The sequence below is a fragment of the Rhinolophus sinicus genome, chromosome 18 (assembly GCF_057876585.1).
Source record: "Rhinolophus sinicus isolate RSI-liver-muscle chromosome 18, RSI-T2T, whole genome shotgun sequence".
In the NCBI taxonomy this organism is placed as follows: Eukaryota; Metazoa; Chordata; class Mammalia; order Chiroptera; family Rhinolophidae; genus Rhinolophus; species Rhinolophus sinicus.
This window is the reverse complement of record NC_142518.1, coordinates 109,614,992-109,903,349: the sequence shown is the minus strand read 5'-3', so window position 1 is coordinate 109,903,349 and position 288,358 is coordinate 109,614,992. Positions and strand designations below refer to the sequence as shown.

Here is a 288,358-nt window from a genome sequence, read left to right as displayed (position 1 = left end):
AAAGTGCATATATAAGGTCTATCTGTATGGCTTGGGTTTCCTGTAGTATAATGACTGGTTTCAAGAGGGAACTTCTTAAGAAGAATCACAAGAGTGAACTTTTCTAAGAGACCAAGGTCAAAGCTAACAGCCTTCTTTTGAGCTAGCTTAAAAGCCATGCAATGTGTCTTCTGTTTTATGTTGATGACAAGTGAGGCACGTGTTCACCTAGATTCAAGGAATTGGGCCCATACAAGAACACCATACCAGGAGGCATGCATCACAGGGAGCTTATTTTTGGAGACTACTTCCCACAGTATTTTTTGCAGCCTAAATTTCAAGTTCAGCAATAGCAGAAGATGAAACTGCAAAGGTATATAGGAGTAAGTTTGTGGGGTTTCTTGAATAAAAATGGAGGCTCTGTTGGATTAAAATATTCCCAACAATTCTACTTCTTCTGTGTTTTAGGGTTTTTCATCCATGCCCATTGCCATGTGACTTTCTAGTGCCACTCAGTGGGTGCAATATACCTCCCTGACCCATTTCCTTTGGGTTTAGCCATGTGATGAGCTTTGGCCAATGCAACGTGAGCAGATGAGAAATATCTCATGTCCCAGTAGAGGTTTCACATACCCGTGCATAGTTTGTCTTGGCTTCTTGTGCTCCTGTTACCATCTGTGAGAAGAACATTTCCCCCGGTAGCTTCTGTTTATGCTGCCTGGGTCACAGAATGAGAGACAAATGGAGCAGGTTTGAACCTGAGCCCAGGTGAGCTCAACCAAGCCACAGCTGGCCTGAAGACCATCTGTTATTCAAAATAGCAACAAATGTTTATTTATAAGCCAATGAGAGTTGTGGGTTGTTTATTGCTGCAACAAAAGCTTGCTAATACAGTGGCTAACAATTATGAGTACTTTCAGTGTGACAGACACTTTGCTAAGCATCACATATTGATTCTCATATAACCAATCATGTGTGCCATGCTAAGGAATTTAGACTTTATAAGTGGTTGGAACCTTTGAAGAATTTGAGTAAGAGGATGTTACGTTCAAATTCATATTTTAGAAAAATCTTCCAGTCATTAGCATAGAGGGTAGACTTGAGGATAGGTGTCAGTTAAGAGGTTGCTGCAGTAGAATAAGTGAGAAATTGTGTCTGAACTAGAGGAGCAATAACAAGAGTAGAGAGAAAGAGGTATGGATTTCAGAACTATTTAGAAGATAGAAGTAATTCATTGAAAATATTTTGCTTTATTTGTACTAGTTACCTTGCCAAGTACTCAGGATACAAAGGTAAATAAAATACAGCCCTTGCTCTTAAGGAATTTAGTCTGTTGAGGAAGATGCATATAGACAGTTGGTTGCAATATTGAGTGACACATGCTTTGATAATGTAAGTATATGCTATGGAAGTATATGACAGGTATGCCTAGCACAATCTTGGGGAGCCAGGGAAAGCTTTCAGGGAAAATAATTTTTAAAGTTGATATCTAAATGAAAATAGGAGTTACCCAGACAAAGGAGTATGGAGGGAACTTTCCAGGCAAAGGGGACAACGTGCAGAGAAAAGAGAAGTGATAGGAAGCATTGTGAGTTTGTGGAAATGCAACCAGTTCCGTATGGAGCCTAGTGTGGGAATGGGGAATGTTGGGAGATGAGCCTAAAGTGGCAAGTAATATCTTGATCAGGCAATATGCTATGTCATGTTGAGTGTGACCTTTATCCTGAGTGCATTGGGTGACGTTTCATTGTTTTCTTCAGATCTGAACCTTATAAAGGAGATTGAAAGGGAAAAAGTAGAAGTAGGAATAACTATTACAGGGCTGTTGAAATAGGTCCACAGATATTTATTGAACTCTAGCTATGTTCTGGGTATTGTGCTAGACATTGGGGAAATACTGTTGAACAAAAGACAAAAATCCCTGCGTTCTTGGAGCTTAGTCTTTTGGGAGTGTGGGAGATATTAATTGCGTAGATTACGTGGTTATACGTGTTAAGTACCATGAAGAAAAAGCACAGGATTCTGTGGAAATTGTGGCATTGTTTGAGGTGGGTGAAATAAATATTTACCTAGGCAAGTGAAGTTTAAACTATGGACAGAAGAAAGAATAGGGGTTTTCTAGGTGAAAGGAGTTGAGGCTTGTGAGTAAATTATGTTCTGGTGAAAGGAATAGAATACGCTGAGGCTGAGTTGGAGAGGATATAGTATTGCCAAGTAATGAGAAAAATCTAGTAAGATTGGAATGGGAAGAGTGGTGGGGTAGAATGACATATGACAGAACTGGAGAGGTAGGCAGTGTTCCAATTGTGTAGAACCTAATAGGGCACATTATATCGAATTTGGTCTTTAAGAGAAGTGGGAGAAGATGAGTGGCCTGGTTATGATTTATGTTGTAAAAAGAACACTCTGTACTGTATGAAGAATTAATTAGAGGAGCAAGAGTGAAAGCAAGGAGACCAGGTAATATGCTCTTGAGATGGTCCTGGCAAATGATAATGGTGCTTGGACTTGTGTAGTAAGAATGGAGCCAGGAAGAAGAGGAAATAATTAAAATATATTTAGGAAGTATAATTAATGGGACTTGGTGTATGGTGGAACCACTTACCAAGATTGGGAAGACTGCAGGTGAAACATGTTTAGCAAAAGGAGGGAGACATTTTAATTTCAATATTGGACATATTGCCTTGGAGTGCATTTGGGACATCTAAGTGAAGATGTCAAGTAGGCAAATTGATGCATGGATCTGGAGCTCAGAGCTCACAGAGCCGGAGATACTTGGCAATTGTTCACATACAGTAATTGAAGTAATGGGAACAAAGGAAACTCTCCTAGAGGAAAGAGAACAGCAATAAGAGAAGCAGTCAGGAGGCAGCCTGGAGGCCATGTAATGGCCATGTGGAAGAGGAGCTGGCAGAATCAATTGAGAGTTAGAAACTGACTGAATAGTCCTCACAGAAATCCTAAAAGGAGGTGGTGGGATTCCTATTTTACAGCTGAGAAAAAAGAGGCTCACAGAGCTTATGTGATTTGTATGCAATGGGGAAACTGGTAGGTGGCAGGGTCTAGAGTGGAATGCCGGTCTTCCAGGGTCCAGGTCCTTTGTTCTTGCTATGATCTCACGCAGCCATTTTTTTATTTATTCATTTAGTTAGTTTCAGTTTATTTTATTTTTTAAGATTTTTATTAAAATATACCTAACATACAACATTATATCAGTTTCAGGTGTACACCACGGTTGCTTAACTCTTATATACCTAAAGAAGTGATCACCATGATAAGTCCAGCAACCATCTGACACTGTACCACACTATTATAATATTATTGACTATATCCCCTATGCTGTCCATTACGTCCCCATGACTTATTTATTTTATACCTGGAAATTTGAATCTCTTATTCCCCTTCACCTTTTTTAACTTTTTCAATTACAGCTGATATTCAGTATTATTTTATATTAATTTCAGGTGTACAGTATACTGTTTAGACATTTGTATAATTTAAGAAATGATCCACCCCAAAAATCAAAGCATCAAAAAAAAGAAAGGAAGGAAGGATCTACCCGTCTAGTCTAGTACTCACCTGGCACCATACATACTTATTACAATATTATTGACTGTATTCCCTATGCTGTACTTTACATCCCTACGACTATTTTGTAACTACCTATTTGTACTTCTTAATCCCTTCACCTTTTACACCCTGCCCCTCAACCCTGCATAGGAGAAAGATTCCACACAGGGAAAATGGTGACTGTCCTCCAGCCCTTGTTCCAAAGCCACACAACTCAGTCTGACCCCCACTTGTCTCCAGCACCCCCTGAGTTACTGTCACTCTGCTGGAGCCCAAGGTGAGTGCCTGGGAGTGAGTCTTGCGAGGGCCGTTTAAGAGGACATCTGGGTTTCCCGCAGCCTCCCGTCGCACCAGAATGGTCTGAATCCCTACTGTTTTTCACAGCGAGATGTTGTGGAGGCTCCTCTTCCTGGCACCAGTACTCTGGGCTGGGGAGCCTGGTGTGGGGCTTGTGTCTCTCGTTCCTTTGGAGGGGGATCTCTGCAGCCAAGATATGCCTCCCGGTTCTTAACCACCACACAGAGGATTGGGGTTAGCCAGTTCCGTATCCCTGCCTCTCCTACCAGGCTCGACGTGATTTCTTCTTTATATCCTTAGTTATAAAACTCTGTTCAGCCAGACTTCAGATGGTTCTCCAGGTTGGTTGATTTATAATTTAGTTGTAATTTTAATTTGTTCACAGAAGGAAGCAGGCACAGTGTTTAATTACTCCGCCATCTTGGATCTTTGAAGCAGCCATTCTTGATGCACAGACCATTTTTTGTTTTGTTTTGTTTTGCATAGATCTTTATCCCAGCTATTGTTGAGCTTTTTTCATGGGGTAGTTAGAGAACAAGTTTTTGACAAGGTTTGAATTTCTTATTTGGTTTTCATTAGGAGCCCCATCTCTGAAAGATTTTGCCTTTAAAACTTAGAAGCCAAGTCAAGTGATGTCCCAAGAGTGGGAGGTATAGAGGGTTCTGACCTCATAAGCTCTAGCTTTTGTCAGTTCTTAAGAAAGGCTATTGTTACTGTTGTCTCTGACTTTCCCTATTTGACCCTGTCTCCAAACAAATAGCCAGCCATACATCAGCTATAGTTAAGCAGGAAGACTTACCACCACCTGACTCCACATGCAGATTGGGAATTTATAAATGTTTGGGGAGATGAGTCTCTGGAATTAAGTGGTTAGTGTGTTTCCATGGAAATGCTTATACCTAATGGTTTTTGCATAGAACCAGGTAGTAATAGGAAAACAAAAGGCAATAGCTTCATATAGAAAACAGTTGGCAATGAGTTTGTTAAGCTTGACTTGAAGTGCAAAGTACATTGCTATTGCCCATTAGGATATGCCCTCTAGGCATTTATTCTATCAGCAATATTCTAGAGCCTTAGGGAAAATACCTTTGATAGGTGGCTAACAGTGCATCTTCATAATGAGAGCTGTCCCTGAGGGGTAGCAGGACAAGACACAGCTGTTAGAAAGTGAGAGAAAGATTATTGAAAGGAGTACAGAGACTGAAAAGGAGAAAGCTGAATAAAGGTTGATTGTGTGTGTGAAAGAGAAATATACTAATTCTTTCATTTTTTTTTATAAACATAATGACTTTCATTAATTCTACACATATATTGGGCTAGGAATTTGATCATTTTCTAGATGAGGAATTTGAGAACTACCCAAGTTTCTTAAGTGACTTGTCTTAAGTTAGACTTTAGTTGCTGGCAGACATTCAAGCCCTAGTTTTACTCCATTTCATCAAAGTAGTCAATATTAGAAGTGAAGGAAGTCAATAAATAACTAAAGGTACACTTTGGGTTGTGTTTTTAAGCGTTTTAACAGTTTCTTTTACGGCATTTTTCCATCAAGTGGGGCCAGGTGTATTTTGAGGAGACGCACTCCATGATGCTAGTGTTTGCCATCATGCTCTTTTGATTACAATGGGAAGTGTCGTAAGACCAGAGAAATGCTTCAGAGACATGGAAGTTCTCCAAGTTTTATTTGAATTACCTATTATGGAAAAATCAACTTTTATTTCTTAAAGGATAAGCTTAAAACAGAGATGATCCCAACAGGTTCAGGTCACACTGTTCAATTTGGAGCAAACCTGTTGAGGCCCCTACTTACATTAAAGTATGGAGGGATCTGCGGGCCAGAGAGAGGATGAAAAGAGGTAGGGCAAGAAGTTTGAGACTAAGGACAGGAACTTAAGTTTGAGGAGCACTATTCTTAGGTATTGGAGGTAGCCTTTTATTTGCTGATTTAATGGAACTGTGAAGGACTAGACACAAGGAAGAGAATACAGTCATTCACTTCACAAGAAGGTTCCTATTACTGAGACCAGACAGAGCCTTTTCTCGCAGTAGTGTCTGACATAAGATAAGAATTAAAGTGCAACAAAGCCCTAGATGTTTAAAAAATTTAATAACAAAATACTTCAAACATATTAAGAAGTATAGAAAAATGTAACAAATCATCCAGACACAACAGATGTTGACTTACAGAAAATATGATTAAGAGCTAAATTCTTTCTGATCTTCCTTCCACTTCACAAATAAAGATAGAATTTCACATCCTCATCTTTTTTCTCTCACTCCCCCAGGTAAGTATTCTCCTAAAATTAGTGTGTATTATTCCCATTAAAGTTTGAAACATTTAACTATACAGGTATAGATCCATAAACTATACATAATAATATAATATTGTATTGAAAATTTTTAATACCTGAGAAGTATCAAACTATATTTCAATATTTGCTTTTGTCAATCCGCATCATGTTTTTAAATATTTATCTGTGTTAATACATGGTAACTCTAGTTCATCAATTTCAGCTATCAAATAGTCCTCCGTTTTATGAAAATCTACAGATTATTTATCTATTATAGTACTAAGGGACAGTTAAGGTGTTTTTAAATCCCTCCCTGCTAATAAAAATGGGACTCAAATGGGCATCCTTGTACGTGTCTCCTTTGACATGTGTTGGAGAATTTCTCTAAGGCCTTGTTCCCCAAAGTGTTGTCGATGAAATACCAGTTTCAGAATCACCTGGGAGCATGTTAGTAATAAAGAATCTAAGTCTCCATACTACACTTACTGTATCAGAATTTACTTTTTTATCCCTCAGGTAATTTGCACATACATTAAAGTTTGGAAAGCACTATTCTAAGGTAGTGGTTGTCAACCCTAGCTGTACCTGGGAGTTATAAAAACATACGAATGCCCAAGGTTGAGTTTATATCTACTCTCCTCTCTTGACTTCCCCTTTCCTGAATCTACATCCCTTCTTCAATCGTTTTATCTTGAACAAAATTGTTTGACTTTTATTTTGATAAAAATAGGTTGCAATTAAAAAAATGAATTAATTTAAAAAGTATGAAAGGAACTCCAGAAATGAAATTAAATGCAAATGTAATGATAGATTACAGAGTAGTTTTTCTACGATCTCTGTAATTATCTTTACAGTTGGACCTGCAATCTTGTGGCTTTATTCAATCAAATGTGTACATGGAACCTAATCGTCCCTTTTTGTGGGTTCATGTCATGGGTCCCTAGTTAGAGTCTTACATTTTTCAGTATGTACCTAGCTATTCCTAAATTCTCAGCCATGGGATTGTGAAATTTCCTCCCATCTGTGAGTGTTATATTTAACTTTCTCCATATGATATCCATGCTGATGGCGAAAAGGCAAAAGGTTAATATAATTGAGTACAGCTCCATGCCAGTGTGATATGTGATTACATATTATGTAGATTGCAGCTCAGATTTGTAGGCTGGTGCTGCAGTAGTAAAAAGAGGAGAACACATGTGGAACCAGCAGGGATAATAACTATCTGCTTAGAATATTCCTAATGGGAAGCAAAATGAAAGTCAAAATAGTGCTTTAAAATTACCAAAGATGTCTTTATACATTACGTGTCTCACGTTCAAGAAATACAATAAGGCCTTCTATGTTGTAGCAAAGCCATATCAGAACTTCTTAATTATTTCAAAGGTAAGGAAGATGGGATTATGGATGTGAAAGTGCTTCTGAAAACTGTTCAGTGTTGGAATGGTGATTATTAACTAGCAAAGAGCTTGGGCTATAGTGGGTGCCCAGTAAGTGTTTTGGGAAGGAGGAAGATAGGTCTGGATGAATGAATGAATGAATGAATGAATGAATGAATGAATAAAACTGGAACACATCCCAAGCCTGATTACGACCTAAGACTCCTCCTCAACTATGACTTTCCTCTGATAAAGATGCTTAATTTTGCTCCTGTTACAAAACATTTATTTAGTGGCTACTGCATTAAAATTAGGCATGAGGAATATAGCAATGAATAAGAGCTCTAGTCTTCAGGAGGTGGACCTGTAAACAGTTCACTGTAATTCTTTTTTCTAAATTTTTATTAAATTTATTGTGTGACAATGGACAATAAAATTACATGGGTTTCAAGTGTACAATTCTATAATACATCATCTATATATTGCATTGTGTGCTCACCACCCAGAGTCAGTTCTCCTTCCATCACCATATATTGGATCCCCTTTACCCTCGTCTACTATTCCCCCACCTCCCTTACCCTCTGGTAACCACTAAACTATTGTCTGTGTCTATGAGTTTTGTTTGTTTGTCTTTTTCATTTGTTGCTTTCAGTTTTATATCCTACATAGGAGTGAAATCATATGGTTCTCGACTTTTTCTGTCTGACTTGTCACTATAATTCTTTGAGAGAAGCATGTACCACATTGAAGTTAGATTTCAGAGGAAGGAGAGTTTGTATCTGTTAAGGAAAATTTTTGAGGAAGTAGCATTTGAATCAGGCCCTGAAATGTGAGGATTTGGGGGTATGATAATGGGATAGGAGGCATGTTAGGCATTAGGGGTCTGCATAGTTAAAGACACAGAAATGGGAAAATCTAGTCCATGTTTGAGAAACAGTAAGGCATCTAGTGTGCTGTAGCACAGCATAAGCAGGAAAGAAGCCTGGAAAATTAGGCTGGGTCAGATTACGGACTACTTCTGTCACTTCTCTTTTCAGTTTGATCAAGTTTTGCTTCATGTATTGAATGAAGCTCTGTTACTGGGATAGGACTGTTACATCTTCTTGCTATTCCATTCTCTTTACTATTCTGAAACGTCCCTCTCAGTCCCAGACAAATTCCTTGCTGTGAAGCCAACTTTGCTATTAATCTAGCCCCTCCAGCTTTATTGTGAGCAGTGCACCTGGTACCACCTTTGTCCATCTTTTAACTTTTCCGTCTGTTTGTGCTTTTATATTTAAAGTGAGTTTCTTGTAGCTAGCATACAATTAGGTCTTGGTATAATTTTACCTAATCTAACAGTCTCTTTTCTTTTTAAATTTAGACCATTTCCATTGAATCTACTTATTAGTAAGTTGGCACCTAAGTCTGTCAGTTTATTATTATTTATTTTTGTTTTCTGTTTGTTCCCTCACTTACTCTTTCCTCTGTTTTTCTTTTGTTGCCTTCCTGTGGGTTACTTAAACATTTCTAAGGATTACATCTTGATTTACTTTTAGTGTTTTGGAGCAAAGAAGTCTGACCATTAAGTTTGCGAACTCTTCCTGGAAAAAGTGCTACATACCTCATTGCTGAATATCACTACGGTCACCTTTGAAGTACTCCCCTTGGGAAGCTATGCACTGATGCCAGTGCCTAGTCCACCCTTCAAAGCAATTTTGGAACTCTTTTTCTGGAATGGCCAACAGAGCTGTCGTCATATTCCCCTTGATGTCCTGAATGTCATCAAAATATCTTCCTTTCAATATTGCCTTTATCTTTGGGTAAAGAAAGAAGTCCCTGGAGGCCAGATCAGGTGAGTAGGGAGGGTGTTTCAATACAGTTATTTGTTTACTGGCTAAAAACTCCCTCACAGACAGTGCCCTGTGAGCTGGTGCATTGTCGTGATGCAAGAGCCATGAATTGTTGGCGAAAAGTTCAGGTCGTCTAACTTTTTCACGCAGCCTTTTCAGCACTTCCAAATAGTAAACTTGGTTAACTGTTTGTCCACTTAGTACAAATTCATAATGAATAATCCCTCTAATATCAAAAAAGGTTAGCAGCATGGTTGCAACAAGTTCGCAAACTTAATTGTCAGACCTCGTATGTTTTCTTAGCAGTTACTCTAGGTATTACCTATAAGACATGTTTGGTCCTCAGCATTGGCCTGCATGGTGTTAGTAGTCTTGATTTTTCGTGTTTAGTGCACAATCAGAAGATCTAGAAACACAGGATGTGGGTTCCAATATAGCTACAATCTACTGGAACTGAATCATGGCTATTCATTTTAGATGGGAGATGCGGTTTCCAGTTCACTATGGTTTGCACTACTTTATTGATCCCCAAACTGAATTCAGCGTCACTTGCCAATTATCCACTGATCATACAGTCTGCTTCTAACTTAGTCTAGCTGCCTGATACCTGTAAGTGTACTCAGTTTGTCACTTATGGCTTATACCCTTTTTCCAAAAAAAGTGTTCAAGACATTGATTCAGGGAGGTCTTCTCCCACCTTCTCTTGATATCAACCTATACATCTTCTCACTTTGCTGCCAAACTTCTTGAAATTGTTCACAGTCACTTTCTCTAATTCTTCATCTCCAATTTCTTAATCCAAGTTCTTTTTCTCATAGCATTCCACTGAAGGAGAGCTTGCCAAGGTTAACCAAATGAGCTACATGTGGCTAAACTGAGTGCACACGTTTTCTTGAATCAATTGACTCATTATCTTGCAAAGCATTTGGCATTGTTGATGGCATGTTTTTGCAACTCTTCCCTTTGCTTGCATTATACCATATTCCTGGTTTGCTTCTTGGTTCTCCAGCCACGTGTTTTCCAGTCTTCTTTGCAAACATTTTGTCTGTCCTCATGCTTCACAAGCTATTGTTCTCAGGGACTGGTCTTCCTTTCTTGTTCAGTGCAATCACTTTGAGGCATCTTTCAAATATTCTCTCTATACACACACAGATAGTCACTCAGACTATTTTCTTTTTCCAAAGCAAAAAAGAAAGAAAACTAAGAGAACATAGTGTTCTTCAGTGTGCTTTAAAAATTTTACCAATATCTCATGAACATCTTTCCATGTCAGTACTTATAAATCTTATTACTTTAATGACTCCACACTATTTCATAATATGGGTGCAACATAATTTAACTATTTACGTACTAATGTATGTTTTGTATGTTATCTAGTATTACTAAGAATGTTGTATTCACAATCTCATATATCTTTGCAAATATGTCTGTAGGCTGGATTCCTTGAAGTGAAACTGCTGAGTCAAAATGAATATGCATTTGCAATTTTGATAGATACTGCCTAATTGCCACCCCAAACGGCTTTCTGGTTTACATTCCTACCGAGAGCAAGAGTGACTGCTCATTTCCCTATTTGTAATCACCATTGCTGAATATTCTCAACCTTTTTAATTTTCTCCAATTGAACACGTTTTATTTTCTCATTTTCCTGATTACTAGTAATGTTTAGCTTCTTTTAATAAATTTATTGTCCATTTGGATACCTTTCATAAATTGCCTACTATTATTCTTTACCTTTTTTGAAAGAAGGTGGCTTGAGACACTAACTCTGGCACGTATGCTGCCAATAATTAAGTTCATGAACTCATCCTAGAAGAAGTGCTACCTACCTCATTGCTGAATATCACTATGGTCACCTTTGAGGTACTCCCTTTGGGAGGCTATGCACTGATGCCAGTGCCTAGTCCACCCTTCAAAGCAATTTTGGAACTCTTTTTCCGGAATGGCCACCAGAGTTGTTGGTATATTACCTTTGATGTCCTGAATGTCATCAAAATGTCTTGCTTTCAGTATTTCCTTTATCTTTGCATAAAGAAAGAAGTCATTGGGGGCCAGATCAGGTGAGGAGGGAGGGTATTCCAATACAGTTATTTGTTTACTGGCTAAAAACTCCCTCACAGACAGTGCTGTGTGAGCTGGTGCATTGTCGTGATGCAAGAGCCACGAATTGTTGGCAAAAATTTGAGGTCATCTAACTTTTTCATGCGGCCTTTTCAGCACTTCCAAATAGTAAACTTGGTTAACTGTCCAGCTGGTGCAAATTCATAATGAATAATCCCTCTGATATCGAAAACAGTTCGCAACATCATTGCAACAAATTCGTGGACTTAATTGTCACATCTCGTATACTATAAATACATATTTCCCCCAATCTGTTGTATGATTTGTGGTGTTTTTTGCTCTGCAGACAAGTTTACCTTTTTACATAAATTTATCAGTACATTCTTTTCATTATATATTTAAGCCATCTGAAATTTATTTTGGGGTATGGAATGAGGTAGGATGTTAACTTTAACTTGTTCCAAATGGATGGCCAATTTTACCTCCACTGTTAGTAAATGGTTCATCCTTTCCTGAAGTGGCACCTTCATCACACACTAAATTTCCATGTGGATGTATTCCAACACAGACTTTCTATTTGATATCGTTAGCAAAGTGACAGCTAAACTTAGCCATCAAGAGCTAAGGCTCTGGAGCCAGACCACTGGGTTAGTGTTTCAGGCCTACCATTTAGTAACCATATTACATTGAATAAATCACTTAATTGCTCAGTGCCTCAGTTTCCAAAAAGTAGGGGGTGATAAGAGATTATTTTTAGGATTAAATGTAGCATATGCAACATTAGGAGTGCCTTGAAAATACTAAATGATATATAAGTGCCAGTTGTTATTATTGTTAGTGTTGTTTATAACAGTTTATTTTCCATTCTAGTTTCATCCATAATGTTTTAATATAGATACTTGGCAAGTACTTCCTTTTTATTTTATTTTCAGAAGAAATGAACTATACAATGAAGTATATGATCAGTTGTGTAAATAATATAGCTGGGTAAATTATTGGGAATGAATTGAATTTATACATTAGTTTGGGGAGAACTGACATTTTTACAATATTTAGTCTTGCCATGTGGAAATAAAGTATGGCTCTGTGTGCAGATTTTTCCATTTGGTTCTGTTGAAAGTTTTAATCTTTTTGTTCATATACATCTTGGGCATTTCTTGTTGGGTTTGTTCTTGGGTAATGAATAGTTTTTATTCTTGTGAATGAGATTTTTTTTCCATTACATTTTTAACTGCTTGCTGTTACATAGAAAAATCATTAAGGCTTATAACTTACCTTATTTTGATCATGATTGCTAAACTCTTTTATTAGGTCTAACCGTTTCTCAGTTTATTCTATTGAATTTTCTAGGTAGTCATGTCATCTGTAAATTAGGGCAGCTTTATATTCCTTCCTAATAGTTTTGCCTCAGAACAAGACTAAATAATTGTGGCAAAAGCAGTATCTTTTTATCCATACTAGTGCCTTTTGTTTTGAATTCTATTGTCACTTGTAATTTGGATTGGTTAGCAATTACCTGGTGTGTATTGTGCTCTTGTGTGTATGAGCTTGCATTTTTAAACTTTTTTTCAACCACCTTCTGCTATTTTGGTTTAGGTGTGTCTCTAAGAAATAACATAACATGCACACTATTTATAAATAAAAATGTACATATGTCGATCAAATTTGAGACAATTTTTATTTAGGAATTTTGTTTATTAGTTTAATGATGATTAATACTCTTCTTACTGCCATCTTGATTTATATTTTATTGAGGTAAATTAATATCTAATTTTGTTGAGGTAAAATTCACAGAACGTGAAGTTAACCATTTTAAAGTTTACGCTTCAGTGACATTTAGTATACTCACAATATTGTAAAAAAATCACCTCTACCTAGTTACAAAATATTTTCATAATTCCAAAGGAAGCATCTCAGCCATTAAGCAGTTACTCCCCACTCATCCCTTACCCAGCACTTGGCAACCACTATTCTGCTTTTTCTCTCAATGAATTTACATATTCTACATATTTCATATAAATAGAATCTTATAGTATATATCATCTACACTATAGCATGTATTGGTATTTTATTCCTTTTTATAGATAATATTCCATTGTATGTATATACCACATTTTGTTTATTCATTCATTCATTGATGGACATTTCAGTTGTTTCCACCTTTTGGCTATTGTGAATAGTGCTGCTCTGAGCATTCAAGTCCCCTTATTTGTTTGAGTACTTGTTTTCAGTTCTTTTGGGTATATACAGAGGAATGGAATGCTCGATCACATGGTAATTCTATGTCTAACTTTTTGAAGAACTGCCCTTTCCATATTAACTGAATCATTTTACATTCCCACCAGCATTGTACGGGAGTTCCAGTTTCTCCACATCTTTATTATTGTCTGGCATTTTGTTTATAACTATCCTAGTGGGTATGAAGTGTTACTTCACTGTGGTTTTTGACTAAGAAAATTGAGCATCCTTTTATATGCTTGTTGGCCATTTGGATATTGTCTTTGAAGAAATGTCTGTTCAAGTCTTCTGCCCAATTTTTAATTGGGTTGTTTGTCATTTTGTTTTTGATATATAAGTATAATTTATATATTCAGATAATAGACCCTTGTCAGATATATGATTTGCAAATATTTTCTCCCGTTTTGCCTTTTCACTTTCTGGATGGTGTTCTTTAAAGCACAGACATTTTGAATTTTGATGAAGTCTAATTTATCTATTTTATTACTCATGCTTTCCGTGTCATATCTAAGAATCCATTGCCAAATCCGCGGTCATGAAGATTTACCCCTATGTTTTCTTCTAGTAGTTTTATGGTTTTAGCTCTTATATTTAGATTATTGATCCATTTTGAGTTCATGTTTACATATGGTATAAGGAAGGGGTCCAACTTCATTCTTTTGCATGTGGATACTCAGGTGTCTCACCACATTTGTTGGAGGGAGTATTCCTTTCCTATTGAATGATCTTAACACCCTTGTTGAAAATCAATTGACCATAGGTATAAGAGATTATCTCTGGACCTTCGATTCTATTCCAGTAATCTTTATATCTATCCTTTATGCCAGTATCATACCATTTTGATTACTGTAGAGTTATAGTAAGTTTTGAAATAATACAAGTCCTCAAAATTTGTTCTTCTTTTCCTATGTTATTCTGGTTCTCCAGGATCTGATATAATTTCATGTAAATTTTAGGATCAGCTTGTCCATTTCTGCAAAAAAATCCATTAGAATTTTGATAGGGATTAAATTGAATCTGTAGATTGCTTTGGGTAGTATTGCCATCTTAACAATATTAAATCTTCCAATCCATAAAGACAGTGTATCTTTCCATTCACTTAGGTCTTTCTTAATTTATTTCAGCAGTGTTTTGTGGTTTTCAATGTAAAAGTCTTGTATCTCCTTGGTTAAATAATTAAAGCATTTTATTTAATTATTTTTTATGCAATTGTAAGTGGAACTGTTTTACTAGGGTCCTTTTTGGATTGCTTTTTATGAGTGTATAGAAATACAGTGTGCTTCTGTCTGTTGATCTTGTATTCTGCAACTTTGTTGAATTCATTTGTTCATCTAATCATTTTTGGTGTATTCTTTAAGATTTTCTATATATAAGACCATATCATCTCTGAAAAGAGATAATTTTTCTTCTTCATTTCCAGTTTGGATGCCTTTTATTGCCTCAATGCTCTGTATAGACTTTCCACTACAATGTTGAATCGCAGTGGTAAAAGCAGACATCACTGTTTTGTTCCTTATCTTAGGGGAAAGTTTTCAAATTTTAAAAAGGGGTGAAAAAGGTGAAGGGGAATAAGAGGTTCAAATTTCCAGGTATGAAACAAATAAGTCATGGGGATGTAATGCACAGCATAGGGAATATAGTCAATAATATTGTGATAGCGTGATATGGTGTCAGGTGGTTGCTGGACTTATCATGGTGATCACTTCTTTAGGTATATAAATGTTGGATAACTATGGTGTACACCTGAAACTGATACAATATTGTATGTTAGCTATATTTTTTAATAAAACCTTTTTAAAAGAAGTACAAGTTGGTAGTTACAAAATAGTCACAGGGATGTAAAGCACATCACAGGATATAGTCAACAATATTTTTATAACTATGTATAGTGCCAGGTGGGTACTAGACTAATTGGGGGGATCACTTTGTAGATTATATAAATTCCTAATGACTATGCTATATGCCCGAAATGAATGTAAAATAATATTGAATGACCACCACAATTGAATTTTTTTTAAATTAAAAAAACAAGAAAAGAATATCAAAAAATAAAAGGATTATACATCATTACCAAATGGAATTTAGCCAAGGAACCCAAGGGTAGTTCAATACATGAAAACCAATCAATGTAATACACCATAGAGAATAAAGGACAAAAACTCTGATCATCTTAGTTGACACAGAAAAAGCATTTGACAAAATCCAACAGCTTTCATGACCAAAATATTCAACAAACTAGGATTAGAATAGAACTGCCTCAAAGTTAATTTGTGAAAAATCCACACAGGTAACATCATACTCAATTGAAAGACTGAAAACTTTTTTTATTTATTTAAAAAAAATAGTTTTGACTTCAAAGAGCCCCTGAGAGGGTTTTAGGAACACCCCGGGGTGGGTGGGTGGTCCCAGGGCCATTAAAAAAAAAATTTTTTTTAAATTAAATTTATTGGGGTGACAATTGTTAGTAAAATTACATAGATTTCAGGTGTACAATTCTGTATTACATCATCTATCATTGTGTGTTCATCACCCAGAGTCAGTTCTCCTTCCATCACCATATATTCGATCCCCCTTACCCTCATCTCCCACCCCCCACCCCCCGCCCCCCTTACCCTCTGGCAACCACTAAACTATTGTCTGTGTCTATGAGTTTCTGTTTCTCATTTGTTTGTCTTGTTCTTTTGTTGTTTTTGTTTTATATACCACATATCAGTGAAATCACATGGTTCTCTGCTTTTTCTGTCTGACTTGGAGGGAATACAGACTGGTGCAGCCGTTATGGAAGGCAGTGTGGAGGTTCCTCAAAGAATTACGAATAGAATTGCCATATGATCCAGCAATCCCTCTCCTGGGTATCTACCCAAAAAATCTGAAAACATTTAGAGATAAAGACACGTGTGCTCCAATGTTCATTGCAGCTTTGTTTACTGTGGCCAAGACATGGAAACAACCAAAATGTCCTTCGATAGATGAATGGATAAAGAAGTTGTGGTATATATACACAATGGAATACTATTCGGCAGTAAGAAAAGATGATATAGAAAAATTTTTTTTAACTTTTATTTATTTTAACTGTTTTTTTCCATGACCCATCAGCTCCAAGTCAAGTAGTTGTTTCAATCTAGTTGTGAAGGGCACAGCTCACAGTGGCCCATGTGGGGATTGAACCAGTGACCTTGTTGTTAAGAGCACCACGCTCTAACTGAGCTAACTGGCTGCCCCTATTCTTTGATTTCAAATGACAGCCTTGCTGGGTAGAATAATCTTGGTTGTAGATCCTTGCTTGTCATCACATTGAACATTTTGTGCCAATCCCTTCTGGCCTGCAAAGTTTCTGTTGAGAAATCAGCTGACAATCTTAGGGAACTCCCTTATAAGTTACTAGTTGCCTTCCTCTTGCTGCTTTTAGGATTCTCTCTTTGTCTTTAACCTTTGCCATTTTAATTATTAGGTTGGTGTAAAAGTAATGGCGGTTTAAAAGGTTAAAAATTGCAAAACCCACAATTACTTTTGCACCAACCTAATATAATGTGTCTTGGTGGACCTGTTTGTGTTCATCTTGTTTGGGACTCTCTGCGCCTCCTGGGCTTATATGTCTACTGGTGATTCCTCCTACTGCATTCTAAATTTCAGTTATTGTATTCTTCTGACTGGTTCTGTTCTATGGTTTCTATGTCCTTTTTTATGCTTGCTATCTCTCTGTTGAAGTTCTCACTAAGTTCCTTGAGCATCCTTACAACTAGTGTTTTGAACTCTGTCTCTGGTAAGTTGCTTGCCTCCATTTTGTTTAGTTCTTTCTCTGGAGTTTTCTATTCTTTCTTTTGGGATGTATTACTTTGTGTCTTCATTTTGGCTGCCTCTCTGTTTGTTTCTGTGTGTTAGGTAGATCTGCTACATCTCTTGCTGGATGGCCTTACATAGTAGGTACCCTATGGGGCCCTGGCACAGTCTCCCTGTTCACCTGAGCTGGGTGCTCCAGGAGTGTCCCTTGTATGGGCTGTGTGTGCCCTCTCTCCTGTTATAGTTGAGCCTTGGTTGCTGTTGGCAAGACTGTGGGTGGTATTGACCCTCAGGCTGACTGGCTGTGGGGTGTGGCCACGACCATAGCTTATGGGCTACTGTGTGGGGGGCTTACGACATGGAGTGGGATTCACCCCAGTGGGCTCTGGTGACTATTGAGGCCATCCTTTGGGTGTGCCACCTGTGGGGCTAATTGGTCTGTACTCTGCTGTGGTCTGAAGTCAACCTCCAGGTATATTGTTTCTGGGGCCTCTTGGGAGGGGCTCCCATGCAGGCCCAGGTCACTGCCTGTGACCAGCCAGGGACTACCTGGTAGGAGCTACAAAGTAGTCCACGGTTAAGCGCTGCCTGTACTATACATGGAAGCATGTGGAAGACGCCACGCTGTGAACTGAGGACGTCTGCCACCAGTCCCGGGTCTGGGGAAGCTCTGCAAAAAGCCAGGACACTCCGAGGCCTGCTGCCATCTGCCAGCTCCAGTAAGATTTAGCCAGATACAGCCTCCTGTAGTATGCAAGTTGGGTGTGGCGGGATCTCCCTGAGTCAGCAGGGCAGAGCTTTGGAACTCACTAGGCTAATCAGATTCAGATTTGGCCGGAAGCATAGTAGGTGGGCTCTCAACACAAGAAAGATGGTGCCTGCCTGCCAGCTGCATAGGAAGAGGAACCAAACAGGGAAATTGCTGACTGTCCTCCAGGCTGCCCCCTGAGGCCACACACATCAGTCTGCCCTCTATGCCTCTGACACTCCCCAAATCACTGTCTCTCTGCCAGAGACCAGGGTGAGTGCCTATGAGTGAGTCTATGTATGGCCTTTTAAGAGGATATTTGGGTTTCCTGCAGCCTTCAGACCCACCTGGACGGTTGGAATCCCCACTGTTTTTCACAGCAGATGTGGGGGCTCCTTTCCCAGCTCTAGTATTTCTGAATGGGAAGCCTGGTGTGAGGCTGGGGCTCCTTGCTCTTCCTTGGGGAAACTCTGTGGCCAAGATATCCCTCCCAATTTTCATCCACCACACAGATGTTTGGAGCAGCCTATTTCATGCCTTCACCCCTGCTACCAGTCTCAACACCACTTCTGCTTTGTATCCTTAGTTATAAAACTTCTGTTCAGCTAGACATCAGATGGTTCTCCGTGTTGATTGTTCTATAATTTAGTTGCAATTTTGATGTGTTAACAGGACGAGGTAAGCACAGTGGATATCTATTGTGCCATCTTATATCGTTAGTAGCTGTGAACTTTCTCCAATTTGCACTTCTTAATCCCTTCAGGTTTTTCACCCAGCCCCTCAACCCCTCTCCCATCCAGCAACCATCAGTTTGTTCTCTGTATCTATGTGTCTGGGAAACAGTACATTTTAAATAGTGTAATGTGGCACCTCGGGAAATCAGAGTATCCCCCTTCCCAGGTTGTTGTTGATTCTTCTATGGATTGTTGTTGTTTAGTGACTCTTCTAAGTTATTCTTGTAAAGTTTGTCTTCTTGGTCATGTGTGGCCATTGAAATTTGTATTCCATTGGCTGAGTGGTCAGCTAGTGTTTGAAACGGTTTCCTTAAATGCCTAGAGCAGAAAAACAGAAAGATCAAACAGGAAAACAAAATACTCATTGGTTATAGATGGTTAACATTTAACTAGGCCATTTACAAGTCTGTCTTAACCTTCACTCCCTGTTTGCATGTTGTCTGAAAGCCACTAATTGGTGAAAGCTTAGGGTCTTCTCAATCCTTTTCTGAGCATATGTCCAGCCCTGGGCACACGTGTGTTCTTAATTCCCAGCTAATGCAGGAGCTTTAAAAGTCTTTATTCCCACCCCCACATCTCCTTTCCTAACCTCTTCCTTCCCACGATTTCTAGTTTATCTGTTGCTTGTGCCTACTGTTATTTCTTGCTCCAGTTTCCTTTGGACAATATGTTTGCCTTTATTTTGTGCAAATTCCACCTGGGAGGCCACCCCAGCCCCAGGAATGCTGCAAATCAGGTGAAACAAAGACAAATCTTTGTGCTGGTCCTTCAGGATGCTGCTAGACTGTTTGAAACATAAAATCACAATTTTTGAGAATAGGGTCCATAGCGTTCCCTTTGGCAGTAGCAAACCAGCATCAGGAATGTGGGCTGCCATTTTCATGACCACTGCTGATCTGAGCAGTGGAAGATGGTAGAGGAGCAATTTAAAAGGCTATAGCATTCTCTTAATAAAATGCAGCAGCTTCTTTCTTCAGCAAACTTTTTCTGGTAGTAAGTTTTTGACTACTTTCCAGAGTCCTAAAAAGTTGGAAGTTGATTCTGAATTTTTGACAGTTTATATGCTGCTTTGATGGAGCAAGAGGACCACAGAGTTCCCTATTCTGCCATTTTCTGTGATACCGTTGTTTTTTTCCAATGGTAAAATGTAAATTTTTATTTCAAAATCTTTTGAAAATTATTTATTTATTTTTTTCCATTACAGTTGACATTTGATATTACTTTATATTAGTTTCAGGTGGACAGCCTAGTGGTTAGACATTTATATAATTTATGCAGTGATCCCCACGTTAGTCTATAGTGCCAGGTGGATACCACTCTTTTTGTTCATTTTTGATATATTTATTAAGATTCCCTTATTCCTTTTTTATTCTCTAGTGGTTGATAATATTCACTTTCTATTTTTATTCTACTCATGGTTATTTAAATTTTTTCTTTTCATCAATTTTATAAAAAGCGAACACCTGTGTTTATAAAGCAAACACCTGTGTAATCATTATTCATCTCAAGAAATGGAACATTACCAGCACACCAAGGCCCACTGTGTGTGTCCCTTGGAAATTATTTCCCTCTAATTCTTTCATAGAAAAAATAGAAATTCTCAATTTCACTAGAATGCCTTTGTTTTCATTACAGTTTTTCAACACATATGTGCACACCTACACAATATTATATCGCTGTGCTTGTTTTTTGAATGTTGCATACGTGCAATCACAGTGTATATATTTTATCATATTGGCTCTTCTTTCATTCAATATGAAATTTGTGAGATTCATGTATATTTGGTAAAGTAAGAGTTCACATATTTTGTCCATTTAACAAAATAGGCTGTTTGCTTTTTTATTCTTGACATGTAAGAGTTTGATATGATCTCTGTGCAAGTACTTTGTCAGATACATATTTTGTAAAAAATTTCTCTTAGTCTATGGCTTACCTTTCAATTTTCTTAAAAGCATCTTTGAAAGAGAAAAAGCCTTTAATTTTAATGAAGTCTAATTTGTCATTTTTTCTTTTATATTTTGTGGTTATTCTGTCCTATTTAAAAATATTTTCCTGTTTCAAAGTCGCTCAAATTTTTTTTTTATTGTTTTCTTTTAGAACATTTATAGTTTAACTCTTACATTTAGGTCTATGATTGATTTCAAGTTAATGTTTTTATATGGTGAGAGGTAATGTTCAAAGTTCTTTATTTTGCGTATGGATATTTAATTGTTTCAATAGCATCTGTTGAAATGATTATCTTTTCCCCACTTAATTGCCTTTTCATTTTGTCTGTATGTCAATTGGCCATATATATTTGAGTCTATTTCTACATTTTACTCTGTTTCATTGATCTACATATTTATATTTACACCAATACTATGCTGTTTTGATTACTATAGTTTTATATTAATAAATAACTATAATTATTATTTTGTTATTCATAATTTTTTGGTTATTTTACATTCCTCGCATTTCTATATGAATTTTAGAATCAGCTTGTCAGCTTCTGCAAAATAGTCAGCTGGGGTTTTGACTGGCATTGCACTGAATCTATAGATCAATATTAACAATAATAAAACTTCTGATCTGCGAACATGGTACAGCTCCATTTACTTCACTTCTCTTTTATTTCTCCCAACAATGCTTTGTAAATTCTTTTGTTCATATCTTGCACATCTATTGTCAATTTTTTCCTTTTCATTTGAACATTTTTGGGTGCTATTTGGAAGTGTTTAATATTTTACTTTTTAGATGCTATTCTTAATGGTAATTCTTAAATTTTATGTCAGTTCCTGAGTGTTCATAGCTAGTATATAGAAATGCAACTAATTTTGTATATTGACTTTATATACTCTCTAAATTTTTCGTAATTCACATATTAGTTCTAATCGGTTATTTTTGTATTCTCTAAGATTGTCTACATAGATGATCGTGTCTTCTGCTAATGAATACAATTTTATCTTTTCCCTTTAAAGCTCTATGCTCATTTTCTCCGTATCTTTCCTGATTGCACTGGATAGCACCTCCAGTACAATGTTGAATAGAAGTCTTACCTTAAAATAATATTACACCACTTTTTTTGGTAATACAAGAACCTCACAGCAGTATGTTTTCATTTGCTCCTCAAGCCTTCCTGCTATTTTGTTGCACATTTTACTCCTACATGTGTTTTAAGGCCCAAACTCATGATGTTTCCATTGTTTTTTATTTAAACAATTATCTTATTTTTCCTCTTTTACTTTTAACTTATTTGGCAAAGCAGCACTACATAAACTGCTCAGTAACTAGGACACAGCTTACACAGCATGTTAAATGCATGTACATTATCAGCAGCAAACTAGAAACAGAACAAAAACAGTATTGAGTTACAAGTCTCCTATATTTTTTTTAAATAAAAAGGAAGAATAGTATTTCACTGTGTATATGTACCACAACTTCTTTATCCAATCATCTATCAAAGGACACTTTGGTTGTTTCCATGTCTTGGTCACCATAAATAAAGCTGCAATGAACATTGGAGCAAACATGTCTTTATGGATAAATGTTTTCAGATTTTTTGGGTAGATACCCAGGAGAGGGATTGCTGGGTCATATGGTAATTCTATTCGTAAGTTTTTGAGGAACCTCCACACTGCCTTCCATAACGGCTGCACCAGTCTGCATTCCCACCAACAGTGTATGAGGGTTCCTTTTTCTCCACAGTCTCTCCAACGCTTGTTATTATTTGTCTTGTTGATGATAGCCACACAATATGATATATAGATGATATATTACAGAATTGTACACTTGAAACCTATGTAAGTTTGCTAACAATTATCACCCTAATAAACTTTAATTAAAATAAAAAGAAAGAAAGAGAAAAAGGAAGCGCTAACTATGTTAGTTAAGTCCAATCTGAACAGGTGAGGGTTTTAAGGTCCATCACCTGCCATCTTCTTAAGTTTTAATATTTATAAATGCCTAATTTTAAGATAACAAAGCAGCTGGTTATAAGTACAACATGCTATTGTGGCACCACATCAAAGCTTTCAGAAAGGAAGCTCATCTCTATTTTGTTAGTAGCATAAAACAGGACATCCAAATACCAAGAATCATAACTTGTGAATGATGGTATTATCTGGTGTTCAAATTAGTATCAGGGTAGTATTAAGTGTCCAAGAAATTGATAAATTAGTATCCAATAAATTAGTATCTGATAAATTAGTATCAGAATTGAATGAAGTGTCTAAGAAAAGAAAAATAATTCCTCAAAATCAGAATTCACAAACTGTGTTTTCCATTTTGCAGAACTCCTTCTTTATCAGGCTTGGATCTATGAGTTTATAGTTTTCATCAAATTTGTACATTTTGGCCATTATTTCTTCAAATAGTCCCACTCACTTCTCATGTTACGCCACTTGATGTTATCTAACAGATAACTGATACTCTATGCACTTTTTATTTTATTTTTTTAATTTTTCAATTACAGTTGACATACAATATTATATTAATTTCAGGTGTACATCATTGTGATTAGACATTTATATAACTTGTGAAGTGATCACCCTGATAAGTTTAGTACCCACCTGACATCATACATAGTTATAACAATATTACTAACTATATTTTTGAAAGTATTCTTTCTATGTTTCATTTTGGATAGTTTCCATTGCTATGCTTAAAGGTTTAGCATTTTTTTCTGTGATATTTAGTCTGTTGTTCTTCAATCCAGTGATTTTTCATCTCAGATATTATAGTTTTCTCTAGAACTTTATTGGGTATTGTTAAATCTTCTATTTCATTCCTCATTACGTTCAAGTTTGTGTTGGTATTGGGAGGTGTAGGTGATTGTTTCAGCTGTTTCCAATATTTTGTCACCATGACTCTTTTTCTATGAGCTGCTTGTGCTTACTTCCTGCTTTTGCTTCCCCAAAGCTTGGAATTTCTTTGAAGCACCATTGTAAAGCATGTCCCTTACCTCTTCAACAGTTATGTCCCTCCTCTTTCTATTTTACGTAGCATACATAGTCTGTGCTCTAGTTTCACCATCAGTATCATACCTGATTTCTGTCTTGCAGAAATTCTTCAGTGTTTTTGTTTAATGATGGTTCCCCTATTTGTATTTTTGCATTTAACATATTATTTACATTTTTCTGTTATTTCAGTGCGAATTTCATCATTTAAGGAGGTAAATAATTGAGCTCATGTCAGTCTTAAGATAGAAGCCCACATTATCTCTCTAATATTGTCTTCCTTTGCCTCCATTTCCTAGTGGACCTTTTCTCCTGCTTTTCCTGAGTTACAGGAGGTAGTATATAGATATTGCCTGTTTTTGTGTGTGTTTCTTTTGTATATAAAATAATCCTTACCCGGTTTTGTAGTTTAATTTACTTTTCTTCCAGATAATCCTGTACAGCTCATGGTGGTTGGAAAAACTTCTAAGATATTGTTCATTAGCGATGATTTTTTCCCAAGAAATCAGAGTTATTAGCTTAAAACCTTTAGCAAAGCTATTTAATATGGACTATAGATAAATAGATGTTAGATATAGGCTTGACCAAGGGGAATAAGTCTTACCTTTCCGGTCACGTTTTGTCAGAGCAAGATGGTCCTTTACAGACCATTCAGTCTAACTCCTTCATACACATGTGGGGTAAACTGAGTTAAATGAATTGCTCAAATCCACACAGCTAGCTAGAGACAGAACCAAGGGTAAATCTCAGACCTTTTGTGCCTGTGCAATATTATGTTTCTCACCACAAAATGATGATGACCATAAACTCTGTTCTTTCAAGTTATTAGAGTGGTTTAAAGTCCAAATTCAATTCCTTGACTTTTAAATATTCTAATCATGTGACTCCCCCATCTACCTTTTATCATCTCATGTGCTACATTAATTTATCTATCCAGCAAACTAGACATCTGTTACTTGCAAACTTGTCTCGCTGTATACTTTCTCCTTTTCTGTGAATATTTTCGCCTTTCATCATGGATTGTTAAATTCTTATTCATTATGCAGGGACGTCTTTCCTGTGAAGCCTTCTTGACCTTTTGCAGTCATCAGCAGTGGTTCTCACATTTGTGTTCCTATAGTACTTTTTCATGTGCTTGTCACGGTGCATATGTCATGGTGCTTGTCAAGACTTCTGAGTTGTAACATAGCTTAGAGAGTTTTATTTTATTCTGATCCCTTTGGATTGACAATAGGCCTTTTTCACCAGCAATTTTGTGCCAAGAGGTGTGAAAGAGTCACATTACCTTATCATGATGTGATGGAAGGAGAGATACAATGTCATTTTTAGAACTGGAGTCAATATTCTTCTCACAAAGGACAGTCAGCTGGGAGAGAAAAGTCACTAGAACAGGCGAGTTACTAGAAAAAACAGAAATGGACCTAGGAAGTTCCCTCTGTGAATATGAAGAATTCCCTGGTGAAGTCTTGGCACACTGTCTAATTTTTAAAAATTATATATAATTTTTCAGTTACAATTGACATTCAATATTATTTTATATTAGTTTCAGGTGTACAGCATAGTGGTCCGACATTTATACAATTTATGCAGCTATTAGTCCAGTACCCATCTGACATCATACATAGTTGTTGCAACATTGTTGACAATATTCCCTATGCCGTAATTTACATCCCCAAGACTATTTTGTAACTACCTATTTGTATTAGGTTGGTGCAAAAGTAATTGTGATTTAAAAGATTAAAAATAATTGCAGAAACCGCAATTACTTTTGCACCAACCTAATGCTTCTTAATCCCTTCACCTTTCTCACCCAGCTCCCCAAGTCCCTCCCCTCTCGCAATCATCAAAATGTTCTCTGTATCTATGAGTCTGTTTCTATTCTGTTTGTTCGTTTATTTTGTCCTTTAGATTCCACATATAAGTGAGATCATATGGTATTTGTCCTTATTAGCTGGGTAAAGTCCTCATAGGAGACCCGAATAGACCATCAAAGAGAAGACAAACTTATTTGAACCTGATAATAATAATCAGTTGATTCCTGAAGGGAGATTTGTGATTGGTTCTGTTCTGTAACATGATGATGCCTGTGATGACATGGAAGTTGAATGTGCCAACAGTGAGAGAAATGCTCTGGAAATATCTTACTTTCAGAGGCTGTAAGTTATGTTGGGTACTGCCCTCTAGGAATTTGGAAGAACTGAGCATATGCATATAATTTTGAGAGACCAATGAGCATGAAGGCACTTTGGGAGACTGGGGGAAATTTGGTTTTTATCTATGAGTGTTATGTTTTTTTAAATCAGCTCTCTTCCTACTGTGCCTGGCTATCCAGTGGTAATTTTTTAGTATTCTAGGTGGAGGTTCAGCCAAACAAAGGGTGATAAATCTCCTAGTACGTAAGTCATGCCTTTCATGCTAAATGAGTTGTTCTTATAGTTGTGTTATTTCCCCTGCTAGAATACAAGCACAGATGGAGCTGATATATCAGGGAGCAGGTTGCATTTGTCTCAATGTCCCTTTCTTGGCCTTTCTTTTCTACTTTCAAATCCCTGGCTTGGCACAGAACTTGGTTTAGGAATGTGGTTTTGACTGACTGAGTACATCAGGAAGTTTTATTTTGTGAGCCATAGTGCTGGAGACGTGGCCATGCTGGGGGCAGGGTGCTTTCTAAACATTTTCCTAAAAGTTTACCGACTTATTAAGCACTTTCCTCTTTCTGTTGAAACCCAGATCTGGGCACTCACCCCAGTCCTACCAAATGATGGAGAAAAGTTCATTTTTTATAGCAGTGTCAAGTAAGGCATCTCCAGTTATCAATGACCTTGCTGAAAGCTGCAGATGTGCCAACTACTGCAAAGTTTGTGTTTTAGTTAGTGATGGTTACCATGAAATAATTAAACACCAAAGAAAGAGTTTAATTTTTTTGTTGGATGGTTTTATCCATGCCAACAGATGAGGGAAAAATCACTTTTGAAGGTGTTTGCCCATTTGTGCTTTGATCAGTTGTAGCCAACTGTTTTACTGAAACACGTTAGTTAAATGGATGGAGCTAGGCAGAGCTTTTGCAGTATTGTCTTAGGAGGAATGGATGATTGCAAACATTGAAATTAGGACAAAATAAAGGTGAAAACTCTCAGGGAGCAAGTTAAAGGGAGGCATTCTAAGAACTTCATGAAGCTACATAGAGAGATTTCTGATGTTTACTGAAGTTAGAAAGAGGATCAGATAGTCTCATAGATACTAAAGAACAGATAAGCTTGCCTGTTTTATACTCATTATCCCTGCCTTTACTGGTGCCAGAACTCCCACCAAATTGATTTTCTGATGGGACCTATTCTCAGGCTCACTCTAGGCCCTGAGCTTACCCTGATGGGAGCAGGAAAGGACATTACATACTCTGCACCATCATTTAGTTGGGCCTGTAATTCAGCTTTGCTGTCAGCACACACTGGTGGCAGGAAAAAACCTGCTTTACGCCATATTGGCACAGTTTGTCATGGCTTCTGCCTTCCTTTCCTTGAGTACCACTCCCAGGTGAATATTGAGGTGTGGCTTCCATCCAGAGCCATTCCCCAGCTCCCGCTTACCCGGATGGTGAGGAGGAGAAGGCAGTTATAATTGCGTTTTGTTCGTGATGCCCTTTCTCCTTTCCCTACCTGCCCATTGTGCAGCTGCTTGCTCACATGTCATCTCCGTCAAGCATTCCCAAGAAATGACCCTAAGTAGTGAAGGGGCCCCCAGAGCATGGATATCTGCTGCTGCTTTTAGTAAAAATAGTTATAGGGAATCTGACAGGACTGAAGTCAGTGTTATTTTGCACAAGGACCAGTCACTGTGAGATAAATTGGTGCTAGAGCCTCTCCCAAGTGTCACAAATTGTGATAGTCTCTGTTCTAAAATTTCCCCAAGTAATTTTACATTTCCTCGGGACTTTTATTTTAAGTAACTTTCAGTTGACTGATTTATAAGGACTTAGTAGGTTAATATGTTACCTTCTAACCCTGATAGGTTACTTATAATTTGTCTGGGTTCTTCAGTGTATAAATGTAAACGGAATCGTTCCAATAGTGGACACAGCAGTTAGTGTAACAGACTTGTGAGGACAGAGTTCTCATGGGGCATAGAATTAGAGTTAGAGCCCATTCCCCTAAACGATCGGGGACCCTGAGATGTTGTATATACTGATGGTAAGCAGTTCCACAGGGACACTTAGGGTGGAGAAACAGGAGGCCAACTGTTTGGATCTATCAATTGCTCGTAAAGGAGACCTATAGGTGATGTATACAGTTATAGTCAAAGCAATAAAATAATGATCATAGCTACCACTTGTAAAGAGCTTAATACATGCTGAGTATTACTGTAAGCACCTTACCTATATGAATGCATTTGTACATATGCGGTAGATTTTTTGTGCTTCGCTTTATTGGACTTCATAGTTGTGTGTTTTTTTTTAATTTTTAAAAATTAATTTCAGGTGTACAAAACAACATATGGATTAGACATTTATATGCCTCACAAAGTGATCACCCCAATAAGCCTATTATCCATCTGACAGTGTACATCATTACTGACGTAGGTTTTCATCTCATCCTCATTTAACTGACTCTGGGTGGTGAACACACAATGGGATTTATAGATGATGTAATACAGAATTGTACACCTGAAATCTATGTAATTTTACTAACAATTGTCACCCCAATAAATTTAATAAAAATAAAAATAAAAAAACAGTTGGGGGAGCTGAGGCGCAGAGGCATTCAATAAGCTTCACAAGCTCACAGAACTAGTAAGTAATAGAAGTGGGATTTTAACACGGGCAGCGCTGGCTCCAGAGGCTGCACACTTAACTCCCCCTCATCTTTTCCCTTTCTCCTCCCACACTTCTCTTTGAGACTAGTACATTGCCCTTTAATCTCCACCTCTAGTAGCCATGTAGCCTTGGGAAATCACTTTACTTCTCCATGCCTCCATTTTCTTGACAGCAAAATGAGACAGAAAAAAGTACAAGAAAAATGTTTTAAAATGTTTGAAGTTTAATGATGAGTTACCTCATTGCAAAAATCTTATGCAAGTAAAATGCAATATCCATGTTTCAAGGACTGAGATTATCCTGTTGTTAGCGATAGAGGGTGTGCCGGGCTGAGTGGTAGAGTCACACCATGCCATTCTTCGTCGAGCCTTTCCTTATTAGACTTGAGGAAAGAGACCATGACTTTCAAGCTGAATTGTCTCTCACAATATGTTCTCAGGAAATGCTCAGTTGAAAAAAATATATGGAGATGGAAGGAGAACTGACTCTGGGTGGTAAACACACAATGTGATATATAGATGATGTATTACAGAATTGGACACCTGAAATCTATGTAATTTTACTACCCATTGTCACCCCAATAAATTTTAATTTAAAAAAAAAAGAAAAGAAAAAGATACAAAGAAAATAAAGAACTGTGTACGAAAATCAGCTGTAAAGAATTCGTTAGATGCCTGTCAGTGAAAATTGTTAGGTTGGGCAAGGCAATCTGTGGTCCCAGATTCCTCCCCATCCAAACCTTATTATGTAAACACAGCTAACGTTTACTTCTTTGTTCTAGTACCTTTCCAACGCTGGGCGGCCGGGGGGGCTCTGCTCCAGTCACTCAGGAATCCAGGCTGATGGCATCTTACAGCCGCATCATTTGGCATTTTGGCCTTCGTGATTCTCACAGCCCAAGAAAGGAACTGGGGAATCATAGAGTGGCTCTTTACTGTCTCAGCCTAGAGATGGTGCATGCCCTTGCATGCACATTGAGTTGGCCAGAGCTAGTCACATGATGCTGCTCAAAATGAAGGGGCCTGGAAAATATAGGGGAGCAAAAGGAATATTTGGTAAGCTTTACCGTCTCTGCCAGAGATGAGCTGAAAGCGTCTGGGAGGCTAAGTGGGTGGTGCTGAATCCCCGCGTTAGAGGAGGAGCCTGGGATGACAGAGGACTGGTGGGTAGTGGCAGATCTGAACAGTTGGCAGGGAGATGGTTTTATTCTGGATCATTTTGAATTTTCTGCCAATAGAAGCAGCGGAGCATCTTTTTGACTTCCTTCCTGACTAAATTGGTCCAGTAAAAACATCAGAATCCCAGAAGTTTAGAATTGGAAAATAACCTTACTGGTTACCTACTCCACTATCCTGTTTGATGCACTAACTCCTGGGAAAATAACCCTGTAAAATGCCTGCCTAGCCTCTCCTTTATCCCCTACGTGTGTTAGTAGGAAGACTGTATCGTGTATCATCCAAACGGAGATACTTTTGTGAGTAAAAATGGACACTATGAATAATTATGCTGGGATACCATGTAGAACCTGTGACTTTTCTGCACAAAATGGAATGTATTGTCACCATAGGTATTGCTAAATCAGTCACTGTCAATTGAGCTAAGTCACCCTTATTTGGAACAATTCTTTTAAAAATTATATTTTTTCAAGGTTACATGTACACATAGTTAAATCAAATAGCACAGCCAGCCTCCAAACTTAAAGATAAATGCCTGATGCTGGAACAGCTGAGCAGTATTGGCAGAAATGACAAAATTGGGTAATTTGGTAGTTTGGTGCCAGTAAAAAATCATTCTATTTCTTCCATTCTCAGCTAAAGGCTCAACACTGACTGTTCTTTATTTTTGTCTTTTGGCTGGCAGAATCTCAGTAGTTTTTCTTGTCCAAAAATTATACAACAAACCATGAGATCAGGCTAAAACCTACACGCAGCCTGTCTTAGACTTTCACAAAGCCTTTTTTTTTTTCCTCCTAGCAATGTCACTTATGTCCATGGTTCAAAAGCCAAATAGAGATATTAGACTTCTAAAGAAAAAAAAATGTTGTCCTCTGCCCTAATTCCCTTTGCTTTTGATTCTCTCTACTCTGATATAATCACTGTAAACTGCACATTTTTCCAGCTAATTTCATATTTCTAAATAACATTTATAAACTATTATTTCTTTGTATTTCTTACTTATATTATCTCTTTATTTTCTATATGAATGATTAGGATAAATTTCTCACAGACATTCCCATCAACCAACACACACACGCACATGCACACGCACACATGCACCCATGTGCATTTCTTTTTCCTATCCTCTCAGTACAGTTGGGTAACATATTAGAACATGGTTACAATTCTTCTCTTGTACAACCTATTGCCTTCCCTGGAGTTCATGGTACCTTGTTTATTTGTCTGTTTACTTTGATCAGTCATGAAGCTTAAATATCTTTTATTTATGTTCAGAAACATTAGGTAACCTCTCAATTGCATTTTTTTATGGGAACCCTCAGTGCTTCTCCAGTTTGGACTGGTTGCTCTCTGAGTGTGCTACACAGCTGTCATCCTGGAATATCCATTATCAGGAAAACTTGGGAATTCCCTTCTATCTTAGGTTGGAGTTCCTGATTCTTGCATCTCATTTCTTTCTCTTTTTTTTAAATTGTGCCCTAATTTAGTGGAGCACCTCTTCCTGTAGCTCCCTGAGAAAGACTGTGTTGAAGGTAAAACATTTTAGTCTCATATATCTGTAGAGACATTTATCTTAGCTTTAAAATTGCTTAGTGTTTTGGCTGGCTACAGAATTCTAGGTTGGAAATAGTTATTTTCCAAAATTTTGAAGTAATGTCCCCATTATTTTCTAACTTTTTGTATTGATCTGTAGAAGTATTTTTTTTTTCATTCAATATGTTAGAAATTTGGTGAGCAAGTTACCTGACTTCTCTGTGTCTTAGTTTCCTAATGTATTAAAAATGAAGATGATAATAGTAACTACCAATTAGTATGACTTAAAATAGTAACTACCAATTAGTGTGACTTCACACACAGCACGTTATTGAATTATAATTTAATATAAGAACAGATTCTCCCCTAGACCCTCCAGTAGAAAGGTAGACCTGCCAACCAATTTTAGACTTCTGACCTCTAGAATTATGAAAGAATAAATCTGTGTTGCTTTAAGCTCCTAGGTTAGTGGTAATTTGTTACAGCAGCAATAGGAAACGAATTCGTTCCTGAATTTTATATCTCGTCAGAAGTCCTTTGAAAAACTAGGTAATTAAATGACTTATTCTTTCCTTCTTTTTACTGTTGTTTATTAGAATGCTTTATTTGAGGAGAGAGGGAATTACGGGTATACTGATTCATTTCTTCATGCATGCTGTCAAAAATACATATTGGAAACTTTTTTTATGTCCAGAGCTGTTCTATTTTCTGGGGACAACCCAGTATTCAAAAAATCAGGCAAACTGTCCTCATGCAGGTTATATTCTGGTGGGGGGATAGAAAATAAACAAGTAGAGTTGGTCAGATGATAAGTGCTATGGGGACTCCTATAACACAATAAAAGGGAGGGAATGTGTGGGTGTGGGTGGTTAATGTTTTATTTAGTAAGATAGTGAAGTTTTCTCTATTGAAGTTACATTTGAGCAGAGGCCTGAAAGAAGAGAGGGAGACATGCACTGGCAGAGAGTGTTCCAGAGAGAGGTCGGGGTGTAGTTGATTTATTTGACAATAGCAAGGAGGGAAATAAAGTGATGGAGAAGGAGAGTAGTAGGAGACAAAGTTTGAAAAGTTATTTAGGGTAAATTCTCTGACACTGCCCTTAGTAATATTTTTTTTCTGATATATCTCCTCGGAAAAGTGAAATAAAAGAAAAAATAAACAAATGGGACTACATCAAACTAAAAAGTGTTTGCACAGCAAAGGAAACTGCCAACAAAAAGAAAAAAACAGCCTACTGAATGGGACAAGATATTCTCCAATGATACATCTGATAAGGGGTTAATATCCAAAATTTATAAAGAAATCATACAACTCAACACCAAAACAAGCAAACAATCCAATTAAACAATGGGCAGAGGACCTGAATAGACACTTCTCCACAGAGGACATACAGATGGCCAATAGACATATGAAAAAAAATGCTCAGTGTCACTAATCATCAGGGAAATGCAAATAAAAACCACAAGGAGATATCACCTCACTCTTGTCATGATGGCTGTCATCAATAAATCAACAAACAAAGGTTGGTGAGGATGTGGAGAAAAGGGAACCCTCGGTACTGTTGGTGGGATTGCAAACTGGTGCAGCCACTGTGCAAAGTAACATGGAGGTTCCTCAAAACATTGAAAATAGAACTATCTTACGACCCAGCAATCCCACTTCTGGGTATTTATCCAAAGAAATCCAAGACACTAATTTGAAAAGACTTATGCACCCTTATGTTCATTGCAGCATTATTTACAATAGCCAAGATATGGAAGCAACCCAAGTGGCCATCAATAGACAATTGGATAAAGAAGAGGTGGTACATATATATAATGGAATATTACTCAGCCATAAAAAGAATGAAATCTTACCATGATAACAACATGGATGGACCTAGAGGGTATTATGCTAAGTGAAATAAATCAGACTGAGAAAGACAAATACCATATGATCTCGCTTATATGTGGAAGCTAAAGAACAAAATAAATGAACAAATAAAACAGAAACAGAGTCATACAAGGTCGGACAATTACGTTTGCGAACTCATCCTAGAAAAATTACTACATACCTCATCACTGAATATCACTGTGGTCACCTTGGAAATACTCCCCTTGGGAAGCTATGCACTGATGCCAGCACCTAGTCCACCCTTCAAAGCAATTTTGGAACTCTTTCTGGAATGGCCATCAGAGCTGTTGTCATATTACCCTTGATGTCCTGAATATCATCAAAATGTCTTCCTTTCAATATTTCCTCTATCTTTGGGTAAAGAAGGAAGTCATTGGGGGCCAGATCAGGTGAGTAAGGAAGGTGTTCCAATACAGTTATCTGTTTACTGGCTAAAAACTCCCTCACAGACAGTGCTGTGTGAGCTGGTGCATTGTTGTGATGCAAGAGCTATGAATTATTGGCAAAAAGTTCAGGTCGTCTAATTTTTTCACGCAGCCTTTTCAGCACTTCCAAATAGTAAAGTTGGTGAACTGTTTGTCCAGTTGGTACAAATTCATAATGAATAATCCCTCTGATATCAAAAAAGGTTAGCAACATCGTTGCAACATATTCGCGAACTTAATTGTCCGACCTGGTAGATACAGAAAACAAACTGATGGTTTCCAGAGGGGAGCGGGATTGGGGGGCTGGGTCAAAAAGTGAAGGGATCAAGAAGTACAAATTGGTAGTTACAAAATAGTCATGGGGATGTAAAGTACAGCACAGAGAATATAGTCAATAATGTTGCAATAAATATGTATGGTGCCAGGTGGGTACTGGACTAATCGAGGGAAATTACATTGTAAATTATATAAATGTTTAACCACTATGCTGTACACCTGAAACTAATATCAAATAGTATTGAATGTCAGCTGTAACTGAAATAAATAAATATTTTTTAAACTAATGTAAAAAAATACATGATGAACAAAATACCAAAAATTTAAATAAAGATGGAATCCAACCCTGTAGAAAACAAACTTATTTAGGGTTTTGTAGGCCATTATGAAGACTTTGGCTTTTACTGTGAGTGATGTGGCCGACTGTTTTGAACAGATGAGTGACATAATATTATGTATGTTTTAAAAGGCTCACTCTGGTTGTAGAATGATTATGCAGCAGGGGATCAAAGGTGGAAGCAGGATTCTCTGAGGCTATTACAATAGACCAGGCTGAAGATGATGGTGATCAGAACTAGAGTAGTAGCTGTGGAAATGGATGTGGTCAGGTTGTGAATGTACTTTGCCTGCTGAGTCAACAGGATTTGCTGATTGATTGGATGGAGGATGTGAGAAAAACAAAGATAACTCTGAAGTTCTTTGTGGCATCCATAATGGAAAAGTTGTGGTTGCCATTTTATTGAGATTATGAAAATTGTAGGAAGAACAAGTTTAGAGGTGGAAATCTGGATTTTGGTTTTGGAGGCATCCTCTATGAAAGAGATCTGGTCTGGAAATGTAAATTCTGGAGTCATAAGCATATAAACACATGCAAAGTGAAGAGACTAGAGGAGATCACGTAAGGAATGAGTACAGAGAAAAAAGACAAGTTTTAAGTGCTCAGCTTTCCAACATGAGAGGCAGAGAGATGAAGAGTGGCCAGCAAAGAAGACAAATGATGAGCAGCCAGGTGATAGGAAAATAAAGAGTGGAGAGTGTGGTGTCCTGGAATCCAAATAAAGAAAATGTTTCAAGGAGTGAGTGGTCAGTTATGTCAAACGTTGCTGAAAAGTCATGTGAATTGTCCATAGGATTTGGATTTGCAAAGATGGAGTTAAGTGGTACCCTATATAAAAGTATCTGTGCAGAGGATTCAAGAGACAATAGGAGAGAAATTTGGGGTAGTGAGTGTAGACAAGTCTTTTGGGGAGTTTTACTGTAAAAGAGAGCAAAGAAATGAGGTTGTAGCTGAGAAGAGATGTGGGGTTAAGATAAAGTTTTTAAAGATGGGATATGTTACAGAATACTGATGAGGACGATCTAGTAAAGAGGGAGAAATTATGATGTACGATAGAGAGTAGAATTTCTGCAGTGCTATCCTGGAAGGGACATAGATAGCAACCAGTGCATAAGTGGAGGGGTAGAAGGAGGGATAGTTTATGCATACTGTGTTTCCCTGAAAATAAGACGTAACCGGAAATAAGTCCTAGCATGATTTTTCAGGAGGACAGCCCCTGAACATAAGCCCTCATGCGTCTTTTGGAGCCAAAATTAACATAAGACCCGGTCTTATTTTTGGGGAAACATGGTATATAGGCTTGATGCTGGAGGGGGAGTGTATGTGGTAAGCTTGTAGACATTTTCTTCTGATTGTCCATCTTTTATCAGTAAAATAGGAAGCAAGGTCGTCAACTGAGAGGGAGAATGGGAAGATGTGCTTGGTGGTTCCAGCAAAGAGGAAGAGGAAGAGGGTCTTCTCAGGAGAGTGGGGAACTGGATGGAAAGGAAATGTGGAGTAGCACCAGGGACCTACTTGAGTTTACACAGGCCAAGTTGATTATGTTTTTCTGTTTTGTTTTGTTTTGTCTAGCCACAATCACAGTAGTTGTAAAAATATACAATGTACAGCAACCTGAATCTCACAAACAAAATGTTGAGCAAAAGCACATCAACTTTGGAGACAGACAGGCATGAACCACGTACCCATAAATAGCATTTTGATCTTGAGCAAATTATTTAACCTCTCTAAGCTTCAGTTTACTCATTTGTAAAATGGGAATAAATAATAGCAATCACAGAATATGTTTTTATAAGCCTTATGAGATAATTAATCCATGTAAAGTAATTAAAACAATACTATATATATAACCTCAAAAATAGTTTCACCACAGTTTGGAGGTATCTCAAAAATCTGAAAATGGAACTACCTTATGATCCAGGAATCCCACTCCTAGGTATCTATCTGGAGAAATCCAAAACTCCAATTCAAAAATCTTTATGCACTCCTATGTTTATTGCAGCACTATACACAATAGCCAAGACCTGGAAACAACCGAAATGCCCATCGGTAGATGACTGGATTAAGAAACTGTGGTACATTTATACAACGGAGTATTACGCAGCCATAAAGAAGAAAGAAATCTTACCATTTGCAACAACATGGATGGACCTAGAGAACATTATGTTAAGTGAAATAAGTCAGACAGAGAAAGACAAATACCATATGATCTCACTTATATGCGGAATCTAAAGAAAAGAATAAGTGAATGAACTAATCAGAGACAGTTTTGGAAACATGGAGGAAAAACTGAGGGTTGCTAGAGGGGCGGAGGGGTGGGGATAAGGGGGAAGGTGAGGGGTTTAGAAAATAGTCGGTAACCACAAGATGGCCATGGGGTTTTGAAAATTAATTTGGGGAACGTACAGAGGGATAGTGGATGGGGGGAGGGGGGTTCACACAGTGTGAGGGATATAAATGATAAACGTCTAAGTTTTGCTTTGTCTTGTGCACCTGAAGCTAATAAAATAATAATAATAATAATAATAATAATAATAAATAGTTTCACCATTATTGCTATTTTTATTACTAGTATGACTAAGAAAATTCTGGTGGGTGGTTTAATGTATTATTTATTTATTTATTTATTTATTTATTTATTTATTTATTTTTGATGTGATCGGTTTGGATTTTTTGGGGGGAGGGGTTGACACCAGCAGTAAAGACAACAGAAGCAAAATAAACCAGTGGGATTACATCAAATTAAAAGGCTTCTGTACCTGCAAAGGAAACCATTAATAAAGTGAAAAAAGCATCCTATGGAATGGGAGAATATATTTGCAAGGCACACATTTGATATGGGGTTAATATCCAAACTATATAAGGAACACGTACTCTAATTTACTTAGATCTTATTGATGTGTCTCAGTGTTTTACATTTTTTGTAAAAGTCTAGATCATCTTTTGAGGAGTTTATTTATAGATACTTGATCTGAGACAAATTTCTGGACAGTTGGTCATCCTACACATGTCATATATGAAGTGCACTTACATGATGGAAAGTTTGCAAACTTAATTGTCCAACTTTCGTGTGTGTGTGTGTGTGTGTGTGTGTGTGTGTCCATGAGTTTTCACAAATTCTGGAAATTGTGGGTAAGCAGCAACCACATAAAAAAGAATAATATCACCAGTACTCCAAAATCCCACCACATGCTCCCATCCAGCAATTAATCCCTTTTCATGAATAGCCACTGTTCTCATTTTTAACAGTATTACCTGTTTTTGAAATTTATTTAAATGGAACCATATAGTATGTTCTTTATTGTATCTGTGTTCTTATACTCAACATTATGTTTGGGTTATCCATTCGTGTTTTTAAGAGTTCAAGATTGGTGGTTCTTGAACTTTAGCATGCATCAGAATTAGCAGGAAGCCTAGTTAAAGCAGGAGTTGCTGGGTTACAGCACCAGAGTGTGATTCAATATATCTGGGGTAGAGCCCAGGAGTTTGTATTTCTAACAAGTTGCTGCTGTTGCTGTTCCAGAAATCTGCATTGTAGATCATTGGCTCCTATTGATTTGTAAGCAGGGGTCAGCAAACTTTCTCTTAAAGGGCCAGATAGCAAATATCTCAATCCTTGTGGGCCAAGAGGTAAAAATACTAATACTATGTAGGTAATTTTATAATTATTTAAAATGTAATCATTTTTAAATATAACATTCTTAGCTTAGAGGCTATAAACACAGTGGGCTGGCCAGATTTGTCTGTGGGTCACAGTGTGTTGACTGGTGATGTATATTATTTCATTATATTACTAAATTACATTTTGTTTATCCTTTAAACTGTTGATAGAGATTTGGACAGTATCCAAATTGCTTGGCTCTTGCATATAATAGTGCTTTGAGAATTCTCAGACTTATCTTTTGGTGAACATATGCATGCATTTGTGTCGAGTATATACTCCAACGTAGAATTGCTGTGTAATAAGGGTATGCATATCTTCAGCTTTAGAAGAAATTGCCAAAGAGTTTTCCAAACTGGTTGTATCAATTTACACTTCCACCAGCAATATGTGAGAATTATCGTCGTTCCACACCAGTTGTGTTTGGAGCCAAGCCATACTGTCTTTTAAGAGCCAATCGTGAGCATGTCTTCCCCACTCTGCCTTCAGTGACCTCAGGATGGTTGCTTGAAATTGGCACCCTACACACAGTACTTGCACTGTGGAGACCGGAAAAATCCCACACATCAGGGCTTTTACTTATTTTTTTTAGAGATCCATTTGTTAAACATTTACCAGCATACCACTGTTACACATTTTTGCCACCATTTGGTATTTTTATGTTTTTCATTTATATTTTAGCCATGTAAGTGAGGATTTCATGGTATCTCTTTGTGGCTTTAATTTGCTTATTTGCTTCTCTCTGATGAGAATGAAGTTAAACACCTTTTTCAAATGTATATTGGATATTTAAATATTTAAATATCCTATTTTTCTAGATGCATTGTCTTTTTCTTACTGTTTTGTAGGAGTCGTTTTTGATTTCTTGATATAAGTTGTTACCAGACATGTATTTCAAATGTCATCTCCCATCCTATGGATTGGATTTTCAATTTTTATTGGTATGTTATGATGAACGGATCTTAATTTTAGTGTTGTATAAGTTACCAGTTTTTTTCTTTCATGGGTAGTTCTTTTTCTGACCTGTTTTAAAAAATCTTTGTCTACACCAAAGTCACAAGATTTTTCTTAGAAATGTTTTACTATAATAGATTTATTATTCTAATTTTAACATAAAACTTGACAATTCATTTGCAATTCGCGTGGTGTGAATTTGGGATATAATTGTAGTTTTTTTCCATGTGAATATCCACTTAAAATAGCACTATTTGTTTGAAAGACTATACTTTCACCTCTGCACTGCAATATCACCTTTATAAAAAAAAAATCAGGTGATACTGTATACATAAACTCTATATTTCCCCATTACATCCATAGTCACTCCAGTTAGTATATACTTGCACCAAAATCACAGTGTCTTAGTAACCATAATGGGGTATATAGCGTAAGTCCTCCAGATTTGTTCTTTTTCTTCATGATTGCTATTTTAGCCCTTTGCATTAACATATGAATTTAGAATCGGCTTTTCAATGTCTGCTGGTATGTTGATTGGGATTTGAGGTAGATTAAAGATGTCCACAAATTATTTGACACCTCCCATAGAGGACTATAATGTCTTCCTGTTGGATTGATCCCCTTTAGAATTATGAAAAATATCCCTCCTTATGTCTAGTTCTGCTGCTTGCTTTTTCTGATATTAATAAAATAAAACAAGAATTTTTTTTATCAGTGATTTCATGGTATGTCATTTTTGTCTTTTTGTCTTCAACTTTTTTGCATTTAAAGTGTACTTCTTGCAATTCGCATATGTTTGTGTTTTCTAAAATCCAACCTGACAACCTTAGTTTTTTACTTGGAAACGTTTAGTTTATTTATACATGTAATTTGATTACTCATATAATTTGGTTTAGAATATATCTACCACTTATCCCTGCATTTTCTATTTGAATCATTTGTTTTATATTCCTTTTTGCCTTCATTCTTGCCCTTTTTATATTAATCAGTATTTTTATTTTGCATATTTTCCCTCTACTAACTTATTAGTTATACCTTCTTCTATTTTAGTAATTACCTTAGAAAGTGCAGCAGGAATCTTTGACTTTCCACGGTCTGATACAGATTATTTATACTATTTCTCTGATGCTACTAGAATCTTTAAACTGCTCTTATCCCTTTTGTACCTTTTTGCATTATTTTTTCCATCACTTTAGTTTCACATATAATTTAAACTACACAAAAACATTTCAATTACAGTCAGAATTAATTTATATTTATCATGTTTCTGTCTGGATCATTTTCCTTTTGCCTGAGGAATTTTCTTTTTTTTTCTTATATAGTTGGTCTGCTGGGAAGGAATTCCTCCAGTCTTTGTTGATCTGAAAGCCTTTTTATTTCACACACATTGTTGAAAAATCTTTTCTTTGGGCATAGAATTTTATGTTGGTAGTTCTGTTTGTTTATTTTTACTTTAGCACTTTATAAATGTCGTAACATTGCCTTCTGGTTTGTGTTGTTTCTTTTGAGAAGTATACCTTCAATTTTATTGTTCTTCTTTTGACTGCTTTAAACTTTTTATCTGTGCCTTTGGTTTTTAGTGGTTTGATTATGATTGGGTCTACACATGGTTTCCTTTTTGTTTTTTCTGCTTAGGGTCCACTGAGCTGCTTGATTTTGTGGATTTATGTCTTCCATTAGTTTTGTAAACTTTTTGGTTATTAACTCTCTGAATATTGCTTCTATTCCATTTCTTTTCTTCGCCCATTACGTATATGTTAGACCTTGACTATGTTCTATGTGTCTCTTATACTGTGTTCTTTTTGTTTTCCAATTCATTTTGTTTCTGTGTTTCAGTTGTAGGATTTTCTATGAACTTATTTTGGAGTTGTATAATCCTGTTTTTTTGTGTCCATTATCCTGTTAAACTCGTGCACTGAGGTCTTTGTTTTTTCATTCTAGGATATCCAAGTGATTCTTTTCTTTTTTTGAGAAGAATAATATTTTAATAGTGTTCAGAGACATAAGCATGAACAGTTGTAGAAAATACGTGCTTGAGGGAAGAATAAGTTTATCATTGAGAATGAATTCTCACAAAGCTGAGAGAATCTGTTAAGGATTGATAGTTTCAGTGCATTCATTTATTTCTCATTTCTTGAAAGCAAAAACATCTCCTGCTGTCTTTCCTGCTGCCCTTTCTCCTGATTACAAAAGAGAGATTTTTTCTTTTGTAGAAAATTTGGAAAATACAGAAAATCAAAAGGAAGAAATGAAAACAGTTTTACTATCCAGAAATAAAACCCTTATTATTTAAACATAACCTTAGAGTTTTCTTTCCTCTGTATGTGTATGTGTGTATATTCATAATTGGAATCACACTGAAGTAGGATTTCCAGTGTATTGTTATTATTTAATAATATACTATGAACATTTTCTCACATTAAGTGTTCTTCTAAAATATTTTGTAAATAAATGCACAGTATTCCAGAATATTCAACTTGTGTAAAATATTTTTTCCCATTACAAAATGTTCTTTGCCAAAAAAATTGGAAAATATAAAAAGATAGAAGAAAAAATCAATGATAATTCTATTATCCAAATAAATTATTCTTCCAGTCTGTTTTTCTATGCATAGTCACTATATTTATAGCTTGTTTTCTGTCTTTTTGTTTAACAGTATGGCATACATATTTTTATTTTCATTAATTAAAATTCTCTGTTGAGGCAGTAGTTTGCAGTAGTTTCCAGCAGATTCTGCCCAACAGACGCTTCTCTCTTCTCTTACTTTAATAAATCTTCCTTCTATAAAAAAAATTCTGTATTGAAGTTCTTATTCTTTCATCTCTTTTATTTATCTTTCCCTCTATTTCTTTTTAAATGTTTTTCATAGCTAATTATAAGCTAATTTTCTGAGGATTTCAATATCCAGATCATCTGTGCTTCTGTATCTCTTTTCTCTTGGTGTATATATCATATCACCTTAACTCTTTGCATATCTACCATTTTTAATTTTATTATTTTTAATACACTTTATTTTTTAGAGCAGTTTTAGGTTCACAGCAAAACTGAGGGGAAGGTACAGAGATTTCCCAGTAACCCTTGCCCCCAATCATGCACAGCCTCCCCTACCATCAACACCCACCCTCACCCCCCAGAGTGGTACATTTGGAATAAGTTATGAACCTACATTAATACATCAGCATCACCCAAAGTCCATAGTTTAGCTGAGTGAGGGTTCACTCTTGGTGTTGCACGTTCTATGTGTTTGAACAAATATGTAATGACATGGATCCACTGTAGTAGTTTCATACAGAATAGTGTCACTGTCCTAAAGCTCCTCTGGGCTCCACTTATTCATCCCTCCCTCCCAAGAACCTCTGACAATGACTGATCTTTTTACTGTCTCAGTTTTGCCTTTTCTAGAGTGCCATATAGTTGTTGAGTCATACAGTATGTAGCGTTGTCGGATTGACTTCTCTCACTTTGTAATCAGCATTTAAGATCCCTCCATGTCTTTTCATGGCTTGAGAGCTCATTTCTTTTTAGCATTGAATAAAATTCCATCATCTGGATTACCACAGTTTACATATCTATTCACTTACAAAAACCATTTTCATTGCTTCAGGTTTTGGGAAGTATGAATAAAGCTGCTATAAACATCTGTGTGCAGGTTTCTGTGTGGACATAAGTTTGCAGCTCCTTTGGGTAAATACCAAGGAGAGTGATTGCTGGATTGTATGGTAAGACTATGTTTAGTTTTATAAGAAACCACCAAACTGTTTCCAAAGCAGCGGTACCAGTTTGCATTCCCACCAGCAATGGATGAGACTTCCTGTACTCCACATCCTGGCCAGCAGTTGTTGTCAGCATTCAGATTTTGGCCATTCTCATAGGTGTGTAGTGGTTCTAGTACTTTTTTACTGCATGTCATGCACCATGTATAAAAGTACCATAGAGGCTCTAGATGAGATAATCTGGAGAGAATTCCACCTTTCACCTTTTAGGAAGATAAGGTGAGGGGATGCTTACCTCAATCCAATTAGATATTGAGCTGAGTGAGGGCTGGACTGCAGTTTTAGTAAAACTCAATCTACTTCTGGTTTGCTCTTCTTCTCTTGGATGTAAAACCTTGCTGAGTCTCTGTTTTTTAATCCCTGAAAGACTGCAGAAGATCTAGAACTGCCACTCACACTTTGCAGCCTCCTGTAGCTTCAAATTCTAGCACATGTCTCTTTCCTAAGAACTGGGTGGTTGTTAAAGATTTCACTTTACCTTTTAGAAGTGTTTGACCTAGCTCCCTGTATTCTTGTGCAGTACCAGAAGTCAGCAAATGTCTGGTAGGGGAAATCTGCTGAGCATTTAAGTCTCATCAACTTTTCCATTTTTCAACCAGCCCTGTCAAACTTAAAAAGCTTTGTTGGTTTTTCTTTCTCCCAATAGAGGTTTTTCTGCCTGGGTAAGGCTCATCCTCAGTCTGTTCTCAGAGTTGGTACGTATTCCAGAGGAGAAAAACAACTGAGGATTGTAAATTAACTTTTGAAAAGTTTTCTCCTCCTTGGAATGTTAATTTATTTAATCCTTGTTGTTTCTCCTATATCCAGTAAAATTATCATTTTCGAAAATTATCTAATTTTCTCTAGTTCTAGAGGGTTGTTACTTTCATGACCTTTTATTCACTGGCATTTCTGAATAGATATTTTTGATGCTATTATAACTGGGATCTTTTAATGACTTAAATGTTTCTTGTTCATATATAGAAAATTGATTTTTGTACATCATTTTGTACCCAGCAGTTTTACTGAAGTCCCTTCTTAAAAGTAATAGCTTATCCATAGATTTCTTTTAGATTTTGCTATGTAATCAATAATATAATCTATGAATAGTGACAATTTTATATTTCTTTTCCTGTATTTATGTTTTTATTTCTTTGTTTTTATTCTTAATGAACTGAACTGACTAGAACTTCCTCTATAATGTTGAATAGTAGTGGTGATGTCAGCCATTGTGTCATATTCCCAATGCAAAGAGAAGTATTTTAATATATTACAGAGAAGTGTTGTGTTTTCAGTAAGAATTTTTGTAGATACATTGTATCATATTAAGGAAGTTCCCTTGTATTTCTTGTTTGCTATTTTGGGGGGAAAGAATGAATATCAAATGTTATCAAATGCTTTTATGATTCTCTGCATAATCAAAATATTGTTCTCTTCTAAAATGTTAATGTGGTGAATTACATTTTTATAATTTTAATGAGAATTGAATTTCTGGGAGAAACCCAACAAGGTCATGATGTATTAGGCTGGTTATATGTTGCTGGCTATGATTTATGACATTTTTTTAGGGTCTGTTCATTCATGACCATGAATCAGAACGGACTGTAATTTTGTTTTCTCACATAGTCCTTGTCAGGGTTTGGTCTCAAGGTTATGCTAACCTCACAAAATTATTTGGGAAATGTCACACCTCTCTCTACTCTATGGAAGAGCTTTTGTTAGATTGTAATTACTTTTTTCTTAAATGATTGGTAGAAATTGAAGCACAGCCATTTTGGCCTAACATGTCTCTGTGGGAAAGTTTTAGTTGTGCATTGCTTTAGTAGTTCAGAGTAATATTCAGGTGGTCCTTTTGTTTTTGTTTTGTAACAGTGCTTTATTGTGATGTAAAATGCATACAGAAACCCCACAAATCTTAAACAAAAAGATGAATGTTGACTAAAGGATATATTCATGTAACCAACACCCAGACTGAGAGAAAGAACAACTCCATTATCCCAGAAAGTTCCCTGTGCACTGTCCAGTCACTCCTGTGAGTGACCATTGCTGTGACTTCTCTTATTATAGAATAGTGTTGCCTATTACTGCACTTCCAAGAAATGGAGTAATAGAGTGTGTACTCCTCTTTACCTTTATTCTTTCTCTCAGCATCATGTATTTGAGAACCATGCATGTAGCTGTGTTCATCAGTAGTCTGTTCTCTTAAATGCTGACTAGAACTCTACTGTATGACTATGCCACCATTTGTTTATCTATTCTATTACTGTGGGCTTTGTTTCGCCCCCATTTTTTAAGCTATTATGAATAAAGCTATTATGAGCTTTCTTATACAATTCTTTTTGTGAACCTATGATTGCCTAGCTATTGGTTATATACCTATGAATAGGATTTCTGGACTGTAGGTATAGATGTATGTAAACTTTTATGAGAAACTCACAGAGTGTTTTCAAAGTGCTTGTACCATTTTTTTTACCCTCTAGGACCATCCATGTTGTTGCAGATGGCAATATTTCATTTTTTTTGAAAATCAATTAATTTATTTTTCAATTACAGTTGACATTCAACATTATTTTATATTAGTTTCAGGTGTACAGCACAGTGGTTAGACGTTTATATAATTTACAAAGTGATTCCCCTGATTAATCTAGTAGCCACCTGGCACTATACATAGTTATTACAATATTGTTGACTATATTCCATATGCTGTACTTTACATCCTTGTGACTATTTAGTAACTACCAACTTATATTTCTTAATCTCTTCCCCTTTTTCACCCAGCCCCCCCCAAACCCCTCTTCCGTCTGGCAACAGACTCATAGATACAAAGAACAAACTGATGGTTGTACCATTTTAAACTTCCACCCTTCATGTATGAGAGTTCCATTTGTTTTACGTACTTCACAACAGTGAATTTAAATAGAATTTTATCCATTCTACTGAATGTGTAGTTATATTTCATTATAGCATTAATTTGACTTTCTATAATAACTAATGGCGCACCTTTTTTCTGTACTTATTGGCCATTTGTGTATCTTTACATATCTTGCTTTGTGCAGTCTATTGAAGTTTTTTCAATTTTTTGCTATTTATAATTTTTAACTCTAGTATAAGTGTTAAAAGATGAAACTAATAAAAATAAATACAACTACAATACTTGTTTAATGGATACACAATGTAAAAAGATGTAAATTGTAACATCGAAAATATAAAATGGGTGTAGGGGGAGTAAAGGAATAGAATTTATGTATGCAGTCAAAGTTATTAGCTTAAAATAGACTATTATAACCATACTGTGTTTGATATAAGCCTCATGAAAACCTCAAAATGAAAACCTATTGAAGATACACAAAAAATATAGAGAAAGGAATCAAAGCATATCATTACATAAATCATCATTTCATAAAGGAAGATAGCAGGAGATGAAGCAAAGAACTAAGGAACTACATAATAGAAAACAGTTAACAAAGTGGTGATATTAAGTTCTTACATACCAATAATTAATGTATTAAATTACATAAATGGATTAAATTCTCCAATAAAAAGACACAGTGTTGCTGGATGGATAAAAAAAAAAGTCTATGCTGCTCGAGCTTTCAGGACACACATAGGCTCAAAGTGAAGGTATGGAAATAGATATCCATGCAAATGGTAACCAAGAGAGTGGGAGTGGCTATACATACATGTATATCAGATAAAATAGACTTTCAAACAAAATTAATTACAAGAGACAAACAAGGTCACTATATAGTGATAAAGGGGTAAATCAATGAAGAGAATGTAACAATTGTGAGTATATATGCACCCAACATTGGAGCACCTAAATATTTAAAACAAATATTAACAGAACTGCAGAGAGAAATAGACAGCAATAATATAATAGTAGAGGACTCCAATATCACACTTTCAACATTGAATAGATCCTGATGCAAAACCAACAAGAAAACAGTAGACTTGAATTACACTATATGCCAAATGGACCTAATAGACATATACAGAACATTTCATTCAACAGGAAGGAACGCCACCAAATTCATTTATGAGGCCAGCAATACCATGATACCAGCACCAGACAAGAGTACAAGAAAAGGAAACTAGTTAACTATAGGCCAAAATCTCTGATAAATATAGATGCAAATATTCCAACAAAATACTAAAAAACCTAATCCAATAGTACATTAAAAGGGTCATACACCATGATCAAGTTGGATTTATCCCTAGGATGCAGGGATGGTTCAAATCATGCACATCAATACATGTGATAATGACATTAATTGAATGAAGGATAAAAATCATAAGATAAGCTCAACAAATGCAGAAAAAGCATCTGAAATAGTTCAGCATCCTTGTACAATAAAAACTCTCAATGAATTGAGTATAGAAGGAATGTGTCTCAACATAATAAAAGCCATAATATGAGAAACACACAGCTAACATAATACTAAATGGTGAAAGGCCGAAAGCTTTTCGTCTAAGATCGGGAAAAAGACAGGGTGCCCACTCTCCAGAACTCCTATTTAACGTAGTACTGGAAGTCCTATCCAGAGCAAGTAAGCAAGGAAAAGAAATAAAAGACATCCAGATTGGCAAGGAAAAGTTAAATTTTCTCTGTTTGCATATGACATGATCTTATGTATAGAAAATGCTGAAATTTCCACAAAAAATTGTTAGAACTAATAAATAAATTTGGCAAAGTAGTAGAATACAAAATCAACACACAAAAATCAGTTGCATTTCTATCCTCTGGAAATGAACAATCTGAAAAAGTAATTTAGAAAACAGTCCCATTTACAATAGCATCAAAAACAAAATTCCAAATGCATTTTTCACAGAAACAGAAAAAAATCCTAAAATGTACATGAAACCACCAACGTCCCTGAATAGCCAAAGCAATCCTAAGAAAGAATATCAGAGCTGGAGCCATCACACTTCCTGATTTCAAACTATATTACAAATCAATAGCAAGGAAAACAGCATGATACTGCCATTAAAACAGACACATCAGACCAATCAAGTAGAATCGAGAGCCTGGATATAAAACTATGCATATACAATCAACTAATATTTGACAAGGGAGCCAAGAATACTCAATCGGGAAAGGATAGTCTCTTCAATAAATGGTGTTGGAAAATTGGATATTCACATGCAAAGAATGAAATTGGACCCTTACCTGGCACCACTCATAAGAATTAACTTGAAATGAATTAAATCTTAAATATAACACTTGAAACCATAAAGCTTCTGGATGAAAACATAGGAAGAAAAGCTCCTTGATATTGAGATTGGCAATGTTTTTTTTTTTATATGACACCAAAAACACAAGCAACAAATCAAAAGTCAACAAGTGAGAGAACAACAAACTAAAAAGCTTCTGCCTAGCAAAAACAAACAAACAAACAAACAGTAAAGACAATAAAAAGACAACTCACAGAATGGGAGAAAATATTTGCAAACCATACATCTACTAAAGGGTTAATATCCAAAACATATTTTTAAAACTCATGGTTCTCTTTAGCAAAAAGAAAACAAAACAAATAATCCAACTAAAGTGTTCAAAAAAACTGAATAGAGATTTTTCCAGAGACAACATACAAATGGCTAATAGATACATGTAAAGGTGCTCAACATAAAAAAATCCCTTTCCTACTAATTTTGGAGTGTACCCTGAACTTTGTGAGTGATATATTGTCGGATCTCTATATTCTTTTATTTCTCTGTAGAGTATTGCTTTTGTTTGTTTGTTTTAGTGGCAGGTAATGTGGCTTAACTGAAACTTCATATTCTCCCTTATGGTGGGCAGCCCTGATAACTCTGTTGAATTCTTTCAGCTTTATTTAGTGTCTTTGGGATGTGCCCCCACATGCATAGTTTACAGTTGCACCAGAGATTTGGGCAATTTATACATGGAATTAGGGTCTCCCACTCTAGTTCTGTGCATTCTTAGATTTCTCTCATCACTTTCCAGCTTCGGTGGTCATTCTGAACTCCGTCTGCTGGTTCTTCAAGCCACTAAGACTGTGAGCGGTTGTGTTAGGTGGCCAAATGGCCAAGTGTGCCCATCTCTTCCCAAGTTCATGTTGATGGAATTGGCCGTGGCAGAAGTAGTATTTACACTATGAAAATTGGGAAATGCTATGAATCTGGCTTTTATTTATTTTTCCTGGAGAGCCAGTTTTTAAACATTTAACAGCTGAAACAATTGTAGTTTCTCTAGAGTTTTAGTTACTACTTTGGCCTGGGGCCTGCCCTCAGGCAAAGATTCCTAAAAAGGGGAAACTCACCTAGTATTGTTCCTTTCTTCCAATTGTCAACTCCCTTCCAGTGTGTTCCTGCTTATGATTACTTTCCAGTGCCTTCGGTTTGTTTTGGTTCGTTTTGTTATCTGCAGCAGGATCGGTTTGATTGAAATTGCTCCCCCACTCCCAGAATCGGTTCTAGTAAAGGTGTTTCTGTGGTTTGCAGTGAGCTGAGGACATTGATGATAATGCTATTAAGTTTTCACACAGGTAAAATTATATAATTTAGAGAATAGTTTGTGTTATGAGAGTATCTTCATCTAACTTATTTGTATTAAAATATCCTTTCTTTGGAAAATGATGGTACCCTAGATGGTGTTATGGGGACAGAGCCAGGAGTGCAGTTTCCAGGCTCTCACTCTCACGTGGAAAGGTGCTCACTCGGGTAGTAAATGGCCATCAACTGTGATTGGATGGCTATCAGCTGTGGCTAGTTGGCCGTGAGCTGTAACCAGTGACCCGTTGGCCACTAATATAACTGCTGTGGCTATGCTAGCAGAAAAATGGGGGCTAGCAAGAAGATGGTGGCTGGGCTAGCAAGCGGCGGAGTGTGGATTGCAGATTGCAGAGAAGAGGACTGCTAGCAAGTGAGATTGTTTGGCAGAGACAAGTGGGAGGTGGGTTGCGGATCGTGTGGCTCCTGTTTCCTGTGTCTCCAACCCAGCCACCAGCGAGAATATAGTGGTATGACTCCCCTACGTATGGCTCCGTGGGTGTTCCTTTTGGCCTCACCTTATCCTGCGTTCTTATGTGGGGAGCGGGAGCAGAGACCCCGCAGGCCGCCCCGCATGACACATGGTGCAGCGAGCAGGGTCTCCCGCATGACAGTGTATTTGTTTAGTGTCTTTATTTGGAAAAAAAAAGAAAGTTGGCCACTACAGTGGGTTGAATAGTGTCTCCCCAAAAATCATGTCCACCCAGAACCTAAGGATGAATCTTATTTGGATGTGCATTCTTTGCAGAAGTATTTAGATAAGAATCTCGAAATGAAATCATCCTGGATTTAGGATGGATCCTACATCCAATGACTGGTGTCTTTATAAGAGAAAAGATGGGGAAATTTGATCACACAGAGATGCAAAGGAGAAGACAATTTGAAGACTGAGGCAGAGATTGGAGTGATGCTTCTACAAGCCAAGGAACGGAAGGAGCCCCCAGAAGCTGGAAGAGGCCAGGGAAAAGTCTCCTTCTAGAGTCTTTGGGGGAAGTGCAGCCCTGCCAGTGTCTTGATGTCAGACTTCCAGCCTCCAGAACTGTGAGACAATAAATTCCTGTTGTTTTTAAGCCACCAAATTTATGGTAATTTGATGTGGCAGCCCTGGGAAATAATATAGCAACCGTATGCCAGTTCATAACATTTCTTTTCGCCATTTGCTAATCCATTAAATTCAATGGACATTTATGCAAACAAATGTACACAACAAAAATGCGTACCTCTGCAGGAAGGAGTGTGCTTAACTGTGTTCCCACATACACACTTGCTTTATGTACACCTTACATGTTGCTTTAGTGGACACAGGTACTGTAGTTGGGGTCGGCAGTCTGGACGCTGGTCTTGACTCAGTCACTGATCCATTATGACATGGTGTGGACTGTATTTTGTCTGCTGGCCAGTTTCTCTTGGTGCACAATGAGATGGTTATCTTTATGGGTCCTGTCAGCTCAGTGACCCTGAGCCTATGGATCCCTGCCTCTTTCTCTCCTCAATGTTTGGGTGCATGCTTTTGAAGAAGTATATACTCCGAGTGGAGCACATGTGCCTCACTGGATAGGAGTAGAGAGTAGGAGGATATTTTTTTTTGGGGGGGGGGGCAACAGGATAGTAGTTTACATAGAAATAGCACACTGTGGGCAAATTTTTAAATGCCTACTATGTCCCAGTCACTGTATGTATATTGATGCCAGGTACTCTTATCACACACAACATAACTCATGTTCAGTCAAATGCCCCTGAATGACCATTTTGATTGTCTGACTAAATGGGCTGGAAATCAATGTGAGGGATTTGATTAAGAAAACTTTAATCATAATAATATGTAGGTGGAAGCTGAATTCTTTGATAGGAGCAGATTTTTACACATACGCTCAAATTCAAACACTCAAAATGGAAGGCCTGTCAGTGTGATTTGGGGACTCACCTTTAGAGAACCGTTGAAATTTGGTAGTCTGTATATTCACTTTCCACAGATCAATTCCTCACTCACCTGGGATTTTCCTGTCTTCGAGCCTAGGTTGTTGGGTTTGAAGGGGTCTTACAAGATCGACACCCATTTGCCGTTGAGGATAATGAGGGCCAACTGAAGAAATGACTTCCTAAAGGTAACAGTGAAATGATTTGCAGAGGCAGGACTCAAACGTAAGCTCCTTTATTTTAGTCTAAGTATCTTTCCACCCTCTGTTACTTTGTTACTGTACTTTGCCCAGGGTTGTGGGGTTTTTTCCCCCAATGAGAATATAATTATTTTACACTTTGAGTTAATTAATGTCCTTCTCCTCCTCTTCTCTTCCCCCTTGTGCAAACTCACATGTAGGCTCACACACTTATGTACACTTATATTCCCATCAGAGGGTTTTGAAAGGAAAGCATTGTGGTTCTGTGGCTTTTCTGTTTTGCCTGAAGGAAAGCTCCAGCTGACAGTTCTAAACTGGGTCCATACTTCTAGTTGGTTAGGGGTGGGTTAGCAGTTAGGTCATTAGGGGATCAGTGTGGGAAGAACCCTTTCTTCTTAGTGGGGTGGGAATGACAACGTTTTGATGTACATTTTTTAAAAACTCATTTTTGTGCTCAGAGATGGAATGTGAAGAGGCAGGATTGTCAGACCTTTCTTTGGAGTCTGGGCTAGGAAGGCACACCCATAGGAAGGTAAGGGACCACTTCTCTCTGTCTCAGAGCAGCTAGTAAGCATCACACATCAGCTATGGTAATCCATACTTCCTCTATCCTCCTATTTGCTCTTGTCCTTTGGCTCGCTTTCTCTTCCCTTTGCTTCCTCTGCTCCTCCCTATCTCTTTGAGCTTCCCTCCATCTCTCTGCTGGATACCTTACAGAATAAAATACTACTTTAGTCTTTCCTAAAACAACCACAGATCCAAAGCCTTGCAGCGCTGTATTCAGAGCCCCAGCACAGCCGCGTGCTTAGCACCAGTCAGTGGTGAATCCAAAGCCAGAAAAGGGGGAGGGGAGGAGAGGAGGGAAGGGTGAGAGAGACACGGGGGAGAGGGAGGAGGGGAGGGGAGGGGGGAGAAAGAGAGGGAGAGAGAGAGAGGGAGAGAGGGAAAGGGGGAGAGAGAGAGAGAGAGAGAGAGAGAGAGAGAGAGAGAGAGAGAGAGAGAGAGAGAGAAGAGAGGAGAAGAAGAGGGAGGAGAGAGGGAGGGAGGAAAAGAGAGGGAGGGAGGCAGAGGGAGAGCGAGAGCGTGAGCGCGCGCAAGCCAGCAAGCAAACCAGAGAGACAGAGGAGAGAGGGACCAGGATAGAGACCCAGAGAAAGAGCAGAGGAAGCCGAGCTCTGTGGGGGCTGGACCTCCAACTTGTTTCAGTTCATTCATCCTTTTCTTCTCTCCACTTCGGGGAAGTGACTGTGGCTCTTGGTAAGAAACAGAGATGTCCCTCCTTCCCCCTCCCCCAAGCTCAGGTCTCCTTTAGCGATAGCATCTCTCCCGTACTGAGAGTCTCCTTGGGTTGGCTGGGGAGGCGAGACATGCCCTGCAGCTGTGATGCTATCCTGGGTTACCCAGTGGGGCTGGTGGAAGCCCAGAGTCGGCATCTGGGCTGGGAGGCACTGAGGTAAAACCTGATTTGGGGAGGGCGGGGTTGCGATGTGGTGTATGCGTGATTTGCTTCATTGTCAGTGAATTGTTTTGTTCTTCTTTGGAAGCAGGTCAGCATTGACCTTGCAAATTGCTTGGGGGGCCCAGCAGCTGCTGCAGAAAGCCACAGAGTGGCCCCTAGCCAGAGCAGACAGCACTGTCATGACCCCCCAGACAGCCCTAGGCTCGGGGATGGGGTAATGGCTGGAGCTTCCTTCCTCTTTTAACTCTTTCTCTGCAGCTGCTTCTCACTGCTGGAAATGAAAAAGAAGGAGAATACCATGCAGCCCCTTTCCCCGTTTCCCTATTACCTCCCCCAGCTGCAAGTGAATAGAAAGTTGTAAATAACTGCTTCCTTTAAAAACAGATTGAGACCTCCCCCCTGCCTTTAAGAGGCTCATTGTGGGGTTGGGCCTGAGTTCCTTCCCAAACTTGGGAGGTTTCTCTTGCTTCCCTGTGGGAAACCCAATTGCCTGCCCACTCCCCATCCCAGGTAATTGAGCTGACTGGCTAGACCAGGGATTCAGATACCCTACCCCATCCCATTGGCAGGCATGGTATGTGATCCAGCTGTATCCTTGTGGGGGGGCGGGGGGGAGAAACACCTGATGGTTTGTCTGGAACTGGTTTCCCAGTTTGCTGCTCCTCTGACTGTGGCTGAGGGTGGCCTAGGCAGGACTGGGGGAAGGGTACTGCTGGGTTTAGAGAGACAGTGTGAAGAGCCAGGACTCCTGTTGGGAATGGTATGGTTTATCGAGGGTCAGCAGATGTCTGGAGCTATGCAAGAGATGGCTGAAGCTCTTGTGGTATAGCCCCTCTGAACTGGTAGGGGAAGGGATATGGCTGTTTGATGGGGGCTTTTTGAGTTGTCTGCACTGCCTGCCAATGATAGTAATTATAGCATCTACAATACTATTAGCTAACACTGCTGATGACTTAGGAAGTTTTGGATCTTGGGCTGAGGGTTTAATATGTACATGAACCCTATGAAGCAGATACTGTTGTTATGGTTGATCTACTGATGAGGCAACTGAGACACAAACAGGTTAAGTAACTTGTCCAAAGTTACAGAGTAATTAAATGTCCCAACTGGGAATTGAAACACAAGCAACCTGATTCCAGAATACATGGCCTAGACCATAAACACTACTACCTCCTTGAGGAGGATTTTGTACCTTTGTCTGGTAGGCAAAGGTGCGGCTTGGCAAGGTTTTATTTTTTGGAAAGTAGTAGCCTAACAGAACTTAGCTTGAGGCATAGTGGCTGCCCATTGTGGCACCAAGCCTTGCCTGGGTTTCCTGAAGAAGTTACCCACAAGGCTTTCCTTTGAAAAGGATGCCTGGAAAGACTTCACTTTACCACTGGCATATCCTCATCCATCTCACATTGAGTGAAACACTATTCCTTTTAGGATCACACTCTTATTTTCAGAGAGTGTAGAGTCGCCCTGTCTGAAAATTTTTAGAATACTAAAACCATGGAACTGGAAGGATCCCTAAAGGTTGTGAAGCTTTACTTCTCCACCCAGTTCTTGAATTTGTTCTAAGCATTCAATTCATCGACTGATTTCTATGTGAACTCTGTCGCAGTGACAGAGAGCTCATTAGATGACTCCTTCTATCTTTGAGCAACTCTGATTGTCCAAAAATGCTCCCCATTATATGCCAATATCTCTCTTCCTGTAACCTTTATTCATTGGTTCTTTGGGACTATCTGGAACAAATTTGTTTGTTCTTAATAATAGCTCTTCAGATAATTACAGCAATCACGCCTCTCCCCGCAAGCCTTGGATCTGACAAAAACACAAGTAAAGGATCGTCACTTGCCTCATCTGGGAGACTAGACTTATGTTAATATGGTCTAGTATCTCATTCTCTTCTTTGTCAGCTACAAACGGACCCTACTGAGCTTTGATGGTGTAAGCAGCATTGATGGTGTATGTTCACTTCCTTGGAAAAGCTTACTGTCTGGTATCAAGTTGACTGATGGGAACAAAGAAACTCTCTTTTCTTAAATACCAGGAATCAGTTGGTACTAGTCCTCCTGAAGCCCAGAATGTCCAGCCAGCAGCCAGACAATAGGCCTGTGGGAAGATTTGAGAAGCAGGGGTTAAGGGCAATTACCATAAAGGAGATACTTGGAATAGTGGTGATTCAAGTTTCACACAGTATATGGAAGGAAGGAGAATCAATTGCTTGAGATACATTCTGATAAAACAATGACGTCACGGAGGGATGGTACAGAGTGGGACTGGGTGGAATAGGAGTGAGCATGCAGTCTGCTAGAGTGGAAAACTGACTTGGGTGTTAGGAAGCTTGAGTTCTATTCCTGCCTCTGCTAATTTGCCAGTTACCTTGGACACGTGACTTTCCCTCTGTGGACCTCAGTTTTTCCATCTATGAAATGGTGAGGTGGGCTTTATCACCAAGGGTCTTTCAGCTCTGCAGCTTTCTGTCTGAAGTCAATTATGAAATCTCAGGGCGTCAGAAATCATCTCGCTAGTGCTTCTCAAACTTTAACGTGAGAAAGAATCCCCTAGGGATCTTATTGAAATGCTAATTCTGATTCAGAGGGTCTGGGGTGGTACCTGAGATTTTGCATTTTAACAAGCTGCCAGGTAATCCTGAACCTGCTATTCCTGTGCTTTTCAAACTATCCTGGAGAAAAAGATCAGTTTGTTTCCCCCCCCCCCCAAATTTTGCAGTCCATCACAGACTGTTATTTTAGTAAAATACATTAAGTGTGAACTACTAGAAAATGAAAGAAAAAAACATACAAAATATAAGCTCATAGTTTTATTATTAGTTTCAACAGACATTAAATGATTTTTGTCAAATGCTATACCATTTTGTAAGTGCTTATTTTCAATCTCCGCACTTAGGCAGTTGCTGTCTGGTAATAAATGTTCACAGACAGACACTGATCTGCGGACCACATTTTCAGCAGCACTGGTCTAGGCTGCCTCCCTATTTAATTTAAGAGGCCCAGATTGGGCCTAGTTCTAATTTCTAAATCATTTCTGCCAGGTGATCTTTCACCCTCAGGTTAAATACCTTTGATGGAGAACTTAGTATCCTCACAAAGTAGGTGTCGTGACTGTCATAAAGGTTTTGTTTTGAAACTTGTATATATTCCCCTCTTAGATTAAATATTCTACGCAAGTAGGGGGTTGTATCAGTCCAGCTTATTGTGCTATCAGCCACAAGCCTAGTGCACGGCATAGAGTAGGTACTTAATAAATGTTTGTTAAGGGAGTGAATAAAACCACTTGGTGTTAGTTATGCCTTTTGAGGTCATACAGTTATTAAAGAAAGGTAGTTTTGGTTTCCTTCCAGCATTTGTGAGATGATATTTATCCTTTTCTATAAATTTCTTACGGGGAATGGAAGGCCAGCTTACCTGTCCCAGAGAGCTATGTGGCATCCGAATTTTATTTGGAAGGAACTATAGGAAGCCAGGCAAAGATTCTGTACACTCTAAATCCCAAGCCTTTACCTATAACTCATTCATCAATTCAGTCAGCTATTTATTCAATGATACGGTTAGGCGCCATGCAGATGATGCAAAGGTGAACAAAACAAGCATGGTCCTTGCTTACTTGGAGCTTGTGGTTTGGTGGGGAAGAGGTCATAAATCAGATAGGCACATAACTGTCATTTCAGCAGCGATAAATACTATGAAGGAAAAGTATGTGGGTGGGGGCTATGTAGGCATATAACGGAAGTGATCTAGCTTGGGGTTTAAGAAAAGCTGCCTTGAAGAAGGGGCATTACTGCTGAGTAGAGACATGGCAGTGGAGTGGGAGTGATGGAGGGCTAGAATAGTTTTTCAGATGAAGGGAAAGGCGTGCACGAGACCCCTGAGATGAGAGAAGTATAGTGAATTTGAGAAAATGAACAGAGAAACAAATGAAGAATTTAATATCAATCTCTTAAAATGGGATTTCAGGTCGCCTAGTCTCGATGCTCATCCTGGCTTGGATGCTGACTTAGTTTCTTGTGACAAATCACTTGTCTAGTTTTGAGTCTCAGTTTTTGTAACTGTAAAATGGGGTAGGTTGGACTAGACCTAGATGATTTATAAAGACCCTCCGAGCTGTAAGGTTCTATAGTTCATGCTCTGTTCTGTGCCATAGTCTCGTGGTCCTGTGCAGGTAGTGCAGGCTCAGTCACTTATTTAAGCAACACTCAGGATTTTATATGGCATTCTGAAGATTGCTAATTTTGCTGGAAGTATTCACAGGGTTTCGAAAATATCGCAGGAAGGCCCCTTCCTTGTTTCATTCCTGGCATCACTGAACTCATGACTGTCCTGAAAGCAAAGGAAAGAACTGACTATATTCTAAAATCTGTAGTAAATCTCGGTATTGGGTGACATTGCCACTGCTGTTGGTTTGAAATAAACTAAGGGCACTGAAAAGAAAATGGCGCAGAGTACTGTGAAATGGAATGGTCCAGGTCATCTCTTCCTGGGTGGAAGACGTATGGTAAAGGGAAATATTGATTGGTCATAGAAAAACATATTCTATACTTAAAACATGATTTTAAAGGTATTGGCGTTTGTACACATCAATGTTCTCACCATATACAGAAAGAAAAATAAAAATCTCCAGGGTGTGTATTTTTAAAATTTAATTTATTTATATTTTTTAATTATTTTCAGTTTTCAATTACAGTGGACATTCAATATTATTTTATATTAGTCTCAGGTGTACAGCATAGTGGGTAGACATTTATATAATTTATGAAGTGATCCCCCCAGTTAGTCTAGTAACCATCTGACACTATACATAGTTATTACAACATTATTATTTTTTGTTAGTTTCAGGTGTACAAAACAACATAGTGTATTAGACATTTATATACCTCACGAAGTGATAACCCCAATAAATCCATTATCCATTTGACAGTGTACATAGTTATTAGAATATTACTGACCATATTCCCTATGCTTGTACTTTACATCCCCATGACTATTTTGTAACTACCAATTTGTACTTCTTAATCTAGGATACATATTTTGAAGGGTGCTTTTCTCTTTAAAAATGATTTCTTAGAAGGAATCAAGTATTACGTAGTTTTTTTTTTTCAACAGAAGGGGAGGTGAATGTGATCATAGCATAAAATAACCTTTTAAATAGTTCAAGAGGAGCTCAGAAATAGCAGAGTCCTTAACAATCATGAAATGGCAGCCTTATCACCCAGTACACATGGTCATCTACTGTCAATGTGAGTAGTTCCAGAAAAGGTTGCTTAACACCACCCGATAATAGTTGTGATTGTTAGCAAATTCTTTTCCATACTGACTTGAAATTTGTCTTCTGAATCCAACCTATTGATCTCGTTCCATGGTGCAACTGGAATGCTGAGTAATTTCCACTTCCCTTCCCTAAATAGCCATTCAAAAGTTTAAAGCTAGTTTGTTCTTTTGATCTTTTCTCTAGTCCATATATTACCAGTTCTTGAGTTCATATGACATATATTTTGAGTATCTTCTATAGGAGATGCTTCAGTTTTCAGTATAACCCTTAATACATAATGTCCAAATCTGGACCTGGTACCTCTAGGCATGGTTGACCAGCAACACCATTTAAAAATATTTGTACTTTTATAATCTACCTTAAAACTGTAATATCTACCTTTACACTGTTTTTTTCCTAGTTAGAAAAATAAAACAGCCTCGTAACAGAAAATTTGGAAAATGGAGAGAAGTTAACACAAATAACCTCCAAATACTTAGTCCAAAGATAACTTGCTCTACTTCCTTCCAGATGTGTTTCCATGTTCACATATTCAGGAACCCACCTTATATGTACTATTTTATATCTGGCGTCTCCATTGGTATTATATTGTGAGCATTTCCCCATGTCATTCTATAGCCGTTAAACAATTTTTGACAGCTGCATAATTTTCAGTTGTACAATTTACACCATAATTTTTAACAGACCTCAAATTGGTCATGTAAGTTGTTTTCAATTGTAAGTTCTCATGAATAGCCCTGCAATGTATACCTTTATACATAAAGGTATATATTTTGCTTCTTTGATCTTCACCTCTTTCTAGATCTTTATTCAAATGTCACCTTGGTGAGGTCTTCTATAAGGACTATACCTAAAAATGCAAACCCTTCTCCCCCACACTGTCACTCTTTTCTTGCTCTAGTTTTTATCCTTGGTCTGTATTATCACCTAATAGACTAGATATTTTACTTAATTATTGTCTGGATTCTCATATTAAAATGTAAGCCCCTCGAGCACAATGTCTGACACACTGTAGATCCTTACTAAATATTTGTTGAGTGAATGGTTTTCTTCAGATGGGTGTTTATAAGAGGCATTAATGGGCCTAAGGATATTAAAGTTGAGGTATGTGTGAAGTTGTCCCACTATGGAAGATGGCCGATTTCTGCTCATACCCCTCTGCCAGTGCTGACTGTTGCCATTTTTAAAAAAGCTTTGCCAATCTGATAGAGGCAAAATGGTACCTTACTGTTTTAGTATGTTTCTTTTATTTTAGTGAGCATGAATACATTCTTGTATTTCTTGGTCACTTTTGTTTCTATCCTATGACCTGTATACATTTTTCTATTGAGAACTTATGTGTTTCTTCTTTATTAAATTTATTGGGGTGACATTGGTTAGCAAAATTATATAGATTTCAAGGGTACAATTCTGTAACACATCATCTATATATTGCATTGTGTGTTCACCACCCAGAGTCAGTTCTCTTTCCATCACTCATTTGTATGGACAATGTATCCGTTTAGTAGACATTAGACCTTTCTTCTGTGGTTATATATGGAACATATTTTCCAGGTTTGTATTTTAAATTAACTCTGATGCATAAATTAATATGTATGAATTAATTAATATATGTTAATTAATATGTTGTATATTTACATATATATGCATATATATATATATCTTTACATGGGTAATTTTGGGGGGATGAGCTCATGATTGAGAAGTTTTTCCCCATCCAACATTGGATAAGTCCTTGAGTGAATTTCGTTTTTATTGCTTATGTTTAATTGTTTAACCCCCCTGGAATTTATTTTGGTGTGTGGTATGAGGTAATTATCTAAATTGTTTCCCCCTTCAAGTGTTTCCTAACACCGAATATTGAATAATTCATCCTTTCCCACTGTTCTGATGCCACATTTAATATATATCAATTGTTATATATAGTAGGTTCTCTTTTGGATTCATCTTTTTTCCATTCTGTCAGTCTGTCACTTGTCCTAGTTACAAAGTTTAAATATTATTGTAGCTTTAAAAGAATTTTTATCACCTCAGCTTTTCTACTTACTAGCTGTGTGGTCTCTACGTCTCTATTTGTCTATCTGTATAGAGTTAATAATAGCAGTAACCTTTATTTTATGCTTTTAACTTTGTGCAGTGGACCTGTTTTTTTAATTAAAATTTATTGGGGTGACAATGGTCAGTAAAATTACATAGGTTTCAAATATACAATTCTGTAATACATCATCTATATATTGCATTGTGTGTTCACCACCCAGAGTCAGTTCTCCTTCCATCACCATATATTGGATCCCTTTTACCCTCATCTACCACCTCCCTCCCCCTTACTCTCTAAACTATTGTCTGTGTCTAAGAGTTGTTGTTTCTTTATTTGTTTGTCTTGTTCCTTTATTGTTTTCAGTTTTATATCCCACATAGCAGTAAAATCATATGGTTCTTGACTTTTTTTTTTTTAAGATTTTATTGGGGAAGGGGAACAGGACTTTATTGGGGAACAGTGTGTACTTCCAGGCCTGTTTTCCAAGTCAAGTTGTCCTTTGAATCCTAGTTGTGGAGGGCACAGCTCAGCTCCAGGTCCAGTTGCCGTTGCTAGTTGCAGGGGGCGCAGCCCACCATCCCTTGCGGGAGTCGAACCGGCAACCTTGTGGTTGAGAGGACGCGCTCCAACCAACTGAGCCATCTGGGAGCTCAGCGGCAGCTCAGCTCAAGGTGCCATGTTCAATCTTAGTTGCGGGGGGCAGAGCCCACCATCCCTTGCGGGACTCGAGGAGTTGAACTGGCAACCTTGTGGTTGAGAGCCCACTGGCCCATGTGGGAATCGAACCGGCAGCCTTCAGAGTTAGGAGCGTGGAGCTCTAACCGCCTGAGCCACCGGGCCGGCCCGGTTCTTGACTTTTTGTGTGTGATTTATTTTGCTTAGCATAATAATCTCAAGATCCATCCATTTTGTTGCAAATGATACTATTTCATCTTTTCTTATGGCAGAATAGTATTCCATTGTGTATATATACCACATCTTTATCCAATCATCTATCGAAGGACACTTTGGTTGTTTCCATGTCTTGGCCACCATAAATAAAGCTGCAATGAACATCGAAGCACATATATCTTTACGGATAAATGTTTTCAGGTTTTTTGGGTAGATCCCCAGGAGAGGGATTGATGGGTCATATGGTAATTCTATTCTTAACTTTTTGAGGAACCTCCACACTGCCTTCCATAACGGCTGCACCAGTCTGCATTCCCACCAACAGTGTATGAGGGTTCCTTTTTCTCCACAGCCTCTCCAACACTTGTTATTAGTTCTCTTGTTGATGATAGCCATTTAACCTGTGTGAGGTGATATCTCATTGTGGTTTTCATTTGCATTTCTCTAATGAGTAGTGATGTTGAGCATCTTTTCATGTGTCTATTGGCCATCTGTATGTCCTCTTTGGAGAAATATCTATTCAGGTCCTCTGCCCACTTTTTAAGGGCATCTTTCTATCATTATTTCTGCTAATTTATTATGACTGATATACAGAGAAATTGTTCTTTATAATTTTAACTTCTATTTCTTCACTTTGCTTAAATTTATTATTAAAATTTATAGTTTACAAGTTTATCTTCTTGTTTTCATCTTTTTTTCATTTTGAAGAATTTAAAATATTTAGAAGGGAACTCAGAGAAGCATCTAAAACAATGAGTAAATAATCACCCATATACTGCTCCTAATGAACAAGTGTTAGCTTTTTGTTGTTTCTGTTTCAGATATGTTTTTAATTAAGTAAATAAACCATTACAGGTGAAATTTATCTTTCCTTGTGTCTAGGCCCACCTTCATTTGTCATCACATCCTCCCAAAACACAGCATCCCGAGCCACCCATACTTGTTTATTTTTCTGTTTGGTCACTTTTTGCTTAATGATTTGTAAGAGTTCTTTATACATTCTGGATACTAATTATTCATCAGTTATATATGTTACTTATGTCTGCTTTTAATGTATCACCTTGGCTTTGTATTTTGTTTATGGGGTCCTTTATCATACAGAAATTCTAAAATTTCATGATCAATTTATTAATCTTTTCTTTCATGAATTGTGATTTTTGTCATACGTAAGAAACATTTTTTTATCCCATGATCAAAAAAATGTTCTCCAAATTTTCTTTGAAGTATTTTAAAATTTTGCTTTACATTTACTTTTAAAACCATCTGGATTTTATTTTTGCATGTGATGTGAAATATGGGCCGATTTTTTTTATGTCAAATATCACTTTTTTCAATTTCATTTATACATTACTGGTTTAGAATTCAAACTCCATCATATTGGCCAGTTTTTATAATACACATACTTGGGTCTATTTGTAGGCTGTCTATATGCGCCATTAATCCATTTGTCTACACTTGTGTTATTTTAATTATGAATACTTTATGAATCTTGATGTTTGTAAGGTTGGTTATTATTCACTCTCTGCCCTCACTCACACCCACACCACTTTTCTGTTCTTTCTGAATTGTCTTGATTATTTTGGCCCTTTGTTCTCTTAATTTTAAAGTAAGATTTTTAAATTCCAAGGAAATCATGTTGGTTTTTCTTGGAATTTTATTGAATCTGTGGAATGATTTAGGGAAGAATTGACATCTTTTTGGTAAAGAAATTTCATATTCCTAAATGTTTTATTCTTGGTATTTATTCAAGTCTATTTTTATAATCTAAGATGGAAGTTTGTAATTTTATTAATAATACTTTTACATATGAGACATAGTCCTAGACATCTTTTACTTTACCAGTTAGTTTATTAAAGTATAATTTATATAAAAGTTACCCTTTGAGAATGTACATTTCACAGAATATTAACATGTGATCATATAACTACAACCACCACCACAATAAAACATAGAAAATTTCCCTCACCACAAAATGTTCAGTTGTGGCCCACTGCAGCCAGTCTTCCCCAACCCAACCCCAGGCAACCATTGATCTATTTTCTGTCTTTATACTGGGTGTGCCGAAAAAATATATACATATGACTTGTATTCATCTTTCGTTATCGGTGTATATTGAACATTACAATTTTAGTACAGTTTTTCCCTTTCTTAAAACGTATATACATTTTTTGGCACCCTCTATAATTTTGCCTCTTCTATAATATCATATAAATGGAATCATATAGTATGTAGCCTTTGGTGACTGGCTTTTTTCACTTAGCACATGATTTTAAGATTCATCCATATCGTTGCATGTATCTGTAGTTTGTTCTTTATTATTGCTGAGTGGTGTGGCCATTCACTACTTGATGGACTTTTGGGTTGTTTCCATTTTTGGCTATTATAAGTAATGCCGTTATAGATATTCTTGTACAGGTTTTTGTTTGCACATATATTTGCATTTATACTAAGTAAATAACCTATGAAGGGAATTGCTGGGTGATATGGGAAGCGAATGTCTAACTTTATAAGAAACTGCCAAACTGTTTTCTAAAGTGGCTATACCATTTATAGTCCCACTAGCAGCCTGTGAGAGTCCTAGTTGCTTAACGTTCCTGCCAGCATTTGGTATTTTCAGTCTTTTTTAAATTAATAAACTTTATTTTTAGAGCAGTCTTGTATTTACAAGAAAGTTGACTAAAAAGTACAGAGAGTTGCTATATACCCACCCACATCCAGTTTCCCTATTATTAACACCTTGTGTTAATGTACATTTGTTAGAACTGATGAGCCGGTATGGATATGTAATTATTAACCAAAGTCCATCCATAATTTGCATTTGGGTTCATTCTTTGTGTCCTGCAGTTCTATGAGTTTTAACAAGTGTATGTCACCAGTACAGTACCATGTAGAATATTTCACTGCCCTAAATATTCCCTGGGGCCCAGCTATTCATCCCTCCCTCTCCCCTGTGTAACTGTCTCTATATAGTTTTGCCTTTTCCAGAATGTCATTGAGTTGGAATCATACAGTATGTAGCCTTTTCAGACTGGCTTCTTACACTTAGTAATATGCATTTAAGGTTTCTCTGTGTCTTCTCATGGCTTGATACCTCATTTCTTTTTATTGCCAAGCAATATTACATTATCTGGATGGACCACAGTCTTTTTCCCCCATTTACCATAGAAGGACATCGTGATTGCTTCTAAGTTTGGGCAATTATGAATAAAGCTGCTACAAACATCCACGTGTAGTTTTTTGTGTGAATATGTATTTTCTTTAAAAAAATGTTTTTAAATCTATTTTTCAATTTACCATGGACATACAATATTATATTAGTTTCAGGTGTACAAAATAACAAAGTGTTTAGACATTTATATACTTCATAAAGTGATCACCCTAATAAGTCTATTACCTATCTGACACTGCACATAGTTATTACAATATTATTGACATGTTCCCTATGCTGTACTTTACATCCCCATGACTTTTCTTTTTCAATTATAGTTGACATTCAGTATTATATTTTTCAACTCATTTGGGTAAATACTGAGGGCACACTCACTGGATCATATGGTAACAATATGTTTCACTTTGTAAGGAACTGCCAGACTGTCTTCCAAAGTGGCTGTACCATTTTGCATTTCCATCAGTAATTAATGAGGGTTCCTGTTGTTCCACATTTTCACTAGCAGTTGGTGTTGTCACCATTTTGGATTTTAGCTACTCTAGTTATTGTGTCGTGGCATATCGTGGTTTTTTTTTTTTTTTACTTTGCAATTCCCTAATGACATATGAGTTTGGCATCTTTTCATATGCTTATTTGTCATCTGCATATATTCTTTGCTGAGGTGTTCAGATCTTTGGCCTATTTTTAACTCAGTTGTTTGTTTCCTTATTTTTGAGTTTTAAGCGTTCTTTGAGTATGTTGGATATAAATCCTTTATGTGTTTTTAAAATATTTTCTCCCAGTCTATGTCTTATATTTTCATTCTCTTAACAGTGTCTTTCACACAGCATACATTTTTTAATTTTAATGAAGTCTAATTTATCATTTTTTCTTTCATGGATCATCAGCCTTTTGGAATTATATCTAAAAACTCATCACCAAAACCAAAGTCACATAGCTTTTCTTCTATGCTTCTTCTAGAAATTTTACAGTTTTGCATTTTGCATTTATGTCTGTGATCCATTTTGAGTTAATTTTTGTGAAAGGCCTGCATGTAGATTCATTTTTGTGTGTGTGTATATCCAGTTGTACTGGCACCATTTGTTGAAAGATTATCCCTTTTCCACTGAATTGCCCTTGCTCCTTTGTCACAGATTAGCTGATTGTATCTGTGTGGGTCTATTTCTGGGCGTCTCCATTCTCTTCCATTGATCTATTTGTCTCTTCTCACCAATACCACACTGTCTTGTTTGTTGTAGCTTTACTGTAATTCTTGCAATTGGGTAGTAGTGTTAGTCCTTCAACACTTTGTGGTGTTTTGTTTTTTTCTATTCTGGGTCTTCTATCTTTTAATATAAACTTTAGTATCAGTTTGTTGATATCCACAAAACAACTTGCTGAGATTTTGATTGGGATTGTGTTGCATCTGTAGATCAAGTTGGCAAGAACTGAACATAACAATGTTGCACCTTCTTATCCATCAATGTGGAATAGCTCTCCATGTATTCAGATCTGTTTCATCAGAGTTTTGTAGTTTTCCTCATCTAAATCTATGTATTTTTTTTAGATTTTACCTAAGTATTTCATATTTTGGTACTAATGTAAATAGTGCTATGTTTTTAATTTAAATTTGAATTGTTCATTGTTGGTGCATAGGAAAGTAATTTCACTTTTGTATATTAAGTTTATATCTCGTCAGTATTTTAGCCATTCTAGTGAGTGTGTAGTGGCAGATAATTGTTGTTTAATTTGCAGATCCCTATGACTAATGATACTGAATAGTTTTTCATGTGCTTGTTGGCCATCTGTATATCGTCTTTGAAGAAATGTCCATTAAACTTGTTTGTCCATTTAAAAATGGATATATTTGTATTTCTGTTGTTGAATGATAATGTTTCTTATTGTATAGAGAAATACAATAGATTGTTATATACATATTTAAAAATACATACACGTGATATGCATACACATTTAAAAGATGTGTGTTTTGAAAATATTTTCTCCCATTCTGTGACATATCTTCATTTTCTATGTGGATTTTCTATTGTGACTTTTACCTTTTGTATTTTGAGAAGTCTTTGCCTAAGTTCAAAATGATCCTTTTATTTGTTTTCTTCTAGAATTTTATAGTTTCAATTCTTTCATTTACATCTTTGATGCATATTTAGATGACTTTTGTCTTTGGGGCAATGTAAAGTTAGGTACATATATTTCATATGGATGTCCGATATTTTGTCATTTTTGTAGCATTATTTATTGTCAAGACTATCCTTTGCTCATTGAATTACCTTGGCATCTTTGTCCAAAATCAATTGACCACATATGTGTGGGTCTACTTCTGGACTCTATTCTATCTCTTTGATCTATGTGTATAACCTTGCAACATTACCACATTATATCAATTATTGTCATTCAGTAGTTCTCAACTGGGGCATTTTCCCCCTCAGGGGACATTTGGCAATGTCTGGAGATATTTTTGATTGTTACAACTGGAGGGTGGTGTTACTTGCATTTAGTGAGTAGAAACCAGGCAGCCTCTCACAAGAAAGTATTATCCAGCCCAAAATATTAATACTGTTGAGGCTGAAAAACTCTGCTATAGCATTATAATGAATTTTGAAATAAGCTGTTGTAAATCCTCCAACTTTGTTCTTCATTTAAGAAAATATTGTGGCTATCCTGGGTTCTTTGCATTTCTACATAAATTTTTTATCCAACTGATACATTTCTTACCAAAAATCCTGCTGGAAGTTTTAATGGAATTGAATTAAATTTACACAACAATTTTGGGAGAAATTACATGTAAACAATCTTGAGTCTCCTGATACATGAACATGGTATATCTTTTCATTATTTATTTCTTCTTTAAAGTTTCTCAACAATGTTTTTGTAGTTTTCAGTGTATAGGTCTTACATATGTTTTACTAAATTCATCTTAAGTATTTCATTTTTTGGTGCTATTATAAAGGCATTTAAAATTTTTCAACTTTGGAATGTTTATTGTATATAGAAATACAGTTAATAGTCATGGGGGATATAAAATACAGCATAGGGAATATAGTCAATGATATGGTAATAACTAGGTATAGTGTCAGGTGGATACGATGCTAATCGGTGGGATCACTTCTTAAGTTATATAAATGTCTAACCACTATGCTGTACACCTGAAACTAATATAAATAATATTGAATGTCAAGAAAATAACACCTGTGTATTCACCACTGAGATTAAATAAAACATTGCCAATATAGTTGAATAAAATAAGTACAGTTAATTTTTATATATTAACTTTGTATCCCATGACCTTACAAAACTCATTTATTAATTCTCGTAATTTTTAAGATTCTCGGGATTTTCTATGTAGATTATTTTGTTGTCTAGGTATAAAGAGTTTTAGTTCCTCTTTTTTAATTTGTATACTTTTTTTCTTGTTTTGTTTTGTTTTTGCTGTATTTGAACTTGATGGGCCCTCTAATAGAATATTGAATAGAAGTGGTTACAGCAGATCTCCTTTCCTTGCTCCTGATCATATAGGGGGAAGTATGCCATCTTTAACCAGTCAATATGAAGTCAGCTTGAGATTTTTTTACATGCCATTTATACGTTTGAGGGAGTTCGCTTCTATCTGTAGTTTGCTGAGGGGTTTTATCATGAATGTATGGTTGGTTTTTCAAATGCTCTTCTGTATGTATTGAAATGATCTTTTTAAGTCCGTTGGTATGGTGAATAACTGATTATTTTTCAAGTGCTAATCCACCTTTGCATTCCTAGGATAAAACTCTGCTTGTTATATATTTCTGGATTCCATTCGCTAATATTTTCTATGGGGCTTTTTTGTTTGTTTGTTTTGCTTTTGGTGTCTATGTTTCATTAGGGATATTGACCTTTAATTTTCTTTTTTTATATTTGTTTCGTTTTGGTAAAGAGTTATTCTGGCCTCATAAAATGAGTTGGGGAGTTCCTTCCTCTTTATTTTCTGTAAAAGTTTAGAATTGGCACAGTTTCTTCCTTAAGTGCTCGGTAGAAATCACTAGTGAAGCCATCTGGGCTTTTTGAAGTTTTTTAATTTGGAATTTTTTTTATGGTAAAGTTTTTACCTATGAATTTAAGTTATTTAATAGATAAAGGGTCATTCAGGATATCTATTTCTTCTTAAGTGAGAGTTGGTGATTTATGTCTTTCAAGGAATTTATTCATTTCATCTACATTAAGTTTATTTCCATAAATTTGTTCATAATATTTTCTTATTATCCTTTTAATGTTTGAAAGACCTGTAGTGACATACTTGTTTTCATTACTGATGATGGTGATTTTTATCTTCTCTTTTTCTCTTTATCAATCCAGGTAGAAGTTTACTAATTTTATTGAACTTTTCATACAGCTAGCTGTTAGTTTCATTGACTTTTTTCCCTATTGTTTTTCTATTTAATTGAATTCTTCTATCTTTATTATTTCCTTCCTTCTGCTTGCTTTGGATTTAATTTACTCTTCATTTTCAAGTTTCTTAAGGTGGAATCTTAGTTCATTGATTTGAGTTTTTTCTTGCCTATTACAAGTATTTAAAGCTATAAAAACTCCAATATGTACTTAGTTAGCTATGTTTTATAATTTTTAAAAAAATATTTGTTTCTTTTTTTCAGTTACAGTTCACATTCAATATTATTTTATATTAGTTTCAGGTGTATAGCATAGTGGTTAGACATTTGTATAATTTCTGAAATGATCCCCCGATTAGTCTAGTACCCACCTGGCACTATACATAATTGTTGTAACATTATTGACTATATTCCCTATGCTGTACTTTACATCTCCATGACTATTTTGGAACTACGAGTGCCTTTTATTTTTATGGCCATTTTAATTAGAATCCTTTTTTCTATTAGATTTTCTAATTGATATTTGTAAGTTGGTCTTATGTCTAGCAAATTGAAACATTCTTATTCTTCCTTATAATTTGTTACTGATCCTTTTTGGACTTTCTATATTTTTTTATATCTCCTGCAAATATCAACAATTTTGTCTTCCTTTTAAAATTCTTATATTGATGTATTCTTTCTTTTCTTATTGTTTTGGCTAAAACATACAATATAACATGGCTTAGTGATAGGGATGGCACAGTCCTAGTCTTCTTCCTGACCTGAGTGAGATTGTTACTAAAGTGTCTCCACTACGTACAGTATTTGGAATAGGTTATTGGTAGATATTCTTCATCAAATGAAGGAAATTCCCTTGTATTTCTAATATGCTAAAATTTTTATCATGAGTAAGAAGAGAATTTCATTGCATGCTTTTTTCTTCGTTTATTGAGATTTTCATATACTTCCTTTGATATAATATGTTATATGTTTTTAAATTACTGTAGGTAACTCAACCCCTTTCATTACTTTCTTTTTCAGAATTATGCATTTTATTGATAGATTATTTGATATTAAATTGCCCTTTCATTTCTGGGATAAATCTGCTTGATCATGGGTTATATGTGGCCATATTTATTTGTGTTTGCCCTTTAAAATTTTATCTATGTTTATAAATTGCTTTTATTGTTTCTATTCAATTTTGAAATCAGTATTATATTAGTTAACAAAATGGGTTACATAGTTTTTCATCTTTCTCCAGTTTCTGGAACAGTTTGCAAGAGGTAAGATTAACATTCATGACAGTTTAATAAAACTGACTTTTGATTCTGGTGTGATCCCATTCACCCTCACTACAGGTGTGTGGAGGGAGATTTCATGTTTAACCTCTGGATTCAATTTCTGTTCTATTCCAGCTTGTTATGTCTTCTATTATTTTTATAGGACATTATCTATTTATTCTGTTTTTGAATGTTAATGTCTTAAATCATATTTTGGTATTTTTAAAAATTTGTTTTGATCTTTATCAAAATTATGTGGGAACTTAGTTTAAAGTCATATATTTCTCCAAGGTTTGTTAACAAGAACAGTAGTTCCCTGACTTCTTCCCAGAAAGCCACCATTTTCAACCATTTCAGGTAATGCTTTTGGTATTTATGTCCTATTATATTCCTTCAGAAGTTTGAAGGCATTGCTTCACTCCCTTCCAGCTTCCAGAATTGCTGTTAGGAAGTCCAAAGCTATTCTGATTCCTGAACATATGTGCTTGATACTTTGCCTCTCTTTCTCCTGAAACATGTAGGATAATCTTTTTATTATCCCTAGTGTTCTGACAATGTTATGTCTTCTTGTGATCTATTTTCATCCATTGTGCTGAGTACTCAATTGATTCTTCTGTTATGAGAATTTTCTTACTGCCATTTTCTCCTTCACTCTGTTCCTCTCCCCCTTTCCTCTCCCCTCACACTCCACTCACCCTTCCCTCCATCCCTCTCTTTCTCTCTCCCACTCAAACCTTCCTAGCTCTCGATCTCTTTCTGCTTCCTCTTCCCTCTCACTATTTAAATGTTGGCCTGCCAAGGCAGGTTTTTTAATTTCTTTCCTTTTTTTTTTTTTTTTTTTTTTGTCTTCTATCTCCTTGTTTGAAGACTCTATATTTCAGGAGGTGTCTTCCACTTTATCCACCAACCCTTCTATTGAGTTTTTCATTTCCTCTATCATGATCTTAATTTCGAATGTTTTTTTAAATTATTCTTTGAATTATCCTTTCTTATAGAAACTTGTTCTGTTTTCCTGGATGCAATATTTTGTCTGATCTCTCCAAGGTTATTAATGATATAACTTTTTATGCATTTCATCTCCTTGAAGAGCCTTTTCTTTCCAAATTTCTGGGTTTTTGAAAAATTTTTTGTTGTTTATCTTTCATGATAGAGGCTTTCCTCATGGGTCTTCTGTTTCTTGGTTGTTTCTTCGTGTTTAAAAGTGGAGCATTAAAAACTGTTTGGAAATGCTGAGTGAGGACATATATTATCTGCTGAGGGTGTTTTGTTGAGAACTAATGTCAATGGTTTTAGGTCCTTTTACTTGGCCTGAGAATATTCAACAGGAATGGATATTCTAAGTGTCTTCATTGGAGATACAGATATAATTTCTTGTATCCTGGGTGATAAACATGGTTGGAGGTGTCTTGTGAAATGTTTTTATTGTCACATCTCCCTTTCTCTTTGTCCTTGGTAGTTTGTGAATTAAAATAAATCCTTTTACTGCCACTTTGGTGGGGTTTCAGTATGAAGCAGAAGCAAATGCTTATATTCAATTGACTAACTGGGAAAGACTCTTAAGATTTTAAAAAGTCTAGTAGTTTCTTGTATAGTTCCTTATAGTTATTTTTTTGTGGTTATTTTGTCTTTTCAGAGTCTGTAGGTAATAAACTCTTAGTTTAATATGTATGCAAATGTCTTTCTTTTGCCAACACTATTATATGCTGGTTTAAATTAGTATAAAATTTCATACACACACACGAGTATATATGCCATTATCACTCTTCTATGCTCGCTATTTGCTACTTCTGGAACTGCTATTAGGCTTTGGTTGGAGCTTCTAAGTCTGTTATGCTATGCAGGTCTCTCACTTTTACTTTATCAATTTCTTTATCTCTCAGTGTTTCATTCTGAGTTTGTTCCTCAGAAACATCTTAAAATTCACTAATTATTTCCTTGACCATATCCAGTCTAGGGTTTATGCTGTCCTTTTAGCTTTTATTTCAGAGTCTATAGTCTTGATTTACAGGATTTCTATTTTCTACCATGTCTCATTCATATCTTTTTAATTTTATAACATCTTGTTCTGACTTTTTTATAACCTTATTCCTTTAGTTGTTTGAGAATGTTTAAATGTGTATTTTAAAGTCCTTTTTCAAGTTACTATATTTCTGTGTGACTTTAACCTCACATTTGTTGAATTTGTTTACTATTTAAAAAAATTTTTTTTGTAGGCTTGGGGTTCTAATTTGCTGCCAGCTTACCTTAAATGGGAAAATTCATAGTTATTATATCTGTCATACTCATCCGTTTTACATCTGGCTGGATTATGGTCAGCTGGATTTGATCAGCTACCTAGTTCAAATGGATCAGCTACCCAGTGCTTATGTTGGCAGCTTGTTCCATGAAGATACCAAACGTTCAGTTTTTGAGCCAGTGGGTAGCGTAATGCAAGTCTCAGTTGCGTAGCTGTCTCTTCCAACCGCGTAGTACCCCAATTGTCAGTCTCAGCTTTGTGTACTCATTGTAGCATTTTTCAGGCAGAAAATCCCTGCCTCACCTTCTGATTCTGCAGTGATCTATCTTTGCTATCCTCTGACACAGTCAATACTATTGGTTTATGTTACCCCATGGGAGTTGAACTCCTGGCTGTGTCTGCCTGTTTCCTAGTATGGAGTAGCTTTAGGTCTTGTAAGAGACCGTTAGCATGAGAACTGCTAGAACTGCTACTTTAAGGTCAAGGTAGGGTTAACAGCCCTGAGCTTAAAATAACCTAATGGCCTAATTGTTAATTTCAGGATGTGGGCAGTAGCAGCATAGAGACCAGAAGTCTGGTAGTTTATCTCCTGCTCCCTGAAGCTATATAGACTTAACAAGTTTATCTTAAACTCTTTGAAGCTGTGAGAATTGTAGTTTACTTGTACTCCCTAAGACTATGAAAAATTACTAAATGCCTTAGCTATGTGAGAATTGTAGTTTATCTTGTACTCCCTAAGACTATGGAAAATTACTGAGTGCCTTAGAAACGCTATAAAAACCCTTGGCTTTAAGGGCTGGGGGTCCTTGTTAAAACCCGCTGCGTCGGGCAGAGACTGGAACCCCAGCTAGCTGGAAATAAACCTCGCTGTGTGACTTGCATTATCGTGTGTGTCCTCTGTCTGTCTGAAGGGGGGACGATTCCAGGACTTAACAGTCTCTCTATTCCTAAATTTCTTGTTTTGTTTAAGCTCCATGGGCATACTTCTTTCTTTTTTAAACAATTGTGGTTGTGTTTTTATTTATTAAAGTACGTTTTGTGATTTAGCTGTCATTACTATATTCTGTGTTTGGAGCTGAGGGAGGGGATTTTTCCTGTGTGAACCTACAGTGCTACCTTGACATGGATACCTTGGGATTTCTAGATGGGTAAAATATTTCTATTCATGTAATGACTTCTCAGCATTTGGGCCCTTAGTTATGAACAGTTTTCCTTGATTAGTTTTCCATGCTTAATCTGTAATCATAGATTCTAGTAGTCATATATCTGAATATCACTCTAGATTGTGAAACAATTGGAGACATGGGTCCACTCAGGCTGGGTCAGGCAGGCAGGTATTTTTGAACATGAATGCAGGAACATTGGATTGGGCTAAAACTAGGGCCCCAGACTGATAGCAGAGGAATTGTTGCAGGTTAGGTGAGAAGCAATGATTACCTCAGCAGGAGAATCTTGTAACAGATAGGGGAAAGAGAGTAAGAGTGTAGGAAAAGTCATGATTCCCAGGTTGATACTAGAACTTGAAACGGAAATGGAGAAAATGGATGTGCAAGCAACTCATCTTTGTGTTGAAGACAATGATTTTGCTCAGTTCCAGAGGGGTGAATGGCCTAATGGAGGCTTTGCTATAGTCATAAATCATCCCTACGGTAGGACGGCAGGGTGCCAATGTGTTAGAGATAGTCAGAGGAGGCTGGGGTGGCACTGACAGTGAGGGACCAAGCAATAGGAATTGAGGCTGGAGAGGTAGGCTTTTGCTAATTCTTAAAAGAATCTTGTGGGCCAGATTCAAGAGTTTAGCCTTTTCCCAACAGCAGTAGGGAGGCTTTGAATAGTTTTAAGCCCCGGAGTAATCTGATTTGCATTTTAATGGCCCTCTCCGGTTGCTGTGTGAAGAATGGATTAATGCAGCCTAAGGGTAGTCCTAGGGATTGTGAGGAGGCCAGTAATGCTGATAAGGTGATGTCTGGAGAGATAGGGAGGGAGAGAAGCCGAGAGAGAAGATGGCTTTGAGAGATACATTGGAGGTAGATTGATATGAATAGTGAATGGAATGTTTAGCAAACACTAAGAAGTCTGATGTGGCTGAACTTTGAACTTGTATTTTTGATTGTGTTTCTCACTAAATTTATTTCATACCAGTTTTTCTGACTTTTCTCACTCGCCCATATATGCAGTTATTCTTCTCCCCTCTCTTTTAATTCCATTCCTGCTTCTCCTTTAACTTGTAAGTTTCTGCTTTCTCTCACTGACACGAGGGCTCGGCTGTTTTTGTGCCTGGATTCCTTAATCAACCTCCCCATTTCTTTCTTCTACACTGGTGATTCATTAGGAGCATTCTTCATTTTCAGTGGTGTGTATTGTAACCCTCCCCCATTCCTTGCTTGCTTTCAAACTCTCTCTTTCACTTTTCAGCTGGGATTAGTTTAAGAAACTCTTGCTCTTGGGGAGTGGGTGTATGCTTGCCAAATGTTTGCAAAAGTATCTCATTGTTACAAGTGCTATTCCAGCTGCATCATCACCCAGGCTGAAAGAAGTAAATACTCAGTGTTAGAATTCATTCTCGTCTTTACTCGAGGAGTGATTTCCTCCTGTTTTGTGAATGCCTCCTTAGAAATCTATAAATGACGCAGTCTTCAGAAGCATTTGGAGATCCTGGGAAGAATCCATGCTACAACAATGCTCCTAGTTATATGCTCAGTGGAGGCTGGAAGCTGAAATTGGTATATATGGATGTCACCTTCCTCTGTTGTTGTGTCTGGTCTGCAGATTCCCCATTTTTAGATAAAGGTAGGTTGTCTGAACAATGTACATTGCCCATTCCTGATTAGAGCTCCTGTTCCCTGGAGACAAACTACAAATCTGCACTTACTCTTCGGTATACAGCTTCATCTGTCTGCCTGCAGCCCCAGGGACTACTATTGAGAGTAGCTCTTTGGATGAGAGGCAGGAGCCTCAGCACAGCGAATCACTGTCTGCAGGGTGTGTGCTTTGGAATCTGGGTGCTGAGTTGGAAGGGACTATGAGTCAGTACACTCTTCGAATAGGGCCAGTTGTAAATCAGGCCAGCAGCCTGAGGCGATTGTGCGAATGACATAGGGTGTCTCTCCTTCCCTAGTGATTTAGTTCTGAATTACTGTCTCTAATTGGTGGGTCTGTGAGTCTCTGTCTATAAATGGTTTTGTTGCTTTGCCAAGTACCTCCTAGGGGTAAGTAAAAGCATAATTTGAGCTATAACCTGTATTATCACATAAAGATGGTTAGCGTGGTATAAGCAATACATATGAATGACTGACAGCTCTCCAGATGTTTTGGTGTGCTGCAACTCCAGGCAGGAATTGGCTGTGAACGTTGTGGGCAGAGCTGATGAATTCAGTGTTTGCTTATTGGGGCTCCTGTGCCATCAGTCTCTGAAGAACTTCTTAGATATCTTAAAATTCCACTTCATGAAGCCTTTAGTTTTTCTTTATTTTTGAATTTTTTTTAATTTTATTAGGAGACATTGAAGAATGCCTAAATAAATTGCGAAGCATGCCAGGTTCGTAATTAGGAAGACATAATATCATAAAGATGACATTCTTTCCAAATTGACCTAAAAATTCAATATAATGCTAATCAAAATCCTAAGAGGGGTTGTTCACAGAACTTTAGAACCAGAATTTATTTTAATTTGTTTTATTTTTTTATTTTACTTTGTTTTATTTTTATTTTATTTTATTTTATTAGTGAGAGGCAAAAAAGATTTTCATTTTCGTTTTAATATCTGTTTATTGGGCATGTGAACTATATCAGTTCAGTATGCTAGATATTGAGGATATGAGGATGAATCAGATAGACCTGGCCCCTAATCTTTTGGAGCTCACAATCTAAAAGGGAAAGCATGCTATGAACAAGTAATTTGCAGGTGAGATGAATGCTATGGAGTAAAGTGTTATAAAGCAATTAAAATGCAGAGCTAGCTTAGTGGAGGGGAGGGGGCATAGCAGGCAAAGTTTCTTGAATGAAGTGATGCTTAAGCTTAGAAAGTAAAGATCTGTAGCTGTTAGCCATTCCAGTAGTGATGGGGATGGGAGGTGGGAGATGGAGAAGAAAATATTTCATGGAGAGGGAATAGTTTTTGGGAAGTTCCTGATTATGAGAAAATTCATTTTCCGTTTTGGGAAGTAAGAAATAGAAGGCCATTATGGCTGCAGTGTAGACACAGAGGGGAATGAGAATATAGAGACACCGTATTATGCAGGTCATATTACGTGGTGTCTTTTAGGCGGTACTAAGTTTGGACCTTATTCCAGGGTCATAGAAAAGTTATTAAAGGGCTTTAAACAGAGAATTACATGACCAAATTGCATTTTCAAAGCTAATTCTGGCAACAGAGAATGGGTTGGCTCTCAAGGAAATCAAAAGTAGATATGGAGGAAGAATTCATGATGGAGAGATATGGAGGGAGATGAGACATCATGATGGTAACTCAGGCGATAGAAGTGCCAAAGGGGATGGAGAAGAGTGAGTGGAGATATTTAGCAGATATTTCAATCAGAGAGGATTAATCAAGAGGCAATATAACATACCTGCCTCATAGGGTTGTTGTGAGGATTTTTAGGTTTTTTTCTAATTAAAGTTTATTGGGGTGACATTTGTTAGTAAAGTTACATAGATTTCAGGTGTACAATTCTGTAAAACATCATCTATATATCACATTGTGTGTTCACCACCCAGAGTCAGTTCTCCTTCCATCACCATATATTTGATCCCTTTTTAAAATAACTTAATAAATGTGAAGTACTTAGAACAGTTCCTGACATTAGACCATGTGTCTTCAATTTTAGGAAGCGCACTTTCTTTCCATATTTTAATATTTCTGAAATCAGGATGAGTCTTACCTAACAATGCCATATTGTATTTACTTGGCAGCACTTCTACTTTATTAGTGGTGTATAAAATATTGGTATGTCTTAAAACTGATGGCATCTTAGATTGGATAGTGTTTGCTGCTAACATTATATTATTATTATTACAAAACATAATGGCAGATAAACTCAGATGCCTAGAAATAACTAATACAAAACCACTTACAATAAAGGATGTAACAGAGTGACAGAGAAAATGCAGTGGAAATATACCTACCTGTTGGAAAAAAATTGATTTTCATTAGGGGAGTGCTTCTTAAATGTGAGCTAGAATCCCTTCTATTCCCAACACAGGGCTGGGTCCAGATTAGAACTGAGTATGAAGAAATGTCTGTGAGAGACTAGAGTTCCCTTGGGAGTTAATGAGTTCACCTGTACTTGTGAATACACATCAAACTAACCAGTATGATTTGCAAGTTGTTTCTTGTAAAGATTGATTATCTCTTAATCCAGAAAGATCAACCCTATCATTTATGCAACTTCCTTTACACACTAAGAATGACTCTAGTTTGTTTTACAAGAATTTAATCCTAACAGCTCTGTGAAGTAAATGATGGTATGATCAACTTACCTCTGAGGAAACTGAGGCTCTGAAAGTTCAAGATCATACACAGTTATTCTTATCTGGAATTTGAACCTGAGTTGGCGTGACTCCAGAATATCGCTTAGACCATGCTTTCTCTTATGCTGCCAGTTCTTGAGTTAAGGGAGAGAATCTGACCTGTTCTTGAATGGCTTTAAAGAATATTAATTCCTCCCAACAAAACAGAAATAGACTCAGAGATACAGAGAAAAAAACTGATGGTTGCTAGATGGGGAGGGGGATATTGGGGAATGAGGAAAAGGTGAAGTGATTAGAAGGTACAAATCGGTGGTCACAAAATAGTCACGGGGATGTGAAATACAGTATGGAGAATATAATCAATAATATTGTAAAGATTATGTCGGGTGTCAGATGGATACTGGACTTACAGGGGGGATCACTTCATAGATTGTGTAGAGGCCTGACCGTTGTGCTGTACACCTGAAGCTGATGTAGAATAATACTGAATGTCAACTATAATTGAATATGTATGTAGTCATGGGATGTAAAGTACAGCATGGGGAATAGAGTCAATGGTATTATCATAGCTATGTACGATGTCAGAGGGGTAGTAGGCTTGGGGGTGGTTATCACTTTGTGGGGGGTGAAAATGTCTGATCATTATGTTGTTTTATTTACCTGAAACTAATAATAAATAAATTAAAAAAAAATACTAAAAACGAATACTTCTTCCTCATTTACTCAACCAATATTTATTGATTGCTCATGTGCCAGGCACTATATAGGGAGTAAGAGATGCAGGACAGAACTAAATAGAAAAAGAATTTTGCACATGTGGAATTTATAAACCAGTAGGGGAAGATAGACTATGTAATTTTAATTTCATAAATAAATAATTGGAAACTATAAGAAGTAATCAGAAGGAAACACACAAGATTCTGTGGGAGGGGAAAGCAGAGGACATCTAATTTAGATAGGGCAACACGAGGTACCTCTCTAAGAAGACACTATTTAAGCTGAATTTAAAGGATGCAAAGCAAGGTGCAGAAGAGCTTTCTGGGCCTATGCATGGACTCGACTCTGAGGAGCAAACACGTTTTGTTTAAGAACAGCAAAATAGGAATATAGAATAGGAATGGAGAAGTAGATAAGAGCAGATCTCCAGTTGCGGAAGTAAAAACAAAAGCCAGGAAAGCAATTTAAAGGGTATTGTACTGATTTCCTGGGTATCAATCCAAAGGAATCCAAAACACTAATTTGAAAAAGATATATGCACCCCTATGTTTATTGCAGTGCTGTTCACAATAGCCAAGATATGGAAACAACCAAAATGCCCATTGATAAGACGATTGGATAAAGAAACTGGTACATTTATACAGTGGAGTATTACTCAGCCATAAAGAAGAATGAAATCTTACCATTTGCAACAACATGGATGGACCTACAGAATATTATGCTAAGTGAAATAAGTCAGACAGAGAAAGACAAATACCATATGATCTCACTGATATGTGGAATCTAAAGAACAGAATAAATAAACAAACAAAACAGAAATGGACTCATACATAGGGGAAAAAATTAACAGTTGCTAGATGGGAGGGGTGTGGGGGTGGGGGAGAAGGTGAAAGGATTAGAAAGTGCAAATTAGTAGGCGTAATATAGTCACCAGGATATGAAGTACAGTATGAGGAATACAACCAATAATGTAAAGATTATGTAAGGTGTCAGATGGACACTTGTCTTATTAGGGGGATCACTTCATAGACTGTGTAGATGCCTGATCAAGATGCTATACATCTGAAGCTGAAGTAGAATAATATTGAATGTCAACTATAAATCTCTCTCTCTCTCTCTCTCTCTCTCTATATATATATATATATATATATATATATATATATATATATCCATCCATGGGAAGTGGAGTACGGCATAGTGAAGACAGTCAATGGTATTAAAATAGATATTTACGATGTCACAGGGGTAGTAGATTGGGGAGAGTTACCACTTTGTGAGGGGTGTAAATGTCTGTTACATTGCTTTGTACACCTGAAACCAATAAAAAAATATTGATGCAAAAAAAATTTAAAAACAAAATGTATTGTACTGTACTGGAGAACCTGCTAGTCAATGTTTTAGCCAATTGATCAAACTTAACATCAGAACATAAAAAAATCACGTGTTTGTGTGTTTCCTGTCGTGATGTACTAGGAAGGATACAAAATTACTTATGCGGTATTCTTGCCCCAAACCCATAACCCCAGTATAATCATAAGAAAACATTAGACAAACTCAAATTGAGAAACATTCTACAAAATTACTGGTTATTTTTTTCTCTTCAAAACTGTTAATGCCATGAAAAACAAAGCAAGACTGGGGAAATATTCCAGATTAAAAGAGAATAAAGACATATGACAATGTACAATCCTAGATTGGATTCTGCAGAGGGAAATGATAACTTTATAGGGCAGTAATGGAATAATTGGTCAATTTTTAATATGGATTCTAGATAATATATCAATGATAAATTTCTTGATTTTTATAATTGTATATAAATTGTTACATAAGAGTATAATATTGTTCTTTAGTAAGTACACAATGAAATATTTATGGGTATATAGGCACAACAAATGTTAACAATCGCTGAATCTGGACAAAGAGTATGTTCTATTCTTCGAACTTGTTTGAAAGTTTTAAATTATTTCAAAATAAAAAGCAAAAACAAAGAAAACTGTTAAAAGTGGAGGACAAAAGCTCTATCATACCAGTGTGGGCAAATTAAAAGCCTATTTTAGTAGTTTAGATGAATGATGATGATAGCTTGTACCAGGGTGGTTGTGGTTGTGATGGTGATGGTGACGGTCATGGCAGAGGCATGAGACTGGAGCAGGGGGAAGGTAGAATTGGACTGATTTGGAATATCATTTAGAAATAAAATGGGCAGCATGCCCTGCCCGTTTTACTTTTAATAAAATGGTGTAGATATGGGAGATAACGTAGAATGAATCGAGGGACTGCTATTACAAGAGGCAGTGATGCATAGAGTTCAGATTCCTGCTGTCATTTATGTGATTTTTGACCATGGATAAGTAACTGAACTTTGTTCCAAGACTCAGTTGCTGGTATATAAAATGAGGATAGTGCTCTTTACCTCATAGGGGTGTGGCAAGATTAAAATTATATTGGCAAAGCATCAATGTGTAAATATACACTGAGTCTGCGGATGTTGCAAGGGAAAGCTTTTAACATTTTACCATTAAGTGTGATGTTTGCTATAGATTTTTTTGATGATACATTTTATTAGATTAAAGGAGTTTCTTTTGATTCCTGGTTTGCTATTAGTTTTTCTTAGAAATGGATATTGCATAAAAAACAATAGGCTTATTGTGGTAATCACTTTGTAAGGTATATAAATGTTGAATCACTATGTTATACACCTGAAACTAATACAATATAGTATGTTGTTTGTCAACCATAATTAAACATAAATTAGAAAGAAGTAGATACTGCATGAAAAGGGTTTGATAAAATTCGTCGAGATGATAATATGAATTTTCTCCTTAACTTGTTATTATTGTGGATTATATTGATTTTTCAAATAGTAAACAAAACTTGCATTCCTGACAGAAACCCAACTTGGTTGTGATGTATTATTATTTTCATATACTACTGAATTTGGTTAGCTAATGTTTTAAGTTTTTTGCATCTATGTTCATTAGAGGTATTGAGATATTCACATGATTTTTGTCTTTCATTTTATTAATATATTGTGTATTACATTTATTTATTTGTATATGTTAAACTATCCCTGCATCCTAGGGATGTGTCCCACTTGATCATATTGTATGATATTTTTAATGTGCTGTTGAATTGAATTTACTAATATTTTGTTGAGAATTTTCCATCTATATTCCTCAGGGATATTGGCCTATAGTTTGCTTTTCTTGGAGTGTCCTTATTTAACTTTGGTGCCATGGTAATGCTGCACTTGTAACATGAGTTTAGGAATATTCTCTTTTTAGTTCTTCGGAAGAGTTTGAGAAGAATTGGTATTAATTCTTTTTTAAATGTTTGGTAGAATTTATGCATGAAGCCGTCTGGCCCTGTGCGTTTCTTTTTTGGAAGTTTTTTTATTACTGCTTCACTTTCCTTACTTGCTATTGGTATGTCTACATCTTCCATTTCTTCATGATTCGGATTTGGTAGTTTGCATGTTTCTAGGAATTTATTCATTTCTTCTACACTGCCCAATTTTTTGACATATAATTATTCATAGTAGTATCTTATGATCCTTTGTATTTCAGTGTTATCAGTCATAATGTCTGTCTTTCATTTGTAATTTTATTTATTTGAGTCATCTCTCTCTTTTTTTGATAAGTCTAGCTAAAATTTTGTCAATTTTGATTATCTTTTCCAAAAACAAGCTCTTAGTTTCACTGATCTTTTCTATTGTTTTTCGGGTCTCTGTTTTATTTATCTTCATTTTTATATTTATCTCCTTTTTGCTAACTTGAGACTTTTTTTTTAAGTTTCCTTAGTTCTAAAGTTAGATTTTTAAATTTGAGACCATTCTTTTTTTAAATATAGGCATTTATTGCTATTAACTTCTCTCTTAGCACTGCTTTTGCTGTGTCTCATAAGTTTTGGTATGTTGTCTTTCCATCTCTGTTTGTTTGAAGATATTTTTATTTCCCTTTTGATGCCATCTTTGGCCCACTGGTTGTTCAGGAATATATTGTTTAATTTCTATGTATTTGTGAATTTTCCATTTTCCTCCTGTTATTGATTTCTAGTTTCATACCATTTTGGTTGGAAAGGATATTTGGTATGATCCCATCTTCTAAATTTGCCAAGACTTGTTTGTAACCTACCATATGAGGTGTAATAAAAAAAATACAGTGAATGTTTAAATTAAAAATAATTATTACAGTAAAAGACACATTGCCATTAATCCCCCTCAAAATATTCCCCATCACTTTGAACACATTTATCCCATCATTCTTGCCACTTTCTGAAGCAGTTATGGAAGTTCTCTTTCGTGAGTGTCTTTAGTTGCACTGTCGTGGCTGCCTTGATATCCTGAATTGATTCGAAACATTTTCCTTTTATTACTTTGGGGAAGAGCCAGAAGTCACATGGTGCCAGATCCAGGGAATAAGGTGGATGAGGACACATTGTAATGTTTTTATTTGACAGAAATTGCCGTACCAGAGGCAATGTGTGACACGGAGCCTTTGCGTTGTAATAAAAAAATATAGTGAATGCTGCTGCCGAATGCCATCCAACAGAAAGGCAGGGATCTTCAATATGGGAAGCAGAGCGTCAAACCTTAGTAACAGTGTGTGACAAATTTCAACTTGTTCAGTGCAGTCAGTTGGGTGTGAGCTATGGTTGAGAGAAGGTGTGGTTTAAAGTGTGCCATAAATCATCCTCTATCATGACAACGCTCTGTGTCACACATCGCTTCTGGTACGGAAATGAAAACATTATGGTGTGTCCTCATCCACCTTATTCACCGGATCTGGCGCCATGTGACTTCTGGCTCTTCCCCAAAGTGAAAATGATTCAGGATATAGAGGTAGCCATGACAGCGCAACTAAAGGCACTCACAAAAAAGGACTTCCAGAATTGCTTCAGAAAGTGGCAAGAAGCATGGGATAAGTGTGTTCAAAGTGAGGGGGAGTATTTTGAGAGGTATAAATGGCAATGTGTTTTTTACTGTAATAATTTTTTTTAGTTTAAAGATTCACCGTATGTTTGATAACACCTTGTATGATGTATACTGGAAAATATTCCATGTGTACTTGAGAAAAAAATACGTGTTTTATTGCTGTTGGACGATTGCATGGTCCTTTGTGAGCACTGTGGGGCCGTCCACAGTGGCTGCAGGAGCTGTGATTGTCCTCAGAAGCACCTCCTGGTAGGGGCTAGGGGCCAGGGCAGGCCCTGATAGTGGCCCGAGCCAGGGGTGTGCACACAGTGAGCCGCAGGATCCTCTGTCGTGGAGGGAGCTGGTTGCAGACACACATATAGTGGTAGGGGCCAGGGTCAGCAGGAAGGACCAAGGCCAACTGGCAGCTGTGAGGGCCCTGGCTATCCATGTGCTCTCATGTGCCTGCAGAGTCTCCATTTAAGCTCATACATAGCAGTGGAGACTGGTTATGGAAGTTGGGCCAGTGTGGTGCCGATGCACAGCTGGCAAGGCTAGTTGCAGATGACCCTCATGGTGTAGGAGTGACAGGAGACACTCCAGTGATAGGAAATGGCCAAATCTAGGCCCACAAGAACCCGTGGGAGCCCTGGCTGTTGGTCTGTGCTCCTTTGGCTGCAGAGCCTCCCCACAGGTGTACACATGGCAGTAGAGGCCAGTGATAGTAGGCAGGCCAGTGGTGTACAACTGTAGGGGTAGCTCCAAGTGTGCACACAGCAATGGGGGTCAGCCATGAGGGTCTAGGCTGGTGTCTTGTACTCACACAGCTGTAGCTGCAGAGGCCTGAGCTGGCTGCCAGTGTGGATTCTGGTCACTGGCAGGGGTTGGCGGGGGGAAGGAAACAGGGAGGGACTGCCATCTGTGAATGCAATTACCTGTTGTGCAATAACTGGTAAAATGTGCGGGGTGGTGGTGGAATGGGGTTTGCGGTGGCAGTTCTGGCCATTGATTTCTTCAGTGGGGAAAGCTGCTGGGGTCCTCTGCAGAACAGGTCACTAAGAACCACATTTTGTTGTGCTGTGTGGCTGAAACTGGTAGCTGAAACTCTTCTTCCTAATCATCTCTACATGGCGTATGTCACAGCTTTGCCATCTGGGTGGGGTGAAATCAAAGTGGGTCCTTTGTGTGGGGCTCTAAAAGGCTGGGGAATACTCCCAAAGTCCAGTCTTCCTTTCCCAGAAACGGGAACTCTTTCTAGATGGGGAGTTCCCTGTTGGCACTGCACAGTGCAAGCCTGGAGGACAGGATGATGCCAGCCAAATGAAGCTGTTCATCCTTCTCTTTTTGTGTGTTATTTTCAGGTGTTTTGTTTCACTGTGTTGCTGCTTTCTTCAGTGGACTCCTGAGCTCTCCCAGAGCTATTTTTATTCATGGATAGCTATCTAGCTGTTGATGTTTATGGCGTATGGAGCTCAGGGTCTTCTACTTTGCCTTCTTGGTGTCGTGCTCAAGTGGGTTACAAGTTAAAAGTTCTTTTCTTTAATATCATACTCTTCTGATTTTCTATTTTGACTTGAGTCAGTTTCGCTAAGTTGTGTGTTGCTAGCAATTTGTGCATTTTAGTTATATTTTCAAATTAGTGGCATAAAGTACCTTATAATATTGTTAATATCTGTAGGACCTGTAGTTATATCCCTTTTCCTTCTACACTTTATTTGTGCTTTCTTTTTTTTTTTTTCCCCTTCATTGGTCCTTCTAGAGGTTCATGAATTTTGTTATTTTTAAAGCAACAACTTTTGGTTTTGTTGATCCTCTTGATCATATATTTGTTTTCTGTTTCATTTATTTCTGATCTCATCTTTCTTATTCATTCTAGTTTCTTTGGATTTAATTGATTTTCTTGATTTAACTTAATGAGATGATGCTTAGCTCACTGATTTTCAACTTTTCTTCTTTGCTAATAATATGCTTTTAAGCTCACAAATGTCCCTCTAAGCATGAATTTAACTGTAGTCCTCAAGTTTTCATATGCATTATTTTCAGTTTTATTCAGTTGAAATCACTAATTTTCAATGTGATTTTCCCCTAGACCTACGGTTCTTTAGAAATGTATTTCTTAGTTTTCAAATAGGGCTTTTCTAATTGTTATTTGATTACTTATTTCTTGCTTAATTGCACTGTGGCCAGAGAACATACTCTATAAAATTCCAATTCTTTGAAATTGGTTGAGTGTTGCTTCTTGGCCTAAAACAAGTCAACAAATTGTGGTCTATAGGCCAAATCTGGTTTATGGACTGTTATTGTATGGCCCTTGATCTAAAAATGTATTTTTACGTCTTTGAAAGGCGGTTCCAAAAAGAAAAATATGTGATAGTAATTTTATGAGACTCACAAAACCTAAAGTATTCACTATATGGCCCTTTACAGGAAGAGTTTGCTGACCTCTGGCCTAAAATATGTTCACTGTATATCACTGCTCCATGTGTTTATGAAAAGAATGTGTATTCTGCAGTTGTTGAGTATAGTGTTCCATATAGGTCATCTAGGTCCAATTTGTTCATGTTATTCAGATGCTATATATCCTTACTGAGATTTTTCTTCTCCTTCTTCCATCAGTTACTAAGAAAGATGTATTGAAATCTCCCACTATGATATTGTATTTGTTTATTTCTTATTTTGTCTGGTTTTTCTTCATCTCTTATCTTACCTCATATCTTTTGAAGCAATATTAGGAGCATACATATTTAGAATTTTTATATTTTCCTGGTGAATGGAATCTTTTATCATTCTGAAGTATCTTTTTATTGCTCGTAATGATTTTTTCCTTAAATGTCTACCTTGTCTAATATTGATTTAGCCACACCAGCTTTCTTTTGATTAATTTTTGATCGGTGTATCTTTTTCCATCTTTTTATTTTCAACCTTTCTGCATCCTTATATTTTAGATATGTGTCTTACATAGTCTTTGTATTATCCAGTCTGATAATTTTGCCTTTAATCAGAGTATTTAATCAGTTTGTGTATATGTTAATATAATCATTTGCACATTTAATTATAAATACACATTATTGTAGAATGCTGCGTATTCTAATTGCTTTTTTATTTTTTAAAGAGTTTACTTGGCAAAGGGCTATTGAGTTGATGGAGATATGATGTCTATGCAGGATAGACAACATGGTGCACTGTGGGATATGAAAGGAGGACCATATGGCTTGAAATTATGGTACACTTTTTTTTTTGAGCCTGATGTAAATATAGGGCTGAAGAAGCAGTTTGTACCTAACCATGCAGTTAATTTTGGCCTAGGTTAATAATTTCCTTAAGGTTACTCTGAAGCCATTGAAGTAAAGTGGCGGGGGAGCTACTGACAAAATCAGATTTTGAAATGCTAAACATGGCTGCAGTGTGTAGGATGGATTAGAAGGAGACAAGACTAGATTTTGGCAACCAGTTAGCATGGTATCAGATGCAAGGTAGATGCGTAGTAAATATTTCTTATGTGAATGAGGCTTTAGCAGTGGTCAAGAGTGAGTTCACGACAGCTTGCACTAGGGTTGTGGTGAAACATATGAAGAAAAATAAATGTTCTGAAACAACTTTGGGGATAGAATTAGTAGAACTTTAGAGTAATATGGGGGACATTGGAGATGGGGATGTGAAAGATGACGTCTAGGTTTCTGATTCTGCAGTTGGATGGATGATGGTACCATTTACTGAGATACAGAATAATGGAAAAGTAGTTGGTTTTGGAAGAATTCTGGGACACAGAGAAAATGAATTCAAGTGCATAGTTCAAAAATAAAATAACAAAATAAAATAGATATACATAAGAAATTTGGCTCCTATCTGAATCCTCATCAATCCTGTTTTCTTACCCCAACCCTACAACAGCTGCCTTTTAAATTAATGTATTAATTATCCTTCCATAGTTTTTAAATGCAAATATCGTGTTTCAGTGTGTAAATGTCTGATTACTATTAGGTTGGGTATATTTTCATATGTTTATTATGCATTTGTAATATTCTCTTGTGAATTGTTTGTCTATAGCTTTTGCTCAATTTTGTATTTGGTTTCATCTTTTACAACTGATTCATATTAGATCATTATATGTCAGGAATGTTAATGTTTTGTTTCTAAATCCTAGTCTGTTGCTGTAACTTTATTGATGAGGTCTTGTTCCAGAGAAGTTTAGAATTAATGTGTACTTAAATTTCTTGGTCTTTCTTTTTAAGGCTTATGAGTTTTAGGTTTCCTTTGGAAGCTCTTCCTCACCTCAGGAATACATTCAGTATTTGTTTTGTACATGTAGTAGCATTATGTTCCATTGTGCACAATGGGTGTCACATTTGTTTCTAAATGGATAGCCATTTGTCTAGTGTAATTTATTGAAAAGTCCATAATTACCTCATTAATCATAAATTGCTCTTTTGAACCACACTAAATTCCTGTATACACGTGGATCTGCTTCTGGGAACCCATGTTTAATTTCACTGATTCTTTTTCTATTTTTACCTCAGTAGTAAGCTTTAACTTCTTTAAAAATTGCTTTCTTAAATAAGTAACTCATGAACAAGGGTTATTATCCAAAGAGTACAAAGTGGGATATAGTGAAATATAAATCTCCTCATTACCCAAACAGCCACCCATTTCCCCTCTAAGGAGGCAGCATGTGTTTCCAGTGTTTGGGTGCATACACATATCAACATGCAAATATTCTTGTAGTACAATGTTTTATTTGTTAGATTTGTAGTATGTTTTGTTATTTATTAGGTCAAACGCCCTCTTATATATTTTTTAAATTAGTTGCAAACATTTCCTTACGAACTTTAAAATAAACTTGACAAGTTTTAAGAAAATTGTGTTGGCACTTTTATTAGTATTACATTGAAGTATGAACAAGCTTGGGAATATTGGTATTTTTTCGTTAATTAGCTTTCCCCAGCCAGAAACATGCTGTACTGTCATTTATTTAGTTCTCCTTTTCAGCATTTTTTTTGTTTAAACTTTTTTATTGAAGTTTAACATACATAGGAAAATGCAAAATCATAAGTGTTCAGCTCAATGAATATTTTTCAAATGTACAAACCCATGTAACCACCATGTGGATTAGGAAATAGAAAACGAATACTTTGAACAATCCCTTCATGCTCTTTCTCAGTCACTGTCAATACTCCCCTCCCTAAAGACAACTAATATCCTGATTTCTTATACAACAGGTTAGTTGCACCTGTTTGTGAAATTTACATAAGCAGAATAATACGGTATGTACTCCTTTGCATATAGTGTGTTTTATTCAACATAATGTTTCTGAGATTCATTCATATTTTTGCACTAGCTAGAGTTACTTCATTAATTTCCAGTGTTGTGTAGTAGTAGTCCATTCTATAAATAAACCGTAATTTATATATCCTTTCTACTGTGAGGGGGATTTGGATTGTGTCTCATTTTATACTATGATGAGTAATGTTGTAATAAAACAAGTGCATACTTTTTTGCTGAATGCATGTCTTGATTTTTGTTGTTTGTTTAACTAGGAGTAGACTTGCTGGGTCATAGGGTATGTATATGTTAAACTTTGGAAACTCCTTGGCAGTTTCTAATAAGTTTTTGTGCTAATTTACCCATCCACCAAAACTGTTCGAGAGTTCCTATGGCTCGCCACCCTTTTCAGCAATTTGTACCCTTATAATATGCATGTTTTGGTATCTCATAGTAGTTTAAGTTTGTATTTCCCTGAAGCCTTATGAATTTTATTATGATTTCATTTGCTGTTTACCATTTGAATGTCTTTAAAATTTCTTTTGTAAATTCTGTTCAAATCATTTGTGCATTTGTCTATTCAATTGTTTATCATTTCCTTACTGATTTGTAGCTCTTAATATTCTGAGTACTAGTCCATTGTTAGACATATGTATTGCATTTATCTTCTCCCACCCTGTGGGGTTTGCTAATTGATCAGTCTTTTATTTCATGGTTAATACTTTTTTATTCCATTTAAGAAATTCTTGCGTACCCCAGTATACTCAAGATATTATCCTATGTTATCTTCTAGAAGCTATAAATATAATATATATATATATATATATACACACACACTATACATATATACATATATATATATAGAGAATACACATATCAATATGCATATTGAGATATACGTATACATATATGTATATGTGTAGGTGTCATGTTAGATAGGGTTTGAAAGTCATTCATTTCTGTGTGGATATCCAATAGATATTCAATTCATTAAAACATCTTTTAATAAGTCTTGATAGTCTAGTAATGTAATTCTCTGTGTCCTTCTCCTAAATTTTAGAATCAAGTTTCCAATTTCCGTACAATAAAGGACCTCTTGGAATTTATATTGCAGTTGAACTGAATCTATTGATTAATGTGGAGTAATTGTTGTTTTTCCAAAATGGAGTATTCCAATCTGTGCACATGTATGTCTTCCATTTATTTAAATTTTTATTTTTTCTCAATATTTGTGGGTAGTTTATTGCATATGGATATTGTACAAATTTTTAATTCTTAGATATTTAGTGTTATTCAATGCTATGATAAATGTATCTTTTTAAAAATTTCATTTTCTAAATATTTTTGTAGTTATACAGAAGTCCAATTGATTTTTGAATATTAACCTGATAGTCAGAGATACTGATGAATTCATTAATTAATGGTATTAATTTATCTACTGTTTCATGAAATAGTCAAATAATTGTATTTTCTCTCCTTTATTTCAAATGCATATATATTTAATTGTTTCATGCCTTATTGTATTGCCTAGGACCTCCAGTACAATGCCGAATATAAGTGGAGATCACAGGCATCTACTATTTTATTCCCGACCTGAGGAAAAGTTTCCATTATTTCACCATTAAGTATGATTTTTGCTGAATGGTAGATTTTTAAGGTAGATTTTCTTTGCAGGTATCCTTCATCAGATTAAGAAACTATCATTTTATTTTTGATTTGCAGAGATTTTTAAAATATTAAATGCGTGTTAAATTTTCCCCCAGCTTCATTGAGATATAATTAACATATAACATTGTGTAAGTTTAAGGTACACAACACAATGATTTGATATACATATATATTGAGAAATAATTACCACAATAAGGTTAGTTAACACGTGAATGGGTGTTAATTTTTATCAGATTATTTTTGCATCTTGTAAATTGATCACATTTTTTCCTTTGTTCTGTTAATGTGGTAAACTGCATTAATAGATTTTCAAGTGTTAAAACAATATGTTATTGTTGGTATAAACCCTGATTTTCTACTTATTATGCATTACAGGATGGGATATATGTGAGAGTGTGTGTGTGTGTGTGTGTGTGTGTGTGTGTGTGTGTGTGTTAGAATTTTTACATCCCTGTTTGAGATTGGTCTTTAATTTTCCTTTATTTGTCAAGTGTTTGTTAGGTTTGGTATTGAGGTTATGTTAGCTTCAAAAATGAATTGGGATACAAAACTAATTTTTTATACTCTGAAAAGGATTATGTAAGACAGATGCCATTTATTCTTTAAACTTTTATAGGAATTCATGGGTAACGCCATCAGGGCCTCAAGTTTTCTTTTGGGGGAAGTTTTAATTACAGATTCAATTTCTTTCAGAGTTGTAGGATTATTCAGATTTTTTATTATATTCTTTTATCAGTTTTAAGTTATATGTTTTAGGAAAATCCACTTCTCTAAATTTTCACATTTATTGGCTTAAAGTTTTTTAAAAATTACATCCTCTTATAGTTTTAATGTCTACTGGATCTTTAATGATATACTCATTTCCATTCCTAATATTGGTTATTTGTTTTCTCTTCTTTGTTATTCATCAGTCTTGCTGGTGACTTTTCATTTTCATTGGATTTTTAAAAATTGAGGTGTAATTGACATACAGGATGATACTACTTTCAGGTGTACAGCAGAATGATTTGATATTTGTGTATTTTGTAAAATAATCACCACAATAAGTCTATTTAGCATCTGTTACCATACATAGTAACAAAACTTTCTTTCTTGTGATAAGAACTTTTAAGATTTACCCTCTTAGCAACTTTCAAATATGCAATGTGGTATTATTAAGTATAGTTACACGCTGTATGTGTATCATATCCACAGGACTTATTTATTTTATAACTGGAAGTTTGTACCTTTTGACTCCTTTCTCTCATTTTGTTCACCCTCCACACCCCCACCTCTGACAACCACAAATCTGTTCTCTGTATCTATGTGCTTGGTTTTCTTTCCTATTTATTTTTTTCAGATTCCACATATAAGTGAGATTATGCAGTATTTGTCTTTCTCTGACTTATTTCACTTAGCACAATGCCCTCAAGATCCATCCATGTTGTCACATATAGGCTTATGGCAAGATTTCCTTTTTTATGACTGAATAATATTCCGTTGTATATACAGAGGGTGCCAAAAAATGTACACACATATTAAGAAAGGAAAAAATGCATTAAAATTGTAATATTCAATATATACCAATAACAAAAGATGAATACAAGTTATGTGTATACATTTTTTTGGCATTCCGGGTCATCCCCGGTATATACACGTTTATCCATTCATCTGTCAATAGACATTCAGGCTGTTTCCATACCTTGGTTATTGTAAGTAGTGCTACAATGAGTATGGGGGTGCAAATATCTTTTCAAGTTAGTGTTTTCGTTTCATAGCTGTGTTGTTCTATAAATCCCAAGGTCTGCCTTTCTCATTCCACCTGTCAGCGCCCTCTAATGATTTTCTCTTGTATTATGTCTAGGATTTTAATTGTAATGACTTGGAAGAGATAGGGAGAAATAAATCTATTCTTATCTGCAAACAGAAGTCCTCTGTTATATTTTTTAGAGAGTACTGTTTACTTTAGCTTCTGTCAGCCAGTTAAAGTGGAAGCAGATAAACTTAATCCAATCAGAGATTGAGGTTTTTTTGTTTGTTTGTTTGTTTTGGTAAGGCATTATATTTTTGTGGCCCACTCTTACTCTTTTGTGTAGTCCTGCAGTATCCCAGCTGAAATTTGGGAGGGTTATCAGAGATTCTTCATCTTCTCGAGCCCCAAGCTCCCTGAGACTGCTGATAAGTCTTCTTCGCTTGTCATCATTTTAACATCTCTTTTATGCTTGTATTCTCCCGTACAGACATTTAGAAAGAAGTAAATGCCTCTATGAAAAATGTGGCTCAGACTATCAGACTTATTTCTCTGCTCTTCTGCTTTCTCCCAAACCTTGTTTTATAAACTTGGTTACTTGAATTTCTAAGCTTTGATTTTTGTCTCACCATCTCCCTGAGACAATGGAATGCTCTGCTCAGTTTATCTCTTAGTAGCTGCTTTCTGCTTAATGCTTTAGCCTCTCCACCTGTGTGTCTTAGCAGTCAGGCTCACCTCAGTGACTTTCCCTTCACTCCAGGATCTTCGCCCCTCAAATTCTGTTTGCCTTTGCAGCTCTCTGATGAAATCTCTCTCTCTCTCTCTCTCTCTCTCTCTCTCTCTCTCTCTCTCTCTCACACACACACACACGTTCATCCCAATTTTCTAGATTTTCTTGGTGGGTGAATTGGTCTCTTATATAAAGTTGTCTGTCACAGCCATAGCAGAAGTTCTTAGTAAAGTTTTATCATTTTCTTTAAATAGATTTTTAAGTATACTTTGTTAAGTGTATCTCAAATTTTATATTTTTGTTGCTAATATGAATGGTCCTTTTTCCCCATTACATTCTCTAATTGGTTATTGCTGGTGTTTACAAAGGATGTGGACTAGAGTATTTTGATCTACTATTGATCCATCACTCTATTTATTTATGCAAACTGATAGCTTTTTTCCTTCTTTCCTAATGTTTATTCATCTTTTCTTTAGCTTAATTCATTAGCTAGGATTTTATAATAATATATTGAATAGTAGCAATGTTAATTTAACTCCTTTCTCACTTTATTGAGAATTTCTTTAATGTTTCACAATTAAATATGAAGTTTTCTGTAGGCTTCATATAAATATCTTTTATTGATTTTGGCCATTTCAAATAATATTTATTCCTTGTTAAGACAAGTTGTTCCTTTTCACAAGCATAAGAATTAACGCTTATAAACATCTGTCCCATTTCTTCTTGAAATCTTTTAAAAGTTTTCACTAAAACGCAACCTTCTTTCTCCAGTTTTACACTGTCTTTGGTTTTTCCAAATGATGATTGATTTCTCATCCTTCAGTTAGCTAACAGCACAGTGTTATAATGTTGTTTCAGTTATTTAATTCTGCCTTAAATAAATGTTACTTATTTTTTGTTTATCCCCTTGAGGACTTTTTGCCTTTTAAAAATGTCTGTATCCCTGCTCTTGGTACAGTATCTGTCTCATGCTAAATAGTCAATAATTTTTTAATGGAATTAATGAATACATTGATATCTTTGTCATAATATGAAAGTCAGACAATTAAGTTTGCGAACTCATCCTAGAAAAAGTTCTATATGCCTCATTGCTGAATATCACTACAGTCACCTTTGAAATATTCCCCTTGGGAAACTATGCACTGATGCCAGCGCCTAGTCCACCCTTCAAAGCAATTTGGGAACTCTTCTTCTGGAATGTCCATCAGAGCTGTCATCATATTACCCTTGATGTCCTGAATGTCATCAAAATGTCTTCCTTTCAATATTTCCTTTATCTTCGGGTAAAGAAAGAAGTCACTGGGGGCCAGAGCAGGTGAGTAGGGAGGGTGTTCCAATCCAGGTATTTGTTTACTAGCTAAAAACTCCCTCACAGACAGTGCCATGTGAGCTGGTGCATTGTCGTGATGCAAGAGCCATAAATTGTTGGCGAAAAGTTTAGGTCATCTCACTTTTTCACTCAGCCTTTTTAACTACTTCCAAATAGTAAACTTGGCTAACTGTTTGTCCAGTAGGTACAAATTCATAATGAATAATCCCTCTAATATAAAAAAAGGTTAGCAACATCATTGCAACAAGTTCGCGAACTTAATTGTCAGACCTTGTATTTGACAATTCATTCTCTATTCGTTTACTATGACTGTAGAATTGGTAGGGTTGGATGTTTCTAATCCTAAGCAAAGCTTAGACCAGGGAAAGAAAGGTAAATAAGGACCCAGTACTGCTTATGCTCCAGCCTTGTTCTCAGTTGATATTTTTCTGAATTATACACTGTTAGACCTGGAAGTTTAGTCATCATCTAGTTTGCCCATTCATTTTAGAAAACTGAAGCCCAGTAGAGGGAGTCATTTGCCCCAAACTCAGAGCTAATATTAAATGTATTCCATAAATTTACCTGTGTAGGAGAAAGAGATGGCATCATACAGACATTATCTTGTCTTTGCTGTGTGGTAATTGCCATGAATTTCCTACTGTCATTCCTCCTCTTGACACATAGACATTGGCTGAGTAAAGATCAGCAATCGGCTTAAGGCAGGAGAGAGAAACGAGTGTTTTTTTTTGTTTTTTTTTCTTCCCATCAACTTCTGGAATAACAGATTCTGCCGTGGTTCACCATTTATCCAGGTAGGAACAATATTCTTTAGGAGGATTCTGTACTGTTGTGTTTCTGGATTTGGACATAGGAAAATATCTCAGATAGTGTTTGTTTTTGTTACCGGCAATTGCTTTCTCGCTTCAGGTATCATGCTGGATTTATATCAGAGATATTTGAACTTTGAAATAAAGCTGAATTGTAGAGCTTTTGGGAGGGGTGTGTGAATGAGCTGAAGAAGCAAGGAGCAGAGAGGATTAATGGCTTTGGCTAACACCACAACAGTCTGGGTTTAAGAACTACACGGTTTTTGCACTTCAGACAGCTATATCAGATTCCTAAATCCCTTGTTGCTGGTTTCTACATGGTCTTATCCAAATCTCTCTATCCTGTTTCCACTGCTGTCCTAGAGAGTGGTCCCAAAGCAGACCCACTGTGAAATTATATTTCTTGCCAATACTCAGCATTCATTCCCAGAGCCTAGGCCAGCTATGGGAGGAATTAAGCAACAACTTGGCCGCAATATGCTTCCCTGTATCCCAATAGTGTAACGGAATTCTCCCGGTCACAGTAACTCCTTCAGGAAGTCATCACTTTGTAAGTAAGCTATGGCAATAACACTGAATAAGGAGTCAGAAGTTGGGGTTCAGTCCCTCTCTGACACTTATTGAAAACCTCTTGATGTTTTAGATTCTTATTCATTTTATAGCTTGAAAAATTCTTACCCTGCTCACCTATCGGTGTTAGAAAGATAAAATCTGATAATGAATGGCAAAATACATCAGAAGTGTACACATAGAATTTATTATTAATGTAACATCATTTGCAACCATTATTGGATGCCCATTATATGCTCTGTACTCTAATAAGTTCAATCTCTCTTCAGATAGATAGATAGATAGATAGATAGATAGATAGATAGATAGATAGATAGACAGATATAGATAATTTTCTCATTCAATCATCACACAATCCAAAAGAAACAGCTATTATTATCCTTCTCTTAGAGATGAAGAAACTAATATATGAGTGTCTATTACTGTAACAAACTACTAATGTAACAAGCTACTAATAATCTAGCAGTTTAGATCAGCCCACATTTTAAATCTTACCATTCTAGAGCTCAGAAGTTTGCTTGACTGACTGGGTCTTCTGCTTAGAGAGCCTCACAAGGCTGAAAAAAAAATGTTGTCAGGACTGAATTTATTTTTTGGAAGCTCTGAGGATGAATCTGCTTCCAAACTGACTTGGATTATTGCTCAATTTCAGTTCTATGTGGTTGTTGAACTGAGGTACCCATTTCCTCGCTGGCTGGTGGCCAAAGTTTTTCTCAGCATCTAGAGGCCACTTGCATTCCCTAGCTCATGATTCCCTGCATGTTCCAAAGCAGCAGCGTAGGACTGAGTTCCTCTCATGCTCTAAATCTCTCCTGCCTCCTCTTCTCCCTAACTCTTCTACATGTAAGGACCCTTGTGATTTCATTGGGCTCATCTAGGTAACCCAGGGTGATCTCTATTTTGAGGTAGGTAGTTTTTTAACTAATTCAATTTGTAAAGTCTTGTGGACTACATAATGTTAACGTATACACGGTCATAATACTAGGGGGTAAAGATCATGGGGGCAAAAGTCTTGCTACTACACTAAGAAAGTGCTTTAATTTTAAGAACTATATTCCTTTTCTTTTACTTGTTTATTTTAAATTTTATTTTTAATTATAGTTGGCATACAGCATTATATTAGTTTCAGGTGTGCAACCTAGTGATTAGATATTTATATACCTTACGATGTGATCACCACAATAAGTCTAGTAACCATCTGTCACTGAACGTAGTTATCACAGTATTATTGACTATATTCCCTAGGCTGCACATTACATCCTTGTGACTCATTTTATAACTGGAAATTTATACTTCTTAATCCCCTTTACCTTCATCACCCATTCCACCACCCCCTCCCATCTGGCAACCATCAGTTTGTTCTCCATGTCTATCAGTTTGTTTCTGTTTTGTTTTGTTTGTACAATTGTTTTGTTTTTCAGATTCTACATATAAGTGAAATCATATGGCATTTGTCTTTCTCTATCTGACTTATTTCACTTAACATAATACCCTCTAGGTCCATCCATGTTGTCACAAATGGCAATACTATTTTTTAAGGCTGAGTAATATTCCATTGTATGTATGTACCACATTTTCTTTATTCAATCATCTATCAATGGACGCATTTTGGCTATTGTAAATAGTGCTGTAGTGAACATAAGGGTGCGTACGAGGTAGGACAATTAACTTTGTGAACTCATCCTAGAAAAAGTGCTACATACCTCATTGCTGAATATCACTACAGTCACCTTCGAAGTACTCCCCTTGGGAAGCTATGCACCGATGCCAGTGCCTAGTCCACCCTTCAAAGCAATTTTGGAACTCTTTCTGGAATGCCCATCAGAGCTGTCGTCATATTACCCTTTATGTCCTGAATGTCATCAAAATGTCTTCCTTTCAATATTTCCTTTATCTTCAGGTAAAGAAAGAAGTCATTGGGGGCCAGATCAGGTGAGGAGGAAGGGTGTTCCAATACAGTTACTTGTTTACTGGCTAAAAACTCCCTCACAGACAGTGCCGTGTGAGCTGGTGCATTGTCATGATGAAAGAGCCACGAATTGTTGGCGAAAAGTTCAGGTCATCTAACTTTTTCACGCAGCCTTTTCAGCACTTCCAAGTAGTAAAGTTGGTGAACTGTTTGTCCAGTTGGTACAAATTCATAATGAATAATCCCTCTGATATCAAAAAAGGTTAGCAACAGTGGAACAACAAGTTTGCGAACTTAATTGTCAGACCTCGTATATCTGTACAAATTAGTGTTTCAGATTTCTCCAGATAAATACCCAGAAGTAGAATTGCTGGGTCATAAGGCAGTTCTATTTTTATTTATTTATTTATTTTTGAGAAACCTCCAAACTGTTTTCCATACTGGCTACACCAATCTGCAATCCTACCAACAGTGCACAAGGGTTCCCTTTTCTCCATATCCGCGCCAACACTTATTCTTTCGTATCTTTGGATAATAGCCATTCTGAAAGGTTTGTGATGGTATCTCATTGTGGTTTTTATTTGCATTTCCCTGATGATTAGTGAGTGATGTTGAGTATCTTTTCATGTATCTGTTTGCCAACTGTATATCTTTTTTTTGAGAAATGTCTATTCAGGTCCTCTGCCCATTTTTTTTAATAGGATTTTTTGTTTTTATGTTCAGTTGTATGAGTTCTTTATATATTTTGGATATTAACCTCTTATCGCATACATCATTTGCAAGTATCTTCTCCCATCCAGTAGGTTGTCTTTTCGTTTTCTTGATGGTTTCCTTTGCAGTGCAAAAGCTTTTTAAATGTAAATTGTTTGTTTTTGCTTTTGTTGCCTTTGCTTTAAGAGACATAGCCAAAAAATATTGCTAAGATGGATGCAGAGACTTTACTGCCTATGTTTTCTTGTAGGAGTTTTACATCTTACATTTAAGTATTTAATCTATTTTGAGTTTGTTTTTATATGTGGTGTAAGAAAGTGGTCTAGTTTCATTTTTTTTGCATGTGTCTGTCCAGCTTTTCCAACATTATTTATTGAAGAAACTGTCTTTACCCTTTTGTATATTCTTTTTTTCTTTCTTTTATCTTTTCTTAATTAAATTTATTGTGGTGACAATGCTTAGTAAAATTACATAGGTTTCAAGTTGACATTTCTATAAAACACCATCTATATATCACATTGTGTGCTCACCACCCCTTTTTGTATATTCTTTTTTTTTTTAAGATTTTATTGGGGAAGGGGAACAGGACTTTATCGGGGAACGGTGTGTACTTCCAGGACTTTTTTACAAGTCAAGTTGTTGTCCTTTCAATCTTAGTTGTGGAGGGCGCAGCTCAGCTCCAGGTCCAGTTGCTGTTGCTAGTTGCAGGGGGCGCAGCCCACCATTCCTTGTGGGAGTCGAACTGGCAACCTTGTGGTTGAGAGGATGCGCTCCAACCAACTGAGCCATCCAGGAGCTCAGCTCAAGGTGCCGTGTTCAATTTTTAGTTGCAGGGGGCAGAGCCTGCCATCCCTTGGATGACTGGCAACCTTGTGGTTGAGAGGCCACTGGCCCATGTGGGAATCGAACCAGCAGCCTTTGGAGTTAGGAGCATGGAGCTCTAACCGCTTGAGCCACTGGGCTGGCCCTCTTTTTGTATATTCTTGCTTCCTTTGTAATAACTTAATTGACCATGTAAGAGTGGGCTTACTTCTGGACTTTCTATTCTGTTCCATTGACCTATTCTTCCTTTTTTCAGTACCATGCTGTTTTGATTACTGTAGCTTTGCAATATAGTTTGAAATCTGGGAATGTGATACTTCCAACTTTGTTCTTCTTTCTCAGGATTGCTTTGGCTATTCAGGGTCTTACGTGATTATACATAAATTTTAGGATTATTTGTTCTAGTTCTGTAAAAAATGCCATTGGTATTTGGTTCAGGATTGTGTTGAACCTGTAGATTGTATTAGGTAATATGGACATTTAAATGATATTCATTCTTCCAGTCCATGAGCACAGTATATCCTTCCATTTATTTGTATCTTCTTCAATTTCTTTCATAAATGTTTTCTAGTTTTCAAAGTGCAGGACTTTTACCTCCTTGGTTAAATTGTTCCTAGATATTTTATTCTTTTATTGCAAGTGTCAGTGAGATTGTTTTCTTAATTTCTTTTTGTGATGTTTCATTGTTATTATATAGGAACCAAGAGATTTCTGAATATTAATTTTGTATCCTAGAACTTTACTGAATTCATTTATTAGTTCAGTTGATTGATTTCTAGGTGTTAAATCATCCTTGCATCTTTGGAATAAATTCCACTCGATCATGGAATGTGATATTTCTAATGTATTGCTGAATTAGTTTCCTAATATTTTGTTCAGGATTTTTGTATTTATGTTTATCAGGGATATTGGCCTGTAATTTTCTTTCTTTATATATTGTCTTTGTCTGGTTTTGGTATCAGGGTAATGTCGGACTCATAGAATGAGTTTGGAATCTTTCCCTCCTCTTCATTTTCTAGGCATAGTTTGAGAAAGATTGGCATTAATTCTTCTTTGAACATCTGGTACAATTCAAGCGTGAATTCATCTGGTCCTAGATTTTTGTTTGTTGGGAGTTTTTTTTTTAATTTCTGCTTCAATTTTATTACTAGTAATTTGTCTGTTCAGATTTTCTGTTTCTTCCTGAGTCAGTCTTGGAAGATTGAAAAGATAAGATTGTATGTTTCTAGGAATTTATGCATTTCTTCTAGGTTGTCCAATTTGTTAGCATGTAATTGTTCATAGTATTCTCATAACCCTTTGTATTCTTGTGGTGTCGGTTGTCACTTCTCTTTCGTTTTTTGTTTTGTTTATTTGGGCCTTCTCTCTTTTTTTCTTGACGAATTAGGCTAAAGGCTTATCAATTTTGTTTATGTTTTCAAAGAAACATCTCTTAGTTTCATTGATCTTCTCTACTGTTTTTCTTTTCCTTTTTCGTCTGTATTTCTATGGTGTCTTTATTATTTCTTTCCTTCTATTCACTTTGGGCTTTATTTATTCTTCCTTTTCCAGTTCCTTTAGGTGTAAGGTTAGTTCTCCCCAAGTCAGCAATCAAACTTTTCTTATCTTCTGAGACTTTAAAGATTTTCTCCTTGCACGATGACTGAATATTGGTATATTGTGACTATCTCCACTAGCATCTTGGAGATACTTCCTGCACCATGGTTCTTTCTTTCTTTTCTGTGTTCTTAACTGTGGCCATCCATCCCTTTCCATGTTTGTTTGTTCACTGTGGTATTCTAAGCACACAGCATGGTTGTATGCTTTTATACGTAGGGTCACCTACTCCTGTATCATGGCCATTTTCTTTCTCATGCACCATGGCTGTCTAAACATGTTTTTATATATACTTTAGATCCCTGTTCATGAATCTGTTTTTTTTTATATATGTATTATGGTTGTCTACTTCCACCTAAGAATAACCTGCTCCAACAGCATGGTTGTTTGCTTCTGCATTATGGCTTTCTCCCTATGAAAGTGTGGACTTAGGTTCATGTATCATGATTGTTTCATTATAATCTGATTCTTGACTATGGCCTTTGGTTTCTGCTTCATTGTCTTCTGCTATTTTTTTTAAACCATGGTTGCTGTTACAGCAACTTTAATGTCCCTGCATCATGGACATCAAAGGAAACAAATGTCGTGTTTGGTTGTGTAATGTGGTCAGCTGCTAGTACATTATAATCATTTGAGCATTCAGTGTAGCCACCTGCTCCTGTATCATAGGCACCTTATTCAGCAACCTGGTGATGTGAGCACTATCCAAGATTTATGTGTCATGGCAGTTGAACTTAATAATTTCCTGTGCCAAGGTCATACCATGACCTGAGCACATACCATGGTCATCTTGGCATAAATCATAGACAGTTGGTCCAATATTTGAGTTATGTCTATGGTTTTCCTCCCCTGCAGTTTGCTTTTGCCACTCTAATATGAGTCTCTTTACTTGAGACATCCAAACAAGGACCATGGCCTCCTGCTTCTAAATCGTAAGTATCTGCTCCTATATAGCAAGAGCTCGTGCACATGAACCTGAACTATGGTCATGATGTCATTATCATGATTTTAAAGCATATGTCAGTTGTGTCTGCCCATGTATCTTGGTTACTTGGGCACTTACCATGGTCATCTTCTCTTGATTATCATGATTCTTTGGGTAGAGCCAGGGCCTATAACTTCCATTATGTATAACTTATGTTGTTTATAATTTATCTTAACATTCACCATGACATTGTATACTTGTACTGAGACTTTAAGCCACTGTAATATGATTACTAGCTCATGAATCACTATTTTCTTGATATGTGACATTATTTAAACTTATATATCAATGCAGTCTTTTCACATACAATGTTGGCTACAGATACAAGATAGTTAGATGCTTGTAAGTGACTACTTCTAATAGATGATTGTCAGCACAGTGTATTGTGGATATCTACTCATAGATCGTGGCTGACCGATAATATTTGGGAGTTTTCTAAGTGTCCGTTTTCTTGAGGTGGTAACATTCCGGAGAGATATTTGTATGTCATGGAGTCATTTAACCATGTGCCTTGACATATCCTTTTGCAACAGTGCCCTTTGTTTTAGTTTTCTAGGGGTGCTGTAGCAAAGTACAGCAAACTAGGTAGTTCAAAACAACAGAAATTTATTTTATCACAGTTCTGGAGGCTAGACGTCCAAAATCAAGGTGTTGACAGGCCCGCACTCTCTCTGAAGGCTCTAGAAGAGAATCTAGCTTTACCTCTTCCAGTTTCTGGTAGCTGCGGGTATTCCTTGGGATTTGGCCTCATCGCTCCAGTTCCTGCCTCTGTCATCACATGACATTCTCCAAATTTCTCCCTTCTGATTGAATTAGGGCCCTAATCCAGCATGGCCTCATCTTAACTTGATTACATCCACAAAGACTCTATTACCAAATAAGGTCACGTTTACAGGTACAAGGAGTTAGAACTTCAACGTCTCTTTTGGGGGGTGGCATAATTCAACCCATAACAGCATATACACTTGAAGATACTTGCTTTTTTAAAAAAACAACTTTTGAATAATCTTATTTACTTAAAGAATCTAAAATTTTTACACATAATGAAACATTGAATAGAATTTTTCAAGTACCAACATTTTTAGACTGTTGGCAATCTAGATTTAGAGTCCATCTTGCTGAAAGATGTGAGGTACCTACTGAAGTGAGAAAATATAGTGATTAAGACAATATAATTTCAATCACTATCAACTGATATTCAACTGGTTTGACATTTGCTTTTGTATTATGGCTTTTTAATTAGGCATTATGTCTCTCTGAGTAAGCGCCACAGTTTGATTGTTCATATACCACTGATGTTTAAGCTTGATCTGTGATTGTCTACCTTCTATATCATAATTATCATAATGGACAGCGTGATTACTAACTCACACGTCAGCCACATCTGTCTCCTACATCAGCACTGCTCTGCTCCTATACCACGTCCAACTGCCCCTATATTTTGGATATTTTCTTTTCTTTTTTTTTTTTTTTTAAATTAAATTTATTGGGGTGACAATTGTTAGTAAAATTACATAGATTTCAGGTGTACAATTCTGTATTACATCATCTATAAATCCCATTGTATGTTCATCACCCAGAGTCAGTTCTTCCATCACCATATATTCGATCCCCCTTACCCTCACCTCCCCCCCCACCCCCCTTACCCTCTGGCAACCACTAAACTATTGTCCGTGTCTATGAGTTTCTGTTTCTCATTTGTTTGTCTTGTTCTTTTGTTGTTTTTGGTTTATATACCACATATCAGTGAAATCACATGGTTCTCTGCTTTTTCTGTCTGACTTGTTTCGCTCAGCATTACTCTCTCAAGATCCATCCATGTTGTCACAAATGTTCCTATATCATCTTTTCTCACTGCCGAATAGTATTCCATTGTGTATATGTACCACAACTTCTTTATCCATTCATCTATCGAAGGACATTTTGGTTGTTTCCATGTCTTGGCCACCGTAAACAAAGCTGCAATGAACATTGGAGCACACGTGTCTTTATCTCTAAATGTTTTCAGATTTTTTGGGTAGATACCCAGGAGAGGGATTGCTGGGTCATACGGCAATTCTATTCGTAATTCTTTGAGGAACCTCCACACTGCCTTCCATAACGGCTGCACCAGTCTGCATTCCCACCAACAGTGTATGAGGGTTCCTTTTTCTCCACAACCTCTCCAACATTTGTTACTATTTGTCTTGTTGATGATAGCCATTCTGACTGGGGTGAGGTGATATCTCATTGTGGTTTTGATTTGCATTTCTCTGATGATTAGTGATGTTGAGCATTTTTTCATATGTTTATTTGCCATTTGTATGTCCTCTTTGGAGAAATGTCTCTTCAAGTCCTCTGCCCATTTTTCAATTGGGTTGTTTGTTTTTTTGTTGTTGAGTTGCACGAGTTCCTTGTATATTCTGGATACTAGCCCCTTATCGGAGGCACTGTTAGCAAAAATCTTCTCCCATTCAGTTGGTGGCCTCTTTATTTTGTCAATGGTTTCTTTTGCTGTGCAGAAGCTTTTAAGTTTCATATAGTCCCATTCGTTTATTTTAGCTTTTACTTCCATTGCCTTTGGAGTCAAGTTCATAAAATGCTCTTTGAACCCAAGGTCCATAAGTTTAGTACCTATGTTTTCTTCTATGCAGTTTATTGTGTCAGGTCTTATGCTTAAGTCTTTGATCCATTTTGAATTAACTTTGGTACATGGTGACAAATAGCAGTCCAGTTTCATTCTTTTGCACGTGGCTATCCAATTCTCCCAGCACCATTTATTGAAGAGGCTGTCTTTGCTCCATTGTATGTTTTTAGCTTCTTTGTCAAAAATTATCTGTCCATATTTATGTGGTTTTATTTCTGGGTTCTCAATTCTATTCCATTGGTCTATGTGTCTGTTTTTCTGCCAATACCATGCTGTTTTGATTATTGTGGCCCTGTAGTACAGGCCAAAGTCAGGAAGTGTGATACCTCCATTATAGTTCTTTTTTCTTAAGATTGCTTTAGCTATTCGGGGTCTTTTGTGGTTCCAAACAAATCTGATGATTTTTTGTTCTATTTCTTTAAAATATGCCATTGGGATTTTGATGGGGATTGCATTGAATCTGTATATTGCTTTGGGTAATATGGCCATTTTAACTATGTTGATTCTTCCAATCCATGAGCACGGAATGTCTTTCCATTTCTTTGTGTCTTCTTCAATTTCTTTCAAAAATGTCTTATAGTTTTCAGCATATAGGTCTTTCACATCCTTGGTTAAGTTTATTCCTAGGTATTTTATTCTTTTTGCTGCAATTGCAAAAGGAATTGTTTTTTGTATTTCTTTTTCTGAGATTTCATTGTTAGTATATAGGAAGGCAATGGACTTTTGTGCGTTGATTTTGTAGCCGGCAACTTTACTGTATTCGTTGATTGTTTCTAATAGCTTTTTGGTGGAGTCTTTAGGGTTTTCTATATATAGCATCATGTCATCTGCAAAGAGTGATAATTTAACTTCTTCATTCCCAATTTGGATGCCTTTTATTTCTTTCTCTTGCCTGATTGCTCTGGCAAGGACTTCCAACACTATGTTGAAAAGCAGAGGTGATAGGGGACATCCCTGTCGTGTTCCTGAACGTAGAGCAAAGGGCTTCAGTTTTTCTCCATTAATTATGAGATTAGCAGAGGGCTTGTCATATATGGCCTTTATTATGTTAAGGTATTTTCCTTCTATACCCATTTTATTAAGTGTTTTAATCATAAATGGATGTTGTATCTTGTCAAATGCTTTCTCTGCATCAATTGATATAATCATATGATTTTTGTCCTTTATTTTGTTTATGTGATGTATCACATTGATGGATTTTCGTATGTTGAACCATCCTTGTGCCCCGGGGATGAACCCCACTTGGTCGTGATGAATAATCTTTTTAATGCATTGTTGTATTCGATTTGCTACAATTTTATTTAGGATTTTTGCATCGGTATTCATTAGAGATATTGGTCTGTAGTTTTCTTTTTTTGTGCTGTCCTTACCAGGTTTTGGTATCAGGGTAATGTTGGCCTCATAAAATGAGTTAGGGAGTACTGTCTCTTCTTCAATTTTTTGGAAGAGTTTGTGCAGAATTGGTATTAGATCCTCTTTGAAGGTTTGGTAGAATTCACTAGTGAAGCCATCTGGTCCCGGACTTTTGCTTTTGGGAAGGTTTTGGATGACTGATTCAATTTCGTTACTGGTGATCGGTCTGTTTAGATTTTCCAGTTCTTCATGGTTCAGCCTTGGAAGGCTATATGTTTCTAAGAACTTGTCCATTTCTTCTAGGTTGTTGAATTTGGTGGCATATAGTCCTTCATAGTATTCTTGGATGATCCTTTGTATTTCTGTGGTGTCCGTGATAACTTCCCCTTTTACGTTTCTGATTTTGTTAATCAGTGTCTTCTCTCTTTTTATCTTAGTAAGTCTAGCCAAGGGTTTGTCAATTTTGTTAATCTTTTCAAAGAACCAGCTCTTTGTCACATTAATTTTTTCTCTTGTCTTTTTGTTCTCTATTTCATTTATTTCTGCTTTAATTTTTATTATTTCCTTTCTTCTGCTGACCTTGGGTTTTACTTGTTCTTCTTTTTCTAGTTCTTTAAGGTGTAACATGAGGTTATTTATTTGGGAGTTTTCTTGTTTCTTGAGATAGGCCTGTAATGAGATAAATTTCCCTCTTAAAACTGCTTTCGCTGCATCCCAGAAATTTTGGTAGGATGTATTTTCATTGTCATTTGTTTCTATGTATCTTTTGATCTCTCCTCTAATTTCTTCTTTGACCCAGTCCTTCTTTAAAAGTATGTTGTTTAATCTCCATGTATTTGTGTTTTTCCCCGCTTTCTTTTTACAGTTGATATCCAATTTCAAAGCCTTGTGATCAGAGAATATGCATGGTATGATTTCAATCTTCTTAAATTTGTTGAGACTGATTTTATGTCCCAATATATGGTCTATCCTTGAGAATGTTCCGTGTACACCAGAAAAGAATGTATAGTCTGATGTTTTAGGATGAAGTGCTCTATAAATGTCAATTATGTCCATTTCATCTAATGTGTCATTTAGGGCTACTATTTCGTTATTTATTTTCTGTTTGGATGATCTATCCATAGCTGTCAATGATGTATTTAAGTCCCCTAGTATAATTGTGTTTTGGTCAATTTCTCCCTTTAGTTCTGTTAGTAGTTGCTTGGTGTATTTCGGTGCTCCCTGATTGGGGGCATAAATATTGATGACTGTTATGTCTTCTTGTTGTACAGTCCCCTTCACCATTATGAAATGTCCATCTTTATCTCTTGTTATCTTTTTCACCTTGAAGTCTGTTTCATCTGATATCATTATGGCTACACCTGATTTTCCCTGGGTACCATTTACTTGGAGTGTCAATTTCCACCCTTTCACTTTGAGTCTATGCTTGTCCTTGTAGCTGAGATGTGTCTCTTGGAGACAGCATATGGTTGGGTTTAGTTTTTTGATCCAATCTGCTACTCTGTGCCTTTTTATTGGTGAGTTCAGTCCATTTACATTTAGGGAGATTATTGATATGTGAGGATTTCCTGTCATTCTATCTTTAGTTTTCTGGTAAGGCTGTGTCTCCATTGTTTCTTTGCCTTTTTGTTGTTGTCTATTATTTCTGTGTGGTGGTATTCTATGATGTTTCCCTTTGTTTCTAATTTTATTTCAGTATATATTTCAATTCTGGATTTGTTTTGAGTGGTTACCCTTAAGTTTATGTAAAGGAAAGTTTGATATTTAGAGTATTCCATTTTCTTCAGCACGCTTACTTTCTCCATTCCCATATTCCGGTTCAGGCCTTTACTCTCCCCCTTTTTGAGTTTTGGTTGCCACAAATTGTCCCTGTTCATGGTGGTCGAATAGCCTCCTTTAGTATTTCTTGTAGTGCAGGTCGTGTATTAGAAAATTCCCTCAGCTTCTGTATGTCTGGAAAGGTCTTTATTCCTCCTTCATATCTAAAGGATATCTTTGCTGGATATATTATTCTTGGCTCATGATTTCTCTCTTTCAATAGTTTGAATATTTGGTTCCACTCCCTCCTGGCTTGTAGAGTTTCTGCTGAAAAATCTGATGATAATCTAATGGGCTTTCCTTTGTATGTTACCGTCTTCTTTTCCCTGGCTGCCTTGAGGATTCTTTCTTTGTCGTTGATTTTAGACAGCTTCAATACAATGTGCCTTGGAGAAGGCCTGTTTGGATTGAGGTAACTAGGTGTTCTATTTGCTTCTTGGATTCGAGGGTCCAGTTCTGCCCACAAATTTGGGAAGTTCTCATCGACAATTTGTTTGAATATATTCTCTGTTCCCTTCTGTCTTTCTTCTCCTTCTGGTATGCCCATTATTCTTATATTGCTCTTTCTGATGGAGTCAGAAAGTTCTTGTAGAGTTCTTTCATTTCTTTTAAGTCTCAAGTCTCTTTCTTCTTCTCTCTGTGTCATTTCCAGGTTTCTATCTTCGATGTCACTGACTCTTTCCTCCATCTGGTCAACTCTACTACCTAAGCTGGTTATTTCATTCTTAATTTCTTCTATTGAGTTCTTAATCTCCAGAAATTCTATTTGGTTCTTTTTTAAGATTTCAATCTCTTTTGTAAAATGCTCATGCTGTTCTTTGATTGAGTTTCTGAGTTCCTTTAACTGCCTATCTGTGTTTTCTTGTATCTCGTTGAGTTTTTTCAGAACTGCAATCTTGAATTCTCTGTCATTTAAGTCACATATTTCTGTATCTTTAAGTGCCTTCTCTGGAGATTTTTCACTTTCTTTCTGAGCTATCTTGTTGCCTTGGTTATTCATGGCGATTACTGGTTTACTGTTTCTCTTCCTAGACATCTACCGGAGTGACTTCTGCAACAGGTTGATAGAAAGCGGTCTTTCTTTTGTTTGCCAGTACTTGTTGGTAGAATGTTTTATTATTTCTCCAACTGCAACTTATTTTTCTTCTCCCACACGGTAGTGCTATGTTTTCTCTGCACTATTCCAACTTCTCACACAATGGGGGGATTCCCTGGGAGACGGGCTTCTCCTCTATTAATAGTTCGTCTAGGTCACAGGGCGCAGTGTCCCGGTGGGTATGCGGAGAGCTTTTGATGTTCGAAAGCTCTTCCAGCTGCTGATTCAGAGCCCGTATATTTCAGCAGTTCTGTTTACTCCTGCAGGGATCCGCCCAGATAGGTGGGGTCAGGGGCGGGGTGAGTTGTGAGAGGTGGCCCAGAGCAATGGCGGCGACCACCACCACAGCCGATCCTGCTTCCACAGCTCTCTCCCCTTTGCCGGAACTAGTTGGGCTGTGAATTTGTGTCTGCGGTACACAGTTCTCAAAATAGCAAATTTTCTGTTGTTTTGATCTGACACTGCTACTGTTTCACTTCTAGCACCGGGCAGGTGGGGGCGGGGCGAGCTCTGGGAGGGGTGGGAGGGGGCGGCTAGTCTCAGTGCCTAAGGCTCCGGTCTCTGCTCGGCAGTGTGGGCTCAAACCACCGTTTTCAGCCCTCCTCCCTCAGTCTTTTCTCCGAGGTCTCTGCCGTGAGCGTTGGGTTCAGCCGTGTTATATGCCGCCCCCTCAGACCTGTGGAGCCCTGGCGGAGCCCTAGCAGTCCGATCTCCCGCAGCTGCGGTAGTTCCGGGGAGCAGCGAGCTCGGCGCACTGAGCCAGGTCTGCGTCCTCCGCCCGCGCGGCTCCGTCTCCACGCACTTCTCCCTTCCCTCCTCCCCCCCGCTCGTGTGAATCTCCCACCTGTAGGTGATTTCAGTCGGTAATGGGCCTCTTCGTGTTGCCCGTGTGCTGTGCAGGGAGTCCTTTGTGGAGTTTTTGTTGTTCGATTCGTTGTAAATTCCAGGGGAGCTTTACAGAGGCTCACCTCACGCCGCCATTTTTCCGGAAGTCCGGATATTTTCTTGTCACATGTGCTCCTGTATTATCATTTGTGCCTCACATTTTGGGGTTGACAGGATGTACATCATGATCAAATGCTCAAACACAGGAGAGGCTGCTTCTGTACAATAGCCATGTGAGCATCTGGCATGGAGTCTCATTTCGCACCGTTGTCATCTTATCCTTGACTGAAATAAGTTGGTTCTATATTGGATACTGGATAATGATGTACATCTGAATAAACATCATTCAGCATTTATTTGCGGGATATCCAATCGTTTACGTAGTATATGCATTTGCTAATTGATGGTAGTTGTGTATGTATAAGATACATCATATATATGTATATGCTCATCTATCATGAGTATGTAAAACAGAAGTGTCATGATCTTCTATGTAGAGAATGATGACTTCTTTTTCCCCCAATTAATGAATGAATTAATTAATTAAAAAAAAAATTATTGGGGTGACAATTGTTAGTAAAATTACATAGATTTCAGGTGTACAATTCTGTATTACACATCTATAAATCCCATTGTGTGTTCACCACCCAGAGTCAGTTCTCCTTCCATCACCATATATTTGATCCCCCTTACCCTTATCTCCTGCCTCCCACCCCCTTACCTTCTGGTAACCACTAAACTATTCTCTGTGTCTATGAGTTTTTGTTTCTCATTTGTTTGTCTTGTTCTTTTGTTGTTTTTGGTTTATATACCACATATCAGTGAAATCATATGGTTCTCTGCTTTTTCTGTCTGACTTATTTCGCTGAGCATTACACTCTCAAGATCCATCCATGTTGTCACAAATGTTCCTATATCATCTTTTCTTACTGCCGAATAGTATTCCATTGTGTATATATACCACAACTTCTTTATCCACTCATCTATCGAAGGACATTTTGGTTGTTTCCATGTCTTGGCCACTGTAAACAAAGCTGCAATGAACATTGGAGCACACGTGTCTTTATGTATAAATGTTTTCAGATTTTTTGGGTAGATACCCAGGAGAGGGATTGCCGGGTCATATGGCAATTCTATTTGTAATTTTTTGAGGAACCTCCACACTGCCTTCCATAGCGGCTGCACCAGTCTGCATTCCCACCAACAGTGTATGAGGGTTCCTTTTTCTCCACAGCCTCTCCAACACTTGTTACTATTTGTCTTGTGGATGATAGCCATTCTGACTGGGGTGAGGTGATATCTCATTGTGGTTTTTATTTGCATTTCTCTGATGATTAGTGATGTTGAGCATTTTTTCATATGTCTATTTGTCATTTGTATGTCCTCTTTGGAGAAATGTCTCTTCAAGTCCTCTGCCCATTTTTCAATTGGGTTGTTTGTTTTTTTGTTGTTGAGTTTCATGAGTTCCTTGTATATTTTGGATATTAGCCCCTTATCGGAGGCACTGTTTGCAAAAATCTTCTCCCATTCAGTTGGTTGCCTTTTTATTTTGTCGATGGTTTCTTTTGCTGTGCAGAAGCTTTTAAGTTTCATATAGTCCCATTCGTTTATTTTAGCTTTTACTTCCATTGCCTTTGGAGTCAAATTCATAAAATGCTCTTTGAACCCAAGGTCCATAAGTTTAGTACCTATGTTTTCTTCTATGCAGTTTATTGTGTCAGGTCTTATGCTTAAGTCTTTGATCCATTTTGAATTAATTTTGGTACATGGTGACAGATAGCAGTCCAGTTTCATTCTTTTGCACGTGGCTTTCCAATTCTCCCAGCACCATTTATTGAAGAGGCTGTCTTTGCTCCATTGTATGTTTTTAGCTTCTTTGTCAAAAATTATCTGTCCATATTTATGTGGTTTTATTTCTGGGTTCTCAATTCTATTCCATTGGTCTATGTGTCTGTTTTTCTGCCAAGACCATGCTGTTTTGATTATTGTAGCCCTGTAGTACAAGCCAAAGTCAGGGAGTGTGATACCTCCAGTATTGTTCTTTTTTCTTAAGATTGCTTTGGCTATTCAGGGTCTTTTGTGGTTCCAAACAAATCTGATGATTTTTTGTTCTATTTCTTTAAAAAATGCCATTGGGATTTTGATGGGGATTGCATTAAATCTGTATATTGCTTTGGGTAATATGGCCATTTTAACTATGTTGATTCTTCCAATCCATGAGCACGGAATGTCTTTCCATTTCTTTGTGTCTTCTTCAATTTCTTTCAAAAATGTCTTATAGTTTTCAGTAGACTTCTATAACATGGATATTGGCTCTTGGATTGTGGTCATTAGCTCCTCACAATTGTCGTTTCCTCCATACTTTCTGTCTACTCCTGTAACATGTCTGCTAACTGTACCGTAGCTGTGAACTCATATAATGGCATAGTTTGAGTGTAAAACAGGCTCAAATATGAATTCTGGGTAGTTATTCACTATGATTATTTTAAGTTAATCATAGTGAATAGTTAAGCATTATGTCCATCTGAGTATCCTTTTGTACTGTTGTCACCTTCTGCATGGTGATGTTTTGTTATACACCATATCTATCTGAGTAAGAATTACTCCACAGTTTATGTCTATATCATGTCCTTCTGCACCTGTATCGTAATTGACAGCTTATGTCCTGTGGATGTCATCTGCTCTTGGACCAATGCCGTACATCCTGGTAATTTTAAAAAATCATCTGAGCAATTTTTTGCTCTGTTTTCTTTTTCCTGGTCTACGATATCACTCCTCTTTCATATGTGAATTGACTCACTCTCCATGATCGTCTAAACTTGCATAATGAATTTCTGTTTATATGCTGTGTTTGAAGTTGTACTGTGGATTTCCACTTAAACACTATGCTTGTGTGAAAACACACTCGCATTGTCTACTCTTGTACTGGGAATTAATCTGTTGTAACCTGTGTACTAGTATGTGCCCGTGGATTTGCAATCGCAGTAAGTTTTCTCTCCTGTCATCACTGTTTCTCCTGTAACCTCTGTGTCAGCTCATGTTGCAGGACCTTCTGAATGCACATCATAGTAAAACGCTCAGACCCCTTGGGTGGCTGCTTATGTACCACGGATGTTTGAGCATGTGCTATGGTGTCTACTTTTGCAAAATCACCATCTGCTTCTGGAACAAAGCCATTCATTACTCTGTTTTAAAATCCTGTATCATGTCTGTCAGAAGAATCACAGCACATTGTCATTTATTGCTGCAGTTAAGAGAATGCATAGTGGAGCCAAAATGAGTGGATTTGAGTCTTGAATTACTGCTTAATAGCTGGGAGATATTGGCCATATCAATTCACATCTCCAGGCTTCATTTTCTTGCAAAATGACAAAACTGACACCTCAGAAGTTTGTTAGGATTATATGAATTATTATACATAAATATTTCAAACACTGCCTGTCATGTACTAAGATGTATGTGGGAATGGCAATGATGATACTGTGTCCCTCGATTCTGTGTCATGATTCTGGGGTTCTCTAGGTGTGCATTATGGTAAAATGCTTAGATACTTGTGATAGTGTTTAAAGACCATGATATGTGTCTATGCCATGGGGTCTCCCTTTGAATCATTGCCATCTGTACTATTCTATGGGCTTCTGCACTACCGTTTTCTGCTGTTCTCTCATCACTCTCTTCCCTAATATCCTTGTTCATTGTCCCCTATGTTGTGGTCATCAGCTCATTTTCTTGGGATGTTTGAGTGTATATATATCAAAGAAAAATGCTCAAACCTTAGTGGTAGTTGTTCATGCTCCATGATTGTCTAAGCATGTGCCATGGTGGCCCCTCTAGCATTATTGCTGTATTCTGCTGGCATAAAGAAAATGTATTCATGTATTATGTTTCTTTATTCGTATGCCCAGTTCATCTGAGCATATCCTATGACCTGTTGTTTGCTCCAGTATCACATTCATGTACTTTTGTATTATAAGTTTTTGCTCACACAGCATGCCTGTCTGCTCATAACCCATAGTTCCTAGGCAGGAACCTTTATTGCTTACTGCTCTATGGGGAAATGGTGTTTTACACATCGTCTATATCAATTTATGCTTTATGGTAATTTCCTCCTATTCCATGGCTCTCCACTTCTCAATCAGTCCTGCCTTTTCCTGCACCAAGTCTGTAGATCCAAAAATGATAAATGCTATCTCATGTCATTGGCGTGTCTGAGTGTACGTCAGAATGAAATGCTCAACGCCTATGTTGGCTATTCATGCACCTGGTTGTTTAACCATTACCATGATTTCACCTGTTTCATTGTAAGAATCTGCTCCTAAACTAAAGGAGCTTGTTGTGTTTTTTAAATCACCAACCACATTCATGTCAGGAATCATAGTGGCACGTCGACCTGCTTCAGTGTCATCACTTTCAGTTTATGTCATGGGGCTGTGTGGGTAAGCATCCAATTCACATGCTCAAATACTAGTTGTGGCCATGTGGGCACAGAGCACCAGAAAACAGTTTCCAGGCTCTCGGCCTCACATAGAAAGGTGCTGGCTCAGGTAGTAAATGGCCATCAACTGTGATTGGATGGCCATCCGCTGTGGCTAGTTTGCCGTCAGCTGTAACCAGTGAGCCATTGGCCACTAATATAACTGCTGTGGCTACCCTAGCAGAAAATGGGGTCTAGCAAGAAGATGGTGGTTGAGCTGGCAAGCGCGGATTGCAGTTAGGATGGTGGGTTGCGGACAGTGTGGATTCAGCCTCCAGTGAGACTATAGTGCCGCCAGCGAAAATATACTAGTATGACTCCTTTATCTATGGCTCCATGGGTGTTCCTTTTTGGCCTAGCCACATCCTGCGTTCTTGTGCAGGGAGCGGGAGCGGAGACCCCGCCTGTCACCCTGCATGACAGGCCATAAATGGAACATGGTCATCTGAACATTTGGTGTCAGGTCTTTGTTATTTTTTTCTTTTGCAATTCATGGGGAATGTGTTCTAGGCACTGTTTCAAATTTTCTGCAGGTGTGAACTCTTTTTTCCCCCAATGATCTAGTAAATACTAAGATTTCCAAGAGTGAGGCATACTTATTTTGCAATGGGCAATGGAAATCAAGCCTGGTATTTCTTAGGAAAGTTCTGGATTTTCAAATTAGCCTTTAACTTTTTCTTATTTCTCTCTGTATGTGAAAATGCTAAGTTTATTTATTTATCCTTTTAAAACAATTTCCCTTCGCCTTTTCCACCCATCCCCTCCGTCCCTGTCCCCTCTGGCAACCATCATTTTGTTCTCTATTTCTATGAGTCAGGTGTCCTTTGACACACCTGCCAGCTACTCAACAACAAAGCTCTTCACTCCAGTACCATGGCTCTTCTGTAGAGCACAGTATCTGTCTGAGTACCAGATAATGAGAGTACCAATGTCATGCAACACATATACTTCAGTAAGCAGGTAATTAGTGTCATTTCCTCATGCCTTAAGTTGTACGAATGCTTTCTTCTCAGAAAACCATTTTGTGTACCATATCCTACATCACTTAGCTCTTGTGTCATGACTGCTATGACATAGTACAGAGTGTTTTTATTTGTGTACCTCGTGATCAAATGATCAAAGAGCACTGATGGCTTTTATCGTCTGTTGTCTGAACATGTTCCTTGGTCTCTCTCTGTGCACCTTTGTCATCTGCTTCTGAAACAATCTTTTATATATTGAGATGTTTTGATCATGTACTATATCCCTCTGTGATGTCTCCACTCATGGTTATTTCCTACTATATCTTGTCCCTTGGCTCTAAAAGGGTCATTATGGTTCATTACATATGGTTATATGGATGTGTGTAAGGCATTCCGCTCTTTTTTTTTTTTTTATCATTCTGCTCTTTTATTGTGTGTGAAATTTTACTGCAATCATCATTCATCGTGTGTGTAAAAGTGTGCCCTCATTGTCTGCTTTGTACTAAGAATGGAAATTTCTGTACCAGAAATATCATTTTAGGGACGGCCGGTTAGCTCAGTGGGTCAGAGCGTGGTGCTCTTAACAACAAGGTTGCTGGTTCAATCCCCACAGGGGCCACTGTGAGCTGCGCCCTCCACAACTAGATTGAAACAACTGCTGGACTTGGAGCTGACGGGTCCTGGAAAAATACACTTAAAATACATAAAAGTTAAAAAGAAAAAAATGTATCATTTTATACACCGTGATTATTCATTACTTCAATGTGTTCGCTTCCTCCTTCGTCCTCCGTGTCTACTCCTATGCCCTGGATGTCAGCTCATGTGGCCGGACCTTCTGAGTGCCCATCGTAGTAAAATGCTCAGACTCCTGTGGTGGCCGCTCATGCACCACGGATGTTTGAGCATGCACTATGGTGTCTACTTTTGCTACATTGCTGTCTGCTTCTGGACCAACGCCATTTGTTCCTGTGCTGTGTTTTTCATCTTGTACCACATCCAATGGAGGAAGCATGGCGCCATCAGTGTACATACACTGTGCCTGACACATGGTAAATGTGAAGTACTTGCTGATAATATTACATGACTATGTCTCTTTTTTCTTTCTGGATTGTCAGCTCGCATCTGGATTGTCAGTTGTGCATCTCAGTCACATGCTAAATTGCTGGTGGTAGCTGTCCTTTCAACATGGTCATCTGATGTCATGCCTTGGTTTCTCCTGTTACAATAATGTCTCCACTCTTTCAACAAAGCTATTCATTGTGGTGTTGTGGTCTTCATTACTCATCACATGTCCCTGAGCAAGAATAGTACAATGGGTGACTCCTGTACCATTTGTACCTGTATCTGCATCATAATTGATAGCTCCTGTTTCGAGGTATATTGAAGTGTATCATGTTCAAATACTCAAACAGCAGTGATTTATTTAGTTATTTCTTTTTAGTCTTCTAATCATCTGAGCATGGATCATGGTGTGTCTCACCATTACTCTGCTCCTGGACCAAGTAATTCCTTTTTGTATTGTAGCTTCTGCATCATAGATTGTGACTGTGTATGCAATTTCCACTATGTGATTCTTTTCCTTTGTACTGGTCTGTCTTCTCTTACATATCGGTGTTGGCTCATTTGCCATGTTAGTCTGAACATGCATATGGAATTTCTATTCATATATTGTGTTTTGGGTTGTACTATAGATTTCTGCTCATATGCTATGATTCTGTGAAAATGCTGTCATTGTCTACTTCTCAATTGAGAATGGAATCTTCTGTATCATGAATAACAGGCTACTAATTGTGACAGCATCTAATTTTCCTACCCTTCCATTATCCTGGATATTGGCTCATAATGCGGGATCATTGAAGTGTGCCTTGTGGTCAGATGTTCTGACCACCCTGGTGACAGCCCATGCACCACACATGTTTGATAATGGGCTCCGTGTCTACATATGCCACTGTGCTCGCTGTCTGTATCAGCAATATAAGTGAGAGTAAAATAGTTATTGTATGTGAAGTTCTTTCTTTCTGGCATATAAGTACCATATAAACTATCATCATCATCATCATCATCATCATCATCATCATCCTTGTCATTATTTTTATACTAGTACTATTTTCCTTTGTTCTCTATCATGAGTGACAGCGTATGTTTTGAGATTGTCTTGGTTTACATTCTAGTCAAATGCTTAAAGCACCAGTGGTATCTTTACAACACACGAATGTAGTCCAAACACGTGCCATGATGTCACCTATTGGATTATTGCCATCTGCTCCTGGGCCATGTCTTGTCATCTTATTTGATAATTTCTTAACTACTGTACCATGTGCATGTCAGTATCCTTCTGTGGTTTTCTTTACCCACCATTTCTAATTGCTACTATAACATACTTGTATGTACATCGCCGTGATTTTCTGATCTGCTCATATACCATGGATTTCTGCGCCTGACAAAATTGTGTCTATGGTTGTAATGAGATTGCCATTCTCCATGTTATAGAAATAAGGTTACGTAGCAAATTTATTTCATTTTGAACCCCCTTTTTATAGTTTCCCATCATTGCTGAGAGTTTCTGTATTATGTACTTTTGCCTCTGTATCCTTGCTCTCGGCATATATTTTGAAGTTATTTCATTGTACATTAGAAGCGCAAATACCGGTGATGTTTGTTCATACTTCATTGCTTTTGATCATATACTGTGTTGTTATCCTTTTCACTATTTCCATTTGCTTTTACCTCCAAATCATTGTTCCTGTATTATAGTTTTTTTTTATCTCATACTATATCTATGTGAGTGAGCTCTTAATCATGTCTGCCTGCTCCTTTCACTTTTTGATCATTCACCATGCTTTTCTGTGCTTACTTTATATGACATATCACACTTTTCTTAGCATGAACCATTATAGTTTGATTCTGTACTGAGAATGCCATCTTCTGTATCTTGGACCATGCATTAGCTTATCATGTTGTTTTTCAGATTCTGCATGGGGTGTTGTTCCCTTCCATCACTGCTGTCTGCTCCTATACCCTCTACCTGTATCATGGCTAACAGCTCGTTGTGCCGTTGTCTGAGGGTGCATTGTAATCATATGGTATTCGTAGTCTCCTTTTGCATCACTGCCATCTGCTCTATTCCTTTGTATATCAATTACGGCCTGCTTGTGGGCCATGTAGATCTGCTCTTGAATCATTGCTACATAATGGCTGTCAGCTCATGTTGCAGGGCTTTCTAATTATGCATCTAATCAAAAGCTCAGACTCTAGGAGTGCCTCTTCATCATATGCTGTGGTCAATTGTGAATGTACCAGGGGATCTTCATTTGTATCAATTCCTTTAGCTCCTGGACCAAAGCCATTTTTTAGTAGTCTGCTGTGATGAAGCAATCACTTGAGCTAAAGCTGACCCCCAAAGCCAGGTTTTTAAATCTCACGCTGCATGACTTTATCATGTAACACAGCATTTGTGATTGCATCTGTACTTTGTCCGTTTATTCCTGCACTGTGTCTGCTTCTTCATGTTCCATAAGTTTCAGTTTATGTTCAGAGATTGTTTGGTATGCGTCCTGGTAAATTCTCCAAACCCATTGGTGGGTATTGATGTGCCTTTTTGATCTGTGCCTGGGTATTTCCTTTGCCACTATTACCCTCTACTTCTGGACCAAAGTCATTTCTTTCCATGCTTAGTGCGTGCGTGTTTAATTCATGCAATACCTATACTTCAGTAGGCAGATAATTAGTGTTACTTCCTTATGTCTTAAATTGTAGGAATGTACTTATTTACTGTGTGTATCTGTGCCTGAACCATGATTGTTTACACCAGCACTGAGAATGAAGTATTACAACCATTAGATAATTGGCACATGTACCATGATTACCTACTTTTTTATCACTATTTTGCTTCTCTTTCATGTCCACATGTCTACTGTTCTCATGCCTTTCAGCACAGGTTGCAGGGTTGGTTGTAGATTGTGATAAATTGCTCAAACTGAACTAGTTTGTGCACCGTGGGTGCTTGAGCATGTACCAGTGTATTCTTTCGCATTATTGCATGTGCTCCTGAAGCAAATTCATTTGTTTCAGTGTTTTTTTAATCATATGCAACATCTGCCTGAATAATCACCGTTCTATAATTGTGTGCTCCAACACATTATGACGTGTCCCATGGTTGAATGACTTCATACTATTGGTGGTAATGCCATGGATTCTTTCCTTCACTGGGGCTGTCTATTATTTACCACTGCCACCTTACCATGCACCCTCTCTGAGTGATCCTGGAATATTGATGTCTTCTGATACATAATGGTTGTCAACTTATGCATGTGGGCATCTGCTCCTTTGTGGTCACTGCTATCTGAGCATGTGCAAGTCGATAATTCGTAGTTGGGTCCTGATTATCATGGCAGACCACTAATTCATGTGGTCCTATGGCTAAGCTCTGAGTAATACCTATTTATCCACTGTAGCAATTTCATTTAGACAATGCACTATGTACGATCAGGTGGGCACTCATACTGGTTATATGCTCCTGTACCATAGTTATTCTCTTTGAGCATTTCTGAGTTCCATTTCATTCTGTTTTTTGTTTTCAATGACAATTGACATTCAATATTATTTTATATTAGTTTCAGGTGAATAACATCGTGGTTAGACATTTATAAAATATATGCAGTGATCCCCCTGATTAGTCTAATACCCACCATCCCTGGCACTATTTTATAACTACCAATTTGTTCCATTCTCTGTTTTAACTGCTATTGTGACCGTTGGCAAGTCACTCAGTCTCCTTGGGTAAAAACTTATCCTTCTGGATTATATAGCCTGATTTCTGCACATATTGATATACCATGTGCATTTTTCCCATATAAAAAGTTTTAAAATGCAATATTAACCGGTTTAATATTCATATGTATCAATGACTGTTATTTATTTCACCATTTCCTTAATATACACGTTTGAAGTATTTTTTAAAATTTCACTACTTTAGTATTATATTGTGATAAACACCTTTGAACATGAATTGTTTTTTGCATCTCTGATTTTTTTCAGTCCTGTAGATTCCTAGAAGTAGAATTACAGAATCAGAACATTTTTTTGTGTGTGCAGGCTTTTTATTAATATTGCCAGATTGTTTTCAAGGAAGGTTGGGTAGATTTATGCTCTCATTAGCAGATATTACATATGGGATTTCTGTCTTGTCCTGTCTTCAATGAAATTGTTTAGCATCTTTTAAAAAGCTTTTGTTCATTTGATTGGTGAAGTGGTGCCTCATTGCTTTAATTGCATTTCTTGAATCAACCTAATGCGAAGGTTTTAAAGAAATGTATCAATGTAGTCAACATTCTGAAATTTTTAGCATTTAACTGTGCATAAGACTTATTTTCTGAATTTTAAAAATGAGATATTAATATAACATATATAGAAATATAATATAAAGATGTTTAAGAATAATTCTAGGGGGCAGCCAGTTGGCTCAGTTGGTTAGAGCGTGGTGCTCTTAACAACAAGGTGGCCGGTTTGAGCCCCACATGGGCCCCTGTGAGCTGCGCCCTCCACAACTAGACTAAAACAACTACTTGGAGCTGATGGGCCCTGGAAAAACACACTTAAATAAATAAACTTTTTAAAAAAGAATAATTCTAATATAATTATTATAAGTATCAAGTGTATCAAGTCGATACAACCACTATCCAAAATGTAGGCACCCCTGGTCCCATTTCTCATCTCAACCGTTTCTTTCCCCACTGGAAGTAATCACTATCCTGGATCTTACTTGTTTTTCTGTATAGCTTTATCATAGTAGGTATATCCAAGTGCAGTTTAGTTTAGCCTCTTTTTGAATTGTATATGAATAGAACAATACTATGTTCTTTTGTGCCTTACTTTGGTTGCTTAGCATTAGATTTGTGAGATGTATCCAAGTTGTTGCCTGTAATCGTACTTCATTCTATTTCGTTGTTGCATGGTATTCCATTGTGTGAATATACCATGATTTATCCATTTTATTTTAAGGTGGACACTAAGATTGTTTCCAGTTATTTTTTAGAACAGTTCTGCTATTAACATTCTTTTACATTTACAATTATCCTGTACGTGTTTGTACATATGTGTCTTTAAGGCTTTGATGCATCTCTGCCACAACTTAATTTTGTAACTCTGCTTTTCTTTTCCTTTTCCTTGCGTTATTACTTTTATTTTCTTGAATTACTTTGCTATTTTGTTTAATTATAAACACATTGGAAAATGTCAATTTATGAATTTATTCATCTGTCCATGTCTGGGTGTTTCCCCACAAAATAAAGTTTTGTTTTTTAGTTTTACTTTAATTTTCCTTGAGATGGTGCTTGAAAAGAATTAGTATTATGTGTTATTTAGAGAACAAATGTCAGTTTGTTTTGTAGTTATATTAATTATGATGTTTGGATTTGTCTTCATTTTTGTCAGCTTCATCTGTTGCTAACTGGATAATGTAGCTTAATGATTGCAAACTGAGTGGTGTGGTAATTTCCCTCAACAATCCAATTGATTTCATTTTTCTTTTATTTCTAAGTGTTTATTTATTCTGAAATAATGTATTGAAGGCAGGAAGTTTCATGAGTTGCTGCTAATACTAGGGATGGGGAAGAACAGTGTCTGTACCTATATATGCCCCAAAGAACAAAATACATTATACTGGGGAATGACTACATGCATTTTTGGCTAGTTCAGCCTCTAGGTTTCGAAGTTATGATATTTCTGTGACAGTAGTTTGTCTTTCTCTGACAGTCTTTGGATCTATATGTTCTGTATTAGAGGATGGAACATGTATACTCCAAGAATGTTTCTCTTAATCCATCCTTAACAACAACGTATATAATGAAATTTCTTTTAGAAATTGGATTTTACCTGTTTTTCATTACCTTTCACAAACTCACTTCCCCCACTGTTTCATTTTGCTACGTACCTCTTTTAATGAGAAATTGAGAGGAAATAGATCTTGACTTGTATTACCCTAAAGCCACTGATCCCCAAATTTTAGAGGTATCCATACAGAAGCCCACAAAGGAGATAGAGTGAAAATGGACAGAGGTGTGGTATAACTAGGATGGTAACATGGAATCCAAGGAATTTCGAAGGAGGAAGTTGTGGTCAGTGCTGTCAAAAAATGTGAAAAATCAAAGAGAAAGAAAGTAAGTTCAACCCAAAAGGTGCTTTAAAGTGTGGGTTATATTTTTAATACCAACATTATTGGTAATCACTGACATGGTAGTTTTCAGTGAAATGATCAGAGAAGAAGGCAGAATGTAGTTGATAAAAGACTGAATAGAAGGTGTGTTAAGTGGAGTTAGCAATTATAAATTGCTCATTTAAGAAGCTTGATTGACAAAGAGGAAAGGAGCATAGCAATAGAATTTTTTTTTTAAGATGGGAAAAACTTGGTTATGTTTATAGTTTAAGAGAAAGGAGTCATTAGAGAAGGAAAGATTTGAAATACAGGTAAGTAAAATAAATAAATAAATAGGGTGCAGGTAAGTATATAGTAGGACAGTCAATGGAGGGGAAAGGCATTGAGATCAGGAACTCAGGTTGAGGGAGTATCCTTAAAGGGGATAGATTAACCTCATTTTCTGCAATGTGCACATGCTACACTTCAGAAGAAAGTTAACAAAATAGTGTCTTTGATGTAAACCCCAATTTATTTAAGGCAAGAAGAAGGAAAAAGTTTTCTGTTAAGAGGTTGAGGACATCGGAGCATTTGTTTCCCATACAATGAAGGATTGAAAAGGCATGGGAGGGAGGATTAGAAGGGGGAAATAGTCTTGAGAATTTGTCTCTGAGAAAGAAAGGATGCCTACAGTAGCGTGGGCATGAACTCCAGAAAGCATTCACTCTTTTTTTCAACATATATTTTATTGAGTAGCTACTATGTGCCAAGCACTGTTTTATGGCCTAGAAATAGAGATAAGGTCTCTGTACTAATGAAGCTTATATCTAGTGGGGGAAACAGAAAAATAAACAAATAAAGATGTAATGTAATTTGAGGTCGTGCTATATCCTATAAGAAAAATTGAATTGGGTAAGGGAATACAGAGAGATGAGGGAGGAGCATGATGTTTTAGATAAGAGTGAATAGGGAACGTTTCTCTGAAGTGCTGATGCAGGACTAGAATCCTAAATAAAGTGAAGGAGTGAGCCAAACTGATATAGGGGGGAAGACCATTTATGACAGAGAGAAAAGCAAGTGAAAGCCCCTAAGGCAGGAGCATGCTGGGTGTTTTCCAGGAATAGTAGGAAAAGCAGTTTAACTTGATATGAGTAGGGGAGAGGGAAAATAGAAAGAGGTAAGATCCAGAGGTAGCTAGTGATCAAATCAAGTAGATCCTTATTGGTCATGGCAAGTACTTTGGATCCAATGAAAATCCACTGGAAATTTTTGAGAACGGGGAGATATAATCTGATTTATATTTTTTAAAGCTCACTTTGGCTGTGGTACAGAGAATAGACTATCAGGGCAGGAGAGGAAGCAGAGAGATAATCTAGGAGGCCATTTGTCGCAGTCATGAAGGTGAGAGATGATGGTTTAGACCAGCCTGTGGGCATTAGAGGTGGTGAGAAGTGGTCAGAGTCCGCATCTGTTTTGAAGGCAACAGGATAAGCTGATAGTTTGGATTTAGGATGTCGAAGAGAGAAATCAAGGTGTATATGTGGATTGGATATAGATGGATTTGATGTGGGGTGTGTGAAAGGAATTCTTGGTCTAGTGTTCTTCTCTTTCTTTGCTGATTCACTTTTGGAGTGTTTTGTTCACTGCTGTACTCCTAGCACTTAAAACAGTGCCTGGTGCATGTGGTGAGTCATAATTTTGAACAAATGAATAATAAGAGTGGTTTCAGTGGAATAATAGGTGAAAATGCCCGATTAGTATAAGTGGTAAGAGAGAATGAGAAGTGAGGAAGTTGAGATAGTGATATCAAAAATTACTGAAATGAGTCACCATAACGGAAGCTGACAAATTGGGAAAGAGTTGGAGGGGAGTCCTGGGAAAGCTTTTTTTTTAATGATGGATGATATTACATCATTTTTTTTTTATGCTGCAGAGAATGAGCCAGTAGAGGGAAAAACTGACAAGTGTGGGAGAGATAAGAACATCATCAAAGTAAAATCCTTAAGCAGGAGACAGGGAATGGGATACAGAGCATATGTGTGTGTGTGGGGGGGTAGCATCAGATAGGAGCACACACAGTCCTGATAACAAAGGGAAAGGTAGATTATATGGCTCAGGTTCCGGTGGTTCGATATAATTGATATTAGGAAGATGAGGTCTTGAGATTGTTTTATTTTTCTTGGTTAAATAAGAAGCAGACCCATATGCTGAGAGTCTGCGAGAAGAGTTATTGGAGATGTAAGGAGAGAACAGAAAGTTAAAAAAAAATAGTTGTTTCAAAAAGTAGGAGAGTAAATTTGTTTGGCAAATGTAAAAGGATCGTGAGAAATTTGAAGTATGTGGAGGAATATTTAAAGAGAGACCGGTCAGGCATAATTACGCATTTTTCTCTAGCTATATTTTGCTACTCATTTGCAGGCAAAGAGATGGATGTAAACAGTGTTTATGTTTTCCCAGGCAGTTACAACAGAGTAAGAGAGAGATCATGGATTTGTAATAACAAGATTTAGGACCATGAGTAACTGGATTAGGGTGGAGCTGAGGCTCATTGGAGGTCAAGGAATTGATCTGTAGCTTATAGTGACCAAGGATTACTTTATGTCAAGCATATGCTTAATGCTGTATATGAATTATGCCATTTAATTCTCATAACACTCTTATGTGGCAGTATTATTATTACCAGTATCGTCAGCATTTTGTAGATGAGAGTGTTGAGTCAAATCACTCACTGAATGTCAGATTCCTACGTGGTATATCAAGAATTGGAACTAACATGTTTCTAACTCTACACACAAAACCTTTAATAAAGGCAGTGCTTTTTGGATGGGAGGAATTAGATGGCCTCAAATAAAACTCTGCAGTCGAACTGAGGCAAAGAAGTGTTAGAACTGGCTTCTAATAGAAACATGTGCTGTATCACTGCCTTGTACGTAGTAGGTTCTCCAATGTTCATGATAAAATAAATTTGCATTTGGAGAGGATGTAATAGCAGACTCATCTTGGTAGCAGGTGTTTAGCCAGGCATTTTATATATGTTCTATTATTTAATCCTTAGAATGCTTATGGGAGGAGTATTACCTGCATTTTACCTTGAAGAAGGGGTTCTTTAAATCCTAGCACGACTAGTATTTGGTAGTGCCGAGTAGTCTCTCGATTTGATGGGTTCCAAAGCCCATCCTACACCCTGTCCGTTATACTGTCTTACCTCATTTAAGGTTCTGACTTTTTCAAAATAACATTCATTTATTCATTAATTAACTGTCAAGTGCACCTTATTTATCAGATGCTCTTCTATGCATTGGGCGTATATCTGTGAATAAAACAAGCCAAATTCCTTGTCCCCATTGAGCTTATATTCTACTAGGGAAACCGACAATAATAAAAACATAAAATATATGTTAGAAGTGCAAAGGAGGAAAAATAGAGCAGACAACTGCATAGGAAGAATCCAGGATGTGCAGAAGGATTAAAATTTGATATAGGGTGGTCAAAGAAGACCTCAGTGAGAAAGGTGATATTTGAATAAAATCCTGAAGTGAGAGAAGGAACAAACTATCTGGAAATTGGATGGAAGACCGTTCCAGGTAGAGGCAATAGCAGGAACCAAGGCCCTAGAGCTGGAGCATGCCTGGCATATCCAGTGAGCAGCAAGGAGGCCACAGTGGCGAAAGTGGAGTGAGTGAGAGAGAAGGGTAGTTGAGGATAAGGTGAGCCAGTTATTTGGGGATTAGATCATGTAGGTCCTTGTAGATCATAATAAAGCTTTTGAAATGGGAAGCAACTGGAGAGTTTTGCGTAGAGGAGACACATGGTTGACTTAACACTAAAAGTTCACTCTGCTGTATAGAAAACAGACTGTAGGGGAGCAAGGACAGAGGCAGCAAGACCAGTTAAAAGGCTTTTGCCATGATCTCAGCAAGAGATGAAGAGCTAGAGTCATAGCAGCAGAGGTGATGACCAGTGGTTTTATTCTGGATAGGTTTCCTTTTGAATGGAATTAGCAAGTGAGACTTGCTAATGGATGGATGTGAGGTAAGAGAGTAGAAAAGGAGTCAAGAATGACATGAGAGTTTTTACTCTGCGTAAATGGAAGGGTGGAATTATAATTACCTAAGACGGAAATGACTACAGAAGGACCAGGGCCGTGTGTGTGTGTGTGTGTGTGTGTGTGTGTGAACCTCAGATTTGAACATGTTAGGTTTAAGATGCTTCCCAGACAGCTAAGTGCAGATATGAGTTACAGGAGAGAACCGGGTTGGAGACATTAATTTGCAAGCCATCAGCCTACAGATGATACTTCCCTCTGGTTTGTTCCTTGTACTCTCTTTAGCTCTTGAGCAGAGTGAATTGGCTGAGTAACCATTTGCTGTTTTGGCTGTGCAATCACATATGAGGGTGGCTGGAACCTGTGTCATGACTGTGCGTTCATGTACCATAGGTAATCCATTCTAACACCAAGATTGTCTGAGCCTGCACAAGGGTTGTCTCCTCCTATTTCATAGCCAATCTGCTCGTACCACAGGCATCTGCTTTTGTGCCCATGGTTATCTGAATATGCTCTTTGTTTTTCTTAATGCCTCCATAGTCCTAATTGTAATCATAAATCCCCTTCTTTAATTTTTAATCAACTTTGTTTTGAGATATATCTTACCTAAAAGGTCCCCACTTAAATGTACATCAAGTGAGTTTTGACAAGCATACACACCCATGTAAGCACCACCACAATCCATATATAGAATAGTCCCATCATCTCAAAAAGTTCCCTAAAGCCCCTTTGCAGTCAGCCCTAATCCCTAGCGGAGGTAATGACTGACTGATAGATCTGCTTTCTGTTTCTGTAGGTTAGTTTTGCCTGTTCTCTTCCTTCCTATGAAAGGAATCGCTCATTCTATACCTCTGTGCTTTGCTTCTTTTGCTCAAAATATTTCTCAGATTCACCTATGCTGTTACATGTATCAATAGTTCTTTCTTTTTTATTTCTGAATAGTATTCCATTGAACTGTACAATACAATTTGTTAAATAATTCACCTGTTAGTAGATATTTGCAGATATTTGGGTGGTTGTAAGCTCCTATTTCATTGGTGTTTATGTGCTATACTTATATGAACATACACCAGGTTGTCTATTTTTGCCGTGTAGGCTGGCTTCTTTACACTAACTTTAAAACTAGTATTAGGTTTTACATTCTGCTCGTGCAGTGTAGTTGTTTGAATATTCCTGTCATTACATGGTGTGGTGTGTTTTTTAAATTAAACTTTATTGGGGTGACAATTGTTAGTGAAGTTACCTAAATTTCAGGTATACAATTCTGTATTACATCATCTATAAATCACATTGTTCATGGTGTTTTTTTGCTGTAATATTTAGTTTATTCACCAATGATGTGTGTCCTATGTTTGTTTCTTCCTATGTTATAGATAGCTACCCACCATGGTCATCATCACTTGAAAGATATCAATTCTTCACTGTGGCCTCTGGCATCTTTACCTCTCTATTCCAGTGAAAATATTTTGAGCATGTCTGCTTAGTCTTGGACCATAGCCCTCTGTTCCTGCGTCATGGCAGCCTATTCCCCTAGCGTGTCTTCTGGCCATCTGCTCCTCAACCATGTCGTTTAATTCCTGTATCATGGTTGCCATGATACACACATTGTATGTGGCCACATCATGGTAAGGATGGATATACCAAATACCTCTTCACAAGCATGGTGGTGTCAGTGTATATACCACCGCTGTCGCCAGCTACATGGATACTTTAGCATGTCTGAAGGCTCTGGGTTCAAGGGTCATGGTTTTCAGTTTATGAACTATTGTAACTTGAAAATTCACCAAGTTTGTCCTGAGAAGAATTTGGGGTTTCTTCTTACCTACAATCCTTGTCTGCACTTGTTTGGTCATCTGAGCATGAGCCATGCATGTATGTATGTTCATTTAATGCTAATATCTGCTAATGTGCTATATTTCTCTGTACATAGATGAGGGTTGGGTCCTATTTTGTAGAAATGTGCTGAGACTACCTGTTCCAGTGGCATGTGTTTTTTTTTTAATTAAAAAATTGAATCATGGTAAAAAACAAGCAAACTACATAACAAATCTTAGTCATTTTAAGTAGTGTTAAATTTATTCATGTTGTTGTACAATAGTCCAGTGATGCTTTTGATGATGTATAGTGTCTTAATGGAGTGTGTATGAAGCACCTCTTCTCTTGTTCAATGATTATCACGCTCATGTGCTATGGTTTTCTGGCGTTTACCATGGTCATATGGCTTTATACCATAAATGTCTTCACCTGTATTATAATAATGTCCACTGACAAAGTGGCATGGTAGTTGGAGGGCACATATTATGTCCATCCTCTTCTATGTGTGATAGCTTTCTCATACGTAATGGTTATTTGAACGCGTACCTTAGTCATGAGTTCATAGAACATTCTTGTCTTCTTATGCATCATTCTCTATATCATAGTTTTATTCTTCCAAATCATTGGTACTTGCTTCTGTTCATTGGCACCTATTCTTAGTGTGAAGGTTTACTGCTTGTGTATCATGATTATTTGAACATAACCCATACTTACATACCCGAACAACATAATTGAACGCACACTGAGTCTCTTTGCTTATGCAGCATGGCCATCTTCTATACCCAGGATCGTTGCTCATGCACTCGCACTCATGTTCTCTGAGCATCCATCATGGTTCTGTCTTATAGTTCATGGATCGTTTCTCTGATTTGGACTTCATATCCTGTACCAAATCTCTTCGTTCCTGTAAGTCATTGTCAATCATGTATCAGGATTATCTAATCATCAGTCTTTGTCATATGATCATACAACATACATCCAAAGGACTATGGATGTATGAGCATATATCCTGGTTACTGCCCATACTACAGATGTTTCTCATGCCCCAGAGATGCCTGCTCACGCACCATGTTTCCTTACTCATATGCTATGGTTTTCTGAACTGTTCTGTTTATGTTCATTTCTGTAAAATGACCATCAACTCTCGCACAGCTTATGAATCATGAATGTCACAGCACAGATATTAGATTGACCATAAGAAATTGCTGTTTTGCAAAACAAAAATTGTTGCATATTGGTCCATGATTCTATATGTTACAACTTAATACTATGACTATTTATATCTATGCTCTGGACATTTCCTCAGATCAGAAGTCCATTTTCTCCAGTATCATGATTTTCTATGTCTATGTCATATTGTGTTGGGGGGTCTGTAGCTGGTGTATTAAGTTGAGAATATGCACAGGAGGCACAAGCCATCCATGTGGTATTGGAAGATAGTTCCCTCAGCATCCAAGCTCCCGCTTTAGGGAAATGAAAACCCTGGGTTGCTTTGACTGAAGGCACAGTTTCAATATACTCTCACAGAGGAAGTAAAGTCACAAAATTTATTACTTACAGATCCCAGAAAGGGGGTGGGGCAATGAGCTGAGGAAAAGGTGGTCCTCCATCCTAAGTGATGAGCAAGCAGAAGCTAGAGAACAAGGTAGCAAGCACCTGTTACTTACAAGGTGGTTGGGGCAGAAGTCACAACTTTTTGTGGGCTCAAATCTAAGTGGTTATTTTAAAAAGCACTCCGGTGAAAAGGGGGAGGGGATTAAGAAGTACAAATTGGCAGTTACAAAATAGTCACGGAGATGTAAGGTACAGCATAGAGAATATAGTCAATAATGTTGCAGCAACTATGCATAGTGCCAGGTGGGTACTAGACTAATCAGGGGATCACTGCATAAATTATATAAATGTCTAAGCACTGTGCTGTACATCATGTAAAATAATATTGAATATCAACTGTAACTGGAAAAAATAATTTAAATAAAAAAACATTTTGCATAAACTACAATAAAATACATACATACACACATACATGCATACATACATACATACGTGTTCTGGGAAAAGCAAAGCAGGAATTCGTGGTGGGAATCCTAAGCTAGGGTCCTTATCTAAATGTCCAGACTCTGGGTGTGAGCAGGGTTGTCAGAGTGTAAAATGCTGAGGGTACAATTCGCTGTTTTTTCCTCACACAGATTCTAGAAGATGATCTAACATAGAACCTGGTGGCTGCTTTTGGGGGGATGGGATCAATTTAGAAAGACTTTTGTTCTTCATATTCTCATCGACCAGAATAGCTCTCTAGCATGTACCTGTTTTACATATTACATTAGTCTCTTGCATAAACTTTCCTTGGAAAAAGTAGTTTCATATTCTTCCGTTCCCTCTGAAAGTTAAACCACTGATATGACTGAAAAAGAGTGGTGTTGGGTCAGAGTTAGGTCTTCAAGTGGTCAGTGTCTCAAATTCAAAGAAGCCATAAGGTTTAGAGACAGCAAGCAAGTGCCACTTTACACTATTTTCTTAACCCCATGTGTTGGGTACACCTCCACCAGTCCAGAGGTCATAAAACAGCCTTGCATACAGGCAAGTGTAAATCACATGATTCTACCATCAGTATAAGTTACTGACCTCTTAACTTCTGTACTAAGGGTAGGCTTGGATTTCTTCTTTATGTTACGGCCCCTATATAGGGCTGGCTTTGCCCTCACACGTCTCTTCATGGGGAGACACTGCATTCCTGTTCGAGAGCCACGGTGTCTCATCATTCAGCATTTTCTCAATCCGATTGAGAGGAAACAGTCCATTTGCTCCACGCTATTTGATCTTTTGGAAAATTGCTTAACTGTATCATGGTGAGAATCAATCTTATATATGTTATAGAGAGACTCCAGGTCTCAATATTCTGGTATTTTCTAGTATCACAGTTAACTATGACAAAGGCATTTGTGATAGTAAAGATGAGACAGACCTGGGGAGAAATAAAATGAAGACATGAGAGATTGTAAGAGTTTGGTGATTATAAGAGGTAACTGAGTCTGAGACAAGTTCTGTGACTCACCTAGTCATAGGAAGACAGGGAAAGAAATGAAACTGCAACCTCAGACTTATGATCACTGATTTAGAGCTCTTTATGCTACCTTCTCTCGGTCGGGCTCTGGTATATTCAAAGAGGGGTATGTTGGTAGTGAATTTTGGTGGCATTAACTGGTGCAAGGGGACTGTCACCTTAAGCATTTAATAACTGGATACTAGGGAAGTGAAATGGCTCTACTAGAGTTGAATAAAATCTTTAAAAAATTTCTCCTTCTCCCTTGCCTGCCTCCCACTCCTTTCCCTTTGCTCTTTCCCTGAACGTGTATCTCACAGGACTCGCCAAGTTGGTGCCGAAGAAGATGATAGTCACACAAATGAGTCGATTCTACCTGACCAACCTTGGGCTTCTCTTCCTGATTAATATTCTCCCTGGAACAGCTGGCCAAGGGGAATCAAGACGACAAGAACCTGGGGATTTTGTGAAGCAGGATATCGGCGGGTAAGAACCCTTAACTCCTAGAACAAAGGAATACTGTCTTCTTAAAATACCTTTACTAACTTTTGAAGCATGACTTTGGTTTTACATTAAATGATTGTTCTTTAAAATTAAAAAAAGAAGAATGCTGTGATAAATTCTTGTCTTGGACCAAAACGTTTGATTTTTCCCCCCAGGCGAACTAAAGTACTCTGGTCCCTGATACTCAGACATTGCATTGTATTATATTTGGAAAAAACATCATGAGCTCAGACTCTCAAGGGAGAAAGAGATCTCAAAGGTCTTGTTGGGCAACTCCATTGCGCATGTTTGAATTCCCTGGGTAACATCTTAAAAGCAGCCATTTGCTCTCAGTCTCTCTTAGATCTTCAACCTGTCCCTTTTCATGGGCTCTGTCCCATTAGCATTTCAATGTGATCAAGAATCTTCCACCTTCAATTTAAAAATCTTTCTTCTAGATAATGCCTTAAGTCTTTCTTCCACTTCACAGTCATACTTCTTGAAGAAGTGGGTTTTTTTTTATTGTCTCTGCTTACCTCTTGCTCTGGGCCACCACCTTAGCTGTCTGACTCCAACCCCATGACTCTAAGGCAGCTTCTGCAACCAAGATGGCTCTGTTGCTAAAATGGACACTTGTCTGTCCTTATGTAATTCAGTTTCTTTAGTAACATGTGACCACATTCAATATTGTGGGCTCTTTCCTCCCTCCTTAACTCTTTTTTAATATGAAATAAAATATCCACATATATGCATAAAAATAGAAATGTAAGTTTAAACATAATTCTTTGACTTCAGACACCACAAGGATTCTTTTTTTAAATTCCCTGTGCTGTACATCACATCCCCATGACCTATTTATTTTATAACTGAAAATTGGAACCTCTTATTCCCCTTCACCTTTGTTCCCCCTTTTAAAACATTTTCAATTATAATTGACATTCAATATTATTTTGTATTAGTTTCAAGGATTCTTAACCAAATGATTTGCTGAGAGAGTGTTCTTGGAGAAACTTGGAAGGAACTGAGGGAAGCGAGTTGTGGAGGGGAAGAAGTAAAGCAAACACATAATTTCATTTGAAGTGTAGCCTCCATTTGACCCCACCAGGAGATATGTAACAGGAATGATACTAGAGATTTGGCCCACCTCCAGGAAAGGAGCCTGGGATATTGTAGCCTCATCTCAATCAGTAATTGCCTGAGGGCTGACTGGAGGAAGGTAGAACCTCGTAGGCCCCCTTCTGGCTATTGATACTACTCTAAAGTAATTAGGGGGTGTTTTCACTGGCCCAGTGAAAGAGATCTGCACTTAGTACCAACAGTAAATACTACACCTGGGTTTCTTCATGCTTTTATGGCTACGCTTTCTACAGTATTTTTCACAATACTACACAACTATATCCAAGGCCTTTGATGTAATCTCTTTGTTAATCATCTCCTTTTTGTTCATTGCTCACGTGTTGGTGTTTTCCTTTTTGCTAGGTGCTCTTCTTACTGTACAGACTAAGTGATTTCATCCATCCCCATGACATTGTTACCTTATATATATGCCAATGATTCTCATCTCAATCACTGCTCCTAACTTTTCTTGAGTGTCAGACCTCTATATCAAACTATGTATTGGACATGTCCACTCGACTATTCCATAAAGTACTTAAAATGAGGCATGTCCAAAATAGTTTTCGTTATCCATCTCCCTCCCTGAACTCTAAAAACAACAGTAACAATAACAAAAACAACAAACATACCATGTTCCCCTTCCATTTTTCCTTGTTTTAGTCAGTGGAACCACTATGCATCCCTTGTTCAAGCCGAAAACTTATTATCATTTTTGCCAGTTTTCTACCCTTCACTCTCCAGATTGACTCAATCACCAAGATCTGTCATTTTTACCTCCCACATCCCTTGGATTCATCTACTTTTTCCCAACTTTTCTGCTACCACCCTAGTTTAATCCAGTGTTATTTTCCACTTTTACTACTGCAAGAGTCTCTAATTGGTCTTGCTTCCTAAAGTCTTACTCCCATCCAAACTGTCACCCTATAGCCAGTGTTTCTTCTACGTTGCATGTTGAGTATCTACCCTGTTTAGAGTGGTTTAATGGATTTCTATTGTCCCTAGATTAAAATCTAAACTCCTTAACACGATTTTAAAAGACCCATTATGACCCACTCTTTACTGTCTTGTCAGCCTTATTTCTTAGTCCTCCTGTCACCAAATTCTGTGTTCTTCAGCTATATTGAACTTTTTTTTTACTTTAAAATCCCATTTCATTCAGGAAGTGTCTTTACTAGAAATGATCCCCTTAGCCTTGAAATATTTTAGTATTACACAGGATATCTTGTTCTTCAGTAATGGCTTTTCTGTTGCTGTTTTACATTTGGCTACTGTCCCATATTCTTAGAAGCATTAAGACTTGTTCCTAATTATTTTTGCAGGGTTGACTGTCCTAAAGTACTCTGAGTCTTTCCATATCCTATCAGCATTTTCAACAGTAATCTCTGTGGCTGAGGGCTATAGAACTGGACTAATATGTTCTTAGAAACTTAGCCTGTGAGTCCCTTTTTGTTCTTTACCCCAGTCTGGAAAAACAGACTCATTCTGTTTTATTAACTCTTCATGTATCTGATTTCGTTAGGCCATGATAGATGTTCTAAATAAGATGGAAGTTCTAAATAAATGAACCTTACCTCTTCTAGTGTTAAAGCCTTTAAAATTTTAGCTCTGAGACTACAGTTCTCTAAAAGTGTATTACCTCTTATAATCCAAAATCAGGATTTTGAACAGAATAGTCCCTTTTCTTGGTAACTTTATAATCATCATAAAGAACATTCATTAAAAAAGACCATTTATAATCTTCATTGCATATCTGCTTTTTTTCTTTTTGTATCTCCATCATCAATGTTGTCACCTCTCCTGTTTACATTGGGTTGTTTACATCTTGTTGGTGCTCAGAAAATCAGATAGTCAAGCCTTTTTATAATTATATTAAAGAAGAGACCAAGAGATCTTACTTGAAAAGCAGAGAGAAGTGCTTGGATTTAATACAGGGGCATTAGAAACTGTTGTTTGTTTGTTTGTTTCTTTGTTTACTTTCTTCCAAGTCCAATGCAATTCATACTTTGAAGGGATGAGACTACTAAAAGCCTGGCTCTGACGATTAGGCTTCGCACTGTATTTACATTAACTTGAAATAAAGGAACCAATACAACTTTTAAATATATGGTGGTATATGCTGGTAGTTCTGATACTTAACAGAGCTGCTACTTCTTTTTGTTTGCTTGTTTTCATACCTTCTTGACAGGATAGCTAGGGATATGGGATTCTGGTTTTAGAATAGCAGACATGGAGAAACCTGTAGACAGCATCTGGTCTGATCCCTTATTTTGTGCATGAATAAATTAAGGTGCAGAAAAGAAAATTCATTTTTCTAAAACCTCATAGCAAATTAATAGTAGAGATAGGTCTACAACGCCAGTCTCTGATCCAAGTCGCACATTCTTAAGGAAAAGCTACAGGGAACAATTTCAGCTTCATGTAATAAAACATTTTTTACTCCTGCTTCCTGGTCCAGTATTTTGACCATTAACAAATGAGAACAGTGTTAAGTAGGATCATTATGAAACTGTCATTTTTCTGGGCCAAAATGGCAGAAGATAAGCAATTTCATAATGGAGAAATGTAAGTAGCAAGCAAGTGCCAAATGGATCCTCTCTGTCCAGATCTGACTGCAATTTGTTGAAACTTGAGATGTGTATCAGTCAGGATCCCAAAGAAAACACATGAGGCATTTCAGTTAAGATTACTTGAGGAGGGTAGATTTGCAAAGGAACTAACTGTAAAGGTCTGGGCATAGGGGAACCCAATGGATAGAAAAAGAACCTAGGGCCAACAGCAGGTATGTCATACAAAACAAGCTTTCTTAAGAGGTGCAGAGACCTTTAATGGAGGAGATTTCACAAAGGAGAGAGAGAGAGAGAGAGAGAGAGAGAGAGAGAGAGAGAGAGAGAGAGAGAGAGAATATCAGGGGATTACGTAACCAGACTTGAGTCTTCCTCCGTCTGACCTTCAGCCAAACCCAAGTTGAAGCTAGAGGCCATGGGAGTCCTGTAGATGTAGTTCATACAAGTCAGTTTTATAGGAAAGAGAACAGGGTGGAGAAGGGTGGAGACTGTATTAGGTTGGTGCAAAAGTAATTGCGGTTTTTGCAATTATATTTAACCTTTTAAACCACAATTACGCTTGCACCAACCTAATATATGGAAGGGGAAATGAAAGACATTGGGCACAAAGCCTCATATTTACATATTTAAGAATAGATTGGAGACCACTATTTTGGAGGGACACGACCCTATATCAACACTTTGTCTGCTTTAGGATTGTGTGGTGGTGACAGCAGATACTGTGAACTTAAGAAGGAATGGTTGGGGGTTGCTTATTTGTTTCCTTGTCACATCCATAGCCTGACTTGGTGCCACTGTACCAAAGGTGTCAGTCTTTGCATCTCTTTTCATCTTGAAAGGTATTTTCTCAGTCCTCTTAATCTCAGAATAAATTGGCACCTGGTGGCTGCACATGTAAATACTAAGAAAGCATGAAGGCTTTCGTTTTTCTTTTACTTTAACTCAACAAATTGTGTGAACAGGTGGAGCACATGTGGGGTGGGTATGTCTCAGGCCCATTATGACTTGAAGTATAAGTAGGAAAAGTCCAATCCCTGCCATGTACATGCAATATCTATTATGGAATCGATTCATTAATACTTTTTACCATTCAGTTGTCAAATGGTACGTTTTCAGAACCAGATGTGGGACTTGAGAGTCTGTCAATCCTAAGCTCCTACCCCCAGTTGAGTCCCTCCTGCATTACACTTGATGATTGGCCTAGGAGGTTGAACCCCTCCGGTGATAAACTGCACTACTACCACAGGGCATAGCTCTAGAGGCTGGGAAGTGTTTCCTGTATTGAGCGGAAGTCCACCTTCCTCTAATGCCTAGCAGCACTTGTTTCCTTTTCCATATAACTGTTCTCAGAGCTACTCCAAGCTTTCTTGTCTACAGTGTAACTCTCACTACTTTCAACTATTCACACATAATATGGTTTTCCGGACATTGCTTCAAACAGGAAACTCTCCTTTGCTCTCTAATTAGATTTTTTTGAAACTCAATTCAAGACTTTATTTTTATTTATAATTTTCATATTCCATCATGTTACCTTAAAGCTTATATTTAACTCTTACTAGGTACCAAGCATTATTCTAAGTCCTTTACATTTGTGAATTCATATAGTCCTTATAACAGACCTACTGGTTAGGTGCTGCTATTATTCCTGTTTCACAGATGAAATATGGAGGCACGGAGAAGTCAAGTAACCTGCGAAAGCTCACACAGCTAGAAAGTGGCAGAGACAGGACAGAAACCCAGACAGTCTGGCTCCAAAGTCCATGCTATTAACTGCTGCAATGTATTGCTTTGCATGCATTTGGCCACTTTTGAGTAAGAATTAGGCATGTGCCTGTTTCTTTTATGGACATGAACACTTATGTTTAGTAATCCCTCAATCTCTGAATACTTAATAAGTCAGCCACATGATTGGCTGGCCTATGCTAAAATGGGGCAAGTGCAATTTTCTTATAGGACTTAGAGGAATAATAAATACATTTTCCCCTTTGAAGTACAAATGAAGCATTTGTGACACAGGTCATGGCTGGGCATTTGAAGCTAAGATCAAGAATACCTGATAAGTGATGCTGTGACTTCCTACTGCATCACGCCTGAAGGCAAGTGTGTCTCAGTATTACTGATGCTAAATGTGGTCTGTTGGTTAAGGTAGTGACCATTAGCATTCTCCACTGTAAAGATACCAGCCACCAGGATTGACTGAGAGATTTGAGCTGATAGTCAGCTTATTGTTTTGACCATAGTGGGGAAGAAAATATTCCTGGTATGTAGTGTCCCCTTCTTTTGTGTCACATTCTTGTCTCCACATAGCTAGTGTTATAAATGGTTCTCAGACTGGCCTATTAAAGTCCACTTAATCAGAAATATTGCTGAAACAGTGTTCATGCATTGGCAATATGGTTACAATCATTCAGATAAGTAATGAGAAATAAAGACTTGTAGCCTTACCTAGAAAACAAGCTCCCTTTTATGTGGCATTGTTTCAAAGGAAGCATGTACCTTAAACTATTTGCAAGCTTTGGCACACAACCCATTTTAAGTTGGGGCATGTCTGCTTATGTTCATATATGGAATCATGTCTCTAAGGTCTAGTACCTTGTTTTGAATCATTCACAACATACTAGTCAAATCTTCCCATGTGTTTGTGAGGTCTGTGACACAGTGGCTTTCAGTTATTAGGAAGGCGTGAAAATCTTACTTTTCATTTTATGTTAACTCAGCAAATAGTGTGGACAGGTGGGACACGTGTTGAGTGGGTATGTCAAGCCAATACTTCTCTAGTTTCATTACCAGTCTACAGAAGCTATTTAAGAAAAGCACAGCTGCCTTTTAAGGTGGATTCGGCATATTCTCCCCAAAATTCAGCTTATTTTTAAATGGCTTCAGTAAAGACACTAGAATGTGTGTTGTTTAATTGCAGGCATTCCTCATTCCCTTCTCAGTATATAACTAGCATCCCCAGAGCTGAATCTTTAGCTAGCCCTTTCCACTTATGGGACTGACTGGGCTTGGAAAATGAACACATGGGGAGGATTGGGAAATGGTGAGTAATCTGATTTGGCCATGCTTTCTGGTCAGAAGGAGTAGTGGAATTTGCAGCTGTAAAAGTAGATTGGGAACAGATTGCAGATTTACAGCAGGCCACAAATGTCAGGCGAAGGAACTGCATTTTATTTGCTAAGGCATGAAGACTTATAGAAAGTTTGTAAGCAGTGCAGAGACATGATCTGAACAGGAACCGGAAAAAATTATTTTTTAACTGAGATGCAAAAATTATTTTTAACTGAGATACAACTGACATGTAACATTGTGTAAGTTTAAGGTGTACAACGTGTTGGTTTGATACATTTATATACTACGATAGGATTACTACAGTAGCATTACCTAACACCTTTATCCTTTCACATATTTGTCTTTTCTTTTTTGTGTGGAGAACAGTTAAGAACAAGTTTCTTAGCAACTTTAAAGTTTATGATACAGTATTGTTGACAGTAACACTGTGCTGTGCATTAGCTCTCCAGGATTTATTCATCTATGAGTGGTAAGTTTATACCCTTAAACTATATCACCTCAATTCCCTCATCCCTCAGACCTTGTTAACCACCATTCTACTCCCTGTTTTTACAAGTTCAGATGTTTTAGACTCCACATAGAAGTGATGTCACACAGTATTTGTCCTACTCTGTCTGACTTCTCATTTAGCATAATGCCGTCAAGGTCCACCCATGTTGTTGCAAATCGTAGGATTTTCTTCTTTCTTATGGCTGAATTATGTATAGAGAGGGTGTCAAAAAATGTATACGCATTTTAAGAAAAGAAAACTGTATTAAAGTTGTAATACTCAATATATACTGCTAACAAAAGATGAATACAAGTTACATTTGACTTCTGCAATTACAAGAGGTGTTCAAAGTGGTTACCCTCGACGTCCAGACACTTCTGATTATGGCAAACTACTTGTGGAACACTGACCAAGTGTCCACTTGTATACATTTTTTTGGCACCCCTGGTACATGTACATATACGTGTACAAATGTATATATGTATACACACACACACACACACCAAACATCTTTATCCATTCATTCATTGATGGTCACTTAGGTCGTTTCTATATCTTGGATATTGTGAATAATACTGTAATGAACATGGGGATTGTGCAGATATCCCTTTGAGATACTGATTTAAATTTCGTTGGATATATACCCAGAAGCAGAATTGCTAGATCATATGGTAGTTCAATTTTTAATTTTTTGAGGAACTGCCATACTGTTTTCCACAATCGCTGTCCCAATTTACATTCCTACCAAGAGTGTGTAAGTGTTCCCTTCTATCTATATCCTCACCAATACTTGTTATCTCTTGTCTATTCAATAAAAAGACATCCTAAAAGGTGTGAGGTGATATCTCATAGTTCAGTTTGCATTTTCCTGATGATTAGTGATATTGAGCACGTTTTCACAAACCTTTGGCCATTTGTATATCTTCTTTGGAACAATGTCTATTCAGATCCTTTTCCCATTTTAATTGGATTATCTTTTGCTATTGAATTGTATGAGTTCTTTATATATTTTCGATATTAGTCCCTTATTAGATATATGGTTTGCAAATATTTTCTCCCATTCTGTAGAGTCTCTTTTCAATTTGATTGTTTCCTTTGCTGTGCAGAAGCTTTTTAGTTTAATATAGTACCACTTGTTTATTTTAGTTTTGGCTGCCTGTGCTTTTGATAACTTATTCAAGAAATCATTGCCTAGACCCATGTCAAGGTTCTTTCCCCCTGTGTTTTCTTCTAGGAGTTTTATGGTTTCATGTCTTACATATAAATCTTTGATGCATTTCAATTTAATTTTTATGAGTGGTGTAAGGTAGGGGTCCAATATCATTCTTTTGCAAGTAGATATCCAGTTTTTCCAACACCATTTCTTGAAGAGACATTCTGTCCCCATTGTTATTTCTTGACACCATTGTGAAAGATCAGTTGACCCTAAATATGCGGCTCTCTTTCGGGGCTCTCTATTCTGCTCCACTGAGCTATATGCCTGTGTTTATGCCTGTTCCATGTTGTTTTGATTACTATGGCTTTGTAATATAGCTTGAAATTAGGTATTGTGAAGCCTCCAGCTTTGCTCTTCTTTCTCAGGATTCTTTGGCTACTCAGGGTCTATTGTGGTCCCAAACAAAATTTAGGATTATTTTTCCTATTTCTGTAAAAAAAAAAATGTCATTGCAATTTTGATTGAAATTGCATGGAATCTGTAGATTGCTTTGGGTAGCATGGACATTTTCACAGTATTGATTCTTCCAATCCAGGAACATGGGATCTCTTTCCATTTCTTTGTGCCTTCTTCTATCTCTTTCATCAGTTCCTTATAGTTTTCAGTGTACAGGTCTTTCATCTCCTCGGTTAAATATATTCCTAAGTGTTTTGTTTTGTTTTGTTTTTAATGCTATTATAAGTGAGATTGCTTTCACCATTTCTCTTTCAGATGATTCATCGTTAGGGTATAGAAATGTAACTGATTTCTGTATGTTGACTTTGTATCCTGCAATTTTACTGAATTCGTTTATCCTAACAGTTTTTTAGTAAAGTCTTTAGGGTTTTAGATAATCTCTGAAGCCCTTTATAGCTCATCTATAACCCTGTGAAGATTCTCCTTTCTACCTCTTTCCAATAACCCAAGAAATGGTTTTTCATTCAATTCACAGACCTATTTCCCAGAAATCAAATTAGGCTAACCAGGGTCAAGATTTCCCACAGTGAGAGTTAAGAGATAATGAGAAAGAGTTTTGCACAAAATCAATTGAGCTCCAACAGCCTTTCTCCCCACAGCTCATGGAAGGTGGATTCAGAATATTGGGTGGATTGAGCTAAGTACAGGCTGTCACTCCACTGTGTCTGTATTTATCTCTTCAGCATGTTGATGTCAGTTGGTTAGCTCTGCACTACATACAGTTCCCTTCTTTCTTCCCCCTTCCCAAATGAATCTGTATCACTTCTAGCACTCTGTCCACTAAACCAGCCAATCATTTCTACTCTTCACTGAGTTTCAGTTCCTCTATGGCTAAAGCTTTCTTTATGGCTTTTGGCTTGTGGGGGTGCCAATATTTTGTTGTTACTATTTACATTTGAATAATATATTTGAGTGTATGAACTACTATTTTTTTAAAAAAGAGAAAAGAAACTTTGAATACTTTTAGAGATGAAGCATTAAGCCTGGGAATTTTAATATATTATTTAATATTAACACAACATATCTGTGAAGTTATTTTAATTTTAAAGATGAGAAAACTGTTACTAGAGTGTTATGTGGCTTGTTGACGATCACATAACTATTGCAGTTTTTGCAATTATTTTTAACCTTTTAAACCACAATTACTTTTGCACCAACCTAATAATTCAAATGCATATCTCCAGACTCTCTAAGCCTAGTTCCCTTTTTCCTTGCACGTGTATCTATTTTATCATTTGATTCTCTCAGCAACCCTGTGAGCGGGGAAAGATTATTCACCTTGTTTTACCTTTTCCCCCCTGCTCTATCACTACAGCTAGAGCAATAATAGGCATATAGTTGATGCCCAATAAAGATGCATTGAATGATTAAGTGAATTTAAGTAAGTTTATGAATTAAGGAAATTGAAGTTCAAAATTACTTTTCCAAGGTTGTTAGATAGAGAGTGGCAGTTTGGAGTGAGAACTATTCAATTCAGACATTTCTACTACTCTGTAGATCTTTCTCAGTGTCTTTTTCAGAACAGGAACCTTTCTTACTGCTAGTGATAAATATTGGTGGGAAGATATAGTGACTGTCTCTCAAGACTCCTTCTTAACTGTTATCTTGCGTCTTTTATAGCCCTGATTAACTGGATGCTAGGTACAATTATTATACATCTTTAATGGTAACCTTCTGGGTCCAAGGTAAGATTGGGGAGAAGTGAGACCTAAGGAGATACAGTACTGTAACTTGTTTATTGGTCTACTCCAAATCCAAATATATCTGGCACTAGGACCCTGGATTTCCTACTCCTAGTTGATTACTTGGTTTCACCCATGCTTCTTCTTTTTTTTTTTTTTTAGAAGCAAAAGCAATTATTTAGAATAGAAGACTGGTAACTTTTATGGATCCAATATACATGCACATAAGTACTCTTTTCCTAAAGGTGCCATTTTCTTGTTGTGAAAAATTTGGAAAATGCAGAAGAATATACAGAAAAAAATAACCACCTGCAATCTCACCACTCTGACACCCATGTTTCCATGTCCTTGTATTTCCTCCATTGCTGTGTATGTGCACAAACATATATTTTTACCAAATTACAGCATATCATATGGGCAGCTTTACGGCCTGCATTCTTTTCTTAATAAGTCACAAGCATTTCCCCATGTTATTCTTGACAGCCATTTCTTTCACAATATCCCTCTTTTCCCTAAACCACCCTGGGCCTTTCTTTATTTCTAGTCCTGTCCAGCCACACCAAGCTCTTCCTCACAAAGGGGAGGAAGAGGAAGTATCAGTCGCAGCCTAGGCCTGATTAGGTGCTTAGTAAAGTGCTTAGTGCTTGGAAAGGCTTACAGAGGGTGTCCAGAGTGGAGCAGCAGGAAGTAGCTAAGGGTCACCAGAAAACCGGAAGACTTTGCTTATTGTTCTATCTCTGCCTCTCACTGGCAATATGACTGAGGGCAAATTTGGTGTGCTCCCTGATCTTATTTCCTTATGTATAAAATGAGAGAGATTAGGGAATCTCTTAAGAGTCCTGGTAGCTTTAGCATTGAATGGATTACTATTGCTTTGTTGTCCTATCTCCATAGGGTGGGAGGTAGATAGACTAGATGTAATTCAAGGGTCTGTCTGGCTCTGTTGTTCTGTGAACCCATGTTTCTCTAGGCTAGATGAGAGATCAGTTCTTAGTAACACAATTTTCCTTTTTTATTCTGAAGCCTGTTCATTCATGCAACAAAATTTGCTCAATCAACTTTATGTCGGGTACTGTTCCCAAGGCCATTCTATCCAGGATTTGTGTTTCTCCACTGCTGGGTTGGGGCTGGACTATATGTTTGGTAAAGCTCATGCCAGTGGTGGAGTCCGACCTCGGGTATAGTGACCGCTGTCTGCCTCTTACTCAGGTGATCATTGTGAACAATAGGAAGTGTTTGCTGGTTTGGTTAAGATACAGGGCTCTTGAATTGGCCCTGTCTATTGATCAAAATCTTGAATTAAAGTGTTTATACATTTAACTGTTTCCTATTAAGAACTATTATTGTTCCTCTCATTTTCTTCCACTGCCTTAGACTCTCTCCCAAGCACGCCCCAGATATTCCTGATGACAGCACCGATAATATTACTATCTTCACCAGAATCTTGGATCGTCTTCTGGATGGCTACGATAACCGGCTGCGACCTGGGCTTGGAGGTCAGTTCCTATTTTAAGATCTTCCGCTTGGCTCTTATCATCAAAAAATATTCTTAAACCACCTTCAGTAGTCTCGTGATGCATGAGGTTAAGATAAAGCTGTTTCTTTCTTCTGAGCACTGGAATTTAGTTTGAATCCTTCAGTTCAATGGTCAATCTCTCTGGTCTGATGTTGAAAGGTTCTGAGTTTCATTTAGGTGTATGTATGTGTTTGACCAAGCCCATTTCTGGTAATGAAATACCAATCCCTGCCTGGATGGCAGGTGTAGCCCAGGAACAGCTAGGAAACATGACTTTGGTCTCAAGAACCTGAGTACATATCAGCCTGACATTCTAAAGAAAACCAATGTGCTGGCTAAGTTGGATCTGAGTTGGCCACCAGTTTAGTATGATCAGCAATGATCACAGTGAAGTAAATGCATTATAATATGTCATGGCTGTGTTGAAAGGGCCAGTATGCAAATGTATATGTGTTTAATTTTTTTCCTGAACCATTTGAGAATCAGTTGCGGATAACATACCCCTTTGGCCTAAATACTTCAGTGTGTATTTCCTTTGAACGAAAATTACTTTATAAAATTACAATGCAATTATAAATTCAGAAAATGTAACCTGACATAAACTTTCTAATCTGTAGTCCATATTTAATTTTTGTGAATCATCCCCAAAGCGATCAATATAGCATTTTTCCTTGATATAGGGTTCAATCCAGGATGACGCACTGCATTTATTTTCACATCTATTTAACTTATAATCTGGTATAGTTACTCAGCCTTTCTTTGTCTTTTACAGCAGATTAGATTTTCCTTATTCATATTTGGAAGAAATATCACAGGATTTAATTGTGCTTTTCTCAGTGCATTACTCAAGAAGGAATGTGATGTTTGTCTGCCCCATTATCAGTAATATTAGCTTCAATGGTCACCAGGTTATGCCACTCAAAAATTACCACTTTTTCAGTTTGTACTTAAAAAGTAATTTGTGGGGAAGTGATTTGAGATTATTATGTTCCCCTTTCAGCTTGCATCCAATAGTTTTAGCAATTATTGATTATTATTGCATGAATAATACTGTTACGGCTGCAAAATGGTGATTTTATAAATCCATTATTCCTCTACATTTTTTTTACATGGTATTCCATTGTAAGAAAAAAACCTTTCCTTCTGTTTAATTAATTAGGTAACTATTGGCATAAAGAGATGGATTCTTATTCAATGAATTAAAATTCATTAATATTCATTTTGATTAACCATTTTCCTCATCAGTTCCCATATTTGCTTAGTGCGAGCCTATTCAGGGTGGCTTCTGTTTCCTTTTGATATGTTCTCATTTTTTGAGCACTTTTACACTTTATGGCATAACACTGTTTTCCAGACTTATCTTGTACTCCCCCTTCTTCAGCCTTCGAATCAATCATTTCTTTCCAAGAAGAAATCGTATGTCTTTTTTATGGAAAATTACATTTAAAATTCAACTTCTGAGTGCTGGATGTTTTCATTGCTAGTGGGGTGCCATTGCTTCCAGGACCTTTCAGTGCACAGAATTGGAAAAATAGCAAATTATACATATACATATATATATATATATATATATATATATATATATATATCCATAAATATATACATGTGTATATATACACATATATGTAATATATACATACACCTGCATATATTCACATGTGTGCGTATATATAAATATGTGTATATACATATATATGTATGTGTGTGCATGTGTAAAGAGTTTATACTGATATCAAACAACTAATTCCAGTCCAACTGTATTCTTCAATGATTTACTCATTTGCTCAATTCTACAATATGCATAAAATAGTATTGGAATTACTATACCCACGCCACTACAGTAAACTCACTTATTATGTAAAGTTAAAGATATGTTTGCAGTTTTTTTTGTCGTTGTTTGTCTTTAGATGAAAACTGTATGATGCTTTGGGATAAATAATGGATTGGAGCAGGGCAGTATTGGAGGAAGGGGCGACTAGACACAAATCGATTGCAATTTTCCAGGATAAGGTGATAACTATGGGAATGTAGAGAATTTGGTGACTGATTAAATTATGGGGTTAGGGAAAGGGGAGAAAAAAGGATAACTTCTAGTTCCCTGGCTTGGATGACAGGGTGGTGCTATTTTCTAAAATAAGGATCATTGGAAGAGGAACAGTCCTATTTTATTTTATTCTGTTTCTTTTGGAGTTGTGGTTGGAACAAAGAAGGTACAGGGAGGAGGTGGAAATTAATTAGTTGTAGACAGGTAGTGTTTTGAGTACAAGTGAAAAATATGAGTGGAGCGTTTTGCTTCAGATTAACACCAAATAACAGGGACCGGATTTAGCTTTCAGGCTTGAAAAAAAACAACTAAGAAATGAACAAATATATTGCCTAGAAGTTTTCAGAAATTGAACAAGGCACAGGACAGTAATCCTTGAAAAAGGGAACAAAACAAGGTGAGCCCTGTGGTTGTAACAGCTTACTGGTGGAGAGAATTTCAAGGTGCAGTGCAGGGAGGGAAAATCCAAATAGTGTCTGGTGGACTCTGTCTTTTGGTGAGAAAGGGTTGTGAACTTGGGGAGACCAAGTTGACTAAAATTGGTAGGATAGAGAAGAAGAAAGAGCTGCACGGAGAAGTGAGAGTTGCAGGGGGAGGGAGGGAGAGAGGGAGAGAGAGAGAGAGAGAAAGAGAGAGAGAGAGGGAGGGAGGGAGGGAGGGAGGGAGAGAGAGAGAGAGAGAGAGAGAGAGAGAGAGAGAGAGAGAGAGAGAGAGAGAGAGAGAGAGAGAGAGATCCAGAAATTTGCAGAGGATTTCCTTCAACTTTTCAGGTAAGTAATGTTCAGCTCATACATAGGTGGAAAAAACCCAAGATTGAGGAAAGGACCCTGGAAAACATCAGATGGAACAAGAGGCTTGGAGATAATTTGTGTTCCCACCAACCAGAGTGAAAAAACTTGTAACATATGGGGCATGAGGTAGAATGCTCAGAAGGATATAGCATCAGTTCTGTGGCTATTCATCCACAAAACAAATGCTGCTCTGCTCCCACTTAATAGCTTAAAAGCAAGCTTCAAAAGAATCAAACTGTTTCCAAGTAACTTAACATTATCTCAGAACAAAGTTCAAAAATATTTATAGCAATACCAAAAAATGCCTAGTATCTAAAGATGGAATTTACAATGGCTGGTATCTACCCTGTTTCCCCAAAATAAGACCTAGACGGACAATCAGCTCTAATGTGTCTTTTGGAGCAAAAATTAATATAAGACCCGATATGATATGATATGATATATGATATGATATGCTACCCGGTCTTACATATAGTAAAATAAGTCCGGGTCTCATATTAATTTTTGCTCCAAAAGATGCATTAGAACTGATTGTCTGGCTAGGTCTTATTTTCGGGAAAACATGGTACTAAAAATTGTCAGGCCTGCAAAGAAGCAAGAAAATACAGTTAAAAAACGGCAGAAAAATGAATCAATAGAAACAGATGCATAAATGACCCATATAAAAGAATTAGTAGATGAGTACATTAGAATACTTATATATACATTTTATATGTTCAAACGGTAGAGGAAAACATGAGCATGTTGAGTAGAGCCATATAAGTTAAATAAACTAAACTTCTAGATATTAAAAAAATACAATATCTGATGTAAAATATATACTAGATGGGACTAACAGTGGATTGAAAAGAAAGAAGAAAAGATTAATGGGCTTGAAGACATAGCAATCAATAAGTAGCAAAAATGAAACACAGAGCGGGAAAAAGACTGAAAAATGAAGAGGACATTAGTACACAATGGGATAGCTTCAAGTGGCCTAATGTGTTAACTGGATTATCTGAAGGAAGGCAGAAAACATATTTGAAGAAAGACTGGTCAAATATATTCTAAATTTGATGAAAATGGTCAACCCCAGAATTCAAGAAGCTCAACAAATCAGAAACATGATGAAAATTACACCAATGGTAATGATCAAATTGCTTTGAAGCAGTGAAATAGATGAAATCTTAAAACCAAATAGAGTAATATAAAACGTTAACTACAGAGGGAAAATTTTAGAAAAACAGCAGGCTTCTTGTCAAAAACAAACGAGCAAGAAAGTAGTTAGCAAAAGTATTAAAGTACTGAGAAAAACAATCTAGAATTCTGTAACCAGAGGTAATACGTTTTCAAAACATAGGCTAAACAAATACTTTTTCAGACACATAAAAGCTGAAAAATTCACCACAAGCAAATCTATACTGCAAGAAATGTTAAGAGAAATGTGTCAGGCAGAAGGGAAATGATGCCAGATAGAAATATGGATCTATACACAGATTTGTATAGATCCATATTTCCTTGGCCAAGGAAGAACAACTGAAATGGAGAATGTGTGGGTAAATATAGTTTCTTTTTTTCTAAACCTCTTTAAATGATAAATGACTACTTATTTATATATAGAAAATGTAAGACAATGCAAGATGAAATGAAAATATACTGTTGAAAGGTTTTTATGCTGCACATGAAACCCACTTTAAGTATAAAGCCACAAATATGTTAAAAGGATGGAAACAGATGTACAGTGCTGGTTATCTTATTAAGGATCTCTTATATATGATGAGTAACTTCTCTCTTGCTGCTTGTAAGAAATATTAAAGGGAGTCCTTCTGACCTAAGGAAATGGACACTAGACCGTAACTCAAATACACAAAAAGAAATAAAAGCACCATTGATTGTAACAACATAGGTAAATATAAAAGATGATATGAAGTTTAAAAAAAGGAAAAGATACATTGCTAACTAGTGTTAGCATTGTTGCTAACACTAGTTAAAAAAAGGTTGGAGTAGCTATTTTAATATCAGAAAAAGCAAATATAAGAGCAAGAAAAAGCGAAAATATTACTAGGAATGAAGAGGGGCATTTCATAATGAAGGAGTCAATTCATCAAGAATACATAAATGTTTTCAGATTTTTTGGGTAGATACCCAGGAGAGGGATTGCTGGGTCATATGGTAATTCTATTCGTAATTTTTTGAGGAACATGGATGGATCTTGAGAGTGTAATGCTGAGCGAAATAAGTCAGACAGAAAAAGCAGAGAACCATGTGATTTCACTGATATGTGGTATATAAACCAAAAACAACAAAAGAACAAGACAAACAAATGAGAAACAGAAACTCATAGACACAGACAATAGTTTAGTGGTTACCAGAGGGTAAGGGGGGTGAGGGGTGGGAGATGAGGGTAAGGGAGATCAAATATATGGTGATGGAAGGAGAACTGACTCTGGGTAGTGAACACACAATGGGATTTATAGATGATGTAATACAGAATTGTACACCTGAAATCTATGTAATTTTACTAACAATTGTCACCCCAATAAATTTAAAAAATAAATTAAAAAAAAAAAAGAAACTGAAAAAAAAAGAAAAAGAATACATAACAATCCTAAACATTTATGCAGCTAATCACATAGCTTCTAAACACATAAAGCAAAGACTGGAAACTGAAAGGAAAAAGAGATGATCTAGGGCTGGCCCAATGGCTCAGGCGGTTAGAGCTCCATGCTCCTAACTCAGAAGGCTGCCAGTTCGATTCCTACATGAGCCAGTGGGCTCTCAACCACAAGATTGCCAGTTCAATTCCTCGAGTCCCGCAAGAGATGGTGGGCAGCGCCCCCTGCAACTAGCAACGGCAACTGGACCTGGAACTGAGCTGTGCCCTCCACAACTAAGACTGAAAGGACAACAACTTGACTTGGAAAAAAAAAAAAAAAGAGATGATCTATAATTATAGTTACAGATTTCAACGCTTACCTCTCAATAAGCAATATACCATATTTTGCCATGTATAATGCACACTTTTTTGCCCAAATTTGTGAGGGAAAAATAAGATGCGCATTATACATGGGTAGTGCTAATTCCGTATCTATATAAATGTTTTTAATTCTTTTATTTATGCTTATGAGTTAAAAGTGTAACTCTAGGGGGGCCGGCCCGGTGGCTCAGGCGGTTAGAGCTCCATGCTCCTAACTCCGAAGGCTGCTGGTTCAATTCCCACATGGGCCAGTGGGCTCTCAACCACAAGGTTGCCAGTTCAACTCCTTGGTCCCACAAGGGATGGTGGGCTCTGCCCCTGCAACTAAGGTTGAACACGGCACCTTGAGCTGAGCTGCCTCCTGGATGGCTCAGTTGGTTGGAGCGCGGGCTCTCAACCACAAGGTTGCCAGTTCAATTCCTCGACTCCCGCAATGGATGGTGGGCAGCGCCCCCTGCAACTAAAATTGAACATGGCACCTTGAGCTGAGCTGCCTCCCAGATGGCTCAGTTGGTTGGAGCACATCCTCTCAACCACAAGGTTGCCGGTTTGACTCCCGCAGGGATGGTGGGCTGTGACCCCTGCAACTAGCAACGACAACTGGACCTGGAACTGAGCTGCGCCCTCCACAACTAAGACTGAAAGAACAACAATTTGAAGCTGAACAGCACCCTCCACAACTGAGATTGAAAGGACAACAACTTGACTTGGAAAAAAGTCCTGGAAGTACACACTGTTCCCCAATAAAGTCCTGTTCCCCTTCCCCAATAAAATCTTTAAAAAAAAAAAGTGTAACTCTAGAAATCAATAACTATATCCATATGCAAAATAATACCCTGGAATATGATAATCAGTTTTGTTGAACTTACGACAAACTTGCAACAACGAAGAGTTCTTGGCCTTGTATGATGCGTAAATATTGTAAATTTTTTACCGGTACATAAAATTTCATGTACCACAATATGTTAAAAAATAAATGCTAAAATTCCTTTATAATACAAAAAAAAAGTACCTAAATATAAACAAATAGAAAATTGAGTTAAACAAGTAAAAGGAAAGATTTTTTTCCCTGAAAGTTTGGGCCAAAAATGTTGGTGCGCACTATACACAGCAAAATACAGTAACAAGTAGACAGAAAATAAGTAAAGGTAGCAGAAATAGGAACTACACTATTAACCACCTTGAATTCATTGGCATTCATAGAACACTTCATCCAACAACAGCAGAATGCATGTTCTTTTCAAATATACCTACAACATTTACCAAGATAGACCATATTCAATGTCATAAAAAATTAAAATAATTTACAACATGCAAAATGGAATAGAAATCAAAAACAGAAATGTATCTGGAAAATTTCCAAGTACTCGGGAACTAAATGATTTACTTATAAATAAAACATGAGTCAAAGAAGAACTCAAAAGGAAAATTGACAACTTTTTCAATTAAACAAAATTTTAAAAAAAATGATGTAAAGCAGTACTAAGAGGAAAACTTATAACACTAGATGGCTATGTTAAAAAAGATTAACCTCAAATCAATGCCCCAATGCTTCACCTTAAGAAACTAGATAAAAAAATCTACCAATTTGTATTTCCTGATCCCTTCACCTTTCTCACCCATCCCCCCAACTCCTTCCCATCTACCAACCATCAGTTTCTTCTCTGTATCTGAGTCAGTTTTTGTTTTGTTTGTTTGTTTTTGTTCTATAGATTCTACATATAAGTGAGATCATGTGGTATTTGTCTTTCTCTGTCTGACTTATTTCATGTAGTATAATAGTGTCAGATGGGCACTAGACTTATTGGGGGGATCACTTCATAAATTATATAAATGTCTAACCACTATGCTGTACACCTGAAAGTAATATAAAGTAATATTGAATGTCAACTATAATTTAAAAAAAATAGTCACAGGGATATAAAGTGCAGCATAGGGAATGCAGTCAATGGTATTGCAATATCTATGTATGGTGTCAGATGGGTAGTAGACTTATTGGGGTTATCACTTTGTGAGGGGTGTAAATATCTAATCACTGTTGTTTTGCATACCTGTAACTAATAATAATAATAAAGAAAGAAACTAGAAAAAAAGAAAAGCTAACAATAATGGAATATAATAAATATAAGAGTAAGAATCAATGGGGCAAAATCTGTGAGTCAAGACTCTGGTTCTGGGGGTGAGAACAGTGGTACACTTTTCTTGAGGGACAGCCCAGCCCCACTTTAGTTGCTGAGCACTTGGTGGAGGGGTGTTGGCAGCACCCCTAGGTCTCCTTGACTTGTATTTTCCAGCATGGACCACTACCCCATGATCCAGATCAAGGGCACTTTAGGCCGTAGTACTCTCAGCATTGCCATAGCCAAGTTAGAACCTTGATCCCATGCATAGCAACTGGGAGGATGAAGGGATCTCCTACCTGTCCCAAACTTGCTCAGAATTTAGCCTCAGCAATAGGTAGCTTACTCAAGGATGAGAAATGCTGGCATCCTGCCCTTCTCAGAAAGATAGCCCTCCAACTGGGAGCTGGGAGAAGAGAGAGTCCTGAATTCTTTCTTGGCTGCACCAGTCTGGAGTAGTTTCTGCCTCACTGAGCTGGGAAGAAGGAGCGTGGGAACAGGTCTTGTTTTAAATATCTGGACTCTTGATTGCCTTACTGAGTTTTAGTAGATTTTCTTGAACAGTTTTTTTTTTCTCTTTTGTTGTCCATTCTTAGCACCATTTCCAGAAACTTTAAATGGTTGTTTTGAAAATATATTTCATCAGTTTCACTAAAGAGCGGATTTGTAAGCTCATCATGCTTTTATGCCAGAAGTGGAATTTCTAGTAACTTTTTTTAGATGTCATCAGATTATATACATAGATGATTATGTCGTATGAGAAGAAAGACAGTTTTAATTCCTGTGCAATGGGGATGCGTTTTTTTCTTGCCTTATTGAACTAACTAGACCTCACATACGAGTACAATGTTGAACAGTCCAGGTGAAAGCAGACACCACTGTCTTGTTCTTGATCTTAGGGAGAAAGCTTCCAGTCTTTTACCAGAAAGTATGATGTTACTTAAATGTGCTTTATTAAGTTCAGGAAGTTTTGCCCCTAGTTTGTTGAAAATTTTTAACAGGGATGAATGTTGGAATTTTTTCAAATGCTCTTGCTGTGCCTATTGAGTTGATTATATGGATTTTCTTTTTAGTTTGTTAATATGGTGAATTACGTTGTTTGATTTTCCTTTTTTCCTTACTAATCCAGTATTTTATTACTTTTAATGTTAATATGAAGCACTTTTGCATAATCACAAGAAGTTGTTTTAGTTGATGTTTCTTCACATACTGTGAGAAAACATATACTAAACTATGTGTGATAATTTAGCTTAAATCTTAAAATTATTAAACAGATAAGTAATGTGTAACATACAATCTAAAGTATGTGAATTTTTATAATCATCCTATTTTATTCATTTTTTAATTAAAAATTTTTTTTTCAATTACAATTTACATATGAGGACTGATAAAAAATACAGTGCATGTTTAAATTTAAGAAAAACTTTATTACAGTAAAAGATACATTGCCATTAATCCCCCTCAAAATAGCCCCCCTCGCTTCAAACACACTCCTCCCATCCTTCTTGCCACTTTCTGAAGCAGTTCTGGAAGTCCTCTTTCATGAGTGTCTTTAGTTGTGCTGTCTTGGCTGCCTCAGTATCCTGAATCGATTCAAAATGTTTTCTTTTCATGGTCATTTTGACTTTGGAGAGAGCCAGAAATCACATGGTGCCAGATCCAGTGCATAAGGTGGATGAGGACACAGCGTAATGTTTTTATTTGACAGAAATTGCCGTACCAGAAGCGATGTGTGACACGAAGTGTTGTTGTGATGGAGGATGAAGTAAAGACACTCACGAAAAAGGACTTCCAGAACTGCTTTAGAAAGTGGCAAGAATGATGGGATAAGTGTATTTGAAGCAAGGGGGAGTATTTTGAGGGGGATTAATGGCAATGTGTCTTTTACTGTAATATTTTTTTTTTCATTTAAACATTCACCATATTTTTTTATCACACCTCATACAATATTATATTAGTTTCAGGTGTACAACATAGAGATTAGACATTTATATAACTTATGAAGTGATCACCGCATAAGTCTAGTACCCACTGGCACCATACATACTTATTACAATATTATTGACTATATTCCCTGTGCTGTACTTTACATCCCTAAGACTGTTTTTATAACTGGCAGTTTGTACATCTTAATCCCTTTAACCTTTCTCACCCATCTCCCCAACCCATCTCTTATCTGGCAACCATCAGTTTGTTCTCTGTATCTATGAGTTTCTTTCTGGTTTTTTTGGTTTGTTTGTTTATTTTGCCTTTTAGATTCCACATATAAGTGGAATCATATGGTATTTGTCTTTCTCTGTCTGACTTGTTTCACTTAGCATAATACCCTCTAGGTCCAACCATGTTGTCACAAATGGCAAGATCTCATTCTCTTTTATGGCTGAGTATATATGTACCACATCTTCTTTATCCAATAATCTATCTATGGACACTTACAGACACATAGATTGATGGAACAGAATAGAGAACCCAGAAGCAAACCTATGCCTATATGGTCAATTAATCTATGACAAAGGAAGCGAGAATACACATGGGGGTAAAGACAGTCTTTTCAATAAATAGTGTTGAGAAAACTGGACAGATACATGCAAAAAAAATGTAACTGGGCCACCTTCTTACACCATATACAAGAATAAACTCAACATGGATTAAAAACTTAAATGTAAGGCCCTAAGCCTTAAAATTCCTAGAAGAAAGCTTAGGCAGTAAGCTCTCTGACATTGCTCTTACTAATATTTTTTCTGATCTATCTCCTTGGGCAGTGGAAACAAAAGAAAAAATAAACAAATGAGACTACATCAAACTAAAGAGTTTTTGCACAGCAAAGGAAACCATCAACAAAATGAAAAGACAGCCTATGGAATGGGACAAGATATTCACCAGTGATACATCTGATAAGGGGTTAATATCACAAATTTATAAAAAAAAAACACCCACTCAACTCAACTCCAAAAAAACAAACAATCCAATTGAAAAATGGGCAGACGACCTGAAGAGACATTTCTCCAAAGAGGACATACAGAGGGCCAACAGACATATGCAAAGATGCTCAAAATTACCAATCACCAGAGAAATGCACATTAAAACCATAATGAGAAATCACCTCACACCTGTCAGAATGGCTATCATCAATAAATCAACAAACAAGTGCTGGTGAGGATGTGGAGAAAAGGGAAACTTTGTGCACTGTTGGTAGGATTGTAAATTGGTGTAGCCACTATGGAAAACAGTTTGAAGGTTCCTCAAAACATCAAAAACAGAGCTACCTTATGACCCAGCAATTCCACTTCTGGGTTTTTATCTGAAGAAATCCAAGATACTAATTCAGAAAGATACATGTATCTCTACGTTCATCGTAGCATTATTTGCAATAGGTCTATGATCCGTTTTGAGTTAATTTTTGTAATGAGGTATGAAGTGAGATTTGGAGTTCATGTTTTGGCTTATGGCTATCCAGTTGCTTGGCATCTGGCTATCCAGTTGTTCCAGCACACTTCATTGAAAAGACTACTTTCTACACTGCATTATCACAATGGTTGGAAATCGTCATGGAACCACCCATGGAAATCATCACAGCAAATCAATTGAGTATATATGTCTGGACATATTTTTTAACTGTCTATTCTGTTATATTGGTTGATGTGTCTATCTTTTCACTGTTTCAATTGATGTACTTTTATAGTATTAATAAATCTTGAGACATTGAATTCTGTATGGGAATCCTCCAAATTAAGAACACATTTTACAAAATGTTTTGGCAATTTCAGCTCCTTTTCCTTTCCATATAAATTTAAGACTCAACTCATGAATTACTAAAAAACAAAAACAAAACAAAACAAAACAAAACAAAAAAAACCACACAAAAAACAAAACAAACAAACAAACAAACAAACAAAAAGCCCTTAGATTTTATTTAGGATTGTATTTAATCTGTAGATCTGTTTAGGGATAATTGGCTCTGCCTTAACTTCCACTTGGCTTTTGCATGAAGTCTGAAAGTCAGCCAGAGGTGAAAGCTTAGGTTCTTCTCAGTTCTTTTCTGAGCATATGTCCAGCCGTGGGCATGTATGTGTCCTTATGAATACCCTGGTATATGTTGGAGCTTTAGAAAAATCCTTATTCACCCAGGTCTCTCCTTTTCCAACCTTTTTCTTCTCTGGATTTTCTGTCTTATTGCTTTTCCCAACTGTTATCCTTAGCCTCAGGCTGCAACTGTCAATGCTTTTGCTTTAAATACTTTTGGCAGTGACTCTCAGGAAGCAGCCCCAGCCCTAGGAAGACTTCCAGTTGGGAGAAATAAAGGCAAGCCCTTGCGTCAGTCTTTCAGAGCGCTGCCATTCAGGTCAATTCTTTGAGATTAAGATTTGCACATTCCCTCTGGTACTAGTAACCTGCAGCAAGAGTGTGGGCTGCCATCTTTATGGCTGCTGCCAATCTGGGGGTTGTGCACCAATGTAAATCCGCAGTGCTCTCTTACCTCAGTGCAATAGCTTTTTTCCTCTCCACATCTTCCCCTGGTGGTTTTACGTTTTTGACTAGATTCTACAGTTCTGTAAAAGTTGATTCTGACAGTTTTCCCAAACTTATTAGTTGTTTTCTGGAGGGAGGGACAGAGCTCCGGAGTTTCTTAGTCTAACAATTTCGGTGACATCATTCTTTTAGTTTTCTGGTCAGTCTAGCTAGAGTTTTATCAATTTATATATACATATTTTCAATAACCTGTTTTTAATTTCACTGATGTCAGGTCACATTGCTTGATAGTATTGTTTAGGTCTTCTCATTTACTCATTTTCTCTGTATGTATTCTGTCCATTTCTGAAAGAGGAATGTTGACATGTCCAAAAATAATTTTGGATGTGTCTGTTTCTCCCTTGAATTCTGTCAGGTTTTGTGTCGTACATATTGAAGCTCCATTGTTAGATGCCACATTTAGCCTTGTAATCTTACTTGTGATTTTATTATATAAATCCCTATGTATCTTTGGTAATTTTCATTGCTCTACAGTATACTTTGTTTGATATAACCACCACGTCCGTCCTTTGTTTAGTGTTTATGTTATATATATTTTTTCCATTCTTTTACTTTTAACATATTTATATTTTTACATTTAAAGTGGGCTTCCCATATACAAATATGGTTTATCTTATTATTATTATTTTTTTAATCTGACAATCTCTGGCTTTAATTTGTTTAGATCATTTACAAATAATATATTTATTGACAGGGTTGTGCTTAGATCCATCATTTTATCACTGGTTTTGTTTGTCCCCTCTGTTTTTATGTTCATCTATTTTCCCTTTCCTGAATATTTTTGGAATACTTGAGTATTTTTACTGTTTCAATTTATCTATTGCCTTTTTAGAAGTATTTCTTTGTAATGTGAGAGTCGTCACTGGTTGCTATAAGGATTAAAGTCTTCATAGCTGATATTTGACAGTCTTCTTAGTTAATATTGTTCCACTTCCAGTACAGTGTAGCAGCTTTATAAACATATAGGTCTGTTTACCATCCAACTGGCCTTTATGTTATAGTTGTCTTATCTTTTATGTCAACATTCAGTGAAAACCACACAAGACAATGTTGTAAACTTTTATTTCAGCAGTTATAACTATTTTAAAGAACTTAAGAAGGAAAAATTATTTTACATTTATCCAGAATTTCCATCTCTGTTCCTCTTTCTATAATATATTCCTATCTAATTTCCCTCTGGCATTATTTTCCTTGAGCCTGGAGAACTTCTTTAGAATTTCTTATAGAACAAATCTGCTGGTGACATTTTCTTGTCTTTTTAAATCTGAAACTGTCTGTATTTTAACTTCATTCCTGAAACATTTTCACAGATATGGAGTTCTGAGGTTGATAGTTGTTTTCATTAAGCATATTAAAGATGCCTTTCTTTTATCTTATGTAGTGATTTGATGATATATCTTCAATCTTTCAAATAATTCCTCCCCTTCACGTACTGTGTTATTTTCCAATAACTTCTTTTAAGATTTTTCTTTATCTTTGGTAGTTAGCAGTTTGAATATATGTCACATGCATTATTTTCCTTTTTTTTGGGGGGGGGTCTGGAGAACATCTTGATTCTGTAAATTTATGTCTGCTAGCAAACTTGGAAAATTTCTGAGTACCATTTCTTCAAATATATATTTTCTTCACAAAAGTATTTCTCCTCTCCTTCTGAAACGCCAATGTTCTATGTGTTAGACTTTATCATACTGTCCAGTATGTCCCCGAGCCTCTGTTGATATTTTTTTCCAGTCATTTTCTTGCTGTTCTTCACATTGGCTAACTTGTATCAATCTCTCCCCAAGTTCACTCTTTCCTTTGTCATCTCCAGACCATCCAGTGAGTTTCTTATTTTGATAATTGCATTTTTTTTCATTTCTAAAATTTCAGATTGGTTATTTTTATATTTTCTAATTTCTCTGCTGAGAATGTCTATCTTTTTATTTATTGTACATGTGTTTTCATTTACCTCATGGAACATAGTTATAACAGCTGCTTTAAAGTATTTGATACTTGTAACATCTGAATCATCTTCTAGTCACCATTTGTTGATTGTCTTTTCTCTTAAAAATTGGTAATATTTTTCGGGTTCTTTGTTAGTCAAATAATGCTGGATTGTATTCTGGACATTTTGAATATTATGTTGAGTTTGGGCCCATGCTTTGGAGAAATTTTTTCTTGTTTGTTTAAACAATCATCTTGGTTAAATTCAGTCCACAAGGTCTATGTTGCATTCAGTTTTCAAAACCTTTGCTGTGCTGCATTTGGTTTATCTCACACATGTGTCACGTAGTGAATAGTCTAAGTCTTGGGCCATGGTTTCACATATTAGTTCATAGTTCAGTTATCAAAATCGTTGCTATGCTGCTTTGGGTCTGTCCTATGCTCGTACTACTCAGGATTAGTTGGAAATTTAGGTAGTGGTTTAAATCACAGTGTACTTCTCAAAGTTTCGGGTCTGTCCTATGAATATGCTCCAGGGTGAGCCTGTGATTTGTGGGGGTTCATATAACCCTCTGCATTCTGGGATTCCCGCAAATTCTCTGGCCTGCAGGGGTCTTTAGTTTGATTCTTTGGCAAGACAGATAGGTTTTGTGTGTGTGTGTGTGTGTGTGTGTGTGTGTGTGTGTGTTTATCAGTTTTGGCTGTTTGTGCCACTGTCCCACTATGCAGCTTTGTCTTTGAGGCAGAACTGCAAGAGAAAAGAAGAAAAAAAACCCAGGAAACTTATTCCCCTGTGGGTTGCTTCTCCAAGTTTTGACTCCCCTCCATAATCCACTTCTTTTTTACTTTTCAGTGTCCTTGAGCAGTTGCTTTTATATTTTGTTCAGAGATTTTATTTATAATCAGTGAGAGAGAAAAGCTGGAAAGCACTTACTCTGCCATACTCAGAAACCAGTTTAGTCTTGTTTTAGGTTTCGTTTTTCACCTTCTTTTTCTTGCTGTCTAGTGGTTTTGTGGTTTGCTTCTACTCTAATCCCATTCCAAACTGGATTTATAATAGTATTTTGAAGTTTCTTCTCCAATGTGATTTCGGCGATCCATTCCTGGTCCCACAAGCCGCTTGCCTGAATTCCTAATCCCAAGACTGTCTTTGTGTGTATCCCAACATCCCACCCACCCCCAACCCAAGCCTATAGCCTCAAACAGAGCCATACCCCAGGTAGCAGCTCAGCTTCACTTTTTCTGTCCTCTTTCCAAGGAGAGCCCCAGCTCTGAGCAACAAACAGTCGGCCTATTCCCTGTCCCCTCTTTTGTACAGAGAAATGTTTTAGTCTCTTTCACTACACTTACTTTCCAGACCCACAACTCTGTCTCAACATTGCTTACAGTTTTGTTCTGTTTCTGTTCGGTCAGATTTTGATCTGTTATTGGAAACAATTATATCTTTTTTTTTTTTGTCATGAGCACCTTGAACTTATTTAAAGTTAAAAATTTTTTGAATGCTGTAAATGCTGCCCTGTGCGTTTCTAAAAGCTTTTTACAGTGAGGGCAAGACCACATGCAGCCAAGATAATGCATTAGGTGTCCTCTTTCCCCCAAATGACGGTGGAGAACTTGAAGAAAGAGCTTTGGCTTTTGCACTTTAGATTAATGCTTTATTTATTTATGTAAATTATTTATTCAGTTACAGTTGACGTTCAGTATTTTATATTAGTTTCAGGTGTATAGAATAGTGGTTAGACATTTATATAATTTATGCAGTGCCTCCCTCAATAAGTCTAGTACCCACCTGGCACTATACATGGTTATCACAATATTATTGACTATATTCCCTATGCTGTACTTTACATCCCTGTGACTATTTTGTAACTACTAATTTGTACTTTTTAATCCTTTCACCTTTTTCACCCAGTCCCCTAACTCCCCTGCCATCTGGTAACCATCAGTTTGTTCTCCGTATCTATGAGTCTGTTTCTGTTTTGTTTGTTCATTTATTTTGTTCTTTAGATTCCACATATAAGTGAGACCATATGGTATTTGGCTTTCTCAGTCTGACTTATTTCACTTAGCATAATGCCCTCTAGGTCCATCCATGTTGTCGCAAATGTGAAATAACTATCATTTTGTTATATACAGAGGGTGTCAAAAAAATGTATACACATTTTAAGAAAGGGAAAAAACTATCAATTGTAACAGTCAATATATACTGATAACAAAAGATGACAACACATGACGTTTGACGTCTGCAATCACAAGAGGTGCTCAAAGTGGTTCCCATCAGCGTCCAGACACTTCTGATTACCGCAAACTACTGCTTGAGCATAGATAACATCTCTTAAAAATGTGTATACTTTTTTTGGTACCCCTTGTATTTTCTCTCTCATTTCTGTGTGTTTGGGGTTGTACTGAGATGTGAAGTTACCTGTACCGTCTTATCTGGAAGTCCCAAACACTTCTTAAGGATGACAGTGTATGTGCCTCTGGTAGCTCCTTCTAATCTATTATGGCCTTGGAAACCATATTTTTAATGTTGGAATCATAAGAAAAGCAACTCCCTTTTTTGCAGATAAGGAAACGAAGGTATAATGAACTTGAAGTAGTACTGGGACGAATCCGAGTCTCCAGATTCCTATACCAGTGGTTTTTGCACTTATTAGTTTTGTGTTGAAGCTAAAAATCAGTAGGCCCTGGAAAAATACCAGAGCATCCTTGTAACATTTTGGGTTATTTCAGCTGTTTTAAAGAGTCGGTTGCTTCTCTCTTTGTTTTAAACTTGTGGCTCAAGGTTATGCCTCGAGGGTTGAGAAGACATTGTGGAGTGAGCCTCCAACTTATTTCCAGATCGTTATTTGGGCACTACATCAACTTCCCTCTCTAATTTTGTTATAATGTTGCCCCACGGAAACCCTATTAGCTCTTGGGAGTGGACTCTATTTGCAGAAAAAGGCTATGAACCGCCAAAGAGGCTGCACTATGATGTTTTTATTTCTTCTATACCTGTTACTGATATTTCTTTCCATGTGGGTGACTAGTTCCACACTTCTGCTCTTTTTCTCTAGAGCTACACATCCAAATATGGCCTTTGGTCCCCATCATAAGGAAGAGATATCACTAGAAAGGTCTGAGGGCAAAGGTATTCTGGGAAGGTGCTTCTGTAGACCTATAGTAACACCACTGGGAGCATTGAGCACAGCTTCCTTTCTTGAGAAAAGTTAAAAATACCATTTGAGTGTTTTCTTTCCATGGACCGAAGCCTGGATATTATTATTTTTTCTGTGTCCTTGTTTACTGCATTAGTGCTCATTTCTTGTTTCTGCTACTGGGCCTATCTCTTCAGTTCTCATTTGGTGCTTCCGATCTACTCTGGGCTTAGAAACCAGGAAACCAAAGATGCATATAGTGATTTTTAAATGGATGTTAGAGATCGTTGTGCTGAACCCTTCATATTATAGATAAGAAAACTGAGGCTCGAGGAGATAAAAGTCTCATTTAAGATAATAGAGCTTGTCAGTAGCACTGCTTGAGCTTCTACCAAGATCTTCCGAAATAAGATTCGGTGCTTTTTTACATTACATTCCAAGTAAGTATTGGGTTAGGTAACAAATAATAGGTGTAAGGGAAAGGTTGCAGGAGGGAAACATCTAGAATGAATGAGTAAAAGACAGGTGCAACCATTTGAATTGACACGTGAAATATGTGTTGGTGCTTTACAGTGTAAGTATTAAATGCCAGATTAAAACATCAAATAATGATGAGGAAGATGAAATGCTGAGGGCATGGTATAGGAATCAGTGTTTTTGTGGAACCAGTGAAAGGAGTGTAATGATCTGAGTATTGTCTACTGCCCACCAACTATATCTGGCTTGGGTCTGAAAGGCATATTTTGGGGCCGTATTGAGACTGAAATTCCTGAGAATTTTGGGAAACAGGCAGTGAACTTTGTTCTGTACTACCTTTGGGAGGGTCGAGATTCAAGCAGTCGTGGAGTTAATGAGAACCCACGGTGGTTAAATGGGTGATGTTTGTGGTTGGTCTCTTTTAAATCTTGTGTTATTTTTTTTACAGGTGTGATAAAAACATACGTTGTGTGTAGCTGGGTATTAGAGATTTGCTGTATATTCTATTAGGTTGGTGCAAAAATAATTGTGGTTTAAAAGGTTAAAAATAATTGCAAAAAACACAATTACTTTTGCATCAACCTAATAGGTACCAGACACTAGATGGAGTAGCATCAATACAATGCTAGACTTCTAGCCTACCGAAAATCAAAAGTCATGAACTCTGCCCAAACAGCCCGCAAAAGGGGGTGTGAGTCAATGGCAGAGCTTAGATTAGAGCTCAGGACCTCTGACGGACTCTTGTAATTTCTGCTTCCTTAAGCCACCTGTTTGTGATTCCTCTGGAGAGCTTATATGTGATTAATGCTATTGGGGGGTGGCTCAGTGATTACTTACAGTATCTCAGTCCCCAAGGATTGTCAGACGAATGGAGAGGCGATTAATATGAGAACAGAGCGGTCCAGCTCTCAGATCTGTGAAAGCCTGTCCAAAAGTCAATGTAGCCCACTCTCTACATCTACGCAGCTTGCAAATTCAGACAGCTAGTCACAGGGGAGCTCATTGCCAGCAGCTCAGTCTTTCTTCAAGATGAAAAGTGTGCACAACAATAAGCACTTATTCTCCAAAATTTCCAGTGATCTGGAAATAAAGAAAAGTCAAGGCTTTGTTTTCTTAGCCAAAGTCCCACTCCTGAAAGCCTCACTATTCTTAGGGGGACTGTCATTGGGAAAGGACTGACGAGCCCATCATCACCTATAATGGGATCAAGGAGTGTATGTCATTCATCTTAAGACCTTGTCTCTAATGGCATTGTGACAAACTTTCACCACAAAACATATATCAGGAGTGTCTGTGAAAAATCAGACCTGAGCCAGAGGAACGTTGAGTGGGGGTGGTGAGGACACTTTTACAACCGTGTCAAAAGAGGAGAGACACAGCTGAAGGAAGTCAGGTTATTTAGTCTGGAAAGGAACAAGAAGTACAGATGAAAGGGTACCACGGTCACTTTGTTTCAATCTCTGAAGGTCTTTAAATCTCCAAAGAATAAGAAGCAGATTTTGTTGTATGGATCCAAAGGGCCGGGCTAACGCTGGGGTGGAGGGAACCTACTCTGCTTTCTGGTTTCTGCTCAAAGGGGAAAATTCCGTTTCTTGGGGGTCTATTCAAAGTCAAGCTGGAAAATACAGTTTGTTATGAGTAACATTCAGCATCAGCAGTGATCACTTATTGGCTTATCTTTATTCTTTCAGATCAAAAGCAAGCAGAAATGACATAAGGACTGCTTGATGAGTTGCCCACCAGTGGGAGTCCCCCTGGGGGCTAAGGGCATGTATGTTCATGTAAATACAGAAGCGTTCAAGCACTTTCAGTGCTACAGTAAATTTACAAAAGGAAAAGATAATTCCATTTATCTTTGGTTTCAGAGGGTAATATTGGAAGGAAATTGGGCCCCCAAAGTAAATAAAGAGCGAGCCAGGGAGCATCTGAAAACACTTGTTAGAAAAAGGAACAACAATCCCTCTTATCTGCCCATGAATTTATGTTTCACATTTGTCCCTACTGAGAAGGCTGTGAATAGGGGCTGGAATATAAAGTATAGCCCTCAGCAGTCTACTCGACTCATTTTTTTCATTTACTTAAATGAAATAGCAAACTCCGAATCATTCCTTCACATAAAGGAGCTGTAGTTGTGGGTGGATACTCTCTTCTATGTCTGGGACCCAAGACCTTAGACTTCTGGGTGAGTTCTGTCCCCCTGTCCTTATGGCTGACTTACACCATCTTGCCTCTGTTATAGTATTGAGCAGCGGCAGCAGTGAATGTATACTGAACCCTGGATCTTCTCTACCTCCTGGTTTAAATACCATGTCTTTAAGTCCAGTTCTCAGAACAGTTCTGAGGTAGTTGCTATCATTATCCCAGTTTTCTAGATGAAGAAAGAAGCACAGAGAAGTTAAGTGACAAAAGGCACGCAGAGAACAAATGGCAGAACCTAAGCTCAAACCCAGGCAGTCATGCTTTGAACCACTCTGCCGTATTTCTGCAGGGTACTTCTGAGTGTCGTCGAATATCTGCTCCAGGGCAGCTGCATTTTCTAGTCTGAAAACAGGATTTAGCTGCATTTTCTAGTCTGAAAACAGGACCACCAACGGGGGTTGGTGGTCGCTGTGTGGACCACTGGACAATGTCACAAATATCCCTGCGTTTGCCTGGTTTTGAGTAGAGGGCCAGAGATGTGAGGATGGTGATACATTCAGATCCCTCTCTTATTTGTGCTGCCAGGATGCAAATGACAATCCCTGTCTCCACATCCCACTACATGCAAGATTTCTGGCTCCTCTGGTGAAAAGAGCATTCATTACCTCTTATTTTTCTCTTAGCATTTTTCTCACTTGCTTTCTCTTTCCCTCTCTCAGTCTTGGCTCTTGCTATCTCTTGCTCTCTAGCTCTCTGTTTAGTTTTATTTCCTCTTCTGGCTCTCTCTTCCACTGTTCTCTTGTCTTACTCCTTCCTGTTCTTTCTTTCCTGCTTTTTCCTCCAATCCTCTTCTAATTACCTCTCTCTTACTTTCTAACCCCCTTTCTTTACACACCACTTCCCCAAATTCTTTTGTCTGCCAGATTCTTTCCAAATGGGACAGAAATGGAGGAAGAAAGGATTCAGTGTCCACTGTACTACACTAAACTTCCCAACTTTCTCTCCCTGCTGTAAAGCCAGAGAAAGTTCTGAAGCTTGGGTAAGCCCTAATTTGGAAAAGCAGACTCTCCCCATACTGTTTCCTTCTTAGCAGTCAATGGGTGCCTTTTAAATGAAAGTAAACAGTTGAAAAACGGAGGAGCACCGGATTTGCACAAAACCTCTTACCTTCCTCAGGCAGCAGAGAAAGCATGCCTCCTGCTGCCATCGGAAGCCTCTAGTCAGATGCTTTTTGCTTGGCCCTGTAGTTAGAATTCCTAGTCAGAACAGAGTGAGAATTCAGCATTTGGCTGGTCCCAATCCCTCACTGCACAAGAGAGCAGCCAAAAGGAAAACAGACTTGTTTAAGGCATTTAACAAGTCAGGGGCAGAGGTCCAGAACCCAAGCCTTCCCATCCTGACCCAAGACTCTGTTATCACCACTTCCCTTTCTACCTACAGTGACTGCAGTCTCTCCCCTTGGAAATAGAGCAGTCTCCTGCCACTTGACTTTTACCACGAGACTATCTCTCTGCCTTTCCCCCTGTAGTCTGGGTTCCCTGTTTTTAGGCTGCATAACTATCTTACAAGTTTACAATTACATTGGCTTAGAACATTGTTCTGGGTCTAACTATGTCCTGCCAGGAATATTGGATTCAAATGTAATTGTGGTCTCGCCCATTAAGTGATTCATTTTGTTTCATGCACTGGGGGAAGGGTGATGCTTCTCCAGCCAATGAACCTGGCATTGGATCTGAAGGGACAAGTCTTTAGGGGGCATGCTCTGGGTTCTGAAGTGTTGTCTCTTCTTCTTCAAGCACAGAAATGGCTCCAAGGGAAGCCTGTGCTCTAGATGAGAGCCTAACTATTTAAAACACAACTCTAGTTTCAGAGACATGTTATTTGTTGATTAAGCTTGGGGATAAATTGTGTGTTCTGGTGAATTGACTATAGTGTTGATTATTATTAAATGATACTCAAAGCCTCTTCTGAAAATGAAATGTTTGTGGATGTGTGCAGTGGCCTTGAGTATACTCAGTACCACAGTAGGGAAACAGTGTATTAAGCCTAAGTGATGGTTCTGGAAAGTGGGAAGTCAATCAGATCAAAAGCACATCTGGGCGAGAATCCAGGACTAGGTGAATATAGTGAATATGCTACAGATGAAGTAGGCGTACCCCATACCTCTCCATGAGGGAGAGGAAATAGTGCTGTAGACTGCATTAGGCAGACTCATTATATGCATACATCAGGTCTTGTGTGGGCTTTGTTGATATTATCCTTGCTACTGTGCTCTGCTGGGGTCAGGTGTGCTGGGCTGCAGTGGGACTTGTTTGAATGTATTGTAATGATGAGGTGTTTGCTAGGCCGGAGTAGGCTTCCCTGTGCTCTGTATGAGGTATGCTGGACTGAGTATGCTCATCTGGGGGATACAGAGCTGACAAAAGCAGGGAAAGAGAAACTTAGCAGTTGAATAACTTCACTTCTCTGGGTATCACTTTCCAACCTGGCAAATGTGTGATGAGACGCATTCATTCATACCAAAAATGTTCAGTGAGCACTCAGTAATTGGCCCCTTTTCTAGGTCCTGAGGATACAGAGGTAACAAAACAGGGACACTGCCCTGCAGAGTCTCTTGGGTTAGGTAGAAGGTGGACAAGTAAATAGCTACAAGAAAGGAAAATCAAATCAAAAAGATTATATCAGGTGATATCAGTCATCTCCAAATGTCAGCCACTTAACCCAACTAAGTTCATTTCTCATTCATGCAAAGTCTACTGCAGATCCAAGGCAACTCTCTGAGACAGCTGTCTTCCGTGTATTGGCTCATCATTCCAGGCTGTCTCAGTCTTACGGGAGCTTCATATCAACATATGTTTCCATGATGACATGGCAGGGAGGGGATTGCATTGCACATTAATGGGCCCAGCCAGGGGGGAACACATATTACTTCCTCCCACAACAGAAACCACTCATGTGACCCTTCCCTCCTTTAAGCGGGCAGGGGAGTGGGAGTGCAATTCCCCTGTGTTCCTGAAAGTGGAAGTGATTTGGATATTGGAACCACAGCTAAGGGCAATCTCAGTGTGAGAGCCCAACACGTGTGAATGCCAGAGATCTCTAAGGGTTCTCCCTGAACTTTGGAGTTTGGGAATTCCGCTGTCATTCTCAGGGATGCATCAAGGGATGGACTTTGTACCTGTATTTAGCATGTTCTCCATGAAGAAATAGTACAGGTGAGAGTTTTTTCAGGGGTTTTCCTGTGACTGTGCCAAGTATCCATTCTCAGAAGTAGCCAGTTGGCTGTCATTCGGGGTACTGCACTGGTCTCTGTCTGAGCTTAGGGAACAGGCTTTCACGACACTCTGCTTTTCTGCTTTCTTTGGCCCAGATGCAGTGACTGAAGTGAAGACTGACATCTACGTGACCAGTTTTGGCCCCGTGTCAGACACTGACATGGTAAGTATAGTTCCTGTTAAGGTAAAGGTGAAAGATGATGCCCCAGATCAAAGAAAATAAATTGGGGTTTTCTTATGGCAGGCCCTTGTAGTTATGTTCTACGGAGAAGTATTTTTCTCAGATAAATCCCCCACCCTCGCCATCTTCCATTTAACTAAATCCATCTCTCGCCCTGCTCTCGTCACCTATTCACATATAAAGCATACATAACCCCTTCAGAAGTACCCTTCCCTTTTTTCCACAACACATCTTTCAAAATTGTCTCAGTTCCGTATCCTCAATTAAACTTCCCCTGACCTCTCCCTTCACATTTGCCAGCACCACTGGCTGCTTGACTGAGAGACCCAACCAGTTTCCAGAGCGGTGTTTCCAGGATGTGAGCAGTGGGAGGGCTTTGGAGCAGATCCAAGGAATAGGGCAGAAAACAGCAGAGCCAGAAAGGGGAAGACTCATGCGTTGTCTGCAAGGACTTCCCTTCTACCATTCTCCCTTGCTGCCAAAGCAAAGCATGCACTGGAGAGTTGAAACAGGAGACCTGCTAAGTATCAGATATCTGACTGAATAATTATTACATAGGGAAACACAAAAGCTATTATCTGCTCAGTATGCCTGACAGTTATTAGATGCTCAGTAATTTTTTGTTGAACCAGTGACTTTGTGTTGAAAATAAAAATCTTAAAATTAGAAAAAAATATTTAAAAATATGAAACGTCCACGTTCACTACTTAGATTTTTTTCTATAGCCCTATCTTCAGTGAGACTACTACTTAGTAGGGGACAAGGCTTCTTGAGACCTGTTGGGTAAATACCGATGGCTGCGTAGGGATGTGATAGAGTTTGTCCTGTAGGTAATGCAGAACCAGTGAGTGTATTTCAGTAGGACAGTACAAATATGTATCGTTTTAGAATGATTGAGCTGGCACTCATACAGGATGGTCTGCATGGGAGAAAAGAGTGGAGGCTGAGAGTTCGTTTAGGCATGTGGATTTTACATGGCTCTTCTTTCAATCAGGCAAGATCTAGGAGTCAGTTGAAGAAGCAGGCTAGTTCCCAGGAGAGGGAGTCATGAGTGACTGTGAGGCCAGGCAGAGGGAAGGTAGAGGCCTGAACTTTGTCTTTCAAGTGTGGAATGAAGAGTACAGAGATATAGTAGACTTCCTGTAAATTCCTTAAGGGCCGGCACCAAGTCTTCATGGCTTCCTGGGCACTTAATACAGTACCTGACACACAGGGAGAGCTCAACAAGGGGCAGCTTTGACATATAGGGGATAGAGGAGATGGGTCTCTCATCTTAGGGGCAGCAGGAAAGCCTGTATGTCTAGGTGCCCTTCTGAACCTGTTGACTACTAACTCCCACAGCTTCAGATCCGGGCATGCATTAAAACTGTTCCCAGTTGGTAATTCAACATGTACTCCTGAAAAGCCCAACTCTGCATCAGAGGGCTCTAGGGACCCCTTTATTCAGAGAGCTCATAGGCCATTGAGGATAACCAGATTCACCAGGAATATGCAGCTCTCTCTTTGTATTGCTGGGAATTAGTGATGGATTAGGATTTTTATAAGAAAGCAACTGAAGCTACTCTTTGAACACACACACACACACACACACACACACACACACACACACTCTCACCCATGCACCAATATCCACAAATACATTCAGAAAAATGTATACGCATGCAAGAAAATATACACAGAATACAAACAGCCCACATGCTATCCTAGGCATTCTATAGACACACACGTGCAAATAGATACCTCAATCCAGGGATACTACAAAAACACACACATGCCCCTGCCCAAACCAGCTCCTCTCCTTGCGCCTTCCCCACCCAAGCAGGCACACATGAGTGTTCAGAGGCTTGCAGCCATTTCAAACAATCCAGACTTTCTATCTCTTTTGAAGTTTCATGCTCCACTTGCTTGTTTGTTTTTCTCTGTGATGATTAAGAAGCAACAAAATGGCTTTTTCCCAAAAGAGAGAGCAGACTTTGATCACATAAATTTCAGGTTATTTTTCAGTTCCACTTCCATCTTGTTGCAAGGCAGAATAGCTATGATCAGTCTGACTGGGAGACACATTTATGGTGTTTTAAAATGTTTCTCCTTCATGTACTACTTGGTAGATTGTGGCAGTTGACCCAGGGTCAGTGATGACTTTGCGTGAAGCATCATACTTTAGCAACTAGTTGAAGCAAGAACCCAGGCTCCCCTGAAACCACAGACTACTTGGAAAAAGTAGATGAAAATTAGGGTTGCTTGGGTTCTTGACTCACTTCCCACTGAGCATGGAGTTTTGCTCCAGAATACTTTCTTAAGGAAATAGAGAGAGTCTTTTGTTCACAAAGGGGGAAATTTCGGTGCCATTTTGAGCATTGAACCTGCACCACCCAGAAGCCATTGCACTCCTTGGTCAAACACTGACGCCCACAGACATAGATCCTGAGTTTGACAGAAAACTCTGTGAAGGCCTGTGTCTGTTTTGTTAATCTCAGTACCACCATTGCCTAGTTTAGTGCTTGATACTTGGTATACTCTCAACTATTTGTTAAATGCAGGAATGAATGAGATAGAACAAATTAAATATGAGGGGAAAGTTATGACTGTGTTCCTCCACTTGACAGAAAGTTCTTCAAAGGCAGAAAACATGTCAGACACAGTTCTGCATCTCCAGCACCTAGCACAGGACCTGACACAGCTTCTCTGTGTTTGTTGAAATGTTATAAAACATTAGTAGCAAGCCCTGCAGGTAAAGGGTGGAAGTAGCTTTCTTCAGGAGACACTGTTGAGTAGCAAGAGTAATGAGTCACTGGTTGGTGGCTCCAAGCTTTGGGCTACTAATTTTGGTGGCTTCTCCATCCATGAAAATAAGGAGCTGTGATAATAGGGAATTCAGCAGAGATGAAAGCTGAAGAGTAGTAGATCTTTCTAAGGGGAAAGCCAGAGAAAAAAAGAAACTTAATGCAGAGTATAAGACATAAGTTGGAAACGTGTTACAATGGGAATTTTACAGGCATCATGAATGAAAGGCTTGTATTAACCATTTGCAACAAATGGAGCTTGATGGTCCCATGATACCTAGCTCCTCAGCAGTTATACCCACCCTGTGTCAGTGGTCTCCCAGGACAGAAACAGAATGAGGGAGACAATCCTAATGTGAATAAAGTGAGGCCATGTGACCTTTTATGATTTTCTATTTTCTTGAGAGGAAGGATGCAAAAGATTTAGTCAGAACGCAGTTTCATTGTCACTTCTCTCTCAAATTGGTTCTGCCCATTTCTTACCAATGAGCAATGGCTCTTGGCAAGTGGAAGTTTTCCCTGGTCTCCCAAGATCCTTTGAATTTGAATGCAGAGAAAGTGGGATTCCGGCTTAAGAATGGCATGCTATGCATATGGTCAGTGACCAGAAAGGAAGGTAGTAAGGTGACAGCTGATATTTTCTAAGAGTAGATCTTAGGCATTCTCACCACACACACAAAAATGGTGACTAAGGTGATAGGTGCACTAATTAGTGTGATTGTGTTAATCATTTCACAGTGTATACATGTATTAAACCATCACACTGTGCATCTTTAAAAATTGCATTCTACAGCCTAATATATACGATTTTTATTCGTTAATTCCACCTCAGTAAAGCTGGGGAAAAAAGAAACGTAACAGCTGAGAAAAACTTTGGATACTCTCCTGGTCCAAACCAACTTCTGCCAAAATTTCCATTCTAGCTCTTGTCTTAAGGCGCAGCCTCCGCCCTGGTCCTTGAGCATGCCAGAAGTGCAGGGGCCTGGGGCCCTGAGTTATGGGTTCAATAAATATGTATCTGAATGTACTGATCAAGCTAGTGAGAAAATCAAGATGACAAAGCGTACTGATGTTAGTAGAGTCAGAGAGAGAACAATTTTAGGTATTGTCAACCTCACCCTTTTCCCACAGACACTTTAACTGCTTAGACACCTGCTAGGTAACAAGTGCCAGGTGCCATTTGTCAGAGAAACTTCCTAGGTTATATAGTCGGCAGCTGGGTAATGAAGTAAGTAGATGATGATACAATAAGAGAAGTAACAGTGTAGCTTGATGAGAAAAATAAAATGGAGGCTTAGGAATGGGAACCCATAGAAGACATTATAATCATAAATCTTGGTAATACATTTGAGTCTGACAACTGCTTATGAAAATCATTCAAAGTTACCAGAATATCCAAAGACTGCACAGCGGAGGTGGGGGAATGGTGTTAATTAAAAAGAAAGCACAGAAACCTCTTTCTTTTTTAAAAATTTTGTTATTTTTAATGATGAAAAGTGTAAGCACACAACAAAAGTAGAAAAAACACAGACAAACCTGCCTCCTAAACCAGTGAGTTTTCAAGATTTTGTCCTACTTTCGTCATCTATGCCTCCTCTCACCACTCGCCTCTATTTGCAATCAATCAATATAATTTCACCACTGCAATCTTTAGTATACATGTTTAAAATATATATGCATTTTCTTATACAACTACAATGCCAGTATCACATATAGCAAGTTAACAATAATGTTTTAGCCCTCACTTTAAAGATTGTCACCATTCCATATTCAGGTTTCCCAGTTGTCCTAAAAATGTCTTTTACAGTTGGTTTCTTCAAATCAGGCTCCAGACAAGGTTCTCTCATTACATTTGGTTGTTATGTCTGTTAACTTACTTGAAGGATTTGATTAGGTTTCAGTTCACCTTTTTGTTAGATATTTCCTAGGTGATCAGTGCACTTAATTTTGCAACACATCATTTCCTGGTGGCAGTGGGTTTGAAATTATTGCAGCTGTTTTCTCCCCAGCACTGGAAAAAGTGGCTATGTCCACTTCAAGCCCTTATTTACTGGTAGGGTCTGGGGCACAGAATGGAGGACGGCCTTTGTGTATTTTGAAAGCCTCTTAGGCTGTCAGTTTCCTCTTATTCCATAGGATACCACATTCCCAGATGCAATATAGAAAGAAGGTCCATGTCTGTGGATTTTTAACTAAGATTCCATGACCAGGAATCTCCTGGCTACTTTTATGTAAAATGGACAGGACACAAACAATGCTAATAAGACAATTTCAGGGGCTAAATGAGGCATATGGATTATGAGTCTCCAAGATAGAGAGTGATGGAGAGAAGGCAAAGAGCAAAGGGAGGACTCGGTGGCCAAAATAAGGGAGAGGGTGACCTGCTTATGTGACAATGTTTCTGGGGCCTGCTTTGAAACACTACAGTGTCAGAGAGTTGAAGACATTCAAGCTCTAACACCAGCCAGAAATTCTCCCCCAAGAGCGATGTGTTATCTCTGCCCAGTGTAGGAAATGTATTAAGTGTCTTTCCCAGGAGACAGACTTAGTCTTATTATCTGGAAGATTTGATTTAAATGCCTCACAAAACAACAGAATTCATTTGTCAATTTGGAGGCAATCATCCTTGGAGAGTATACAAGGGGTCACTTTGCAAGGAAGAAATTGATTGCATTTCTAGAAGAGTCAAGTCAAAATCGGATTGCTTTTGGCCAAAGGTCATGGGATACTTATGGAGCAAATAATCACGATGCGATTTTCCCCCGATAATTTTAACTATGTTGAGAACAACATATTACAAGATTCGCACCCATCACCCGACTTTTTTAAATATTAAAAATTTGGCCTTTGATTTTTTAAATCTTTGATTTTTGAAGAAAATCTAAAGATACAGATGAAATCCCTTGTATACCTTATCCTGATCCCATTCCTGTCTCTCCCTCCCTCCTCAGAGATAATCAAAACAACGACTTGCTTGTTTTGTGTGTCATTCTCATTCTCACGCACACTACAGACTTATATCTAAGGATGTACAGTATATAACACACACAATAGCAAATAGCACAGTACATAGCAAATAGTGGCTTTCATGTTTTCAAACTATATAACATGCATCATACCTTGTATATCATTTTGCAGCTTAATTGTCAACCGTGTACTAAAGCTGTTTTTGATACATTTAATTCACTTATTTTAACTGCCATAGACTATTATGGTGTACAAATATTTATTCGTACATCCATCCAATTCTCTTGTCAACGTACATTTAGGCTATTTCCAGGTTTTTTTTGCTATTAAAAGACAATGATACAACCAATATCTTTGTACACATCTTCTTGTAAACATGTTTGAGTTTCTATAGGGTGTGTACCTATAGATAAAATTTCTGTGTTGTAAGGTTTGCACATTTTTAACCTTTTTCAGAGAGGGCCAAATGACCCTTGTGATGGGTTGTACCGATTTATAATCCTAACTGGCAGTGTAGGAGAGCCCCATTTCTCTGCACCTTTGCTAATACTTTGTATTGTCATGCTTTGTTTTGGCTATTCTGATGGGTGTGAAATGGTACTAATTGATACTATTTGCATTTTCTTGTTTACCTTTAGAGTTAAGGATCTTTTTATGTTAGTGGCCAATCTGTGTCACTCAACACAAGATGCCTTTGCCACCACCTGCATGAGCAAAACCATGCAGATCCTGTTTTTCTCTTGTTGCCACTTCCGAATTGAAGTTTCTTGTGGGGTATGCGCATGTGTGTGTGTATATGTGTGTGATTGGTGGTTCCTAGGTCACTAGTTTAATTCTAATTCCAAGAAAGTCTGGCAATTTGAGTTTTGACTCTTAATTTAGGAACGCAGAACTCATAATATGGGGATTTCTGCAAGATTTCCTGGAATGGCCAAACAAATAATGGTGAGCAGTAATGAACATGACAGATATCTACTTTACATTCTTTTTCTAGTTTTCTAAGAGGTGTGTGTGTGTGTGTGTGTGTGTTTGTGTGTATTTAATTATGAATGGACTTGAAATTTTGCAACTTCTCTTTCATCCCCCATTAAGACAATTACATGATTTTTCTCCTTTAATCCTAATGTGGTTAATTGCATTAATAGATTTTTCTATTAGGCTATCTTCACATACCTGGGACGAATCAAACTTGACAATGATGCAGCTGTTCCCACATTATACCACTTCTCATCACCTCAACTACTGCTACTCTGGTTCAGGCCACCATTGTCTCTGACATATTCGATTATAAAAAGCCCCTCACTGATCACACACCAAAGTAGAGAAAAGAGTTTAATGGAACCTCATGTATCCATTACTCAGCTACAAAAATTATCATCATTTTTTTGGTCAGTCTTATTTAATCTATATTCCTACCACCCCTCCCCAACTGTTCTCTCCATTTTCTCTCTCTCTCTCTCTCTCTCTCTCTCTCTCTCTCTCTCTCTCTCTCTCTCTCTCTCTCTCTTTTAGCTTATCAGTTGTTTTCTGTTGTTCGTGTTAAAGCAATCTGGGTTTGGTTTTATTCATCATCTGTATTATTTCTTTTTTGTTTTGTGTTTCACTGATGTTTGCTTTTGTCTGGATCATCTTTTTCTTTACTTTTCTTGGGGTACTCTGTGGTCCTTCTGGTTTCTTGAGGTAGATTAGCTTAGGGTTTTCCTTTTTCTTAAGGCTATCTTTAAGGCTTCTTTATGGCTGCCAATTTCCCTCCAAGTACACTTGAGTCACCCACTACAAGATTACATATACAAGCATTTTCACTGCTGTTCAATTCTAAGTATTTTCTAATACGTTTTTTGAGTGTCTGTGTGTCTGTTTTATTGTTATTTTTTATTAGTTTCAGGTGTACAAAGCAACATAATAGTTAGACATTTACATCTCTCATGTGATAACTGCTTCCCCCAAGCTACTACCCCTCTGACATTGTATATAGCTGTTACAAATACCATTAACTATCTATCTTCTTTATGCTATACTCCACCTTCAGTATATATATAAAATAAGATCAGGTCTTATATTAATTTTTGCTCCAAAAGACGCATTAGAGCTGACTGTCTGGCTAGGTCTTATTTTCGGGAAAACACAGTGTCTACTAATTTGCTCTTTCTAATCCCTTCACCTTCTCCCCTATCCCCTCACCCCTCTCCTCTAACAACCAACAGTTGTTTTTTTTCTGTATCTCTTGAGTGTATTTCTGTTTTGTTTGCTCATTTTTTCCTGTTCTTTAGATTCCACATATAAGTGAGATCATATGGCATTTGTTTTTCTCTAATACTTTTCATGGTTTCTCAGTGGGTTTTTCAATTTCCAAATGCAACACTTTGTTATTAATTTATAATTTAACACCTCATATTGAAAGGAGATGGTCTTATAGGATATGGAATCTTTTTTTTTCTTGAGATTTGCTTTATGGCTTAGCATGTGATCATTTATTTTTGATTAAAAAAAAGTGTGTTTTACTAACTGTTAAGTGGATAGGTCTATGTGTGTTCCTTAGCTCATGTTTGTCAGTTGGGTTGTTCACATATGTTGATCATACAAATTGTTGGTCTGATTGGTCTTTCATTTATTGAGAGTCTATGGGTTTATCATTTTCTCTTTGCAATTCAATATTTGCCTTACATATTTTGAGTCCATGTCATTCATACATAAAAATTTAGAATTGTTTTTTTCCACTTGAGATATTCCATTGCTTTAATTAAAGTTTATTGGGGTGACAATGGTTAGTAAAGTTACATAGATTTCAAGTGTACAATTCTGTAATACATCATCTATATATCACATTGTGTGTTCATCACCTAGAGATATTCCATTTTGTAGTGTAATGATATTTTATCCCAAAGGAAAATGTTTGTGTTATAGTCCACTGTGTCTGTATTTTATAGTTCTACCACTTGATTTTGATTAGGATTTGCCCAAACATATGTTTCCATCACTTTGCTTTTACCGTGTGTTTTTGTTTTTCTTTTCTTAAACTGATTTATTTCTTTTTTCAGTTACAGTTTATATTTGATATTATTTTATATTAGTTTCAGGTGTACAGCATGGTGGTTAGACATTTATATAATTTATGCAGTGACCCCTCAATAAGTCTAGTACCCACCTGACACTATACATAGTTATTGCAATATTGACTATATTCCGTATGTTGTACTTTACATCCCAGTGAATATTTTGTAACTACCAATTTGTACTTCTTAATTCCTTCAAGTCAAGCCCTATCCCATGTTTTTCTATGCTTTATTTTTTTTCTTGCCTTCTATAGGATCTTCTCTATTTCCATTAGTTTTTCTCTACTGTGTCGTAAGTTTTACATTCCATTTCTAGTATATTATTTAGTTGTTACCTTAAATGTTAACACACATGCTTGGCCTAAAGTCTAGTATCTCCATTCTCATCCCAAATAATACAAGAATGCAAATCACATATCACTACTCCCTCCTTCCACTTGGTTGACTCTAGTTATTTGTTCCACCTTGTTTTTTTAGACCTTATTATCATTTGTAGAGAGTCATTATTTGTTTAATTTACCCATACATTGTCATCACTTGTGCTCAACATTCCTTCTTGCATCTTCCTGCTGGTTTCATCTTCAACCACATGAAGAACTTCTTTTAGTAGTTCTTTTCCTAAGGATTCATTCAATCATTTATTTATTCAAAAACATTTATAGAGCACCTACTATATGCCAGGTAGAGTTGTAGGTGCTAGGTATATAGCAGCAAACAGAATAAAATCTCTGCTCTCATGGAGCCTCCAGTCTAGTGGAATGAATGAAACAGTAGGGGAAAAAAAATTTGTCAGTGCTGTTTGACAAAATGATGTATGAAGAAAAATAATGCATGATAAGGAGAAGTGGGGTTACTATTTATGATAGGATGGTCAAGGAGTTCTTCTTGGATATGGAGAGTTTTGAATGAGACCTGAATGCTGTGAGTGACCCAGCCAGGAGAAAATCTTATTTTGTCTAAAATTATCTTTATTTTGACCTTAAGATTAAATAATAATCTAGTTGACTATAGAATTCTTTTGGCTTCTGTTGTTGTTTTCAAGAAGTTTGCTGTCAGTCAAACTGTTATTTCTTTGTAGGCCATATGCCTTTTCTATTTTGCTGTTTTTAAGATCTCTTTGGTAGTCTTCAAATCCACTATGTGTTGGCTCTGTTTTATTATATTGAGCTCACAACTCATGGATCTTGAAGCTAAGGATGCATGTACACATATTTCAACAATTTTGAGAAACTGTCACCCATTAGTACTTTAAATATTGTTTCTCCCCTATTTTCTCTTCCCTATATTCTCTTACTGTAGAATTTTATTAGATTATGCTGAATGAACCTTTACCTTTTATCCTCCATGGTACATATCTTTCATTTTTTTTATCTGTCTGAAATGTACACTGAGCAATTTTTCTTCACATGTATTTTCTAGTTCACTAATCTCGCTTTAGTGATAGGTAATCTTCCATGTAACATATCCATTTACTTTCAATGACTGTTTTTCTTTGACAGAAAGTCTACTTCAAATAGACCTTTTTAAAATCTGTTTTTTCTTGTTCTCACCCCATAATGTCTGGATCTTTTTTCACATTCTCAATCTTTCCTTTGATGTCTTTATCATCTTAATTATGGTTCCTTTATAATTTTGATTATTCTGTTTGATTATTCTGTAATGTTAAGTTCTTGGAGGGGGCCTGATTCAGTTATATGTTGTGTTAACTGTCAGTCACAACCATTTCCTTAGGCATTTTGTTGCTGTGAATTGTAAGTTTATTTTCAGCAAACATTTATTTGTGGTCATGTCCCTCCCGCGTGTTTTTGTGTTTAATTTTGCAAGTCAATCTAGAGGTATCTCCATCCCTAGACCATTTTTATGTTAATTTCTCAGTTTACAAGCCCCAAACCAGACAGATAGGGTACATTTAAACATTAGTCCCATACATGATTCGGCTTGAGGTTGCTAAATCTCAGTAGAAATGCTTCCCTTGAAGCCCCTCCATTCAGAATTCATGCTTGGATAGATAAGTTTCCTTTCTGAACTTTCATGTTGTGGACGGGTTTTGTCTAATTCATTTTATCTAATTAATCCTTTTGCTGAGGTTGGAGCCCTTCAGGATCTTGGTTCTATGTGAGAGTCTAGTTCCAGCTTTTTACGTGGCACGGTCCTGGTTACACTTGTTGTCATGGTATAATGATTGATAAAGCCTCTCTCACTCTTGGAAGTGTTCTAGTTGAGACAGTAAAGTGTATAATCTCCTTTATCCTTAGACAGGAATGTGCTTGGTATGCTAGAGGAAGAGAAAAGCCAGACTGGGTAATCCGTAGAGGGAAGCATAGTTAAAGAAGAGCTCAGGGAGAAAGGCAAGAGCCAGTTTATGAAGTGCTTTCTAGATAAGAGAAGGATATTGGAATTTATTCCGGGTATGATTGGAAGCCATTAATGGATTTGAAGCCAAAGGATTTCAGCATCTTCTGGCTGCTTCTTTATTTTGCCTGTCTACCTGGAGGTGTCCCCCAGGTCTTGTGTAGTTTACTGGTCAGCCAAGGATTTGGGCAGAGTTGGTACTCACATTTTGGGGTTTACCCTCTCAGTGCTTCTCTTGCTTCCAGGACCTCACCCTGAATTTTCAGTTATTTGGCCAGCCTCGAGCTCTATCCTGTGAAACACTAAGCCAGTAAGTTTTCAGATTTCTGCCAAATTAATGAACGTCACCTAGAACGGTTCTTTCATGTGGCATGTAGTGGAGGACTTCCCTATTGTTTCTGCCTGTAGTTTTTAAACATGAGATCTTACTGGTGTGTATCATTTAGTGGTCAGCTAGGATTTGGGGCAGAGTATATATACCCAGATTTGGGGTCCCATCCATACTGTGACTCTCATGCTTTTAGGACTCCCACTCTTAAATTTCCAGATTATCTGCCACCTTGAGCCAATAAGACTGTGGTATCTACCATGTGAATTCTAGGTTGGGGGGAGCACTTTCAGAAAAGAAAAGCCACAAATGCGATTTTAACCAGTTGCTGCTATCATCTTTCAAGGGTAGACTTTCCTCAATTTTTTGTCTGCTTTCAATCGCTCCCCATTACTTTCAAATAGTCTCTCTCTCTAGCTATATATTTTTTAATTCAAATTTTATAGTAAGTAGCTATAAGAAGGTATATCCAAATAATTTAGTCTGCTGTTACCAAAACCTGGAACATTCATTGTTATTTTAATTTGTGTTTATATGCACAGCAATTTTGAAACATTTTTTTCATGTTTATTTGCCTCTTTTATCTGTTTCATGAATTTTCTGTTCATGTCATTTACCCCTTTTTCTATTTGTGGTCATCTTATTTATCTGTAAGAGTTCCTTATTTATTGAAGATAATAAGATATTAACTCATCAGACATACTGTTCTTTTGAGGCTCAAATCAAATGTTTTTTAAAATTTAAGGTTTTGGATTTATAATGATTATTATATTGGCCTTTGATGTTCATATAGGATCATTTAGTAGAAGAGACAAGGTAAGGAATTTGTTCTTACTAGAGATGTCGTTGCATAGAGAAGGGAGCTCTTGCCTTTTTATAAGGCAAGGTCTTGTGGTTATTGTGTATGATATCCAGGGCAGTATTGGCAGTGACCTTCCTAAGCAAAATCTTGTCAGGTATGTTAGCTCTGTACATAACCACACCGTAACTCCTGTTAATAGACTGCCGCTTCTCTGCATCAGAGGAACTAATACAAGGTATTTAATATTTGCTAAGGACACTATGGATCCTTTCCAGAACTCTATTCAAACGTGTTCTCCCTCTTTTTTGTCCCTAGGAGTACACCATCGATGTATTTTTTCGACAGACATGGCATGATGAAAGACTGAAATTTGATGGACCCATGAAAATCCTTCCACTGAACAATCTCCTGGCTAGTAAGATCTGGACCCCTGACACCTTCTTTCACAATGGCAAGAAATCGGTGGCCCATAATATGACCACACCTAACAAGCTGCTCAGACTGGTGGACAATGGAACTCTCCTCTATACGATGAGGTCAGAGACTGGTACCCCCATCTAAAGTATCCCAGGGGTGGGTCTGGGGTTGAAAGTAGCATGTTTTAGGCTAGCCATTGAAATTCTTTCAAGTTTACAGATTATTAATGCATATATAGGTGTATACTTCCCAACACATTTGCAAGTATACACACTCAGAGACATATCTACAGAGGGTACCAAAAAAAATGTACACACATTTTAAGAAAGGAAAAAACTGTGTTAAAATTGTAATACTCAATATATACTGATCACAAAAGATGAATCCCAGTCCCATTTGACTTCCGCAATGACAAGAGGTGCTCAAAGTGGTTACCATCAGCGTCCAGGCACTTCTGATGATGGCGAACTACTGCTTGAGCACCATTGACCAAAGTGTCCACTTGTATCGCTGCACGTGCTGTTTTAATTTATTCCCGAAGTGCCACCAGGGTAGCCGGTTTTCTGTGGTACACCACATCCTTTAAGGTCCCCCATAGGTAGAAGTCAAGAGGTGTTAAGTTGGAGGTTCTGTTGCAAACTCCCGCCTCCATTGTCATTGTGCTTCCACAACATTCTCAAATTTCAAACACCACTTCAAAATGGTCTTGTGCTCCTCAAACAACAATCGTGTTTCCGCCGTTTTCTTTGACTGCCCTGCCTGTCGCCTGGTGACGCCAGCATTCATTTGATTAATACCGTCTTTTGAGTGCATGTCATACTACACATTGCCACTGTAATTCAATTCAACTTCAAAAAGTAATATATAGATAACATCTCTTAAAATGTGGATACATTTTTGGCACCCCCAGTATTATAGCTATGCATATAGAGAATTGGCCATATGAACATTCTCAGACACACAGATATATATGTTCATGATGTATAAATGTATGCATACTCCAAGACATGTGTGAACTGACACACAGACATATACATATTCAAGGACCCTTAAATACACAAATTCACAACCAGGTACACAGGCATGAACACTGTGACAATCACAATAGGTTAGTTTTAACTGCAGCAACAAACTACTGCTATGATGCAGAATTATGAGTATTTTCCGAAACGTACAATGTTGCTATAATTTTGTATTTATATATACAACATATATTTAAAGCTCCATTGTCTGGGAATGCTAAGGAGTCTGATATATGTGAAGTTTCCAAACAACTTATATATCTTTTAAGCAGTATGTATATATTTTTCATACTTTTTGATCCTCAAAGCATAAAAATAATTCTGTTTTTCATGACTCATTGTTATCATTAGAGTGTTTAGGTATTGGATTTTGCTTTTAAAGAGAGTGACTTTTAAAGGATTTCCAGTATGTGAAATGAAACTCAAATAATGCATGCCTGGTAAATACATGGTGAATACATGAAGTGTGCTTGCCTATATGTTACCCTTTCATTACTTTAAATTTGCTATTTATCGATATTTTTTTCCTGAAAGAACTTGGGAGACAAGAAGATGGCCAAGGAAGAATGGATAGCAAATGGATACTTAAGAGGAAAGTTGAATTTAGAGAGGAGGAGCTGAGAGACTAGAAGAGAAATGAAACTAGAGTACAGGAAAGGATGATAGAGAAAAGAAATAAAATGGATAGGAATGGGAAGAAGAAGGTAAAGAGGGGAAGGGAATAATCTGGAGAAGAGGTCACTAAAATTAATATATATACACACATATATGTATATATATTTTATTGATCTGTTCCTAGATATTGTATATGTATATGCTATCTGTATATTTGTATATGCATGTGAATCTATATGATATATATATATATATATATATATATATATATATATATATATATATATATATATAGTATATAGATGGAGGGAGGGAGAGAGAGAGAGAGAGAGAGAGAGAGAGATTGTGAGAGATTATCAGGGAGAAGAGGGTAAAGAGAGACTATGACAGAAGAGAAAGAATAGAAACGTTGAGAAGATAAAGAAGATGAAGTAAAATGAAGAGGCTAGATATTATGATATACTAAAAGAAAGAAGGAGAAATTGGAGAAAAGGATGTGGTAGATGGTAGAAACAAAAGACATAGAGAAGTAGGGGAAAGGACACTGGAGGAAAAGAAATTGTGGATGAAAGAAAGATGCGTAGTTTTTATTCATTTATCAAACATGTTTTGATTTCCTAGTACATACATGGCCCTGGAGTAAGTTCTGGGTGTGCAAACATTAATAAGGCAAGGTCTCTGTCCTTAAGATAATCAAAGTGTAATAGTAAAGAAAAACTAATGGATAATCATAAAACTATTAACTGAAATGATAAAGATATGGGTAATTATGAGGCGGTAAAAAGGGTCATCTAACTTGTTCTTTTGGGTCAGGCTGAGCAGAGTCTCTGGATGAGCCAACACATAAGTTCCTGATAATTAGTATTAGCATTTGTTTTGTATTATTAGATAAGTAGAATGTAGTCATGAAAATTGTAGGTGGAAAGTGGCAGGAAGACAAGAAGGACGTTCCAGGCAGAGAAAACCAAGTGAGCAGTTGCAGGAAATGGAATGGTTTATTATAAGCAAGAAAGTTAGATGGTCACTTAAAAAAAAATTATATATGACACCCTACTGACTGTGTAAAGAATGCATTTGAAGGGAACAAGACTGGAATTACGGAAACTGGTTAGGAGACAGCTCAAGTAGTCTAGGTGAGGAGTGGTGAAGGTCTAATTCAGAGCAGTGGATTAAGATAGAGAAAGGGAGATGGACTAAGACGATAGTAAAACCAGCCAATGTCAGAATGACAGCGAGGAGGAGTCAAGATGGTAGGTGCCCAAGTAACATGAGTTAATGATAGTGATACAAACTGGGGTAGATCATGTGAGAGTTAGGAGAAATTTAGATCGGATAAACCTGTGAAGTTAATTTTGGTCAAGACAAGTTGAAGAAAGTTTTAAATTATCCAGGGATAGAAATCTAATAGCAGCTGGATGTACAAGTCTTAAGACTAGGAGACATGTACAAGCTAGAAATGTAAAGTTTCATATTGTCAGTATGTTGGGACAACCATTTGAATGGATGTGATCACTTAGGAAAGTATTTAGAGTGATAAGAAAAGCATGCCAAGGATCCAGTCACAGAGCATCACGATCATTAAGGCAGAAGGGAGAAAGAGGAACCTATGAAGGAGACCAAACAGGAAAAGTAAGGAAGGTGTTCATAGAACCATTCATGTGCAGTGTCTTGAAAGCTAAGTGTGGTAGTCAGTACTGCTATTTCCACTATTTCCAGTTCACCTCCTGGGGATGTGGTAGTATTGCACTTCCGTAAGGGTTTGAAGTGAGGCAAGGAGAGCTGCCTTGCTTTGGCTAACCAAATGTGAGTGGAAATAACGTGTTGTTTCTGAGGGAGGACAGGAAACTTTTAAGAGGTTTTCCATGTACCTCTCCCCTGGCCACAGTGAGTAGCATTATTCCAGGTAGTCTTGGCTCTATTGTTCTGTGTCCCTTAATGAAGATGACATAGAAAAGAGTGCCCTCCCCACAACCTGAGGTAGACAAATAGTGTGAGTGAGAAATAAACCTTTGTTGCTTTAGGACACTGAGCTTGTGGGACTGTTTGTCACTGCATATTAGTATAACCCATTTTGACTGATATGTGAAAGGACTAAAGGGTTTGAAAAAGATGAGAGTGATCAATAATAATACCACCAGTAATAGCAATAATAAGTACAATAGTTAATTAACATCAGTATAGTACTTACAATGTGCCAGGAACTGTTGTAATCATTCTACTTTTATCATCTTTGTAATAACTCTATGAAATAGGTACCATTATTCCCACATTACACATGAGGAAACTGAGATAAAGTGGGTACGACAAATTTTCAAGATCACCTAGGTAGTAAATGGTTGAGCCAGCATTCATACTCTGGCACTTTGGCTGGAGTTCAGACTCTTTACTATTACTTATACATTTCTACAACATCGTTGGTTATTAGAGATCAATAAATACAATATAGAGAACTAGAAGTATGTATTGGGTTTGGTGACATAGCAGACATTGGTGTTCTTCACATATACTGTGTCAATGGATTGGTTAGAGCAGTGGGAAATTTTTAGGCATTGTCTTAAAGGTAGTGCAGATAGTAAACATAGAAAATACTTTCTGGGAGCTTGTTTGAAAATGAAAGGGATGGGTATATAATAGATACACTCAGCGGTAAAAGAAAATAGTTGTGTTTTTTTTGAGTGGAGGGACTGGCACATATTTGTGAGATAACAGAAAGGGGCTAGTAGAAAGAGGGACAGGGAGGATAGGGCAGAATAGAAGTATAAGTGGTTATAATGTATGAAAGAGAATTTGGAGAGAATAGAGCACATGTGAAGGAATAGATGGAAGAGAGATATACTTGTAATCAAGTGCATACAGAGGAAGAGTTTGAAGAGGCAGTGGGAGTGTACACAGTTGTGGGAAGAATTGAGTCGATCAAAAGAAAAGAGGATGTATGGAATGAAGTGGTTGGAGGGACAGAATGATGAGAGGAGATAGGGATGGGTAAAAGGCAGTAGGAACGCGAAAGAGAAACTAGAGGGAAGAGAGTGATGGGCAGGAAAGGAAATGAGCACATAGATTGAGAATAGTATGTGAGAAAGAATAGAGAATAAATGAGGAGAACAGGATAGTGGAGAAACTGAATAATAAAAGAGAAAGAGGATTGAGGATAGGTTTGAGTTTTGAAGGAGGGATAGAAAAGAAAGGAACAGGGGTAAGAATGTTGGACTATGAAAAAAGCTGAGGATGCAGATTGAGGAGGGTAGAAAATGGCGCAGACCAAAGGATTAGTCACCTGAAAACAGAACTGGGTGAATGGGAAGAAGGTGACCATTGGGCCCTTCATTCTAGTCTGAATTGGACAAGAAAGTGGAGTTTGGGAAGATAGGCGTCCATGCAGAATGCCCCTGTGCATATTCTCAAGTACAGAATAGAGGAGATATAGAAATTTAGAAGCATGGTGAAGCCACTGGTTCCCTTACACAGTACATGCTTCACCTTGGACCCAGGAAGGTGGGTCTGGAGGGAGACCTAGGATCAAAACGGAAAATAAAAGCTTCGCCATTTACCGTGTTTCCCCGAAAATAAGACCTAGCCTGACAATCAGCTCTAATGCGTCTTTTGGAGCAAAAATTAATATAAGGCCCGGTCTTATTTTACTATAATATAAGACCCGGTCTTAGACAATATAAGACCGGGCCTTATATTAATTTTTGCTCCAAAAGATGCATTAGAGCTGATTGTCCAGGTAGGTCTTATTTTTGGGGAAATAGGGTATGAGCCAATTTATTCATCTAGTGACCTTTTGCAAGATGCAAATTATTTGCTTTCTTATTCTGATAACAATGTAGCAGCTGCCTTTCTTGAACACACATAAAGAGCACAAATTAACTAAAGAACACTTCGAACTTTTCAAGAAGTGTTCCTTATTCTACAGCATTCCAATAATTATTTTGACCTGCAGAAATCTTATCTGGATTTCATGGGAAAACTACAGCAGGACAGCCTCTGAGAAAAATCCAACCAAGGATTGCATGGCTATGTAACTAGGGCGGTTTAGAATGAAGCCTTGCCTTGTCTCATCTTGAGACCTCAAGACAACCATAAAAAGGCAGGCCAAAGCTCATTAGCTGCTGCTTGCTCCCAGCACCACGCATACTAAAAGTAGAACAATAAGACGAACAGAGCCCCGTTCAAGATGGTACACATGCTTATGAATGACTTTCCTTTTTTTCAGACATGAATGTATAGGGAACTGTATTTCTATTAATGACATTTATTGATGAAGATATGGGTAAATAGGCTCATTGCACTTTTCTTTATACCTATTGTATATAAATGTTGCATAATATATAATACAGTCAAATAGTCCCACTGATTATTTCAGTAGGAGGGACAAGTACTCATTGAATTTAACTAGATTGTATCCCATTGACTTGAATCGTTCATTCAACACATTTATGAGCGCTTATTATGTTTAAGGCTTTGGGATATGTGCAGAGCTACAGAGATACATAAGACACAGATCATGCTCTTAATGACCTTATAGATTAGTGGTGAAAGCAGACATGTGCACAGATAGCTGCACAATAATTAAACAGAGAGGTTTGCAAAATATGATGGGATTACAGTGTAAGGAGCACGCCAAATCACGTGGCGGCATTAAGGAAAGTTGTGAAAAGGAGGCAATGCTTATCCTGAGTCTTGAATCTTAAAGAAAGTGTGGGTGACTGTGACACAGCCGAGGAACTGGGGGAGGTGTAGGAGGGTGTTCCAGGCAGAGGAAATGGCACTCGAGAATTGACGTCATGTGTCAGAAAATGAGGGATAAAGTGGTGAGCAAAAAATAGATGTGGTCTCTGCCCTCACATGAGTTACATGCTAGTGGGGAAAACAATTATATAAACCGTGACAATGACGTGAAATAAGTGCTCTGACCAGGGAAGCACAGAGTGGGATGGGCAGGGACAGTAAAGTGAGTATATGGTGATGGAAGGAGAACTGACTCTGGATGAACACACAATGTGAGCTACAGATGATGTGTTACAGAATTGTCCACCTGAAACCTATGTAATTTTACTAACCATTGTCACCCCAATAAACTTTAATTTTTTAAAAAATGCATAGAAGTAAATTACAGTAAAAGACAGGGAGGAAGTGTTTTGGAGCAGGGGACAGAAGGTATGAAGGCCAGGGGAATGGTCATACATTAAAGAAACGGAAAGAAGTTCAGTGTGAATGGACGACAGTCAAGTGCAGGGAAGTGGCCTGGGGTGGAGGAGGGGTGCTCATGAGCTATGTTGTCATACAAATGATAGGGATCCATTGAAGAGTTTAGTGCAAGGGGATGACACAGACTTGCCTTTTACGTAGATCACGCTGGGAGCAGTGTGGAGGGTAGGTAGATTGGAGGAAGGCGAGACCCCCTAGGTTTATGAACTCTAATAATAACATGAATAACAACTACTATGTATTGGACACCTACTATGTACCAGACACTACATAAAACATCTCTAATCTTCACAAAATTATTCAATATAGGTATTATTATTTCTATTAAACTGATCCAGAAAGTAAAGCTTAAAAATTCAAAATGACTTGCCCAACATGACTCAGTTATTAGGCAAATGCCGGTTTGCCTGGCTTGAAGCTACTGCTTTTGCCACTAAATATGGTTTTTTAGAAGGCTATGGATCTGTATGTCTAAAAGGTAGCATTGATGGTACTTGGTGCCTGATTGGAAGCTGGTGGGGGTCAGGATGTTGTATGAGCACTTCCTTTTAAGTAAAGAAGTCCCCTAGGAGAGTGGAAGTACTCAAGTTAGGAAAAAAGAATTCACGTGTTAACTTTTCCATTGAATGTGGAGCAGTAAAATAAGCTTTTGGAAAATGGCAGTGATAAGGAGGGGTAGTGGAAAATATCGCCAAATAGCATGCCTACTTGGAAGGATTTCTACATGACAGATGAATGATAATAGTATGGAGGTGATACAGAATATACAGTGCCAAAAAAATGTATACACATTTTAAGAAAGGAAAACTGTATTAAAATTGTAATACTCAATATATACCGATAAAAGATGAATACAAGTCACATCTGACTTCTGCAATGACAAGAGATGCTCAAAGTGGTTACCATCAGTGTCTAGACTCTTCTGATGACGGCGAGCTTGAGCAACGTTGACCAAAGTGTCCATTTGTATACATTTTTTGGCACCCCCGGTATTTTTCCTTTAGTTACAGGGAAGCATTATTGGTTTTTAAAAAGTGAGCAACATGATGAGAGCATTCATGTTATAGTTCAAACATGACAGATTAAGAAGGTAGTTTCTGTGGTAAGAGTACTCCTGGCCCTTCCTCTGTAAAATGGGGTGAATCATAACAATGCCTGCTTCATAAAGCAGATGTGGGGAGTAAATATAAACCATGTAAATTGCTTGATATTTGTCCTGGCACATGTCCACTCTGCGGAGGTTTTTGTGTTAATGTCCCTTTTTTGTTAATACCCCTATTTTTATAATTACTAAACTGAAGTTTCAATAGAGCCAAAGTCATACCACTAATAAGTAGCAGAGCTGGTACAGAAACCCAAGTCACTCTTATGTTAAAGCAAACTTTTTTCCCCACTGCATCTCACCACCACTTCCCCTAAGAAGGGAATGTTGGGGTATCCATTTTTTAAAAAATCTTATTGGGGAATATTGGGGAACAGTGTGTTTCTTCAGGGCCCATCAGCTCCAAGTCGTTGTCCTTCAATCCAGTTGTGGAGGGCGCAGTTCAGCTCCAAGTCCAGTCGCCGTTTTCAATCTTACTTGTAAGGGGCACAGCCCACCATCCCATGCAGGAGTCGAACCGACAACCTTGTTGTTAAGAGCTTGCACTCTAACCAACTGAGCCATCCGGCCAAGGGGATATCAGTTTTAAGCATAATGAGTCTGAGGTGGACATGACAAACTGTAACTGGAAGTGCAGGTCTGGAACTCAGAACTTTGATACAATGGGATTTTGTGCAATTGAATACACTGCACGAAGTGTCTTCTATGTGTTAGGCTACACAGTAAGTGTCCTACATTTAACTGAAAAGTAAAGAAAGCAAGCACTCATTTCTCCATGTTGCAGCATCAGGAAGAGAGAGATGTTCTTTGAACCAATTAAGAGGCTTCCTGTAGAATTCAGACCTCCATGTCTTCCTTCATTCTTTGGCTGCATGATTGGGGCAATTTTGCTTATGCGCTTGGGATGTTCCAAAGACAAATGATTTGAAACATCAGTTGTGCCTGATGCCAGGACTTCCCCCATCCCAAAATGTTACCAGTGAAGCTCCTCTCTTCTTACTTTAGATGCAAAAAGCTTGCGCTGGAGTCTTCTAGAGACTGCCTCTGAAATGGCCAGGAACCAGGGGAATGCATTTGGGTCACATTGTTAATTGTACAGTGTTTAATGTAATCAAATCAACCAAGCATTGATGACTTTGTTTCACACAGTCCTCTTTTGTAAAGGCTTTTGCTCCAGGGGATTCCACCTGTACTTCCTTATTCATTAAGCTAGCCAACCAACTCACTAACTCACCACACTTGGTAAGCCTCACTCTAATGAACAGAAGAGCAGAAAAGAGACAGAGTGGCTCATTTGGTGCTCTGAGAAAGCTTACAGTGCGGTGAGAAGCAAGTAATAATACAAGTCCTCTGTCAATCATAAATTACTCTGTGCCATTCTGCATGGTGATATCAACCCGTACCCTCCGAGTCCTGCAGGAAAGCTAGGACACATTATTCACTGTATTAGAAGGCATAATAGACGTTTCACAAAAAGCCAACAATGAAGTGCTGTGAGCTAAAAATTACAGGTTTCATTACGACTTGGAGGCATGGGCCCAGATACGAGAGGGCATCACAGCGGAACTGGCATTTGTGCTGGAGGGAGAGAAGGAAGAATGTATTTCCAAGAGGTTTTCTCACATTTGTTTCATTTTTGCCAGCTGCAGGAGGAAATTGGGGTCTTGAAATAACAAGAATTGCCTTTATTCTCAAAGGCAAGAAGCTGATCTCCAGGCAGATTGAGTGTGTTAAAAAGCCCCTATTCTAACACAAGGGACATTTACAGATTAACAGAAGGGACCCTCTAGTTCCAAAGAACCCAGCTGTCTTACATGCTTCTCCTAAACAGAGTGGAGACTGTATGTTGTAGTGAAATGGACTTCAAAGGAGGGATTAGGAGCTCAGGGTGCGAGTCCCAGCTCTGGCCCAGATCAGCAATTTAACCATGGACAAGGCAGTTCCCCTCTCTGGGCCTCAGTTTATTTGTCTGGGAAATGGGCTAAAAATGTCTGCTCTGCCTATCTTGCAGAAATATTTAAGTCAAGAAGCATTTGTCAACTATCTGCTACGGACCAGCCACCATACTAGGGATGAGATGACAAGGATAGATAATGTCATGCACTGTTAAAAATGATTAAAGAAAACAATTTAGATGATAGAAACTTCATTTAATCCTTCATGAAGTGAACAGTCTCCAGTGGGAAAACTGCAAAATTGGGGGGAAGACTGGAAGCTTTTATAGGATAAAGAATAAAGAATGAGGAAGAGACATAGAAAAGATCTGATTGGTGGGGGCCACATAATCAACCTTGTTTGGGGTGAGAAGCCAGAGTTGTCTTGGTGTTTGGGGATTGGCTAACTGGACAGACTGTATTTCTGGTTAACCTGAGCATTTACAGGGACATGAAAATTATTTAGTTGACTCACCCTCCTAACCACCCCATCCCCTCCCCTGAGCAGGAGTGACTCCATCCTGGGCCTAGAAGGTTATTTCAACAGTGCTGAGGACTCAAGTATTTGCCCAAAGTGCTTTGGGATTTCCGTGAGTGGAGAACTCACTGTGCCCATAAGGCACATACAAAGCATAATGGGAGAGGTAATATTTGAGCAAGGACATGAAGGAAATTTGCTGCACATATAAAGAGGAAAGGGCATTCCAGGCAACACACAAAAAAAATGTGTACAAAGACACCGAAGTGTGAAAGCTTTGTTTGATGAAATCACAGGTATTTGTAGATGGCTGGAGAGTGGGTGGCAGTGTGCATGTCAGAAAATGAGGCTGGAGCATCAAGTCTGAGGTCATTGTTAAAACTGAGATGTGCTCCCTGTAAAGGCTAAATGCGGTAGTATGGTGCTGGTCTCCGAGTGTGATGAAGCCTTTTGCCTATAGCTTGAGGATTTAATGGGAAGCCTGTAGACAACTGGGATTCCTGTGACTAATGTACTGCTTGATTTGGGGGTTTGGTGGTGGTATATTTCAAGTGACTCATCCTTTGCTGATAATGGCTATTAACGATTTACTATCTTTTCTTCTTCACCATAAATCCCAGATCCTGCCCTTTACTCCATTATAGAAATAACCTGCCTGGAACCTTAATCATGCCCGAACTAATGTTTTCTACCCTTTGGTTTTTAGAAAGAACATTCCTCAGTAGGCAGAGCAGCTTGTTCCACTTCTGAAGGGCCTAGGTGACCTATTGCCTAGGGGTTCATATTGAACTCCAGAGATTCTTGTCCCTTATTAAATTTAAGCCGCTCCTTCCTTCATTACTCTCAACATGTTGACAATCTCACTGAACAATGAGTGCATATACTCAGCACAATTTAGATCTTTAACCTTTAGGACTCCAGTTCGTTCAGGAACATTTTCTTCTCTGGAGGGTTTTTTTTCTCCCTATTTTATGCTCCCACCTAAACCATTTTTTATTCTATATGGAAAAGTCTAGAAATAATTTGATGTTTTCCATAGGTCAGTTGTTAAGAAATAGGTAATTTTCATTCATATTCATTTTATAATTTTTAAAATTCTTTAATTGAGGTATGGCATGCATAGTTTAAGGTGTGCAAATGTTATGTGCCTAACTCCACAGCATTCTGGGTAAGGGAATGTGTTCTAGACTTGGCAGTAGAATAAGGGTAAAAAAATGGGAAAGTGGCTTAGGAAAGTGAAAGGTATTATAAAGATATGGGGACCAGTGCTTCATTTTCCAGAAAGGTCACTTTCACTGGGCCAAAGGCAAATGGGCATTAAGGACATGGATGTAATAATAGCTTCTGCACTGGAAGTTTTCTTGTCAGGTTAGTGTGCTGGGTGAATTCCCATCTAAAAGCAGACAACTTACATGTGGTATTCGATCTAGTTCTGCAGACATGTGCCCCCCTCTCCCCCAAGAAATCCTAAAAATGCAAAGCACTGTATAGTAAATGCCAAATAAATACTGGGTTTTGTGTCAGTGATATAATACAATAGAAAAATAATTATCAAATAGCACAGTAAGGATAATCTCAGATATGTGTGCTCATTTTGAAAATGTACTTAGATATTTCCAATGAGGATGAGATAAGGACACCAAATAACCAAGTCACTCATTTGTCTCAATTCCAAAGTAGTAGAAAAGAAGCTATTTACTCAGTGGCTTTAAGTCAATAACAGGGATCCTTTTTTTTCAGTTGTATGAGAGCTTTATTCCAAAATAAAATTTCTTACAACAAATCACTGGTTAACCGTAGTAATTTTCAAATCAACAAACATTTATTCAGTGTTACTATATAGAAAATAGTATAGTAACTGCCCATGAAAGATCACAAAGTTGAATAGCTGTTTATAATCCAACTCAAAAGATAAGACAAGCCATAAAATACAGACAAAAAGGCATATATGGAGAGCAAGTATGAGTTAGAGATATTTTAAGCAACAATTTATAGTTACAAACAAGGTAGCCAATGAATAACCATGTGCCTATGTATTTTTGTATTGTTGGAAGTGTTCTTTCAGAGTAAATTTCAAACAGTGAGACTGCTCACTCAAATTGTAAATGCATGTGGAGTTTTGTTGGATATTGCCAAATTTTCCTCCAAGGTTGCACCAATTTATATTTTAACCAGCAATGTATGAGACTACAGTCTCACCAGTGGAATGAGTTATTAAATGTGTAAATTTTCTCCAATCCGATAGATGAGAAATGGTATCTCAGTATAGTTTTAATTTGCATTTCTCTAGTTACGAGTGAGCTTGAACATCTTTTCATATGTTCAAAGGCCATTTCCATATCGTTTTGTACATTGTCCATGATTTTTGCCTATATTAAGTTTTTGGCAATTTCCCCTTATTTTGAGAGTTCTTTATGTATTAGGGATATTAACCCTTATTTATGATATATTACAAATATTTTCTCCCAACTGTATATATATGCCACGTTGTTTATTCATTCATCATTTGATGGATGTTTAAGTTGTTTCTGCCTTTTGGCTATCATAAATAATTCTACAATGAACAGATCTTTCTGCAGACACGTTTTCATTTCTCTTGGGTAATGGAGAATTAGAGTGAAACTATAGGGTTTTATAGGAAGTTTATGTTTAACTTTTTAAGAAACTGCCAAAATATTTTCCAAAGTGTGCTTTAATATTATACATTTCCACCAGTAATTTATGAGGTCCCATTTTTTCCACTACTTAATATCGTCAGTCTTTTTTTAATTTAATTTTATTAGTTTCAGGTGCACAAGACAGCACTACTTAGACGTTTATCATTTATATCCTTCACACTGTGTGAAGCCCCCTACCCCCATCCACTATCCCTCTGACATCGCACAGAGCCATTACATTTCCACTGTCTCTATTCCTAATATTTGATTGTGGTTTTAATTTGCATTTCCCTAGTGACTAATGATGTTGAGTATATTTTCAAGTCCTTATTAGTCAGCAGAATATCTTTTATTCCATGTGTATTTAAATATTTTGCTTACATTGTCTGCAAACACTTTTTAATCCTGAAAAAGAAATGTGTTAAGGATTTTAAATTACACACGAACGGATACAGAAAAGTAAAAGGCATTTGTGGCATTTTGCTTTTCCTTTATTTTAAAATTTTACTTCAATAAAGTCATCTAAACTAATTGTTCTATGCATTTTTGGGTTCCCTATCATGTCAGTGGTCTGCCCGTTATATCTGTGCCATGGTGACATCATTATAGCAATATGTAACATTTAAATTAAATAATACTGGTATGTTAACTAGCCAGACTCAGTCATTGATAGGAAGAAAGATTAAACCAAGAGAAATGAAGTGATTTCTCCAAAGTCTCACAGCCCGTTAAAGGCACATTTACAACCTCAACCAGGTTTCTTTCTCTTATTACAGTGTTGCTTTAATTTAAAAAAAAAAATGCATTTAAAGAAACATTGTGCTCATTTTCAAGTTAGGCTGTTTTTCTTCTCATTTTGTGTTGTAAGAGTTATTTATATACTCTTGGTACAAGTTCTTTATCAATATATGGTTCACAAATATATTTACCTACTTTATGACTGCCTCCATTTTCTTAATGGTGTCTCTTGAAGAGTAAAACGTTTAAATTTTGAGGAAGTACAATTTATAGTATTTTTTTAAAATTTTTATGAATCATGCTTTCAGTATGTTGTCTGAGAAATCTTTGCTTGACTCAGGGTCACAAAGATTTTATTCTATGATTTCTTTGAGAAGTTCTAGCTTTTCTATATTTGCCTATGATTCGTTGGAGTTGATTTTTTTCCTTGGGATGTGAGATAAGGGTCTATGTCCATCTATTTTTATTTTTTATTTATTTATTTTGTGCACGTAGATATCAAATTCTCTCAGCACCATTTAATGAAAAAGCTATTCTTTCTCCACTGAATTGCCTTGGCACCTTGGTGAAAAATCAATTGACCATAAATGTGAAAGTTTATTTCTGGACTTTCTATTCCTTTCCTTTGGTCTATATTGTTTACCTTTAGATCAAACCCACACTATATTGTTTACTGTAGCTTCATGGTATGTTTTGAAATTGGAAAGTGAAAGTATTCAGTTTTTTTAAAAAAATGTTTTGGCTACTCTAGATCCTTTGTATTCCCTTTTAGGATCAGCTTGCCATATTTACAAAAAGAAAAGCTTCTGTGATTTTTTTAAAGGAGTGTGCTGAATTGATAGATTACTTTGGAGAGAATCAACATGGAATGTCTGAACGTGTAATTTGCAATTAGTGGGTTTGCTTCTTGCTTTTCATTTTTTATGTCTTTAATTTCTTTTGCTTGCCTAAAATTTTAAACAGCTTTACTGAGGTATGATTCACATGTCATATAATTCACCCTTTTAAAGTGTACAACTAAATAGCTTTTAGTGTATTCACAGAGCGGTGCAGCCATCACCAATATCCAATTTCAGAAATTTGAGTCACTCCAAAAAAGAAACTTCATACCCATTAGCAGTCACTCCCCGTTGCTTTCCTTCGTGTACTGGTTAAAATCTCCAGGACAATGTTAAATAAAAGAGAGTGGAAAGCCTTGTCTTCTTTGTGATTTTAGAGGGAAATCGTCTTTTATCATTAAGTATGATGTTAGATGTACATTTTTCATAAATGCCCTCTATCAGTTGAGAAATGTCCCTTCTATTCCTAGTTTTTTGAGAGTTTTGTATGATGAATGGGTGTTAGATTTCATCTTTCTGCTTTTGCCCTTCCCCTCCTTCAATGTATTGTTCACATACCGTGTTTCCCCCAAAATAAGACCTAGCCTACAGTCAGCTCTAATGCATGTTTTAGAGCAAAAATAAGACCCGGTCTTATACTGCAGTAAAATAAGACCGGGTCTTATATTAATTTTTGCTCCAAAAGACGCATTAGAGCTGATTGTCTGGCTAGGTCTTATTTTGGGGGAAACACGGTAGCTACCAGAATAATCCTAAAATGTTAGTCATATCAAGTCACCATTCTACTCAAAATCATGCATTACCTCCATATTTCACTTAGAATGAAAGCCAGAATATCCCAGGAGGCCTCACACTATCTAGTCCATTCCCCACAGTTTCCTCTTTGACCTCATCTTCTATTAATCCTTCTTCCCCTTGGTCTCTCCACTTCAGCCATGGTGGCCGAGTTGCTAGTCCTTGAGTACTTTGGGCACTCAGGCCCTTTGCATTCGCTACTCCTGCTACTTGGAATGTTCTTTTTCCAGGTTTCCACAAGGCTCACTCTCACTTCTTTCTGGTCATTGCTCAAATGTCGCCTACTCAGCAAGTAATTCCCTGAACACGCTATTGAAAAGTGCACTCCCTCCCCAGTACTTTCTACTCACTTCTTATTTTTCCTCTTGGGGCATATTCCCTCTTAATACACTAGATATAATTTACTTATTTATCTTGTTTATGTTTTGTCTTCTTACTACTCAAATGTAAATTCTAAGAGGGCAACAATTTTGGTATGTTTACTGATGTACTTACATTGCTTAGAATAATATGTTGCACATAGTAGGTGATCAAAAATATTTGTTGACTACACCAATGAGTGAGGAAAGTTTTAGTCAGCTCTGTCCCACACTTGTCAGGTGATTTGGGTAATTCCTCCTCTCCTGTTTTATCATTATGTAAAGTGTATGTGGGGATAAAACTGGATGCTTTCTGTAAGGCTCTTCCAGCTCTGAAATTCTAGGAAAGAGGCTTTATTGCCCATTGAAGAGGATGGATTGAGGTATTATACTGTTAAGAAATCTTATTAAGATGCTTTTTACCTGGAACACAAGGAATATCTGGATGCTGCCTTGCCCAACCTACACCTCCTCTCTGCAAGGTCCACATAGAAATACATGCTTTTAGGAAAGAAAACTCATCCATTCATTCATTTGATGGATATGTACTATGTAAGGACAGTAAGGAGAGAAAAATATTGATAATAAATAGAAGAAATACATTATATGGTATGTGATATGTTAGGTACTATGGGAAAAGAAAGAGCATGGTAAGGTTTGCTAACCATAGTGTGGATAGTAAAACTGACTGGAGGTCCGGGAAGGCCTCATTTAGAAGATAATAAGGCCTGAAAGAGGTTCCAGGAGAGCATAGCGAGTGCAAAGGCTCTGATATAAGAGAGCCTGGCATGTTGAAAGAGCAGCAAGGAAGCCAGTGTGGCCAGAGCAGAGTGAGCAAGGGAAGGTCTAGTAGGAGATCAGCCAGAGGAAGAGAAGACAAGCTCATGCAGGATGTGGTAAGCAATGGCAAAGGACTTTGGCTGTCACTCTGTGTGAGATGACTAAGTACTAGAAGACTGCTGTGCAGAGAATATGAGTATACAGTAAGGGCAAAGGGTGAAAGCAGAGACCAGTTAGGGGGCCATGGCAGTAGTCAACCTGTAACTCATTACTGTGGTGTAACAAAAACCAACTGTTGAGCAGGAAACCATAGGGTGACGAGGGAGCCAGGGTGCTGCAAAGCACAGTGAAATGAGAGCAATAACTGAGGGAAGGAGGGAGGGTGTGTGTGTGTGTGTGTGTGTACCCACAAGCCTGAAAAGGGCCTCCTTCCCATCTGTATCTTTCATCCCCATAGAAGGGGATTTACTGGATCACCACCTACTTCCTGTCTGGTCTTTGCATAGAAATCAAAGCTGGTCAGACCCTGGACTGGGACCGAGGCCCTGTGATCTGAATGTTACATTTTGAGGGGTCTCCAACCTTTATAGAAAAGCCCACTAAAGACTATTTGCTGTGGAGTAGATCTCTAGGACTTATTTATCTTGCATAACTTGCATAACTTAGTGCCCTTTCACTAATTACCCCTCATCTCCTCCCACCCCCCAGCCCCTGGAAACCACCATTCTACTCTATGCTTCTATTGAGTTGGACAATTTTTTTTCATAGTGCTTAGATTTTTATATAATTTATGCAGTGATTACCCCCGATTAGTCTAGTACCCACCTGGCACCATACATAGTTATTACAAGATTACTGACTATAATTTCCTATGTTATACTTTATATCCCCGTGACTATTTCGTAACCTCCAATTTGTACTTCTTAATCTCTTCAGCTTTTTCACCCAGGAGCACTATTTACAATAGCGAAGATATAGAAGCAACCCAAGTGACCATCAGTAGATGATTGGATAAAGAAGAGGTGGTACATATACGTGCAATGGAATATTACTTGGCCATTAAAAAGAATGAAATCTTACCATTTGCAACAACATGGATGGATCTAGATGGTATTATGCTAAGTGAAATAAGTCAGACAGAGAAAGACAAATACCATACGATCTCACTTATTTGTGGAATATAAAGAATTTTACTATTTTAGATTCCACATATAAATGAGATCATACGATATTTGTCTTTCTCTGTCTGGTTTCTTTCACTTAGCGTAATGTCCTTCAGGTTCATTGATGTTGCAAAAGGCATGATTTCCTTCTTCTTAAAGGCTGAATAATATTCCATTATAAGTATAAATATTTTCTTATCCCTTCATCTATTGATGGACACTTAGGTTGTTTCCATGTCTTGGCTATTGTGAATAATGTTACAACAAACATGGGAGTGCAGATGGCTCTTTGAGATTCTGATTTCAATTCCTTTGGATATAAACGAGTACCCAGAAGAGGGGTTGCTGAGTCATATGGTAACTCTATTCTTAAGTTTTTGAGGAACCTCCATACTGTTTTCCACAGTGGCTACACCTGTTTAGATTCCCACCAGCAGTGGTTCCCTTTTCTCCACATCCTCGCCAGCACTTGTTGTTTGTTGATTTATTGATGACAGCCATTCTGACAGGTGTGAGGTGGTATCTCATTGTGGTTTTGGTCTGCATTTCCCTGATGATGAGTGATATCGACTACCTTTTCACATACCTGTGGCCATTTGTATGTCTTCTTTGGAGTAATGTCTGTTTATATCCTTTACCAATTAACAATACTGTATTGTATGCTTAAAATTTTTCAAAGTGGGCAGATCTTACATCAAGTGTGCTTGTCACACAAAATAATAATAATAATAATAATTATTATTATTATTTTTTAGCAATTCCTTCCAAGCACTTTAATAAAAATAGCAATCAACCATACAAACTACTCTAGAGAAATAATAAAGATCACTTTATAAATTATGTATATATCTAACTACACTACGCCATACACTTGAAACTAGTACAAAATAGCATTGAATGTCAACTGTAAAAAAATAGTCACAGGTATATAAGGTACAGCATAGAGAATATGATCAATGATATTGTAATAAGTATGTACAGTGTCAGATGGGTAATAGACTTGTTGGGGTTATCAGTTTGTGAGGTATATAAATGTCTAATCACTATGTTGTTTTTGTACACCTGAAACTAATAATAAATAATAAATAAATGAATGAATAAACAAATAAATAAATAACAGCAGTTACCAAATCACTTTTTAAGGCCAATGAAATCTTGATACCAAATGATTAGTTCATTCTAAGAATGGGAATTTACAAGCCAGTGTCTTTCATAAACAAAATGCAAAACCTGAAAAAATATGAGCTAATCCAATTCAAATATATATAAAAAGTATATTATATTACCACATAGTTGGATTTACTCCAAAAAGCAAGGTTGCTTTAATATTTTAAAATTAAAGTAATTCACCACATTAACAGAATAAAGAGGAAAAATATGGTTATTTCATGACGCGTTTTTTGTTGTTAACGTTTTGTTTTGTTTTAAGGAGGGCACAGCTCACAGTGGCCCATGTAGGGATCAAACCAGCAACCTTGGTGTTATTACCACCATGTTCTAGACCAACTGAGCTAACCAGCCACCCCAAAAATATGATTATTTCAGTCGATGCAAAAAAAGCATGCAAAATAATTAAGCACCATGCTTAAAATATCTTAGCAAACAAAAACTTTCTTATATGCTACAGGGTATTTATAAAATAATTATCTACAGAAAACTTCATATTAATGCTGCAATATTAAAAGCTTTCCCCCTGAGACTGGGACCGAGTTAAGATGTGCTCTATCACCACTGATATTCACCATCATATTGGTCTCTACTTGTGCAATAAAGGCAAAGACAAAACAAAAGGAAAAAGGATGGAAGGAAGGGAGGGAGGAAAGAAAATGTTCAGAGTAGAAAATGAAGAAATAAAGCTCATTTGCAGTTTATATGATAATACATTAAAATCTGAAAGTACATACAGCTAAATTATTAAAATCAGTAAGAGGCTTTAGCAATGTTTTTCCACAAAAGGACAATATACAAAATTGAAGGTATTTATATGTACTACCAATTAAAAACTAAAACTAAAAACGGACATTTAAAGTAGCATCAAAAAATGAAATACCTAGGAAATATCACAAAATATGTGAAAGTTCTCAACACAGAAATCAATCAAATATTGTGAGAAGTACTAAAATACCCTGTAAAACTAAAAGGTTATGCCAAATTTTTGTACTGGAAGATTCGGTATATAGATTTCAATTTTCTGAAAATGATCTAATAATTTTAAAAGAGGGCAGGAAGAAACTTCCGGTGGGGATGGAGATATTTATGGCATAGATTATGGTGATGAATATAATAGCCTCAGTATAGTCAAGGTGCTTTCTACTGCAGAAAAAGCTTGACAAGGTCTTGAAAGTTGTAGCAATACAGAACTTGTGCTTCAGCTTGTACTACAGAGCAACAGTAATCAAAACAGCATGGTACTGGCAGAAAAACAGGCACATGGACCAATGAAACAGAATTGAAAACAGAAATAAACCCACATAAATATGGGCAGATAATTTTCTACAAAGGAGCCAAAAACACACAATGGAGAAAAGAAAGCCTCTTCAATAAACGGTGGTGGGAATATTGGAAAGCCACATGCAAAAGAATGAAACTAGACTGCCATCTGTCACCATGTACCAAATTAACTCAAAATGGATCAATGACCTAAACAGAAGATCTGAAACAACCGCATAGAAGAAAGCATAGGTACTAAACTATGGACCTTGGGTTCAAAGAGGATTTTATGAATTTGACCTCAAAGGCAAGGAAAGTAAAAGCTAAAATAAATGAATGGGGCTGTATCAAACTAAAAAGCTTCTGCGCAACAAAAGAAACCAACAAAACAGAGACAACCAACGGAATGGGAGAAGATATTTGCAAACAACGCCTCCAATAAGGGGCTAATATCCAAAATATATAAGGAACCCATGCAACTCAACAACAACAACAAAAAATCCAATTAAAAAATGGGCAGAGAACCTTAACAGAAACTTCTCACCAAGACAAACGGCCAACAGATGCATGAAACAATGCTCAACTTCACTAGCGAATAGGGAAATGCAAATCAAAACCACAATGAGATATCACCTCACACCAGTCAGAATGGCTATTATCAGCAAGACAAATAAGAAGTGCTGCAGAGGCTGTGGAGAAAAAGGAACCCTCATACACTGTTGGTGGGAATGTAGATTGGTGCAGCCACTATAGAAGGCAGTGTGGAGGTTCCTCAAAAAATTAATAGAATTACCATATGACCCAGCAATCCCTCTCCTGTGTATATGCCCAAAAAAATCTGAAAATATTTACTTGTAAAGATATATGTACACTGATGTTCATTGAAGCTTTATTTATGGTGGCCAAGACATGGAAGCAACCAAAGTATCTTTCAATAGATGATTGTATAAAGATGTGGTGCATATACACAGTGGAATACTGTTCTGCCATAAGATGAAATAGTGCCATTTGTGACAACATGGATGGATTTTGAGATTACTACACTAAGAGAAATGTCACAAAAAAACTAGATTACCATATGATTTCACTGATATGTGGGATATAAAACTGAAGGCAACAAAGGTCAAGACAAACAAATAAACAAAAACTCACAGACATTATGATACATAGACACTATAGACACAACAGTTTAGTGGTTAACAGAGGGTAAGGGGGGTGGTGGGGGTGGTAGATGAGGATAAACGGGGTCAAATATATGGTGATGGAAGGACTGACTCTGGGTGGTGAACACACAATGTGATATATAGATGATGTATTACAAAATTGTACACTTGAATGAAACCTATGTAACTTTACTAACCATTGTCACCCAAATAAATTGAAACAATTTTTTAAAAGTATGTTTTAGAAAGGTAGAGGGAAGGCAAGAAAGGATGAGAGTATGAACCAGGAGGTCAGAAATGAAGAGCACAGCATAATTTGGCTTGTGAGGTACCCTGCCCTCACCAGTAACTGCTTTACTCTTGCCTTTCTGCTTAGGAGGGATGGACAAGAAGTGGACAGGAAGGAAGATAGGCGTTATTATAAATCAGTTCTGCCTGTAATCAGAAATCAGTACCTTTGAATTCTGCTTTGATAATCTATTTGTCATGCTCCTATTTTCCATGTCCCCAGGACTGCTGGTAGACAAAGTAATTTCCCCTTGGCATTACTCATAAGAGGCAGTGTCTTAGAAATACTAATCTAAATGGAGAGAAGGAACACAATTTTCTTTATTTAACCTCATGGAATCTTTGAAATATCCAACACAAGGGGCAGGTTTCTCAGTGAAATACATTTGTCTTGCGTCAGGTTCTTTGAGTCATAAAACCCCTTTATTCCTTAAGCATAAGGGTGAATTGGTGAGATAATTGCAGGCTGATTTGAGAACTGAGGTTTTATCCAAAACACATGGGAAATTTTGTAAATATCTAAGGGATTATTTAAGAACAGCAAGGACACTTGTTCCAAACTTTTATTGCTTAGATGGGGAACCTGAAAGAGCCGAGTATTTGCTGAAGGGCACACACTTGGTTTCTGCCTTCTGGCCTAGGTAGCGTGCTTGCTTTAGTCAGCGTGCTTTGAGCAGTATCTAGTGTTGCTGTTCAGATCATTTGTAAGGTGTAACATACTCATCAGGTTTAACAATTAGCCAGGATTGGAGATGCTGCCCAGTTGGCCATCTAGAACTCCAAGAGGATGGCACGGATTGAATCCAATATAACCAGGAGGTATGCAGGTTAACTAGAAATAGCTCTTCAGAGCTACCGTGTTTCCCTGAAAATAAGACCGGGTCTTATATTAAGTTTTGCTGCAAACGACGTGTTAGGACGTATGTTCAGGGGATGTCATCCTGAAAAATCATGCTAAGGCTTATTTTCCGGTTAGGTCTTATTCTGGGGGAAACGTGGTAGGTTCCAAAAAACTCTGAAATTTTGCTGTGTGTGTCCCACTTCTACATAGGAGGCTACTATGTAGGCCAAGGAAAGTTGAGGCTCACAAACATTTGAAAGAAATCGGAGAGGAAACCTTGGAATAGATTATTTGGGCAGACTAATGCAGGGGAATGAGTATGTGAGCATGGCAAAATCATACCCCATCCAGATTTCCTTTGAGGAATCCATGCAGTCTCTCCCGTATGTTGTCTCCGTTAAGTATAGCATGAGCTCTTCAAACTTGACCTCTGAGGTTTTCAATGTCCTCTATTACCTTTGTATTTTTTTCTGGGAAGTGTCTCTGTCTCTCTCTCCCTTCCCCAACCCTTTCTCCCCACTTAACTGTGTGTATCTGTTCTCCAAGAGCCATCTGCTTTTTTATTATTTATGATTTTCAATTTAGGAAGTGATCCCCCCAATTAGTCTAGTACCCACCTGGCACCATAGTTATTACATTATTATTGACTATATTCCCTATGCTGTACTTTACATCCCTGTGACTATTTTCTAACTACCAATTTGTACTTCTTAATCCCTTCCCCTTTCACACAGCCCCCGAACCCCCTTCCCATCTGGTAACTATCAAAATGTTCTCTGTATCTATGAGTGTTTCTATTTTTTTTATTTTGTTCCTTAGATTCCACATATAAGTGAGATCATATGGTATTTGTCTTTCTCTGTCTTACTTATTTCACTCAGCATAATATCCTCTGTTCATCCATGTTGTCACAAATGGTAAGATTTCATTCTTTTTTGTGGCCGAGTAGTATTTCATTGTATATACATGTACCACATCTTTACCACTTCTAGGTATTTATCCAAAAAAACCAAAAGCACTAATTCAAAAAGATGTATGCACCGCTATGTTCACTGCAGCTCTATTTACAACAGCCAAGATATGGAAGCGACCTGGATATCCATCAAGAGCCATCTCCTTTAGCAAAGCTACAGCAGTTACTGTGAGCAGCAGAGCCATCTTTTGTGCCTGTTCATTATCAGGATGATCTTTCTACACATCTCCCATCTCCAATGCAATCTTTAAATTGAGTAACTCCCATGATATCCTGCTGAGGAGAACAATTTCAGAAATAATTAAACTGCCATCAGGAGTAAATGAGTCAGAACCTGCTGTCTCTAGGCTTCTTCAGCGGGGGTAGCTAAGAGAGATCAGCTAAGGCAGATAAGTTGTATTTGTTTTTCTAAAGGTGGTAAGGTGGGATTCCAATCTGATCAAAATCTAAAATACCAGGTGCTACTTGGAGAGGCTCTCTAGTACGTTTAATGCTCCCCTTATGTTCATATAGACTTGCATCGCAGTGAACCTGAAATCCCGTTGTTCTTAGGACCATGCCATTGTTGATGAACAGAAATCCAGCTTTGTGTTTGATGCCATTCATTCTAGCTTAATTTCATTTTCTGTTCTCCTTTCTTTCAGGTTAACAATTCATGCCGAGTGTCCCATGCATTTAGAAGATTTTCCCATGGATGTACACGCCTGCCCACTGAAGTTTGGAAGCTGTATGTATTTTCTCACTTTCTGTTTGCTTGATCTTCTTCCAAAAGAAACTGATTATTTCCTATTCTGTCCCCTACTGGTTTCTAAAGCTGAGGCCTTTAATCCAGCTGGTATAGAAATGGGGAAGAGGAAGTGGGGTTGAGTAGTACTAACTGATCTGGAGACTTTGCCTTTAATAGAATTTTCTTTCTAGACAGCAAACCTCATCTCACCATTTCAGACTAATTTCTCTGTCATTAGATTGAAGCATTAACATCTGTTTCTTAAATTGCCCAGAAGACAGAACAAGGCAGAGCTGATCCGGCATATAGTAGCAGTTTCCTAAGGACAATGTCCCTCAAATTGAGTGTTATTATATTTTTGAAATGCCTATTCTACCTGCATCATCATATACTTCTATCCAATTCTCTACAGGAAATGGTAGACAGGAAGAGACTGGAGAGTTTCTCATTTTTAGAAAGTATTGCCTTTTCTGGTAGCTACAAATCTGACAGAGATATGAGAAGCCCATTTTCAAATGAATTAGAAAATGAAAATTAACTAGTTTGAGTGAGTTTCTTACTCTAAGACTTTCAGAGTAAGTTTCTTGTAAGGAGTCATCAGAGCCACATAGCAAGATCCGCGTTGACCATGTCTAAATTAGATGGAGTTCTGTATTTTGAAGTAGACAGCACATTTGAAAAGACCCAAATAATTATGTAAGACATTTTTTCAATCATTGTCAAATATTTACAGATTGTGTGCCAGGCTCTATTCTAGGAGCTTAGAATGCATCCATGAATAAAACAAACACCCTGCCCTTGTGGAGCCTATATTGTAGAAAAGAGAGTGATGGTGAAAGATAAACAATGGGTAAAAAAGTAAACTTTGAAGTATGTTGTAACACAACGGGTAAAAAAATGAAGTAAGAAGTATGTTGTAAAGTTAGAAGCACCGTGAGAAGACAGAAAAGTGCAGAACATTGGGGATAAGTGATGTGTATGTGGAGGATAGCAGATGCCACTGAAATTTAAAATAGGGTGACCAGCATAAGCCTCTTTGAAAAAAATGACCATTTGAACAGAAATTTTAAGGAGGGAAAGGTGTTAACAATGCAGACGTCTAAGGAAACGAGGCTGTAGATGGAGGGAACAGCCAGGGACAAGACCCTGAGTCAGAAAAGTGTCTGATTTCTTCTAGGAACTTCGAAGTGGCCAGTGTTGCTGGACAGAGCGAGTAAGGGAAAAAGCACTAGGAGAGGATGGGATCAAAGAGGAGGCCATGTCATCTAGAGTCTTGTAGGACATTCAATGGCTTTGAATTTTATTCTGAGGAAAAATGGGGAGGGATGGGAATATTTTAAATAAAACAATTATCTGACTTGTGTTTTAAAAAATTCGTGATGGATACTCTGTTAAAAATATCAGTATGGGAAGGATAGAAGCAGGGAGTCTAGTTAAGAGGTTATTAATTATATTTCAGATAAGAGCTGATAATGGCTAAGTTCGGAATGACAATAGCAAAGTGGTGGGAAGCAGCTTGATTCTGGGTATATTGTGAAGGATGGTCCAAAAGGATCCTCCAATGACTTAGATGTGGAACATTAAAAAAAGAACTCAAGGGTGACTTGTAGGTTTTTGTTTTAATGGGTAGACTATCAAATTAAATGAGTATTGTTTCCACTCTGGGTAAGACAGTTCTTTGTGGATGAACAGCGTTCCCCTCACGAGCACTTAGAAAACCTAGAACTGTAGAAGCAACAAGGATTGAAGAGACTAGCCTTCTGGAGAAAGGATAGAACCTCTTGTAGATGCATTTCTGACCTTCAGCTTCTGGATTCCTGGTGGTAGTGGCACTTGCCACTTCTGGCCATGGATTGCAGCTTAGAATTGCAAGTTTGGCCCCAGGCATAAGGCTGCAAAAAAAAAAAAAGCAATAGTTTTGATGGTCACACAGAACTAAAGTGATAAAAGTGGAGATCTAGAAGGTCTCAAACTCTTGGCTGACATCTTTCTCAATACTATTGCTGAATTTTGAATTTATAAAAATCATAAAGCTTAAAACTAATATGAGAACCTTTGAAAAGTAGAGCTGGCTTTCCTGTGGTCTCCCGATACTATAAAAAAGGAAGACATGCCAGGCTATCAGTTTAAAACCTGGAGAAGCTGTGTCCTAGTTATAAGATTACAGCAGAGAGAGGTCAGGTTTAACAAAAACTATAATCCAGCTCAGTCCCTGAAAACTCCACAGTTTTATTACACAGTGTCTGGAATTCAATAAAAAAGCATTAGGCATACCAATAGGCAGACCCATATGATCTAAAATCAAGATTTAAAAATGAAAAGGCAGAATATGAAAACAGACCTACAGATATCAAAGTTTGTAGATAAGATTAATATATTCAATTAAAAAGAGAAAATTTAATAAAATGATAAAAGGGAATTTCAACAGAAATTTAGAATCTATAAAGAATAAATTGGAAATTATTTATGGAAAAGTACAATATCCAAAATTCAGAATTCAATGGATGGATTTAACAAGCAGAAGACAGGATTAGAGAACTTAAAAATGGGTAAATAGAAAAGAGCAAAACTGAAGTACAGACAAAAATACAGTAAAGAATAAGAAAAATGTGGGACACAGTAAAATACCGTGTAATGTGTAATTTTGCAGAAGAAAAATAGGAAGAGAAGGGAGCAAAAGCAATAAATAACTAAAGGCTAACCATTTTTAAAACTGATGAAAGTTATCAATGCAAAGATTAACGCAGTTGGTAAACACCAAGCAGGATAAATACAAAGAAGACAATACTGATTCTAAAGTTTAAATAGAAATATTGAAGTACCCAAAATAAATAAGACAATCTTGAAGAAAAATAATAGAACTGGAGAACTAATAATGAAACCAAATTCAAAACCAGATATCAAGGCCTATTTAAAATTTTTAAAGCTCTAAGTATTGTTGTTTCAAAGATAGACTAATGGGACATAACAGAAGGAGGGGGGGAGGGGAGAGGGGAGAGGGGAGAGGGGAGAGGGAGAGAGTGGGGATTGATTGATCATTTTTGAGTTTTATCTCTCATACACAAAAATAAATTCTAGATGGATTGTAGATATAAATATAAATGTAGCTATAAATAAAGCTTTTAAAAGAAAACATAAGAGAGTATCTTCATGATCTTGGAAGAGGTAGAGGTTATGTAAACAGCACATAGAATAGTGCTAACCATAAAGGTAAAAGAGAATGACTTGGAATATATTAAAATTAAGAAATTCTCTTTATCAAAAGACGATGGTACAAAGGCAAGCCACAGGGTGGGAGAAAATATATGTATTGCATATGTGTGACAAATGACTCAAATCTATAATGATTAAGATCCCCTACAAATCTCTAAGTAGTAATCAGAAACCTCAATAGAAGAAAAGGCCAAAGTGTTGAATAGTCACCTTATAAGACAGTTTCCCCCATCACCCACACACATATAAAATGATGAATTATGTTAGTCAGCAGGGAAATGCAAATTAAAATATAGAAGGTACCACTCCACAGCCAGTAGTGTGAGTAGAATGAAAAAAGAAAATACCTAATGTGGGTGAAGATGCGGAATACAAGTGTACTCTCATGTATTGCTGATAGGAACGTAAATTTGTACACGGGTTTGGAGAAATTGTTTGGTGGTAATTATTAGCCTTCTCTAGTCCTGAGCATCTCTAGTCCTGAGTACATTTCTGACATAAATCAGTATTCATGTCTACCAAAAGGCATATGATGAGTACTCGTAGCAGAGCTAATTTTAGTAGACAGACCCAAACTGGAAACTACCCTAATGTCCATCCGAATGAATTAAAAATCTTTGACATGTCACATAATGGAATGCTATACAATAACAATTAAGAATATTACACTTATCAACATGAATGAGGTCACGGATTTAATACTGCACAAAAGCCAGGCATACTCGTACACGTATAAGTATATATAGTGCATGGTTCCACTTATAATACATATCAGGCAAAACTAATCTGTGGTGTTAGAGGTCTTTAATATTTTGTCTATAATTGCTATTGATAGTGTTTCCAAATTCCTGACATATTAAAGCATGGGATTCAGGAATAAGAGTTGGAATTCCCAGGAATTTTATAAATTAAATGTTATTTATATAACACCCGAACCTTTTTCATGTTCTTTACTCATTATTATGGATATCCAACTTTTTTTAATAAACAAGAGATAATAAGTTTAGAAGTACAGCAAAGACCAGTAGTATATAGAAGATACTCAAAACACTGGAAAACACCAGTAAATCTTATTGGATAGTATTTGAATAACAATATTTGGATCTCTCAGCAAGGTAAACAGCACTACACTGAATCAAAAATCAAAATTGCCAATTTGAGGGTTTATTTTGCTTCTCAAACTTGTTATTTCTTGAAAGAACACTCACAGGGTTTGTATATTGTATACTACGCATATAGACTTATTAATATATAATTTGCAAGAATGGCTCACGATTAGCAGCATACAGGGCCACAAACATACATTTACAATAAACAAAATCAACTGAGCAGATCAATGTGTACTCCTGTACTGATAGTTGGAAATTTAAAACCTTTTGACTCAATGTGCCATCATTTCCTGCTTTTGTCTTTCAAATCAGTCGTGTCTCTTTCTACTGTAAAGTTTTAATTCTTACAGGAAAAATTATAATACTTTTTCCATTTTGCTAATTTCTCAACTATTTTTCTCAGTATTTGATATTCAGAAAAATACATAAATTTCCCAGTAAATTCCAGGAAGGAATTTCCACATGGAAACCATAGTCAGAATACTAGTTACCCTTGGTGGGGGTTGTACCTGAAAAGGGACACAAATAGTGCTTCTGGATGCTGATTTTATGGGATGTAAGTCTGGTGTATAGAAAAGATATCTGGACTGGAGACTTAATTTAGTTGTCATCCATATAGATGGTATTTAAAGCCATAAGGCTGGAGACCACGAAGGAAATACTGTATGTAGATAAAAGAATTAAGGACTATTTCCTGAATCACTCTAACTAGAGGCTACAGAGAAGAGAATAAACTCCATATATTGAAGGAGAGGACAGTTGAAGTATTAGGAAACTTAAGGGAACATGTTGTTCTGGAAGACAAAGTACATCAAGAAGGAGAGAGTGATTTAAATTCTTAAATTTTGAAGTGGGCAGTTAAAATTAACCTTAAAAAATCTCTAATGAGGGAGCAATTCTGGAATGGTGGAGTAAGGACTTCTGAAAATCCACTCCTCCATCAACTGTCAGAATAGACTTGCCCTAAACTCCAACCAAAGGCTCACAACAATCTGAAACTAATAGAAAATAATATTGAATGTCAATTGTAACAGAAAAAATTAATTTAAAAATAAAGTAAGTAATTTAAAAAGGTAAGAAAAAAACAACACGATTTCTAGTAAGACCAGGAAGTCTATTTTCATCCTTTTCTCTCCCACTCTATAGAAGCCTTGAAGATTTTGTAATGATAAAAGGGTCAATCCATCAGGAAGATGTAGCAATTATAAAGATATACATGCACCTAGCCACAGAATCCCAAAATACATGAAGCAAAACTGACAGAATAGAAAGGAGAAATAGTTCAACAATAATAACTGAAGATTTCAATACTCCAGCTTTCAATAAAACAGCTAGACAGAATATCAACATAGAAATGGAAGATGTGAACACTGTAAACCAACTAGATCCAACAGATATTTATAGTGCACTCTATCAAGTGACATCAGAATACACATTATTCTCAAGTGCATGTGAAACATTTTTCTGCGATAGACTGTGAAACAAGACTCAGTAAGTTTGAAATTATTGATGCCGTATAGTGTGTTATCTGACCTCAACTGAATGAAATTAGAAAACAATTAACAGGGAATTGGGGGAAATTCCCAAACACATTAAAATTAAACAGCATACTCCTACCGTGTTTCCCCAAAAATAAGACCTAGTCAGACAATCGGCTCTAATGCATCTTTTAGAGCAAAAATTAATACAAGACCCGGTCTTATTTTACTATAAGACCAGGTATAATATAATGTAATGTAATGTAATGTAATGTAATGTAATGTAATGTAATGTAATGTAATGTAACGTAATATAATACCGGGTCTTATATTAATTTTTTCTCCAGAAGATGCATTAGAGCTGATTGTCCGGCTAGGTCTTATTTTCAGGGAAACACGGAAAGTAAACAATGGGACAAAGAAGAAATCACAAGAGAAAGTAGAAAATATTTTGAAATGAATGAAAATAATGTACAACATACCAAAATTTATGGAATATGTTAGCTTAAAGCAGTGTTCAGAGGGAAATTTATAACTATAAAGTATATATTAAAAGAAAGACCTAAAATCAATAGCCTGACCTTCCACCCTAAGAAACTAGAAAAAGAGCAAACTAAACCCAAAACAGTAAGAAAATAATAAATATTTGAGTAAAATTAAATGAAATAGAGAATAGAAAACCACTAAGGAAAATTAAAGAATCTAAAAGTTTGTTCTTTGAAAAAGTCAACAAAACTGATAAACCTTTAGCTAGACAAACCAAGTTTTAAAAAAACACAGAAAAATCAAATTATTAAACTCATGAAAGAGGGCACATCACTACTGACCTTACAGAAATAAACAGGATTATACAGAAATACTGTGAGCAACTGTATGCTAACAAATTAAATAGTCAAGATAGAATGGAAAATTTCCTAGAAAAACACAAATTACTGAAATTGACTGAGGAATAAAACTTTTATTAGACCTATAACAAGTAAAGAGATCAAATTAGTAATTTAATAACTCCCTATGAAGAAAAGCCCAGGCCCAGGTGACTTCACCATTGAATCCTATTAGACATTTAAAGAATTACTACTAAGTCTCCACAAAGTCTTACAAAACACAGAAGAGGTGGCATTTCTTAACTCATTCGATCAGGTTGTTACCGTGCAAAAGTTCCAGTTGCTCGCCACACGGAAGCCAAAACTTGAGAGGAGGTTGGTGGAAAGAAAAGCAGATTTTAAAAAGAAAAAATAAATTAAAAATAATAATAATAAAAGAAAAGCAGGTTTTTTCAGAAAGCTGGCACTCTGGGAGGATGGCGGCCCCAGGTCGAAAAGCCACCCCCATACCCCACACCCCCACACGCCACCCAGCACGGCTAAAAGGTTTTAGAAGGAGAAGAAAGGAAAGGGGAACTTAGGCAATTCCTGGAAAAAGGCCCTGCCCAGAGGCTGTTTTGTTTCAGGGATTGGAATAGATCTTATTCAGATGTAAAACTTCTTTGCCAGTTAGTGGCCTGGAGGTTTCCTTGGGGAATCACGGCCATTGAGCCTGGTATGCATACGGTCTGGAGTAATCAGAACCATTGACACTCGTATGCATAGTAATGTATAGTAAACAGAGTCATTAAGGCTTGGGGGAGGGAAGGGAGGCAAAGAAAAACTTTCAAAAAGTCCCAAGCTAAACTGCACTGTAAAATCGAATTATACTAGAAGTTTAAATCTCAAAATAGAAGATACAGTGTCATCGTTACAAAGTCAGTATTACTCTGACACCAACACCAAAGGTCACAGGAAAAGAACCACAGACAAATATTCTTTATAAATACAGACACAAAACTCTTCAACAAAATATTAGCAAACTGAATCAAGTAACTTATAAATGGATTATGTACTATCTTTAAGTGGGATTTATCCCAGGAATGTAAACTTGGCTTAACATCTAAAAATCAATGTAATATACCATATTAATAGAATAAAGGACAAAAACTACACAATCATCTTAATAGATGCAAAAATATATACACCCCATGCTAGAAATACAAAAATTTGTCCTGATTTGTACATAACTGGTCCCTACAACATCTCCTGTCACTTTGGATAATTTCAAGTTCTAAGAATTATACGTTTGTATTAATTATAAACCTATACAGTGTCTGTTTCCATTTGATTTCATATGTATGCCAGCCTTAGGCTGTAGTTTTTAGGTTCACCAAACCCTTGTATTTGTACTGAATATGCCCAAACTAAACTGATTATTTCTTCTTTAAAAGCTTCTTTTGTGTTCCTTTTCTTGGTTGAGATCCTGTCGTCTTGTTACTTACCTCTTTAACCTCATCTCATCTCTCTGTCCCCTTTACATTGGCCTTCTGCCAGTTCCTAGAACACTGCAGGACCTTTCTCACTTAGAAACCTTTGCACTTGCTGTTTTTTTGACCTGAAATATTCTACATCAATCTCTGGGGCTTTTTTCCTTTTACGTGTTTCAGCTTAAAAGCTACCCCCTCAAAAAGGTCTTTTCTGATCACTGTACTTAATGAAACCCCTCCCTACCTCATAAACTCTGTTTTATCTGATATTAACTTCTTTATTTATTTTGTTTATTTTCTGTCTTTCCAAACTAGACTATAAGCTCAGTGAAGGGATGTGACCTCAAGTGTTGCATGGCCACTATTGAATCTAAGTTCTTAATATGTGTTAAATGAGTGACTGACTGAGTCAAGCATGCAATCTCTGACAATATGAGTTCAAAGGGAATGTTTTCTCATTGGAGCTATTGTGGCAGGATTGTTTCTTCCTTCCTATTTCCCTAAGCCCTAACACATACCAAGGCTCAAGTAACAGAAGGAGATATTTGGCGAAGCAACTAAAGGCAAGGAGATGCTTGAGCCATCAGAGCCCACACAACATACATTGAGGGGGCCGTTCTGGGAGAGCAGTAGCTCTCATGGTCTGATAGATAGCCTTTCTGCAGTGTCCACCCCCGTACCACTCTCCCTCTGCTCCTCCATAGTAATGGAACAGTTGGAAGTGAAAAGAGGCAGGACTCTATGGGAGGGAAGCTGAGGGTTAAAGGAACCGAAGGGGCATGGAGGAGGGAGAGAAGAAAGAGAAGGCCTGAAGGGAAAGAGTTCTGTTCCCCACGAGTGAATGAATTCCATCATTATCCACGGACTTGCAAAAGCTACAGTCTTGGGGCATCTAGAATCCTTAAACTTCCTTCTTTCCTTAACCGTCATGAATAATCTGTTCTACCTCTGAAATATCCTCATTGTCCCACTCAGTTCAGCCTATATCTTCTGCCCTAAGGGTCACTCACTCCAAATATTGTGACGGCCTTTTAACTGTTGTCTTGGCTTCAGTTACACTTTTTCTAAGCAGCCATCCATACTGCAGGGGGAGCGACCCTTCCACAGCACGTTTTCTGGCCATGTCACCTCTCTACTTCAGGCAAGTCCACAACAACTTAGGGACTCAAACCCTTACTTCTCAGTGTGGGCAATTAGGATATGTTACAATATTATCTCAGCTTTTTTGCCTTTGCTGTGTTGTTTTTTGCTAGGAATGTCCTTTCACCTACGAAAGGTGGCCTCACCTTCTAAGTATCACCCACGTTTTGAATCCTTCTCTAACACTCCAATCTGAGCTGAAGCCATAGCGCCCTCCTCTGGTTTCATTTAACACTTGTTTTTGTTCCACTAGTGTGCACACTTTTCATGTTCAGGCTTGTACTTTGACTGTTGTATGCTCACTGTCGCCCCCAATAGGTTGTGGGCACCCTGATGGTAGTTATTGAGCCTTATTAACTAACCTTTGTGTAGGAGCAGACAATCAAGTGGTTGTCATTTAAAAAAATGTTTCTCCCTCTTCTTTCTATTCCTTTATTAGTTCATGCCTTTCCTGCTTTGGCTTCCATCATATGAGAAAATAATATATTTTCCTCCATAAATCCCTTTGTTCCTATATATTATTTGCAAAGAGATGAAACCATTACCTTTTGCATAAAGCAAGTTGCCACTCTAGGCCCAGTGAAATTTCTAAGGTACAGGTAACTGCACAATTTATTGTCACATCTGTACTAGAACATGTTAGGATTTCGGGGGCTAATATTCAATATTGTCTGCTCAAGGTACTCAGCTTAAGTTAAGACATCCAGCAAGAAATTCCTTTTCTTTCTTAGGGGTGGAAAATATGTTTCATTCATTACCCTTTTCCTAGACAGACCTGTTGTAGTTTTTACATTGTCAAACTCTTGGGTATATTGGGTAGAATATTGCATTGTCCTTTAAACATAGGAAGTTACAACCACCTACACAGCAAATACCAGAAGACATACAGGTAGTTCTCTGAAGTTGTGGAACCCTAAGCATGTATACTAAAGATGGAAGGCACTGGGGAAAATGAGAAGACGAGGGCCTCGTGAAATCACATTTCACTCATAGCCTGTTATACTCCTCACTTAATAGTCTTAGAATAAATTTGGGATAAGAGTGTGAGAAGAGTCCTGAGGAGATATCCCTTTCTTCTTGGTAATAGTAGTGTAAAGATCTGCAACTCCAGTTGGCAGCCCTAGACTGTAGAGGATGCTGAATCACATAAAAGACCACAGCCATCTGTAGTCTCCAGACCAGAGGTTGCATGCAAATGGTGGTTTGCAGATGTGATTTGCTTAACATATGCAGTGTTTATAACTTTCAAAATTATTTGCCAAGATTTGAAATTTGGGAAATGTCCCATAAAATTCCACATTGATTTCTTTTTGTTTGTTTGTTTGTTTGTTTTAATTTTATTTTATTAAATTTATTGGGGTGACAATTGTTAGTAAAATTACATAGATTTCAGGTGTACAATTCTGTATTACATCATCTATAAATCCCATTGTGTGTTCATCACCCAGAGTCAGTTCTCCCACATTGATTTCTTTCTTGTGTGTTTATTGTTTGTTTATTGAACCCGAAAGTTCAACAGGTTTTGTGTTTGAATACATACGCTAAGTGTTGCTGCTCGGAAATGCAATTATGCATAAAACAACAAAGCTTCCCAGGTATCAAAATATTTTATAGATGCAAAATTCATAAAAATGTCTATTAATCCCAGCAGAAATTATATGTTGAACTAGAAGTATTTTTGTCAGTGTGCTGAAGAAATGACTGAGACTGATCAGGACATATTATATGGAGAAGTTAGATTTCTTGTGGTATTTTCTGTTGTAGCTTATGACGTCACAGATATGTAAAAAAATACCATGGAGTTATGTATATTTTTTCATGATTTCAGTGAGAATTTTGATGTGAATGAAGAACTTTTTGGCGTGTTGCCCATGATAAGCAAATCAGGAAATGGTCTACTTGGTTACATATCTTTTTAAAGTCCTAAGAAATGTTATATAAACAGATCACAATTAGTACATGTAAGTGTTAATGTCATACTGTTATGAAATGTATATCCAATGCTGCAAGGTTTTATAGGGAGAGTTTATGTTTGTTCATTGGTAAATTCACTAGGAATTATTTGCTTTGTGGTAAAAGGTTTAAATAGAGCATATTATAGACACAGCAGCTGCCACATGAGTTGGAGACCCTCCACTGACTTGAACAACAGACAGCTCAGAACTTGGCTGAAATGGGTGAATAGTATGGTAGTCAGCTTCCCTTTATGAGCCTATGTGCCTGAGTTAGGGCAAGATGCTCACCCCAAATTAAAAACCCACTGTGCAAAGAGTCAATCCGTGTCTGGAAGGAAAGCAAGTCTCTTCCTTTAAGATACTGACTAAAATTAAATAAACTCATCCCTCATTACCTCACCATTCCCCTTACCCACCCCCCTGTTAAAACTAATCTGTACTAAATTCTATACTCCACACTGGAATTCGAAATACAAGATCTGATATTAACAGTCCGGTGCAGAAAAAAAGGTGGCAGGTTACTGGTTTGCAAATCACAGTGGTAATAACTTTCAAAAGAAAATTATAATCATTAATTATTGCTATTTCAATTTGGAATTTTTTGTTTTTTGTTTTTTAAATTTAATATCCCTAATATGATTTTTTTTAACCTTATCTCATATGGTCACCCTATAACTAATTTTTAAAAAAATTTGTTACATTTCTGGCAGTTAATTTTTCTTACAACTAGCCTGCCTTACTCATTTAAGATATCCCTGTAGCATTTGAATTTGTGACAACTGCGTTAGATAGTTTAGCCATTCCTCCTTCTCTCTACCCTCCAAGAGAAGGACAGGTTTAACAATTTGTTGGCAGTTCAAAAGACTGAGTCATTGAACGAAGAGACCACTTTGGGTTCATTTCTGTGTACCCAGCATAAACTGTAGTAGTTATACAGTGATTGCTTATTATATGAATGGCTAATTGTACTTCAATTGAAGAGGGAACACATACCAAGAAATCTTTTGGGATGGAAATTGTATTTCAGTCTCATGCAAGTTTAGTGTCAAAGATAATCAATTTTCTTTTCTTTCAACTTCTTCTTCTTGACCCTTTTCTGCTTTAGATGCCTATACAACAGCCGAAGTGGTTTATTCTTGGACTCTTGGGAAGAACAAATCTGTGGAAGTGGCACAGGATGGCTCTCGCCTGAATCAATATGACCTGCTGGGCCACGTTGTTGGGACAGAGATAATCCGCTCTAGTACAGGTATTTATTTAATTTAACAAGCATTTTTATGTAACCTGTACCACATACCAGTCACTATTCTAAATGCTTATAATAACCTGTGGAATCCTCAAAATAATCTTGTGATGTAGGTACTATTGTCAGAAGGAAACTGAGGCATAGACATATTCAGTAATGTGCCCCAGGTCACAGTTATACAATGTCAGAGACAAGATCTGAACCCAGGCAGGTTGGCTCCTATAAGCCCATGCTGTTAGCCACCAGGCCCTGCTTTCTCTTGGGGAGTGGGTTTAGATCAAGGGAATGAGGACAGGATTCTAGCAGAAGGGAAGGCAGAGGGAAGCCATGATGGTGGGAGAGCTGAACTTTGATCCTAAAGGTTTCACGAAGACATTGGCTTAACTGTGCCAATACTGAGGTGGCAAGTTAATAATCCCAAGAGAGGCCAGATACACAGCCAGGAAGGCCAGGAAATTGTTTCCTTAAGTGAATCAGCCATCTCAGAAACAAGTCTGTGAGGCAAACCTTGCCAACTCCCCTCAATGGCTAATCCTTGGATATTGACAAAGAAAACATAGAAACTTGTTCTGTAGCCTTAAGTCCTGTCTATTTAGAAACTCTCCAGTTGCAGGAGGCCTCCTCATCCCCAACTAACCTCAGGGTATTTAGTAAAATGGAGTAGATCTTGGAGCCCACTTATCTTATAATATTTTTTGCTGTGAAAGGATGGGAGCTTTCAACACTTGTCACCCTGAAAGATCTCTGAATCCACAATTATAAATGAAGTAGGGTACTCTTGTCCTTTCATTTCATGACCTGGCCACTGCTGTTCCCTCTCCCTGTGATATTCTATAGCATGTCATCTTGTCTGCACCCCTGTAGTCTCCTTCCACCCCTGGACCGGGGTCAAGGAGTACCTTAAAAAAATCTGCATTTGAAAAGGATTTAAAGGACAATAGGATTTAGAGCTTTGGAATTTGGTTTGAGGAAAGGCTGTTCCTGAGAAAGGCAATACTAAGCTGTCAAGAGGCCAGAGGTACATGAGAGCATGACCTGGTGAAAAGCTGAAGGAGATAGAAAGTCTGGGGGCGGCAGGGGTGTGGGCCGCCCTCCTAGGAGGCGATTGTGGGGTCTGGTGCTTGGAGTCAGTAGTGGCTGGACCAGGCTGAGCAGCCAGGCAGACACTGAGTGGGTGGCCGGCTGGAGTCCTCGAGTCCCCTCCCTCCAGCAGTCAGCTGCTGAGGCCAAGTGCCTGGCTTTGGAGGACGTGTACAGGTGCCAGTGGAGGAGGGGGTGTGCCTGGGCCACCGGCCCCCCCACCCCCGGCACTTTGCTGCGAGGAGCACTCCTAGCCGTGGAGCATGGGGTCAGCAGGGCTACTGAGGGGCTGCAGCTGAGATTCCGGCTGTGCCCTCCGCCCCCGGGAAGTGGGAAGTGGGGCCAGTCGCCCCACCTCCCCGGGCTCCTTTGCTCATGGCGAAGCGGGGATGACAGTACAGGTCCTGCCAGCCGGTTGCAGACCTGTTGCCAGGCTTGCATGTCCTGGCCCCTGGACTGGGCCCCTGCCTTGTTAGCGAGCTCGCAGTCCACGGCCCGGGGGCCCCATGGAAGGGCAGGGCCGAGGTACCCATCCTTGTACTCGGGTCTCCTGGCACCATCGCTGCCAACACCCATGCTCAGAGCAGCCCCTTCCATGGCCTCCTTCTCCCTGGGAACAGCACTCCACAGCCTGGGTCGGGGGTGGGTGGGGGGAGGCCTTGGGGTGGAGAGTGTCTTCAGCACCTGCAAACTGCATTCATTCTGTCCTACCGTGCCCCTTACATTCGTGAGGGAAGCCGGCTTCCCACTCCCAGGGGTGCCTCGGCTTTGTGCTGCTGGCAGCTGCTGCTGCTGTGACCTCCTGCTCTGAGATCAGACCCTCAACGCACCACCTGCTCTCCCTCCCTGCCTGAGCTCGTGGGCAAAGAGGACGGAGGCTCCTGGAGGAGGCCTCGTGTGCCCACAGCAAGGCACCTGGCAGCTGGGCACACATCGGGCCCTGCAGGCCCAGGGCGTCGGCCCCCTCGCCCCTGGGATGTCCACCCAGCCAGAGAGAGAATTCCCAGGGTCACTGCCTCCGTTCACTCTCCTCATGTGGATTCCTCCTCGGCACCGCTCACCTGTACAACTTTTGAGACCCACCTTTAGCTGTCCAGGCAGCCCCAGTTCCTATTGCATTCGCTTAAACCATTGTTTGTTTAGTCGTCAGCACACAGACAATACACGTTCATGATAGGAAAATTAGAAATACAGAGGAGCAAAATATTGAAATTAAAGTATTCTTTAATTACACCATCTAGAAAAATCTTAGAAGATTTTGGTACAAAATGATTATTGTACATTTTAGTATATATATAACCTTTTTTTTTTAAGTTGTTTTTTTTAAAATTTTATTTTATTAAATTTATTGGGGTGACAATTGTTAGTAAAATTACATAGATTTCAGGTGTACAATTCTGTATTACATCATCTATAAATCCCATTGTGTGTTCATCACCCAGAGTCAGTTCTCCTTCCATCACCATATATTCGATCCCCCTTACCCTCATCTCCCACCCCCCACCCCCCAACCCCCTTACCCTCTGGCAACCACTAAACTATTATCTGTGTCTATAAGTTTCTGTTTCTCATTTGTTTGTCTTGTTCTTTTGTTGTTTTTGGTTTATATACCACATATCAGTGAAATCCCATGGTTCTCTGCTTTTTCTGTCTGACTTATTTCGCTCAGCATTACTCTCTCAAGATCCATCCATGTTGTCACAAATGTTCCTATATCATCTTTTCTTACCGCCGAATAGTATTCCATTGTGTATATATACCACAACTTCTTTATCCATTCATCTATTGAAGGACATTTTGGTTGTTTTCATGTCTTGGCCACCGTAAACAAAGCTGCAATGAACGTTGGAGCACACGTGTCTTTATCTCTAAATGTTTTCAGATTTTTTGGGTAGATATCCAGGAGAGGGATTGCTGGGTCATATGGCAATTCTATTCGTAATTTTTTGAGGCTCCACACTGCCTTCCTTGCCAGAGCAATCAGGCAAGAGAAAGAAATAAAAGGCATCCAAATTGGGAATGAAGAAGTTAAATTATCACTCTTTGCAGATGACATGATGCTATATATAGAAAACCCTAAAGACTCCACCAAAAAGCTATTAGAAACAATCAACGAATACAGTAAAGTTGCTGGCTACAAAATCAACATATATAACCTTTAAGAAGGTTCCCTTTACACTTTTTCTGACATAAAACGGGACATACTGTTTATTGATAGTTTTACAAGCTGTTTTTTATTTAATTTTATAAGCACGTTTTCTTATCAATCAATGTATAGCATCCAAACAGAATGTACAAACAAGTTAGTAATATTTTAAATTGAGATGTAATTGGCATATAACCTTTTATTAGTTTCAGGGGTACCACATAATGATTTGATATTTACAAAATGATCATTTGCCAAATGATCACCACAATAATCTAGTTAACATCCATCACCATACATAGTTACAAACTGTTTTTTTCTTATGATGAGACTTTTATGATCTACTCTCTTAGCAACTTTCAAATAAGCAATACAGTATTGTTAACTATAGTCACCATACTGTACATCACATCCCAGGACCTATTTATTTTATAATTGGAAGTTTGTACCTTTTGACCTCCTTCACCCATTTTACCTACCACACCTCCCCCAACCCCTGTCTCTGGCAACCACCAACCTGTTCTCTGTACCTTTGAGCTTGTTTTATTTTTTTATTGTTTGTGTTTTGTTTTGTTTTAGATTCTACATATAAGTGAGATTATACAATATTTGTCTTTCTCTGTCTCACTTATTTCACTTAGCATAATGCCCTCAAAGTCTACCCATGTTGTCACAAAGGGTAAGATTTCATCCTTTTTTATGGCCGAGTACTACTCCGTTGTATATATGTACCAACACTTTATCCAGTCGTCTATTGATGGGCACTTGGGTTGCTTCCATATCTTGGCTCTTGTAAATAATGCTGCAGTGAACATAGGGGTGCATGTAACTTTTCAAGAGAGTGTTTTTGTTTTCTTCGGATAAATACCCACAAGTGGAATTTCTGGGTCATAAGGTAGTTCTGTTTTTAATTTTTTGAGGAACCTCCATACTGTTTTCCATAGTGGCTGCACCAATTTATATTCCCACCAACAGTGTATGAAGGTTCCTTTTACCGCACATCTTTACCAACACTTGTTGTTTCTTGTTAGTTAGTTACAAATAGTAATATTTTAACAACTGGAGTGCACATACATTAATTATTACCTTTTTTAGTTACTTTAAGTTTAAAAATAAAATTTAAAAACCCTTGTCCAAGGCCACAGCATTCTTGACGATGCTGCGATGTGTTGTTATCACTGGGAAGTGTAGCATTTCATTGTGAAACTCAGTAAAATAATATCTTCATTTTAATGGCCTCATATATGTAGATCATAATCCATTAACCTATTATCTACTATTCTGTGTTTTAATGCTATAATCAACACTGTATAGACCTTTTTTCTGTATAGCATTTTGTTCCTGTGTAATTATCTGCCTAGGATAGAGGCAAAATATCAGGACTGCTATTTCAGAAAGTAGACACATTAAAAAAAATTTTTAATACATATTGACAAATTGCCATTGTAAAAGGTTAAACAATTCATGCTCCCATTATCAGTGTATGAGCATGTCACTTTCCCTGTACTCTTAGCAGTGCAGATGTTACGGGTTGAATTATGTCCCCTCCAAAAGATCTGTTGAAGTCCTAACCCCCCGGTACCTCAGAATGTGACCTTATTTGGAAATAGGGTCATTGCAGATGTAATTAGATTACATCTCAAATTAGTTTTGAAAACATGACACAATGTACATCAGTAAAAAGGTGATTTGATATATTAAAATTCATTCGTACAATTCTATACTATGCAGCTGTAAGAAGGAATGAGAAAGTTCTCTGTACTATTATTCAATGGAAATATCTGCAGGATATATTGTTTATTGAAAAAAGCAAAGCACAGAACACTGAACAGCAGAGGGATATATGTTTGTATGGGATAATATTTCTAGAAATACACAAGAAGCTGTGAATTGTAGTTACTTAAAGGAAGGAGAAATGAGACGGTTGGTTTAGGGTAGCTATGGGAGCGAGACTTTTTGCTGTACATCCTTCGATACCCCTTGGTTTGGGAACCATATAAATTTTATTACGTCACATACGAGTACAGAGGGTGCCAAAAAATGTATACATATTTTAAGAAAGGAAAACTGTATTAAAATTGTAATACTCAATATACACCAATAACAAAAGATGAACACAAGTCACGTTTGACTTCTGCAATGACAAGAGGTGCTCAGAGTGGTTCCCATCACCATCCAGACACTTCTGATTACGGTGAACTACTGCTAAGCAATGGTGACCAACGTGTCCACTTGTATACATTTTTTGGCACCCCTGGTATACGTATATTGTTTTATGTCACTACAAATTATGGATATTCCTTTCTGAATTCTGAATATGCTACTCTCTGTGGGGTCCAGCATATTAATGGGAAGCTGGGCCAGGGGAAGACCAGCAGTCCGTGGAAGTTCTATTTTATATGAGTGGCTTTCTCTCTGAATGCTGCCAGTCCTTAGTATGAAGTCATTCTAAGCAGAAGGCTCCTGTTCTTTGCTCCAGATTCAAACGTGTGTTCAATAAATGAATGAAATTCCTCAAAATCTCTGACTAGTTGTTCACATCATTCCCTATTTCAGCACTGATTTCATTTTCCCTCATTTGGAAAATTACTGCATTAATTTTCTAAGAAGAGCAGTTGGATGTATGATCTTATTTTTCCATCTTCCTAGAAAATTGACCATTTGTTAGGATGAGTCTTATTACTGTCATTGTATATATTATTTATTTAGACATATAGCATAGGTAAGTAAAGGCAAAGCAGGAAATGAGAGAGAGAGGGAAAGAGACATAAAGAGAAGTCAGAGAGATGAAGATTAAAAGAATACAGGAAGCAAGATAAAGTTCAAGGAACATAGATAGAGAGTTGGAAAAATACCAAACATTAATTTAAGCAAATATATCCACTCAGTATAATAAGTTAATTTGCCAAGCTCTTAAAACAATCCTCTTGTGTCTTCACAACCGTAGAAACTGGCTAAATTATGAATGTATTTTATATTGTATTTTCAAATATTTCACACTTAACACAGATGGAGTTTAATATGATGGAGTGCAAAGGCAGGGGGAAATTCCCCAAATCACTTAATGGATTATCCTTCATAATAAGACACACAGAGAAAGGTAGCGACAGAGGCAAGAGGGGGTATGTAATGATCTTAATGAAAATATGTGCAGTTATATAAAGAATTAATTTGCTAAAGTGTTCTGCACTTCTGATCCATAGGTAATAACTAATTTGTGAATACATAAGCATTATACATTTTATATTGTACCCTTGATATTGTATGTTTTTAATTTTTTTTTTTTCAGTTTTACAGTTGATATTCAGTATTATTTTATTTTGGTTTCAGGTGTACAGCATAGTGGTTAGACATTTATTGTACAGTTTTTCACACACAACACAGATGGTACTTAATAAGCTGAGACAAAAGGGTAGAAATAGGATGGGGAACTTGGAAAAAAATCTCGAATCTAATGAAAGCTTCAGTTCCAATTTGGTGGAGAAGAGGATATAAAGAGATACAAAGTAATCAGAGTTGTATTTAACAGAACCTATTCAGTTAATTGACGTAATGAATTAATTTGCTAAAGCTTTCTAAACGTCCACTTATAAATTTCGCCCGCAGAAAATATCTAGACTGGGAATACCTGTGAATGTGTTAAAGGGGCTTAAAGTGGCTTTATATTGTCCCTTTGACTCAGGTAGTCTGCACTTCGAGGGCAGAAATGGGAAATCTTCCCAACTGAGCAAAAGGCTTCAGTTCTAAGGAGAATTCTTTTTCCCTCCGCTTCCCCTCCCCCATATTTATGAAGGTATAAGTGAAAAATAAAATTGTACTTATTTAAGATACACAGTGTGGTGGTCTATGTATACATTATGAAATGATTACAACAATCTGGTTAACTAACGTATCCACCACCTCACAGTTCTCTTTTGTGTGCATGTGTGATGACAATACTAAACATCTACTCTCAGAAAATGTCGAGTATATAATACAGTATTATTAACTATAGTCATCATTAACTGTACATTAGAACCCTGGAATTTATTCATCTTATAACTGAAAGTTTATACTCTTTAATCAACATCTCCCCATCTCTCCTACTCCTTGGCCCTGGAGACCACCATTCTACTTTTTGTATGAGTACAACTTTTTTAGATCTCACATACAAAGGATACCATGCACTATTTGTCTTTCTCTGTCTGGCTTATTTCACTTAGCATATTGTCCAGATTCATCCATGTTGTCAAAAATGGCAGGATTTTCTTATTTTTTATGTCTGACTAACACTCCATTGTAGGTATGTGTGTGTGTATTCACAGCTTCCTTATTCATCTGTTGATAGACACTTAGGTTGTTTCCATGTCTTGATTATTGTGAATAATGCTGGAATTAATATGGGGGTGCAGATATGTCTTCTAGATACTGATTTCATTTCCTTTGCACATATACCCAGAAGAGCGATTGCTGGACCCTACGGTAGTAGTTTTAGTTTTAATTTTTTGAGGAACCTTCATACTATTTTCCATAATGGCCACACCAATTTACATTCCCACCAACAGTGCACAAGGGTTTCCTTTATTCTTGTCTTGTTATCTCGTCTTTTTGAAATTGTCATTCTAACAGGTGTGAGGTGATATCTCATTGTGGTTTTCATTTGCATTTCTCTGATGATAGGGGATATTGAGCACCTTTTCATGGACCTACTGGCCATTTGTGTGTCTTCTTTGGGAAAATGTCTATTCAGGTCCTTGGCCAATCTTTTAATTAAAAATTTTTTTTCCTTTGGCTGTTGACTTGTAGATGTTCTTAATTTTTTTCAATAATCTCTTATCAGATATATGGTTTGCAAATATTTTCTCCCATTCTGCAGGTTACCGTTGCATTTTTGGATTATTTCCTTTGCTATGTAGAAGGTTTATAATTTGATGTAATCCCACTTGTTATTTTGACCTTGTTGCTTATGCTTTTTGTGTCATCTCTAAAAGTTCATTGTCAATACCAATGTCAAGGAGATTTTTTCCCTATATTTTCTTCTGAGAATTTTATGGTTTTAGATCTTACATTTAAGTCTTTAATCAAGTACGTGTTAATTACTGATTACAATATCTCCTTACACAATATTGATGTGTTCAGATTTCCTGTTTCTTTAAGATTCAACGGGCCATGCTCCACTGGGCCACTAGGGGGTGTGAGGTGATACCTCATTGTGGTTTGATTTGCATTATCCTGATGATTAGTGATGTTGAGCTCCTTTTCATGTACCTGTATGTCATTTGTATGTCCTCTGTTGGATGGGGGACTAGCTGTTTGCAGCCGTTGGGTACCCTCACCACACCAGCTGCTTTGCACCATTGGCTACCTCTTGCATGCTCCACTCTTTTTGGTGGGGGGCGGTCCTCAAGCAGCTCAGCGGCCCGGCCATGGGCTGGTCTAGTAGGTGGGGGGTGCTGCTGCCGGCGGGTTTTGACCTCCAGGGGTTGCGGTGTCTGTGGAAGGGCATTGCTGCCGCCCTCAGGCCCCATGGCTAGAGTATTTTGACTCTCAGGGGTCACCCCAGGTTGTGGGTCGCACCCAGGCTGCACGGCACACGAGTTTTGACCCCCAGGGGACAACTTGTTGGAGGATGGGGCCCGTCGCCAACCCCCCAGACTACTCGGCCTGCTGGTTTTGACGCCCAAGTTTGCCTTGTTTGCAGGCCCGGGCGCAGCTGCCCCCAGGCCATGCGTCCAGGTATGTTTTGTTCCCCAGGGGAATTGCCTTGTCTGCGTTGGGCGGGTGGCCTTGCCGCTGCTAGGCTGTTGGGGCCAACGGGTTTTGACTCCCAGGGGAGTAGGCAGGCAGGATCGCTGCCGTCCCCAAGCTGCACCACCGGCTCGTTTTGTTCTGCAGGGATCGTTTTGTGTGCGGGCAGGCGGCTTTGCCGCTTCTACGCGGCACTACCGCGAGTTTTGACTTCTAGGAGTCCCTATATTGGCAAGTGAGGTTGCCGTTTTTGTGAACAGGGGTGACCGCCACCCCCAGGCTACACGGCCGGCAGGTTTGTTGTGTCTGCGGCAGGCAGTTGGCCTTGCTGATTGTAGGCCGCGTGACCAGCAGGTTTTGACTCTCAGGGCTCACCGTGTTGGTGGACAGGGTTGCCGTGGACCTGGATTGCTGCCACGCTCAGGCTGCGCGGCAGGCAGGGTTGACTCCCAGGGTTTGCCGTGTTTGCGGACAGCAGAGCTGCCGCCCACAAGTTGTGTGTCCAGTGTGATTTGTTCCCTGGGATTACCTTGTGGGCTGTACAGGGGTGTTGCTGCCCATAGGCTGCACAGCCAGCAGCGGGTTTTGACCCCCAAGGATTGCCTTGTGGGTGGGAGTGGAGGCGTCCCGCCCCCAGGCTGTGCAACCCGGGTTTTGACCTGTAGGGATTGTCTTATCGATGGACAGAGGAGCTGCCGCCCCCAGGCTCCGCGGCAGGCATTTTTTGACCCCCAGGGATGACCTTGCCAGTGGACAGAGGAGCTGCTGCTCCTAGGCTACGCTGGCAGTGGGTGCTGATTACCAGGGATCGCCCGGTTGGCGGGCAGATACACCACCAACCCTAGGCTGCGCGGCTGGCAGGTTTTGACCACCAGAGGTCGCCATTTTGGCCATGGGAGGGGTGCCAGGACTCCAGGGGGTGTGCCCCTTTTGATTGGCCCACCCCCATTGGGCGAGGCCTCTGTTGGAGTTCTGCTGTTGGCCAGAGTTCCGCTGTTGGGCGGGGTCCCCGCCTCTACTTATCTGTTTGGGGAGGCGCAGGCTGCTTTCAGAGGTTGGGTTTCTACACAGGCGAGACCAGACTGCTGGAGTCTGATCAGAAGAAGTTGTTGGCAGGGAGTTGGTACCACCGACAGATCTGCGCACTGGTGGCTGTAAGTTCCACTCCTCTTCTTTGTTCTTACCTGACCTGAAGTGGTTCAGTCCTGCCAGCTCCCCCAGTGTTCCCCATGAGGCTACACAGAAGTGGGCCTCCAGGGGAATGCCTCAGAATGCTGGGGAAGCTGGATATCTGCCGTGGGCTCTCCTTTCCCCACTGGAGAAACCGCAGACCTAGAGGAACTCTCTAGGTACCACAACGAGCTGGCCTGGGAGGGCGGGAGGCTTTGTTTTGTGCTCCAAGAGGGTGCTTTAGCCTTACTAACCAGTTGTGGGATTTTCACAAAGGCATTCTTGTCTGTGGATACTTGCTAATCCATATTTTTGTGATGGGGTACTAGAGCCGGGATGTCCTATTCCACCATCTTGCTGATCTTAATCACTCTCTTTGCTTCTTTGGAAGAGAGACAGCAAGACAGAAAGTAAGGGAAAGAAGGAATGAAAGGAGAGGATTGAATAAAATATATTCAGTTAAAACAAATGGCTAATTTGATAAGCTCTTGCAAAGTCCACTTGCTTTTCCTTTCATATCTACAGAATATAACTAATTTGTGAATAACATTTACTATATATTTTATATATAATAAACATTTCACATGATCAGATATAGTTTAATAGACAGGAGTTTAGGGATGTTAGCCTAAGATAGGGAAGGGGGGAGTTGCCCAAGCTAATCAAAGTCCAACTGTCCTTAAAAATAAATCCTCAATGTCTTCTCAGTGGGGAGAGTGAGTGTGAGAGAGAGAGAGAAAGAGAGAGAGAGAGAGAGAGAGAGAGGAGGGGAGGGGAGGGGAGGGGAGGGGAGGGAGAACAGGGAGAAAACGGAATGGAAATGGACACAGACAGGAGAGAGGTGGGGAGGAAGAAGGAGAGAGCAGGAGGCAGTGGGGAACAAAGACAGAAATAAAAGGATCGAAAAAGAAGCAGAGAGAAAGAAAAGAGAAGCTCCAAAGTAATAATGAAGAACACATTCCTTAATTTTGTATGAGAATTCTTTGGTAAATTAAAAATAAACCTACTCATATTTTTAATGTTCACATAAAGAAGCTAGATAGTGAATACACACGCAATATGTATTGTATACTGAGGTTTGGATGGCCAGATGGTGCTTCTTCCTAGGCTTAGGTAGAAGGTAGTGGGTGGGGTAGGAAAGTGGGAAATTGCCTCATTTGGGAGACCTGTCAAAACTAAATGTGGGTGGAGGGAGAGAAGTGAGAAATAAGAATCTCTGACAAGAAAGGCAGTAGAGCATTCAGATTGAATGGATCTTTGGGGACTATTTGGGCGATCTGGCTTTTACTCTGAGATGGGAAACTATTGCAGGGTCTTGAACAAAAGAGAGACCAAATCTGACTTATATTTTAATAGGACCATTTTGGCTACTGTGTTAAGAATGCATTAAAGAAGGCAAGAACAGAAGACGAGTTAGAAAGCTATTATAGTACTATATATAGGTGGCTTAGACAAGAGTGGTAGTGGCAGAGGTGGTGACAAGTGGTCAAATTATGGATGTATTTTGAAGAAAGGTCAGGGTTTGCTGATTTATTGGGTATCTGTTTGCATGCATGTGTGAAGGCATACACGAGAGAGGGAAAGAGAGAGAGAGAGAGAGAGAGAGAGAGAGAGAGAGAGAGAGAGAGAGAGAGAAATCAGTGATGATGCTGAGTTTTTGAAGAATTTGATTTTGTCCTGTGCTCCTGAGAGCTACCATTTACTAAGATGAAAAAAAAATCTGTTGGAGGGGCCAGTTTGGAGGGGTTGGGAGACGGGGAGAGTCACAGCTAAGACTTGGACATCTTAAGTCAAGATACCTATTAAATCCCCAAGTGGTGCTGTGTAATAGGTAATTGAGTAGATGGATCTAGAGAAGTATAGGGAACCCTAGGGCTGCTGTATCAAAGTACCACAAACTGGGTGGCTTAAAACAACAAAAATTTATTGTCCCCAAGTTCCAGAGGCTAGAAGTCTGAAACCAGCAAATTGTCAGGTTTAGTTCCTTCTGGAAGTTCTGAAGGAAAATCTATCTGTGCCGCTTTCTCCTAATTTCTGAAGGTTGCTGCAATCTTTGGCATTCCGTGGCTTGTGGATTGATCACTCCAATCTCTGCCTCTGTCATCACACATCTCCCTCTTTATAAGAGCCTCAGTCATGGTGGATTACAGCCCACCCCACTCCCATATGACCTCATCATAACTAATTATATCTGCAACAACCCAATTTCTAAAGAAGGTCACATATCACGGTTAGGACTTCACCATACCTTTCTAGGAGCCACAATTCAACTCATAACGAATAGGAAGCCCAGGCAGAAGATATACACTGAGCAGTTATCAGAGTCTAAGGTATTATTTAAAGACACAGGCTGAGAATGCAAAAGCGGTGAGTGAGACAGCATGACTCCTGAGATCCTCAAGTGTTTAGAAATGTAAAGGAACCAACAAGGAGACTGGAGAGGTAACATAGGAGGGAAACCAGAAAAGGAATATGACCTAGAGATTTGGTGAAGAGGGTGGCGTGCTCAACTGTGTAAAATGCTGCTGACAAATCCAGTATGACTGATGATTAACTATTGAATTTAACAACAAGGGGTGATAATCAGTACTTACCTTACAGGGTTGTTGGGAGAGTAGGTGTAAAATTAATATTCCCCAGACACTCAAAGTTGTTTGGCACATAGTAAGATCTCAGTAAATGTTCACTCTTTTTTGGGAGTGGAGTGATGTAGGCCAATACACACTCTGCTCTGTGAACTTTTGGTTATAACTCAATAAATCTATTCAAAGAGCAGAGCATAGTGGTTAGAAAGCATAAACCGTGGAGCCTACCCATCTGACCTTGAACTCTGGCTCCACTACTTACTAGCGGGTAACCTGGTGCAAGATGCTTAATCTCTCTTTGCCTCGATTTATTGACCTATAAACTGAGGAAAAAAATACTTAGTACCTACCTCATAGGGTTGTGAAGATTAAGTAGTTTAAGAATGATTCAGTGCTAGAAGAATGCCAATTACATAGCAAATGCTGTAGAAGACATTATTTCTTATGAAGTTTATTTAAATGAGAACCTTAATTTTTCTGAATGACTTTTTTGTATCAAATTGCTCTGAGCAAGCTGCATTGGTACACTGGTAGCATATATTTTCACACACACACACACACACACCCCTCACTATTTCATGAGATCTGGTGACATGAACTTGGGAGGTGCTGGGATGTCTTGTTCTGAATATAAAGTGAAGGAGCTTTGAACTGAATTGGAGCCCACCTGGATCAAACAATGTTTATTTGACTACATACTACCTAATTTTACTCTCTCTCCAGGAGAATACGTCGTCATGACAACCCACTTCCATCTCAAGCGAAAAATTGGCTACTTTGTGATCCAGACCTACTTGCCATGTATTATGACTGTCATTCTGTCACAAGTGTCTTTCTGGCTCAACAGAGAGTCGGTCCCTGCACGCACGGTCTTTGGTGAGTGTTGTTTTGTGGAGAATGAGGGGGGAGACATTTGCAAAGTCTTATGATGGGAGTCACAATAGGTGTGAGGAAGGTAGGAGAACCATTAGTGGAGATAATGGGAGCAACACCTGAGCCCAGCATTACTTACTGAGTCATTGGGTCCTGGTATTTCAAGCAACTGAGTCCTTAACAAGGAAGTGGGAATAACAAGAGTGTGGGAGTAGTAAGGTTATGTGTGAGATGCTTCCTGTCTCAATTAGGTTTGCTCCACGAGCTGAGGAGGGATGGAGCCTTCAGTGGAAAAGAGAGGAAATTAGTGGGCAAAGCTGGAGAAAGAAGGTGAAGGGTGGGAAACTAAGCGGACAACAGATAAGTGTATTGGGGTCTTTTTTATGACCCATGTTTGGTATGTGCATCTAATTTTGCTGCTTCCCTTCTAGTCTTTTTGAAAGTACGAATTATCTGATATTCAGTAAAGGCTCCACAAGTTTGAAGGGTTTTTCAATAGTGCCTACAATCGGAGAAATTTTCCTCCATGTGAATTTACTGATGTCTAGGAAGAGACTTGCATATCATTAGCACTTTTCCCTGGGCGACTTACAGCATAGAAAACATTTTCTGCCTGTTTTTCAGGAGATAAACATTAATTAACTCTTTGGGTCTACTGAACTGCCTCCATGGCGCGGTGGCTGTGACTCATAGACTTGATGTGCTGGGTACCCACGCAGAAGGTCAATATTCCCTGCCAATATCCTGAAGCTATACTGTGCAGTTACATAGTAAATGATGTTTCAGAAAGAAGGAGCGTTTTAGTCAGATAGAGGAGGGACAGCAGTAGAGAAAGAGAAAGAGTAACCTGTAAAGTAGGGAGAAAAAAACCCCAAAATCCAGAGGGGTGTGATATCATGGAAGCCAAGATAGGAGAGTGTTTCAAGAAGCAGGAAATAATGATCTGGGGTGAATTCTACTGTGTCTTTGGGTAAGATGCGGATAGAAATTGTCTGTTGGGTGTGGTGATTTGCTTGGTTGTTAGTGAGCTTAAAAGAGAACAGTTCTCTCAGCATTACTCTCTCAAGATCCATCCATGTTGTCACAAATGTTCCTATATCATCTTTTCTTACTGCCGAATAGTATTCCATTGTGTATGAGCGAAACAAGTCAGACAGAAAGAGCAGAGAACCATGTGATTTCACTGATATGTGGTATATAAACCAAAAACAACAAAAGAACAAGACAAACAAATGAGAAACAGAAACTCATAGACACAGACAATAGTTTAGTGGTTGCCAGAGGGTAAGGGGGGCGGTGGGTGGGGGGTGGGAGATGAGGGTAAGGGGGATCGAATATATGGTGATGGAAGGAGAACTGACTCTGGGTGGTGAACACACAATGGGATTTATAGATGATGTAATACAGAATTGTACACCTGAAATCTATGTAATTTTACTAACAATTGTCACCCCAATAAATTTAATTAAAAAAAAAAAAAGAGAACAGTTCTAGTGAAGTGGAAGGAGCAGAATCTATATGGGAGCAGGTGAAAGATGCCCATTTTTGAAAATATAACAAACTAGATACCCTAAAAAATCTTTCCTTAAAATCCTAGAAAGGCTAGCTGAAACACACATAGAAATCATTCTTTTTTAAATATCTGGGTGCATAAGAAATTAAAAGAAATACTCAGGGACCCAAATTGAAGAAGGAACTAAAAAGTGGAGTGTTCATCACATGAGCTGATACTGTTATAGCAGAAAGATGGGTAGATGCACTACTAGTAGTCTTGGTGAGTAAGAGTTTGAGATTTAAGGTTACACAAGAAAGGCTTGGCACCTAAATGAAGTTAAGGGTTAGAATTAGGACTGCAGTTGGCTGAACAATGGCCCCCAAAGATACGTGTATCCATGTCCTAACCCCTAGAACCTGTGAGTGTTACCTTATATGGCAAAAGGGACTGAAGATGTGAACTAAATTAAGGACCTTGAGATGAGATTCTCCTGGATTATCTGATGGGCCCTATATGTAATCACAAGCATCCTTATAAGAGTGAAGCAGAGGGTACTTGACTACAGAGCGCAAGACAATGTGATGAAGGAAGCAGGAGAGATTTGAAGATGTTGTGCTCTTGGCTTTGAAAGAGGAGGAAGGGGCCCACAAGCCAAGTAATGCAGCTTTAGAAACTGGAAACAACATTGGGTTCTCTCCCTAGAGCCTCAGAGGGAGTAAAACCTTGCTGACACCTTGACTTGAGCCCAATAAAACTGACTTCTGCCTTATGGCCTCCAGAACTGTAAGAGAATATATCTGTTGTTTTAAGTCATTCAATTTATAGTAATTAGTTAATAATAGCTGTAAGAAACAAACGCTAACTGGAGTGATGTGAGCCTCCAAGATAAAAACATTAATTTAAAAAGTGATTGCTGAACTTATATGTAAGAACAAAGAGCCAAGAATAGCCAGTATCCTCCTACAGAAGAACAGAGTGGAAAACTTGCTCCACAAAATGTCAAAAATGATTAAAAAGCTGTAGTAATGAAGACAATGTGCTACTGGCACAAGGAAAAATAAAAATAAATAAATGAAATGCCAGAGAGAGTAAAAGTAGACCCAGGTATATAAAAAACTTGATTTATGACACAGATGGCATTGCAGAGCAGTAATTTGAGATTGATCAGGGTCTTACACATAAAAACTTAAAAATATAATGCTCTTAGAACTGAATGTAAGACAATATCTTTACAACCTTTGGAAGGCAGAAATTCTTTAGTGCACAAAGTGATAACTGAAGAAAAAAGAACAAATTGGACTTCATCAAAATTAAAAATCTCCACTTACCAAAGCAGAACATGAAGAAAATGAAAAGGTACACCACAGACTGGGAGACTATATTTTATATGTGTACAGGTCTGACAAAGCATCTAGTGCAGAAATATAAAGAGCTCCTTCAATTAAATAATAAAAATACAAAGAGTCCAATTTTAAAAATTGGAAAATGACATGAACAGACACTTCACCGAGAAAATATATAAATGCCCATAAGCACATGAAAAGATAGTTAACATCATTTTGTATCAGGGAAATGCAAATTAAAACCACACGGAGACATCACTTAAACACTAGTATGGCTTTTACAACTTTATTGACTATATTCCCCATACAGTATTCTGCATACCTGTGACTATTTTGTAATTACCAATTGGTACTTCTTAATCCCTTCACCTTTCCAACCCAGCCTCCCAACCCCTCTCCCAACTGGCAACCATTAGTTTGTTCTCTGTATCTATGAGTTTGTTCCTGTTTTGTTTTTTCATTTCTTTTGTTCTTTAGAGTCCACATATAAGTGAGATCACGTGGCATTTGTCTTTCTCAGTCTTACTTATTTCACTTAGCATAATACTCTCTAGGTCCATCCACATTATAGCAAATGGTAAGATTTCATTCTTTTTTTATGGCAGAGCAAAAACTATATGGTGTCAGTTGACTTATCAGGGGATCACTTCATAAATTATATAAATGTCTAACCACTACACTGTACACCTGAAACTAATATAAAATAATATTGAATGTCAACTATAATTTTTTAAAAGTCACGGGGATATATATTGCGTTCCTCTGGGGTGGTGGATTGACTGCAAATGGGCATAAGGGAACTTGCTGGTGTAGTACAGTATTCTATATCTTGACTGGGATAGTAGTTATACAACTGTATACCTTTGCCCAAACACTTTGAAGCGTACAAACTTTTTATTTTATTGCATATAAAGTATAACCCAATTTAAAAGAACAGATGTACTGGGACTACGGATATTTGAGATGTCAAACTTTCAAATAGTCATGATGAATATGTTTAAGTGGATGAAAGAAACATGAGAATTCCATTCATAAAAATGGTGTGTGGGGGAGTGAGCACGCATGAGAGAGCAATCACATTGGAAATGCTAAAATTGAAAAATATAGACCAAAAACTCAGTGGTTTACATACTGTTGAATCAAGAACCCATGAACTGGAAGAGACTAGGATGAGGCCCAGAAAGACAAAAAATGTGTAAGATACATGAAAGAGAGAAACAACATATGATTTACGGAGAAGGTCTAAGAATAACTGGAATCTTAGAAGGAGATACGTGAGAGAATGGTACAGAAGCAATTTTTGAAGAGATAATGCCTGAACGCTGTCCAAGCCTGATGAAAGGCATAAAGGCACAATTACAAGAAGCCCTATGAACCTGAGTAGGATAAATTAAAAGACATACCAACAGACAGACATTATAGTGAAACTTATGGGGAAAAAATAAAATAGAAAAATCTTAAAAGTAGCCTGGGCCAAAAGTACATTGCCTTTAAAGTCATAACCATCAGCAGACTACCAGCTGACTCCAACATAAACAGTAAAGACATTTTCGGAGAAAAAAATGAAACACTAAAAATTCATTATCATCAAACCCTCACTAAAGGCAGTCTTCAAGCAAAAGGAAAATTATCCCAGATGGAAGGTTTAAGATGTGCTTTAAAAGAATGAAAATAATAAATATGTGGGTAACACTAAATGACTTGAATGCATAAAATAATAACAGTGGCTTATTGGGTATAAAATGTATTTAGAATAAAAGACTAGACCATAACGCAATCTGTATAAGTTGAGATGGAGATGAAACATTCTGAGGACTTTCATTGTTAGGGAAATGTATAAGTACCAACTAATATTTAATTTTCCTAAGTCAAAGATTCATGCTGACTAAAACTCTCATACATCTGATGGGAATGTTAAATGGTAACAACCACTTGAGAAAACCATTTGTCAGTCTCATGTAAAGTTAAACATATGCTTGTCATGCAATCATGTAGTCCCATCCCTAGGTGTTTGCCAAGAGAAATGAAAGCATATTCTCGTACAAAGACTTCTATGTAACTCTCCCAGCAGCTTTATTCATAATACTTGAACATTGGAAACAGTCTAGATATCCATTAATAGGTGAATGGATAATCAAATTATGTTATATCAATACAATGGAATACTTCTCTGAAATTAATAGGAATGAACTAAATATAGATACAATATGAATAGAGCCTAAAAAATATTATGCTGAATGGAGGAAGCCAGACACAAATGAGTACATGCTGTATGATATTTATATGAACTCTAGGGAGAATAATCTGATCCACAGTGAAAGAAAACAGCAGTGCATTATAAAAAGAATGTAGTGGTTACCTGGGGCCAAAGGAAGAATGGAATCGTCTCAAAGGAACCTTTGGGGTGATGGAAGGATTCTATAGATGATACTTATGAGAAAGGGTAAAGAGGGATATCACCAGATAGTAGAAATATCACAGGAACACAGATTACCACATAACTATGATATGATAGTGCAATGGTCTAAGGAGTAAAAGAGATCAAGGAAAATATGGACCTCTACCTCTTGAACTCTTGATTCTGAAAGATCACCACCTTTTGAGAACCAAAATGGTACACTCTAGGCAAGTCGGATTTCAGTTAAGATCAAAAGAGGAATGCATTCGGAGAAGAGGTTGAGAAAATAGGTGAACTTGCTTGTCAGAGCAGCAGAGTTGTAGAGTTACAAGAGTTTGGGATAAAGGTTGTATATCCATCAAATGAATAATTCAAATACAGGTCAAGGAGAGTGGCAGCATATTACAGTGATAATTTTGTATTTTTCAGAAAAAAAACAACAACAACCAAATTCCCCTTTTTTTCTTTATTACAATGACCATCTTTTGGTATGTCATTGTCACTGATATATATTTTTAGAATAAAATTTTGTTATCCAAGAAAACAAGAAAGAAGGAATGGGGGACTAGGTCATATTCGGTAATATAATTTGTGAAACAGGAGTAAGCCTGACGGACAGTGAATTCACAAAAAGCCTTTTCCTTGTGGTGGTATCTGAGCTCAACAGGTTTCTGAAGTATGATTAACTCAGGTTGTCTGCTGGGAAGAGTGAGTGCTCATTTTGAATGCTGCAGTCTGAAATGTTTGAGTTTTTGTATCCCTAGGGCCTAACTCTGCAAGACACAGAACAGACAGTTAATATTGGGGGATAGCAGAACTACCATGTTTCCCCGAAAATAAGGCTGGGTCTTATATTAATTTTTGCTCCATTAGGGCTTATTTTCAGGGGATATCTTATTTTTTTCATGTACAACAATCTACATTTATTCAATTACAGTCACGTCGTCTTCTTCTGGGACATCGTGGTAACGTACTCAATGAGTCCATCTGGCTGAGATCTTAACTGGGGCTTATTTTTGGGGTAGGTCTTATTTTCAGGGAAATAACGGTATATTATGATAAGAATAACAGCGCTATAGTTACTATAGGAAAAGGGCGTTATTCACTCTGATGGGATCAGTTGTGGTGCTGTGCCACAGGCAGTCCCACTCATGTATGTCTTTGGGGTTGAGGACATACAGACGGGTTACCCACAGCCCCTGCTCTCAGGCAACTCCCCGGTTTGGTGGAACAGACATGTGTTATCAAGGAAGTATACTAGACTTTTAGAAGCTCTCAAAGGAAGTGAGGCGGGGCAGTCACCAAAAAAAACAATGCAGAAGTGTCTGGAAAGAGAAGCGCTGAGTGGCAGGCCTGGATCTCTTTTAAAATGCCAAACCTCTTTGCCCATCCATGAAGTGTACCAAATGCTTTATTGAGAGTGCTCCCAGCTCGGACTCGCTAAGAGCTTGTCACACGATAACAGTTCTAAGCGCGAAAGGCTAGCACTCTAAAAGTCTCTGCTGAAATATGGCACAGACACACTTGTGTTTTCAGTGGAGTTCTCTCTGTCCACGCATTTGGCCCAATGCTGTGGATGTGCCAGGAGGGGACAACCGCATCTGCTCATAACCAGAAATGCGGCGACTTGTTTCTCCCATGAATTACTCCTCGCTCAGTGTGGTCAGCAGGTTACTGAGCGTTTGGTCCATTCTCAGAGCTTACAAGGCCACCAATTCAGATCATTCGTTAATAGGCACCAGCCCTGCGGCTGAATCCTGACACGGCTTAAAACGTGTTTTTGCTAATCCGCCTTGATGACTCTCCGCCTAGTTTATGCGTTGGTGCTCCTTTAGGGTGTCTGTTGAAACTGTGCTGAGACTTTTCCAGTCTGGGTTTTCACTTATATCACTATATAAAGGAATGAAGGCACAGAGAAATTAAGGAAATTGCCCAAGATACAAAGCAAGTAAGTGGCAGAACTCAGGACTTCTAACTTCTAGTGTAGTTATTCAAGACTAGACTACTGTTGCTAACAATTATAAAATTATCACAATATTGTTAAAATGTGTTTATAATGATACTACCATAATTAAACATATGACAATACTATAAATAAGATTAATGTTCATTATAGAAGCTACTACGTGAGTGATTACCATGTGCCAGATGCTGTGCCATAGGCTGTGTAAACATCATCTCACCGGACCCCAAACAAATCTCTGAGTCTGGTATCATGACACACATTTTCCACATGATAAAACTGAGGCTGAGGGGGTAAAACACCTTCTTCAAGATCATAGTAAGTGGGATTGCCAGTATTTTAGTCTGACTCTAAAGCTCATACTGTTAACCACAAGCCTATGCAGCTCATCTGTATATCTAAAATATGAACAGCTTAGAAAAAAATAAAATAGAATTTAAAAGTGAATAAAGGAAAGCCTTAAGTTTAGGTTAATAATACCAAGAAAAAGAATCAATTGATCTAAATGCAAGTTGTGGTTTGGCAAAAACTCACAAGAAATAAATATTGGAGTAGCTTTGGTTGTCTACGAAGCTCAATAGGACCTAGACTGTAATGCATCTAAAGAACCATTTGCCACAATAGTTTTTTGCATTATTAAGGCGAATTGTGTCCACAGTTTGGGAGGTGAATATCCTACTGACCTCAGACCATGTCCTGAGTCTTGGGCTCAGCTCTGGGCTGTTCTTAAGAGAAATACCAGAATGAGGGAGGAGGAGAAGCAAGAGAAGGAACTGGCTGTGTTCATTCTGGAGATGAACAGATTCATGAGGAACTGTGGCCAGAGAGGAGGGAACAGGCTTTTCTTTCCTGTGTTGCCAGAGAAAGAACTGAGATCAGTCAGTGGGCTAGGAGCTAGAGGAAGGCAGGTTTCAGCTCATAAGGTGGGTTTTTCTAATTACAATGCTGTCTTCCAATGAAATGTTACCTACTTTTCAATGGAAATGTTTAAGCAGAGGCTAGAGGACAACTTTTAGAAATGCTGTACTGGAGATTCCTATTACTGTGAGAATTGGGGTGGGGTAGAACCACCCCACTTTGACATTCTCTGGTTTTCACTTGAAAGGTGCTGTTTGAGTGGGGTATAGCTCCTCCTTTCAAGTAGGAAATTGGTGATCTCGTCAGATATGCTGTAAATGTCTGTAAGGGGCAACTGGTTCTCTTCTCTCTCCCCAGGTGTCACCACTGTTCTCACCATGACCACCTTGAGTATCAGTGCCAGAAACTCCTTACCTAAAGTGGCATATGCGACGGCCATGGATTGGTTCATAGCTGTCTGTTATGCCTTTGTATTTTCTGCGCTGATTGAATTTGCCACCGTCAACTACTTCACCAAACGGAGCTGGGCTTGGGAAGGCAAGAAGGTGCCAGAAGCCCTGGAGATGAAGGTGAGATAAGCAAGGATGGGGGCTGGGAAGCACTCCCTGCGAGAACTGTATTGGAACCAGGAGTGGGTAGCCTGCAGCTTGTGGGAACTGGCCAGGGCTGTGTGCTATTCACTGGGGTGATCAATCCAGTTCTCAACTGGAGTGCTTCCTGGCAATGTGGAGTGTTTGCTGGGGGCAAAGAAAGGAGGGTGGGTATTGTGGAGGGTTGATGTGTTGTGGTGAGGGACCAAACCTAAGTGCGATACTGCTAGACTCAAGGGGACCCCTTTGTACTGACAAAGTCACCCAGAAGAGTGGACTCTGTCTTCAACCCCGGGAACAATCTCTAGGGTCACCTCTGCCCCTCACTTTCCAGTATGTTCCCATTACAGTCAAGCCAGTGATCATGATTCCTTCTGTGTCTTTGTTTAGTTTTTACTCTACCTGGAACATTCTTTTCTTTTTTCCTGCCTGGTGAAGACCTACTCATTCTTTAAGACCCAGATGAAATGCTATTTTCTCCATAGAGTCTTTCCAGAATCATCCAGATAGCTTTAGCTTTTCTTGGGGAGCAGAGTGGGGAAGGTGCCCCTGATATTAAAAGCATTTATTTGTATTCGAGTTATTTGCCTACTTCCTAGTCTGAACTTCTTGAGGGCAGATGCTTGTCTGCATCATCTTTCTAACTAGCCAGCATCCTTGTACAGCATCTGACTTGTAGTAAAAACAGAACAAATTTAGTTGGATTGGTGGATGGATAGGAAGGAAGAAAAGAGAGAGAAAAAAATAAACCAACTGGAATTGGTAAGAATAAAACATGAATACAGTGAACTCAATTGTTGTCTTCGGCTGATTTAAAAGATTTCAGATCTCTAGATACAGATGAAGATTATCCAAAGATGAAAAAAAAAAAAATCTGGCAGATGTGATCCCAGAAACATTCCAGTACTTTGAAGAATCATGGAGAAAAGATAATGAAAATTTTTTTCAAACTGGAGGAAAATATATATCTTCCATAGAATACAGACCAATGAGTTGGCAAAATTTTAGAATAGATTTTAGCTATTTATTTTGATAGAATTTATTAACTCTTTGCTACAAATTATGAAGAAATAATCGTATTTCTACTTCATCTACTCTACCATAGGAATTTTTTTGGTTGGTTTATTACACTTAGTCTAGTTGTTACCTTTGTGTTCTTAAAGCATATTTACCTATCTAATACTTGATTTATCAGCCATGAACAGGGTCTGTCGACCCCTTACCCACTACAAGATAGAAGGAAATTAGTATACTTATCTTACCTTTTACCTTCTCTCTCTACCAGTCTGTGTCATCTCCTAAGTTTTGTTTGTTATACTACTGTTTCTGAAATGTCAAGTTTTATATCATTTACATGCTTTTATGCAGCCATAATTCCTATAGTTGATTAGTCATAGTTCTGCATTTAAATGGGCTCTCTTCTCAAAATAGTCCTTTTATTGATTTTCCCATTCATTGTCTGGTTCCTTTAGGCTATCCTTTACAAGTTTCTTTAAGAAAGGCTCTTGAGAACCATATTTCCTACTATCTTGCATGTGTAAAATTGTCAGTTGTGTGTATACCTGAATGATAGTTGAGCTATTTTACAGTTCGTGGTCACATTCTCTTTCTCTGGTGTCCATGTAGACATTGACGGTTAGACGCAATTCTAGCAGTGAATGTTGTTATGGAGAAATTTAAAACCAGCCCGAGAATCTCTCACATGATAGGGGACTTGATTTTATGGCCTACAAGCCAATGTGCATGTTTCTCTTATTTACAAATTCCAGTTGCTTTACAAGGATATATCTTGATCCATCTGTGTGAATTGTTCCCAGGACAGCATTTTGCCCTTTAAACCAAAGGATTCACAGTTGTCTTTGTTTCAGGAAAGCTTTCCTGAAACACATCTTTGTTGTGTTCTCTTCCTAGAAGCACAAATTATACATATCATAGAACTTTGTCTTCCCTGTCTACCACTTTGCTCTAATAATTTTTAACTCTCATTTTGCTCATTTTTCTCAAGCCTGTCTTCCATGCCTGTGACCATGTTCACGAGTGTCTATTCACCTTCATTTATATGGTAGTATTATTTTTTCTTACATTAATTTTATGTTCTCTGCCTGACTTATTTTTAATCTGTCCTTTGTTTGTTTTGTGTCGTGTTCCACAATCCTTTATTGGTCATTTTCCCTCCTTTTGGCAACATATTTTGCATCGGTACCATATTAGTTTGTTTTCAGTTATTACTTGAAGTTTCATTAGAGGAGTTCTTTACTAGCCCTGCTTTGTGTGAAAGTATCATTTTGCGGAGGGACTGAGAGAGGGAGTAGGGCAGTAGTGAGTAGTTGAGAGTGAATACTTGAGAGTGAGTAGTTTGAGCACCATCTGTTGTCTATAAATTCTTATGAGTATGCCTCCTTTTAGTTGTAATTCTGCTTCTAACTAGCAAGAAATTTCCCTTGCTCAAAGGAAAGCCCTCTGTGCATGGTGCAGGGGTGTATGCTTGTGAGTGTGCGTAGTATTATATCCTTTCGTTTTTCCAGTCTCCACCTCCTCTGCCATTATGTGGTGGCCAAACCGTGTTCCAGGCTATTCTCACTACCAGCCAGAAAACTGATTTGTTTCAAAACAGGGGTCATTTGTTTCCTTAGATCGTGCCTCCAGTGTGTCAGGACTCTATTCTTGGCCTGAAATCCAGAACAGTAGGCATCCTCAGTGTCTTCTTCACCCTGACCCAAGTTTTACTGTATTTGGGAGCTTTTACTTTGGGGGATCAGGGTTAAAAATTCAAGTTTCATCAAAGATGGAGTTTTGGTTTCTATCTCATTTTCCTTGTAGTTTTTGGTTAGTTCCAGAGAGGAGAAGAAAGGGAAGATGTCCTCACTCTGACATATTAAACTGAAAGGTCCCTAGATTATATTATTAAATAGATGTTTTAAGAGCAATTAGCACTACTTCCTGATATCCAGCCTGAGTTCACTAAGAAGAAATTATGCCAAACTAATCTTAAGAAATTGTATGAAAAGTCTGCTAGACTGGTGACAGGAAATAGCATAGACTTTATCAAGACATCTGCATAACTTTTTAAACTGTGCCTTCATGAAGAAGAAACAGTAGTTGAAAAAATATTACACTTAGGCCGATATAGTTGGTTGATCAATTGAAGTCAAACAGAATTGACAGTTGGGTGGACATCAACCTAAATGGATGTCCCTGTGATAATCCACAGGTCTTCATCTTTGACCCTTCCCTCTTAAATGTGATCATCAATGACTCAAATGAAGACATATAAGACAGCAGATTCAAATTTGTAAGCTGCCATTAGTGAACATTGGTTGGAAAGGAGTATCTTCTGAATTATGAATCAAAAAATTTCTGAAGTTTGAGAGAACATGCTAAAATCTAAAGATTAACATTTGCTAAATCAAACAAGTTCTTACACATAGATAGAGAAATAGTTCTGGGATAGAAAAACTTAATAGTAATTGTATATTATAAATAAGATGCTGAGATATAGGGGGAAGCCAATTTAATGTAAGCTTTCCATGTGATATAACTCTCGAAAAGGCAAATTTGATTGGAGATTGAGTTAAGAATTACCTAGAGTAAGTGAGTTGGGAAGCTCTTTTTATTCTGTACTGGTTGGGCCATGTTTAAACACACTGTTCCAGTTTGGTTGTTACTACAATGGAGGAGGAAGAAATGCCTCAAATGATAATTGCTCATTTCAGATTTCTGAAGGGCTATCAGGGATGTCTTGTGAAAATGTGATAGATTTGTACTTTTCTGTCCGAGAAGAAGTATGTGGGTGGTGTGAAGGCAGAGAGAGAACTAGAGTAAATTGTTAAGAGGCTGTAGATGTCAAAAATGAGACCATTTCCCAAGTCCAAGGAGTGCTGAAAATGAAAAAAAGAATTGTCTAAAACTCTTCTGCAAAGATGATGAGCTCAGTCACCCTCCTTAGTCCCTCTCTGATGTCAATTTATTAATCTAAAAGAAGTTAATTATGAGATTTGAAAGAAAAACCTATGGAATGTATAAAAACGGATCTCTAACGTGAGGATGCTATTCTTTGTCTACACTGCTACAATGTGAAGGAACAAACATGGAAAACCACTGACCCACAGAAGAAAAAAAAGAAGTGCATTGAAAGTAAAAATTTTGGAATTTAATCTTAACTTACTTTAGTTTCTTTTTCCTTACTTTAGAGAGACATATTAGACCTTATTTACTTCATAGAGCTAGAATGGATAAGCATGAAACTGTTTAAAAATAATATAAATGATTTAAAAATCTATTTCTGATCTGTACTATGATGAAAAGTAAGGTAAAATGTAACAAGGGATATTGCAAAGGAAAAGAAGGAACAGGTGGAGACATAACTTGATTTTCAAATGAAGACAAAAAACTAGCTTATGATAACGCTCTGAAAAATAGATGACGTGTGGGCTTCTGAGGATCGACTTCATGTTTAGCACTGCTTCTTTTAAAGATCCCACTACAATGAGAGTAAAGAAGTAAAATAGGTATAAACCCACAGCCACCAGGAGAACTGCAGAAGGGATTGCAGTTAGACAAGAGTTTTAATGCATTTTTTAGAATAAATAAATGTGGAAGGAGAGTAAGAACTGATTTATCAATCTGGACTAAGATAGAACCCCAGAGAAACTCGGTGTTGGAGGTGCTAGGTACAGCAGAGAATAAAACAACTAAGGGGGTTGGTTAAAAGTCTGTGTACAGAGTAGTTAAGACCTCAGAGCCTGCCCAACATGATATGTTTCCAGCCAGATGTATACTTTCCAGAAGAACAGCAGAAGTTTCTCTTCTTTCTAAAGAAGCTGAATGTCTCCAAAGAAAAGTCCTTTACATATTGGGAATACCCCATGAAGCGATTTGCTTCCAACTGAAGGTTTTAAATCATAGTCTACCAATCAACAAGTCCAGCTCAGGGACACTGAGCAGAGATAGACATCTTTTATGTTGCCAAATAATATTGAGACAGCAAGGATTACCAAAGTGAAGTTTGTGATGTGAAAGAGAAAAGCAAAAATTAAAAAAAACAACAACAAAAAACCAAAACTCAAAACCAACTCATCTGGGAGGGAAGAGAGAAAATTTAGGGAATTAAAGAGTATTTAAGAAAAACAAAACTAACTGGTATCTTATATTTGTAAATATATCATATCTGTGAAACAGGAATACAATGCTAATATAAGAAGAAAATCAGAGAATAGAAAGAGCTCTTAAAATTAAAAAGAATTGCCAAAATAAAATTTTCAATAGAGAGGTGGGAAAATAAACTGGAGGAAATCTCCCTATAAGCAGGGGAGGGAGGGAGGGAGGGAGGGAGGGAGGGAATGAGAATGTAAAAGAAAAGCTAGGAGACTTAGGGATGAATCCAGGAAGTCCATCCAACTCAGAAGCTGCAGTGAACGGAGAAAAGGGACTGAAGGAAGTTAAAGAACTAATACAAGACACTTGTTACAAATGGAGATATAAGCCTCCAGATTGAAAGTGTCCTCATACGTTCACATAAAGGCACATCAACATGAATTTTCAGAAAATCAGGAATAAAGCGACAGTCTAAAAAGATTTGAGGAGAAAACAAATGTTATCTACAAAGAAATTATTAGCAGAATGGCATCAGACTTCTCAACTGCCTTGGATGCTCGAAGATAGTGGAGCAGGAAATCTCATCAACTGGAGGGACAAATGGTTTCCAACCTAGAATCCTAAGCCTAGCCAAAGTAGTATCAGTTAAGTAAGAGTAAATAAGTGGTCATCTTCAGACCTGGAAGAACTCAGAAATGTCACTTCCCAGCACTCCACCTTCTGAAGATACTGAAGGGTATGTTCTGTTAAAACGAGAGTAAAACATAAAGAGAAAGACATTGGATCCAGAAAAGAGAGTGTCTGACCGAGGAGATAAATGAGGGGAAGTCCCAAGTTTGGAGCAGGAGGCTAGAGGTATTTATATAGCACTCTATAATGACATCACCACTGAGTATTGATTGAAGTGAAAATATTGCTATAATTTTATTGGAGGATAGAGGAAAGGTTGCATAAGTTGAGGCAAATCATTATCATGAAAAGATGATTATGTGTAAAACTGATAGACGTATAAGCACATTATTTAGAAATATAGAAATAACTATTAGAAGTATCAACTAAGAGAATTAAAAATAATTACTTGTTTCTGGACAAGGTTGGGGTGCATTGGGGTGTGGGTTTCCTGGTTTTCATTGTCAGCTTTTAAGTTCTATTTTAGTAAAAACTATATTATTACTTTGGTTAAATTTTTGAAAATTAAAAATAAAAGCAAATTAAAAAGAAGAAATAAACCTGTACATTTAACAAGAATATAATTATTATTCTTAGAGCTGCTTTTAAAATATTCATAAATTCTTACCTTAATTTTGGAAACAGTCATTCTTAGGCTCTTTTTCTAATTTTCAAATACGACTATTTGAATGCTGTAGAATGATATTTTATCTTATTTCACATTAGAGAACACGCTCGACTTCTGTCCAGGTCTTGAAAAAGTTTCGTTTCTTATCATGAATGCTTTTAAACCTATGGGGCCATTCCTGTGAACATAGCCACAAATCAAGTCACCCATTGGTATTTTCTCTGGGATGAATGAAAGTCACTGTGGATTAAGTTGTTTTCCCATCCCCTTCTACAGTAGACATAAATGCCCTGACAACAAACATATTCCACCACTGGCAAATCAATTCAAACAAACAAACAAAACCAGCAGTCATTTCTGGAATATCTGTGGGATGCAGAGCTAAACATTGCATGACCCTAGTACTTAGTTGCTGATGGTCTAAGGAGGAAAGTAAGGTATATGTACATATATACATACAGAGCCCTGATACGGGACCAAGTGCTCAGGGTCATAGGAGAGAGAAAACCAATGCTCCCTCAACATTTTTTCTCTTTTTAACTGTAACTTGGCTGGGTTTTTGAGGAAACTACTTCCTCAGCTGCCATTGCAAGTGGAAGCCACCCTTCCATTCCTTCCTTGCTGCGTCCAGGGCTTTACCTGCTCCTTGACGTCACACAAATTGCCTTGAACTTTGATGCTCACCCCACCTGGCCATTTCACTCTAGTTTTCTTCATCATCTTATCAACAGTATTCTCTCCATGCTCATTTCATATATAGGATTTTCACAACTGCATTACACTATTTGCAACCACTCCAAGTTCTGTCTTTGTTTTTCAATTCAATGACCCATCTGACATCATAAACTAGAATTGAGCCTGAGGTCAGTTCTGTCACATGAGCTCTGAGTTGTTCCCCCGACCAGTCACAACTACTGTTTCTACCAGTAGGTAAGGGCTTTGGAAATGAATAAATCGGACTACCTGTAATACTTGTTCTAGTGTTTTGTTATTTTGTTTTTTGTTTTGTTTTGCTAGGAAGGCCATCAGAGTTAAGTCAGCCAATGGCATTAGTATGTTTGGAACTGTCACTTGGTATCGGAAAGCCTCATGATAACTTCTTTGTGGACATGTGAGGTCATCTATTCTACAGGGCTCACCTCCATGTCATCCTTGGTCAGTGCTCAAATTGTCAGTACCTTTGTGGTTATGTGTCCTCCCTTCACTTCGTAACCTTGTACTCTGCTGCGCCTTTCTCTAGACTTATCTGTTCTCCTACCCCTCATAAACTTTCCTTACCTTCCCCCAGGAACTCCTGTTCATTGGAAAATACACCATTCAGCACCACCAGCTTGTTGACTGAATGACCCCTGCAGCTAACCCTCTTAACTAACACCCATTTCTGAGCTGAGATTTCCGTCCCACTGTTTGGCAGAAGCTGCTAATCGTCTCACTCCCATTCCCTACAAGTATAGTTCTCATCCTCTTGGTCTCCAGTACTGCTTTCAGACCATTATTCATCCATCTTTTACACTAAAGATGTCTCTTTTGAAGCTCCAGATCTTCACCTGGATTCTCATACGTTAGGATTGCCTGTTTTTCCCTTAGTTCCTTGATATTTTCCTTTGCATTCAATTACCATATCTCTCACTATCCTCATTGGATTAGCCTCTTAATTTTATTCCTCTACTTTCATGACAACCATCCATTCTCTGCCCAACACTTAGAATGATCATTTAAAGTGGTAAATTGGGGCAGCCGGTTAGCTCAGTTGCTTAGAGTGTGGTGCTCTTAACAACAAGGTTGCCGGTTCAATCCCCACATGGGCCACTGTGAGCTGCGCCCTCCACAACTAGATTGAAACAACTACATGACTTGGAGCTGACGGGTCCTGGAAAAACACACTTAAAATAAATAAAAGTATTAAAAAATATAAAATAAAATGGTAAATTAGAAAACTTTTGCTCAAAATCCTTGAATGGCTTCCTGCTACACTGAGATCAAAATCCATAATCCTTACCATGGCTTTCAAAGCCTAATAGGATCTGGTCCCCAGATCTGTGATAATATCTCTTAACGTCCTTTTTTCCCCCCCATTTACCCCACTTAAGTCACAAGTGGCCTCCTTGATGATCCTTGTACAAGTCACTCATTCCAAGCACAAGTGCTTTGTCACTACTATTTTCTCTCTCTGGAAGTTTCGTTGTTCAGATCTTTTCATGGTTTGCTTTCTCACTTTATTCAGATCTCTGCTCACCTTCTCAGAGAGACTTTCTCTGACTAGCATTTACTGCATATGTTTAGTTGCTTACATGTTTATCACATGACCCCCTTCTCTGAAATGCGAGAGCTCCTTGAGGGCAGGGGCCATGTTTTCCTGTTCACTGCTGTACCCCTAGCACCTAGCACAGAACCTGCCATGTAGTAGACACTCAGTAAATACTTACCAAGTGAATGAATGATCTCTGTAGTTTCTCAAAATCCACAGTTCCTTATTTTCCTTGCTTTTCTGTCCAGTCTTGGCTACATGGAGTACACTGCTGTCACTCCCCAGCACTTTCCTCACTCACTTCAGTTCAACTCCGGTGCTTCTCTCTGAAGAAATCCACAGACATTGACGTACTACTGCTCACATTTATGAGCTTATGCTCTTGAATTCTGCTGCTCCTTCACACGTGCCTGTACCCCTTCCCTGTGTCCCTAAGCAGTTCTGTCTTCTATTCCCTATAATCTATTTTAAATCTTGAATAGCCCCTTCACTTTCTCCATGGGGAATCTAAAAGCCATTGTATGAGATTTGCCTTAACTTACTTCTCTTCCCACCAAAGCATATGTAGATAGTATTTGAGTCTCATCTACGCTTTCCTTAGCTGTGATCTGGCCCCAGGTAATTCACCACTTATACTCTGGATACCTCCCACCCTCTCAGAAAACTGGTGCAAGGGATTACTTTTCTTCTAGCTGCATTTTCTCCCCTTTCTACTGGCTGATTGATGCCCTCCTAATTCCGCATGCTCCTTTCTGTTTTTGAATTCCTGTGACTCATTTATGACTCTCCGTATGTTTCTTGTGCTTTCTCCCTTATATTTTAGTTCTCTCTTATTTTTTAATTAATCTAAGTGCACAGTTCGGTAGTGTTAAGTATATTCACAATGTTGTACAACCAATTTCCAGAATTCTTCATCTTGCAAAACCTAAACTCTGTCCCCGTTAAAAAACAAATCTCCATTCTTCCTTCTACCCTTCCTCTGGCAGCCACCATTCTACTTTCTGTCTCTATGAATCTGACTACTCTTAAGTGCCCTCCTCTAAGTGGAATCACAGTATTTGTCTTTTTGTATCTGGCTTCTTCCACTTAGCATAATATCCCCAAGGTTCATCCATGTTGTGTCAGAATTTCCTTTCTTTTTAAGGCTGAGTAATATTCCATTGTATGGATGGACCATATTTTGTTCATCCATTCTTCTCTCTATGGACACTTGGGTTGCTTCCACTTTTTGGCTATTGGGAATTATGCTGCTGTGACAGTGGGTGTGCAAATATCTGAGACCTTGCTCTCAGTTTGGGGAGGTATATACCCAGAAGTGGAATTGCTGTGTCATATCTCAATTCTGTTTAAAAATTTTTGAGGAACCAACATAGCATTTTCCATAGCGGCTACACCATTTTACATTCCCAATATTTGCATGAGGATTCCAATTTCTCCACATCCTTGCCAACACTTGTTATTTTCCGGGTTTTGTTGTTGTTGTTGATAGTAGGCGCATCCCAATGGGTGTGAGGTGATACCTCGTTATAGTTTTGATTTGCTTTCCCCTAATAACTAGTGATGTTGAGTGTCTTTTCATGTGCTTGTTGATCATTTGTACATCTTCTTTGGAGAACTGTCTATTCAAGTCCTTTGCCCATTTGAAAAACTGGCGGGGGGGGGGGGCGGGTGTTGTCATTGTTCTGATTCGCCTTTGAATCCCACATAGCATACACTCTATTACTTTGCTCCACTTCTGAAAACTGGAGTTCGGGAAATTGGGTGGCTGTTGGGAGGCAGGAATGGAATTGCAACTCAGTCAAAGTTAAGTCAGTCGAGTTTGTATGCCTCAAATTCCAGAGCATAGAGAAGTATTAGAAAAGTAAATGCAGAAATATTAACCATTAATCTCTGTCTCCTCCCCCTGTCTTCTAGACACAACTTTTGCTTTGATTTCCTTCTTTGACAACTTTGGTAAAAAAAAAATTATACTGGCTGACTAAAATGTACCATGTGGGAAAGGGCGAGGGAAATCAAAACGTACATTTCCTTTATTATAAAATCTGCAATTAAATCAACTGCTGCTTTTCCCCACCCATAGAATACAAAGTGCCCATGGAGCTAAAGACAGTGTTTGTTGTTCAGAATGATTGTTTCGGAGACTTGGTCATAACCAGTTTATAAGTGACTAAAGGAAATAACATGGGAAAGCTTCCAGCAAAGTCAGGGTAGTAGGTTTTTTTCCTTTTTTTTTTTTTTTTGTCTACCCATGAAAAAAGAAGATTACCAAGCAAAGTAATAAGTAAGCGGGCAAACACATAAAATGCTCTTTTATTTAATAGCAGGGACATTTAGCAGCAGGTGTCTAGTCACACAATGAATTTGCTAATTATAAAGGAGTCCCATGTAGTATTTAAAGCATTCACAAGACCTTTGGAAGCCTTATTCCTGCCCCCTTCCACTTGTAATGTGATTGCAATCCTCAAAGCACTGCTTTTTAAATGTCCTATTAGACTGTTCATTTACTTAAACTAACACACCCTCATTTGCCCCACTCCCCTCGCTGATTGAAAACCCTGAAGCCAGCGCAGGCAGGCAGAAGAGAACATGACATCCAAGGCCTTAGCCAAGCACACTCCTGTCACACCTCAGACAAGCACTGTCCTTGGCCTGTGCTGCATCTTCCTTTTTGTAGCCCAGCTCACATAGGTCATTGCCTTCTCTGAGCCACCATTTCCAACACCTGCAGGTACTTTGCCCCGCCCTCTGCTAAATTCCCATCACACTCTGCTCAAGTCTGTGATAGCTCTGAGCACACTGTGTGGCAATCACGTGTTCACAAGGCTCTCCCCCCACTGCTGGACTGTGAGCTCCCAGAAAAAAGGGGCTAAAACTGACTCATCTTCTAACCTTCCCACCTGTCCATAAATATCTAGCATAGTTCTTGGCCCAGTAGCTACTCAGTAAATATTTGGTAAAAGTTATTATTACGATCAGGAAAGTAAATGGCAGTGCATTCTAAAGGGGGGAAAAAAGGATCAAAGTGATGGGGATGCTAAAGTAAAGAAGAAAAGAAATTGAAAGAGATTAGGAGAAAGGAGTCAGTAAGAGAGGGTGGAAGCAGAGAAACCCAGGAAAGAAAGAAGTAGGAAGAAGGGGAGTAAAGTGATAAAACGCAGACGCTGGGAAGCAAAGTAACACTGAGGAAAGGTGAGATGTGTAAAATTCGGGCGATACAACTAGGCAACACTTTTCATCAGATATTGTTGGGCATTTCTGAAGCTCATCTGTCTCCACTTTTCCCTAGAAACAAAGAGGGATGGAAGGAAGAAAAGGCCAGAGTGGGGAGTGAGGCAGCAAACGGCAGACTGCGCTGGGCCGCTGCCTTTGGCCTGGGGCTGGGACTGGCCTGTTCCCTGGGCCTCCCCTCCTCAGCCTGTCTCTTCTAATCCAGGCCTGAGCTTTGTCTCTTCTTCTCTTTCCTACATGGAGGGTCCATGTATACACAGGTCATAGATGTGAGAACAAATGGGCACATGTGTGCATGCTTGTTTCCCAACGAGTTTTTTGTTTTACTCTGGAAAAGTAAATCCAAAGGGGAATGCCCTAGCACTCCCCCAGTGGCCCCTGCCTTTGCTGTGGCAGAGGGAGTATTTGCATAGCTCCCTGGGGAGGCTGTGGCTCCTGCCTGAAGCCTTGCAAGAGTGGAAACCCCTGGTGTGCTCCCCCCCAGCTTACTGAACACATTTACGGTGCATGACGGGTGACGTACTGTTGTAATGATGCATGTAAACATGCCATAGTATTTATTGTGTCTCTAAGACGAAATGACTTTCAGACTCACCGAGCTCTCTTCCCCACAGGAGATGTGCCACTTGATGGTTGAAGCCTTTTGGAGTTATTTCTCGGGTAACCAAAAAGGGTCTCGCGCCTATAGAAAACAGCACAGTGCAGCCCCGGGGAAAAGTCAGGAGCCCAGGTGGCTGTTGTGGGTTCTGCCCAGTCAGTCTGAGGCTTTTTCTCATCTGTCAAATGGGAGTCACCTGACCCACCTACCTCATTAGGGTTACTGCGAGGATCAAATCACATGATTCCATAGGACCCTCCATGTGACCAACATTTTACAGTTTTCACGTGATTTCTACCACCGTTCTCTCATGTAATCCTCTCAACAACTCTGCCAAATATTGTGATTCTCATTTTACAGATGAAGAAATGGAAGCTCAAAAAGGAGAAGCGACTTGGCCAAAGCCACATAGCTAGTAAACCAGGACGCTGCATGTTTTCTCTTAGCAAACTCATCTTCAATGAGCCCTACAGACAAACCTGGCTACTCAAGGCTATTGGCTTCATGGCCCCTAGTTCTTAACTCTCCTCATGGTTCCTCCTCCCCACAGCCTCTGAAGGTGGTCTGTGTAAAGAATTAATTAGCGTTTCTTGTGTGCCCCCTTCTCCCCTACCTTTTCTGGCCCTTAGAAGAAAACACCAGCAGCCCCGACAAAGAAAACCAGCACCACCTTCAACATCGTGGGGACCACCTATCCCATCAACCTGGCCAAGGACACTGAGTTCGCCACCATCTCCAAGGCTGCTACTGCCAGTGCCTCCTCAACCCCGACACTCGTTGCTTCGCCCAAGACCACCTACGTGCAGGACATCCCGACTGAGACCAAGACCTACAACAGTGTCAGCAAGGTCGACAAAATTTCCCGCATCATCTTTCCTGTGCTCTTTGCCATTTTCAATCTGGTCTATTGGGCCACCTATGTCAACCGGGAGACAGCCATCAAGGGCATGATCCGCAAACAGTAGATAGTGGAGGCGCAGCAACCAGAGCACTGGATACCCTAGGAAGCATCCAGGCACCCAAACCCCGGGGCTCCCCTTCATGTGTTTCAGGACTCTTCTTTTGAACCCTCTCAGCAAGCTGTGACTCTCAATTCATATGTATAAATCTCAATGAAAAAAAACAATTAACAGAAAAAGTACTTGTCCTGCTAACATTGCTGAGTGTTCCCCCAACAGAGCCAAACACTGCCGTTTGCCCAGTTGCTCACCTTAGCCTGCTGGGTCTCAAATGCAGTTGTAGAAAGTCACAGAGTGTTACCCCAAGGAGACCACTTCTAATCGTCTCGGCTCAAGGGAATGAGATTAAGATGGCAGCCACAGCCACTCATCCAGAGTATCCTAGAAGCCCAAAGTAAAGCCACAGATGGTACCAAAACCAGATTCTCCCTGTCCACCCCCTGAACAAAGCTCCCAAGGGGTCTGTCCTTAGCTGCCGGATGCCTTTTCACCCATCCTTCCCCATCCCCTGCTTCCTTGCCATTGCTGGGACTATGCATGCCCGTCCCGTTATTCCTAATACTGTGTCTGTAAGTAACTTCATGACTAGAAGAGTGTAGTGTTGTGGGGATGGGGGGTGGGGGGTGGGGGTGGGGCTGGGGCTGTTGATGATCGTCTTAAGGAATTAGAATGGAAGCCTGACCTTTGCCTCTTTGTAGAAATTGTGTTTCCAAATGCTTTGGTGCAATGTTCAGCGGCTGTTTATTAAACTCTTTCTGAATTGTACTCAGGCTGGAGATCACTGTTTTCCTAACATAGGTGGTCCTCTCTTCTTGGCATTCACCCCCACTCTTGTGCCACCCTTACTTTCCACTTTTTAATACCACTAGAATATGTTGGAAAGAAATGTATACCCAGAACAAGACACCCACCGTGTTTCCCCGAAAATAAGACCTAGGTGGACAATCAGCTCTAATGCGTCTTTTGGAGCAGAAATTAATATAAGACTCGGTCTTGTTTTACTATAAGACCCAGTCTTTATAATATAATATAATATAATATAATATAATATAATATAATATAATATAATATAATATAATTAATATAATAATACCGGGTCTTATATAAATTTTTGCTCCAAAAGACGCATTAGAGCTGCTGATTGTCTGGCTAGGTCTTATTTTCAGGGAAACAGGGTATTACAGTGATCCAAAATGGAACCCAGGTGAAAATATAGCTTGATTAACTCAGGGGTCTTATTACCCAATATGACAGAGAAGGAAATACCTGTATTGCCTGCTCTGCAAAATTCACCCACTCCCTGGAAAGAGAAAAAGCTATTTTCATTGCAATTCTAAAGGCTTTCTCTTTTCCACTGATTACTATTTCCCTTAGGAAACAATCCCCTTAGGTAATAGTTTTTAGGCAGAGGGAGAATGAGTATCTGTTTGGTTGATCCATGTGTTGAGAAATGTATGGTGACCCTTACTACAGACTTGGGGAAAATTTGGGAAATAATCTCATGAGATCTGCTTGAGGAAATCACCTGAATCCTAAGAGATGGGGGGAATCTCCTGGGAGAGCATTTCAAATCATATAGAAGTTTTTTTGGTCTGAAATAAAATCAGGGACTTGGACAGTCTGACCCTCAGGGCATGTCCAGCCCTGTGGTCATCTGATGGATGCCATCGGCAGCAATCCCAGTCACCGCCCAGTTTCACCGTACCCCCAGAACAAGCACGTGAGGCACACATGGCCGCCTTCCAAGAGAAACTGCCTGATACCAATATTTGTTTCTTTGAGAAACTGCAGAAATCACTTTGCTTCTGAAAACCATTCCCCTAGTCTTAGAGGAAAACTCAAGCTGATCCCATCAGCACTTCCATTGCTGAGTTCCCCAAGAGTTTGAAATTTATTCAAAATGAACATTTGGATTTTAACCAGGGCTCAATCCCATCACAGTTGCTGTGCGATGTGGGGCAAGTCCCTCCCCTGAGCTGAGACTTAGTTTCCCCATTAGTAAAATGGGGTTCTGATCACAGCCAAGTCAACAGAGTACCCTTTCCAGCAGCTACCCTGGTGTCCCGCTCTACCCCTGAATGTCACCACGTCCTGGGTCCCCCATACTAGCCCAACCCAGGAATACAAACCCCCATTCTTTGGTTGCCTATCACACAACCCAGATGGGTTGGCAGCTTCAAAAGAATTTGATTAAACACCAAGAAGTACAGCTAGGAGGCAAACTCTCAGGTCTGGTAGTGACCTCAATTCCCCCACCATATCTTTGGCCTGAGCTTCATGGGGCAGCGTGTCCTGTGATGAGATGCAGGAGTATTCATTGCCAAGCCCCAGGCCCAGCGGGGGTAAAGCTGGATCCTAAATTAAGAGGATTAAGCGGGTGCTGGTGCCAGGCAGCGGCCCCCAGGTAACCCAAGAGTACAAACTGGGAACAAAACACACCTCCAAATGTAAGGAAGAACAAAAAGCCTCATAAAGGAACTCCCTAAATTTCTTTTCACCATATCAAAATAATTCATGGGATCTGCACACACAGTCTCTGCCTTCCTGTCTGTCATAGGCAAAAGTTGGCCCCCCCTTCTGTCTGAGACCAATCCTCCTTTGTTCTTCGTCCCTACTTCTCGTCTATTAATATAAGAATTCTACTTTTGTTACCTGCTCTCAGTGAAGCTGCTCTGTTGAGTCACCACTGCCCTGGTCACTAAAACAGAAAGGTATTTTTCAGTTATCTCCACTTGTGAGCAGCATTTAACACTGTACACGATGACTATTCTTTGGGTTTCATGACATGATAGCCTTTTTGTCCTCTGCTACCTTTCTGTTGTGTTTTTCTTACTTAACTTCTCCCATCTCTTACACACTCCCCCCAAATGATCTCATCTATCTTTTGTTATGTAACAAACCACCCCCAAAATGTAGTGGCATAAAACAATTCTTTCTCATTCCCATGGGTCAGGAATGTGGGCAGGGAACAGCAGGGATGACTTGTATCTGCCCCACAATGCCCGGGACCTCAGATAGGGATTCTCAAACAAGCGGGGATGACTTAATTGACTGCAACCTCTGGGAATGGAGGATCCACTTCCAAGCTCCGTGTGGAAGGAGATTCTGTGAGGAGACACAGATGTATTAGTTGCCCTGCTCCAGTCCTGTTCAGCAGGGAAAGTATTGGGTCTTAAACTGAGAATATGAAGGAGGTTCTGGGTGCCAGACCAGGGGGTGGGGTCCTCCACTCACATGCCTGGACTGTGATGGTTGAAGGACACGTTCCACTGGGACTGTTGATTGGAGCATCTACACATGGCCTTTCCTTTCAGCTTCTCACAGCATGGCAGCTAGGGATTGAAAGTGAGTTTCTCCAGAAGGGGCCTCTGGAGAACAAGCATTCTAAGAGGACCAGGTGGAAGCTGTGTTTACTGTCCAACCTGAGAAGTAGCTACATTCTATAGGTGACAACAGAGTCACTAAGGCCAGCCCAGATTCAAGAGGAGGGAACAGGCCTCACCTCCTAACAGGAGAAGTGCCTACAAATTTGCAGACATATATGAAAACCGCCATGTCTCCTCTATGCTGGTGATTGCCAAATCACCATCTCTCGCCTAGTTCTTTCACATCAAACTGAATGTGTTCAAAGCCAAAGTCTTGACTCCTTAACCCACACAATTCTTCCCTTGGTCATTCATCGTCAATAAATGGAAGCATCATTCGCCCAGATGCTCATGCCAAAAACCTACGAGGAACTCCTGACACCTGTCTCTCATCCCTACCTCCAGCACATCTGACAATCTCGTGTGCTCAGCCTCGAATTTAAAGCCCATATTGTACTCTGTCCTCCACATGTCCACTGCTAGCACCCAGGCCCATCATCTCTCACCTGCATTACTACAGAGCTAGCCTTTTCAACTGTAAACCAGATCACTTGCCTGCTTAATACCCTTCAATGGCATCCTGCTGTACCTAAAATAAAATCCAAAATCTAGCCCTGGCCTCAAAAGTCCTGCTCAGCCTCCTATTACCACAATTCCTGCCTTACTCACAATGCAACAGCCATAACAACTGCATATCAAGTATTAATACGTCTCGGGGCCTTGATGTAGGATATTCCCTCAGTCTAGAATGTTCCTTCCTTTCCTGCTTGACCTGGCTGACTCCTACTTATCCCTCATTTCTCACCTGAGAGGTCATGTCTCTCATGCCTGTCCTCCATCATAGTAAGTAGCTGTGTTCTTGCCTCCACTCCACTCTGTGTTGCTCTTGTGATTCCAACATTGACCACATTTCATGACAATCTCCCACCAGGCTAAGCCCTGTGAGGGCCAGTTGCCCCTGTACACACTTTGTAAAAGGGCCAAAACCATAGTCGGAATTGAACAAGTACTTATTGAATAAAACAACTTCTGAGCTGGGCTTTAAAGGATGATTCAGAATTTGCTAGGCAAAGAGGAGAAAGGCATTTCTCCAGACCCAGTGTTTTAAAGTTTCCCTTCCTTGAAGCCACTATCCAGCCTTGCTGTGTGACAAGTACATTCACTCACTATTCCCAAGCCTATAGGCCTTTTCTAAGATCATTAAAGGATCAAATGGAACAGAGGTCCATGAAGGATAATAACATTGCTAGGTCCTATTGCAGGCCACTCGGTTTTATAATAGGAGTTTCAGAAGGAGGGAACAGAGAGAATAGCATGAAATAACCGTGAACTAAATACATAACAGTGAACTAAAACTTCCCTGTATTAGAGAAAGACTTGTCTTAAAATAGAAAGTGTCCACCTAATTAGATAGTGTTGACCGGGGAGAAATAGATCTATATGAGGAGGAAAATGGGAAAGGTTTGGTTAAGGAAAGCAGAATGTGTTGAATTGAGAGATCAAGAGAGATCTAGAGAGAGAGAGATAAGTTAATAAGGAGGTTGCAATGTGTCCTTATCCCCGTGACCAAGATAAGCCAAGAACACAATTGAAGTTCAACTTGAGTGTCTAAGCAAGACTTGACTATACACGTCTCAGTGCCACGTGTCCCAATTTTAGGCTCCTTCTTTATGAATTATAGTGAGTGAGAAGAGCCACATGTTAAGTAAAATAACAGTAACTAGGGAGAGAATATCACATAATCGACCCAGCTTCCCTTTAGAGGAAGGGCAGGGCAAAAGGTTTGGCCGGAACTGTGCAGTAGAAAGAGGATAAGATCACATGAGTATGTTCTTGGGTAAATGAAAGGGATTTACTGGGCCTATGTGGACCTGTAGAGAAATAGTTCATGTTTCTGAACAGCTAGGGCTTGCTGAGCATAGCTTCCTGAAACTTGGGACCTGGGATAAAAGGGCAAGCCTGGAAAGGTAATTTACAACTATATAGACAGAGAACTCCAAAGAGATTTAGCATCAGAGGTATGTTACATTTCATTCCTAGATTGTGAAGCTGGAGACAGTGGTCTTATCTTTCCCCTAAAGAGATTTATTTACATTCCAAAAGGTTATAGTAAGAACACCAGATGCTTCCCAAGGAGCAAAGGATTTTCTCCCTCCTTTCAATGGGGACAGCCAACCCCCTCTCTTCTATGTAAATACCCAGATTTACTTCTTCTGCATTCCTTGCAGGCAATATAAATTGTGTCTGTAGGGTGACATCCAACTTTCATCTTGTCATCTCAAGTGTAAGAAACTGGGGCACAGGAGAACTACAAAGTTATTATTTGCTTGAAAGTAAGTAATAATTAATCTACTCTGCCCCAGAAATCTCATATGTCCATTCAGGATAAGAGTAATAAATAGGGATATTAAAAACTTAACAGCCTGCAAATTCTGAACCTTCTTCACCCCTCATTAACAGTGAGTCTAAGTAGATCAGATGTTTGTACACCAATATTAATTACTTCATGTGTTTCACCAGTTCCTTTGCTACACAGCAGGAAATCCCAGAGATGGAAGATGGGAGATATTCTCCTCCTAGCTTCTGTGGATTGCCTTGGATAAACAAGAATTGTCTGCATCTTGCTGCTTTGATTATTTATGACGGTCTTGACTGCCACTAAGGAGAACCATGCTTACCCAAAGAGTCAGAATGGGTGGAAAGGCCACTCAAAGGGCACACAGTACAGCTGAAATGGGGAAGAGTACTGAAGAGAAGACAAAAGAGCAAACTGCATTATTCAGGCTAGAGCCTGTTATGCTGTGGTAGTAGACCACCTCAAACCACAGAGCTTAACCCAACAAAGGTTCATTTCCTTCTCAAACTATATGTACACCACAGGTCAACACAGGGACTCTTCATTATAATTGCTTAGGGACTCACGCTGATGGAGACTTCATCACACCTACTTCTATGATCACATAACAGGGTAAAAGAATGTGGAAACTTGCACACTGGCTCTTAAAACTTGTCTTTGGGTGAAACATATTAACTATGATTCCCATTTCTTGAGCAACGCAAATCACATGGCAACACCTAAATTCAGGGGGTGGGGAAGAGTAATCCTACCACGCACTTGAGAAGAAAACTTGAGTATTCATTAGATAGTACAAATCTCTACCTCAGTCTTCCTTTCTTGTCACCAAATATGTTGTCTACTTGCCTTTCTTCATGCAAAACACATGTACCCCTTACCCATGAGAGGAATAAAAAAGTCTCATTCAATCACTCTTTAACCCTCCAATTTTAGGATTGTTACTGGTCTAAAACCTATGTGCCTGACACTTCAAAAGACCAATACTCAAAACGTCAGAGTTTGGAGTAAGGAAAAGTTTATTGATCAAGAAGGAGCCTTTAGTGGTTGCCAGAGGGTAAGGGGGGTGGGGGGGGAGGTGAGGGTAAGGGGGATCGAATATATGGTGATGGAAGAACTGACTCTGGGTGATGAACATACAATGGGATTTATAGTTGATGTAATACAGAATTGTACACCTGAAATCTATGTAATTTTACTAACAATTGTCACCCCAATAAATTTAATTAAAAAAAAAAAAAAAAAAAAAAAGAAGGAGCCAGCTCGAGAAGATGGAGGCCTTTACAGATTCCTCAAATCCATCTTAAGAGAGCCCAGAATTCAGGCTTCTTTTATGTCAAGGGAAGGGAGAATGGGAGGGGTAAAAGGTGACTGATGACCAGACATCTGGACACTAACAGGGATCCAAGGAAGAGCGAGAAATCCCTAAACCTCCTTGTTCCAGGTCCTTTGACCCCTGCTGATCTGATTCTGGTCTTGAGGTTCCTGCAAATCTTTGATGAACAATTTTCCACCTCCTCTGTAGAGGCATCCTCTGACAAGGGGCTGTTCTTCCCAAAACTCAAGCCACAGGCAGAATTCCTCTAATGATTAGCATATCTATACCAGGAGCTGTTTGCCTGAAAGCCACGGGAAAATGTAGGCTAGAATTAAAATAGAGTCAGACAGACGGAGCATTTCAGTCTGTTACAGGTCTCTGGTATTTAAAAGTTTCTTTATCTCTTCTGGAGGGCGTCCCCTCTTAATCCAGATGACTATGAACTAAAACGAATAGTTGTCCCCTCCTATCCAATATTCAGAGGTGGAATAGGGAAAGATAACCACAATAAACAACCCCTTCTGGAGAGAAAAATAGGAATCACAATAGTCACTGGTTAACAGCAACTCTTAAATCTTACTAGACAGATCCAGAAAGAGTTCCCTGCCTGGGGAGTGAGAATTTTTCTTGATTAAGCCCTGATTCTGAGACAGGTTAATTAGCATGACATTAGGTAGACAGGGAGGTCCCTGGTGGAATCAACGAAAGACAGACATATTTCAGGTTTTTAAATCACTCCTTCTCTCCAGGACAAAATGTAACAGCGCTTTGAGGTTAATCATAAAATTCCTTTTGTCCCGACAGATGGAGCAGATCTGATAGATAAGAGTGGGTTACTTTGCTAATTCCTTCAGGATTGGCAAGCAGAACAAACCTGGTAGACAAATTTCATTAGAAGGCTCCAGCCCCCTTCCCCAAACAGGCAAGGGAAGGTATGAAAGAGATTTACCTTAGTCAGTGGACACCCCCATTATTGCTTTCAATAACACTATCCTCTTAAAAACTCTTTGCCTCTCTGAGTCCGTGTTTCCATTCTTCGGTCTCAAGAGACATGATCCCGGCACTCACTCAAAAGTCCCCTACACATCATTTGAGGACTCACAGAGACATATGCCTACTTCAATTCTGCTCTCTGGGAAGGGACCCCCCGGTCAGTTTTACTCTATGGACCTTGTCTCTGCCCTCAGAGGGTTTCTTTCTTTTCTGTTACCCTCCTTGAACATGTCTGGATTGAGCATTGAAAAATATATACTCCTTGGAGGCTGAAAAACTCATACCTGTTTCCTGTTTATAGTCGATTTGGAGCCCAAGAGTCATTTTAAGTGTCAGTCACAGTATTTGAGTCAAGGCTTCTCATCCGTTTAGTTTGCTTCGGCTCTGTCAATAACCATAGCCACAGTTCAGTAGTAAACACACTTTGCGTATTTGCTATATTTATTTGCTTTCTCACACCCAAGTCTCTCACAACTGAATGGAGCACCTTGAGCCTATCAGGCTTCTATGAGACCTACGCCCTCGGTTTATTTTCCCTCAACCGTCTGTCCAATAGAAAAGGTTTAGTTGTGGCAACAGCTAAAACTTGGTCTTTCCTTTGAGACAATACTGTCTATTCAGAGATTTGACAGTGGTCAAATGGCCATGCCCTTGATTGAATCCTGCATAAAAAATAAATAAATAAATAAATAAATAAAAAGAAGTTTTGTCACCAAAAAACCTTCTTGTTTTATCTTCTCAGTGAGGCTAAGAAGAAATTGACTCTTCCAATTGTACAAGTCATCACATTTCTGGACTCTGTCCCCTTTCATCACTTCTTCCAAACCAACCAGTTCTTTTCTGGCCTCAGCACTTCCTTGTAATACTTGTCAAATGTAAGTCAACAGTAACTAACACACAGTGTCAACATTCTCTATTCTAATCTCTTCCCCTAGAGCTAAATATTCATTAGGCAAATGATTTGCTTTACAAATGAATGAAGGCAACAGTTTCAGGAAATATTTCACCACTACAAAATGTGGGTCACCATTCTTCCCACCCCTAATAACAGTTTGCTTGGTATCCACCATCTGATACCTCAGCCAATGCTACTTATTATTATTATTATTATTATTATTATTACCTCCTGTTGCAGTCTGGATAGGCTAGATTTGCTGTAATAGTAAACAACCCCAAAATATCAGTGGCTTGACACAACAAAGGATTTCTTTCTCATGCTCCCTGTTCAATGTTGGGCAACAAGAGAGCTTTGTAGTTACTCAGAGAACAAGCTTCCAGAGGCTTTAGCTCAACCTGGGTTTTCATGTTGCGGAAAAGCTGCGACGACCAAGAGACTCAAGTGGCATGCAGCGATCAGGGAGAACATAGCTTTATTACGCTGGAGGGCTCAACGGGATTGTTCCCAAAGACTGAGCACTTACCAGAGTTGGGCGCTTTGTGTTATAGGGTTAGGCCTCCGGGTTTGGGGGGATTCGCACCATTGCTATTGTGACGCTAGGGATTGGTTAAATCTGGCCGGGGTGCCAGGGAGTTCCATCCCTAACAGCTGTGATTGCTCAACACTGTTTTGATGGGAAAGCCTCTAACTGCTGTGTTTGCAGGAAAACTGTTCTGATAAGATATCAAAGGAGGTCCGTCCCTAACAGCTGTGATCGCTCAACACTGTTTTGACGGGAAAGCCTCTAACTGCTGTGTTTGCAGGAAATTGCTCCGATAAGGTATCAGAGGAGGAGGGGGATGGAAAGCTCCTAGCGGCGATGCCTGCAGGAAAAAACCTTCCCGACATTCACACTTGCTATTGCACACGGAAGGGAATGTGGCAAATTGGGTACTGCTCTTAAAAGCTTCTTTATGGAAGTTCTATGTCATCTCATCTCAAATATTATTAGCCAATACATGTCACATGGCCATAAGTAACTTCAAGAGGTCTGGAAAGTACAATCTATCACGTACCAAGGAGGAGAACCAAAAACATTTGTGTAATGGTGACCCTATACCTTCTATTTTGAGATTTAAACCTCTGATATAATTCATTTTGACAGTGTGGTTGGTTTGAGTGCATGCCAGGCCCTGAGATTTGGGAGAGGTTTTTGATCTGGAAGGGATCTGTTCCTGACCCTGTGGCTGACCAGCCTCCAGGAAGCGTCTTTTTCCTGGAGCTGCGAGGCCAACTTCTCCTTTATTTCTTTGCTCTGCCTCTCATTGCGTGCCTCTAAAACCTTTTGGTAGTATTAAGAGCGGGAAAGCAGTCTTTGCGACAGGGAGTCTACTTTCTTCCTTTAATGCTGGCATTTTGGAATAAACCTGCTTTTCTTTCCACCAGTCTCACCTCTCGAGTTTTGGCTTGCATGCAGCAAGCCGCCGGACCTTTTGCATGGTACCATTTGGAAAACAGCACTAATGACTTATCACAAGAAACCTAGGAACACTCTAGATCATTTTTAAAACTCCATGGATAGAGAAACCATTGTAATTTTCTACAGAGGAAAAAGAGGTTACCAACCCCCCCAAAAAGTGAATTTGACTCATATAAGATTTCTCATGCAATGCAGGATGTTAGAAACAGTGGAGTAATGTCTATAAAATGCCAAGTGAGAAGAATTTTTAAAGTAGAATTCCTTCGCCAGGATAATTATCAATCAAGTATAATGACATAATAGTACCCTTCTCACCCATAGGCTCAGGTAACTGACAAGCCATCCAGCATCTCTCACTGAAACAATTATTCTGAGACATACTCTGGCAAAAAGGAAAACAGAATCCAAGCAAAGGAAGGCAGAATATAGAAAAGAATGGTGAGCAAAAAATAAAACTGGCAGCTTACAATAAATAATTAATGACAATAAGGCTATAAAATTAATATAATATCTTATGTAATGGCTTATAAAAGTGACATACATACTATTGAAAACAATAATTTGAAATAAAAATTCAGTAGATATCAGTGAAGCCTGGGTAATGTGGGAGGGGCAGAAAATAAAAGCTTACTAAAAGTCTTATTGGGGAGGGAAGCCAAAATTTGACTAATATTCTTTGTTGATGGGAGGTTATAAGTTTAAATACGTTTGCTAGAAATTAGAAGGCAACAACTTGCAGAATGGAAAGAAATAGTAAAACTTACAAAACAGTAGATTATGGTAGAGGAGAGAAACACAATGCTATCCATCTAGCAAACGCGAGGGGAAAAGAAAATGGAGAAAGAAATTATAAGGAAACCAAGGTAAACATAAAAATTAAAACCAAGTAGCAAATATTACATCAGGAGAGTTCCATTTTTTTGTACTGGCAACATGAAGAGCTCCATGGATCCACTTCCCAGGGGAATTTGTGCAAATTATTTTTAAAATCTCTGGAAATGGTCCTAAGGGCATATACAAATGAAGGAACACTTATTCAAGAATGTTTACTGACACTTCGTAAGGACAGTGAGTCTATGGCATTTGAACCGTGGCCCACTCCCTCTCCTCCCTCCCAGCACAGTGTGAAGAAAACTCCACTCCAGATGGGTGCAGTCAAGCACATCTCCCCCAGCTCCCAGTCAAGGGCTCTAGTATCTTCCTGGGTAGGATGCGAATCAGCATTTCTCATCCATCTCTGTTGCAGAGGCTAAGTTCTAGGAGAGTGAGACTGAGAAGTAGACACTCCTTTCTTCCACCCAGCACTCACTTGTGGGATGGAGACTCTACTTTGAGAGCAGTGCACTGTGAATACTAAAACCTCAATTTTCCTCACCCTGGCAGAGTTACCATGCCAGAAGTGGCAAGACAAAAATACCCAAGACCACTTAGCACCCCTCTGTGCCAATCACCTAGCTACTAAAGTTATTTAGAAAAAGGTATTCCACTGTCCCTGCTTCCAGCTCCGGAGTCATGGCTCAGAGATTTTGACCAGGAAGAGGCAATCCATTAGAAAAGATATTTGAAGCTCTTCCTAAAGTAATTGAGGGTATTATGCTAAGTGAAATAAGTCAGAGAAAGATGAATACCTGATGATTTCATTTATATGTGGAATTTAAAAAACCAAAACAAAGCGACAAACAAAACAAAAACAGATTCTTAGATATTAAGAACACTGATGGTTGCCAGAGGGGGAGGGGTTGGAGGGATGGGTGAAAAAGGTGAAGGGGAATATAGTTGGTAATAATGTGATAACTTTGCATGAAGACAGATTGTCACTAAACTTAGTGTGTTGCTCACATCGTAACATATACAAATGTTATAAATGTTGAATCACTGAAACTAATATAATATTGTATTCTAAGTATACTTTAATAAAAATATTTAAAAAATTACTAACTCAAAGAATATAATGAAAAATTATTAAAGAAATTAATGTCACATTAGAAAATATTCACTAAATGCAAAAGAAAGAAATAACGGATTAATTGAGGGACAAAGAAACATGAGATTTACAGAAAAAAAAGTGAAATAGGGACATAATTTCAATGATTCAATAATGACATTAAATATAGATGCATTAAATAATCCAGTCAAATGGCAGGAATTGTCATACTAGAATTTTTTAAAAGATCCAATTATATCCTATCATTAACATATAATCAGCTAACATAATACTCAATGGTGAAAGATTGGATAATTTTCTCCTTAAATCAGGGGTAAGATAAGGATGTCTGCTTTTGCCATTCCATTTAACATTGTCCTGGAAATTCTAACCAGATAAATTAGGTAAGGAAAAGAAATAAAAGACATATCCAGATTGGAAAGAAATAAGTAAAGTATCTTTTATTTATAGATGACATGGTATTGTATTTAGAAAATCTTATGGAGTCAAATAAAAAACTACTAGAATAAATGAGTTCACAAGATTGCAAGATACAACATCAATATACAAAAATAAATACTATTCCTATACATCAGCAATGAACAATCTGAAAATGAAATTAGGAAGAATTTTCATTTAAAAGAACATAAAAAATAAAAACTGAGGAACAAATGTATCCAAGGAGGTGTAATACCTGTGCACAGAAAACTACAAAACATTGCTGAAATAAATTCAAGAAGACTTAAATAAATAGACGTAACCATGTTTATGAATTGGAAGACTTAATAATGTTAAGATGGCAATGTTACACAGATTGAGCTACAGATTCAATGTATTCCCTATCATAAATCCAAATGCTTTTTTTTCAGAAATATAAACGTTCATCCTAGAATTTTCATGGAATCATAAGGGACCCCAAATAACCAAAACAATTTTGAAAAAAGAAAAAATAAAGTTAAAGGACTCACACTTCCTAATTTTAAAATGTACTACAAATCTACAGTAATTGAAACAGTATGTGGTACAAAGATAGACATAGAGATCAATGGACCAGAATTGAGAGTCCAGAAACAAACTTTTACATCTATGAGGTCTGACAATTAAGTTTGCGAACTCATCCTAGAAAAAGTGCTACATACCTCATTGCTGAATATCACTATGGTCACCTTCGAAGTACTCCCCTGGGGAAGCTATGCACCGATGCCAGCCCTTAGTCCACCTTTCCAAGCAATTTTGGAACTCTTTCTGGAATGGCCATCAGAGCTATTATCATATTACTCTTGATGTCCTGAATGTCATCAAAACGTCTTCCTTTCAATATTTCCTTTATCTTCGGGTAAAGAAAGAAGTCATTGGGGGCCAGATCAGGTGAGTAGGGAGGGTGTTCTGATACAGTTATGTGTTTACTGGCTAAAAACTCCCTCACAGGCAGTGCTGTGTGAACTGTTTCATTGTCGTGATGCAAGAGCCATGAACTGTTGGCGAAAAGTACAGGTCGTCTAACTTTTTCAACACAGCCTTTTCAGCTCTTCCAAATAGTTAACTTTTTGTCCCCTTGGTACAAATTCATAATGAATAATCCCTCTGATATCAAAAGAAGGTTAGCAACATCGTTGCAACAAGTTTTTAATTGTCAGACCTCATATGTTCATTTGATTTTTGACAAGGTTGCCAAGAGTAATCCATTAGAAGGGCAGAACAGTTTTTTCAATAAATGGTCCTGGGACAACTACCTAGATAGCCACATGCAAAAAAATGAAGTTGGATAACTGCCTCACTTTATATACAAAAAGTATCTCAAAATGGAGCAAAAACCTACATGTAAAAGGTAAAATTCTAAAACTCTTAGAAGAAATCAAAAGGGTAAGTCTTCATGGCCTTGTATTTGGCAATGTTTTCTTTGATATGACAACAAAAGCACAAGAGACAAAAGAAAAAGTAGACAAATTAGGCTTCCTCAAAATTTAAAACGTTTGCATGTCTTGATAGTGAATACTATCATGTATCTGATAACAAGCATCTAGAATAAAGAACACTCACAACTCAACAACAAAATGATAATTCGATTGGAAAAATGAGAAAATGACTTAAATAGACGTTTTTCCAAAGAAAATACACAAATGTCCAACAAGCACACGACAAGATGCTCAATATAAATAGTCATCAGGGAAATGCAAATTGAAACCACAAGGAGATACCACTTCACACTTAATAGGATGGCTGCGATAAAAATGTCAGATAATAACAACAACAAGTGTTGATGAGCATGTGGACTAATTGGAACCCTCAGACACTGCTAGTGAGAATGTAAAATGGTGTAGCTACTTTGGAAAACAGTTTGGCATTTCCTCAGAAAGTTAAACATATAGGTATCATTTGACCAAGAAATTCTACTCTTAAGTATAAGCCCAAGAGAAATAAAAACACGCAAACAACTTGTGTATGTGTTTAAATGGCATTATTCATAATAGCCAAAAGGTGGAAACAACCCAAATGTCCACCAATAATAGATGAGTGGATTAAAAAATATGGTCGATCCATACAATAGAATATTTTTCATCCATTAAAAGGAATGACGTACTGATGCATTTTACAACATGGATGAATCTTGAAAACATTATGCTACATGAAAGCAGCCAGTCACAAAATGTTGCATATTATACAATTCTACACACATGAAATGTCCAGAGTAGGCAAATCTATAGAGACAGAATGTAGATGAACTGTCTTCTATGTCTAGCAGGGATGGGGCAGGTTGAGGAGTAATAAGTGAATAAGGTTTCTTTTGAGCTGATAAAAATGTTCTAAAATTGATTGTGGTGATAGTTGCACATCACTGGGAACATACTAAAATCAAGGAATTATATACATAGGTGAATTGCATGGCATGTGACTTTTAAAATATTATATCAATAAAGTTGTCACAAAAAATTACATCAAATATATGTGTGATTTAAATATAGGTAAGCTGATTAAATTTATCCTATTAAAAGAAACAGATGCTCAGATTTATTTTTTTTATATCTAGTTGCATGACATTGCTAAAACAAAATGATTAAGAAAGTAGGAGAATAAACGAATGGGAAATAGTCTCAAGGCAAATGCCAAATCAAAGGAAACAGTAGAGACATTATCATCATACAGAGTAGATGTCAAGGTAAATTGCATTAAACATGTTAGAAACCTAGTTTTTGATAATGTTTAACATTTATGCGCCTAACAATATCACTTTAAAATGTGCAAAGCAGTGGCCAGATGGCTCAGTTGGTTAGAGCGTGAGCTCTGAACAACAGGGATGCCGGTTCAGTTCCCACATGGGCCAGTGAGCTGCTCCCTCCACAGCTAGATTGAAGACAACGAGCTGCCGCTGGGCTACCAGAGGGGCGGCCGGATGGCTCAGTTGGTTAGAGCGTGAGCTCTCAACAACAAGGTTGCAGGTTCAATTCCCTCATGGGATGGTGGGCTGTACCCCCTGCAACTAAAGATTGAAAGTGGTGACTGGACTTGGAGCTGAGCTGCGCCCTCCACAACTAGATTAAGGGACAACGACTTGGAGCTGATGGGCCCTGGAGAAACGCACTGTTCCCCAACATTCCCCAATTAAAAAAATAAATTAAAAAAATATGCAAAGCAAAAAACATAATGCAAGGAAAAATGGACACATGCATAACTATAATGGAAAATTTTAGCAATTCTTTCTCAGAAATGATCAGGTTAAAGAACTGAAACTAATAATAGAAACATACAAGATTTGATAAATATCATTTAGTAAATCTGAATTCACATATGTACAAATGTATAAAAATGTAAATATACTTGGCTATCTGGTAAGACCCATTTCTAGCCTCCCTTTCATCCAGGTGAGGCCATGTGACTAAGTTCTTTTGAATGCAATGTAAATGGCTATGATGTGTCCAAATTCTGCCTGAGTTAATGACATTTTAAAAAAAGAAGAAGAAAAACGTTGCTTTGGACATTCCCAATACCTGGAACAAAGACATGCTTGAATCCCAGTTCAAATCATACAAACAAGGATAATGTTCCAGGGAGAGTCAAGCAGCAAAATGAAAGGATGATGGGCATCAGAATGACCAGGTGAAGCAAAGCTGTGCCCAAACCTGGGTTACATCAATTAGGACTGCTGTATGAAAGAGAAATGAATAAGTATTTTCCTTAAGTCGTGATGTTTCTAGATATCTTTGTTACAGGAGCTTGGGCTACCATAGATAGGTGATAGATAAACAGATGATAGATATTTAGATATACCTAAATAGAAAGAGCTTTGTACCCAAACTGTACAAAATATGTTCTTATGGGACATTTGCAAAAGTTGATGATGATGATGTACTTAGGCACCCCAAATTCCTCAGTTTTCCCAAATAGACATACAAACCATATTCTTGCACAATAACGAATAGCAAAACTAAACAAACATTTGATAGACTGATAAGGAGATAGATAGATGGATTATAGATAAGTGACAGGTGATTGATAAATAAATAGGTAGGTAGGTAAATAGATTAACAATACCCCTATCCTTCTACATAACTCTTGGATAAAAAGGAAATAAAAAATAAAATATCTGAATGTGTGAGTATTGAAGACAATAAGATCACCACATGAATACTTGTGGGGTGCATGCAAATAACAATACTCAGAGAAAAGTTATAGTCTTAAATGCATTCATTACAACCCAATTAAAAAATGGGCAGAGTACATAAAGAGACACTTTTCTAAGGAGGACATACAGATGGCCAACAGACATGAAAAAATGCTCAATCTCACTAATCATTAGAGAAATGCAAATAAAAACCACAATGAGAAATCATCTCACTCCAGTCAGAATGGCTATCATCAATAAATCAACAAACAACAAGTGCTGACAAGGATGTGGAGAAAAGGCAACCCTCGTGCACTGTTGGTGGGATTGCAGATTGATGCAGCCACTATTGAAAACAGTATGGAGGTATCTCCAAAAACTAGAAATGGAACTACTTTATGACCCAGCAATTCTACTATTAGGTATCTATCCAGAGAAATCCAAAATGCTAATTAAAAAAATATATGCACCCCTATGTTTATTGCAGCGCTATTCACAATAGCTAAGACTTGGAAACAACCGAAATGCCCATCGGTAATGACTGGATTAAGAAACTGTGGTACATTTATACAATGGAATAGTACTTGGCCATAAAGAAGAATGAAATCTTACCATTTGCAACAATATGGATGGACCTAGAGAACATTATGCTAAGTGAAATAAGTCAGATGTAGAAAGACAAACACCATATGATCTCACTTATATGTGGACTCTAAAGAATAGAATAAATAGCAAACTAATCAGAAACAGTCTCAGAGATACAGAGAAAAACTGATGGTTGCTAGAATGAAGGGGGTTGGGAATGAGGAAGAAGGTGAAGGGATTAGAAAGCACAAATTGGTAATCACAACATTGCCATGGGGATATGAAAGACAGTTTGGGGAATATAATCAATAATGTCATAAAGATTTTATAGGGTATCAGATGGGCACTGGACTTATTAGGGAGACCACTTCATGGACAGCGTAGATGCCTGACCAATATAGTGTACACTTGAAGCTGAATAATAATGAATGTCAACTATCATTTAATATATATATAGTCACAGGATGTGGAGTACAGCATAGGGAATAGAGTCAGTGGAACTGTAACAGCTGTATGCGATGTCAGAGGGGTAGTAGATTGGGGGAGGGGGGTTATCACTTTGTGAGGGGTGTAAATGTCTACCTATTACATTGTTTTGTACACCTGAAACTAATAAAAAAGAAATTATTTATAAAACATAAAACACTGAAATTTAATAAATTAAGAATGCAATTTAAGCACCTAGATAAAGGACAACAATAATAACCAAAGGAATATAGGACAAAGGAAACAAATCAAAATAATATCAGACTCTAATGAAATAGAAAATACACAAACAAGAAAAATAAACTTGATAAATAAACTCAAACATCAAGGTAGTTCTTTAAAATAAGAAGACAAACCTCTGGCAAATCTTGAGAAATAAAACTCAAATGGACATGAAAAAGAAAAAGTGACATACAGAAATGTATTAGAGAATTTAAATCTTAAGGTAATGCAATGAACAACCTATAGCCAGAAGACTTGACAATTTATATTAAATAGACAATATTTTAGGAAATCACTAATAGATAACCAAGGTTGACTGAGGAATAGGAAATACATGGTAATCGGGGTGCTCTGTATATGTGTTTCTTTTTTCTATAAGTATATATAAAATGGTTTCTTAAAATGGAAAAAAAAAAAGAAAATGCACATATCCTTTGACCTAGGAACATTCCACTACTATGAATTCATTCTAAAGATGTACTCACACCTGAAACTAATAAAAATGTTAATTAAAAAATAATAAAGATGTACTCACATATATGCAAAATAACATACATGCAAGGTTACTGGTAGTGCCAGGGTTTGTAACAGCAAAAGAATAGAAATAACCTAATAATGTATTGAAGCCATAACTTCTCTGATAATACTGGACCTCCCTTAGTGCAGACCCAGAAAGACTTACAGACTGACTGGCCTGAGACTGTAGTCTCAGCCCCTCAAGTTAAGCCATAAGCTGTTGGTTATAATAATCTGTTCAAATAACAATCTGGTAGTAGGTACACAGGTGTGTGTATCATAATTTTATACTTCTTTTTTAATTTGTCAAAATGTTTTAAATTTTCATTAAAAATGTGGTAGCCTTTCCATTTCAGGCATCACATGTAAAGTGCTTAGCAGTTTTCACTCCCATCATTGCAATAAAAAAAATGCTGAATAAACTGAAAATCAATGACTTTCCTTGGCTCACCAGAGAATTGAGGTTGCATGTAAACCGCTACTCCAAAATTGGGAAAGACAGTTGTATGAAGCCAAATACAGCTGAGAGCAGCTTACTAGTAGTAGAAATTGGAGCTATAAACTGGTAGGAACACTTAAATGGTGTTATATTAATTTATCAAGGAGGTCTTTAACGCCGTGGCAGCCTATGCAAGCACACCAAAATGTAAGGCTATAAACGCCTCAAGGCTACAAAATTGAAACCTAAGGACAACCAATTGCAAACATCCAACTAGGCTTGAAGGTATAGCCAATCAATAATTTCCTTAGTCGGCTTCTGCCTTTTCTCTATAAAAGACTCTTTTTCAGCTCCAGTCAGTGGAGTGCTCCTAACTACTTCAGGTTTGGCACTGCCCAATCAAAATTGACTTTTACTCAGATAAACTCTTAATTTTAATATGCCTCAGTTTATCTTTTAACAATGGAAACATTGACAAATTGCTGGAGGCTGAATGTGAACTAGCATGAGACTGAGAAACTCCTGGATGTACAGTCTTTGTGGGGGGGGGCTCATTTTCATGGCTTTGACCTTCAAGAACCACATCAGACTCTCACAGTGAGGAGCCAAGAAAATCCCTGTCTCTGGCAGTGGGAGGGGGAAAATAACCACTTTTAAATTAAATATACATACTGCATTTTCCATAACAAAGACCTACTCTCTACTGAATAATGATCTTACTAGTCTTATCTCACATAGGCTGAAGGGCAGTTATCCTACTCCAGCCTTGTCTAGCATTCTTCCCTGGCCCCCCACTCCAGTTCAAGCCATTGTTTCTCAGTCTAGTTGTGTAGGACACAGCTCCCTGGCCCAGGCTGGTGTTATGAGCCTTGCGCTGCCCCCAGGCTGCTCACAGCAGCTCAGAGCATGGTGCTCCAACCACCTGAGCCACCGGGCCGGCCTATGTCTAGCATTCTTGTCTCACATAAGCTGGGAGGAGAGGTAAGAACAATTTCTGAAGGACACAGCCCAGGAAAACAGACAAATTAGAAGACTGAGATTTAATCATAATATTCTAGAAGGCTTCCCTTTTCCCACAACTTACCATCATATCTACATGTCTCCATTATAGTAACAGCAGTAGATTATAGCTGAGAGAAGTGCAAGAGACAGAATCTAAGATATAGTTCCTAGGGAAACCCCAAAACAACAGAGGAGAAAAATAAAACAAGGACGTTATATGAATTTTAAGTCTCTAGCACCTACAGCTGCAATGCTAGCCAGACTGACATAAAACCTCACACTACAAAGGCCTATTTACTTCAGTCCCTACTGCCCAACATAACATGTCTGGCTCTTCAACAAAACAAACAAAATTACTTGGCATGCTAAAAGGCAAGAAAAAATACAGTCTGAAGGACAAAGCAAGCATCAGAAACAGACTCGGATGCGATAAAGATGTTGAAATTATCAGACAGGGAATTTAAAATAATTATGACATATGTTAACGACTGTAACATAAAAGTAGACAATATGCAAGACATAGGTAATCAGATGCAAGGTGGGATGTGGGAACTCCAAGAAAGATTCAAAAGGAAATTCTAGAAATAAAAAAAAAAACTGAAAGAAACTAAGAATGCTCTTGATGAGCTCATCGACAGACTGGACATGGTTGAGGTACAATTCATGAACTTGAAAATATGTCAATAGAAATCACCCAAATTGAAATTAAAAACAAAAAATGAGTGAAAAAAAGCAGAACAGAATATCCAAGAACTGTGGGGCAATTTCAGAAGGTGTAACATTTAAGTAATTGGAATGCCAGAAGGAAAAGAAAGAGAATTTAATTTGTAAATTAAACAACACACTTCCAAATACCTCTGGGTCAGGGAAGAAACCCCAATATAAAGTTTTTTAAATGTTTTGAATTAAATCAAAATAAAAACACAAAATTTGTGTAGCAAAAGCAATACTTCCATCAGTGAAAAAAAAGAAACTGAACCTAGTCTCACCATAAGATCTAAGATCTAACAAGCACATCCTTGGGTATTTACCTAACTGATTTAAAAACTTATGTCCACACAAAAACCTGCACATGAATGTTTACCAGTGCTTATTTGATAATCGCCCAAAACCTGGAAGCAACCAAGATGTCCTTCAATAGATGAATGGATAAATAAATTCTGGCACAAGCTTACAATGCAACACAACTCATCAATAAAAAAGAATGACCTATAAGATATACAAAGACATGAATGAATTTTAAATGCATATTGTTAAATGAAAAAAGCCAGTTGGAAAAGGCTAGCGAGTGTAAGATTCCATTTATATGACATTTTGGAAAGAGAAAAATCATAGATATGGTAAACATATAGAAAAAGGTTTAATAGTTTAAGCACAGGAGATTTATTAGGGCAGTGAAGCTATTTTGTATGATATCGCTATGGTGCATACATGACAGTATGTACACGTATTTGTCAAAAAAGGAACTTGAAAGCACTAAGAGTTAATGTATAAAATCCCTAAAGATTCTAAAAAATCAATTTAGGAGGTCAAGGAATTCAAGGATGGAATGCAGAATGTGGCATTCACGCTGGCGACAACCTCGGCATTTAGGAGCACAGCGCTCCAACCACCTGAGCCACCAGGCCAGCCCAACTTCTTTCTTCACCCGAAGATAAAGGAAATATTGAAAGGAAGACATTTTGATGACATGCAGGACATCAAGGGGAATATGACAACAGCTCTGATGGCCATTCCAAAAAAAGAGTTCCAAAATTGCTTTGAAGGGTAGACTAGGGGCTGGCATTGGTGCATAGCTTCCCAAGGGGAGTACTTCGAAGGTGACTGTAGTGATATTCAGCAACAAGGTATGTAGCACTTCTTCTAGGATGAGTTCACGAACTTAATTGTCAGACCTCGTAGATACAGATGGGTTACATATATATTCATAGGTATGTGTATATAGACAGGTTAATATATACATACATATTTCATTGCTCTCTTAGCTGAGAGGACCTATAAGTAACAACTCCCCAGTAGCAATAAGCATACTTGCACTGAGATCTAGGTCACTTAAAACCATCATCCAATAAAAGGAACTAGGGCTTTTTGGAGAAATGGCTGATTCTAGAATTTGGGCAGTAAATATACAAATGAGCCTGAGGTATCTTGTAGTGTCAGAAAGTCAGGTTTGAAGAACATATTAAGGGACACCATAAATGTTGCACTCAACAAAATCCATACCATGGGAAACTGCATAGAACAAAAATCCTGTTTGTTGGTGTCATGTAGGGATTCTGGTACCGCTCCCCGCACAAGAACACAGGATATGGTGAGGCCAAAAAGGAACACCCACGCCCACGGAGCCATAGATAGGGGAGTCATACCACTATATTCTCGCTGGTGGCTGGGTTGGAGACACAGGAAGCAGGAGCCACAATCTGCCATCCACTTCTCTGCCAACCAACCAACCAACCAACCAACCAACCAACCAACCAACCAACCAACCAACCAAAGCAGCCATGGCAGTTATATCAGTCGCTAATGGCTAATGGGTTACAGCTGATGGCCAACTAGTCACAGCTGATGGCCATCTACTACCCAAGCCAGCACCTTTCCACTTGAGGTCAAGAGCCTGGAAACTGCTCTCTGGGATTCTGTCCCCACATTGACCACTTAAAAGTTTAATCAAACGATAAAGTCTGAAACTATTCAAAACTCAAGCCCCAATCAAATGTTCCAGAACAAGGCAGTTTTGGAGGCTAGTTCTTCAAAACAGGGAAAAACAAATTACCACCTTATGTAAACTCTTCCAAAGCATACAGAAATGGGCAATTATTCAACTCATTTTGCCATGCTAATGCTCCTTGATTCAAAAAGCATATGAGAACACCCCATGAAAAGAACACTTGAGACATGCTCACTCAAACAGCAGCAAATATTCTAAATAATTTAATAGCACATTCAACATAGCAGTGAATTAAATAAACAGGCTGTGTCTGAAGCATACAAATATGATTTAACATTAGAAAATACTTTCAATTATAATTCCCTGTACAAATTAGGAGAGAAAAAACCACTTCATTATGTCAATGGATACATAAAGGGCCTTTGAAAGAAATTCAACACAAGGTCATGGTAATAAAAAATAATTAGTAAACTAATGTTAGCACTTAAATTTCCTAAAGTCTATAGCAAACACTTAAATGTGAAATGTTAGAAGAATTCTGGTTAAAGCCATGAACAGACAACACAAAAAATGTATGCTCTCTCCTCTACTCTTCAAAACTGCACTGGAACGCATAGAGCTATGGGTGTCAAAATAAATAAGAGATATGAATATTGGGAAAAGATAGTATCTGGTGACGATATCATCTATAAAATATTTTTATCTGTAATATTATCTATAGTCAATGGAATAGGTATGTGAAATGTTGAAATGAGTAAGAGACTTCAGAAAAATGTTACATGGAAGATCACTATAGCAAAATCAAGAGCCTTGCCACCTAAAAGCAATAACTAATTAGTACATGGAATAGAAAATATTCCATTCACAATGGCAACAAAATCCAAAAATTACCTAAAAGGAATCCCAACATGTACAAGATATTAATGGAGGCAAATATAAAAGTTTGCTGATAGAGTCAGCTAAAATAATTCCCAAATAAAGCAGTAAAACCTATTTATTAATGGAAAACAGAATATTATAAAGATGTGAATTCTCTTTCAATTATTTACAGATTTAGTTCCTTACCTGTGATGACCAAGATGACCATCAAGTTCAGACTGCTGACTTCCTCTCCCCAAATCCAACCTCAATAACTACAGAAGGGAGAGAGGAAAAAAACCAGCAACAAACTCAAAACAACGGAAACGTTAAGAAAGCCCTGGGGGAAACTGAAGACTGTGCTGAGCTGGTACTTGTATTTGGGTGGGGGCGTGGGAAGCAACAGGGAAATTGGGTGGTGCTGTAGGCTCTGTGTTGCAGATGACAGGGTAGGTAGGATGAAAAGTTTAAACTTCTGCCCCTACTTCTTGTGGAAATCTGAGGCAAGCCCTCAGACCACACATGCCGGTAGCCCTGGGGTAATACAGCCATGACTCAGAGAAACTGAAGGTTCAGTTCTAGACCACCTCAATAAAGCAAATATCGCAATAAAGTTCATTGTAATCTTTTTTGCTTGTGGAGGGTTTTGCCTTCATTGTAAAAAAAACCCTGCAACATCTGTAAAGCATAATAAAGCAAAGCACAATAAAAGATGGGATGATTGAGGTAGTAGGACCCCAAAGTCTGTGCTAATAACCACCTGAAACCATTTTAGTGTGTTAAAATAAACAAATGGAGGCCAGCCTTGAAAATTCCCCGAGCAGACAAATCCAGTTTAGTCATACAAGCAAAAATTAATTCAGCTTATTTTGCAAGACTAACAACCTGGTTCATTTCTTGCTTATGCCTCTGGAAATCATAAGGAAAACTTAAACTGTTGCCCCAAATTGATTCCAGGTAACCACTAACCAATTCCCTATCATTTAAGAAAATTCTAATATTGTAACCAATCGCTGTGAAGAATAATAAGTGCCTTAAGCTGTTTTAAACAATACACCCCTGAGTCTCATTCGATGTTTGGTTTCAGTGCTCCTAGTTCACAAACTGTCTTTTTGGTGTGTGCACAATAAAATTTTACTAATTACTACTATGGTGATTCATTGGTTTTACTGCTATTTCTGAACTTTCGACAGTGGGTGAAGACTGGCCTTTCAAAAAATTATTTTAATAGAAGATAAAGAATGGACTGGAAATAGAATAGGAAGTATCAGAGTGATCAGATATTCCTTCATGAAATTGTATATATATTCTAAGTGTACATTTGGTGGAGATGTAAAATATATATTTTTTTACTAGAAATGAGGGTTAAGAAAATGAAAACCTCTGTACCTGATAATACAATGTTAGAGAACCTTGAAACAGCAGGCCCTCCTGAAATCCTTTGGCTCAGCCTCTATGTAGAAAATAAATGTTTTAGGACAAAATGTTTCCAAAGTCTGCTGGCTGGTGAAGAGACCCCACTGGAAGGTGTGCTTCCTCTCTGACCCTTCCCCACAGTCATGAGCACTACAGCTCCCTGTCTAGCATCTAAGTCTGTGTGTGACCCGCAGTTGCAAGCGTTGCAGCTGGGCAAATGCTCAGAGCTGACAGGGAGAGGGCAGATCACTGCCAGCATTTATTCAAGGAGCCAGGAGCCAAGATGAGGGCCTTCATGATAGGGGACTGGTGAGTCCACCCTCCCCAGGGGGTCCACAGAATCTAGCTCCTGTTGACAGCCCTGGGAGACCCCCCCCTCCTGTAGAGCTATCAGGCTGAGAGCTGACCTCATTACTGCCTGTGGGGGCTCTCAGAGCAGTGAGGGTCTTGGTTGGAACTAGATGGACTCAGGTCAGCAGAGAGGAATCTCGGGCCCTGCCAGGAGTCAAGGTGAGAATCTTGAAGGAGCATTACAGAAACCTCCCAAACCAGAAAAGAGGGGTTCCATCTACACCCTGTCCCTACTAGGAGTCCCTGGAGGCCCCTGACTTCCTCCTGGGGAAGAGGAGGTGCAGGTATCAAGGAAGTGAGGCTTGGATAGAAGACGTGTCTTCAGATCAGCAGACAAATGAGTCCCAGTACCTGCCAAGAGCCAAGGTAAGGACTGAAGGGACCCTTGATCTCAGAGCAGAGGGATCCTCAGTCCCTACCTCTACCTCCCACCCAACTCTTGTCCCTGCTATCAGACTGGGGAGATCCCAGGAAGACGTAACCCAATAGATATTGTGGCCCTGACTTCTGCTGGAGAAAGGGGTCTCAAGGAGGGGACGATCTTAACCTGAATGCACTGGACTCAGGTCATCAAAGAGGAGGGCCCATAACCTGTCAGTAATCAAGGTGAGGACCCCCAGGGAAGGCTGAGGGGACCCTAGATTCCACAACAGAGAGTATCCCCACCCTCAACAGAAACCCACTCTTGCTATCAGCCCAGGGAAGCCCATGGCAGTCTGGTCGGATGTAGTATTACCTCACTTCCGCCTTGGGATACTGAAGGGGGGGGTGTTTGGTCTGAGGTGTGTGTCTTCAGGTCAGCAGAGGGTAGAGACCCAGGCTCTCTGCCAGATATGAAGCTAGGTAAGGACCCTGAGGGAGGGCCAAGGGACCCTGGGCCCCACAAGAGTAAGTCTTGGGAGTCCTCAGGGCGGGATGACCACGCGGTGTGTCCTGACTTCCACATCCGGGTCTGACACAAACTGCCCACTTGGTATAAGGAGGGAGGAGGGCCTCAGGTTGGCAGAGGGGAGGATCGAGGTCCATCCTGGTGTCAAGGTGAGCAGGTAAGGGAAGGACTGAGGGGACCCTGGGCCCCACAAGAGAAGGGACCCCATCGAAGCCCGCCCCTGCCATCAGCCCTGGGAGGCCCCGAGGGCGGGATGACCACGTGAGGGTTTCCCTAACGTCTGCATCCGGGTCTGACACAAACTGCCCACTTGGTATAAGGAGGGAGCAGGGCCTCAGGTTGGCAGAGGGGAGGATCGAGGTCCATCCTGGTGTCAAGGTGAGCAGGTAAGGGAAGGACTGAGGGGACCCTGGGCCCCACAAGAGAAGGGACCCCATCGAAGCCCGCCCCTGCCATCAGCCCTGGGAGGCCCCGAGGGCGCGATGACCACGTGAGGGTTTCCCTAACGTCTACATCCGGGTCTGACACAAACTGCCCACTTGGTATAAGGAGGGAGCAGGGCGTCAGGTTGGCAGAGGGGAGGATCGAGGTCCATCCTGGTGTCAAGGTGAGCAGGTAAGGGAAGGACTGAGGGGACCCTGGGCCCCACAAGAGAAGGGACCCCACCGAAGCCCGCCCCTGCCATCAGCCCTGGGAGACCCCGAGGGCGCGATGACCACGTGAGGGTTTCCCTAACGTCTACATCCGGGTCTGACACAAACTGCCCACTTGGTATAAGGAGGGAGCAGGGCGTCAGGTTGGCAGAGGGGAGGATCGAGGTCCATCCTGGTGTCAAGGTGAGCAGGTAAGGGAAGGACTGAGGGGACCCTGGGCCCCACAAGCGAAGGGACCCCACCGAAGCCCGCCCCTGCCATCAGCCCTGGGAGACCCCGAGGGCGCGATGACCACGCGAGGGTTTCCCTAACGTCTACATCCGGGTCTGGCACAAACTGCCCACTTGGTATAAGGAGGGAGCAGGGCGTCAGGTTGGCAGAGGGGAGGATCGAGGTCCATCCTGGTGTCAAGGTGAGCAGGTAAGGGAAGAACTGAGGGGACCCTGGGCCCCACAAGCGAAGGGACCCCAGCGAAGCCCGCCCCTGCCATCAGCCCTGGGAGACCCCGAGGGCGCGATGACCACGCGAGGGTTTCCCTAACGTCTACATCCGGGTCTGACACAAACTGCCCACTTGGTATAAGGAGGGAGCAGGGCGTCAGGTCGGCAGTGGGAGGGCCCAGGGTGTGTCATAGTCAAGGTGACATCACAGAGGGAGGACTGAGGGGACCCTGGGCCCCACAAGAGAAGGGACCCCATCGAAGCCCGCCCCTGCCATCAGCCCTGGGAGGCCCCGAGGGCGCGATGACCACGTGAGGGTTTCCCTAACGTCTACATCCGGGTCTGGCACAAACTGCCCACTTGGTATAAGGAGGGAGCAGGGCCTCAGGTTGTCAGAGGGGAGGATCGAAGTCCATCCTGGTGTCAAGGTGAGCAGGTAAGAGAAGGACTGAGGGACCCTAGACCCCAGAACAGAATCGGGCCTGGGAGGCCCTGAGAACGGGATTTCCATACTTGGCTTTTCCTAAATTTCACATCCAGGTCTGAGAAAACTGCCAACTTGGTAAAAGGAGCAGGGCATCAGATTGACAAGAGGGAGGGCCCAGGGTGTGTCATAGTCAAGGTGACGACACAGAGGAAGGACTGAGGGGACCCTGAGCCCCACAAGAGAAGGGACCCCAGCGAAGCCCGCCCCTGCCATCAGCCCTGGGAGACCCCGAGGGCGCGATGACCACGCGAGGGTTTCCCTAACGTCTGCATCCGGGTCTGACACAAACTGCCCACTTGGTATAAGGAGGGAGCAGGGCGACAGGTTGGCAGAGGGGAGGATCGAGGTCCATCCTGGTGTCAAGGTGAGCAGGTAAGGGAAGGACTGAGGGGACCCTGGGCCCCACAAGAGAAGGGACCCCACTGAAGCCCGCCCCTGCCATCAGCCCTGGGAGGCCCCGAGGGCGGGATGACCACGCGAGGGTTTCCCTAACGTCTACATCCGGGTCTGACACGAACTGCCCACTTGGTATAAGGAGGGAGCAGGGCCTCAGGTTGGCAGTGGGAGGACCCAGGGTTTGTCATAGTCAAGGTGACATCACAGAGGGAGGACTGAGGGGACCCTGGGCCCCACAAGAGAAGGGACCCCACCGAAGCCCGCCCCTGCCATCAGCCCTGGGAGACCCCGAGGGCGCGATGAGCACGCGAGGGTTTCCCTAACGTCTGCATCCGGGTCTGACACGAACTGCCCACTTGGTATAAGGAGGGAGCAGGGCCTCAGGTCGGCAGTGGGAGGAGCCAGGGTGTGTCATAGTCAAGGTGAGCAGGTAAGGGAAGGACTGAGGGGACCCTGGGCCCCACAAGCGAAGGGACCCCACCGAAGCCCGCCCCTGCCATCAGCCCTGGGAGGCCCCGAGGGCGGGATGACCACGCGAGGGTTTCCCTAACGTCTACATCCGGGTCTGACACAAACTGCCCACTTGGTATAAGGAGGGAGCAGGGCCTCAGGTCGGCAGTGGGAGGACCCAGATTGTGCAGGGGTGGAAAAGGAGGCCGGAGGGAATCTGGACCCCAGAGCAGAGTCAGCCCGGGAGGCCCCAGGGTGAGATGGCCACAGGGCATTTCCTGACATCTGCATCCTGGTCTGAGAGAGCCTGGGGGCTTGGTGTGGGGCTAGGGCGTCAGGTCCGCAGAGGGAGGGCCCAGGTCTTCCTGGGAGTCAAGGTGAGAATGCAGAGGGAGAAGGAAGGGACCCGGGACCCCAGAACAGAGGCGATTCCACAGAGATGCTCCCCTGCTGTGGACCCTGGGCAGGTACAGCTGGGAGTGGGGAGCGGTTCCAAGTGTGATGTTTCCTGACTTCCTGCTTGGGCAGCTGAGGAAGGTGAGGTTTACGCACAGAGGGCTGGACTGAGGGAGGCAGAGGGAGGAGGCCCAGGCCTCTTGAGGAGTCATGGCGAGGACTGGGAGAGAAGACTCGGTGAACCCACAGCACAGGAGAATGTACAGACACCCAACACCCCCCGTCCCTTCTGTCAGCCAGGAGAGGACCTGAAGCTGTGTGGCTGCATTAGGTGACCCCTCATTTCCATCTTTGGTCTCACACAAAGGTGAGACCTTTGTTTAGGGAGGGTGGCCGCAGGTAAACAGGGGAAGCCCTGCCAGGCATGAAGCTGAAGAGTGAGTGGACCCCACATCCCAGGACAGATGGACCCCACGGTAGTTGGTCATCCCTCGCTGTTCCCCCTGGGAGGCCCTGGGCAGGTGTGGCTACATGTGGGGCTCCCTCACTTCCTTCTGTTCAGTATCAGGGGTGTGTGGTCTTCTTCTGAGAGTTTTGCCTCAGGCCAGCAGAGGGGTGCAGCCGGCCCTGCCAGAAATAAGGTGAGGACCCTAAGGGAGCACAGCGGGGACCACACACCCCAGAACAGTGGGTATCTCACAGAGTCCCGCTCACCCCTCTTGTCAGCACTGGGGGCTCAGGGCTGTGCATGCCATCTGCAAGCTGAGGTGTCCCCTTGTTTCCTGTTACAGGGGCTCCATGAGCTGGGAAGTAAAGACCTTAATCTGAGGCACGTGGCCACAGGTCATAGAGCAGAGGAGGCCCAAGCAGTGTCAGAAGTCAACGCGAGGTACATACCCTGAATGTGTCCCCAGGAGCTCCCCCACCCCAGAACAGAGGGGACCCCAGTGTCTCCAGGATCTTGGGCGTGCTGGCTGCACCCTGAGGAGACATCTCACTTCCTCCCTCAGGATCTTCAGGACAGCCCGCTGAGGAGAGACTGTGCCGCCCGAGAGCACCCACACAGAGGAGACCTGTAAGTCGCCTTTGTCAGAGGCTCCTAAGGTGGGTTTCTCAGCTGAGGCCACTCACACTCCCTGTCTCCCCCAGGTCCGTGGGTCCCCATCACCCACCTCCTGCCCACACTCTCGTGGCTGCCTGACACGAGTCATCATGCCTAGAGCTCCGAAGCGACGACGCTACATGTTTGAGGAAGACCTTGATTCCGAAAGTGAGGCCCAGGGCCTCGTGGGTGCACAGATTCCCGAGGCTGTGGAAGAGGATACTTCCTCATCCTCCTCTACTGCCTCCTCCTCTTTCCCCTCCTCCTCCTCCTCCTCCTCTTCCTCCTCTTCCTATGGTCTGATTTCAAACTCTCCAAGCACCTCGCAGGAGATTTATATGGTTTTTGGCACACCGACTCCTCCCCAGAGCCCTGTAAGTTCCAGCTACCCCTGCCCTGCTCTCGCCTCCACTCCCTTGAGCCAATTCAGCAGCCAAGAAGGGGAGGTTTCTAGCACCTCGCAGGCCCTGCCAGACACCGAGTCCTTGCCCAGCTTTGTGATTGATGACAAGGTAGGTGCCCTGGTGGGGTTCCTGCTCCTGAAGTATCGCACAAAGGAGCTGACTACAAAGGCGGAAATGCTGAGTAGGGTTATCAGAGAGCATCAAGACCACTTCCATGTGATCTTCAGAGAAACCTGTGAGTGCCTGCAGCTGGTCTTTGGCGTTGATGTGAAGGAAGTGGACGCCAGCGACCACTCCTATGTCCTGGTCACCACCTTAGGCCTCACCTACAATGGGATGGGGATTGATGAGCACAGCATGCCCAAGACCGGTCTCCTGATACTTATCCTGTGCATAATTTTCATGGAGGGTGACCGTGTCCCTGAAGAGGAGATCTGGGAAAAGCTAAGTAGCATAGGGATCTATGCTGGGAGTGTGCATTCCATCTATGGGGAGCCCAGGGAGCTCATTACTGGAATTTTGGTGCAGGAACAGTATCTGGAGTACCAGCAGGTGCCTAATAGTGATCCTGCTCGCTATATGTTCCTGTGGGGTCCCAGGGCCCACGCTGAAACTAGCAAGATGAAAGTCCTGGAGTTTTTGGCTGAGGTCAATAATTGTGACCCCACATCCTTCCCAGTCTGGTATGACGAGGCTATAAGAGATCAGGAAGAGAGAGCCCAGGCCAGAATTGCCACCGACATGGCCAGTGCAAGTTCTAGTGCCATGTCCGGTAGGTTCTCCTGCCTTGAGTGAAGTCCAACGCAGATTCTTTATTTTGTGTTTTTACAGGGCAGTCAATGATCTAAGTAGTGGAGGGCTAGCTAGGCTGGGGCTGAAGGAGTCATAATGAATAACATTTTTGTGTTCCTGTTCCACACGGGTGACTTAGTAATGTATCTTTTGTTTGTGGTATTTTAAAATGTTACATTAAGTATAATGTTTATTAGCTTCAGAATCTAACTTTATAAATTACATGGGTTGCACATTTATTGCTATTTACCCAGTTTAAGAGAACAAGTTTTGCTATTTTGTAAAACAAATTGGGAAACCTTACATTTTGTTTGTAGTTTGTAACAAGATAACATGGCATTGGAATAGGAATTTTTTTTTGAAAATGTGAAAGAACTTAGTAGTAAAATAGAGAAAATTTTAAATACTTAATTGTTTAAATGTAAGAAAGCAGTTTGTTTTTGAAAAGATTTTATGTATGTATGTTTCTTTTTAAAATAATTGTTTTCTTTTCTTTTTCTTTTTTTTTTTTTTTGGAATCGAATATGACATTTATTCAAATATTCTTGAAGTTGTAAAAAATAACTAGTTAGAGCAAACTTTGTTTTTCCTAATGGATTCTCTGCATTTGTGGTGGATCACTTTAATTAATGTATAAAGTTCCAGTTAATCTTATAAAAAATCTTATAACATTTAGCAGAGTGATGTTTTTAAATTACAATATATTAGTTCCAAATGTACAACATAGTGATTAGGTATTTTTCGTTTGTCATTCTGTTAAAGTAAAATATATATACCTGGATTTTCTCAGCTTATTCAACAATGTAGAAAAAATAGATAGTAATAAATAAAATCTCTGTTCACTGACTCATTTCTATCGCGAGGTTCACTGAGCCTCTGTCCTCTGGAAGGCCCTGTGTTAGTAGCGGGGACACTAGGATCAGCAGGACACACCCACCCTTGAATGATAGGGTGGGAGCCCCAGTCCTATGGGGAAGGTGGTGAGGGGTCCCCTCAGTCCTAGAGAACAAGTGAAAGAAGGGGAGAGGGGGTGGGGCTCCAGGGGGAGCACTCCAGTGTAAAAGGCCCGAGCCATAAAAAGACCGTTTGGGGCTTTGGGAAACAGGATCCCTGTGTGGGAGATGATTGTGATGAAGCTGGTGGTGGTAGCGGCCAGAGTGGGCAGATGGTGTGTCTTGTACGTGAGAGGAAAATTTGAAATGGAAAATTGCTCTGACAAGTTCCCTTGGATCATGGAGAAACCAGAGAAAAATCTCCGCCTGGCTAGCAAGGGTGGGTGCCTGCACTCAGTCCCAGTGCCTTTGGTCCCAGTGCGAGGCCCAGGGGTTTTATCCCCATCATGTGCATGGATTTCTGGAGAAATACGGTCACTCTTCCTTGGGGTGTGGCCCAGAAGTCACTGGACAGGCAGTCTTCTCTGTGGTGTGGGAGAGCCAGAGCCCACAGCATTAATTAGGTTTTAATTAGGATTTTAATGATCTTGAGTATAATTTGGCCAATTATAACCAAGGGCTAGATTTTTTTGGGTGGGAAATGAATGAAAGGGGTGATTTGCATGGAAGAGCAGGTTGGAGGGAGGGAAAGGGTTGGTTCTTTACTTCCATCTAGGAGCTTTGTGTTGTATCCAGCTGAGAGGATAACCCCACACCTGAATTTGAACTTATATCCTTTAAATGGGAAAATTTACTTAGTTTTATTAATGAAACAACACTTTTGGAAGATTGGCTAGTCCATGTCCTATTGAGCTTCATAGTCTCTAATATGACCTGGGTAACAAACAACCAAAGTCCCAGAGGAGAGAATGGAAGGGTCTGGGATCAAAACAATATTAGAAATAAATACCACTCACCAAAGTTGCAACGTACACCAGGCACGGTGCGAGTCGCTTTACAAACACTCCATACTCTCCTGCAGTCCTACAGGACAGGGCTCATCAGACCCACTTACTTCACAGATGAAGAACCTGACGCTCAGAGGCCTGGTAATTTTCTCAAGATCATGTGACTAGTAAGTGACAGGGCGGAGATGGGCCCCTGGCCTGAATTCATCTAGAGTTTATGCTGTTCCCACCCATCCCAGCCTGTGGCCAATCTTCTATCTCGTCTATATGTTTATCCATGAAGTTGCAATTCCTGGTGCTTTTTGTTCCTTTGTAGATCCAAATTTCTATCTGGTATAATTTTCTCTCTGCCTGGAGGACTTGGACATTTCTTTTAAACATTCTTTAACATTTCTTGTAGTGCATGTATCTTGGTAATTAATTCTTCAAGGTTTTGTGTTTCAGAAAAATCCTTTATTTAACTGTTGTTTTTGCAATATATTTTCACTGTATATAGAATTCTATGTGGACAGTTTAATTTTTCAGTACTTGAAAGATATTAGTCCATTCTTCTCTTGCTTAAATTGTTTTAACAAGAAATTTACTCTTATCCTTGGCTTTGTTCCTCTGTAGTAAAGGGTCTTTTTTCTCTGGGTACTTTTAAGATTTTCTCTTTTATCACTGATTTTAAATAATTTGATTATTATGGGCCTGGGTATAGTTTACTGCATATTTCTTGTTCTTGGCATTCTTTTAGCTTTTCAAATCTCTGGATTTTTAGTTTTCATCAAATTTGGAGATTTTTCATTCAAATATTTTTTCCCATGCCCCCATTTTCCCTCTCCTTTGGAGTCTCCAAATTTATGTGCATAGGCCACTTGAAATTGCTTCACTACTCACCAATGCTCTGTTTACTTGGGGTCTTTTTTATATCTTCCATGGCCTCATTTAACATGTTTAACCTTTCCTCTTTTCATTTGAACATATGGAATACAGTTATATATAACACTGTGTTTTGTTTTTTCCTTCCAGCAACTTTATTTTACATGTGCATGTATTTTAAACTAGGGTTCAATACTAAGAGCCAAAAAGTTTTAAAAACCACTTTAATCCCATTGTCCGGTAGGAAGCGTTATTCTTTTAATAATCGTTTTTACATTTTCCAGTAAGAAAAGCACGTATATACATGCTATCTACAGAGTTGTTACCGATTGTGCACAAGGCGTGGGAACACACGTTTTACCTCATGTCAGGCCTCTAGGGCTCGGCCCTGGCCCTATCATTCACGCAGCAATCTTGCCGGGTTCTGAAAAGTTCCAGGCGGAACAACCTCGGCTTCCTTGCATCCCTACTCTCCCAAAAGGCCTGGTGCCCTCAAACTTCCCAAACCTCGGCTTTCCCCATCTCCTACCTATAATACTGTTTTAATGTCCTTGCCTATTAACCCTATCATATGTATCATTTCTAGGTCAATTTTAATTTCTTCTTCTCCTCATCATTGATCCTACTTTCCTGCTTCTTTTGAAGGGCTGATAATTTTGACTGGATGTCAGACATTGTGAATTTTAACTTGTTAACTACTGGATATTTTTGTGTTTCTATAAATAAATATTCTTTAGCTTTGTTCTGGAATACAAGTAACTTGGAAACAGTATGATCCTTTTGGGTCTTGATTTGAAACTTTTTAGGTGAGATAAAAGCAGTATTTAGACTATGGCTGGTATTGCTCCCTTCTAAGGCAAAGCCATTCTGTGTATTCTAACTGAGCCCCATGAATTAGGAGGTTTTCCACTTTAATGGGAAGAAGGATTCCCAGACATGCATAATCTCTGGAGATTTCTTTCTCTGGAGCTCTCTCCTCTCTGGAATTTTACCCTGCAAACTCTATCCACCTCATACCCCTAGACACCCAGCTTCATCTCAACTCAAGGAGATGGCCAGGCTTCTCCACTGTGCATTGAGGTCCTCAATCTCTTTCGAGGAGGTAAACTTGGGCAATCATAGGGCTCACCTCATTTGTTTTTAATCTCAGAGAACACCGTTCTTCATTGCCTGAATCTAATAAATTGAAAATCATTGTTTCATGTATTTTGCCTGTTTTTTTAGTTGTTTAGGTGAGCAAATTTCATCCCGTTACTCCATCATGGCCAGAATCAAAAGTCCAATAATCCAAATTTAAAACCTAAATTATCTACATATGACAGCTGTCCCGGTATTTCAAGCTATTCAAATTAAAACCAGATTGAAAAGACTGTGGGACACACACACACACACATACAACACACACAATATAGACATACATACAAATAACTCAGGATATACAGCAAAATAGCAACAATGTTTTTCTCCTGCTTATGGAAATATTAGCAATTTTTATTCTCTTATTTATGTTTTCAAGATTTCTAACATTTCTAAGGCACATAAAAATTGCCATTATAATAACAAACAAATTACTGTAAATATTTTAAAATATGATTTTTTACTATCAAAAATAAATGCTCATTATCTAGATGTTTTGTTGGTAATATTGACCAACATCTTGCTGGATTCTTTTCAGTACCTGCCATACTTGCTGGCTATGTAACAATAAAGAAACAACAACCAAACAGCTTTGAAATCCAGTTAGCCAGCTATATGTAGTCATGCAACTTCTCTCAGATTTTCTTTTTTTAAAAGATTTTTATTAAAATATAGCTAACATACTCAGAATTTCTTTTTTTTTCACTTTTATTTATTTAAGTGTGTTTTTCCAGGACCCATCAGCTCCAAGTCAAGTAGTTATTTCAATCTAGTTGTGGAGGGTGCAGCTCACAGTGGCCCATGTGGGGATCAAACCGGCCTTTGTGTTAAGAGCACTGCATTCTAACCAATTGAGCTAACTGGCCAACCCATACTCTCAGACTTACAAATACAATGCTTCACAGGTAAGCATCTTTTTTTTTTTTTTAATTTTATTTTATTAAATTTATTGGGGTGACAATTGTTAGTAAAATTACATAGATTTCAGGTGTACAATTCTGTATTACATCATCTATAAATCCCATTGTGTGTTCATCACCCAGAGTCAGTTCTCCTTGAAAACCATCCCTTGAGAAAAACAAATAACATTTTGAAAGGGAAGATTATATTTATATTTAAGTCATATTCCCAATGACATGATATTAAATCCAATATTTATAGGAAAGTTTGTATGTAGGCAATATTGGAAGGAAGAATTATCATGATTACTTTCATTATTATGAGTGTTGTTTATATGTGCCTTGTCGAAACTTGTTTATATATTTCTTGTAACAGCGCACAATAAATTGTTATTTAAAATATGTTTTACAGTCATTAATGCCATTAATTCTGAATCATGAGTGAAAATGTACTGTTTTAAAATACTGATTTTCATAAAAATGATGCACTATTTTCATGACAATGACCCACATTTTCTTTAATGAACTATCATTCAACGCATAGCTTCTAAGTTAACTTGTACTTATCTTCAAAAACTGAACACCATGTAAAATGTACTGATTCATTATTTTTTGTTAATACTTCTCTATTGTAGGTAATACGTGCTTCATTGGTAGCTATA

The 288,358-nt window shown here is 38.4% G+C and overlaps 2 protein-coding genes across 5 annotated transcripts; both read left to right on the top strand.

The window, feature by feature from the left end:
- Positions 1-52,327: 52,327 nt before the first annotated feature.
- On the top strand, positions 52,328-252,113 carry GABRA3 (gamma-aminobutyric acid type A receptor subunit alpha3). Of its 4 annotated transcripts, XM_088794777.1 has the most exons (11): positions 74,559-74,751; positions 130,747-130,912; positions 142,877-142,998; positions 166,509-166,576; positions 179,195-179,415; positions 203,329-203,411; positions 215,705-215,848; positions 229,277-229,429; positions 237,841-238,052; positions 250,555-250,600; positions 251,168-251,394. In XM_088794777.1, exons 1-11 carry the CDS (start codon positions 74,586-74,588, stop codon positions 251,257-251,259), a joined length of 1,473 nt encoding a protein of 490 aa, XP_088650903.1. In that variant the 5' UTR covers positions 74,559-74,585; the 3' UTR covers positions 251,260-251,394. The 4 variants fall into 4 exon arrangements, with proteins under 4 accessions (XP_019566805.1, XP_019566806.1, XP_088650903.1 ...); XM_019711246.3 differs by lacking the exons at positions 74,559-74,751; positions 250,555-250,600 and adding an exon at positions 52,328-52,534 and having other exon boundaries at positions 251,168-252,113; XM_019711247.3 differs by lacking the exons at positions 74,559-74,751; positions 250,555-250,600 and adding an exon at positions 52,628-52,730 and having other exon boundaries at positions 251,168-252,113.
- Positions 252,114-281,287: 29,174 nt separating this feature from the next.
- Positions 281,288-282,962, top strand: LOC109434369 (melanoma-associated antigen 10). The gene has a single exon (XM_019711224.3). The coding sequence runs from the start codon at positions 281,874-281,876 to the stop codon at positions 282,960-282,962; it is 1,089 nt and encodes a 362-aa protein (XP_019566783.3). The 5' UTR covers positions 281,288-281,873.
- Positions 282,963-288,358: the final 5,396 nt, after the last annotated feature.

Bases quoted from the DNA above. Each gene is read 5' to 3' on its own strand.
- GABRA3 (XM_019711245.3), top strand. From the start codon at position 74,655: ATGCTCAGTGGAGGCTGGAAGCTGAAATTGGTATATATGGATGTCACC. The intron at 215,849-229,276 runs GTATTTATTTAA...CTCTCTCTCCAG, and splicing joins GATAATCCGCTCTAGTACAG to GAGAATACGTCGTCATGACA. The intron at 229,430-237,840 runs GTGAGTGTTGTT...CTCTCTCCCCAG, and splicing joins CCCTGCACGCACGGTCTTTG to GTGTCACCACTGTTCTCACC.
- LOC109434369 (XM_019711224.3), top strand. From the start codon at position 281,874: ATGCCTAGAGCTCCGAAGCGACGACGCTACATGTTTGAGGAAGACCTT.